Genomic DNA, 288358 nt, shown 5'->3' on the forward strand with positions numbered 1-288358 from the left:
AAACCTCTTTCCAGATTTTAAAACCATGGAAACATAGGTTTCCCTAAGCCTTGTTAAAGTCAACTTATCATCATCTTATTATTATCCCCTTTACTTTTTTTAGCCTTTACTTTTTTTAGGTCGTATCCTCTGCAAATGCTTTCCAGGCCAATCCATTTTCTTTCCGGGGACCAAACAGCTGCATCAGATTTCAGACTGAGAAACGCCTCCATTCCGGATTTAAAACGACTGAATTACTCTCTCGTAATACAGATAAGCAAATAAGAAGCTCTCCTCTCTCGAAGGAAGGAAGAAGGCGAGCTTAGGGAGAACGAGAGGAAACTACATTTCCCAGAACGCTTTGCCTAGGAGCTTGCTTTTGGATTGGCCACTGCCCGGCCGAATTCGGGCAGGGGAAAGTGGCGTGGATAACGGCCGCTAGCAGGTAGACGGGAGGTGTTGAAGGGCGCTGTTGGGAAGCCATGGCATCGCTACGGCTCTTAAGGCTGCACCTGTCTGCGGGGAGCTGCCTCCTCTTCCTCCTTTGTTTCCAGTTCGGGGGAAGCCAAAAGAAGAAGGAGGTAGACCCCCTTCACCTGCCCCATCTTTCCTTCTACCCCGGGAGCGCTGATAAGAAAGGGCAATTCTGCCCCCCGCCCTTCCCTCCGCGCTGCTGGCGCCGTTGTTTTATTTGAGTGCATCGCTGCTTTCCTCCTCGTTCCCATTGTGCCTTTCTGATCCCCTCGCTTTCCTTCCTCTGTGCGCGTTTTGCATTTCACGAGCGTCCTTCGGTTCAGAATTGGTTCGCAGCCATTTCACACGCAGCCCCTTTCCTTTCAGCAGTCTCGGAGATTGCCGTCTCACGGGCTGCCTTCGCAAGAAATTTTCCCTGGGGACGTGCATTGGTAGCCATTCTTCTCGGTGCAGAAGTGCAGCGCGGTCCAAACAATGGGTCCTTCAGGCCTGGCCTTCAAGGTGTAAATCAGGTGGAGAGACAGCCTAGCTGAGGGCTTGAACTAATTAGCCGTTCGTAAACTCGAGCTGAGGGACTCGGCATAGAGTCTTTATTTTCCAAAACATTACAATAAATCAACAAACAAAGGTTATCTTCTTTGATGCACACTCTGTTCTCTCATATCTTCCATAGTAAATAAGATAAATTATCCTGGGGCCTGGATTTTTCAGGGAAGGACTCTGTTCCTTTAAGCAAGTATTTGGGAATAAGGGAAATGAATTCGAGGTCAAAGATGGTGACTTTTATATGGTAGAAAAAGGGGTCCTTTTTGGATGTAATTGCAGAGAGGTTTTTTTTCCCCACATTTCTTTCTTATTGCATTTTGCTGATATTTTGAAATGTTTTGCGATATTTAAATCCATCCGAAGCTGATTTTTTTAAAATAGAATTTGCTAGTCATTGTTGTGCTCTGACAGGTCTTGATTAAAATTAAGGTCTTCCTCTATCAAAGAGGAAAGGACTAGCTGAAAGGGCAAGGATAAGGAAGGGAGACAACCTGAGAGGAGACAGGACTATATTGACAAAAGGAATATATAATACAACTCTAGGATGCCTAGGCTTTTCATTCTGGATAGAATAAATTACATTTAGTCATTGTTTTAATATTAGTTATGAATTCTAACCATTGTTTTATGTAATATTTTCATTGTAAGCTGTAAATGTAAAATTATGAAACTCTGAAAAATAAGTTCATAGATGTGGAAAAAATGGGGAACTTCAAGCTGGAGATGAAACAAAACTATGAAAGGCAAACTAGAAGCAAAGGAAGAAAAGCAAAAGTGACATTTAAGACAGAACATTAAAGAGCATATGAAGAGGAGAAGAAATCTATAGGGTATATTCTTCCTTTTTTCCTGCAAGTACAAAGTCAGCTTTTTTTGCACCAAACAAGTGTTGATCCTTTGATTAAGGGAGGAATTGATCAGCTTGTCACCCACACTTGACATCAGGGGCTGAACAGGAATGGCTGGCTCAAAGTCACCCAGTCTTTATCTTAATTTGGGACTAGAACTCACAACCTCCTGGTTTTTAGCCTTAACTGCCAGCTCGAACTGGCTTTTGCTATAGTATAGTATAGTATAGTATAGTATAGTATAGTATAGTATAGTATAGTATAGTATAGTATAGTATAGTATAGTATAGTATAGTATAGTATAGTATAGTATAGTATAGTATAGTTATAGTATAGTAATAGTATAGTAATAGTATAGTAATCATTATATCATTATATTTATATTATATTATACATATACATATGTTGTTGCAAAGTCGTGTCTGACCCATTGTGACCCCATGGACAATGTTCCTCCAGGCCTTCCTGTCCTCTACCATCTTCTGGAATCCATTTAGGCTCACACCTACTGCTTCAGTGACTCCATCCAGCCACCTCATTCTCTGTCCATCCATTTTTGTATTGCCCTCAATATTTCCCAGCATTAATCTCTTCTCCAGTGAGTCCTTCTTTCTCATTAGGTGCCCAAAGTATTTGAGTGTGTGTGTGTGTATAAAAAAGGTAAAGGTAAAGGTTCCCCTGCACATGCGTGTTAGTCGTTTCCAACAACTCATCTCCGTTTCAAAGCCGAAGAGCCAGCGCTTGTCTGAGGACGTCTCCGTGGTCATGTGGCCGGCATGACTAGATGCCAAAGGTGCACGGAACACTGTTACCTTCCCACCGTAGTGGTCCCTATTTTTCTACTTGCATTTTTACGTGCTTTCGAACTGCTAAGTTGGCAGAAGCTGGGACGAAAAACAGGCACTCACTCTGTTACGCGGCACTCGGGATTCGACCCGCCAAACTGCCGATCTTCTGATCGATAAGCTCAGCGTCCTAACCCACTGAGCCACCGCGTCCCATATATATATATATATATATATATATATATATATATATATGTGTGTGTGTGTGTGTGTGTGTGTGTATGTATGTATGTGTATATGTGTATATATATATATATATATATATATATATATATATATATATATATATATATATATATATATATATATATATATATATATATATATATATATATCCCTTTAATTCTTTGTTAGCAATCAAAAAAATATGAGCTGTCACTGCTGTGACTACTGCCTGTGGATGGCCTTGGGTTAGGCTGAAACAGGAAATAAGATTTGTCCCGTGTTTGGGGCCTAGCAAGGTGTGTATATATATACATACAGTCATGGCCGAAATTGTTGGCACCCTAGAAATTTTTCCAGAAAATCAGAAAATACTTTTCTCATAGAAAAGTATTACAGGAACACATGTTTTGCTATACACAGGTTTATTCCCTTTGTGTGTGTTGGAACACAACAAAAAAAGGGAGGAAAAAAAGCAAATTGGACATAATGACTGTTCTGAACCAGCCCTCTTCTCCCAACCCCTAATTAAGAGACGAGTCTGGAAAGCGTCCAAGGCTAAAAGGCTTCTGCCAAGGTTTAATTTCGCAGATAACAAAACACAAGAGCTTGTCTTCTCAAACGAAAAAGTTGCTTTCAGCAACTAGCCCCTCCCCAAACACTTCTTTTATAGAGAGCTCAGGGCGTGGTCTCCCTGTGCCTCCTCCCGAGGAGTCCCATAGTCTTTCTTTGTTTGTCCCTGCTCGTCTGCCTCCTACGTCGGGCGTCCTTGAACAGGGCCAGCTGTGGGTCATCATCCTCCGCACTCTCGGGCTCACACAGCTGAGAAGAGGTCCCCGGCTGAGGACTCTGCAAAGCCTCCAAATCATCATCAGCCGGTTCGTTTCCCTCCTCCCCCACATCTGAGTCCTCCGATACATCGGACCCGGCTGTCGGACCCACCGGCTGGCCCTGAGTCACAACACTATCCCGCACCGCAGGGCCCTTCCCTCGGGTCTGCCGATCCGGATGCGGTCGGGATGGGAACTGTTCGTGAAAAGCAGTCACCAACGCAGGGGCATGAACGGCGGTCGCGTCTTCCCATGTGAAGTCCTCCGGCCCGTACCCTTTCCACTCGATCAGGTACTGGAAGCGACCTTTCAGCCAGCGGGAATCCCTGATGCTGGCGACCTCGTACTCGGGGGTGCTGCCTCCATCACGAGTTCCTGATGGGGGAGGTTCCGCTTGGCGAAGTGGACAGGCCGGTTGTTCGGGGACCAACAAGGACCGATGGAAGACGGGGTGCACGCGCAGGGAACGTGGCAGAGTTAAACGATAGGCGACCGGGTTGATGACGGCCTCGACTGGGAACGGTCCAAGGTAACGGTGGTCCAGCTTCCTCGCCGGCCGAGTGGATGGTAGGTTCCTGGTGGACAGCCAGACCCGATCCCCCACCGATAGTGGAGGCGTATCCCTTCTCGACCGATCGGCGAACCTCTTGTAGTCGGCCTTGGCCTTCTCCAGCTGCCGTCGCACCAACCGATGGATCGCCTGTAACTCCGCCATGAATTCGTTCGCTGCCGGCTCCGGTGAGTCCACGGGAGAAAGAGGGAAGAACCTGGGGTGATAACCCACGTTGGCCAAGAACGGTGTCATCTGCGTGGAGGTGTGTTGCGAGTTATTAAAGGCAAACTCGGCTATGGCCAAATAGTCCACCCAGTTGTCCTGCTGCAGGTTAACATAGCAGCGCAGATACTGCTCTAAGATGCCGATGACCTTCTCGGTACCCCCGTCGGTCTGAGGATGATGCGCGGACGAGAGGCAAACCTTAATGTCCAACGCCCGCATCAACTCCTGCCAGAAGCGGGCTGTAAACTGGGCCCCCCTATCGGAGACGACCCTGTCGGGAAGGCCGTGCAGCCGGAACACCTGTTGGATGAACATGCGACTAGTGGCGCGAGCTGACGGTAAGCCGCGACAGGGGATGAAGTGCGCCATCTTGGTCAACATGTCCACCACCACAAACACTGTCGTGAAGCCGGAGGATGGGGGTAGATCCGTCAGAAAGTCCATGGACACAGCCCCCCAGGGTCTCTTGGGCGTTGGCAAAGGCTGCAGTAAACCAGGCGGGGCCCCTGTCGCTGACTTGGCCTGCCTGCATGGGACGCAGGAGGTGACATAAGACTGGACATCGTGTCGGACTCGGGGCCACCAGAAAGTACGGGAGACCAGGTTCAGAGTCTTGAACAGGCCAAAATGCCCCGCAGCCGGGTTATCATGACATTGGCTGAGGACGAGTCCCCTGAGTGGCCCTCCTGGAACATAGAGCCGGTCACGATAATACAGGAGTCCATCCGTGACCGACCAAGGCGAATCTGGCCCCACCTCTTCCTTCCGCTGAGCCACCCACGCCTCCTGCTGCTGCGCCTCCCGGATCCGAGCCCGTATATCCACCGGCTCCCGTACCGCAGCAAAAGACTCGACGGGGATCACTGTCCTGGGCGGAAGCTTGTCTTCCACTCGGGTGTACTCGGGCTTCCTGGACAGAGCATCCGCTCTCTGGTTGTGCCCGCTTGGTATGTACCGCACCCGGAAGTCAAACCTCGCAAAGAAGAGGGACCACCGGATCTGGCGTTGGTTCAAATTCCGAGCGGTCTGCAGGCTTTCCAGATTCTTGTGGTCCGTCCGGACCTCGATTTGATGCCGCGCCCCCTCCAGATGATGCCTCCAAGCCTCGAACGCCGCCTTGATGGCCAGTAGCTCCTTCTCCCAGATGGTATAGTTGCGCTCCGAGGGATTCAATTTCCGAGAGTGATACGCGCAAGGGAAAAGGGTACCGTTGGGCGTCGCTGCCTGGAGTAACACGGCCCCAATGGCAATGTCGGAGGCGTCCGCCTCCACGACAAACGGCCGTTGCGGGTCAGGATGCTTCAAGATGGGCTCCTTCATGAAGGCGTCCTTCAAAGCTTGGAACGCCTGTTGTTCGGGGGCGTTCCACTGGAACCGAGTCTTCTTCTGCAGGAGCCGGGTGAGGGGGGCTGTCAAGGCAGCAAAGCCAGGGATGAATGTCCGATAGTAGTTGGCAAATCCAAGAAGTCGCTGAACATCCTTCACGCGACGCGGGGGTTGCCAACTCTGCAACGACTCAACTTTACTTGGATCCATGGCGATGCCCTCAGGAGAAATGCGGTGGCCCAAGAAATCAATGGTCACCTGGTAGAACTGGCACTTCTCCAACTTGGCAAACAGCCGATGTTTCCGGAGGCGCTGCAGGACCTGACGGAGATGCTGATGATGCGCTTCACGCGACGGGGAGTAAATCAGGATGTCGTCCAGGTAAATCACAACAAACTGGTCCAACAGATCCCGAAAGATGTCGTTCATAAAATGCTGAAACACAGCGGGGGCGTTGGTCAGGCCAAACGGCATCACCGTGTACTCGAAATGTCCATAGCGAGTACCAAACGCTGTCTTCCACTCATCACCCGGCCGAACCCTGACGAGGTTGTAAGCTCCACGCAGGTCCAGTTTCGTGAAGATCTTAGCCTCCCGGAGTCGGTCCAAGAGCTCGGGGATGAGGGGCAGCGGGTAGCGGTTACGCACCGTGATAGCGTTGAGTTTCCGGTAGTCACAGCAAAGCCGTAACTCGCCCGACTTCTTTTTGACGAAGAGCACGGGCGCAGACACTGGCGAGGATGAGGGCCGGATGAATCCACGAGCCAAGTTCTTTGTCAGGAAGTCCCGCAATGCGGCCAACTCGGGCTCCGACATGGAGTACAAACGCCCCACTGGGAGAGGCGCATCAGGGACTAGGTCAATGGAGCAGTCGTAGGGCCTGTGCGGGGGTAATTGGTCCGCCTCTGACTCGCTGAACACGTCAGCAAAGTCGGACAGTACGGGAGGCAAGGAAACCCCTGAGGAACCCTCCACCTGGCCGGCACAGATATGGCGGGTGTGGTCCACGCACTGCAAACTTGGGAAGGTGACCAAGTTCTGAGACCAATAGATCTGTGGATCATGCGCCCGGAGCCACGCCAGTCCCAAGACCACGGGGAAGTGCAGATCCGAAGTGACGTAAAACTGAATGGCCTCCACATGGGTACTGATGGCCATACACACGGGTTGCGTGGCGGCCGTGATAGGCCCGGACAGGAGCACTCGACCATCGATGGTCTCCACAAGCATGGGCGGATCCACCGGACACTGGGGAACAGCCCATTTGGCCACAAAGGCCGAATCCATAAAGTTAGTGGTAGCCCCAGAGTCAATTAAGGCATGGACCGGAATCCCCTCTGGCTTGCCAGGAAGGATCAGTCGTGCCTCCAAAATCAAATGCCGTGGAGGTTCACAGGCACCGTCGGAACGGCGTCGCTCGGCGTGATCGTTGTGGGTCGCCCGATCTTTCACACCGTCTAGATCGGGCTCGGACCGTTTCCCGATAGCAAAGCAGGGGACTTTCTCGGAGCTGGCTTGGTCACTGACGCCCGCTGACGCTTCTTTGGGCAAGAAGCAGCCAAATGTCCAGGGTCCCCACAGTAAAAACACAACCCCTCCGATCGTCGTCTGTCCATTTCCGTCACCGATAGACGGGACCTGGCGGCACCCAGCTCCATTGGCTCCTCCCTCTGGACTGGGGGCTCACGCACAACAGGGGCGGCAGGGGTCTGTGGGGTGGCACGGCGACTCTTACGCTGCTGCAGCCGGGCATCGATCCGCAGACAAAGATGGATCAGCCCATTCAGATCTGAGGGAATGTCCACGCGGGCCAGCTCATCCAACATCTCCTCTGACAAGCCATCCTGAAAGGCATCCACGAGCGCAGCCTCATTCCAGGCGGAATCCTGGCTAAGCAGCCGGAAATCGCTGATATAGGCCTGTAGGGGGCGCTGACCCTGCCTCAAAGCTTTCAGACGTCGGGTGGCGGTCTGCGCCTTAATCGGGTCCTCGTACATGAGGCGCATATGGTCACAAAACCCCCCAAAGTTATCCAACAAAGGGCTAGGCTGTGCCAACAGAGGCGTGCCCCAACGAGCTGCATCTCCCGACAGAAGGCTCAACACGAATCCCACCTTATCACGGTCAGTGGGGAAATCAGCTGCTCTCACGCTGATATAAAGCTGGCATTGTCCCAGGAAGGCAGGAAACAGTTCTGGTTTACCAGCAAACTTATCCGGCATAGCTAACTGACATTTCCTCCTGGGTGGGGGGGCAGCATGTACCTGAGCCTGCAGTTGTGCCACCTGAGTGGCCAGCAAGGTGAGTTGCTGGTTGAGCTGGGCATTCTCGGCAAGAAGCTGCTCCATCGTAGTATTAAGGGGTGGGTGGCTGAAAGCAAACTGTTCTGAACCAGCCCTCTTCTCCCAACCCCTAATTAAGAGACGAGTCTGGAAAGCGTCCAAGGCTAAAAGGCTTCTGCCAAGGTTTAATTTCGCAGATAACAAAACACAAGAGCTTGTCTTCTCAAACGAAAAAGTTGCTTTCAGCAACTAGCCCCTCCCCAAACACTTCTTTTATAGAGAGCTCAGGGCGTGGTCTCCCTGTGCCTCCTCCCGAGGAGTCCCATAGTCTTTCTTTGTTTGTCCCTGCTCGTCTGCCTCCTACGTCGGGCGTCCTTGAACAGGGCCAGCTGTGGGTCATCATCCTCCGCACTCTCGGGCTCACACAGCTGAGAAGAGGTCCCCGGCTGAGGACTCTGCAAAGCCTCCAAATCATCATCAGCCGGTTCGTTTCCCTCCTCCCCCACATCTGAGTCCTCCGATACATCGGACCCGGCTGTCGGACCCACCGGCTGGCCCTGAGTCACAACAATGTCAAACAAAACTCCAAAAATGGGCCGGACAAAATTATTGGCACCCTTTCAAAATTGTGGGTAAACAAGATTGTTTCAAGCATGTGATGCTCATTTAAACTCACCTGGGGCAAGTAACAGGTGTGGGCAATATAAAAATCACACCTGAAAGCAGATAAAAAGGAGAGAAGTTCACTTAGTCTTTGCATTGTGTGTCTGTGTGTGCCACGCTAAGCATGGACAACAAGAGGAGAAGACAACTGTCTGAGGACTTGAGAACCAAAATTGTGGACAAATATCAACAATCTCAAGGTTACAAGTCCATCTCCAGAGATCTAGATTTGCCTTTGTCCACAGTGCGCAACATTATCAAGACGTTTGCAACCCATGGCACTGTAGCAAATCTCCCTGGTCGTGGACAGAAGAAAAAAATTGATGAAAGGTTGCAACGCAGGATAGTCCGGATGGTGGATAAGCAGCCCCAAACAAGTTCCAAAGGAATGCAAGCTGTCCTGCAGGCTCAGGGAGCATCAGTGTCAGCGCAAACTATCCATCGACATTTAAATGAAATGAAACGCTAGGCCAAAGTGTACTTGAGTAAGCCAAAATCCTTCTGGGAAAACGTCTTGTGGACAGATGAGACCAAGATAGAGCTTTTTGGTAAAGCACATCATTCTACTGTTTACCGAAAACGAAATGAGGCCTACAAAGAAAAGAACACAGTACCTACAGTGAAATGTGGTGGAGGTTCAATGATGTTTTGGGGTTGTTTTGCTGCCTCTGGCACTGGGTGCCTTCAATTTGTGCAAGGCATCATGAAATCTGAGGATTAGCAAAGGATTTTGGGTCGCACTGTAGAGCCCAGTGTCAGAAAGCTGGGTTTGCGTCCGAGATCTTGAGTCTTCCAGCAGGACAATGACCCCAAACATATGTCAAAAAGCACCCAAAAATGGATGGCAAGAAAGCGCTGGAGAGTTCTGAAGTGGCCAGCAATGAATCCAGATCTGAATCCCATTGAACACCTGTGGAGAGATCTTAAAATTGCTGTTGGGAAAAGGCACCCTTCCAATAAGAGAGACCTGGAGCAGTTTGCAAAGGAAGAGTGGTCCAAAATTCCGGGTGAGAGGTGTAAGAAGCTTATTGATGGTTATAGGAAGCGACTGATTTCAGTTATTTTTTCCAAAGGGTATGCAACCAAATATTAAGTTAAGGGTGCCAATAATTTTGTCCGGCCGATTTTTGGAGTTTTGTTTGACATTATGTCCAATTTGCTTTCTGCGGTTTTCGCGGGTGTTTGTATGTGGATCTTTGGTCATTCGGGTTTTTCCCCGCGTAGAACTAAAGGTGTAGGAGCAACGTTTCTGGAAGGAAGCTGAAGCCACCAGCCTGATGATGACGGATGGGATTCCGTCGAAACGTTGCTCCTACACCTTTAGTTCTACGCGGGGAAAAACCCGAATGACCAAAGATCCATATATATATATATATATATATATATATATATATATATATATATATATATATATATATATATATATATATATATATATATATATATATATATATATATATATATATATATATATATATATATATATATATATATATATATATATATATTTGCAGATGTAAGTCAGATCTAACTACTGAACTAATCCTCTTCTTGCTAATTCATCAAAACCAAAGTAGATGAACCTTAACATGCCTCTACTTAAAAATGGAAATAAAGTGAAAAACAGCCTTGCGTTGGGGTTGAATTTATCCGTTCGTAAGTTAGATCACTATAGATTCAACATGCTATCGTATTTTCTAAATCATTTGAGAATTAAAACGTATATAAAAAGTTAACTTCTTTGATCACACTCTGTTCCATCATAACTTCTGAAGTAAAGAAAAAACCACCCAGCAGACATGGGGAATAAAAACCAAACACCCGCCAGCCCCACTGCCAATCGTCAACAGAAATGCTCACAACAATAAAAACCTCGGACAGGAGGAAGAGCCCCGCCGGGCAGGCAGTCAGGTGTCTTGCTCAGCTGTGGCTTGGGGCCACTTTTCAGTGCCATTGTAACTTCGAACAGTCACTAAGCGAACTGTTATAAGTTGAGGACTACCTGTATTTCATAACTTTTTTTCCTTTTTTAGTCATCAAGTTTTTGACACCTTGCTAGGTGGCTAATGGTACTCGGATGTTGCCATATCCTAAAAGTGGTACAATGGGTGAAAGGTTGAAAAGCCCTGGTATATACTATTTCAGAAGTGTGCCATACATTGGGGAAAATGAAGCAGTCCTAATACTATAAGGTGTATTATTTGGAGGATTCTTTTATACATGATAAGGAGGAAAGTAAAAAAAAATTGTGAAATAGCAATCAGTAAATTTGAAAAATGTAATAAGATGCATAAATCCTATATAATATTCAAACTTTCACTGAACTAAGGTGGAATCATTCTAAATAAACAGCAGCCTAGTTATCTGTGACAGTGCAGATATTCTGGCACCTACTTCTAGTTTGGCTACAAAGAATAGGAAGAAACAGCAGTAAAACTCTTGCTTCTGTCCTTAGGCGTTTTCTAAATAGCAAAATATTTGTGTATCAAAGCTGTGGCAGCTCCAATATTGCCTCTTGAAGGGTTACAATACTTTTGAGAGCATAAGTCCACAACATATAAATCCTTCTAGACTCTGACTACTGCTGGATGGCAAGGTGGAAGTCATGATAATATGGGTTTTTATTTATCTCCAGTTGATCTGCTAGCTGTTTTTCGGTATTACTAATTTTTAAACTAGAATGAATTATGCTCTGAATCACTGCATATCTTTTGATTTTGGCAAGTACAAATCTAGGAAATGAATAATAACAATGTTATATTATTATATCCGTAAGGCTGATGAGTTTGAAGGAAACAAATGGGTGGTAAGAGAAGATAGCAGACATTATATGAACACATTTCATTTTAGTGGAGAGAAAAAATTCTTTTCTGTCCTTTACAATCCAGATACCAAGCACTGGATCCACGTCTGAGCCCCATAAGCCCAATGGTGGCGTTTTAAACCTCTGATTTCCTGCCTTAACTACAGATTTCCAGTGCAAGATTGTGACTATAAAGGCATATGAGGGAAAAAAAGCTTCTCAATTTTTGTTACTGGACCTAGAAAAGTATTTGGAAATCTACCATTGCTCCCCCTTTGGCCATTAGTTATGGAGACTTGATTGGCCTTTAAATGCTTTGGAATTTTTCCTGGGTTTGCAGGTGGCTGGGCCAATTTAGTTCCTTAGAGATCGTGGGGCAAACAGCATCTGTTTCTGGAATTCTGACATGCCAAATCCTATTTTTTGATTTGTTGATCTAACCTCCTTTAGTGGCAGGGATGGCACTTGTTTCCAGATTGCAATGATAACTTCTCAATGCAACAGAGGACATTGCATTACAAGAAAGTGAGCCCCAACAATTTTCGTTTCTTTCATGTCAAGTAATAGGATAGTTCTGTCATTCTATTCTTTGGACTGAAATGCATTAAATGGAAGAGGAAATAGCAAAGACTGATGAGCTCCTGGTGAGATAATAATAGTTGCCATTCTTTGTCATGAACTTTGACATGACTGTTCTTTATGGAACATTTGTAGTAAGAACCTGATTGTTGAAATGTTTTGGCATACTTCTTTTTATTGGTGACAGCAGAATTGGAGGTGATGGAGATAATATTTTGTTTTTTGTGACAATTTTTATTAAATAACTTTCTTGAAAAAGTCCACACAGTCCCCAATAGAATATGGTCAAAGAGATATTATCACAAGTTGGTGTGGCTGATAAAGTGAAATGTCTCTATTACACTTACCAAGCATGTACATTTTGCTTTGAATAATATCTGTGAGTTCCAGGTATCATTAGGAAGGAAGATGTGGATCCTACATCTTCTACTGCACAATAAAGATTAGTATGTCTTAAAAATCAGTTGTACAAGACACATTTATATAAGTCTTTGTGTATTATATTTTCTTTAATCATAGTTTAGATCAATATTCTTCATTTTTTCCAAGCACTAAAAATTAGCATATATTACATTGTCTCCTTAGGCTTTATTACTATAAAGATAATCCATTTCCATAGTTTGGGTTATACCTGAACTTGCGTTTCTCTGGTCTTACCAGTTGAACTGCACTAGCTCTAGATCAGAGTTTCTCAACCTTGGGAACTTTAAGATCTGTGGACTGTAACTCCCAGAATTCTCCAACCAGCTCGTTTAAAATTACCACTGGCAACTCTATGAAGTAAGCCAACAATTCCCAGACTATTGGAATATATTTTGAGTCTGAAGTGTACCTACAAACTGTAAGCCACCGTATTGGTTGCACCTGGGAGAAAAGAAACTTTGTGCATTGATGCCAGACTGATACTATACTGGAAAAGGAAGAAAGATAACATCGGTTGCACGAACTTCAGCAATTTGATGTATTTCAGGAGAATGTCTAAAGCAGAGGTCAGCAACCTTTCCTGGTTGGTAGACTGGAGGGAAAGGGAAGGAGAAGCATTTTATGTGCGCAAACAGGATGGGGCTATCGCTTGCATGATACTCGCTAGCTCTGCCCCGTTCTTGTGCACAGCACCGTGTTTCTGTGCCCCGAGGATCAGTGTTGGCCCGTTTTTGCGTACCGAGGCATGGCGGCATCCCATTTTTGCACCCTGAGGTGCAACGGCCCATTTTTGCGTGGTGTGGCAGTACAGTGTCCCATTCTTGCACCCCATGGTATGGTGGTGTCCTGTTTTTGTACTCTAAGGCATGGCGGTGTCCTGTTTTTGTGCCCCGAGGCATGGCGTTAGCCCGTTTTTGCACCGCACAGTGCAGCGTCCTGTTTTCATGACCTTCAGCTTCAGCGCTAGTGCAAGTGGGGGGGTGTGCGCACACATATGCGTGTACTGGCCAACCTGTCCTATGGCCCAATGGCCAGCAGCCCATGGCCCATTGCCAGGCTGCAGCCCACAGGTTGGGGACCCCTGGTCTAAAGCATTGCCACTACTTAGAAAGGGATAAATAGAGGGGAGAGGTACATTTTCAAGAGGATTAGTGTGCATTCCATAATGAGATGTGTAGTTTTCATTTCTGAAGGAGGGATAGGAAATTTTCTTTTTAAAAAATTCTTCAGATAGCACTAATCTAGAAAAAAGCATGTCAGATATCAGCAAGGACAGTTTTAATTTTTTGCAGTGAGAAGCAAAGTTATCTTCCATCTTGTCTGCATCACTTTTGCTGATATTTTGTTTGTTTTTTCTTCCATTTATTTATATTATGCAATAAAGAAAATACTGCTATCCCCTATATAGTTCATGGAACACATTTCATAGTGTGCAAAATAAACTCCTGGGTCATCAGTTTTCTTTTAAAACGGTAGAGTAAATACTGTACATCAAAAACAATGTTAGCCTCAATGTAATATATGTGAAAAGGAAAAATATGCTTGCTTACACTTTATGCTTCTTAAAGTGAAAGTCATGTAAAAAGCCATGAAAGACCTTTTTTAATAGTAATTTTGTTAAAAATTAAACTCAAATGATAAACGAATAGAAACTAAAAAAAAATAAAAAATGATGCAGAAAAGAAAAAGAAAATAGAACAAAATAGAAAAGAAAGGGAAAAAAAGAGAAAGAAAAGGAATATATGCAGAAGTGACTTTCCCCTTTATCACAATAAACAATTTTAATAATTTATCATCCCTTAAAACAGAGGTCCTGTGGCCTTTTGGCCGCCGGACTGTGTGAGTAGCTGGGCAGTGCAGGCGCGCATGCACGTGCTCACTCCCCCCATGGCACGGTTGCCACAAGTTGTGCAGGAGGTGGCAGCGCCACTAGTATCTTGCGGGCATCATTGTTGCCATGAACGTTGTGTGCAGGGTGGCAGTGCCGTGAGCGACATGTGGGCAGCGGTGCACCACATGCAGGTGGTGGCATTGCCATGAAACCTGTGTAGGCGAGGCCAGCACCGAAACAGCAGGTGGGCCGCAGTGCAATCCTCGGGCAGGGATGGTAGTGTGATCCTCATTTGGGGATGGTGATGTGATCCTTGCACCAGGATGGCATCACTGCGGGCACAACATGATCCTTGCACTGGGGTGGTAGCACAAACCTTGTGCAGAGGTGGTGGCATGATCTTCGCACTGAGATGGCATTGCTGTGGGGCAGGGGCACGAGACTCGTGCTGGGCAACATCGCCGTGAGTCACAGCGCGAGCCCCATGCTGCTAGTAGCATTGGTGGAAGCCTGGCAGTAGCCGTGCCACAAGGCTCACACAGGCACCACCATTACTGAGAGCCTCATGCGCATGCTCGCAACCCTGTATACATGGTGCACAGGCTCACAGCTTGTTTGTACACTTGTGCGCACATGTGGCTACATTCATGTTTGTCCATGCGCATGTAAGGCACTTGCCCCTCCCTCTCCCACTAGGTCGCCAGTCCAAAAAGGTTGGAGACTCCTGCTGTAAAATATAACTTCTTCCCATATTCCATTTCTTATGTATAACAAAATCCTTAAAGATTTTAACATTTCAGTCCTGATTAGTAAAAGTTCATTAAGGTTTACCAGAGTATCAACATATCTATTTTAACCTTGATCCAATGAACCAACTTTATATTCCTTCCTTCTACTTTTTACAGTCTTGATATTTAGTACCTTCAAATATTATTCTAAAACTTGAGTTCTTTTCATTTTTTCTTTGTCCCTTCTCACAAAATTCTTCAAAGTTTTAAGTAGCTTTTTTTTTTGTAAAGGAAGATTATCCAAGTAACTCTTTTGATTTGTTATTTATATTTCCCTTTTAATTATTAAGACATCAGTCAGTTTATGGCAGGTTTAAACCTCTGGGAGATGAGGAAATGACATCTCACTCAAATCATGATTGGCACCTTCAAAAGGGTTCTGGGTTCACATATCCTAATCACTTTCAGAAATTGCTTGTTATTTGCGTTTCATCTAGTAGGAACTTTTGGGTCAACCAATTTTATAGCACTGGGTGAGTTTCCTTCAATCCTTAATGAAATAGATTTTAAATCTAAATTTAAGGCCATTTTTTTCTGGAATAAACAGCAAAATGGTGATTAAAACTTTGATTTTAAAAAGTTAATATGGACTAAGTTTCCCCATATATTTGAAATAATAGTTTGGAGTTTTATAAGAATCTTTCCATGGGGAAAATACTTTTGTTTTGAATTCTGTAACAAAACCCTGAAAGGATGGGATTTTGTAGTTTGTACACTTGAGGGAACTAGAAATAACTAAAAAATATAGTTAAACAACAAGAGCACTTAAATTTCAGATACAAATAGAATGGAGCAAAATATTTTAACATTCAGCATATTGAAGTATATTTTTGAACAAAGTTCCCAAACATTAATTTATAAAGGTGTGCCTATGTAAAGACACTGTTTTTAAAAGATGTTAATAGCAACAGTAATAGCACTTAGATTTATTCACTGCTTCACAGTACTTTACAGCTCCCTCTAAGTGGTTTACAGAGTCAGCATATTGCCCCCAACAGTCTGGGTCCTCATTTTACCATTCTCAGAAGGATGGAAGGCTGAGTCAACCTTGAACCGGTGAGAATCGAACTTCTGGCAGTCAGCTGGCAATCAGCAGAATTAGCATGCAGTACTGCATTCTAACCACTGCTCCACCTCTGCTCTTGAAAGAGGAACAGGTTTTAGTGGATAACATTGAGACTGATATGAAAGCGGATTTAAAAATTAATTTAGAAGAGTTATGTAGAAAAAGACAGTGGACATACAAAAGAAGTTGAACCTAATAGAAGACTGAGAGTGCTTTACTTTAGTGGCTTAGTGTAAGAAAACAAGGGGAAGGATTTTTTTTTTACTTCTTAACCACATGTGTAAGCTCCTGTTTGTGCTACTTTTGTCTTTTAGTATCTAAATGAAATTGGTAAATATTATCTGGCTGACTTTTGTTCGCCTTTCTTTTTGTTTCTAAACTTATTTTATATACAACATTGCATTTAAATATACCCAGGGCTCACATGAAAGAGAAAGGCTTTTTAATGAACATTATTAAAAATGTTAAATAAAGCCATGTGGGGATGTGTTCATGTTTCTATATTATTATAATGTAGTACATAATATATGGGGGGGGTGGTGTTGCGTGTTTCACAGTGGTTCAGTGGTTAAAGATGCTAAACTCAGCTGAAAGCTGACAGCCTGGGTTCGAGACCCGAATGCCATGCAACAGGGTGAGCTCCTGTTACAGGCCCCAGCTCCTGCCTATTTAGCAGTTAGAAAGCATGCAAATGTGATAAATAGTTACCACTTTTCTGTGAAGGTAACAGTGTTCTGTGCACCTTTGGTGTTTAATCATGCTGACCACATGACCACAGAAGAGTCTTCAGACAACAATGGCTCGCTCGGCTCCTGAGCACTGCCCTCCTATAGTCGGATACAACTGGACAGGGGAAATCCTTATAGAATATATTGGTTTTTTTTTTATTCTGGAAATAACGATTAAGGTAATGTACTGTATGTAACACTCCCTTTTTCATATTTCCTTCACAGTAACCAGGTGTTGATTTTATTAAAATAATGCTGCGACCTTTCATGGCTGGGGGTAAGCTTAAAACTGAGCTATCAGTTGTCTTAGTCCAGCAATTCTACTGGTATATCCCTGCGTACAGCTGTATTTCCAGCAGTTTCAGAAGTGGTTTCTTTCAGAAGAGGATGAACATTATTCTCCCTTTCAGAATGAGGGAGAACTTTGCTTTTTCCATTGGTGTTCTGGCTGTCAAGGATATAGAGCAGACATGTCAAACACAAGGCCCGGGGGCCGGATCCGGCGAGCGAAGTGGTTTCATGCGGCCCGCAAAGCCATCCTGGAAACAGTGAGGGAACGGCCCCCACTGCCTTGGCCCTGGGCCAGAGACCCTCCTTCTGCCAGAGACCCTCAGATCTCTCCCACTCCTGCCCAGGCCCCCATAGGCACCCTTGATGCGAACGATGTAGAGCTGGCCACGCCCACTCAGTAAGCCATACGCACTCTAGCCACGCCCACCCAGTAGGCCACGCCCACCCAGGCCACACCCACCCAGCCCCCTGAGGGCAACCGCAGTGCTGATGCGGCCCTCAATGAAATTGAGTTTGACACCCCTGATATAGAGCATCACATATATATAATCTAATTTTCTAGCACTATGATGCTCAGTATCCTTGACTGCTATACGAAGTGAAAATTTTTACCACGTGAAAATTCTTTGGAGAAAAGTAATCTTCCTGTCTGTTCTTTTAGGTATAAAGTATTGTCTGGTATGCATAATAGCAGCAGAGGGCAATGTAAATATTTAGCAGATGACACAATCATTTTAAGGACTCCATTAACTATCCCATGTTTGGGAAAATAGTGAGGTTGTTAAAACTTTATGAAATGCCAGCATAGTATTTGGGAGCCATAAGGGGAAGCTACTACTACAGAAAAGGCCCACTTACTAATCCTCCCAGATGACATTCCCTGATAGGAGTTTCTCCTGGATCTGGAGAGAGGAAGTTCCATAAATAATAGGAGTCACTTGTTCACAGTTTTAATATAAATGCTGTGCCCAAATAAGAGAATAAAAACTTTAAAAGATACTATAAGATAAAACTATGTACCAACTTAACTCTGTAGCAATTGTATTATATTTATTATACTCTTAGCACCAGATCTCATTTAATATGAAGTCTAAATTTAAATTGTATAGCAACACCTTTTTCTCAAAATGTTCTTTGGCTACTGTCCAGCATAGAATTAAGCATATTTAAGATGATGGAAATATGCCTAACTTTGTATTGTAGCTATGTTTCTATAGTTACATATTATTTTTAACAGGCATCTTTGATCAATATAAAATTGCATTGCAGTTGGAATCAATATGAATTGCTTTGTGTAAAACATGCTGAGGGTTGCAGTTGAAAACTTCTGAAACCAAGAAATTTGGCTTCCACAGCTTATTACTTTAATTGTCTACAATGTTCAAGCAATAGTTAAGTTCAAATTTTCAGAAAAAAACTATTTACTTTTTCTTTTCATTGTAGGCGGATAGCATGGTAATCTATGCTAGCCAAATATCAGGAGAAGTCACATAACATCTTTTCAAAGTAATACATAAAACATATTTTTTGTGAATTGCAATTCATTTTATCATACTCATGGAACATATATATATATATATATATATATATGTATATATACACACACACACACACACACATACATACATACATGTTTTTAATTGGGATTCATGGGGAGAGGGGGTAGTTGGGGAGATGCAGGTTACATATAAATACATACACTCTGATGTATATAATTTTCACAGTTTTGCTCCATTGTGCTGGTGTAGTTACATTATTCTGAAATAGTTACCTTGGGATCTCTATTTAAATGTCCAGGAAGGCTAAAATACAATAATAATAATAATAATAATAATAATAATAATAATAATAATAATAATAATAATAATAATAATAATAATAATAATAATAATGAGGAGGAGGAGGAGGAGGAGGAGGAGGAGGAGGAGGAGAAGAAGAAGAAGAAGAAGAAGAAGAAGAAGAAGAAGAAGAAGAAGAAGAAGAAGAAGAAGAAGTAGTTGTTGGAAGGGACCTTGGAGGTCATCTAGTCCAACCCCCTGCTCAGGGAGGAAACCCTATACCATTTCAGACAAATGGCTGGCCAGTCTCTTGTTAAAAACTTTCAGTGTTGGAGCATTCACCACTTCTGGAGGCAGGTTGTTCCACTGGTTAATTGTTCTAACTGTCAGGAAGTTTCTCCTTAGTTCTAGGTTGCTTCTCTCCTTGACTAGTTTCCATCTGTTGCTTCTTGTCCTGCTTTCAGGTGCTTTGGAGAATAGCTTGACTCCCTCTTCTTTGTGGCAGCCCCTGAGATATTGGTACACTGCTATCTTGTTACCCCTCACCCTTCTCTTCGTTAAACTACACATACCCAATTCCAGCAACTGTTCCCTATATGTTTTAGCCCCCAGTCCCCCAATCATCTTTGTTGCTCTTCTCTGTGCTCTTTCTAGAGTCTCAACATCTTTTTTACATCGTGGTGACCAAAACTGGATGTAGTATTCCAAGTGTGGCCTTAACAAGGCATTGTAAAGTGGTATTAGTACTTCACGTGATCTTGATTCTATCCCTCTGTTAATGCAGCCTAGAACTGTATTGGCTTTTTTGGCAGCTGCAACACACTGCTGGCTCATATTTAAGTGATTGTCCACTAGGACTTCGAGATCTCTCTCACAATTACTACTATTGAGCAAGGTACCACCTATACTATACCTGTGCATTTGATTTTTCCTGCCTAAATGTAGAACCTTACTTTTTTCACCATTGAATTTCATTTTGTTAGATAGCGCCCAGTTTTCGAGTCTGTCCAGATCCTCCTGTATCTTAAGACTATCTTCTGGAGTATTGGCTATTCCTGCCAGCTTGGTGTCGTCTGCAAATTTGATGAGTTCCCCATCTATCCCCTCATCCAAATTGTTGATGAAGATGATGAAAAGTACTGGGCCTAGAACAGAGCCCTTGGGCACCCCACTACACACTTCCCTCCATGTAGATGCAGTTCCATTGAGGACCACACGCTGAGTACTGCCTGTCAGCCAGCTACGAATCTATCTGGTGGTGATGCTGTCTAACCCACATTTTTCTATCTTATCAAGTAGTAGGTTGTGATCTACTTTGTCAAATGCCTTACTGAAGTCCAAGTAAATTATATCTTCAGCATTCCTCTGGTCCACTAATTTTGTCTCTTGGTCAAAGAATGCAATAAGATTTGTCTGGCATGATCTGTTTTTGACAAACCCATGTTGGCTTTTAGTGATAACTTTGTTTGCATCAAGGTGTTCACTGATTTGTTGTTTGATTATCTTTTCCAGAATCTTCCCAGGTATTGAGGTCAGGGTGATAGGTCTGTAGTTTCCTGGATCTATTTTTCCCCTTTTTTGAAGATGGGAACTACATCAGCTCTCTTCCAGTCCTCTGGTAGTTCCCCAGTGCTCCAGGATCTTTGAAAAATATAGTTCAGTGGTTCTGAGATCACATCTGCCAGTTCCTTGAGAACCTTGGGGTGTAATCCATCTGGTCCTGGTGATTTGAACTCGTCTAGGCTGGACAGGTGCTCACTTACCATTTTCTTGCCTATCTTAACTTGCATTTCTATTCTGTTTTTTATGGCACTGGTTTTGGTAGGTTGGACTTTTTTTCCCTTTGTGTAAAGACAGATGCAAAAAACGAGTTAAATAGTCCTGCTTTCTCCCTGTTGCTTGTCACCTTGCCACTTTCCCCCACTAATGGACCTGTTTGAAGTCCTGAGATCAAATTTGTGTCAATTTCTGTTGTTGTTGTTGTTAGCTGCGAAGTCGTGTCCGACCCATCGCGACCCTATGGACAACATTCCTCCAGGCCTTCCTGTCCTCTACCATCTTCTGGAGTCCATTTAAGCTCACGCCTACTGATTCAGTGACTCCATCCAGCCACCTCATTCTCTGTCGTCCCCTTCTTCTATTGCCCTCGATCTTTCCCAGCATTAGGCTCTTCTCCAGTGAGTCCTTCCTTCTCATTAGGTGGCCAAAGTATTTGAGTTTTAGCTTCAGGATCTGGCCTTCTAAAGAGCAGTCAGGATTGATCTCCTCTAGGACTGACCGGTTTGATCGCCTTGCAGTCCAAGGGACTCGCAGGAGTCTTCTCCAGCACCATAGTTCAAAGGCCTCAATTCTTTGGCGCTCAGCCTTTCTTATGGTCCAACTTTCACTGCCATACATTGCAACTGGGAAGACCATAGCCTTGACTATACGCACTTTTGTTGACAGGGTGATGTCTCTGCTTTTTAGTGTGCTGTCTAGATTTGCCATGGCTTTCCTCCCAAGGAGCAAGCGTCTTTTAATTTCTTGGCTACAGTCCCCATCTGCAGTGATCTTCGAGCCCAGGAAAATAAAATCTGTCACTACCTCCATTTCTTCCCCATCTATTTGCCAGGAATTGAGAGGGCCAGATGCCATGATCTTGGTTTTCTTAATGTTAAGTTTCAACCCAACTTTTGCACTCTCCTTCTTCACCCGCAACAAGAGGCTCTTTAGTTCTTCTTCACTTTCTGCCATTAGAGTGGTATCATCTGCATATCTTAGGTTGTTGATATTTCTTCCAGCAATCTTAATTCCAACTTTTGATTCATCTAGCCCTGCCTTTCTCATGATGTGCTCTGCATATAAGTTAAATAGGCAGGGCGACAGTATACAGCCTTGCCGGACTCCTTTCCCAATTTTGAATCAATCAGTAGTTCCATGTCCAGTTCTCACTGTTGCTTCTTGACCCGCATACAGTATAAGTTTCTCAAGAGACAAATAAGATGGTCTGGTACTCCCATCTCTTTAAGAACCTGCCACAGTTTGTTATGATCCACACAATCAAAGGCTTTAGCATAGTCAATGAAGCAGAAGTAGATGTTTTTCTGGAACTCCCTAGCTTTCTCCATGATCCAGCGTATGTTGGCAATTTGATCTCTAGTTCCTCTGCCTCTTCGAAATCCTGCCTGTACTTCTGGTAGTTCTCGATCCACATACTGCTGAAGTCTAGCTTGTAGGATTTTAAGCATGACTTTACTAGCATGAGAAATGAGTGCAATGGTGCGATAGTTTGAACATTCTTTGGCACTGCCTTTCTTTGGAATTGGAATGTAAACTGATCTTTTCCAATCCTGTGGCCACTGTTGAGTTTTCCAAATTTGCTGGCAAATTGAGTGTAGCACTTTTACTGCATCATCTTTTAAGATTTTGAATAGCTCAGCTGGAATACTGTCACCTCCACTAGCTTTGTTGTTGCTCAGCTTTTCTAAGGCCCACTTCACTTCACATTCTAGGATGTCTGGCTCGAGGTCAGTGACCACCTCATTGTGATTATCAGGGACATTAAGCTCATTCGTGTATAGTTCTTCTGTGTAATTTTGCCACCTCTTCTTAATCTCTTCTGCCTCTGTTAGGTCCCTGCCATTTTGGTCCTTTATCATGCCCATTTTTGCATTAAACGTTCCCTTCATCTGTCCAATTTTCTTGAAAAGATCTCTGGTCCTTCCTATTCTATTGTTTTCTTCTATTTCTTTGCACTGTTCATTTAAGAAGGCATTCTTATCTCTTCTAGCTATTCTCTGGAATTCTGCATTCAATTGGGTATATGTATGTTTTTCTCCCTTGCCTTTCGCTTCCCTCCTTTCCTTAGCTATTTGCAAAGCTTCCTCAGACAGCCATTTTGCTTTCTTGCATTTCTTTTTCTTTGGGATGGTTTTGGTTGCTACCTGTTGTACAATGTCGCGAACCTCTGTCCATAGTTCTTCAGGCACTCTGTCTATCAGATCTAATTCCTTAAATCTATTTGTCACCTCTACTGTATATTCAACAGGGATATGATTTAATTCATACCTGAGTGGCCTAGTGCTTTTCCCTACTTTCTTCAGTTTAAGCTTAAACTTTGCAAGGAGAAGCTCATGGTCTGAGCCACAGTCAGCTCCTGGTCTTGTTTTTACTGACTGTATAGAGCTTCTCCATCTTTGGCTGCAGAGCATATAGTCAATCTGATTTCTGTGTTGACCGTCTGGTGATGTCCATGTGTAGAGCCGTCTCGGGTTGTTGGAAAAGAGTGTTTGCTATGACCATCGTATTCTCTTGACAAAATTCTATCAGCCTGTGCCCTGCTTCATTTTGTACTCCAAGGCCAAACTTGCCTGTTATTCCAGTTATCTTTTGGCTTCCTACTTTAGCATTCCAATCCCCCATGATGATAAGGACATCATTTTTTGGTGTTAGTTCTATAAGGTGCTGTAGGGCTTCATAGAACCGGTCAATTTCATCCTCTTCAGCACTGGTGGTTGGGGCATAGACTTGGACTACTGTGATATTGAATGGTTTGCCTTGGATTCGAACTGAGATCATTCTGTCATTTTGAGGATTGTATCCCAGTATTGCTTTTCCTACTCTTTTATTGACTATGAAGGCTACTCCATTTCTTCTGAGGGATTCTTGCCCGCAGTAGTATACCTGATGGTCATCTGAATTAAATTCACCCATTCCTGTCCATTTTAGTTCGCTGATACCTAAGATGTCGATGTTCAGTCTTGTCATCTCTTGTTTGACCACGTCCAGCTTTCCTTGATTCATGGATCTTACATTCCAAGTTCCTATGGAGAAAAAAATCTTTACAGCATCGGACTTTCCTTTCACCACCAGACACATCCACAGCTGAGCGTCCTTTCGGCTTTGGCCCAGTCGCTTCATTCTTTCTGGCGCTACTAGTACTAGCCCTCTGCTCTTCCCCAGTAGCATATTGGATGCCTTCCGACCTGAGGGGCTCATCTTCCAGTGTCATATCGTTTTGCCTTTTGGTGCTGTCCATAGGGTTTTCATGGCAAAGATACTGGAGTGGGTTGCCATTTCCTTCTCCAGTGGATCACGTTTTGTCAGAACTCTCGGCTATGACCTGTTCGTCTTGGGTGGCCCTGCACGGCATAGCTCATAGCTTCATTGAATTACGCAAGCCCCTTCGCCACGACAAGGCAGTAATCCATGAAGGGGCAATTTCTGTTACTCTGTTTTTTTTTAATCTAGTATAAAATCCAGAGCAGCATTGTTGGCAAATGGTGCCATATATCACATTAGAGGAAGAGCATGTGAAGGCACCATTAACTTTGTCTGGGCCAATGATTGTGCTATTGGTAAAAATGTTGGGGCAAAGTAGACACCTAGGTTCATTGCAAGATATGGGTTCCCATGTCAGCATAATTGTTCTATTGTTTTATATTTTTGTGACAATCTGCTTTGGGTTGAGTAGTTGTTTTATGTCAAGTGTTGGACTATAGCCAATACCTGAGAAAGTGTGGTGTCATTGCCTAGTATGGTCTGTAGCTTTTTAATGGTGCAATTTAGTGTCTTGAGCTGAAGGTGTTATTCTGTTTTTGTGCTCTGTCTTTGTGTCATAGAAATTTATTTGGCTCTATTGATTTGTGTGTTGATTTTGTTGAGTGGAACATTCAGTCTCTTGAATATCTGATTTAATTCTATTAGGTAAACATCTCTGCAAACTGAGTGAGAATAACTTGGTTGTTTTGTAGAACCTGGCAATAGATGTTAAATTTTGTGATGGGTTCTGGATGGAAATGGAAGCATTTTGTTGTTTTCCTGCATAACATGGTGTTTATATGTTTATTGTGTAATTTTAGTGTAATGTCAAACTTGTTCTGTATATAGCTTGAAGCTGATAGTGGAATGGAAGTTGTTGGTCTACTTGTTTGGTTATCATGCTTTTCTTGGAGCCTTGCTTTATCCTGCTGAGATATTGAAAAAGGGAATTTTTTATTTAATTGATTATTGTGGCTTCAGTGTTTTGGTGAAAGCATTAAAATAAAAACCTAATTCCATGTGTGGGCATCTATCTATCTATCTATCTATCTATCTATCTATCTATCTATCTATCTATCTATCTGGCATTCAGTGTGATCTGTAGCTACATATTCTTGTCTTGAAAGTATTCCTTAAATCTGAAGTATTTCAAGTTCAGCATAGATTTGCATATTTTATATTGGTTTAGTGGGATAAAAGGATAAACCTCATGCAAGAATTGACTCTTCTTCACACTCAGCATCATGGATCACAGCTGCATTGTGAAACTATCTGGTTGAAATATAGCTGGCTATCAAATATATATTGTATTCACACCGAGTGGTAAGCTGTAAAGTGGTTTGATTCATTTTAAGTTAGCTGAATTCAGCTATTCTGTTTTTAACTATAATTATGATCTAAACATATCTAATTATGGTTTATATGAAAAGTTTCAGTAAGAAAAAAAAATGTTCAGCAAGTCTGATAGTTACAAAACCAAGAACAGATGCGAACCGGTGAGTTCATTCCAAAGAGGAGAACAGGTAATCCATGAAAGAGAATGAAGAAAGGAAAGAAATATGAGAAGGTGAAAATGAAATACTTTTTTTTTAAAAAAACACAGTTATTTTGAATCAACATAGTTACTGAATGTCTGTGATAGCAGCTTTCTCTATTTTTTTCCCCCCAGTAAACCTTATCCATAGTTCTGGATCTGTTTTTGAAATTGCCTCAATTGTTCATTTCTACTGGAGTGATAAAATCTAGGTGTTTATTCTACAAACTTCAGTTAAGCAAGTAATGACTTTATGGAAGGGGTGAATTTTAGATTTGGACCTGAGACTGAGAATCACCTTTAAAAAAAAAGAAGAAGATTGGTTGCTATCATTGATAGGTGGATAGTCTTATTAGATAATTTTGTAAATGATATTTTAGATGCCTTGTGGCGATTATCTCCCATAGTCATCTCTCTTCATAATTTGTTGGTTAGTTTGGCGGTCAATTGCCCCCTTATGGCTTTAGCTTTATTACTGTTTTGTCTCCCATAGGATACCTAGCGGCTATGCTTTGTTTTTCTTTCTGTTTTAAGTTCAGCCATAAATAAGACCTTTCTTTTTGCCTTTTTTCTCCTGCATCTCCCAAGATAGCTGATGTATCATTTCCACTTATGTTCATGTGTCTTGGGGCAAATAACATCTGCAGCACCTTTGCTTCCATTGGCAAGTATTTCTGATCTCTAAAAAGAAAGTAATGTGGTAATTTTGTTGATGGAACACTGGGGAAATCGATGTAAGAGCAAGGGAGAGGTGATAAAGGAGACAGTTGATGGAATATGCAAGTTTTAATAAAGAAGAACAGTACTAATAAAGATCTAATGTAGTGGCAAAAAGTGTGACATTTAAACCTGGATATTCATGGGTTCTACCTCAGCCTTGAGTATCCTATCTTGATCAAACTATTGCTTCATTTTCCAAAGAATAAAAAAAAGTAAGGATTGAAAAAGGTGATGTTAGAAATTGTGGTTATGATTTTTAAAGTATTGTATGGGAGATGTTAAATAATTCAGGAGCAACATACTGTAGATACTGCCTATTGTTCTCATTACTATTAATAGCTTACTATTTTTGGAGGTGGGCTAATTATATGATGAACTCCATAGGCCAGATGAAGATTAAACCTGGATCTCTATATTAGAGCCATTTGGAGGAAAATAAGATTACGTATTGTTTGTTGTGGCTGTTCGGAGAAAGCGGCTACATATAGTCCTCAAAAGAAAAGAAGATATCAGCAAAATGGAGCAAATACAGAAATAAAAATCAACAGGACTGTCTCTATAGAAAGAACAAAAATATAAGAATCCCATCAATCTCCCTATAAGACACTAAACAGAGAATTATCTGTACAGCTTTCCAAAAAGCCAATAAGAAAGTGCAAGGTGCAAGGTATTCTACAAGGCGGAATTTTTTCTCTCATCCCCTTGATCTCCCTCAGAAATGAATTCCTAAATATCCTCTCCTGGAAGCCTACATGGAATGGATGGAATCACTTTGGGCGATTCAGTTCACATTGAATTGAACATTTATGGAGATTCTTAATCATCCAAAAAAGTGCTTTTCCAAAAAGCAAGTGGACTTTCTTAGTTTTTTCCTTGGAAAATTTCAGGAACAAACTTTTTTGTGTCATTTGCAATAAATTAAATGCAGCGCCCAGAGCAATTCAAGATCCTTCCTGTAATTAGATTGTCTTAAACTTTGTTCCTATCCCAGATGTCTTTTGTTGACAACCCAGCTTCCATAAGACAATTCAGCAAGTTAACTGATATTTTCTACTGAACTGTGCTGCAAGTACTTATCCAACACTTCCCGAACATGGAAAATCCAGATTGTTTTATCTAGTATTATGGTTGCAATGAGCAAGTATTGTTAAATTGAACTGGATTTTTCTGTCATAAGAAAGCTATGTGTGTGTTGCTTGTAAGCCAACTTTAAAAATGGTTTGATGTTTCCAACTTGCTAATGCAAAGCATCCTATTGCCTATCAGAGTTGTTGTATTGCTACCATGAGTTCCAGCCAAACAGAAGGTAATGGGAGTTGTAGTGCATCAAATCTGAAAGGTGCCAGAAGGCTGATGCAGATTGAAAAGTGAGTTTTTTATGATGTGATTCTATTTAGATGGAAGGAAACTATAGATTACAAATCTTGTGTATAGCAGCCTTAAACTCTTTGTCTCCAAAGCATTTCTGCCTGGATTTGAGTTTTTCTTTATCTTTGGCGTTACAGTAGTTTCTACAGCTTTCAGCTAAGCAGCATTTAGATAGCCTTGAAGAAATTCAAGGGCGAGTACATAAAATGTAAGGAAAGGGTGAGAAGGAAACTCAGAATTATCTGCCTTGATTTTCTATGATATAAGGTGGGGAGAATTTCTACTGTGCTTTTAGGATTATGTTGTTATACCAGGGGTTCCCAACCAGGGGTGCAAAACTTGGGGTTTTCAAAATTATAGTGTATATGCATAATTCGTTGAATTTTTGTAGGGGGTACGAGAATATATCAGAAGCATTCTAGGGATGTGGGGTGTAGAAAAGGTTGGGAGCTGCTGTGTTATGCCCTTTAACAATAAAATGGGGTTATTGGGCTGCCTGACTCCTTCTGAAGAAATTTCACACTGCCTTTCTTTTCTTTTTTATTAGTTCACAGGTGAAACTTCATACCAAAACAGTTATGAAAAGTTTGATAGATCTTTTTAAAAACTAGGTGAAATTAACAAATCTGCCGTAAACAGCTATGATCTTTATTCTCTCTTGAAATGATATTTTCTAGTCTGAATTTCATCATTATTACTCTCACTTAGGCTATAAGAAGAGAAATCCTAGAAAGATTTCCCTAGCTAGAAAAAGAAGTTTTACATCCAAAGTAGCTTTTTAAAGAAATGGAATTGTGAGCCCAACCTTTAATGGGTCTACCATTAAGGGTTTAATTAGAAGGAGTCAAGACAAATGGCCAAGGAGAGCAACAACTTGTGATCGGAGAAGAGGAGGCTTTCCCACCAGAATGCACAGGAGCTTATTGGAGCAGAGGAGCCAGAGAATATAACTACACTATTTCTTTTAAAAAAATTACAACAGTTGTAAACCAAGGTAGGAGTCAAATATACAGAAACCATGAGAACATTATGGGGAAGAAAAGATAGTAATTAATCACGTATGGTAAAGGTCAAGTAAGGGGGGAAATAACAGCTGATAGGACTAAGGGAGCTGTGATATCACCTGCCCTTATCGTAAGGTTACAGTAATAGAATCTTGCAGGTCTGCAAGCATGTCTCCCCTCCCTTCTTTTATGTCCAAGAGGCTGGAGAGGATCTTTCTGAGATGCTTTCTCCACCCCATTCTTTCTGTAGGCTGGGATCCCTTTTAACTGACTGTTGTCTAGGACAGGGGTAGGCAGCCTCGGCTCTTTTATGACTCAGGAATTCTGGGAGTTGAAGTCCATGAGTCATAAAAGAGCCGAGGTTGCCTACCCCTGGTCTAGGCTGTGACTCTTCCTCATGTCTCCCAAGGTTATCTCACAGCCCACTTCACAACTCGACTTATGGGCCATATCTGCACTTTTCATTCAAACAATTTACTGAGGTTCCCAAACTGGATTTTTTTATTTTATTTAACTCAGGGTCTATGAACATCTTTCTGGATTTCCTATCCTCTCATTGATTCTTTACTCCATTTTTCCATTTATGAAATGGCTTTGTCCTCATTTCCTAAATATAATTAATGTCTGCTTCTTGCATCAGTTTCTTATTTGTGATTAGCTGTCAGCCATTTCTTTTACTGTTTGTTATCAGCCTAGATGCAAATTCTGAAAAGGCATGAAAATAGGTCAAATGGGGGTGGGGAATCCTTATTTTGCTGAGGCAAAAAAATGTTTTTGTATTTTTGACATAGTTCTTAAGGTTAAGTGGAGCTTCAAAGCACAAGACACCCTAATTTTTATACTAAAGAATTAAAGAGAGTTTATAGTGGGGTTTTATTGTGAAATTGTCCTTCTACTAGAAATAGGAATGGGATTGAAATAACTAAAACTGTAAGCAACGACAGTTGAAAACTGTAGATGCACTTTGGACCAACTGTTGTTTGGAAATATGAAAAGTTATTAAGATATGTATAAGCTAAAAATTATTGATAAATGTAATAAACATGTTTTTACTCAGTTGATATAATAAGAACTGTATTAGCTTAAAATATGAGACAGTGGATATTAAGGGAAAAAGAAAGGAAATATTTGATGTTGAAATAGGGGAAATTTTGGTCATTAAATTTAAGACATTTGGAAATAAGGATGTTATACTGTATTATTAATTAGATGAAGTAAGATGGTAGGAAATAGAATATACTCAAATAGATAAGATGTGTATCTTGAATATTAGATTTTGTTATGAATTGTGATAAAGGAAACTTTGGTTACCTAAAACCTGGAAATTATAAACATCAAATGTTAAATTTAAATATTGATGGGAAATTAAAAATTGGGAAAAACTAACAACAGGACATTGATTGTCTATAAAGATTGAATGTTAAAGTAAGTAGGATACGTATAAGCTAAAATTTTATTGATAAATGTAATAATGCTATTTTTACTTAATTGATATAATTGTATTAGTTGAAATATGAGACAGTAGATATTAAGGGGAAAAGAGGAAATATTTGATGTGGTAGCTTGAGATTTGTACTAAAGATTTTTGTATGTTATTGAATTATCAATTAACACAGCCACCATGTTGCTTTTTAAATAAGGTAAAGGTTCCCCCGCACATGCGTGCTAGTCGTTTCCGACTCTAGGGGCCAGTGCTCATCTCCATTTCATAGCCGAAGAGCCAGCGCTTGTCCGAGGACATCTCCGTGGTCATGTGGCCGGCATGACTAGATGCCAAAGGCGCACGGAACGCTGTTACCTTCCCACTGTAGTGGTCCCTATTTTTCTACTTGCCTTTTTACATGCTTTCGAACTGCTAGGTTGGCAGAAACCGGGACGAGTAACAGGCGCTCACTCTGTTACGCAGCACTCTGGATTCGACCCACCAAACTGCCGACCATTTGATTGACAAGCTCAGCGTCCTAACCCACTGAGCCACCGCGTCCCTTGCTTTTTAAATACTTAAATGTAAAATTAGAAAAATAATTTTAAAAAGGAAATATGAAAAGGCTGAAAAAATAAATACAGATAGGAAAATCTTGCCTTACGCTCTTCAGTTTGCTAGCTTTCTAGCTTAATGTATTAGCTCTCTAGTGCTTGACTGGTCTAAATGTTACAAATCCCAGGGATTTCTTTTGAAGTTACACAGTATTCAATCTCATTTCATGTACGATGCCTGTGGTTGACATAAACATTAGCATTTTGGCTAGATAAGTGGTCCCCAACCCCTGGTCCGTAGACCGGCACCAGTCTGCAGCATGCCAACAAGCGGGCTGCACAAACAAGCAAAGCTCCATCCTCGGGATGCAGGCAGTATTCAAAACCACACCCCCTCTGGTCTGCGGAAAAACCTTTCTCCATGGCACAGATCCCTTGTGCCCCAAAGGTTGGGCACCTCTGGGCTAGATAACTCATTGGGTTGTTTACTTGAACTAGAATATCCAATGAATTTTATCCAGTCCTACTGATAAAATCCTCAACATTCTCTCCTAAAATCCATTACTCAACTCTGGGACTCTCTGTTTCCTTTCTTTGAAAGAAGGGCAGAACCGAGCTATCATAAAACACAGGTAGTTCTCAACTTATGACCACAGTTGAGCCCAAATTTTTTGTTGTTAAGTGAGTTTGCCCCATTTTATAGTTGTTAAGTGAACCACTGTAATTGTTAAATTAGTCAAACTGTTGTTAGGTGAATCTGCTTTCACCATTTATTTGTTTTATTTAATTTAATTTCTATACTGCCCTTCTCCCGAAGGACTCAGGGCAGTGTACAGGGCAATACAATAAAAATACAATATACAAAAGTTAAAAAAAAATTAAATACTGCAGCCCAAATCCAATAAATTAGTACAATAGTATTTTAAATACCCCAAACCCATCAGACCAGGCTGGCTTGTTCAAATAAGTATGTTTTTAGGTCACGTCGGAAGGAGCGAAGGTCGGGAGCCATCTGGAGCTCAACCGGTAAACGGTTCCAAAGGTCTGGTGCGCCCACAGAGAACGCCCTCCCCCTGGGGGCCGCCAGTTGACACTCTTTGACCGACGGCACCCTAAGGAGGCCCTCTCTGTGGGAGCGCACTGGACGACGGGAAGTTGATGCCGGCAGCAGGTGCTCCCGTAAGTAACCCGGACCCATGCCATTTAGGGCTTTATAGGTCATTGACTTTGCTTGTCAGAAGATTGTAAAAGGGGATCACGTGACTCCAGGACACTGCAACCATCATAAATATGAGTCAATTTCCAAGTGTTTGAATTTTGATCACATGGCCGTGGGGATGCTACAATGGTCATAAGTGTGAAAACTGGTTATAAATCACTTTTTTCAGTCCATTGTAACTTTGAATGGTCACTAATCAAACTGTTGTAAGTTGAGGATTATCTAATGGAAGAGCTGAATTCTGAGTTACTGAAAAATATTTAAATATTTCATGTGCTTTCATTGGATGTCTGTTTTTTTTAATAGCAGTGCAAAGACTTTCCAATCAAAACTTGAAGAATACATGATCAGACTATTCCGTTTTAGGTCAGAAATATTGAAAGATTGATCTTCCACAATTTTTTTTTAAATTCCATTTATATCCCGCCCTTCTCCGAAGACTCAGGGCGGCTTACAAACTTAGCAGTAGCCTTCATACTATGTATATGCCTGCTTATTAGGGCTTTCACACACACCCCATTGTTCAGTTCTGACTGACAGGTAATATTCCAAACAAAGAATTTAAGCTTTAACAATTTCTCTTATTGCAGGTTTCTTGTGGTGCTCCATAACAGTCTACGTTTGGCACCCTGAAGCATTTTCCTTTATGGGGTGTATCATTCAAAATTCATTTCAATGAGCCATCCAGTTTTTAGTTTTGAAACTTGCCTAGGATTATTTGCAAGGAGGAAAGGAGGATCAGTTAAGTGTCTAAGAGAAAAATGTGACCACATACTGTTTAATGTAATTGGAGTGTTCCTTCCTCCCTTTGGCCACCTATAAAAAGGTTCTCGAGCACACATCTAAACAATGGGTGGGAACAGCATTGCTTTGTATAGTTGTTACAAAAGCCTTAAGAAAAACCCTGCTGAAAGAGATAAACAACCTTCCCATCCAGCACTATATGGTCATGCAGTGACCACCTGGTGCATTTAGGAAGGTTATAAACATGGGCAGAAGGTTGACAGCCTTCCTTTACTGTTGTTCTCTTATCAGCAAATATTTTAGGCATGGCACCATATTTTGGAGGTAGCAAATAGCCATCAACCATAATGTCATGGTTCTGACAGATGAAATTCTTCAAAGAACTTTGAGGCATTGATAAGCTTAAAGAATCTTTATTTGAGTAGCATAGCATCGGCACTAACATAATTGAAGCCAAAAACTGAGTTCTCTTCCTCTGAGCACATAGTATCAAAGCATAATTCCCTCCCCCAATTAACAGTCATAAATCACATTCCCCAATTAGTTTGAAATGCTGCCTTCCCCTCCAGGTCTCCAGCCCACAAATTCTTTACCATCTCTTATTTCAATAACCTTGTTTCTCACACTAGGTTCAGTATTGTTATGTCTAGCTAAACTCTCATGCACACTCCTCCCCCCAGCATCATCCAGCTCTAACTAAGCAAAAGCAAAAGAAGAAAATGGTTGCATCTCCATCTGTTGTCAATGCAAAAATATCCAATGTTGGCAACGTTGACATCTCATAGCTCTTGTTTGTTCCCTTTCAATAGCTATCTAAATTAGTGACTATCTCCACATTCAGGTTTTCTTTTCAGTGGTTCACCTGTGATATAGTAAAACATACTGGATTGAATGAAAATGTGACTTTGTAAAAGTGGAATATGCTTCATTTGTGAACTAGATTGCTCAGTTTACCCCTTTCTCATTTACTGGAAACTTTTTTTACCTTACCATGTTTTAGTCAAAACATATTTCTAGTGCTTAGAAGCAGCTTTTCTTTATGTGCAGTGCTTTAGAGCACTGATAAGCAAATGTTTTGCTCAGTAAGCACATTTGGATTTTTGAAAGTGAATTATGGGCACAATAGAAAGTGGCTGGTTTGGGCTAGGACAACTGAAATTAGCTATAAAGCAGTTACTTAACTTCTGATAAGGTTGCTGTCTTTGAGCTCTCAACTGGACTTATTTTCTTCCATCCCAGTTTATTGTTACCTTATTCTCTGTAAAAGGAAGCACTATCCCAAAGCATTGGATTGAAGCTACATTATTTTTAAATTTTGGAAAATGTTTGTGGGTCTTATGTGAGATCCAAGGGCATTATTATGATGGAGAGAAATAGCTATATGTACTGGATGACCATGGACCAGTCAATCTTTCTCAGCGTTAGGGAAGAGGCAGTGTCAACAACTTCAAAATCTTATCCAGGCAATTGCCAGGAATCAAAACTGACTTAAAATCATACAGACAAGAAGATAGACAGACGGGTTCCAGTTTGTGCACGCGGCACTTTCGGACTTTCAGGAAGAGCTCTCTCTCCCTGCCGTCCGATCCTTCTTCATTGAAGGACCCTGAAAAGGGTCAAAAGTCACCCTGGAGGGGCAACCACCACAAGGAGGCCCTCCCTGTGATCACGGAAGGGCAGCAGCCCTCCGCTTGAATCCGGAGCAGCTCCTTTGGCCCGAAGAAGAACAGATCGGCCACCAAGATGGCTGATCATTAAGCCGTTCCTTGCCAAAAGCACCATCTAGCACAACGAAGCAATCTGGAGGACCTGGGTGAGACATTACCTTTCTTATCCCCCTATCTGCCTTCCTATGGGACTTTTCTGAAAATTTCCTCCCCCCCCCCCTTTTTTTTTAAAAAAAACGGCATTTGTATACTTGGGGAATAACATTTTAAGCCTTAAAGCATCGAAGAAGAAAAAACCCAATTGATTAAGCAAAGAAATTAAGCAATCTTATTTCTACTTATTAAAAAGCTCCTATTTTTGGTGGGAAACTACTACCCTATTTTCTGTTTAAGATGTGAATTAAGGAAAAAAGAATGGACTAATTATACAAAAGGTTTATATTAATTAGGAAAAAAAGAACTTCACAACTTATTCTATATGCTATTGATGACATCTTGTGGCTAAACCTGGAATAGCAAGTAAACCTTTTGCCTATTGTGAGAGCTGACTGAATAACAGAGCTGTCCTTGACACTATCTTCAAAGATAAGTGTGGGAACACCTGGCACTGAAAACATCTTTTAGTAACATTGGAGGTGGGAAATTATTGACTCCTATTAAAATAGCCTCCATGGAAGACTTAGCTGTAAATACCAACAAAATGGATGACTATATCCCACCACTTAACTACAAACTGATATTGGACACAATCTTGGCAATAACTGAGCAAATTAAAGCCAAACTACATGATAAACCTGACAACTCAAAGCCACCAAATCAAACTTTGACCTTAAATGATGAACTGACAATCCAAAAACAAATAGAAGAAGTGGAAACTAACATCAAAATAGGAGACTGCAAAGAGCAACAAATGCAGCCTACAGAGAACCTTGAAGTCCAAACTCTAACTTCAACTACAAAACTTACAACTCAAAAAACAACAATACCCAAAGAAAGCAACATTAAGAGTGAAGATATCAAAGGCCTTCAAATATAGTACGTTGAGGATTCAGCTAATCAAACGATAACAACATCAGCTACTACTTTCTACCTAAGCCAGATGGAAATGGAAGAAGAAAAAGACCAGACTGAATTAATGACAATTATATTACATCAAACATCAAAAACTGAGCTATTTCAATGACTATAAAGGGGATACCTGGTTTGAGAAACTGTCATTTGGATGGTCTCCTCGGATTCAAATAAGAGGTGGAGGAAGAAAGGGAGACACATTTAAGAATTTAAAGGCATTAAGATGGAAGCCTGATTGTCATAAAAGGAAGGCGAGAGTTATATTTAAAAAAATAGCCTTGTCTCTTTTTTGGGGATTTGTAAGGACAGAGCTTAAAAAATCTCTTTTGATGGACTAAGGGGAATCTATATGTTAAATGCTTGTTAACTATTTAGATTACCTTGCTAGGCCCCAAACATGGGACAAATCTTTATTTCCTGTTTCGGCCTAACCGAAGGCCATCCACAGGCAGTAGTCACAACAGTGACAGCTCATATTTGTGTAAATTTTAGATTGCTAACAAAGAATTAAAGGGAGACTGATATGCATTTCAAACTTATTTGTTTTCATCAGTCAGCCATACCCTTCTGAGATTCGAACCTGGGCTGATTGCACATTAGGCAGTTGTTTTAACATCTAGGCCACAAGCTCTATCTCACTTTGTGTTAAATGCTTGTTAACTATTCTTTGTTAGCAATCTAAAATTTACACAAATATGAGCTGTCACTGTTGTGACTACTGCCTGTGGATGGCCTTCGGTTAGGCCGAAACAGGAAATAAAGATTTGTCCCATGTTTGGGGCCTAGCAAAGTAATCTAAATAGTTAACAAGCATTTAACACATATCTACCTTGCTTCTCAGCTAACAAAGTGAGATAGAGCTTGTGGCCTAGAGGTTAAAACAACTGCCTAATGTGCAATTAGCCCAGGTTCGAATCTCAGAAGGGTATGGCTGACTGATGAAAACAAATAAGTTTGAAATGCATATCAGTCTCCTTTTAATTCTTTGTTAGCAATCTAAAATTTACATATATATATATATATATATATATATATATATATATATATATATATATATATATATATGTACACACACACACACACACACACACACACACACATATATATATATATATATATATATATATATATATATATATATATATATATATATATACTATTCAAATTGCTAATAAAGAATTTGGAAGGCTGAGATGATCATTGAACCTGGGCTGATTATATATTAGGCAGTTTTAACTTCATGAGCCACAGGTTCTTTCTCTCTTTTATTAGGTAGAAGGCAAGGGAAATATATGTGTTCGAATCTCAGATAAAGGGTATGACTGACTGACGAGAACATAAGAAGTTCGAAATGATCATCTCAACCTCCCAAATTCTTTATTAGCAATTTGAATAATTTACACAAATAATGAGCTGTCATAAGTTGACTATATCCTGTGTATAGCCTTGGGTCAGGCCAAAGCAGGAAAGAAAGAGTTAATTAGCAAGGTGCATTCAAAAGCCTTGACAAATACTTAACACACACACACACATACACATACACATACACATATAAACTGATTTTATATTTAGGTTTTAGATCTTTAAAGGAAAACAAAATTAAGCTTCTAGAAGATAATTTTGAACTATACTATAGAATCTAGAATTTTATAACAAAAGATAGTAATTTAATAATTGTTTAACGGTTAAGACAAAAATATTTTTCTAATAATTGGTGATTTGTTAAGATGAAAACTAGATTTTACTGATAAAACATAAAAATGTTTTGTAATCAACAATGTAAGTTTTGTAGACAAGAGAATTATTCTTTATTGAAATAGGGAATTGTGGGTTACCCAAAAATTAAGCTTTCTTTTGTATATTATAGGCTACTCTAGAGTATTTTATTGCAATTCGATAAAACTTAAAAACAGGATATTGATGTGTATTAGTGAAAGTATATTGAAAATTCTGTTAATTGACTAAGTCACAACTAGAAATGTATTAACTTGATTATTTTGACTATGTGATAACTAAGGGAATCAGAGAGGGAATCCTTGTTGATGCAACCTGAACTATTTACAAACAACTTGTTATTTGTTACTTTGACTACCCAACCACCGTATTGCTTCACAAATACATGTATATGTAAATATTAAAAAATCAATAAAACTTGTATATATATATATATATAAAAGAAAAAAAGACAGATGCTATAGATAAACATCACAATGTCAGGATTCATGTATCACAGGGGTGTCAAACTGCTGGCCTGTGAGCCATTTGCATCATGTGGAGGCTGCACCCACCCCAGCTCCGGCAATGCGAAAAGTCACGATACATCGCGACACGTCACTTGACGTGGGGAGTTTGACACCCGTGATGTAACACATTAAACCAAAATGAACCAAATTATTTTGATTGACTACTATAAATAAAGTTTAGGTACAAATGTTGTCCAGATAAGGTAGATCCTTCATCAATAAATATTCTCAGAACCGTGTTTAAGATAAGGAATTGATACAGAAAAGCATAATAATTGTCTGGATGCTCAGATTTTGGTGACCATGATTTATCATGCTGTTAAGTTAGTAGGCTGCCCAATACTGATGCAGGTAGGATTTTCTAGATAATGAATGATGCACATTGAATAACTGAAATGTATTGTATAAAGCCTTCTGGAGACTATGGACAATCCTTAAGAATTTAATCTTATAACTTTTGGTTTAAAGGTTCAGTTGGATTTTATTTCATGTGCAAAATGTAGAGTTTGTCTTTCAGATCAAATCTGCATGGAAAGCAGAAACATCTGATTTAAAAGGAACTTAATACAGGATTCTTTCATGCAGAGCACATGCTTGCTCTGCTGATGAAGAATAAATTATAACTTTGTTAGCTGAAACAGCATTTTTTAGCAATTAAAGCGCAATATGATGTTTTTTCATCCCTTTGAAATTAAATGAGCAACTTTCATATGCAAAATTGTCTTGGTAAACTATTACTTTCCAAAACTGTGTGATGCTAAACCCCTTCTGTGATGTGCACTGATTTATTTTGTAACTGCTGTACATAAATTCTGAAACTATGGAGTGTTGACAAAGAATGGTTTACAACTAAAATGTGGATTTCTAAACAACATAAATATGAAAAAAATCATTTCGTCCTACAAATCCATAATTGTTTTTGAAAAGTTTGGCATTTTTCTCTCTGAAACTTTATTAATTTATTCAACATTTGCCAGCTTACCTAAAATAAGTAGCAGTTGCACTGAAGTGAGCCGCAGTATGTGTAAAATACCAATTGTGTGTGTGTGTAGGGAATATGTTTTCTGTTGCTATTTAAATCCTACATTAATCTATCCTATGTGCATCTCATGTAACCTGCATCTCATGAAATCTTATGACTTTTTAATAAAATTTGGCAATCGGAAAAGGTTCTACCAGATTCCTTCTGATTTTTTCTATCCATAGTTCTCCCTCTACAATGTCTGCAGTTCTTGTAGGTATACCAAAAAATTAAGGTTTACAGTTTGTAGTTCTTTTCCTCTTTCACCTTACCCAGATTAGACAGTTCAGAAACTGTCGGTATTCTTGTTAAAATGTAAACAGTTCCTTTTCACAAAGGTTTTTTTTTTTTGCTATAATCCTCTTAAATTTTGTTTATGAGCAAGCCTAATTCTGTAGAAGAGAGGTCTCCAACCTTTCTGGGCTTGAGGACTGGAGGAAAGGAGAGCAGCTGCAAAATTGGTGCTCACGTGTGTGCACATTCATGAGGCCACGCACACTGGCACGGCATGCGCTGGTGCTGTGAGTATGCGTGAACAGCTGCACATCCCCCACAGTGGCTAGCGGCCCTTTTGCGCATGTGCAAATGGGTCGCACTAACCACCTGGGCTAGCGGCACATGCGCAAATGGGCTGCGGACACCCGTCCCACACTAGCATCTCTGTTCAAGCCTATGCGCATGCGCAAATGGGGCTGTGGCCATGAGTGGGGGGAATGCGTGCCCACATATGAGCACATCAGCCAGCCGTTTCTGCGGCCCGCTGGCCAAGAGACCATAGGTTGGGGAGCCCTGCTGTAGGAAATACCAGTTTAGTTTGTTTTCAGATTGGCCACAAGGCCAGTAGTAAAACCCAAATGGATTGTGAAAGTAAAGAACACCAAAAATGTCTGGATAACATTTTGTTCAAATTCTTCTTTGTGGGGGCTTGGCATTTTCAGTGCATTATGGTTTAACACAGCTTTAGCAGAAAGAAAAACGCATTGTCTGCATACTATTTTACAGTTGATATTGTCTTGGACAAGATGAATAACTAGGACATAGGATTGTGTTTATTTTAAACATTTTTTTCTAAATAGAGATTTTTGAATGAACAAATAGAAAAAGGACAAGGATCTGAGCCCACAGACTGCCCTTCATATTTTCAAATAATTGTTCATGCAAAATAAAGATTCTCTTCTGAAATGAAGAACTTCTGCAGGATTATCTATGCAAACATATAAACCTTCCTTCTCCACTTTATTATGTTGGCCCGCTGACTAGTAGCAATTATAAGATTGCATCCCAAAAGTAATAATTGAGTATTGTAAGTCTGCTGATCATTACAGTTAAATATAACCATATTAGAACCAGCTGTTGAAAATAAAACCAAACTTCTTAATTTATAAAGAAATTGTACTAATAAGAATGTAGCAGCAGACAGATGTTATTTTAAAAGCTCAATTCTTTATTCTAAAACAACTGATTTTTAAAAATTATGAATGGAATAAGAGCTGAATCCTTTATTATAATTATTGCAACACAGTCTCTATGGTATTACAGAAAATTGATATGCAGAAACCAAAAATCTTGTCAGCAGTTCATGAAAATGCAGAGAAAAGTTAAAATGTTCCTTGATGGATCCTAGTCTTCATTTAATCAGCTGGACTTTCATATAAAAGTTTTGCATCCCATCAAGATCCAATTTATCAAAGACTTGAGCTAGTCTCTTTATTTTGAAGTTGGATTTCTTCTCGTGAGCAGTTTTCATGACATAGCTACAGAATATCAGCAAGATAGCAATAACACTTAGACTTATATCCCACTCCATAGTGCTTTACAGCACTCTCTGAGCAGTTTACAAATATCAGCATATTGCCCCCAACAATCTGGGACCTTTACTGACCTCAGAAAGATGGAAGGCTGAGTCAACCTTTAGCCGGTCAGAATTTATGTTCTGACCAGGGCCAGAGTTAGCTTTCTATACTGCATTGTAACCACTATGCCACCAGGGCTCATAACTAGATGTGTCTCAGAAAAAGTTCACATTTATACCTAGGTCAAGGCTAGGCAACTTCAGCTCTTTTATGACTCATGGACTTCAACTCCCAGAATTCTGGGAGTTGAAGTCCATGAGTCATAAAAGAGCTGAGGTTGCCTACCCCTGACCTAGTGCTATTCTATAGTTGATGTTCAGCAGTTGTCCATTTCAGGTTAGTAGATTGTATGGGGATGCCTGAGATTTCTGAAAGATGAGTGACATTAAAACAGTAATAACAGAAAAGCTGTATGCTTTAAAGAAAAGAAAAACAATTGACTGCTATAAAGTAAGTCATTTACACATATTAAATATTTCACTTTTGGCTCAAGAGAGATCTGGTAATGAGATCAGAATAGTATCAGAATACTAGCTGAAATGATAGAAGCAGCTAGCAACTTAATTAACTATTAACCAACATCTGTTCCGGTTAATTGACTGAAGGAAAAAGAGATAATGCCTTCTGTTGCATTATTGGACTGCCATCCATCAGTACAGACAGTCCCCAAGTTAAGAACTTCCAACTTAAAAGCAACCCCTACCTGTTACAAAATGGCAGACTGCTAACCCGTTCTAGTACTCTTTCCTCAAGTTAACAAATCATTGAAACTGCAATGCTTTTATGAGCGTCACAGCATAGTGTGTGTGTTTTTAATAGATAGCCTATTTTCAGCCATTTGTGAAAGCATTGTGTGGCTTCAGCAGTTTGTCAGCTTGAGGAAGCAGTTTGTTGGCCTTTTTAGTCAGATCGCTTGCCCTTCAAGAAACCTAATCGTAACCCTTCAGGACCATGAGAGATTGAATTCCAGTACATTTTCCTTGAATTGGGTTCTCCTTGTTGGACATTTGTGGCCTCTTAATTCAGTTTTAAGGTATAAAACTCAAAGTTATAACAAGTTTGTTTTTGTTGTTTTTCATCCTTGTAGGCAGAAGTAGAGGTCCAGTAGCCTCATTGAGACTTAAATACAAATTCGGGTTAAAGACAGAGTTAGGGAATGGAACTCATTCTTAAACTGGGGACTGCCTGTACTCTTGTTTCCGTATGTGGGAAAGAATATATTAATGTTAGATTTCATTTTGAGCTTTAGAATGGTCTGTTTGTATGTAGGTATTTAATGAAAGAAGATAGATTAATGCAGAAGCCAATATCTCTTGTCAAACTGTGTTAATATCACATTGAACCCAATGATTTGGAGCTTTAGCAGTTTAGTTCTGAATGCATTTTACATTGGCTGTAGCTAAAGGAAATGATCATGCTTTTTATGCTTTTATATAGTGAAGTGTGTCTGTTTCTTAATGTTGTCATTTTTGCATGCACATCTCATAAGTTACAAATGCTTCTATACTTAGAACAAATTTGCTCTTGGATTCCTAAATGTATCTGCCTCTGACATTTATAGAGCAAGGAGAGAAAAACAAGTAACTTTTTTTGATTCAGAAGATATTTTAAATCATCAATAGGTTGCACATTCATATTATGTCAATTTTTGCCATTGCCTGTTTCCTAGAGCCAAGAGCTGGCCAAAGTTCACCCAGCTGGCCTTCATATCGGACTAGAACTCAGACACCTAATTCCCTTAACCACTATACCAAATTGGCTCTTTTTAGAAATATACAAATTGCAGTTCTAACGTGGAGAGGTTCACTGTAGGAAAAACTGGCTTGTATGTTTCAATTCCGTGACATCTGAATGTGGATTTGAACATTTCCTTTTAACTTTCTTTCATATACATGTTGTTCAGATAGACCTTTACTTACAGCCCCAAATGGCTGTTCTGTTACAGAAATGCTGAAAAAAAAACTTATGACCAGTCCTTGTAGTTACAACCATCACAGCACCCTACAGTCACATGATCAAAGTTCAACTGGCCTGTATTTGCAACAGTTGCAGCATTCCCCAGACTCATGTGATCACTATTTGTGAGCTTCCCAGCTGGCTTTCAACAAGCAAAATCAGTGGGGGAAGCCAGATTTGTTTAACAACCATATGATTCACTTAACAGTGGTAGCGATTCACTTAACAACCATGGCAAAAAGGTTATAAAATCGGCCATGACTCACTTAGCAACAGCCTTGCTTAGCAATTAAATTTCTGGTCCCAATTGTGGGAATAAGTCGAGGACTATCTGTATATGTGTTAAATGATAAATCTTTAAAAAAGAACTTTAGTTTTTAAATTAACAAATGTGAGAGCTGTGTTTAAAAGTTTGTTTTGCAATAATTGTACAAATATTCCAATTTTTCCAAAGTTCCAAAATGGAATTTTCCAGTATGCAACTTAGTGTTTTAAAGGTATAAGCATCGGCATTTCTCTGTGGAAAGGATGCATATAGGGATTGTTTGGAGCTGTGGCATGTGCCTGACTTGTCCAAGCTAGAAGAATGTTTGTACAATAGAGAAATCTTTTTAGCTAACCCTTAGCTTCTTTCTTGAAGTCTCCTTTTGTTTTGTATTTGATTCTCTCAAGTAGAATCAAGCAGAACAAAAATCTGTTTCCTTCCCAGATATTTCATAAGCAAAGTATGAAAGACCTGGCATTCCTGTATTTGGAAAACGTGGTGGTGGTGGCAAGTGGTCTCTCTCTCCCTCTCCCTCTCTCCTTCTCTTTCTCTCTTTCTCAGAGAGATCTTCCCTATAAGCTGTATCTTATCAAAGCCTTGCTTCCATCAGTTCACTTTTATGTAATACTATGCTGTATTTTTCTAGTAATGTCCCATGATTTGAAGCAGTTTAATTTTCTCATCTTCAAAGCAGCAAATATATATTATCTTGTCTTCTCTTCTTTGAGTACTGAGCAGCATACCTTGCCTTTACTACATTAGTGTTATACTCAGCTGAATATCCTGTTGCCTCCATTTTATTTTGTTTCCTAATATTGACTAGTGTGTCTCATAATAAAGGTATTAATGCACACAGAAATGGATTAATGAATTCAGGTTCTTCATGGAACAGGCTGCTCAGATTGGGTGGCCAATAAAAAGTACATGTTGACCTTCCTTAAGCGAGCTGTGGTTAATTACTTATCAAAGCAATTTCAAGAGTAGGTTTTTGAGAACATTTGATTAAAAACCATTAAAAAATATGCTGCCCTTCATTTCTTGGAATAGAAAAATGTGCATACTGGTTCAGTAAATGTTGTTATAAATAAATCCTTTCCTTCTAGTAGTAGTTTTTGGGTAGAGAGTCATAGTAGGTCTGCTAATAAACAAGAAAATGATTAATCATTTTGAACTTAGGAAATATATACATAAAGTTATAGCAATGAAATGAGAAAAAGAGAAAGGAAAAGATTCTTCAAACAGTTCAAAGAGAAATATATACAGAAGTAGAAAATTTAGAAGAAGAAATCTGAAATTGGAGGGAATTTAAAGTTTATTTAAAGAAAAAGAAATGTCTTATAACCTATAGTAAAGGTAAAGGTAAAGGTTCCCCTGCACATGCGTGCTAGTCGTTTCTGACTCTAGGGGCCGGTGCTCATCTCCGTTTCAAAGCCGAAGAGCCAGCGCTTGTCCGAGGACGTCTCCGTGGTCATGTGGCCGGCATGACTAGACGCCAAAGGCACACGGAACGCTGTTACCTTCCCACCGTAGTGGTCCCTATTTTTCTACTTGCATTTTTACGTGCTTTCGAACTGCTAGGTTGGCAGAAGCTGGGACGAGTAACAGGCACTCACTCTGTTATGCGGCCACAAACCACATTTATACCTGAAAAATTTGAAAGTCTTATTCAAAATCAAATATTCCAATTTGTACATACCTTTTTGCAGCAGATCCTTGTAATCTACTGAAATGTAGATTACAATTATTACAAACAACCGTCTGTTCCAGCAAGGCTTCCTTAATGCAAGAATCTAGGAGTGAGGTTTACTTTGCCCTATTTACAGTCAAGGTGGAATTTGAATTCTTTGAGACTGGTTGGTGATTGGATACTTCTTGGAAACTATTCATTGATTATTAGTGAGTCATGGTATTAATTCTGTTCTATTGAGCCTGCCTTGTCAGTTTGTTAACGGTTTAGATCTTACACCTGATTGGGAGGTAATTTCTTTTCTAGTTTTATTATTCTGATAATGGTTGCTTCATTTGAGTTCATGGCTTTCAAGAATTCTTTGGCTCTTCTGCTGTTGCTTTAGTGAATTATTTCTTTGTGTACCCAGTCAAATGTATGGTTCATTCTAAAGGCACAAATAAGTACTTCTGTCCTAACAACTTCATTGTGGTTATGTGTTCTTTTTTTGTTTGCTATAATCAGCACCGTGTTTGTGCTAATAATGTTGGTTGAAATATTTGCAGTTGAATCTGTATGATGCCAGTTCCTTATTCAGTGTGCCATGTTTTGGTTACACAAATTTTTTTGTAGCATTTATGTGCTGTCTTCCTGAATCTATTCCCTCTCCCCCAAGATATGCATTTTTCTCAATTTCAGCAGTATTTACTAAGAGACAAAAAGACACTTTTCAAGAAATGTAAGCCCAGTGACAATTTGGTTATCTGTAGATCTAGTGTTGTTTATGTGAGCATGTCTTACAATATCTGAAATCGGGTTGAAACTGGATTCTGACTTGTAGCAATTTCTCACTTATGTGACTGAAATCTCTGTGTGTGCCATATTGAGTGAGTCACAGAACAGAAAATGGGACTGTTCTAATTCACCTTGGGGTCCTTCTGAGAAGGAGGTAGTGTTAAAACATTTGGTTCTTCTGGAGTATGTTTTTTTTCTGGTCCTTTCCTCTAGCTCAAGCTTGCACTTTAATCCTTATAGTGCTTTGCCCGATACCTTCTGATTGTCAATTTCTTGTTCACATTCTGTTTTAATTGCTTAATTCTCACTGTTTCCTTGGTGTTTTTTAAATGTTTAAAGCACTGGTGGGTAATCGCCAAGCCACAAGAGACCTTCAAAACTCCCAAAAATGCATTCCCCAAGTTTGGCAGCAAAATATCCATGATTTAATGGTGCAAGTTCAGACTGCTCCTTTGGCTGAGGACATTTAAGAATGCATGGGGTGGTATTGGTTTGTCTCCAAGAAGCTTCCTGCTTTCACTTCCATCTGTGTCTCCCTTGAAAGACACTGTACCACAGATGCTATCTTGTGGTCTTCCAGAAGGTGATAAGGCTGGGTTTCACACCTGAATTCCAAATTTTAGTGATGCATGATTTTAATATATTAAATATGCAATTTTTCAGAAAACAAGATCTGTTAGCCTGAAAGTGCTAGAAGAGAAAGTGGCTTGAACCAATATGACATTAATGAGGGAGGATGACTGGGCTCCACATGGGAAAGTTCTTGGATAAAAATCTTAATATATTTGGTTAAAAAGGAGGTATTCTATACAAATTAATTACTTTTCAGAACCTAAAGATCCTTTACCAATTAAAATGGATGTTTCTTGGGGTAATTGGATGAAATTAACTGATATGTTTTATATATATAGTTTTATATTTTGAAACAAAATATACAAAGCTGTTTGATTATATACCAGCAAGTATGTGGCAACTCTTAGCAACTACATAGATAGATTTTCTCCACGATGACCTGCACCTAACCTGGTCCTACAGGTCTTCAAACTGTGTACTCATGAACACTGGTGGCCATCCCTTCTTCCCTTTCCTTCCACCTTTCCTATTATTAGAGTTTCTCCAGAGAACTAGGCCTTTGCATCCTAAGTAAGATAATTTTAGGCTGGTAGTTTTTACTTTGGGTGAGAACTTTGGGTTCATTGTTCATTGATCTATTTGTTTCTTTTCTTCAATATCCATGGTATTTTTTCCAAATAATTTTATTAAGAATTATCACTGAAGAGAATAAAAGTCAGTACAAAACAAAAATACAAGGAGAAAGGAAAGGGAAGGAAGGAAGGAGAAAAAAAGAAGTAACTTACTGCTTCAAAACAGAAGGTAAAAACAATTTTAGTAGCTTATCTCCATCTCTAAACAAAACATAATCTCTCTTCTCCTCATAGCTAATCTCTTAGAGATAAGGAAAACAAGGTCCAAATGCTGTGTCAATCAGTTATTGTGAACAAAAATCCAGAAAGGCAACCAGATACAACTATTTTCTTCTTTTAATTCTGGTAAGCAAGCCAATCTTATAAATCTTCTCTGATTTTTTTTTAATTAAGCTACAATTCCTCCAAAAAAATCTCAGGGGTAGTTTGCTGTTCTGGGTTTCAAAGTGAAAATCCTTCAGAACTTTTAACAGATTGCTTTTTTATCAATAAATAAAATTTATGCTTTTGTTTGTCACTTCTAAAAAAGTTTTGCAAGTATTAGCAGAGCTTTTTGTCTATCCAAAAGAAAAAAAATACCCAGATCAGTTTCCTGGTTTAATGATTGCTCACATCCTTTAGGAAACAAGTCATTCATCAGATTCAGTTGTACTACATTTAAATCCCCCTTTAAATTAATTTCATAGACTTTCATTGCAGCTGGTTTATAAATTCATTAGAACATGCACTGTCAGTTTTATCAAGCATTTGATACATTCTGTCCAAAAATGTGGTTGAAAGATACTCAAAAATTTCTGCTACATTTTCTTTATTCTCTGGGCTCTAAAGTCCAGCCTTCAGAATAAAACAAAATAAAACAATACAAAAAGAAATCTCCTTTTTCTAATGAGAAAATATCTTCTAAATAATTCAAAACCATAATTCCAAATCCCTCTGGTCCCTTAATCTGTTATTAACTTTTCAAAATCTATATATTTAACACCCATTCGCTGCATAGTTTAAAAAATCATGTATTTTTGAAACCTTTACAATAAAATTTACAACACTGTCTTTTAAGGAGGCAGAAACTCACTCAATGAATACAATAAAACCTTGCCAGTCCAAGGGTCTTGATTTATCCAATATGCAACAAATAAAATGAAATAAAAATCCAGAAAGGTGATTAAGATATAAAGTTCGGTCATGCTTTATGCCCACACTTACTGCTGTGCGAGTGTGATGCAGTCTTGACTCTCAACCACTCCATGCGTAAAGCAACCGTAATTGTTTCTGCTGTCTACTCATGAGCTGTTGTGATTCAGGGTCAGCCTGTGGGTTCGGCAGTTGGGTTGGACGACTCAGAGGAGGAGGAGGGGGGTGTTGAAGAGCTTGCTGAGGGGATTGGACAGCTTGATGAGAGCCCCCAGCAAGGCCCCTCTCATCTGGTCACGATGCAGACCCAGCTGTGTGAGCCTGACAGCGTAGATGAAGATGACCCACAGCTGGCCCTGTTCAAGGACGCCCGACGCAGGAGGCAGTCAGTCAGGAGTAAACAGAGGAAGGCAATGGGGCACCTCGGAAGGGGGCACAGAGAGGCCACGCCCTGAACTGTATTTAAGGGGAATGTGTGGGAGGGCTGGTTTGCTGAAGGCAACCCCTTGGATTGTTCCTGCTTCTTAGCTCGTGTTTTATGGTTGGTGTCTTGTCTTGCTCTGTTTTATGTGAATAAATTTGGCAGGCGTAATTCCAGCCTCTTGCCGTTTGTAAAGGGGTTGTCCCTGCCTTTTCTGCAGGGCCGGTAGCAGGCTGGTACAGAACATGAGCAGCTGTCCTGGGTCACATGGATGATACAACCTCTCCTTTGTTCCAGAGAGATTATGCCAGCAATTCTCTTCATAAAAATTGGCCAAGCGTGGTTAGACACACAAGGAATTTGGCTCCAATGTAGACGCTATCAGTGTACATGAAGAAGCAACATAACAATAATAATAATAATACCAATAAGAGGGGGAGTAAAGAAAATAATAAGGATAAATAATAATACTACAGCCATATTATATGGGTAAACACACATAGACATTATATGGGTAAACACACATAGACATTAGCACTGTGAGAATTAGGTGTTCAGCATGAGGGGGAAAAAACTGTCCTTGTGTTTAGTTGCTTTGGCATGCCCGAGAGAGGAGGCGAAACAATTTATTTCCAGGATCTAAGGTGTCTGCAGGTATCTTCTCATCCCTCCTAACCCACACAATATACATGTCTTCTATTGAAGGCAGGCTGTTTGTAGTTGTTCTTTCTACAGTCTTAACTGTCTGTTGAATTCCTTTGATCAGTTGCCAGTATATGGCTGTCATACTCTAAAGAAACAATGCCTTGTTCAGATTGTATACATTTTATCTTGAGTTATTGGTCACAAAGTCAGTAGGTTGCTAGCCACTTAAGATGTTTTTCATTGGCTCTTCCAGCCTGCCATTTATCGTATTCAGCTTTCTTTACATGGTATTATGCATGCATATTTGTTGGATGGCATCTTATTTACATGTACATTAACTGATTTTATTTTTTGTGAGTTTCCATCCATAGAATTTCTCCTTAATATCATTCAGCGTTGTTTTTATCATTATTAATCAGTGAATAAAACTGAGAGGTCCAGCAGAACTAACAGGGATTTTGTACATTTTGACATGTACTTCCCAGCATAAATTATTTGTCAAGTTGATCATGTGTACCTGTATTATTATTTTTTTCTTATTTATTTAAATTTATTGGTTGCTGTAGCCACCAAAAAACCCAGTGCAATCCTAGGCTGCATTAACAGAGGGATAGAATCAAGGTCATATGAAGTGTTAGTACCATGGTTAGTAAGACCACACTTGGAATATTGCATCTAGTTTTGGTCACCACAATATCAAAAAGATGTTGAGACTCTGGAAAGAGTGCAGAGAGGAGCAACAAAGATGATTATGGCTTGGAGACTAAAACATGAAGAACAATTGCAGGAATTGGGTATGTCTAATCTAGTGAAAAGAAGGACTAGGGGTGAGATGATAGCAGTGTTCCAATATTTGAGGGGCTGCCAGAAAGAAGAGGGCGGTCAACTTATTTTCCGAAGCACCAGAAGGCAAGACAGGAAGCAATGGATAGAAACTAATCAAGGAGAGAAGCAACCTAGAACTAAGGAGAAATTTCCTGCAGAACAATTAATCAGTGGAACAGCTTGCCTTCAGAAGTTGTGGGTGCTCTATCACTGGAGGCTTTTAAGAAGAGACTGGACAGCATTTTGTCTGAAATAGTATAGGGTCTCCTGCTTGAGGAGGGGGTTAAACTTGAAGACGTCCAAGGTTCCTTCGAACTCTGTTATTCTGTGTTGTTCTGGACTGCAATGTTGGAGATGACATTGACAGAAATATACAACTGTTACCAAGGCAAAGGGGAATGATACATACTGTAGTTTAATTTCTGAGAAGCTAGATAATGTTTGAAGTGGCCTTCAAACATCTCCCAGATTCACTAAGTTATAAGAAAGATAAGAGGGATACCACAAACTGTCCCTTAGGCTCTATTATTATAGCCTATCTCAATAAAATATAATTCTTCTGGAGTTGATTCTATGTTCTAGTCTATTTGTGTGGCTGGCAGTAACCTGTATCCAGGCTTCAAACATTATCAAATGCATCAAGCTAATGGCTGGGCTATAGTGAAAAGACACCCTTTGGAGGACTTCACTGGGCAGAGTGATGGTGTCAATATAGGAGGCTGATATTTTTGCCCTCCTGGATTAAAAGTGTTGTGGCCAGCATTTTCTTTTGAAGCTATTTTAAAGCTATGTTAGAACTTTCAATACAGTAAAACTTTCTCAAACTATTAGAAACACACCACCATCCAAATAATCATTGTCATCGTAGGATGATATTGAGATGTCACAGTGTGCTCAGACATTTTGATAAAAATGAAATATTGAAGGTTTTTGAAAATTGTTTATATGATGGAATTCATGTTTTCTACTACCAGCCCTTTAGTTAGATTTTACGTCTTGACTGCTTTTATCAAGCCTCATCTCTTCAAGGTTCTTGTCTATGTCCAAATGTTTAAAACTTAAAAAGCATCCAACATAACTGGACAAGCAGAGGCCACAGTTATATTTGTGAGATTTATGTAAATCTTAGTATCCTGTGTCAACAGAGATACCAGAAATTTTATTCAGAACAGGATGCATTATCCATTCAACCTTGATAACATGACAAGCTATTCCAAATCATCTGTTTCATATTGGTAGGAACTCACCAACTCTCTAATCCTGTGATAATCCTCTCATCTTAATCCTAAATTTACCATCTATAAATCTGTTGGCAACTCAGAGGCTGCCATTTTGGCCAACCAATGGGTGTTTACTGTGTACTCTGAAAAAGTGTAACAGGAAACTGTTGTATTATTTTCTATAAATCCATAGTGGCTTTTGCCCCATGAAGGTTTGGGTAATGAAACATCTGCAAGAAAACAACTAACCAAGGACCCCTTCATGTTTATCATTCCCTGTTGAGAGAACCAACATGTGTAATTTCCGAATACTTGCTTTTTTTTCATTCACTCATTCATTTTGCAAATTTATATGGCTGCCCATCTTAATCAAATAGGGAGGTTATTATTATATTAGGTGGCTGGAAGACAGTTTTGAAAGATCATTATTCATAATTGTAGATCTGCAGAGTGACATCCAGAAATACTGTACTTAATATAATTGGGGGCAAATAGGTTTTGTGATTTGCCTCCATAGTTGCAGATGCTAAGTTTGTCCAGGTGAGTGGCATGAAGGCCAATAAAAAAATCCAGAAGCTAAGGAGTAAAAAGCTGGAAGAACCAGGCAAATGGTGGAGTATCTGGTCTGATCCCAGGTGGTGAACTGGACAAAAGAGTTATTTCAGAATGGTCAGATTTATAGAATCAAATCTTCACATCATCTATATCCTTCTAATATATAGGCTTTGTATTGTTATCTTACATAATTTCTTTATTATGGATTGACAGCTGCTATTAATACATGTTGTGGCAGCCCACTAACCAGTGAAATATGCATTTCTTTGGCTGTTGGGGGAGAAAGAGGAATTCTGGCACTTTGTTATGGCACTTAACTCTATTATACTTTTGTATTTCAATAGTACAAAATTGGCACTACATATGCCTAGTTAAATAATAGCTTTTCAAGAAGCTTTGATATGAATAGAAGATACTGTTCCAGGTTTTAATAATCTTTTTTCAGTTCTGGGTGCAGAGTGACCTCCATGTCCCTTCTAATTACGTTCAAATGGCCAAAATTTTCAGAGATTTTACTGAATACATGTGGGATTTTAATTAACCTATGGAATATAGTAATTTTGTAATTTATTAGATTCTATTTTTGAAAGGAGGCACCTGCAGTTGCTTATGTTACTCAGTCCTGTTCTGTTCTTTCAGACATCATTATTTCAGAAAAAATCATGAGCTGATACTACTATAATGTCTCCTTAAACCAACCAGGGAAATGGCAGTATGAAATTATTCTAGCAGAAGCATTTATGACTTGTGACTCCAGAAGTATAGTATACAAATTTTGCCAATATATATTTATGGCAGCATCCTGGCATATAAAACTTTTTTAACGCCTTTATCTTTGTGCTTGATTTCAGAATCTTTTAGCAGAGAAGGTGGAACAGCTTATTGAATGGAGTTCAAGGCGCTCAGTCATCCGTATGAATGGAGATAAATTCAGAAGGTTTGTGAAGGCGCCACCTCGCAACTATTCAGTGATTGTGATGTTTACAGCTTTGCAGCCACAGAGACAATGCTCAGTTTGCAGGTAAGTCCTCTTCTCTCCTCTATTAAAAGTTTCTTAGCTACTTAATTGGCACATCTAGCATTTCCCCCTAATAGGTTAGACAGAGTGTCACAAAACAGTCCAAGAAGTCACTTATTTTATCAGATGGGCAGCCATACAGACATGAAAAATAAATAAAGTCTGATAAAGTGAATTTATTGTAGAAAAGCTAAAAAAGTCTTTATGAAAGTTTATAAAAGTTATAATAGTGTTAAAATTTCTTGATTCTCTTCATCTTACCAGTTCCATGTAAAGAGTAAGAAGAGATTCTTTGTTTAGAGGAGATGCAGTACAGTTTCCATCTGCTCTTCCTTCTGCTAATGGCCTGATCTACTGTCAGGTTTGGACCATGTGAGAATTTATACAATCCATATAGCATCTGGACCGAATAATAATAATAATAATAATAATAATAATAATAATAATTTTATTTGTATACCGCCCTTCTCCCGAAGGACTCAGGGCGGTGAACAGGGCAAACATATAAAAGTACAAAGATACAAAAGTTAAAAAAGAATTAAACAAAATGCCCAAGCTAAAACAATAGGTAAATATATTTACAACAACAATAAAATCCCAACCCATTGCTGAATTTCCTCCTGTATGTCTGCAGGAAATGGGTGAAACATGAATTATTTTCTATTTTTAAAGTAAATTATTACCAAATCCAGCAACTTCCAATTTTGCTTTTAATTTTAAACACTTTTGGTAGCATATTTTTAAAAGCATAATTGACCTTTCATAGGTTTCTGCTTGGATCTTTGTTCCTGTTTCTATTTACTCCAGATATTTTTGTAACATATTGGAACCTCTTTTCTATGACTTGCAGTCATTGTTGTGGAGAGTACGGTATGTATGAAAGAGTGGCTGGTTGGGGGGCGGGGGGAAAGAAGAGTATGCTTAAAACTGTATGAAAATATGCTATCTAAAAAAGAAGCAGTGTTTTCCTTCATTGGCAGTTGTGTAGATGGGAACTTACTATTTTGCATTGAACTTGATGCAGTTTATTTATTTAATTTATATGTCACTAAATCTTACAACTTAATAGTGATTTATAACACTAAACCAATACATAACAAATTCTAGAATAGATAAAAATACAGCAGTCAGTAAAAATTTCATAAAAGCAATATCCATTATACAGTTCAATCTCTGTACTACTGAAATTCTTGTGTCTGTTGATACCTTGTTACTTTTAATTGGATGAAATAGTGCATCATATAGTAATAATTTTTGGGGCAACATAATACAAACTACAGAATGCATGGCTCCATGACTGCCATTGGATTGAAATTTGGCAAAGTTGTGCCTATGATAACACCGTCACATCTTCTGATTATACTTCCTGGAAACCTGTAGGTTGTAGGGCACAAGGGAAGTTGGCAAGGGTGTAGGCCCACTTCTTCCTCCTCTCCTTTGGTCTCTGCACCCAATCAGCTGGTGGCAAGTCCTGGCAAGTGACTAACCATTGGCTGCTTAGGAACTGAGCCCCAAATTTGAAATATCTTAATAGCAATTACCAGTGAGGGAAGAATAAAAGAATGACGCTGATGCCTGCTGCCAAGGTAGGGCTGACTGAGTAGTGCCATGGGTAAGCCCTCTTCCTTACTGGAGGGATGGGTCCTTTGGACACATGCTAGAATGGAGAGTGGGGGTGTAGTTTATCTAGTAGTCCATGGCTTCCTTTGTTCCACCTCCCTCCAGCAAAGTGGCAGGCAGTTCTGTGGGTTAACTGAGGAAGAGGAGGAGGAAGAGGCTTCAGTAGGGCTTTTCGGAGGATCGTGAGGGAATGGAAAATGGTGCAGTCTTATCTGTGGAAAGAGGAAGGACAAGGGAGTAACTGGGGCGCCTACTGGCAAAGTATGGCTGGCTGGGGAAGGAGGCTGTTGCTGCTGCTGCTTCATTGAGTCTCTCCTGAACGTTATGAGACAAAGGGAAATAAGTGCCCCAGATGGGATGATTCTATCAGAAAGAGTGATCCTGGAAGGGAAACATGATTAAGATATATCACCAAATTTATTTTTGTATTTTAATTACCTAGTTAAGTTTCTGAATTTCATAGTTTGGATTAGATTTGAGTGTTCTTGTTGCTGGGCTGGAAAGGTGAAATTCATTGTTAGGAGAGAAAAAAAAAAGGTTTTAGTCTGTGCAACTGCAGAAGCACTCGATGTATCCTGTGTTCTCTGCAGCATGCTGAAGAGAGCAGACATATTCATGAGTTGTTGCACACTGTGGGAATTGCTAAAGGTACATATAAGCATACACTTGGAGTTTTGGCAGTACCCAGGCCTGCCTTAAGACTTGCTTGGGCAGGAAATGATTGCCAGGATTTGGTACATGCTGAGCTCTGTTGGGCTTTTCTGGGCATTTATATGTCCATATAGTTCCTCATTGTGTTCACCTTCTGTATTCTTTTTCCAGGAAATAATCTCTGAACAGGCTCCTGTAGTGCCTTTTTTGAGTGACAGGTTGGCATGACAGAATTGGTTTGGCAAATAGTAAAGGGGCTTATTGTTTGTTGCCAAGAAACTGCTTTATCCTCAGGAGGTTGAAGATCAGGAATGATCAGAGCAGCTTTAAATGCTTACTACCCTGATTATTACATGAAAGAGCTAGCAACACATTCCATTATGCTGATCTTAGTGTAAATCTTTTTGTTCATGGGATTTTATACTGCATAAATATTGTCATTTCATAAAAGGATCCCATTTACTGCAGGGGTGGGGAAGAAGAGGGTTTAAGATTCATCTTCCACATGCCATAGGCTGTGAATATATCCCATTAATTTAAGTTAAATCCATCTCTAAATAAATATTAGGACTGCAAGCTCATCATTTCACAAGAATGTGGCTGGACTTCTAAAAAAAGAAACAACTCATTGCTTCTAGTTCAAAACATTTACAATAGTTTGGATTTAAGATCTCAGCTTTGCTGCAGGAAAAAATATGAATTTAATGAAGTTGGCATTGCTCTACCTGAAAATAATAACAGAAAGTTAATATTTCTTAAACAATTAAGCAATTAAAAGTTGGGAAATTCTAATATATACATATTAGAATTTCCCAACTTTTAATTGCTTAATTGTTTAAGAAATATTATAGAAGATAAATTCTGGTCATGTATGAAGTTTGCTGAAAAACGTAGTGCCTATATACTGTTTTACAGTAATTAAATTAGGAACACATAGACATTTTAATGACTTATGCTTTATGTTAGAATTGCTTTGAAGTGGTTAGATATATTCAGAGAGTTAAGATCTGTGATCCTCTTTTTGTAGAATATCATTGTTTCACTATATTGTATATTCATGCTTTGAATTTGAAGTATTAAAAGTGTGAAGAATATTTTCAGTTTTTAAAATGATGTTCAGGTTTTAGCATTAATTGCTGGTATTAAAAAAACCTGTTGTCTAGAGAATCTCTCCTGGAGAATACACAGATACCTTTTGGAATGAAAAGCATAACAGTATATGTTTGTTTTAGGAAAGGAGAATGATGCAGAGAAATCAGAGGGAATGTTGGTTTTGACTATTTTCTTTCTATCTTCTATAATCATGCCATTATGTATAAACTGCAGAATCCAATGAATTGAGAACCTTCTCTCGAGTGCTTTTTTTTTCTTTAAGAATTTGCAAACCTTATGGTTTGGAAGCCAAATATTGTGTGTTGCCAATCTCTGAAAACAGAATGATAGTGAATACAAGGCCAAGGCACCAATGCTTGCTAATAATCTTTGCTTCTCCAGGGACCAGCATGAGAAAAATAAATTATGCAAAGTAAATAGCCTTGCTTAATTGCTGTAATTAGTCAGGTTCTATGATTCTCATTTCTTCATATTGGGTTTTTTAAAATGTGGATTTGAGCTATAGCTGACCTTGAGAGCCTGGGGTATCAATTAAACATGGTTATCACCACTACCCTCCATATCCAGGTTATTGGGATAAAAGTAAGGAGGGTGATCTTTTGATCACCTAAGGTAATCCCACTGATCACTAATGAAATAAGTCAGTGCATCACTTAGGTCTGCCTCATAAGACTCACTTGATCATTTGAAAGCTAATGATGATTAGCCCCTGGAAAGTAAGGATTTTCCTCTCCTATTCTGGAAGATAGCTAAGTGAAACTATCAATTTTGTTCAGCAAATGTAGTGGAAAAGCAATCTCCTCCATCAAAAAGCTGCTATTCAAGCTGTAGCTACAACTAGCGAAAGTTGGATTGTATCTGTATCAAGTAAATGAGTAAAATTAGAAACTGTCACTGTGAGATATCTGAAAGTATATTACTAGTTTAACTGTAATAGAGTCTAATGTCAACTCTCCCAGCAGTTCATGGCATGCTTCCTGCCTTTTCATTTTCCTCTAATCTTTCCTCTTTTTTCTTTTATTTCAGTTTATATTGCTTTTCAGAGAAATAATTATTTCTTATAAAAGTTCACATCAATAATCGTAAAAGGCAAGGGCTTACGATTAGAGTTTACAAACTAAGGGAGACAATACACAATAAGTGGAGAAAAAAATAGAGGAGCAAGATTCAAGGTCATTACTAAAAGACATTGATATCCAGATCTTTATACCCAAGTTGATCTTCCCTGTTGGTGGTGAACATTGAAGAGAATATAATCATTCTTAATCTCACAGGTAAATAAACCAAAATTTGCTGCCCAATGTCTGTCCAGTCTTGGAATAACTGCCGGTAAGAAGGGAAATATTTTATTTATTAGGAAGAAACAAACCACACTTTCTAGTTGCTGTCCCTTCGCATGTGGTGTTTTTTTCCCCTCAGGATTTATGGGATCAGGCCTTTTGAGGCTTGTATTTTACTGGTTTTAATCTATGTGAAGGAAGGAATCCTCTTTCCCTTCTAATGCTACTGACCTACAATTCCCATTCCTACCATTATCCATGTTGGGTATTACAGTTCTGCAATATCTTGAGATCATAGATTCAGCATAAGGTCTGGAATTTCCCTATGTCTTCTCCTGAACTGGGTAAAATGTAGAGAAGGCATTCCACTTTGTGTTCACTGCAAATTTCCTGTGGAGCTGTTTATTTCTCATTACTTTAGCAAAGATGCAACATCTTAGGGATAAGCTCTTAAACATGTTTATGATCCCCTGAACATAGGCCAACATCAGATTTACCACATACAGCTACTGATTTAGGCAATTGCTTGTAAAAGGTAATGTGGATGATAAGTAATGAGCTTTTAGTATACATGCATAGATAATTTCCTTTCTGCAAGCCAAGATTGTTGCAGGCCTCAGTAAGACTTGATGACATTGCACAGTATAATGTGTAAGGATATTGGCACTACTTTGGAGGTCTTTGGGACCACTCAGATCTACCAAGCAGAATATGAGACCCTTCAGACAGTGCATTTATGCAAGATGCAGATTACAACATGCAAGCAATGTTGAGCAGCCTCTCTATTTTTCAGGCCATGTTGGTAATGTTACTAGTAGCCATTTGTCTATGAGTATAGGTAGTCTTTGACTTACAACTACAATTGATTCCAAAATTTCCTTTGCTAAGCAAGATAGTTGCTAAGTAAATTTTGTCCCATTTTACAACCTTCCTTGCAACAGTTGTTAAGTGTATCACTGTACTTGTTAAGTGAATCAGGCTTCCCCATTGGTTGCAGAAGGTAATCACATGAGCCAGAGACATGGCAGCCATCATAAATATATGCCAGTTTCCAAGCACCCTAATTTTGATCATGTGATCATGGGGATGTTGCAATGATCATACAGTATGTGTGAAAAAGTCACATTTTCAATGACTGTGTAATTTTGAAAGGTCACTAAACATGAGCCAGAGACATGGCAGCCATCATAAATACATGCCAGTTTCCAAGCACCCTAATTTTGATCATGTGATCATGGGGATGTTGCAATGATCATACAGTATGTGTGAAAAAGTCACATTTTCAATGACTGTGTAATTTTGAAAGGTCACTAAACATGAGCCAGAGACATGGCAGCCATCATAAATACATGCCAGTTTCCAAGCACCCTAATTTTGATCATGTGATCATGGGGATGTTGCAATGATCATATGTGTGAAAAAGTCACATTTTCAATGACTGTGTAACTTTGAAAGGTCACTAAACAAATGGTTGTAGGTTGTGAAGTACTGTATAACATGCCTATCTGCAGTAGCAAGGTGTGCATATGTGAAAAGCTTTCCTGTGAACTGCAATGCAGCAATGATTTCCTTAGGCTGGCTGGCTGGCTGAGGAATTCTGGGAGTTGAAGTCCACAAGTCATAAAAGGGCCAAGTTTGAAAACCCCTGCCTTAAGCAGTGTGATTTGGTACTGAAGGTGTTGGATTGGCATAAGAGAACCAGGTTTAAGCAATTATTCTCTCTCTTAGCCAAAAATACCCTAGAGGGTCATGATTGAGGGGAAAGGGAAAAATGGACTTGGTGGTACTCTGTCTTGAGCTCCTGAAAGAAAGTAGGCTATAAATCTAATAAATAAATGTTACCAAATAAATGTGGAAGTAGTTGCATGTCTGAAAAGCCTCCCATCATCAGACAACTGTGCTGAATATACATAGATCAGCTGTTCAGTTATATCCTCAGTACTACCTTAGGGGAATTCAGTGCAAAAATTCTGCAGCACTTTGGCTTCTGTTTTCCCATGATGTTTACAATATTGGAGAGCTGAATTTATTCATTTCTGGTGTAGCTGCATTGCAGTAGAAATCAATCTGAGCCTCATGTTTGTATAGGTATACATTCATACAAACAGATACTGTGGGTCCATTTCTCTTTTGGGGTAGATCTTATTTTACCCTTGCTCCTGGCTGTTAACTTTCAGGCCCTATAAGTGAGTTGTGTACTTAACAGCTTTGCAGCTCTTCCTCCCTATCCCAGATAACATGTGCCAAGTGCTTGACTACTGTTCTGTTTTATCTTGCCCTTTTGTATTGACTAGACGTGATGCAATTGTTATCACTGTTGAATCTACAGTGGCTTGGGTACAGGATGTTTATTGTGGTTAATTTTCCTAAGTTTCATTTGTAAACTGATTGTGGATCCTTTTCAATCTGTTTCTGTGAGTTTGGGATACGAAAGTGGCAGGGTAGAACTGTCTTTACACTGGAAAGGGGCTTCTCAGTGTTCATTTATATTAAGATTTATATGTGGATGTTTCTCCTGAGCAGAGAATGAACAATTGTTAAAAGTTTGTGGATCATTATCTAATAGCCTTGATGTTACATTTATAATCTGTAATAAAGATTGTGTTAATATTGATTCTTGCTTAGTTATAGTGTAGCCATTGCCCAAAGGAAATATAGTATTGGTTAAATATCTAAAAATGTAATGAAATAAAATGTAAAAAAAAAATAAAAATTACTGCCTTCTACAGTTAAAACACCTTTACACGAGAGATATTAATATCCCATTTTTCCAGTTTAGAGCATCTAAGAGTAACTGCAAAAAATCAAGCCATCAGACTGCTCCCATCTGCTTGATGCTTTCATTAGTCTCTGATTTCATTCATCTCCAAGTGTCCTTATAAGTGTGTCCCTTAGCACAGAAACAAGTGGGTGAAGAACTTGTTTGCAGAGGGAACCAAATAACTGAGTATTCTATGAGGGCCATCGACACATGATCTAAAGCCACTAGAAGAGTGTATGAAAAATAGTTCTTTTGCATTTTATAAATTTTTAAGATCAGTTGCTTTGGAATCAATATCATAATGTCTGTCATTTGCACCTCTATAACTGTTTAGTTTGGCACTGCAACCAAACAAGACAGACACAGACTTTAACCGATAGTCAGAGCTGCAGAAAAAACAATTGCTACCAGCCTTCCTTCCTTCCTTCCTTTGAGGACCTGTATACTGCACGAGCTGAAAGAGGGCTGTGAAAATATCTGCAAACTTCTCGCATCCTGGACATAAACTGTTTCAACTTCTTCTCTAAGATGACATTATAGGGCATTGCACGCCAAAACAACTAGACACAAGGACAGTTTTTCCCCCATGTCATCACTCGGCTAAACAACTAATTACCACAACACTGTCAAACTACTGAGTAGGGCTATATTACTATTATCCTTCTCATCCTTCCTATTACCTATTCCTTATCTTCTTATGACTATAACTTTGTTGCTTGTATCTTATGATTTATGTTAATTTTTGTATGCAGTATCCTAGTATGACTTATTTTAATTGCTTATTTAGTATCCTATGATCATCACTGAGTGTTGTACCTTATGATTTATGATGAATGTATTTTATGATTATAATCATGATTTATCACTTGTTGCTTATGTACACTGAAAGCTTATGCATTGGAGACAAATTCCTTGTGTGTCCAATCACCAGTTGACAATAAAGAATTCTATATCTATTTTCTTAAAAGAAACTGCATGGCCTTTTTTCTCTTAGAATGGAATAAATTGGTTAGGGATGGACATCTACATATACTGTATAGCTTGGCTATCTATGTATTCCTTCATATGCTCATGTTTGTTCATAGGCTTAATAAACATGCTGTGTCTGGAGGTGTATGTACATAAGATTTAGGGAATCAGTTCATCCTATTGCCCCTCCTGCCACTGTAGTAATTTTTGCTATTTTTGTTAATTTGATTTATCCATTGATCAAAGTTAGGTTCTAATGAAACTGGCCTTCTCCAAGTTATGTTGAAATTGCAATTCTCAAAACCTAAGTGGCTATGCTAGGTGGAAATTGTAATCCATCTTGGAGGCTTCAGTTTAGGGAAAGGTTTACTAGGAATGAGTGCAAAATTCCATTGTTATATTTTCATGTGTCTATTAAGGCACTGAGCATTACACAAAATATTATTTAGAAGGTGACTTTAAGGCTTCTTTTGGTCTGTCTTTCTCTTCCATTTTGGGTTAATATCCTTAATATGCTAGAAGAACAGGTTTCCTTTGAGCCCATTTCTTCTCTTGTACTTGAACAGGAGGTGTAGACAGTGATGCACTGGAAACGTCTCCCCAACAGTTTAGTAAACTTGCTGCTGCTCTGTTGAAAGTATATTTTCAACAGACATTCAAAACATTTAAGCACAGTAAGCTCACCTAGGAGAAAAGTCCTTTTACAGGAAGAGTGCTGCCAGATTATTTTGCACTTTTGTTAGGCTGAAGCTATTTTAGCTACCCCTGTTTTGAAAAGAACGTTAAGTGTATTAAATGGAATAAAAAAATATGGGGGCAACATTTTTTCTCTCTCTACAAGTACATATGAGCAGTTTTATCATCTTCAGTAATGATTTTTACTCCACCCTGATGGACGCTTCAAGCTTTACAGAGCTAGAAAAAGTCATTAGGACCTGCTCATTGGCTGCAGGATGTTGAGGGGAGGGGATAGTGAAGAAAAGTGGAAATGGAATAGTGTAAGCTGGCTGGGTAATTCTAGGTATTGAAATCCAGGAATATTAAAGTTGCCAAGGTTGAGAAATACTGCTCTATTGGAGCTCTTAGTGGAATAACTGGCACTGCTGTATTTCCTTTTCTGCAATGGCTCTGATTAAGGATGTAAAGCAAGTGTTTTTGTTTTGTTTTGTTTTAAAAAACCTGTTTCTTCCCCTTGACTCTCCACTCCTAAAGATGACATGCATAGATATGAGATTGAGATTAGCCTCTACTTTTAGAGAAAGGGATATAGTTTTTTTTCCCTTTTTTTATCCACTGAAAGTTTATTTTTAGAGCACCTGCTAGGTTTCAACGTAGGATACAAATACATATGACAGAGGCCTTAAAGGCAAAGTAAAACCTCACCTCTTTCTCTAAATTAATGGAATAAGCTTTAATATATATGACAAGATATGATATATTACTTGTCTCTTTGTGGTCTTGCAGTAATGTAACCCAATGTGTTTAATGCAAGTGATTGAGTTGGAAAGAATGGATTTTATTGTCTTGTTTTTGTATTCAAATTTCAGAATTTTTCTGTTATACTGTTTAACACAAGTAAGCGTTGCAGTTATGACTTAAAGCTTGGCATGTATCATTCAGTGCGGTTTGACTGCCCTCTACAGGTTGTTAATGAAGATGCTACTGTATAATACTATTTATTAATTAATGACAGTTCAGCACCACAGCTAGATGCTTTGCTGTCCAATTTTGCCCCTTAAATAGGATTTTAAAAGACAAGAATAACTCTAGGCTCACCCACTAATAGCAAAAAAGGGAAGTTTTCCCTCTGTTTCTTCTACAGTACTAATGAATGTTCCCTCTTAGAACATTCATTAGTAGAAGAAATGCTGGTTTTCTTTCATGAAGAGATCAGTGCACTGAGCTAATGGGGAAATGCACCTTTTTCCCCAAGTGGCATTTTGTTTGCTTAGCAGTGACTGCGCTCATCTTTCTTGAATGCCAGTTATTATTCTATGCCAAAATTTTATAGTTACGCTGCAGTACACAGAAGACAGATCTCCCCAAGCAAAACTTGCAGCAAGAAAATATTTGGCATGCCCTGGAAACTGCATTAACCATTTTAGAAGTTTTCTTCACTGCCACAATCTAAAAAGCTTGGATTTCAACAACAACAACAAAAAAGATATTTTCCAATCTTATGCCTTTGAGATATGTAGCTAGTTATGTGTGGGAGATGGATGGGCTGCAGTGATGATGATGATGATGATGATAGTAATAATAAATAACAATTTATTAAATTTATATGCTGGATGATTTACAATTGTTAAAACATTTTAGAATAAAACTACAAAAATAGCACAAAGCAAAGGAATGATGGCAAAGAAAATAAGCAGAGGGAAACAGAGAAGACAAAAAGGGCATCAATTGTCATCTTCAAAATGAATGAAAAGTCAGATACAGTATTTAAGATTCTTTGGAATAACAGTAGGGTGGGGTCCAGTTGAATTTTGGGGGAAAATCTCATTCCAGAGGATAGGTGCTGCTGTGGAGATGGTCCTTTTCTAGGGTCCTGATAAATGGCATTTTTAATCGAAAGAACCGGGAGTGCGCCAGCCTTGACATATCAAGCTGGTCAGGCAGATATTAAGGGTAACAGGTGGTTCCTCAAGTAAAAAAAAACAACCCTGTGCCTTGTAAGACTTTATAGATGGTGACCAAGTTCCTTGATTCGCCAATGAGTCTAGTTATTTGAACTGTATTAATAATCGTCTGATGAATCTGATTATTTAAGAAGCCCTTACATATTTTTGGTTGGTTGGTTTTGCTTTTGTCAATAATTATCATGAGATAGGTAAGATTTAAGATTTTATTTATTTTAATAAACTTGCATGCCACTCATCTTATGGTTTGCATGTGCACGCACACGTACACACAGACACATACAAATCTATATTCCTATTAAAACTGTATTAAATTCCTTTTGTAGTCTGATGATTTAACCTTATAGTTAAATAAACTCTTCGGTTTTAACCACCTTCCTAAAAGTCGTCATATGTTATTCCATGTGTTCTTTCCCCAACTTTCCAGTCTTAGCATTTGGCCCTGGTATTTCCTAATGATCTCTTTTTCCCTGCTAATCAACCTGATTAGGTTTTTGCAATCATCCAACTTTACTGCTTTCACTAAGTTGTGCAGAATAGTAATGTTCAGACTTAACACTTTTAGGATGCAGCAAAACATTAAAAGAAGAGTAAAAGCTGAAGTCAAGTAGTTTTCTGTGAATATAGTTGGTAAAAGCTAGATGTTTCTCTGGAGCAATTGAATTCTGCAATTTAAATAGGACCACGAATGCATTTTTCACAAATAAATCGAACCTTTGAAAATATTCAGTTCAGATGACAAGAATCATTAAGAAAGAGCATATAATAATCAATGTTGTATTAATGCAATGACAATCTCATTTTGAATGGACTTTTTGTCCATAAACATGGTAGTATTTTTTAATAAAATCCTTTGAGTTTATATGATTATAAATAATATCATTGGGAATTTTGTTTTGGATTTAGAAGATTAAGAAAAACACAAGTAATTGAAAGAAGAAAATTTTTTATCAATTGAGTGCAACTTCCAAGAAGCAATCCTAAATTTTCTACCTTAACAAGCAATTAAAAAATTAGGTGGGAGATTTTCAATAAGATTTACTCATTATTTATTTAAATCCATTGGTAAGGGCTCCCATCTCACAAATGCAACTGTGCACAGTTAAGAGAATTAAAATATCAGAACAAAAACAATAAGAAAATGTAATAATGACCAAAGCAAAATGGCATAACATGGCAATTTAGGGACACCAGTCAATCAACACATGATAGCCTCCCAATCCCCTTGCCTAGGAAAACACTAGAAATCCAGCAGCATCATGGTCTTATCTAGCAGAGTGCTCCAAAGGGCAGATGTTGCATCTTATGCAAAATTTATCTGAAAGTGAATCCTCTACAATGTCATGGTTCTGACAGACACAGATGAATAAGGCAGAACTCAGAGGCTTGCAAATTCTTCAGGGAACATGTTTATTAGTTACAAAATATCAGCACAGTCAAGAGTGAAACCAACTCTGGACACACAACTAACAATTCCCCTATACAAAGGTAAATGTCCTTTGTATATGCAAGCAACTATGTTCCCCAACATGATTATTTGGTGTGCTTTTTATGCAGTGCCCAGTCCCTAGTCTAGGGAGCAGCTGATGACCTTGGTTCCCATGGGACAAAAGATTATTTTGACTAGCGAAGCACCTTGGCAACCCCCCTCCATTCTATGTGGCAACCTAGAATGAGAAGGAAAATGTCTGCAGCCATGCTCATTTGTAGAGTTGACATACTGCTCAGTAGGCCTGATGTTCACAACCCAGCAAACTTTGCAACCTTTTTCTCTTTAGGTAAGATATTTCAGATGTCTCTTTAGGTTTGTAGGAAAGAATATCTCTGTTTAACTAGCAAAATGATGGATCCCAGGATGTGCCCTTTCACTCTTGCTTGGTACATTTTGAATCTATGTACAAAATGTATGTTTTTAGAATTAAATAATGCCATAGCCTTGGGGTTTAGCTTGGGTAAGTTTCAAAACTATCTTCAAAGTCCTTCTGCCCAAAAATATACTCTGTCTGGATTTTGGTTTGGTTTGTTTATCATTTCAGCAGTATCATTTTGGGAAAGAGTGAGGGAAATACTATTGTTTTATATTCTGGAACTGTTTATCTTTGCTGTGATCCAGGTATACCTTCAGCTGCCCAGATCAAAATTATTCAAAAACCACTACAGAAGTAGTTATCCATGTTTTTGTAGAAGTGCCTATATTCAGGTTCTGGGCCAGTTGTTCAGATGTGTACAGCAAAAATTGACTCAGTACTGAGCTAACTTGTGCAGTGATCTGTCTCTATAGAAGCAGCTGATTCTTAATCAGCTCTCGTCTCCTGGGAGCAATGTGTTATATTTGCCCTAGATGAATGATAATTTTGCAAAGTCAGTTTATCTAAGTATGCCACAGAGTTCACCTACCTCAACACCCCATTTCTCATGTAGGAACTCAGTGTGTCTTGGATGCCCCATGATCTCCACTCTTAGAGGCTCTGATTGAATCTTATTTCTGTATCTAACTCTGTAAGATAAAACATGGCTTGGTGTGTAAAGAAATGATAAAAGCGAAAACTCAGAGCTTTAGAACCCTAAAAGAAGGTTCTTTTCTCCCTTTCTAGTGTCCTTTTCTTAGAGAGATAGAGTTCACGATAATGTTTTGGAACCGTAGAAATTATGCCTGTATGTAAGAGGGATTACAACATTTAAATTGCACATCAATGCTTTGTAATTCCAAACAAGTAAAACAGACAATGATGGAAATGAATCAGCATTAAGGAGTGTAGTGGTTTCTTAATGATGGTGCATTACATTATTTTAGGAGTGAGATGAAGAGGTATCAGTTAGGCATCCATATACAAAGAGTTTTCAGGAGGAGCTTGTAGGCATGATTCAACATGCATATGATTTTTGTCCTCTTTACCAATGCAGTTACCCATGAAGAATTAGGGTGCAGTGGGGGACTTCATATTCTGACTAAGCAATTTTATACTATTCAGGTATACTTGGCTACATAGAATGGTATTGCAAAATGGTAATACCTTTCAGTATACTAAAAGGAAAGAAAGGCTGAGAGACTTAATTTTGTTGTGGTTTACTTGAATGGCAGTTGTGCCAATATTTAAACTGGATGAATATACATATATGACCATGTTTTCCATGTGCATTCCTCTCAATACATGGATAATGGTATTTGAACATTTGTTAAACACCAATATTGTAAGAAAGATGATAGAAAGCTAATTGGATCCAATAATGCTTCCCTTTTAAGCAAACGGGATTAAAAATGCATAGATCCCCTAGCACAATTTAATATTAAAAAAACTGTTACTTTTAAAAAAACCAGCCACTAATGACTATAATTTTGTTAATGGAGTAAAATTTCCCAGTTCTCTCCTTTCCATGTATTTCATCAGCAGCTGACATGGATCAATTGTTCTTGGTTTTTTATTAAAAAAAAACAACCTAAAATTTAGACCAGTATTCTAAAAAATAATAATAATAAGGATGAAGGTTTTCTTTGCAGTAGACTGTCTTTTCCCCCTTCTCACCCTCCCCCAAACATACAATTTCATTCAAGGTTATTTTTGCAGGTTTCCAGCAAAAATTAAAAAAAAACTGCCGTTGGGGAAGCTAGACTCAAATTGGTGATTACATAATTTGACTTACAACTGCATGACTCATTTTACAACTGTGGTGACGTGACTTACGGCCGTGGCAAAACTGGTTCTTAAATTGGATCCAGTCATGTGATGGCTTGATTCATGACCATAACAACTTACAATACAAATACCTGTCTTAGTTGTGGTCATAAGTTGAGAGCTACCTGTTTTCAACTTATGGGCACGCATACAGTTAAGAACAATATGAGAAATACAGCTCTCAATGTCTCTTTGGACAGGGAAAGAAGATTTCATAATGCAGGAAGCATAGCAGAAAATACCTCTGCCTAGAACACATTAAAGGGAGCTTCTTAAGTGATAGAACCCGTAACATACACTCCTTGCACAATATAGGATTACAACTTTAAAGGACAATCTAAGAGAAAATCTTATTTTACAGGAGGAATACTGATAAATGGATAGTCCATGTTAATCAAAGACTTTGAGTCATTGAATTATGAGTGACCCACTTCTTTCCCTTTTTTTTCATTCCCTCTCACTATCATTGACATATTTGCAAAAGGGGAAAGAAAAGAGATATAAGGGAAAATGGACAACATAATTTTGCATAGGATTATTATTTCCATGTATACACACAATTACTGCTTTTCCTCCTTTGTATTTCAACAATTTCATCCATATGTGTATATTTTATATTATAAACTGCATTTTTGCTTCTATTATTACTATTATATGCATAAAATATGAAATCACAACTGTTAGCAGCTGGAGTTGGCTTTCATATTCATTGAACTCTTCCCAAGAACCTAGGATATCATAATGCATTACCATATTATATATGCAGGTCCAGGCAGTGTTGTCTTTTGTAATTGATTGATGGAAATTTTGTCAATATACAAATTTTCTAAAAGTTTTGCTGATAACCACTGGGACTACCAATGCCAGTTTATGCCATAATCTTTCAACTTTGATTTTCAGATTTTTCTACTTTGTAATGTTCTCAATTCTTATTATTGTGGCTAGTTGCACAATCAATCAGATAATTAGCCTGGATTTATCACCTTTGTCCACCTGCTGAGTCCTTCCCAAGAACCTAGGATAGCAATATGTGGTTTGATGGGGTTGGATCAGGGGTCTTCAAACTTGGCCCTCAGCCGTGTCTGGCTGAGGAATTCTGGGAGTTGAAGTCCATGAGTCATAAAAGGGCCACGTTTGATGACCCCTGGGTTAGATGAACCATTGTAAGTTATAAGTAGTTCCAAGTAAGCTGCCTTTTTCAATTGACCATTGGTGATTTTGTCAATGCTGATGTTGTTCAAGTGGTGTTCCAGATGTTTTGGGATTGCATCCAGGGCACCTATTACTATTGGAACTTTAGAAACAAAAAGTATCTTTGCTTTCATTATTTCTTTGTTTTCAATCTTTGTATATTTATAGCGGGTAAACAACTAATTATTGTTTCTTATTTATTCTTTCATCTTTTGGTTTGGCTAACACAGTTTAGTAGGATTTTGCAGGAAATTATTGTGTATCAATAACTTTTTTGCAGGGAAACAGTTCAAGCTGGTACACTTACTAAGAAGTTGAACATGTTATGTTTATGTTTTACTTTCAGGCAAGCTAATGAAGAATATCAAGTATTGGCTAACTCATGGCGCTACTCTTCAGCATTCTCAAACAAGCTTTTCTTCACTCTAGTTGATTATGATGAAGGTGCAGATGTTTTCCAGCAGGTGAGGGTGTGTGCCTTAGAGATTGCTAAACTACATTTAAAGGAAATCCTTTCTTTGAGAACACTTTGTGTTTCTTGTTCTATGTATGGTAGTGTAGTATTGATACCTAGCTGGTAATTTGTGTTTGGAAGCTAAATTGCATTAGGCCACAGTTTTGTTGTAGCTGGATGGAAGATATCTCAGGAATATCAGGCCTATAGGCAACAATAAGACCCTAAAAGTAAACAGTTGCAAACTACTTCTATACATTTGCCAAGAAAACCGCATGAATGTATTTATAGCGTCATTAGAATCCAAACTCATCTTGAATGAGAATTTATTAATTCCCCTTATTTTCTAACATTTGAAAAATATTTTGCTTATTTATATTATTGGGGCGCAACCCCACTATAAAACATTAATTAGTATCAGAGAAAAGCATCGCATATCATTTGTTTCCCCTGCTTATAAAAATGCTAATGTACTTGATCCTTTCTGATCCAGCTCCAACATTTATCTAATCCAGGCCTTATATTCCCCAGAGCAAGTCATTGTGAATCTTTGACTAGTTTTCCCCTTCTCTGTCCAAGGTTGAATTTAATTTGAATTGAACATTCATATTTGTCCACCAAGTCATACATAATATGGAATCTTTTTTCCCCAAAGGCAAGATGCCAAAAAAGAAAAAGAAAAAAAGAGGGGACTTCATATGAATGCAGAAGCTGCATTTTAAGGTTCCCAGAATGGATGGGCCAGCAATTATTCCCTTGCCTTTTTGGAGGTGGGGGAATTTCTGGAATGGGAATATTAAAGAGAAATGTATGTAGCTCTTAAAATCCTGCCCTCCCTGCTGTTCTTTCCTACCCAATGAATCTTAGCCAGACTTTTTATAGGTGCCCTCAAATGTTACTCATGGTATCTTTCTTGCATAAGATGAAGAGGCAAAAAGAAAAGACGGGAACGTATCATGTAGTCTACCATTAAGTTATTTCCCAGCCATCTATAAACTATGATATGAATGATCAGAAGTATTTGATCATTGTTTTATTCCAGTACAACCTAAAAAATAAAGAAGACCCTTAGGAGATAGATTTAGCTTTCTGCAATTTGTGATGTCGTTATGCTGCTGCTAAAGAAAAGTGCATCTTACGGGATAAAGAGCTATGCAGGAAATAGGGTGATCTATTTCATCCTGTATAGGAGAAAGATGCACCCCCAGCAATTACTTCCCCACAGCTTGGCATAATTGAGTTTGTGCAAGTACTTATTTGAAGAAATTTAAAAATAAGAAAACTTTCAATTGTCTTAGATTCATAAAACAGTTTCTTGTTTCAGTCAGTAAATCCACACATCATTATGTCAGATATATTTGACAAAAAAGTGTTTCATAGTATCTCATATTGCTATTTTATAACACATTGAGCTGTCAACAGATATTCAACAAAGGAACAGAATATGTTGTTCTAGAAATAAATCCAATTATTTAGTATCTCACTTGATTATAATAGATAATTTGAATTTGCAGTATTTAAATAATATATTTATGTAGCATAATTCAGTTGTGTAGCAAACATACAATCCTGCTGAATGAAAGCAGCTATGCATATATACATCATTAGAGAAAATTTTGTTCGATACTTGTAATTGTTACAGGGTCCTAGCTCTATCAAATTGCAATATGACTTTATTCATGTTTATATTGGCCTCTTCTTATGCAAATAAATATGATACTTTACTTTAGTAGTGAAGAACAATCACATCAAATGAATTTTGCTCCAGAGCAAATGCTGAGGTTATGGTGTGGGGGGGGGATGACCTCTTTTTCACTTACAGAACTGCTTCTCTCACTAAAAATTCCCTGTCAGATTTTACCCAGTTATTTAGGTTGTAGGAAGATTGGTAGCTTTTGAAACACTACCTAGTTAGAATTTCTGTATCATATTACAACTTATGGTAATGGCTTTCAAAGAGACTGATAAAGGCAAAGAATTGGTATGTTTATTTAGTATTTAATGGCATCTTTGTTGTCTGTTTCAGCTCAATATGAACTCTGCTCCAACCTTCATGCATTTCCCTCCAAAAGGTAAGCCCAAGAGAGCAGACACATTTGACCTACAGAGAATTGGATTTGCTGCAGAACAGTTAGCTAAATGGATTGCTGACAGAATGGATGTTCACGTAAGTCATTTAACAAAAGAAAAAGACTGACCCACTTTAATCTTCTAGGTTCTGGAACAAATTGACCTAGGAATTGGGATTCACCCTTCAATGATTTTTCCTCCCCCCACAATATTCTTCTACAAAAAAGGACTAAAATAATAACAGTACCAACAGTGCTCTTTCATCACTCTGTACTAATATAAAAGATGAAAAAAATGATGTATTTCAGATTTGTTTTGCATAGCTAAAATATTAATCTTGCTGTCTTCTAACAACATGAGGAATGATAGTATACCAATTAGGTGATTAATGTAAGCATCCACTTGAAATATTACTTATTGCAAGTAATAATTCCAAAAGTCTGACTTTTTAATGCTATAAGAGAGCAGTTACATAAATACACTGAAAAACATTATTGAACTGAATACAGATGTAGTAGCAAGAGTGCTGCACAAACTTATTGAAATTACTTTTCCACCATTTGAAGCCTGCCAGTTATGCTGATTTGTTTCTCATAATTTCCAATGAATTGGAATTCCTATACTGTTAATAATATTAATAATCAAATGAAAAAGGATTTGTTTTACATCTTTTGGGAGGAGATGGGAATGGAAGCAGATCCTGAGTTCACTTATTGAATGATTCCTATTTGTATTCCTGAAAAAGTTGGTACATAAGAGAAGAACTCTTCTCACCAAGAAGAGTTCCAGAATAGCTCTTGTTCTGTTTTGTATTCCTTTCTATTTTACAGGGAGGTTAAAAAAAATCCTTTCCAATTTAAATTTATTCATCTTGTTCTCCTTCCATGGCTGTTTTGTTATCAGCTTGATAATTTCTTCACTCATAGAACCCACAATAGATGCTTCCCCCATTATCTTGAGCATATTCTCTCAAATATAGTTTTGTCCTTGATTACTGTTATGATGGACACAACCATGTGTTTCAGTATCTGTTTTACTTGGGATCAGACTTTGAACCATCTGGCTCGGACTTACATTCAGTGGCATTGAGAGGATACATTGATTTTCCAACCTTGTGTTAGAAGACACACTGGTCAAAGAAATGGACAAAAACTTCTCGTATAAAAAGTTACAGGAGTTATTCTTGCCATCTAAATACAGTAATATTGCCATGAATGATTACCTTATATAGTGTAGTAGTTAATCTATCCCTGGTGTATTGTATATTGAACTTCTTTTCCCTAGTCAGTTACAATAGTAATGTCTATGAAGATTGTGTGCTATTTTATTAGTATTTTACTATATACCTGAAGATAGGCTAGGGCTCCTGCTCTAGTTGTGCCTAATGCAATATGAATGGGATACGTTTTACTATTCTGCATAGTGAAAATGGGTGACATATAAATTTAATAAATACATCTTTATGTATTTAAGTTAGTTCATTGCAGAGTGACTCATTGTATAATTCCTTCCTTCCTTCCTTCCTTCCTTCCTTCCTTCCTTCCTTCCTTCCTTCCTTCCTTCCTTCCTTCCTTCTATATTTCCTTCCCTCCCTCCCTCCCTGTCAGATTATAGAACTCCAGACTTTGGGAGATTTTCTGCAACGTTATAAAATTCTTCTTTAAAGGAAGATATTAAGATTGATTTTATTTAATTAACAAAGTGCAAATTATGTAATTATATTGTTTTATTTCCTGGAGCATAACAATTTCTATTTGGAATTTAAGTGGGTGTTCATGTTCATAGAAACACTTCTCTTCATATTGGCATTATGTTTTGAAGATTTTTTTCCATAACTGCAAATAAAGTTGTACTAGATGGCTTGATTGATTTTCATGCATATGAGTTTTATCATGAGCTGCCAATTTTGTTTAAAAGTTGCATTTCCTTGTACTGCCAGAAAGTAGAATGAATTATACTAATCAAATCCCATCTCCCATTTTACAGATCAGAGTGTTCAGGCCACCAAATTATTCAGGTACTATTGCATTGGCTCTCCTGGTGTCGCTGGTTGGCGGTTTGCTCTACTTGCGACGAAACAACCTGGAATTCATCTACAACAAGACCGGTTGGGCAATGGTTGCATTGGTATGCCAACTTAAAAACAAAAAAAGTTTTGAATTTCAATAATTCATTTCTCTATATTCCACAGTTTCAAGTTTCATTTGGACTGTTAATGAGAAAGTGCTGCATCAATGAATAGCTTAGAGAAAGACAGCATTGATTACAAAATCATAACAGGAACAGCTGGACCTAATCTTAAGGGCAGTAAACAGTATTGGTTGAGTAAGGGCCTGCAGTCAGGAGAGTACCAGTATTTTAGCTAAATTTTAATTGGTTCCAGCATTGGTGAGTGTTTATTAAAAAGTCAGTAGTTCTAAAGGTTAAAATGTCAAAAGAAAGAAAGAAAGAAAGAAAGAAAGAAAGAAAGAAAGAAAGAAAGAGAAAGAAAGAAAGAAAGAAAGAAAGAAAGAAAGAAAGAAAGAAAGAAAGAAAGAAAGAAAGAGAAAGAAAGAAAGAAAAAGAAAGCCAGAAGTTTCTATAAGGTATCACCATCTGAAAATCATATTCATTTCTTTTTCAATCTCATATTACCGTTTGGTTGGTTCAAACCGGTCAGTCCTAGAGGAGATCAATCCTGACTGCTCTTTAGAAGGCCAGATCCTGAAGCTAAAACTCAAATACTTTGGCCACCTAATGAGAAGGAAGGACTCACTGGAGAAGAGCCTAATGCTGGGAAAGATCGAGGGCAATAGAAGAAGGGGACGACAGAGAATGAGGTGGCTGGATGGAGTCACTGAAGCAGTAGGCGTGAGCTTAAATGGACTCCAGAAGATGGTAGAGGACAGGAAGGCCTGGAGGAATGTTGTCCATAGGGTCGCGATGGGTCGGACACGACTTCGCAGCTAACAACAACATACACATTTATGAAAAAATTCTAGCCTTTTGCTTCAATGCAGTATACCCATGCCTCCTTTTTTATGTTACAGTTTTTAAGTAGTGCAAAATTGGTTACTCTAAAATAGAATTTAAAATGTCCTGCCTGATACTTCTGAGCTTCTCAGTGAAATTCTGCTTAAGGATTATAATTACTGTTTTAAAGCTTGACAGACCTGAGATGCAAAATACAAATTTGCCATGCTGCAAACCTATTCAAGAAGATCAGCTATGGGTCAGATTCCACCTGGGTAATTATTAGGGCTGTGCAGAGCATTCATAAGCATTGCAAAGTGTGTTTGTGTAAACCAAGTATCCTCCTTTGATTTGTTAAAGGACTAGCATCCTTTGCCAAGCTTAGCAGTTGCTTAGAGAGTTGTCTCCAGCTGTCTTTGTGTGCATGCAGAGGTGATTCTCTTGACTGGTGTCCCAATGGAAGGGCTGTTTTTGAAGAAGCTTTACCACCTTCTCAACAGCTATATTAACACTTCAAGGAGACACACTTTGTCCACATTGTAATCTTTTAAACATCTTACACAGTTCTCTGTCATGTCTCGGGCCAAAACTGATTGCAAAGTTCCACATTTCCTTGAATTCAGCCACTCTAATGCTGAAGGTGTTGCTTTTGCTGGTCAACAAGCAAGACCAGCATCAGCAATTGATCCCAGAGCTGTTTTTATATGATATTAAAGGAATGGCCACTTGATTATCATTGTGCTTTTAATTATAGAATAACATTGTAACACTACAATTATTATTATTTCCAGCAAAGACAGATTAAAACAAATCACTTTCAGATAATATCATTATATATACTCAAAAATGTGAAATCAAATTTGGATACTGTCCTATCTGTAAACAAATTACAAGTCTACATAGACAGATTACTTATCTAGAGTCTGTAATCTATGCTCTTCAGGCAGAACTTGGGTATCCAACTCAGCCCTTCTACTCCATTGAGCTGCCCCACTATCAGATCCCTCTACCGCAAAGATCCTGCAGGAGAAGGGCAGTATGGACAACCATGGGATCTGGCAGGGTGAGAGCTGTGAACCACAAACAAAGCTTTCACCATATCCCTGCTTAACAGATACAATGTCCTTGCTGACCTTAATAGGGATGCTAAGGAGACAGGTCAAGGTAGTTGTGATTATGATAACTCAAATAAGCAGGGGATCATGGTCTGAGACAAAGAACTTGTTTTGGATAGGGGAAAGTGTGAATCAGAATCAGTCATGCAAGAAGAGCAAGGCATCCAAAAAGAGAAGCCACTTCTGGTTGGTGATTCAATTATAAGGAAAGTAAATTTAGGAAAGGATACAGAGGTTTCAAAAGAGGTCAGGTGTCTTCCAGGTGCTACTGCCAACAGGCACAAGAAGCATATTTTTAAGATAGTCAAGAATGCCAGCAGGGCTGTGAGGTGGATGCTTTTGTACATCTTGGCACTAATGATCTGTCCCAAAAAGATGTACTCTCTGTGCAGAATGATTTCCAGAGTTTGGGGCAGGAACTTAGCAGGATAGGCTGTAGGCTTACTTTTTCAGAGGTTTTACCAGTGTATAAGGAACAAAATGGAAAAGGCCAGCATATAGCAGAATTCAATATGTGGCTAAAGGAGTGGTGTATATTAGGAGCTTTGGGTATATTAGTCACAATGTTTGCAGCTGATCCAATGAAAAAGTGTACAAAAGAGATGGTATGCATCCATCAAAGAAAGGGACTGAGTTACTTGCATTAAATTCACAGATTTTCTGGAGAAATATTTAAACAGAACAACGGGGACAGTGAGTTAATTGATATAGAACATTCCTGTCCCCAGCAATTTAAAAATAATAGTGTTATCAGTGCATGTAACATAGATGTGTGTTTGGATAAAAATATCAAACTTGCTGTCAAGCAAAATCAAGTTTTTAATAGTGAGTGCCACACCAAGTGCACTAATCAAACAGGTGGTAAGGAAATAGGGGAACTGTGTAGGTTATACATATAAACTATATAACCACACAGGTTATATAGAAAGTAAACAGAGGGTCAGTCATAAAGAACTCAAATGTCTATACACCAATGCACAGAGTATGAGCAATAAACAGAGTGAATTAGAAAATCAGGTAAATGTGGGCAGCTATAATATTATTGCCATTACGGAAACTTGGTGGGATGAAACCCACAAATGGAACATATAGCTAGAGGGATTTCAATTATTTAAAAGAAACAGACCAAATAAAAGAGGAGGTGGAGTTGCTCTCTGTATAAGAAATAACTACATCTCTACAGAAATAGAGCACAACAATGATAGAAACTGTCTTGAATGTATTTGGGTAAATATAAAAGACGGGGGGGAATGACATTACCATAGGTATATACTATAGGCCACCCGACCAAACAGGAAATAGATGAACCTTTTGCTAGTCACTTAACTAAGGTACAGTATGTAGGAAATAAATCACAATAGTAATGGGGGACTTTAATTACCCTGACATCAACTGGGACACAAACTCTGCACCAAGTGAAGATCAAACAGATTCCTGACAAACCTAGCAGATAACTTTGTCTCCCAAAAAGTAGAGAAGAGAATTAGGGAATCAGCTATATTGGACTTAACTCTCACTAGCAGAGTTGAAATGATAGAAGGTGTTGCGGGTGGGGGGGAGTGATCATGCAATATTGGAATTCAGTGTTATGCAAGCACAAGCAATAGAACATAGTCAAACTAGAGTTTTGGACTTTAAGAAAACTAATTTCAGTAAACTTAGACCTTGGTAAAGATTCCCTGGATGAGAATCCTCAAGGGGAAAACAACTCAAGAAGCTTGGGAAAATTTGAAAAGTGAGATTATAAAAGCCCAGTCTAGCACAATACCAATGAAGAAGAAAAATAACAGCTCTGAAAAGAAACCAGCATGGCGGCATAAAAAACTCTCTGATAAATTGAAAGACAAAAAGGACAAGTATAAAAAATGGAAAGGGGGCATATAACTAAGGCATAATATCAGCAAATAGCCCAAGCATCCAAAGATGAAGTGAGGAAAGCTAAGGCTCAAAATGAAGTAAGGCTTGCGACAAAAGTAAAAAATAACAAAACAAAAAAGCTTCTTTCAACATGTAAAAAACAAGAAAAAAGTTAAGGAAATGATTGGTCCATTAGTGGGAGAAAGTGGCAAGAAGGTGACAAGCAACAGGGAGAAAGCAAAATTACTTAACTTGTTTTTTGCATATGTCTTTATACAAAGGGAAAAAACTGTCCAACTTATCAAAAAAACTGTACGGTAAAAAACAGATTAGAAAGTTAAAATAGGCAAGAAAATGCCTATTTTAGTGAGCACCTGTCCACCCTAGACAAGTTCAAATCACCAGGATTACACTCCAAGGTTCTGAAGCAAGTGGCAGATGTGATCTCAGAACCACTGAACTATATCTTTCAAAGATCCTGGAGCACCGGGGAACTACCAGAGAACTGGAAAAGAGCTGATGTGTAGTTCCCATCTTCAAAAAAACGGATCCTATAAGCCTGATCTCAATACCTGGGAAGATTCTGGAAAAGATAATCAAGCAACGAATCAGTGAGCACCTAGAAGCAAACAAAGTCACAACCAAAAACCAACATGGGTTTGTCAAAAACAGATCATGCTAGACAAATCTTATTGCATTCCTTGACCAGGTGATAAAATTAGTGGACCAGAGGAATGTTGTGGATATAATTTATTTGGACTTCAGTAAGGCATTTGATAAAATAGACCACAATCTACTACTTGATAAGATAGAAAAATGTGGGTTAGACAGCATCACCACCAGATGGATTCATAGTTGGCTGACTGGCCATATTCAGCATGTGGTCCTCAATGGAACTGCTTCTACATGGAGGGAAGTATGTAGTGGGGTGCCCCAAGTCTCTGTTCTGGGCCCAGTGCTCTTCAACATCTTCATCAATGATTTGGATGAGGGGATAGATGGGAAATTCATCAAATTTGCAGACAACACCAAACTGGCAAGAATAGCCAATGCTCCAGAAGACAGGCTTAAGATACAGAAGGATCTTGACAGTCTTGAACATTGGGCACTATCTAACAAAATGAAATTCAGTAGTGGAAAAAAGGTTCTACATTTAGGCAAGAAAAACCAAATGTACAGGTACAGTACAGTATAGGTGCTCCCTTGCTCAATAGAAGTAACTGCGAGAGGTTTTACTTTTGGGGAAACACGGTATAATTGTGTATCCAAGCAGTGTAGCCTTTTGTAATTGACAGATGAAAATTTTATCAGTGTGCAGATTTTCTGGGTGCGGTCGAAGATACTTTTGTATGATGTGCCAATAACCACTGGGACCATCATAATCGTTCAATTTCAATTTTTGAGATTTTTGTACTTTGTTTTATAATTACCATGAAATTATAAATATTTATGTATAAATTATATTTTTCTAATTTTTTATGTATTGTATAATATTATAATTCTTAATGATTATTTCCAAAAAAGACAGATTAAAACTCTTTTGGCCTTCCAGAAGGGTATTAAAACTTGGTTTAGCCAGCTGACCTGGGGCCTGGAGGGAAATACCGTACTCACTGTTGGAGATGGTTGATGGTGTAAGATTTTATGTCCATGCTGTCCATCTCCTTGGTTTTAGTTTTTAGATATAGCTTTAAAACAAACTTAAAATACAAAACTCAAAAATATCCAAGAAGACAAAAAAAAATCAAAGTTGTTATTTTTATTGTTTTCTATGCTGCCAAGCTATATAAATCTTTTAAAATAAAATAAATAGCCTCGTATAACAAGAAGTCTATATGTTGGCTATACAGGTGAGAACATTGGTCTGCCCCACTGATCAGTTATATAATCAGTATTGTTAGCAGTCAATTTCTGTCTGCTTTAGAATTAAATCGAGTGAATTCATACATTATAATTTGTTCTTGGAGAAAACGTGGGATGACTTTTCAGATAGGAAAAGTTTGCACATTTCTTTAGAAAATAAATTGGATAACAATGCTTCAATAATTTGAATATAAACTTTTGAAGGGGTAAAAAAACTGAACAACAGCATTACAGTGTTATCATGACTTAGTAATTAAAACTTTACTAATATAGAAAGGAAATAGGAATAAGTTATTTGTGTAATGTCTCCTTCTAGCATGTTTCATGAAGGAATTGCAATTTTGTAGACCATAAAATATGCAATAACAGGAACGGGGAAATGGAACTGAATATTACAAAATGTGAAACAATAAGAAAATGAAAATAAAATGAGCTATATTTCCTGGCCTTCTAAAAAGAAAAGCAGCCCAGAGGAACCCACAATGAAGACCAGTGTTCTCTATAAACTCAATTTCCCAAGCATTGTGTAATCATCCAGTTCTAGATGTAGAGGACTTGTATAATGATGTGAGTTTATGTTGCCTCCAGGTTGCATGTGAGTTAGATGGTTCATTAATATCTGCTAGCGTTCATGCTAGTTTGTTTCTTATTAATAGATAATGCATTAGAATAGCAAGAAGGCCCTGATGCTGACATTTTTCAAACGGGCTATCACACAATAGGCACATAGTTGTTGAAGCTGCTCTTTGTTCAGCTCTGAATAGTTGAATATAGATGTTTTCTGCGGCTTCCGAAAGCTTTAAACTCAAGCTACACAAGTGGGTCAGACTGGAATTATTCTGTATATGTACAATATTTTAAGTTTGCTAAAGTGGAGACCCTTTAAAATTTGGGTCTGAGAAACATAACTCCATTCCCATTCTATAGCAATTGGCATTAGGGGGAATTTGGGGATATTTTGTTTCTGCCTCCTAGACTTATTTATTTAAGAAAATTCATAAGGCCACCCAACTCACTCTGAGTGACTCTGGGTGACCTGCAAAGATAAAAAATAATAATAAAAAGCGATAACTCCCACCCTTCAGAATATTTATTTTATCCTGCCTTTACTATTTTTATTATTTTATTTATTTATTTTTATTTATTTTTATTACATTTATATCCCGCCCTTCTCCGAAGACTCAGGGCGGCTTACAAGCTTAGCAGTAGCCTTCATTCTATGTATATGCCTGCTTGTTAGGGCTTTCACACACACACCCCAAGCGGCATTATTACAAAGTCAGCTTATTGCCCCCAACAATCTGGGTCCTCATTTTACCTACCTCGGAAGGATGGAAGGCTGAGTCCACCTTGAGCCTGGTGGGATGCGAACCTGCACTAATTGCAGGCAGCTGGTGTTACTTAAGGAGGCATTAGCCCACTGCTCCACCAAGGCTCATATTAATAACTTACGGTGGTGAACATACAGTATCTAATATTCCTTCTTCTCACAACAGCTGTGTGAGCTAAGTTGGGCTAAGAGAAAATGACTGGCCCAAAGTCACCCAGCCAGCTTTCATGTATAGAAAATTGATTGATTTGTAGACTTCCAGCATCAGACGAAGACCCATTTATTCAAACAGGCTTTTGATTGAATCTGCCCTGTTGCATTTCCTGCCCTTTTCTGTTCTTCTTGTCTACTTGTGTTAATGTTTGTGGTTTTATAGTTTATTGTTTATATTGCACTCTGACTGGAGATTACTTAGTGATAAAAAGGGGGATAATAAATCAAATGAATAAGGATGAATACATTCGCCAGCATCATTTTTCCCCCTCTGAATTCATGAATATGAACTCATGGATACGAAGGGGCCCTAAGTTCCTTTTTGATCAGAATAAAATCCTCATGAGATTTTTTTATATCTCAGTATTAGCTTGGTTGTTTGATAGGTGATAAATAGAAAAGAATGTACCGTATATACTTGAGTATAAGCCAAATTTTTCAGCCCACTTTTTGGGCTGAAAAATCCACTTCGGCTTATACTCCAGTAAACAAAAAAAAGAACTTCCACCCCCCAGTTTGGAGAGCTGCTGCTTTCATCAAACATGGACGAAGGCAGCAGCTCTCCAAACGGGCTGTGGCGGTTTGGAGAGCTGCGCGCGCAGCTCCGCCGCCACCTCTGCAAGCCTCCGCTGAGAGAATGGGGCGGTGGAAGCTTGCCACCCATTTTCTCGGCGAAGACTTCTTTCGGGGGATGCAGCCTCTGTCACCCCCTTCTCTCAGCTGGGCAGCCTCTGGATCCCCCGAAAGAAGTCTTCGCCGAGAAAATGGGCGCTGAGACGCCTCATTCTCTCGCTCAGTGGAGACTTCTTTCGCGAGATCCAGCCTCTGCCGTGCTGCACCGAGAGAACAACAAGCCGCCCCATTCTCTCGGCGGAGCACTCCACCGCCCCATTCTCTCGGCGGCTTGCCACCCCGTTCTCTCATCTCAGCAGAGACGTCTTTCGGGGGATCCAGCCTCCAGCTGCTGCATTTCCCAGCCTCGGCTTATACTCGAGTCAATAACTTTTTCCAGTTTTTTGGGGGTAAAATTAGGGGTCTCGGCTTATACCCGAGTCGGCTTATACTAATAGAGTTGGAAGGGACCTAACCCAGGCCCCTGCTCAAGGAGGAAACCCTATACCCGTGGTGGCGAACCTATGGCACACGTGCCACAGGCAGCACGCAGAACCCTCTGTGGGAACATGCGCCATTGCCCCAGTCCTAGGCATTCAACTGGGTTTTATAAAACCTTTTCACTTTAGGCCTCTGCTGCCGTGTGCAAAAAAAAAAGGTTCAATCAATCAATTTCAACTTCTCATGGGAAAAACGAAAGATCTTACAAAATTGGAATTGATTGATTGAACTTTTTAGTCCCAACCAGTCTGCCGTTAACACCGCAGCCACGCCCACCCAATGGGCCACACCCACCCAATGGGCCACACCCATCCGGCACCCAATGATACATAAGTGGATTTTGAGTTGCAGTTTGGGCACTCGGTCTCTAAAAGGTTTGCCATCACTGCCCTATACCATTTCAGACAAATTCTTTTCTTAAAAACCTCCAGCACCCACAACTTCTGGAGGCAAGTCATTCCACTGATAAAATTGTTTTGTTAGGAAAATTTCTCCTTAGTTCTAGGTTGGTTCTCTCTTTGATTAGTTTCCATCTATTGCTTCTTCTCCTACTTTCAGATGCTTTGGAGAATAGATTGACTCCTCTCTTATTTTGGCAGCCCCTTAGATATTGGAACACTGCTATCATATGACCCCTAGTCCTTCTTTTCATTAAGCTAGACATACCCAATTCCTGCAACCATTCTTTGCATGTTTTATCCGCCAGTCCTCTAATCATCTTTGTTAAATTTCTCTGCACTCTTTCTAGAGTCTCTACATCTACACATTGTCCTTAATGGAAATTTTATCCATGTTTTTAATATTTTAAAATATGATACCATTTAATGGGCTTGGACTTTGCTTTAGAATGTTCAGTCCACTTCAATGAATTTGAAGTACAGCTATTGAAATGTAATGAAATGTTTTGATAGAAGTAAAAATAAAAATGATGTAAGGAGAGTGAACTCAACATATCCTTTAAAATTAAAAGAAACAAGTGTTGTATTTCTTTGAACAAATTATATTCTGTTTAATTTAGTTCATGTAATATATGGGTGACCATCATGTTAAATTACATTAAGAAGGAATTAACTATACAAGCTAGAATTACTCTATTTAGGGTCTAAAATTCCAGATGAACTGTAGGTGGAAGCAAAGAGAAAGAGTATATTTTCTTTCTAATTTGTTCGTATCTGATTTTTTTCAGTTCAAATATGTTAATCCTTTCAATAAATAATCCTGCTGACTGAATACTGAATACAATATGCATGTTTAGGTACAGGAAGTCTGTGAAAGCCAGTTTCTATGGGGGGGGGGTGTTTCTTAATTTTTACAGTAGTTAGTCACCACAGTAGTCATTGAGTTAGACCTGTAATAGAGTCTACTTATTACAGCTGAAGGTCAGTGTGACCGTTAAGTGAACCAACTTCACTTAAAATTTCCTTCTTCCCTGCTCTCCAGATGTGGCCATTTAACAAATATGTGAGTTATGAAATAGAGCATGGGTGCCTTGAGGGCCCCTGGAGAGGCCCTGGGAGACATAGCACAGGCCCTATTCTAAGCCGCCTCATCCCCTAAACACATGGGTCCCACAGTCCCACATGCTCCTCCTCACTTCCATCACTGATTGCTCACTTTTACCGTACACCTCCTTCTGGAAGCTCCACAGATCTCACTAGGAATAAGAGCAAACTGCTCCATCTCTCAGCATCACTAGACCACCTGGCTGAGGCCTGGAAGCAAGTGTTATTTTGAGAGTGGCCATAATGAATTTTGGGCACTTCAAAATGGTGCTTGGTTCCAGAATGGAGGAATGCAGTCTAGGAAACAAGCAGCTTGTTCTTCTTTCAAATGCCTGTTGTTCACTCACATGCCCACTGCTGACTGTCTGTCTTGTGAGCAAGAAACATTGGCTTAGGACAATGCTGGGTATGCCTGCCTTTGCTGGTTCCATCGATGATTCTTCTTCTAGAATCAGATTCTTCTTCTGCCAACAGAAACAGCAAAGATAAGCTTGTCATCTCTATTCTCCACCTCACGTGCACACACATTGTACAGTTGACTGACTGTTTTGTGAGTCAGAATTATTGGAGATGGGCAATGCTGGGTATGCCTGCCTTTGCCAATTCTGCCGCTGCCTTTTCTTCTGCGAATGGTAGCATTGGAGGGAGAGGGCAGCTTCTTTCAGGGATACAGAAATACACACTCATTTCGAACATAGTAAGAAAGGTGAAGCCTCCTTGCAATATTTCAGTGGTGTGTGGGTATGGGTGTACACCCTTCTCTCAAAGAAGCCTTGCTCCTATCCTTCCAGTGCTTTAAAGAAGTGGAGAAGGGAACGTGACAGGCGTGTAATCCAGAAGCCTTGGGAAAGGAAAACACTTGGATGTGTATGCCTTTGCTGGTTCCACCATTACCATTCGCAGTGGGAAAGGCAGGTGGTTTAAAGCACTGGAAGGAGAGGAGCGAGAATTCTTCTGGGAAGTGGTGGCACACCCACATACCTCTCAAACATTGCAGGAAGGCTGAGTTCTCAATATTGTCCTCAAAGTTTTCCGCTTGCAAGACAGCTGTTTGGGCAAGTGGGAAGCATTAGAGAAGAAGAACAAGCTGCTTTTTCCCCCAGTCTTCGTTCCTCCATTCCAGGAGTGAGCACCATTTTGAAGTGCCCTCGTTACAGCCATTGTATAAATAGCATTTGCTTCCAGGCTGCATTCATGCGGTTAAGGGGTGCCGAGAAATGGCTCTCATTCCCAATGTGATCTGCGGAGCTTCCAGAAGGAGGTCTATGGTAAAAGATAAGTGAGCAATCAGTGACGGAGGTGTGGAGAAATGTGTGGAACCCTGAGGAGTGTTAAAGTAGGCTCACTGTCTATAGGGACCTACAGGGCAGGATGGCGGGAAATAGGGTGGGTGCACTGCAGCATCTATGCATTCAGTCATAAGAATTAATGGCCACAGGGGTGCTGTAGCAGCTGAAACTTTTAAACTGGATCGCAAGTTACTTCTGGGGTACGTTTTGTAATTTAAAACGGTTGCTAGGTGACACTTCATAAGTCCAGGATTACTTGTATGAGATTCCAGATGTTAACCTGCTTCAGTAGTACTGGTAAAAATTACTCATCTTTTTTGTAGGCGTTAAGAAGAGGAGAAGGTTGTTTATTACAGAGTATATTTGTTGCTTAATGGCATATGAATTCTGAGTGTAATTTAACATTAGGCTTAATTTAGGGTCAAATTTGCATGTCTTCAGGAATCTACTCCTAGATTTTATTTGAGATTGTAATTGATGCAGACATGATTTGAATAGCATTTTCCTGTTACATGGTTGTTGCTTTTTATATTGACTAGCATTTAGGTATTCTGATTTTTTTTGAGTTGCATATAGGTAAAAGACAAATAATGTAAATGTAATCCTTGCTTTTCAGCTAAGATTCTGCTTTAATGTGGTGTGCAATTAGCAACCGCATCTTCTACCGTGTTTCCCCAAAAATAAGACACACTGAAAATAAGCCCTAGCCTGATTTTTTCGGATGAACCTAATATAAGCCCTACCCCCCAAAATAAGCCTGGTGGCAGGTGTAGCCAGCACAAGCAGCGATGAGTGAGCATTCGGGGACTGATGGTGTGCAGCAGCAGCTGCAGCCCACCAGCCCCAGAGCGGAAGCAGAGGTGGGAGGGTAGGTAGGTGATCCAGACAGCCACACACTTTTCACCCAGAGGGAGACAGGAACCTTCATCTGCTTGCAAATGGTGCTGTTGGAAACTGAGGCATTCGCTCAGTTTCCAACCACCCCATTTACAAGCAGATGAAGCTTCCAGTCTCCGTCATTTCTCTATCCAGGTGAAAAGTGTTTGGGCACCTATGGGGTGTTTGGAAATGGAGTGAATCATGAATCACTTGGTTTCCAAGTGCCCCATAGGTGCCCAAACACTTTTCAACCAGACGGAGAAATGACAGAGACTGGAAGCTTTGTCTGCTTGCAAATGGGGCAGTTGGAAATGGAGAGAATGCTTCGATTTCCAACTGCCTCATTTGCAAGTAGACGAAGATTCCAGTCTCCCTCTGGATGAAAAGTGCTTGGGCACCTATGGGGCACTTGGGGTAGCTCCACCCCCTCCCCCACATGCCTTGCCTCATGGTGGTGGCATGGCACGGCAGGCTATGCAGCCTCCTGGCACAAGCACCACAGACGTGGGCCAGCAGCCATGTGGCTCCTGCTGGACAAGGCTGTCATTGCCACCACAGTGAAACAAGACAGGTGTCAGGGAAAAAATAAGACATCCCCCGAAAGTAAGATCTATTGCCTCTTATATATATATAAGACTGGGTCTTATTCTAACATATATTTTCACACAGTTGAACGGATTTTTTTGTCCTTAATTGTATAAGGAATTGTGCTCTGAGAAATGTCTGCAACTAGCTAATTTTTCAGTATCATATTTACCAGTGGTGGAATGTGGAAGCAAGGTTAGTACCCATGCTGGCATATAATTGTTACAATGATTGGAGAACTACAGGTAGTCCTCACTTTACAGATTGTAAAGCACCATCATCCATCGTACATTGTAAATGATTATGCCCTCCCCAACCTTTGTCTCCTGACTGCATGTTGGGTAGTCAGTTTTACTATGCTTCCACCGTTCTTCGGCCACAGGACCACGATTTTTAACTTTTTTGCTAGTTTCTGGCAAAAATACCCTTTCAAAAGAATGGGTTTGCTTAACAACTGCAGCATTTGCCTAACTTTTTTAAAAAAAAGCCTTAAAATTGTGCCTTGGTTTACAACTGCAGTGACTTACAGCCATAATTCTGGGCTCTATTATTGTCAGACACAAGCAACCAGGTCACATGTGTAGGGTTCAGTGTGACTATTATATTCTGCCTATAATACAAGAATCTTCCCAGACTGCTTACCTTCTCTTGGTCCAATGAAATTAGGAGGAGGTTCAGCCCTAGATCTGTTGCAGCTGCACAACAACTCAAGGCTAATTCCCCATTTGATCCCTCCTTTTTGCCCAGCTGGTAGTTTATCAACAATTACAGTCCTAAATCAAGGATTATCTGTATTTTCCTCTCCTCCCATTTTTAAGCTTTGGGTCATGAAAAGGTACATCTACTAATGCTTGCTGACATTGTCTTCCATTGCATCTTGGGCTTCTTGAAGAGTATAAAATACATCTGCCATATTGTATTAATCTGAAAAGAGAATTATTCTTTACTTAAAAACAAACTAGTTTTTTTACCTCAAATAATTTATCATTGTAATTTTTCATATTGGATGAAAATTAAATTAAACAATTAAGGAAGCCAGTAGGGAATAAACCTGATGAAATTAATTGCTTATCTAAGAAGGTTTCTTTTATTGATAGTGAACCTAAATCACCAGGCAGATTGTAAAAACCATTTCCACAAATTAGGATTTCCTTTCTAAAGCTAGATTACATCAGTCTTCTTTTTTTCCTCTGTAAATAATGAAGATATGGCAATATTTGTTTAAAAAAAGAAATATTTCCTGATCATGAAATAAATTAATATTTTATTTCTGCTTGTTTCTCAGTGTGTTGTTTTTGCAATGACTTCTGGCCAAATGTGGAATCATATCCGAGGACCCCCATATGCTCATAAAAACCCCCAAAATGGGCAAGTGGTAAGTTCTTGTATCAGTGTGTAAAATTAACAGTTTCATTCTCAAAGCTTCTACATGAAGTGGTAGAGTGTGAAAGTAAATATGAACATTTGTGGTGGCTGTTTATCTCTGGGGCATTTTTTTCTCAAAACTCACTGATCACGGGCATTTGATTGCACATATGCTTAGTGGAATGTTGTTGTAGAGTCTGGCAGTGAATTTAAGGAAACTGTTAGTCTGATACAAAAAGTTGATATATAATTGTTCTTCAGTTAAATGTATACCAATTATCTTTTAAGTCTTTGTAGCAGATAATGGGTGAACTGCACCCTCAGATTTCTTCATTCTATGTTTTTCATGAAGCTTTAAATGCTGTTTTATAGTCCCCTGTTTCCCTGTTTGTCTGAGATGGCAATTTTATCCAAGAGCCATTGTAGATTGCTAACTCTTAGCAGATAATACAGATCAGTTAGTTGCATTCTGATTAGCTAGGGCTGAATGTCCATCATAGCTTACTTCACATTAAATATATAAACAATTTAGTTGTAATAAGTAAAAGTTGTATATTGTTTTATAGTTATAAAATATGCCTTTTATGTAAAAGGTCTTTTTAAGTCTGTGATAGTCTCTTTATAATGTACGTTTGATCATTTTTGTGGAGACTGAACTCTTCCCAAAATACATATAATATTTGGCAGCATTGCAAACTGATGGTAATTTTTAAAAATACATTGATAAATCTCCTAATATGTTGAATGTATCTTAGAACTCAAAGATATTAGTTAGCTGTTACATTAGACGAAGTCATTAAAATGAACTAATAATTAGTATATAGGCCTCCTGTTTCTCACCTTGGCAATAATCTGCAATGAATGATTTGTCACCAAGTATATACTGTATCAAAGAACGGCAAGTCCCAATCAATTTAGGGCAAGTAATGGGTGGATTTCTAGGTTCAAGTATAGGAAGCATGTACTAAATTGGAGTATACAATTGATTCCACACTTATGGCATACTTGAATTAATAATCCAATTGTTTACAATGCTTAAATATGTTGAATGTGAGTCAAGAATGTAACATAAATATTTTAGCATATTTTTGTCTTTTTGCCCTTTGAACATCTAAGTTTTTTATATTTAATTTGAGTATATAATAATTTTGGGTATAATGCTCTTCAGCCTTCCTGCTTGGATAAAATGTAAGCACACATATAGGTGTTTGATAACAAATAGCTAAAGAAATTATCACCAGAATATCAGTAATCAGAGCTTTGATGTTAAGACATCCATGTGGTCTGTTTTAATTCCATCTTAGAAGGACTGAATTGGACCCTATTACTGGATATACTTTGAAGCAGGATGAAGAAAATGGAGTTACTGGGGGAATTTGTTTTCTGTTATTTAAAACAAAAGAACTAACTTTTGCAAGAATATTTTTATTGGAAGCCTACATGAAATTATTTTTTTCTTCCTTCTCTCCCCACTTTATATTGAAATGAACTTCCTAAAGTTTTTAAACTTTATCATTATTGGTTAATGGAAAATAATTTGCCTAAACTTTCAAGAGGAATTCCATTTTTTGTTTTCTTTGATGTTTCACAACATAATTAAAGTAAGAAGAAAGTGGCAAATTGAATTTAATGACTGATCAATTTAGTGACAGAAGGTTGGAGCTGATTGATGACATAATATGACATATTTGGTCTGACAGATGTGTTACACTGAACTTTGACCAAATAAGTATGAAATAAGTAAATCATTAAAACTGTGTTTAAAATAGCTCAGATTTTTAATTATTCCATTCCATTAATGTATTATGTGTTTTGTATATAGTGACAAAAAGGTAAGAGATTACAGGAGCAGACACTGATTCTAAGAAATTATAATGTGTGTGAAAAAGTTTAACTGTCTATTTCTATAAATTTATTTGGATGAATTTTTGTATGAGACTATAAAGATATATTGTTCTTGTTGCTTTGTCTTTCTAACTTCTTCAAGTGTATTGTCAATCTTCATATAGTATCTGACTTTATCTTCTTTTTGAATTGTTTCCTCATAGAGATAAAAATACTATAGAACAGGACAATTGAATACAGTACAATTTATATTTATTCCAATCACAAGTAATGATACAATTCTCTTTGTAAAGTCTTATTTGCAGAGTTTACCACTTCCCCTTATATTAAGAATTGTCAGCAGAAAATTGTGACAGATAAATAACTGTCAAGTGGAGGATGTGTTTGGGCCAGCTTTAGATTGAGCAAATTAAAACATTTTTTTTCCTTTTTACCAAATTGTTATTTTATTGGAACTGTTTGATTTATACAGAATTACATGAAAAGGATTGAAGTATTTTATAGTACTTTAGTAACATATTTTTCTACAAATAAACAAAACTCCTTAAAATAATTTTAAATAATGTATTTCCTTTTTCAGACTGAAAAATCTAATGCTTTGCATTGCATTACTTTCCACTAACAGAGCAAGTGTTAAAGCATGTGGATTGCTGTCCAGACTCAGTGAATTTGAAATGTTTGGCAATTCAGATGAACAGTAAATCACGTAGGAAAAGATCCATAAATTTGGCTTTCAAGGCTCAGAATGATTTCTTTATTTTCACTTGTCTTCTAAAGGTGCTCTGGAGAGCAATAGAGATGGAGTCAAGCAGCAGCTTAGCACTGTGAATAATGCAGAGTATAATGTATGCAGTGGAGAGAAAGAGCTGCTTATTTATTTATATGTATTTGTGGTACTTTCCATCTTTTTCTCTAGAAGCTTACAGCAATATATACCTAGCATTTTCTCCTCCAAGTTTGTTTGTCCACAGTTGGGATCTCTATTTTACCATGGCCTGATAAATCTGCTGACTCTTTTTCCTCGTCGCCCCCGCCCCCTTCCCAAAGGCTTTGGAAGGACCCAGGTACAAAACCACTGTGGGAGAGTGGTTAAGACTTACCAGCTGCTATCTCCTAGAGGTGAGAGCTCTGGGTGGTATGCCTTATCCCCGGTTATGTGTTCCATGCTGCTCCCCGGACCTGACCGTCGTGAGAGGATGGGAGTTGATCTGTTCCGGGGTTATACCCAGCTCAAGTGGCAGTGGGGCTGGGTTTGCAGATTGGACACTTACCTTCTGTTTTAAGATCCTCCTGTTTGAGCTAGGGATTTTTTTTAAAATCCCATTTATATCCCACCCTTCTCCGAAGACTCAGGGCGGCTTACAATTTAAGCACAAACCAATGTGCTTAGCAATAGCCTTCATTCTATGTATATGCCTGCTTATTAGGGCTTCCCCCCCCCCCAAGCAGCATTATTACAAAGTCAGCTTATTGCCCCCAACAGTCTGGGTCCTCATTTTACCTACCTCGGAAGGATGGAAGGCTGAGTCAACCTTGAGCCTGGTGGGATGCAAACCTGCACTAATTGCAGGCAGCTGGTGTTACTTAAGGAGGCATTCGCCCACTGCGCCACCAAGGCTCTTTTGCCGGACTGATTTGGACAATCATTAAGCGTCTCAGCTATTCCAGCACTAGCAACAGTTTTTCTTTTTTAAAAAGAGTGTTAGAAAAACACTCAACATCTAGACTATTTTCTGTACTCATAAAATAATGGGATATTGGTCAGGATTTAGCATTGCTCTCTTTGCAGGAATCCTTCTGAAGACAACTCTTTGCATCTTACAGGATACCTTTAAAGCTATGTTTGGCTTAGCCAGGGAAGTGAAAGACTCCAACAGCCTGTTCAAGTATTTTTTTTTAAAAAAATCCATACTGCTTCTCAAGTGAGCACTTTAGTTAAGTCTCACCCTCTGCCAGTATCACTTATTTGACATCAGCCTCCTTTAGATGTTCTCATGCTGAGCACACATGTCTGCAGAAGAAAAAGACATTCATATAGCGAGCTACACTGGCTTCTAGGGTTCTAGCTCACGTGAAAGACAGCACAGGTCTTATTTGCAAATATCTGAGTGTCTGCAAGAGACCTATATTATGCAAGTGTCCTGTCTTATAGTGGCTGCAATCTCTATTTGCATCTCTCTTAAAATGAAAGAACAAATCAAAACTTCTAGACAGGGATATCAGTAACTCAGCTTCTAGCAGTTTGAAGGGTTGATAGGAATGCAAGAAGTTATCCACGTTTATAGGAAACTTTTTGAAACATGGCACTGTTGCCATCTTTGCTATTTTTTGCTTTGCTTTGTTTTATTGCTTTAAATATTCTTAGCATTTTGTAAACCACTGAGAGACACTGGGAGTTGGGCGGTCTATAAATTTCATAATTGGAGATGGTGGTGATGATGATAGGGGTAGGACTGGAAACACTGAAAGATAGCAACACACCAAGCAGTTGGAGTACTTCCTTTAAGGTTATGTTATTTGCAGAAGAATTTTAATCCTACAAGATTTCATCTCCTGGACTGCCAAGTAGAATTCTCTAGGACACCCAGAAAAAGGCAGCCAGTATCCAGTGGCTCTTCTGATTATCTCTCAATTTGAGGATCATTCCCAGGTGCAGCTTCACCTAGCTCTGTAAGCTGCTTGTTGGCTGATTCTATAACAAATTTTCTTCCTTAGAATAAATATCTTTTATAGAAGGGAAATGAAATGTTCCCTGGACCCACCTACTCCCTCATTTTCACTTACTATATACATATACATATACATATACATATACATATACATATACATATACATACATACATACATACATACATACATACATATATATAGTAATTGTTTAGCAGTTGAAGTATATAATATTTTTATTCAGCTTGCTAAACTTAATAAAGAATTATAATAAAAATTAATAAAGAATTCTCTAACTTGTTTTTCATGTTTAAGCAAAAATAGAACTTTTGTAAATGTAAACAACTGTCTTCACTGATGAATATTCCTGATATAACTGAATTGTTAATATTGCTATGGTACAAAACAATCCTCTGTAGTCAGCAGAATGTTATCTGGTTTTGACAGCATATACCATGTTTCCATGAAAATAAACCCCACCCTGAAAAAAAGACCTATCCTGATGTGTGGGGGTGGGCCTAATATAAGCCCTACTCCAAAAATAAGCCCTAATGAGGACCCTGCCCACTCTGTCCCACCTAGCTGCCACAATGGGGCAGGAAGCCATGTGGCACATCACACCGCTGCCGCCACAATGAGGGGTGGAGCTGCCCACGCACCCCACACCCACACCCACTTCCTTCAGGGCCTCCCCCCCAGCCAGGACATTCCTTGCTCCCTTTCACTCCCCTCCCAAGCCAGACTGCCATGCTACCGTATGGAGGATGGACAGTATAGATCTGGTCCCCCTCCACCATTTCGGAGCCAGGGGGAAATGACGGCAAAAGGGTCCGCTGCTGCTGTGTGCCACTGGAGGGACTTTCTTACACTCCACCCCACAGATCACCTGCCTGGTGGCAGCCACTCCCCCCTCTGCCAACTCTCCCATGGCTTGCACTGTGACCGCTGCCTCCTTCCACTAGATCTCTGTCTCCGCCAATGGAGAGAACAGGGAGAGGAACAGCTTTGTGCAGTGATGAAGAGCAGAGAATAGCACTTGTTTGCCACCCTGCATCACCCTGCATCTCCCTTCTCCATTCTCAAAATGGCAGCCCTGTTTCCTACCACTTCTCCCGGTGTTGCCATAGAGCTTGGTGCACCATCACCCAGCTCCTCCCTCTTCCTGAAAGCAAAAAATTTCTTCACTAGCGTGCTTTCCAGCTCTGCTTTCCCTCCTGCTGCAGGGAAACTGTTGTGATTCCGTGCCAGCCAGTGGACCCGGCAGCTGAATCTGGGGAATCAGAGGATGAGAAGGAGGGGCCTGGAGAGCCATCAGAGTTGGAGGAAGGTTCTGATGAACTCCAGAACTAATGGAAGAGCCTGGCCCTTCCACTCATGCTCAGGCTGAGACCCAGCTGTGCTGGGAAGCTGAGTAGGACTCTGAGGATGCACAGCTCAAGGACATTATAGACGCTCGTAAACGCAGACAGGCAACATGAGTAGGACAGAGGGTGGCAATGGGGTGGCTCCAAGGGAGGAGGAGAAGGCATTAAGAAGCCATGCCTTGGGTCTGGATAACAAAAAGGGAATGTGTGGGCAGGGTTGGTTGCTGAAGGCAATCGTTTGCAAAGGACTCTAGTTTCAAGAGATCATGTTTTGTTTGCTTTGCCTGTGAATAATTCCCTGTTTGACTCGTGCTCCATTTGCTTTTGAACAATTCTCCGTTGGAAACGTGTTTTGTTGCTTTTGCTTTTGGGACAATTATCAGGTTTGTAACAACCTACTTGTTAAAAGAGGGGTTTCTCCTTGTGAGGGAATGAGGACTCACATAGGCTGGGACAGAGCAGAAACAGAGTTTGTAAGACTAAAAAAAGTTCAGTCAGACCTTCCAACTTCATGAGATCTTTTTTTTTCCTTGAGAAGTTGGAAGGTCTGACTAAACTTTTTTTAGTCTCACAAACTATGTTTCCCTGCAGTAGGAGGGAAACGTGCCAGAGCTGGAAAGCAGGTTAGTGAATTTTTTTGCTTTCAGGAAGAAGGAGGAGCTGGGCGATGGTGCACCAAGCTCTATAGCAGTGCCAGGAGGAGAAGCAGCAGGAAAGGGGCTGCCATTTTGACAATGGAGAAGGGAGATGCAGGGCAATGTAGGGTGGCAAGCAAGTGCTCTTCTCTGCTGTGCATCTCTGTGCAGAGCCGTTCCCCTCCCCTCCAGTGGTGGTCATGGAGGGCTGGTGGAGGAAGGCGGTCACAACACAAGCCACGGGAGTGTTGGCGGAGGAGAAGCAGGTGGTGGCTAGCGCCAGGCAGGTGATCTGTGGGGTAGAACATGACAAAAGCCCCTCTAGTGGCGCACAGCAGCAGCTGAGCCTTTTGCCATCACTCCCCCCTGGCTCTGAAACAGCGGAGGGGACAGGTCTATCCAGCCTTCCTCCATATGGTAGCATGCTAGTCTGGCTTGGGAGGGGAATGAAAGGGAGCAAAGAATGGGCTGGCTGGGAGGGGAGCTGAAGGAAGCAGGTGTGGGGCGCATGGGGCAGCTCCACCCCCTCCCCCACCTGCCCCGCCTCATTGTGTCAGCAGCACGATGTGCCACACAGCCTGCCACAAGGAACCACAGCAGAAGTGGGCCAGCAGCCATGTGGGCTCCTCCTGGATGGGGCTGTTCATGCTGCTGCCGCGAGGTGAGGCAGGTGTCACAGAAAATATAAGGTATCACCCAAAAGTAAGACCTAATGCCTCTTTTGGAGGCAAAAATAATATAAGACTGGTCTTACTTTTGGGGAAACACGGTAGTTCTTGGATTTGGTTATTATTATTTTTTTGTTTTAGTTTGGCATGATACCCCAAATGAATTTTGCCTGCAGTGATGTTCCTTATTGCAAAATCAGGTAAATGTAAATATAAGGAAAATACTACCATTGGTTAGGTATGTTTGATGCTGAGGAAGTTTCCATCAGCAGACTAGAGAAGGAAGGAATTTCCTCTTTCTGTCTTGGGGCAGAAATCCTTTAGAATTTCACAGGGTTCATGATAGGAAGGTTTTTAGGAGGCAAAGGGCACTGCTGAAATTTTTTCTGTGATGCTCTCAGAAGCCTCATCTGGATCAAAGAAGAGGAGGTTTGATTTTTTTGTTTTGTTTGTTTTTTCATTAGCAGGCAGACACCACTGGACATAAACTTTTAAAGCTGTTGTAGAAAAGTATGGCCTAATTTTCCACCCAAGTCTATGCTGTCTAAATATTCTTCAGCCTAAATTATGGCCTTGAATTTAATCATGGTACAATGTTTCAAAGCCTCAGTACTATCAGGTAGCTAAAAATAGCTATAGAATAACTGGGGAACAGTACAGATTTTAAATAATTTTCATATGAGTAAAAAAAAAATTAAAACTGTAATTACAGATGTATTGCCTCCAAGAATTTTTAATGTGTTATTCTAAATATGGCCATAGTTTTAGATAAGAATTGCCAGGTTATTTTGTATGCTGAATACCAAAGTTATATATCAAGACAGAACTGAATTCAGTCATGTTGCATGTCATGGCCAAAACCTAAAGCAACCAAATCACTTTGAAGATACAACATAATTTTATTTGCATGCAATCAATAAATTAGCCTTAATGTACTGCCAGCAAAAGCAGAATGAAAGCTTTGGCATACTACATTGCAAAGACAAGTCACAGAAAAAGGCGAACACAGTGGAAATTACAGTGTGACATTGGAATATTTTAGATAAACCCATATATATGACATTAGTTATCTCTTCTTACTAGATCAGCATACTAGCCATATTATGTTTGAGATGTGGTCAATGAATAAAAACAATTTGGTTTAGTGGGCCACAGGTGCCTGCCTGATTCTTCTCCCTGTCACCATTCAGGGTCAATTCAGCTTGCTATAAATCATGGGTGTCCAATCTTTAACCTTGCCTGGGCTGGACTGAGTGAAGAAGAATTGTCTAGGGCCACATATAAAAAGTATAATATAGTTAATTTATACAAATAACAAACTCCCTTTTAAGTTTTTTATTGCAATCTTGTGGGGCCACATTACTAACTGTCCAGGGTTGCATGTGGCTCACAGGCCACGGGTTGAATATATCTGCTGTAAATGTTTTCTGACAGTGATGTTTTAAGCAGTTCATCTTATGAACCTATGAACCAACAGCCCAGTTCATCTTATAGAAATGACAGTGAGTGCAGCTTACATGTATATGGAGGGGGTGTTATTTTACCACACCTGCCATAATAAAAAAATTAAATGTGAAGCCATTTCTATCAAATGTTTTCAATACAACTGTAAATGAAATTTTCAATATCTTCTTTGACCTTTTAATCAGGCTATAATTCTTGGCACATTTATGTAAATACCAATCTTACTAAATTTAGTAAAGCTTAGAAAGCATTCTTAATCCTACCCATTCCGTGTTGTTTTTCAATATTTTTCAATGAATTAGTGTAATCATATTTTAAAAGGAGTTGGCAGAGGGTTTGTTTTAAAAATTGAAATCTTTCCAAGCAATGAGTATAGTAACTCTTGCCTGCTTTCCAAGTTATTTTTTATTTTAACTGGTGGAGGTGGGAAATTAAGAGTAAACTTTTTTTTTCATTTATGAAACAGAATTAATGTCCAAATTCCAAATTAGCTAACAGCTTTTTGCATCCCACATCTAGTGCAGCCTGAATCAAAACAGTGAAGGAAAAATTTGGGTACACAATGTTTATGTTTTTCATATTGACATAACAAGAGATAAAGCACACATTTGTCAACTTAGTAATCACGTAAAAAGATTTTTTCCATGATAATCCATTCCTAACTTCGTCCTCCCAAGAATTTACCCCTTGCTATTGTAACTGAGTCCATCTATTTTTCTTCTAATTGTCATTGTCTTCTCTTTCCTTCCACCTTTCCCAGCATTAATAGTTGTACTTTATAATATTGTTCTTCAATAAATTATAGTATGCTGAATAGGTATCATCTGGCGTACGGGTAGTCTTATGACCACAGTGGAGCCCAACATTTTTGTTGCTAAACGAAACATTTATTAAATGAATTTTTGCCCCATTTTACAATCTTTTTTGCTACAGTTGTTAAGTGAATCACTGCAATTGTTAAGTTAGTAATATGGTTGATAATGGCTTTCCCATTGACTTTGCTTGTGACAAGGTGGCAAAAGGTGATCACATGACCCTGGGACATTGTAACCATCATAAATATGAGTCAGTTGCTAAGTGTCCAGATTTTGATCAAGTGATCATGGAGATGTTGCAATGGTCATAAGTGTGAAAAACGGTCATACGTCACTTTTTTCAGTGCTGTTCTAACTTTGGACAGTCACTAAATGAACTGCTGTAAGTCGAGGATTACCTGTAATAAAATGTGATTCTCAGAATTAGCTGTTCTAAAATATTCCATTTGATCTCAAAATTATTGAACCACTTGTATTTTTCAGTACCTAAATATTAACTTTTCAATATTAAGACTACTTTCCATAAAGTAGGTAAAAGGCAGGTAAAAGAATGGTATGCAGATATCATGTGTAATAAGGCAACTCTTCAGCCGCTGCCTTGCTCCAGCTTAAGTCTTTCTTGCAGACATCTGCTTGGCCACTATGAATGTTGACTGAACTGACTCATGAACTGATTTGGTATACTTCAGTATAGCTCTTTTTATATTCTTTTGCTCCATTAATTAATGCTTATGCAATGCCTCAGCTAATACACAAATAACCTTTTGACCTAGTGGGCACATTTGGAATTTTGAGGCTACATCTTGGATATTATCGCAAAATCACAGTCACAGTTGTTGTTAGCTGCGAAGTCGTGTCCGACCCATCGCGACCCCATGGACAACGTTTCTCCAGGCCTTCCTGTCCTCTACCATCTTCTGGAGTCCATTTAAGCTCACGCTTACTGCTTCAGTGACTCCATCCAGCCACCTCATTCTCTGTCCTGTTCTTCTCTTGCCCTCAACCTTTCCCAGCATTAGGCTCTTCTCCAGTGAGTCCTTCTTTCTCATTAGGTGGCCAAAGTATTTGAGTTTCAAGTTCAGGATCTGGCAACAAGAGGCTTTTTAATTCTTCACTTTCTGCCATTAAAGTGGTATCATCTGCATATCTTAGGTTGTTGATATTTCTCCCAGCAATCTTAATTCCAACTTTTGATTCATCTAGCCCTGCCTTTCTCATGATGTGCTCTGCATATATGTTAAATAGCCAGGGCAACAGTATACAGCCTTGCCGGACTCCTTTCCCAATTTTGAACCAATCAGTGGTTCCGTGATCAGTTCTCACTGTTGCTCCTTGACCTGCATATACTGTAGGTTTCTCAAGAGACAAATAAGATAGTCTGGTACTCGCATCACTTTAAGAACTTGCCACAGTTGTTGTGATCCACACAATCAAAGGCTCTAGCATAGTCAATGAAGCAGAAGTAGCTGTTTTTCTGGAACTGCCTAGCTTTCTCCATGATCCAGTGTATGTTGGCAATTTGATCTCTAGTTCCTCTGCCTCTTCGAAATCCTGCCTGTACTTCTGGTAGTTCTCAATCCACATACTGCTGGAGTCTAGCTTGTAGGATTTTAAGCATAACTTTACTAGCATGTGAAATGAGTGCAATGGTGCGATAGTTTGAACATTCTTTGGCACTGCCTTTCTTTGGAATTGGAATGTAAACTGAACTTTTCCAGTCCTGTGGCCACTGTTGAGTTTTCCAAATTTGCTGACAAATTGAATGTAGCACTTTTACTGCATCATCTTTTAAGATTTTGAATAGCTCAGCTGGAATACTGTCACCTCCACTAGCTTTGTTGTTGCTCAGTTTTTCTAAGGCCCACTTCACTTCACATTCTAGGATGTCTGGCTCGAGGTCAGTGACCACCTCATTGTGGTTATCAGGGACGTTAAGCTCGTTCTTGTATAGTTCTTCTGTATAATTTTGCCACCTCTTCTTAATCTCTTCTGCCTCTGTTACGTCCCTGCCATTTTGGTCCTTTATCATGCCCATTTTTGCATGAAATGTTCCCTTCATCTCTCCAATTTTCTTAAAGAGATCTCTTGTCCTCCCTATTCTATTGTTTTCTTCTATTTCTTTGCATTGTTCATTTAAGGAAGGCATTCTTATCTCGTCTAGCTATTCTCTGGAATTCTGCATTCAATTGGGCGTATCTTTCTTTTTCTCCCTTGCCTTTTGCTTCCCTCGTTTCCTCAGCTATTTGCAAAGCTTCCTCAGACAGCCATTTTGCTTTCTTGCATTTCTTTTTGTTTGGGATAGTTTTAGTTGCTACCTCTTGTACAATGTTGCGAACCTCCGTCCATAGTTCTTCAGGCACTCTGTCTATCAGATCTAATTCCTTAAATCTATTTGTCACCTCTACTGTATATTCAACAGGGATATGATTTAATTCATACCTGAGTGGCCTAGTGCTTTTCCCTACTTTCTTCAGTAAGCCTAAACTTTGCAACGAGAAGCTCATGGTCTCAGCCACAGTCAGCTCCTGGTCTTGTTTTTACTGACTGTCTAGAGCTTCTCCATCTTTGGCTGCAGAGCACATAGTCAGTCTGATTTCTGTGTTGACTGTCTGGTGATGTTCATGTGTAGAGCCGTCTCTTGGGTTGTTGGAAAAGAGTGTTTGCTATGACCATCATATTCTCTTGACAAAATTCTGTCAGCCTGTGCCCTGCTTCATTTTGTACTCCAAGGCCAAACTTGCCTGTTATTCCGGTTATATTTTGGCTTCCTACTTTAGCATTCCAATCCCCCATGATGATAAGGACATCATTTTTTGGTGTTAGATCTATAAGGTGCTGTAGGGCTTCATAGAACCGGTCAATTTCATCCTCTTCAGCACCGGTGGTTGGGGCATAGACTTGGACTACTGTGATATTGAATGGTTTGGCTTGGATTCAAACTGAGATCATTCTGTCATTTTGGGGATTGTATCCAAGTATTGCTTTTCCTACTCTTTTATTGATTATCAAGGCTACTGCATTTCTTCTGAGGGATTCTTGCCCGCAGTAGTATACCTGATGGTCATCTGAATTAAATTCACCCATTCCTGTCCATTTTAGTTCGCTGATTCCTAAGATGTCGATGTTCAGTCTTGTCATCTCTTGTTTGACCACGTCCATCTTGCCTTGATTCATGGATCTTACATTACAGGTTCCTATGGAGAAAAAATCTTTACAGCATTGGACTTTCCTTTCACCACCAGATACATCCACAGCTGAGCGTCTTTTCGGCTTTGGCCCAGTCGCTTCATTCTTTCTGGCGCTACTAGTACTAGCCTTCTGCTCTTCCCCAGTAGCATATTGAACACCTTCTGACCTGAAGGGCTCATCTTCCAGCGTCATGTTGTTTTTCCTTTTGGTACTGTCCATGGGGTTTTCATGGCAAAGATACTGGAGTTGGTTGCCATTTCCTTCTCCAGTGGATCACGTTTTGTCAGAACTCTCTGCTATGACCTGTCCATCTTGGGTGGCCCTGCACGGCATAGCTCATAGCTTCATTGAATTATGCAAGCCCCTTTGCCACGACAAGGCAGTAGAAGGGGACAGTCATAGTAGATTTGTTTAATCCCAAAATCTGAATGCATATTATCCTCAGTCCCATAAGTTACGTTCCTTCCTATCCACAACTTACATCTATCTATTTCTAGGCACAGGACACCTTTCCAAACAACCCTCTGAGCTTTGGTCCCCCGCCATTATTTTTTTTTCTAACTGTGTGTGAATATTGATAGTTATTGCTGTAACTTCTGATTTAATTATTTTTAAATATATATAAAACAATTGAAATATTAATAAAGTTAAAAAACCTAATAGGCATAAAGGGAGATGCCTATTGATAAAATTTGTATTCATGGATACCACATTACTGATCCCTTTTTTGAATGATTTATTATAAAAAAAATGCTTTTCATGTATTTGCCTACTTTTTTCCATTGTTTCCTGCTGTTTCTATGAAGTAGGATGGAAAGTAGTGTCACAATTGCGATGATTTTTCAAGAGAAATGTCTGAATTTATTTGAATATATTTCTATTATTTCCCAGCATGAAAATGCTGGGTCTTGATATGAGATGCCTTGATATGAAAATCAAGCTATGCAGATTAAATTGCAAATAAAATTTCTACATATGAGCAGAATGACATGAAGAAAAGAGATATTTCCTTTTGTGAGACTCAAGACTGAATCTCAAACTATTCCTTGACTAGGCACTTTTAGTCATTGATAGTTGTGGCAAATTTCTGGTAATTTGAGATTTGGAGTCCATTTTCCACTATGGTACAATTAATAGGAAGGAAGTATAGGGCACCCAGTATCCTGCATGGATTTTGAACTTCAATTCCTAAATAGTGTAACAGTAATACGAGACCACAGAAGTTATAGCCTTATAACAGTGTTTCTCAATCTTAGCATTTTTGAGATTTCCTATGATAGTTGGGGAATTCTGGGATTTGAAAGTCACAGAGGTTGAGAAATACTGGTACAGAACAACAGGAAGAATAAAGATTTACTGTCCCTGAGTAGGAAACTCCGAACTTAGTAATTTTTCGTTTATTTGTTTGGTCATTTGAAAAGCAAATGAGACTGCTTTAATCTAGAACAGGCATGTCAAACTGCCGGCCAATGGGCCGGATGCGTCATGCTAAAGCCACGCCCACCCCCATTGCCTGCAATGGGGAAAAAGTCATGGTACATCATGACACGTCACGTGACGTTGCGAGTTTGACACCCCTGATCTAGAATGCCATTATTCCCAGTTTCTTTTATTTAAAATATCTAACAGTTCATACAGGTTTTCCTTTTAAAAAACTTAACATAGCTTTAGATGCATAATATACCACAGAAGAAAGTTTGGTTATACTCAGATATTCCCATTGTACAACATGCTAAGATACATTTTTATGTTGTGGTATTTTCTATTCAGTGCTTTTGTTATTATTGGTTTGGGTTTGTCAAAAGAGATAGGAACACATTCACATGAATAGAAGTTGCATTTTAGTTTAATAAAAAAAATTCGCTATGAGAACATTTCAATCAAATAAGGCTACATCACATAGTACTCTACTAGTTTTAAACAAGACAATTAAAAGAATAACCTTCAAACTTTCTTTTCTTATCACTCATAGAAATATTGAAATCATAATATGTGTTGATTCATGAAGGTTCATGAACTGTGAATAGAGAAAGTTCCTTCTGAAGTTAAATTTGCTGAAATTAGAAAAGATAACAGCATTATCAGTGTGTTTATAGTGTTACCAATTTCTTATTTCATTTGCTGTGATGAACTTGCTGCGGTTCAAATATTAGTTGAGTGATAAATATTTTGGACTTTAGAAATAAATTTAGAATTAGACCTAGGGAGGCACTAACAAAAATGTCAGGCTATTTTAGAGCAAAATTACCTTGTAGTTCTTTGTTATAAGAGCATATACTGCAAGTTCTTCAGCAGTAAAATGGATAATCTGATAAGAAATATGGTTTTTAGTAGAAGATTGGAAAGCTTTCAGTGTAAAAAATTAAAGTAAATTTTACACCAGTAACCTTATTATTCTAATAAATCTCAGAGGTTGCCACAAAGAAGAGGGAGTCAAGCTATTCTCCAAATCACCTGAAGGCATCATCATCATCATCGTTGTTGTTGTTGTTGTTGTTGTTGTTGTTATTATTATTTAGTTTTGTGAAAAAGGTAAAATAATTAAGCTTCCAGAGGAATTCCTAAGCTTGCAAGGAATTGCGAGGGCTTCAGCAAAAATATGCAATACTTTTCAACAAATTGTAAACAATCAGCATCAAAAAATGTTACTAAAGGTGTTGCAGTAACATTTGTTTCTTTGGACTGCATAAGATATAAAGATTCAAGATTCATAAGAATTGTTAGTATTCACAGGAAAGAAGCAGCAGAACAATACAGTTTAGGTAAGGAGAAGCAATATAGTCCTAAAGTTAGAGCTGTGCGAACAAAATGTTTCAGAGAACTTCACTTTAATGAACTCACTATTACTGACTAGAAATTTACTCTTACAGTCTTAAAGATTAGGTTTTTACCTCAGACTAGCATTAAAGATACCTTTTAGAAAACTGTGTCGTTCTTGTATCTTTAGTTGGTCTGACAATTGGTGACTGCCTAAAAACAGGAAATGAATAAGAATAAAAGATGAAGCAGTGTAATGGAGGATGTAACTATGAAGCCATTAAAGAGACTTCTCTGAAAGAAAGAGAATTATCTGAAAAATAGAGGTGAGCATTGAAATGCCTAGCATTTGTTAACACTACCCAATTATTTAGAAATGTTAAGCCAAAAGAAGGATAGTAAATAATCTCTTCAAAATGTGTTAAATGAGGGAGTGGAGTGTATATTAAAATGATAAACATTAAATTCAGTGTAAGCATGCATAACATATCATTTGGGGCAAAAAAATTAAAAAAAACAAATTTGGATAAGATGGAATTTCATTTCTGTGAGGGAACAGCTTTTTCATGGACCTTAATACCTTTTTACTGCCTCTCAGAGGGGTAGTGAATGCTGCAGACTCTTTTGTACATTAGTGATACTACCTTATTTTATTAGTGCTCCTGGGTTTGGCAATAATGCATTCTTTTTGATATTTTTTTTTGTAATTTCAATTATTTAGTTACCCTGATGTTCAATTGAATGTGATGTGATTGGAGATACAATATCAATATATACTGAGTAAATAAAATTTAGAACAACTTTTGGTAAATGCTTAAATAAATAAAATTACTAATATCATGGCCTGTTCATGTAAAGAATGAAATTGGTGTGAGGTAGCAAGCTGATAACAGAAACATATAGACAACAAAATGATCTAAGATTTGGTATTTTTCAGAAGTTGATTCATTTTGCTTTTTTAATGACCAATATTTCCTGATACCTTAGTATTTTGAGTTTTGTTTAGTTTCTGGCACGGAGATTATTTGTTTCGTGCTGGAAAATAGGAGATTACTTTGAAATATACACTACTTACAGAAAAGTGATATACACATTCACAAGCATATTATCTCTGTGTGGATAAGTAGATAGAGCTATCTGTTCTTCTCATACAAAATATGCTCAGCCCAAACAATGTGGTGAATGAAGTTTTTTCCACTACATATGCCATCATTTTACTTACAGGAATAGTGAGAAGGGAAGCTTCTGACAGCCATAACATGTTTTCAATATTTAGGATGTTTTAAAATTCTTTGCTCAACCTATAAAAGATGAGAGATATGAGAGGTTAAATTAGCATGTGGTTGAGATCTTGTTGTATCAGAGCCTAAGGATTTAATCTACAATCTAGATTAATTTTCCAGTTGCCCAGATGATATTATAGAAATTATACCTGTTCTTTATTGAGTGAGGGTATGGAACAACTTTTACAAAACAATTGCTTAACTATTGTCATTTTGAATACTGTGATACTTATTCATAGGCTGATGTAAGTTTCACTAGCATTCCAAGTACATGTAATATATCTGCATTTTATTCTCATTGCGAGCGATGCTTGGAAATTCATTAATGATATTTTTAGGAAAAGGGAAAGAAAATTGGAAGAAAAATTGTAATATGAAATTAAGGATTTCCTTCTTACTAAACATAGTGTATACGTGTACTATGATATCTATCTGTCTATGTAGCTATACACATGTGTGCGCACATACACATATATAGAACACACATCAAACCAACCTATCCAGGTTTATTTATTTTTTTGAGAAAATGCTATTTTGGGTATATTATTATACTATTATACATAGTTATACATTTATAACTATTCTAAATGATAGTAAACTCTTGACATCAATATTTAGATGCTATGGAGATTTAAATTCTAAAAATAGTGTATTGTTGCAATAAAATGACATATAATGAGCAGAGCATAAATCTGAACAGTAGAAACCCAGTTGTAGTACCAGAATATCAGCCTTTTTTAAATTTCAGTAAGTGTTTGTAGTTGTATGCCTAAAGTAAATGGTACACTTAAAATGTTTTCCTGTGAAGCTTTTGTTCTCATAAACCTTATTCATACTAGTAATTCTATTAACTCCAATAAATATGTGTGCATACAGGCACAGCAGTAGTACAACTCAGATTATACTTAACAGTACTTTGGATGTCTATTTTGAAATGCTTATAATCAGACTTGAAAGTTCAGATAGAAATAATCTGTGTCACAAGCCTTATGCACACTCAAATTGGGGGGAATATTTTAATAGCAATAACTGGGATGCTGCTGAGAACCAGGCAGAGATTAAATGCTGCTTCTGTATTAGAAATAAATAAAAGTTAGTAGTTGCTGAAAAGTGAAATTCTAACAATTTGCCCACTTGTTGGAAAGTTTATTTATTTTATTTGTGTGTTTATTTACAGTTCAAGTCACAGAATTTAAAAATACAGCATACCATTCATACATACTGAACATAACAATGTATACATGACATATATATATAAAAGAAACCCTATCAAATTAACAGTTCATTAAAAGCACTAAATGATTTCTGTAAGTTAAGTCTGCCTTCAAAATACCTGACTTTTGATCATTTAGTAGGTTACCTCATTATAAGTGGAATTTATCAAGATTCAGCTTTGTTGTAAAGTTGTTGAATACAGCTTTTTGGCAAAAGATAGCTATGCATTCCCAACTCCTATCCAAGGTATATGTTTTATCTTTCCATTTCATTGTTCATGTCAAATAAGAACTGAATATATGAATAACATTTGACTAATGATTTCCAGATGAGCTATAGAAATGCCCAGGTCATGAAATTAAAAAAAATATCCTGAGAACTGAGGAAATATCATATACATGGTAGGAACATGCTTCCTAAAACAAAACAGAGGATTATGATTTTTTTTTTGTTTTCTCCACTTATTTTGTGTATATTTATCCCAAAAACTAATGTTCCTGTATGTATACTGTGTGGTGTTTGTGTGTATTCCAGGAACACCCTGTGGGAATCTCATCAGATGGGTTTGACTCTATCTATATGAGTGCAAAACTAGAAGAAAATATCTAAATAAAAAAAGCAAGAGTTCTTCCTCTTTTCCTAAATACTTTAGAGATGAAACTAAGTTTCTCGTTTAATAAATATTTCCAAATCTGTATGAGAAGATACAGGATTTTCAGATTTAAGATGCAATATAAAATGAATGTTTAACAAAGGCTTTGGGCAGTCTAATGTAAGAAAAGATTCCCCCACCCCATATTTATTTATTTATTTAAAGCTTTTATATATTGCCATATTCCAAATAGGACTCCTGGAGTTTATCCATAAACAATAAAATAGCATGAACTAACTGATAAAAACAATTAAATGACAAATTAAATAAAACCCACTTGGCACCCAATCTCAGAGGCAGCAATTAGATATTAAATGCTCCATGGAGCAATACTGTTTTTACTATCTTCCTAAATTATATCAAGGTGGGCATCACTCAATCCCCTAGCAGGAGAGATTGACAAGGGCAGACATTGTAATGAAGAAATACTTCCTCCAAATGTCATCAACTAATCAAGCTGGGTTGGGATGGAGGCAGGTAGCTTCAATATCCCTCTTTTTATAATCTCTTGGCTTTACTGGTTCAGACCTGCCCAACATCAACAGAACATTCTGCACATGCATTAAAAAGGGCACACATCTATACAATAACAGAGATGAAGGTGATGGAATTTACTGCTTAGGAATAAATTCAGAATCAGGATATTGTCATTGAGAATTAACTGTATGTTTCAATATGAAACATCCACATCCAATGGATATCTTCTCAGCCCATCTGGCAATGGAATAAACATTGACTTCATATCCCTCTAGTTTTTAAAGAATCTTTAAAAAAAAAAACAACAACACATGACACTTGTCTCATAGTGTGAAACTAATTCAAGAGAACATCTTTTCCTATTTACCTGGCAGATGAGCACCAGCAAATGGCTGCATCTTCATGGGGGCCCCTTATTCAGATCTTAATTTCTGGACTGCTTCCTAGTAAGATTTATGGTACATAAAGGAAACTGGATTAATTTGTGATAATCATAAGCTTCTTTATCATCCACAATCCTTGCAACTGAAAGACTGTCAGATTGGATATAGTTATGTTTTCAGTAGCAAAAAAGTCTATTTGAGATTTGCAACAGCAAAATGATTTTGGCTGCTGCAGTAAAAGAATATTTATCGGTGCTTGTTCAAACCTTTGCACTCTTAGCAGCTGTTTCATTTCTCCATGCCAAAAATGGCCACTTGAAAAGATGTGAATCACTTCTCTTTTCTTAAAAGAGAAAAATGTTTCAAATTGGTCAGAAATGCTGTTGTCCGATGCATGATTATTAATTTCATCACCTATACCAACACTGAAACACACATGCCATATTGTTTCATTCTGATAAGAGCATTTATTTACTGTGGCATTTAAAGCATGCAATCATGCTTAAATTTTAATGTGAACTATTTTAGAAGTTAATTGAGTTGCCTTGAGGAGTAAAATCTAACTCAAATAGGTTCCTTTACAATTACCATTTTTTATTTTATTTATACAAGTAAACGGAAGAAAGGAAAGAGTGAAATCAACATTTAATCTAAGTGTTTCACTGAACTATGACAGATATCACTCTGTAGATCCATCAACAAATGATTTAGAGAAATTTTAAATACAATCCCTTATGAGTATCATTGATTACTTCGGAGAATACATACAAAATATATACCTTCTTTACTTCAGTAGGGCCCACTATTTTTGTAGAGCTACTAAATATTTAATTTTGCTCTCCAGAAGTAAATACAAAAGATTTTGCTGATTATGATATCTTGAAAAATTACTACACTCTTATTACATTCAGTGGGATCAAGAGCCAAGACTAAAGGTAATTATATGCTAAAGAGAGGTATGGTTCACAAGCTTAGAGCTTTCTATATTCATAGATTTTTATGAGTCTTTCCTATTCTGCAATATGGGAAGTGATTAGAACAATCGTTTTTTCCCCCTGCAAATTATAAACATTCCTCTGCAAAGTATGGTATGTCTGTTTGATCTTAAACTTTCAGCTTTCAAAATTTACTGTAAAGAAGAATCAGATGCAAATTGAAAGGCCAGTAGGAATTTCAGGCAACTGCCCAACCCTGTTGTTGTATTTATTAAAACAATCTTTGGAGTTTATGTAACTATATAACCATATACTGTAATTAATGTCTTTGTACAGCTATCAACATACACTTACTGTTAAGGTCTGTAAAATGGGGTTCAGTAGGGTTTATCTTTCAGTGGATTCAAGTATCAAAATACAAAATACAGAAGTACAAAGAAAAAGGAAAATAAGAGAGGAAAACCCAGAGGTGGTTTTTCAACAGACAACTTTGTTTTTTTCTTCGAAGACATTTCACTTCTCCAAGAAGCTTCTTCAGTTGTCTACCATTTCTGCTTCTTCCTTTTTTATTTCTTTGTCTAGTTTGTGGTCTGTCCAGTTCTTGTTTCATCTGGCTCCTCTGGTAAGAGTTGTCCAGTATGGTTGAACGTCTGACATACCTCTTATTCTTCTCAGACCATACAAGCGAAGATATAAACTTTTGGGGTATCATTATTATGGTTCGTTGCACAGTCAACCAGATGTTCAGACTGGATTTGGCATTTTTGTCTATCGACTCCTTTCCAAAGACCTGGGGATATGCATATAATGGTGTTTGATGGTGTTATATCATTGCAGGATGTAACCTATTCTGAGCAAAGCCACCTTTTGCAATTGATTGATGGTGAATTTGTCAGTGCTGATGGTATTCAAGTGGTGCTCCAGTTGTTTGGGGATTGTATCCAAGGTGCCTATTACTATTCGTATTACCTTTGCTTGCTTTTCCCACAATCGTTCTATTTCTATTTGCAGTCATTGTATTTTGTTATCTTCTTTAGTTCTTTCTCTTCTCTTCTGCTGTCTCCAGGTTCTGCCACATTCACTAATCAGACTTTTTTGCCTTTCTTATTAACTGTTGTTAAGTCTGGAGTGTTATGTGACAGGTGCCTTCTGTTTGAATTCTAAAATTCCAGAGCAGTTTAACTTTATCATTTTCTATGACTTTCTCTGTTTTATGGTCCCACCAATTCTTGCCTGCAGGCAAATAATATTTCTTGCAAATGTCCCAATGCACTATTGTTGCTACTTTGTGAGGACATTGCTTGTAGCCAGTCTGTATGATCTTGCAGCAGCTTACCATGTGGTCCAATGTTTCTTCAGCTTCTTTTCCTAGACGGTACTTACTGTCTGTTGCTATTTTATCAATTCTGGCTTTGTATGCATTTGTTCTTAATGCTTGTCTTTCTGCTGCCAGAATCAGTTCTCACTCTCTTTCTTCGACTTTCTTGTTCTTAGCCATTGCCAGTTCTTGTTATTATCTGCTTTCACTGCTACTTTTTTAATGTACTGTCTATGTAGTAGTGCTTTGTCTTCCCATGACTAATGAAGGTTTATAAGGCTAAGGTTACCACAATGCTCTTGTATGGAGCAGAAATTTGGGGTCTTTACTCAACCACAGTCTTAGAACAAACACAGTCCCAGCATTTGAGATGTATTTTGGGTGTAGATCCAAGAACATCTGCTGCAGCAGTTTGAGCTGAATTAGAGCTTATAACTACTGGTGCAAAGTTAATGAAATGGAGACTGATAGTCTCCCCAAGTTATGCCTACTAGAGCAAATAAAACTACAATCGCAAATCTCCTGGATCATCAAACTAACAAATTTTGTAAGAAGCTGTGGCCTTTCTGTCTCTTGCATAACAGGAGAACAATCCAAAAAAAGAGTTGCCCAAAGAATTAAGGATATAGAAGCACAAACTGATATAGCTATCCTTGATAAGGTGGGTAACTTGAAATGGCTAAGTAAATACAAACGTACTTTTCAAATTGACAGTTATTTGAAGTTACAACTGCCAAAACATCTTAGGGAGATATTTACGTAAGCGAGATTCGAACAGCTTGACACAATGGTCAGATATGGGAGATTTCATGCTATACCCTACAATGAGTGTCTCTGCATTTGCGGAGCGGCAGAGGTAGAAGACCTGGCTCACATCCTATTTGACTGTTGCCTGTATAAGAGAGTGAGAGACAGGTATCTTGGTCTATATACCAAACGATTGACCCATTGGGATCCCCATATCAAAACAACTTACCTTATGTCCGGCCAGAACTTGAAAATAACATTTAACGTAGCACAGTACTTAAACAAAATGGTTCGGTTGAGATCTGCATATGTGGGATTGATTGGGGTAGATTGCAAGGGAAACTCTGAAATATAATTTTATCATATTTTATCTATACCTTAAATTATTGTACACTATTACAATTTCATTTTAGATTGTATTTTATTCTAATTCCATTTTAAATTGTATTTTATCAAATTCCATTTTAAATTGTTTTTATCAAATTTTAGTAACAATTTGTTGCTGGAACTTTGCATTTTGATATGGCCCAAGGGCTAATCAATAAAGACATTATTATTACTTCTATATCTAATGTCTGGAATTGCCCAGCTGTTGATTGCCTTGATGGTATTTCCTCAATTGAGTGGTATTGCCTTGATAGTATTTCTTCCACCACTGACTTTTAAGATCTTTTTTACTCTCTTGATGTACTTACTTCTAACCTTTTTCTTGACTTCAGTGTGCTTTATATTGTCAGCTTGAAGGATAGCTAGGTATTGATAGTGATCATCTTCATCCGGATTCTTGATGTTATTTTTGTAGGGCATCTTGTTTCCTTCAGTTTTCACTATTTTTCCCTGTTTGATGGTGAGTGTGGCACATTTATCCAGTCTAAACTCCATTACAGTATCTCACCATTGACCTGCAACCATGTTTTCCATTGTGCCATCGATCTTTGCACAAAGCTTCTGATGTTTCTACTGCCTCTTGTTATTTCCAGGCACTTGATTATCCAGTAATATGGTAGAGTCAAATGCCTTTTCTTAGTCAATCCATGCTGCATTCAATGTGTCCTAATTTGGTTCTGCTTTTGCTTGGAGAGAGAGAGGGAAAATAGATTTTACATTTACAATTTTAAAAGCTATCATTTCTGCTTTGTCCCCATCTCAGTAAGTTGGTTATTTATTTGTAACTTTTAGCCGTAAGATAACCCTTAGGTGCTACGGTAAAGGCTATATGGATATAGACTAATCAGCTTTCCATAGGGAACTTAATTTCATTTACGCTTCATTAAATTCTCTCCCTTAGGTGACTTTCAAAGTATCTTAAAGTATCTTGATAGGATTGTAATGAGCCTGGTATTTATAGGGAGGTGGGGATTCTCCATAAAGAAAGTCAATGTGTATGCCGACATCCAGTGTGGAGGAGGTAATGTTTAAAGGAAATTGCCAGAACTGCTACTAGATAAGGAACCTGCTATAAATTACGACTTTGCCGGCCGTACAGTATGATTTGCTATCACCAGCAATTTCTAGGCTCCTAAATCATTCTTGTAAATAATAATTGAAGAGCTGGTTTCCCAGACTTTCATCAATTTATCTGTGCTATTTCCCCATCTATTTTCTTCCTACTCTACTGTTAGGCAAGTCAGGGAGCCTGCTGATGGTGAACTGGAATAACTGCATTTTCCATAAAGGAAGAACATCATGTCAGTGAAAGTTTTTTTTTAGAGGGGAGGGGATATAAACAAATAATGTTGCACATTTTCCATTTTTCTATGAACAAACGTAGAAAGAAAGGCTTGACAATGGAAAATGACTTCCAGTAAATTGCCTGTAATAGTACCTGAAATCAGAATGCAGTCACAGGAAAATGAACTTTGTGTATCAACATCTAGGGTATTTTAGTAATCTTTCTCAATTGATTTGCCACACACACCCCAGCCCCGTAGTTGAATAAATAGAGTAAAAAAAAGGCCTCACATTCTCTTATTTAATTTATAAATTATAAAGAAATAAAAAGAAATCCTGTTCCTGCTCTCCCTTGTTCTTCAAAACAATCCACTGAAAGTAACTAGTCTTGAAAGAGTTTTTTCACCTACGGTCCCAGTTTCCTGTCTCTTAACCCCCTTCCAGAAAGTGGCTGTTCCTATTCTGAGAGCTGTAACTGGAGAACCCCTTCCACTGCTAGCCTGTGCAAAGATGTTTGAACTAGAAGACCATATCCTGAGATCTGTTCTTCTCAAGCTATTGTGCTGCACTTCTCTGCCTCCTAACTTGCTGGTTGCAAGTGTTCACATTATTTTCTGGCAGCAGGGCTGTTTGGAAGCAGTACGATATGGCCCATGGTCAGCATTTTGTCCTCTATTTTCTCTCTTCACACATACAGATACACACATATACAGAGCGATGAATGACTTGAATTAAGAGGTGGAAAGATTGGTTATCATTTTTGAAGGTAGTGCACAATTGGATAGGATAGTTAATACCATAGAAAAGAGGAATCAAATTCAAAACAATTTGATAATTGTAAGAGTGGGCTGAAAGTAATAAGAGCACATGTAAGTGCAGAGTTCTTTATTTAGACAACTGAAATCCAAAATACAGGTATTGATTGGGGGGTATCTAGCTTGGAAATAATATTTGTAATAAATATTATGGAACAGTAAGCAATTTATTCAAAATTAATGTGAGCCAGTGGTGTGATATATCTGCAAAAAAGGCAAGTGATGAAGTATAATTTCTAAAATATGGGAAGTGATCAATGTCTTTGATCAGACATCATCTCAAGTGCTGTGTTTGTTCTGGGCATCGTACTCTAAAAATATTGAGGAAATATGAGCTATATTCAGGGGTGGAAAGCCACAACAATGCTTTGGGGATTAGAAAGTAAATTGAATGAAAAATCTGAAGGAGCTGGTATTTAGCCATGAAAAAAAGTGAGTTTGGACACAACCCTACTCTTCAAATATATGAAAGCTGCTCAATAAAAAAATCAAGATTTGTTCTTTCTAATGCCAGACTATACAATATGAAGTGAACAATTAAAACTACAGAAAGGCAAAATCCAATACTTTATTTAATTAATTCATTCATTTTTATCCCACCCCTTTTTATAAATGAGGCAAGGCAGTCAACATGCCTAGTATGCCTTTTTCCTCCTATTTTTCCCAACACAGCAATGACCCCTGAGGTGGGTTGAGCTGAGAGGTCATTGACTAGCAGCTGCATTATCCCATCATATATTCTGAGTACTGTCTGCATGTTAGACTGCAAATTGACTCTAGTTGACTCTTGACAACTAGCTGGATTAATCGCTGCAGTTTTCTTGGCAACATTTCAGAATTTCAAGCACAGTATCAAGATCACAAGAAATGTTAAATTGCTTTGATAAGACCACATGTGGAATACTCTCCAGTTTTAGTTGCCATGATATAATGTTGAGACTCTAGAAAGAGTGCAAAGAAGAGTAACAAGGATGATTAGGGGGCTAGATGCTAAAACATGAATGCTACAGGAAATGGGTATGTCTAGTCTAACAAACAGAAGGAGCTAGGGATGACATTATAGAAGTTTTCCAATATTTGAGGGGCTGTCATAAAGAAGAGGGCATCAACATATTCTCTAAAGCATCTGAGGGCAAGACAAGAAGTAACAAATGGAAACTTATAAAAGAGAAATCAAACTTGGAACTAAGGAGAAATTTCTTGTCAGGGAAGAACAATTAATCAGTGAAACTGCTTGCCTCCAGAAACTGCTGTTGCTCCATCACTTGAGGTTTTTAAAAAGAGAATAGACAGCCATTTATTTAGAATGGTATGGGGTATCCTGCTTGAACAGAGAATTGGACCATAGAAGACCTCCAGGGTCCCTTCCAACTCCGTTAGTCTGTTAATCATGATCGTTGTAATTTGAAAATTTCTGGGCAGGGAACTCTATCCACCTGTTTTCTTCTTCAGCACAGATAGAAACATAAAGGCACATGTGGATACCAAGTGAGAAAAGCTAACCATTTTGGCCTGTTGAATGCTACCTGTTATTTAAAGGCTAATTAATGCATGCATCTAGTTCTATTTAGTACTACCATTGTAATTAAATTATGGGCAAAACATTGATAAAACATTAATAAAGCAATTAGTTTCTTGGATCAGAGCAAATTTTCATCCTGCACAGTCTTCTGCTATCAACAGTAGCCTGTGAGAATGCACTAATAAACTTGCAAATGTTGTGAAAGGCTTGCTTTTCTCCTTGCATTTAGGGTCCTTGGGTTTTAAACAGAAAGATTCAGGACACACCTTGGCAGCTGGTGTTTATCTTCTTTATGTACTTATGTGTTTTTTGTAATACGTTTTTCTAGGCTATACAAATATACTCTTTAAATAACTAAACAAATATGCAAATTCATGCATATGTACATACACACTGACTGTTCCATTAGAATGACTGATATGTTCTTCCTTCAATTTTTTTCAGAGTTATATACATGGAAGTAGTCAGGCACAGTTCGTTGCAGAGTCCCATATTATCCTCCTCCTGAGTATCCTTCAGATGTTGATGGCAGAAGCATGGCAAGACTGAGTCAGAATCCACAGTTAAGTGGAATTACACTGACAGTATCTGCCACTGAAGTATTTAACAGGTATGGAATTCCCTACCTATTAGCTTGGTACCCTTTATTTTTGCTGCTTTGTTCCTAGAGAAAATCAAGCTTGGTTTAGTTTACTGTTACTACATAACTTTTCTTTTTTCTCAGTTCTAATGCTGTGCTGGGGACTTCAGCCCTTACAACTCTGAGAATTAGCTCATAATGGCAGAGGTCTTCAACTAAGTCAGGCATGTGAAACTGCCGGCCCATGGACTGGATCACACCAAAACCGCACCAAAACCGCACCCACCCCATTGCCGGCAGTGGGGGGGGAGTCGCGATACGTCGCACGATGTCATGTGACATTGCAAGTTTGACATGCCTGAACTAAGTGATATGATCAGTTGGTAAAAGTTGTCTGTCCCAACTAAAAAGTAGGTCTCAGACACATGTCTTACACACATACACACAAGAATGATCTTGCAGTCAGGCACCTAACCCCATGCATCTAAAAATACATACTGAACATTGTACTTTGTCTTCTCCTGGTTTGTGATCTTGTTCATATTCCAACATTAATATAAACTGAGGAAATTAAGAGTTGTTATAATTTTGTATATGTGTCTTTCTACATATGTCCACATGTATGTTGGGTTTATTTTTTTTATTTTTACTTTGATGAATTAATGTTTTTCCACCCTGAGAAGATGGATTTAAATATACCCATAATATAGAGAGGGCCCATTACTGAAATGAACCTTATCCCCCTAAACAGTTTTCTCTGACACAAGCTGATTCATTTGCTACAGCAAGGCTGCCTAGCTTTTTTTTTTTTTTTTGAACCAAAGGCCACAATTGATCTTCAGGAAGGATGCTGAAGATTGCACTGCAGAAACAGTGCTGGGGGGGGGAATAAAAGTATTTAATTATAAAAATGTAAGTAAGTATATTAAATTATTACATGAATTGATTGATCCATGTTTTGTCCCTTTTAAACATTAAATTTAGCCCACAGCTTTAGAGCAGCTCTGGCAGGCCATACTTTGTTTACTAGGGACCACAATTTATTTTTAATGTTATGATTGTACACTGAGGATTGTATTCCAGACAAAGGACAGTCAGAAAAATGGCATTAGATTTAAAATTTCATATATCCAGAAATCAAATTACTGATGCTGTTTTCTTTCTGGACTTGGCACTTCATTCCCATAGCTGTCTAGCTTATGCTTATTTAATAATTTTGAATAAGTATGTTTATTCAAAGTAATTTTTCTAATCAGACTCTTGATAGAACAAACAACATTACATATCACCTTAAGCTATCTTTGAGCAACAATCCTTGAAGGGCTTTTCAATAGTCAATAGGGCTGTTTTATTAAAATTTGGAATGCATTGGGGTTTCCCAGACAGTTTTCATACAGAGTTTGAATAAAATTATTTCTATTAACCTTTTTATACAAGCAATAATATTAACTGCCCAATTAATACTTTCTGATATTTTTTTAAAACACATATACAGTACCAAGCAATATAACCAAATAGTACTATTTATCTTCTCTGTGGAGTTTACAAAAAATTATCCAAAATAACACAAATTTAATAATAAGACAGCTCACTGATGAATATACTAAAGACTGGTTATTTGAAAAACATAGGCTTGCATTTAATTTGATTAAAAACATATGCACTAAAAGTGCTTACATTTTTCTGAATTTTACCCTAAAGTGAACAGCAAGACTCTTATCTTTGTCACTAATGCAATGCATATTGCATGTGTTGCTTATTGAATATTCCAAGTATGCCTTTGCTAAATCTTATACAGCATTCAGGAAGTGTCAACCTCCAACTTGAATATCCAAATAAAAGTCCAGGATCATTTCCATTCCTGAAAAGCTTACTGGTTTATTGAATACATGGCCTGGTATAGGCGAAGGAAAACTAACTCTAAAATCCCTAGGCATCAAACCATAGCAATGACATTCCCAGCCAAACCCCCCAGATGTCCACGTAAACAAATTCTCTTTGTTATGGGAACTGTCTGCTATTTGCTTCACACCTGCGAGAATGTCTGAAAGGTTTCCAGACAGCCATCTAGACAGCAAACTTCCGAAGAACTGGAGAGCTTTTGTTTTTCTAACTAACCCAGTCAAAAGCATCATCTCCCCCGCCCCCCACTCTAATGGCAAGATAAAAACAAAGAGGCCCGCAGCTGCCAAATTTTCACTCTTGACAGGAAGTCAATTCACTGCATTTGGATGCATTGTCCAAAGAAACAATTTATATTGTTTTCTCTATGACATCAGTGCTTGAAGAACAGAAGTGTTTTCTGTTAAGCTTATTATAATAAGAAAAGCTTTGCTAGACCAAGTTAAAATTATATCTAATCTAGTCTCCAGATTGTAAATCTGGTAAGAAGGTTATTTGTTCTCTAAGCCAGAGGTCCCCAACCTTTTGGGCACCAGGGACCGGTTCCATGGAGAAACATTTTTCCACGGACAGGAGAGTGCGTGGTTTTGTACGCTGCCTGCATCCCATGGATGGGGCTTTGCTTGTTTGTGTAGATTGGTTGCTGGCATGCTGGGGACCGGGGGTTAGGGACACCCACACTAAGCAACCAGCAGTCAGAAACATTCTGTGTATTTAGTAATTATCATTGCATAAAAGATAGTAGATAAATAATTGCTTTAAATATTTTTTTCATTTGGAAAGGTTGATTCTCTAGAACAAGTAATTTCTGTAGCAGTTCAAAGATAATTGGTTTACAACTTTATAAAAACCAGAGCCAAAACATTTGGTCTGATAGCTTATACAGTAGTCTTCACACAATCCTAGTTATACTCAGACAGACAACAGGTATCCTTTCTTTATGTCAGACAACTATGAAAATCATTTTCCTAAAGGCTGAATTATTATTATTTTTTTATTAACAGCCTTGGTAACTTTGGGACAAAATGGTGAAGTAATATAAGAATCAGAGACTTTATTTATTACCTAGCAGAGAGGGGCCAGGCAGTAGATACCAGAAGAAGCTTGGCCTTTTTCAGGTACCAGCAAATATGTTTCAGTTCTACCTATAGACAAATTTTTATTAATGAATTGATTTAAGCTTAAAGATCAATTTAACCTTTTGTTTATTACAGCTTGAAATAAATGTTAATTGTGTTTACATGGAAAAGGAATATTTATTTGGATATGTTTGTGCATATACATACACATTCATACACATAAACACATACATACAAATGCGTGCGCACATACACACGAACAGAAATACACCCAGGTTTTTTGAGGAGAGGGATAGCTTTCCATAATGAGAAGAAAGATATTATAAGAAAATAACTTTTCCTCTGTGCAACTTCATACCCTCCCTAACTGGAACAAAATATGGGAAAAGCTGACTTTGAAGTAAGTTTTTAAGGAGAATGTTGTGTGTTATAAATGCAGCCTGCTTCTGACACTTGTTTATGTTATAGTCCTGCTACGATACAGCAGAATGGATACCCACACAACTATATCCAAAAGTAGCTGGCCACTCAACCGCTATAGCACCACCAACACAAGCTGTGAAAATAAGTACTCTTTATAAAAAAAAATCTCAGAAACAACCAACAGACTATTGGAATCACAAAGCATCACCGGAGCACACAGCCCAACTACACCCCTCCAAATGAAATGTTTGTAAGCAAACAAAACAAGCTCAAAAGAACTAAGGACTCTACAATTCAACCCTGAGTTGCATATATTCTCTTCTATTAGAGCAGGGGTGTCAAACTGCCAGCCCACAGGCCGGATGCATCATGGTGGATCTGCACCTACCCCATTGCTGGCAATGGAAAAATAGTCGTAATACATCACAACATGTTAGATGACATTGTGAGTTTGACATCCCTGTATTAGAGTCTTTTAGATTGTGAGCCTGAAAAGATAAATGATATTTGTAATGATACTGTAATACATTCTAGAAATCTTTTCAGTTGTAAAGCAAAATAAAAATAAATGATGTCATATTATTATGTACTTCAGCAGGGCTTTGCTGCCAAACAGTCTGAAATGTTAAGGTATTTCAGTTGCAGGGTATAATGATGAAATGCACCAGCCCAATGTTGAGAAGATGTGAGCTCTTTTGGAGCACTTGAAATCCACAGACAAAAAACAAGGGAGCTATTGTTACTCGTACATAAATGCTGGGCAAGGATTTTTCAATGGCAGCCACAAATAGGTGTGCATGTTTAAGCCAACTGTGCAACACCTTGTAAAGGTAGCAGGTGAATCACTTAACTTCACTTTCCTCAGAGTTCCTTTTGTTTTCTTAGCAACATGCCCTAGGCAATTCTGGGTATTGCTGGTATTCAAAAAGACAGTTTCAAAGCATGTTGTTGTAAACACACAGGAATTCTGCCTTCTCTGTCCCTCTTCTGTCTCTCCTGCTATTTCCAATCAGCATCTTTTTGTAGTATTAAGTGTCTTGCATATCCTGTTGATTTCAAAGCAAATCCAAGGCAACTTTATCAAATAATATTCATTTAATGGTTTATAAAGCTGGCTTAGGGCTCAAGAAACCAGTTTTTAGTTGCACATTGGCATTTTGAAAGACAAGCTTTCCAAAATGTTAGATTCTGTTTCCACCAGTGTTAAGATCCCACTTATTTTCCCTGCACATGGAGCATCTCAGGACATATATTTTCAAAGCAGAGGTAAGAAACTCACACTGGATGCACTTTGGGAATTGTCTTTAGGTTTGGATTACTTTTAATCTGTCACTTTCAATAGCAGCGTCTTGCCGTTTTTTCCTCAACATCTGTTCTCAATTTATCTTCAACAAGTAAAGCTTTGGGTTTTTTTTCCTATAAGCAACAGTCACTTGTTATCAAGTGCAATGGAGAATGAAGCTTTATGTACTGTAAACATATTTGTCACCAGCTCAGTTGAATGATCATTGCCTGAAGGTGCTGTATATAATTTCCCACAAATAATAGTTTGTAGATTTAGGCAGACTTAATATCAATATTTTGGGTGCCCTGCATGGTGTTTGGTGTTTCTTTTTAAGAAAGGCATTAATAAATCATCCCTGAAGTGAGATGCACTTGAGAAAAGTTTAATGACTAAGAGGTGGATGAGTGGGTGAATTTATACAATCCACGGGGAGGAATTCTGTGGCTGGTTATCTTTGCAAAGATTTATTGGTGGTGTGCTTGCAGGATTTAGATTGTCATCAGTTAGCACTGTCTTGATGTATTTCATATCTTCAGTATTAGCTTTACAGGACATTTCTTTGCTTTAAATCTTTGTGGGAAATGAGGCAGAATCTACTTTAACTCTTTGGGACACTGCATTTAGTTACAGAAGTCAACATCTCCTGACCGTAAAGAATATTTTGGATTTTAAGGGAGGAAATAGCATGAAAGATATTTCAGAATTTAAACAAGAAAATCTCATGTTGGAATTTATTGCCTGGAGAAATAATAGTTTAGATAGAAAACTAACAGATAGGTAATTGGATTTCACTACAGCTAACAAAAAATGTCCAGTAAAGCCCAATTTTAGCTTTTTTTAAAATAGGATAGAAAATTTCCATAGCAGTATTCCATCATGGAGTTTGTAATGAACTTAAAAGTACTGTATGTTGTAGTTCAAATGCTAGGTTTTTGGTTTTAATGTGGCAGCTTATAAGTATATATATATATATGTGTGTGTGTGTGTATATATATATATATATATATATATATATATATATATATATATATATATATATATATATATATATATATATATATATATATATATATATATATATATATATATAGGAAAATCCAGTTTTCAAACAATAATAATAAGCTAAATTCCAAAATAGAATTCAGGTTGACAACATCATTCCTTGGCCTTAATTTGTCAGCCTTCTAAGCATTAGAAAATATATTTTTTTTATCTTGGTTATCTGTTATTTCCTATTTATATGGTGTTTTAACTGTTAGCTTCTATGATTACACATGTGGCCATATAAATCTGAATAAGCAAATATTTAGTTAGTAAATGGCAATAAGTAAATAAGTTTGCATGTATTACTTCATGTCCCATAGTATGTTCCTAAATAGCACTAAAAGTAAGATAAAATTTTACTACAAACATGTATCATTTTGCTACACATTTCAGCCTAAGCCTTTCACAATCCTCACTTTGTTTTTTTTAGAATCAGAATACTTTTCCTTTAGGCTTTCTCAACATATTTACCACCATATAAAAGTTTTCAACTTTTTCTTTTTTTTTTTGCACTCTTTGCAACCCCACCCCTAAAAAAAAATCCCAGACTGTGAATTACTTGTAATTTATAATTTGGATAAAAACTTAATAAGACCAGCTTACTATCTATAGTTATACAATAGCTTGAGTGTTGATTTGTCTTCTTTAATGAAATATTAAACAGAAAAGCAACTTTCACAAGACCACCACATATGCATTTATTTTTTTATTACTTTCTGCAGCACATGGAACATAATCTAGAAGCCATCATTTTAAACTTCCTTAGCATGAAATACTTTCTTTTAAATATTTCAGTTTTGGCCAGAATTAAACAGAGTGCTTTTGCTGTGTCAAATGGATAAACATAATGTCATAGATGAAATGTTTATTTTTAAATCCCATATTTCTTTCCAATCCATTCAAGAAAGGTGTTTTCATTTCTAATAGAATGTTGTAAGTTTTTTTAACTTTTCTCACCATTAGATGATAAATTTAAGTAAGGAAGATGATCTTGACAGAAATGTACCCTATAGGTAAAAGGAATGAAACTTTTTTTTCAAGTCAGAGCAACAACACTGAAGCAACTCATGCAGGCACCATCTTGATTCATTGGAGTATAAGAACAGGACTGAAGTTCAGCACTTTCAGACTTACAACTTTATGTTGTTATAGGTAAAGGTAAAGGTTCCCCCACACATGCATGCTAGTCGTTTCCAACTCTAGGGGCCGGTGCTTATCTCTGTTTCAAAGCCGAAGAGCCAGCGCTTGTCCGAGGACGTCTCCATGGTGGCGCAGTGGGCTAATGCCTCCTTAAGTAACACCAGCTGCCTGCAATTAGTGCAGGTTCGCATCCCACCAGGCTCAAGGTTGACTCAGCCTTCCATCCTTCCGAGGTAGGTAAAATGAGGACCCAGATTGTTGGGGGCAATTAAGCTGACTTTGTAATAATGCCGCTTGGGGGGGGTGTGTGAAAGCCCTAATAAGCAGGCATATACATAGAATGAAGGCTACTGCTAAGCTTGTAAGCCGCCCTGAGTCTTCGGAGAAGGGCGGGATATAAATGGAATTAAAATAAATAAATAAATGACTAGACGCCAAAGGCGCACGGAACAGTTATGTTCCCACCATAGTGGTCCCTATTTCTCTACTTGCATTTTTATGTGCTTTCGAACTGCTAGGTTGGCAGAAGCTGGGACGAGTAACAGGCGCTCACTCTGTTATGCGGCACTCGGGATTCGACCCGCCAAACTGCCGACCATCTGATCGACAAGCTCAGCATCCTAACCCACTGAGCCACTGCGTCCCTTATGTTATTATAGCCAATCTCAATAAAAAAGTACTTTTAGAGTTGATTTCATATCTAGTGGGGTGACATTTAGCCTAATTTCATACAGTATTTATTCATGGCTCTAATTGCCATATTCTAATTGCTGAGTCTGAAGTAAAGTGCAGATTGTGAAGTCTGTAAAATCATAAAAGTGCCAAATTTTCTAAGTTTATTTCTAATTGTTCTCCATTTAGGAATATGCCCATCATATATAAAACAAATATTAATGTCATTTCACTTCCCAATGAAGAAACTATTCAGTTTTATTCAGGGCTTTTTTTCTCATAGAACACTCAGAACGGCGTTCCAGCACCTTTTTTTACACACACACACACACACACACACACACACACACACACACGCTTTTGCACAAGCTATGCTACTCCCTCCAAACTCTTGCGTCCTACTTTCCTTGCTCGTCTTCCAAAACTCCAAACTAGGACGCGCTAGTTTGGAGTTGGAGAAGGCAAGCGAGAAAAGTAGGACACGTGAATTTGGAGTTTGGGAAGGCGGGCATCCGATGGCGACTGCCGGTTCGGCACTGTCAGCAAGAGAGTTTGCATGGGAGCAGGCCAGTGAGGAGCACATGGCAAGGCTACCGCTCCCTCTGCTATTGGTCAGCCCTTAGCAGGCAGTGAGCAGAGAGCAAACTTGCAGCGTGACAAACCCCCACGGCCTCGACAAGGTGCTGAAGATGTGTCTGCAGAGGAAGACCAAGGTTCATTCGGCAGCTGGTGTGTGTGTGTGCGTGTGCGTGCATTCTGTGTTTCACAGCCTACTTCCCTCGCTTGCCTTCTCCGAACTCCAAACTTGGAAGACAGGACTGGCGTCTTAAAAATAGCTATCTTCTCAGTGCACACATATTTGAAATGTTGGGTAGCATTGGATAGATTAGATTTTTCCTTGTTGCTAAGGATGGCTTCAAGCGGGAATGAGTCAAGGAGCCCAATAATCTTCTCTCCTTTCTCTATTTTTGAAAACAGCACCAGCCTTTTATGTTAAGGCCCTGCTCACTTTCCCAAACTCCAAACTCGTGCGTTCTAGGGCTGCAGAGTGATTTCACTCCCCCCCCCCGGCCGATCTGAACAGCAGAAGCATTTTTGAAACTTCTGGAGCTCACATCCCTGGCCATGAGGTGATTTTATGATGCTCCAGCAGCCCAATCTGGGCGTCGGAGACCTGCAAAATGCCTCTGCTGTGCAGATCTAGGGCTGCAGAACAATTTCACTTTCCACACACACACACACGGCCGATTTGGGCAGCAGAAGCATTTTGCAGGCCTCCGAAGCCCGAATCGGGCCATTGGAGCATCGCAAAATCGCCCCACGGCCATCGATGCGAGCTCCAGAGGCTTCAAAAACGCTTCTGCTGCCCAGATCGGCTGTGGGGAGGAGCGAAATTGCTCTGCAGCTGTAGATCTGGGCAGCAGAGAGAAAGAGAGATTGAGCCAGCAGGGAAGCAAAAGTGTAGGGAAAGGAAAGCATTGCAAAGTAAGCAAACTTACAAAAAGGGAATCTCTGTCTCTCTCACACACTGTCTTCCCCCACCCCCTTTAATATCATGTCTTCCCCCACCCACTTTAATATCAGTGAAGCTCCTCCAATGGACCATGACTCAGCGTTTGCCCCGGTCCCATCCCCCCTCCGCCGGAGACCCTCAGATTTGCCCCAGTCCTGCCCAGCTCCAAACAAGTGCCCCTGATGCAAGTGATGTTGAGCTGGCCACGCCCACACAGTAGACCATACTCATGCCAGATTAACAAGATGAGAGTTCCGGCACCTTTTTTTTTATAGAAAAAAAGCACTAGTTTTATTTAAAACATTAAAAGTTGAAGAAGTATGAGGTAACCAGTTAATTCCAAAATTTGAACTTACTGAGGAATTTCTAATATTCTTCACTTCTTTAGAAGGGACAAAAAGTAGTGGATTTTGTTTAATGATATATTCATACATTCCATATTGAATCAGAGTGTTAATTCTTATTATCTTATCAAGCCAAAACTATTATTAATATGGTTATTGTAAGATTTAATATTTGAAATTCCAAAGCCTTCTTTGCTATTTTTTAAATAGCAAATCTTTCTAAAAATTCCTGACTTTTGGCCTATGTGAATAATGCATTAATCCTCAGTTCTGGTGAAGATAATTGACAATGTTCTAGTTTAGAATATATGAATTTTGGAGATTAGTTTTTCTAGAATTCCAAAATTGTATCAGAATACAAGGACCTGTATTGGAGCTAGTGATATAGATTTTACATTGTAATTTTAAAAAGGTATTAAATAAGGTTTCCCACTTTCCCCAATATTATTTGCCATTTCATTGGAGCCTCTAGCAAAAGAAATAATAAAATGTTGACATACAAGGATTAGAAATTAAAATAAAATAAATATTTTTTTAATTTATAAATAAAAGTATTTTGTTGCTAATATTGCAGATATTGAATTTAACTTTAAACTAATTCTCTTGAACTAAGAACAATTTTAACAAGTTTTAACAAATTAATACAACCGAATAACAAAGTTGGAAGGGACCTTGGAGGTCTTCAAGGGTATATGCAGGAAACCGATTTCAAACAAAAGGTTGTCCAATCTCTTTTTAAAAACTGCCATTTTTTAGGCATTATAAAGTGTCTATGGCGATTCTCAGTCATTCAGGTCATGGTTATCCCAAAGGTGCTTTTTCTTTTTTTTTCTTTGAAGACGTTTCAGTTCTCATCCAAGAAGTTTCTTCAGCTCTGACTAGATCCTTCCATTCCACAACATCTAGTCAGAGCTGAAGAAGCTTCTTGGATAAGGAGCGAAACATCTTCAAAGAAAAACAAAGTCCAGTTGCCTTCTAAAAAAGCACCTTTGGGGCATTATCAAGTGGTACTAACACTTCACATGATCTTGAATCTGTCCCTCTGTTAATGCAGCCTTGGACTGTGTTAGCTGTTTTGGTGGCTGCAGCACACTGCTGGCTCATATTTAAGTACCGTATTTTCTGGCGTATAAGATGACTTTTTAACCCATGAAAATCTTCTCAAAAGTCAGGGGTCATCTTATACGCCGGGTGCTGAAACTTTAGGGACAGGGCTGGCTGGAAAACCTGGAGCGGATCTCCCATTTGGTCTGTGCAGGGAAAGCGGGACCAGTTGGAGAAGAAGCTGCAGTCTGTGATTTTTTACAGGCTGGGGTCTGGGCGTCTTTCCTTCTAAAGTTGAAGAGCAGCTGCAGTCTATCCCAGCTTGAAAGGCAGGTGGGGAATGAAGCAGCCAGAGCAGCTGCTTAGCTCTAAGGACACATTTGACTCAGGAACTGGGCAGACTGGCTGGAAAACCTGGAGCGGATCTCCCATTTGGTCTGCGCAGGGAAAGCTTTAGAGTGAATTAGGAAAAGTTTAATCCACTTTCACTGTTTTATGTTTACATGTTTGATGACAAACAGCCTTATGTTTATAAGTGACAGTTTTCCTACTAAGTACCTTCAAATGTCATAAGCATTTGAATTAAAATTACCATATTAAAATCAAATCTGATGTTTTTTTTTTAATTTTTATTTGGTGTGCGTTGGAAGAGGGGTAGTCTTATACGGCGAGTATAGCCCAAACCCTATAATTTAACAGGAAATGTAGGGGGTCGTCTTATACGCCCAGTCGTCTTATATGCTGGAAAATACGGTAGTTGTCTGCTAGAACTTCTAGATCCCTCTCACAATTAGTACTGTTGAACCAGGTGGCGTCTATTCTATATCTATATTTTCTTGCCCAAGTATAAAACCTTACTTTTCTCACCACTGAATTTCATTTTCTTAGACAGTTCTATGTTCCAAGTCTTAAAAACTTTCTGCATCTTGAGCCTCTCCTCTGGAGTGTTGGTTATTCCCGTTAGCTTGGTATCATCTGCAAATTTGATGAGTTCTACTTCTAACCCTTCATTTAAATAGTTTATAAAGATATTGAATTCTAGGCCTAATACAGAACCTTGAGGTACAGCAGTACATACTTCCATGTAGATGCAGTTCCATTACTTTTTCAATTAGTTAACTAATTATTGCAGATTCATTGTTTGATTATTTATTACTGATTAAGTTTTATAACAATTTCTTTATATAAATATTTCTATGACAATGCAAAATATATTAAGTGAATGATCAAAAATTCAAATTTGAAAACACTCTTTCAAATATCCAGGGATTGAAATTCCTAAAAATTTGGACTTATTATTTTATTTGAATATTAAACAATTAATTATTAGGACAGATAAATAAAAAGAGTGGTCAAAAATAAAATTTCATAGCTTGGTAAAATAGTAGCAGTAAAAATGTCTATGTTCTCACTTTTATCTTTTCTAAACAGTGTGTTTGTGCATGTGGCTCAATAAACAGCAGAAAATGAATAAATATACCTTGAATATTTCTATTTATGTTAACCTAGATCTGATCTTAAAGAAAACCCTCAAACCTCCCTTCCTAAACCTAAAAATAATCAGAAAATCCTATTTTTCAAGCAAATAGCTTGTCAATTATTCAAGGAAGAAAACCAGGCAAGATACCTATAAATTGGCCATCCAGACTTTTGCAAGAAAAATACTGTAGTTCTGTAGCATTCCTACCTTTACATAGCACAGTTCCTTGGAGAGTAACTGAGCACTCCACAAAATACATTGATGTTTTATGTACTTCCTTGCCTGTTGTAGTGTGGCTACTGATTGGATTAAATCAGTCAGGCAGCCAAGAGGCTCTGTGAGATTGTCTTTTATTCCACTGAATTGTACAATTGATCTTCTGCCCTATTCTTCTCAGACGCCATCCCCAAAGCCATTCCATCCTTCATTATCTTTGCATCAACTAAAAACACTTGAAAGTATATTCATTACTTCAAGCCATTAGTTTATGTAAGACAAAAGGAAATAAAGTCAGAAGGAAAGTATTATGGCAGATAAAGGGAGGGGTGATACGATAAGCATGAGGAAACACAAAGAAAGGTATAACTGCTGAAGTCTGAGCCAATGGCTCCCCAAAATGAAAGTTCCTGGTTTCATATGTAACTAAAAGCACATTCAATTGAATGTCTTTCCAGTCATCTTAAAAAAGGTAAAAGGTTTCTCTTGACTACTTGTGTGCAGCTCTAGGGGGCAATGCTCATGTCTGTTTCTTAAACAAGGGAGCCAGCATTGTATAAAGATGCAGTTACCTTCCCACCAAAGTGGTACCTATTTATCTACTTGCATTTGCATGCTTTTGAACTGCTTGCAGATCTTCAAACCAACCATATGAGGATCTTTAAATGAAAATTGTGCATTTATGTCCTTAACACAATACTCTATATTCCATAAGAGACAACTTGTAATAGTGCTACAGTATGTCATCATGTAAATATTTTGAAACAGCCTTTCAATCATAAGGGACAGCAAGCAAATTTGGGCAGTCATCTGACAAAACGCAACAAAGCAGGAAATAAAGCAAAGTGGTTAAACCAGTTAATAATAATGAGAATAGAAAAAATGCTTTTATATAAATCCATAGGTTTTGATGACTGTGTTTTTGTTTGGACTTCTGCAGACCGTCAGTCACAGTTTTTTTTCCCCAGAGGACAAATCAATGTTTTATCATCTCTGGTCAACAAACCTAGACAACTGGGTGGGTGATGTTTGTGTTTGTTTGTGTTTAAAGTGTAATTGTGTATCTCTGTCTCAATTTTTATTATGGTTTCTCATTTTCAAGCTTTTCAAAACCTATTTTCTCCAACCAGTTTGATTGGTACCTTTCTAAGCAGCCCAGGTGTTATCTGGCTGAAAAGGAAAGATCTGAAAATCAGTGGTCTGTCAGCTGTAGTTCCATATTATGCTTGTTGTGACTGAGGTGGATTGAAATGGGTTTTAAAATCTTTACCTTCACGGATATGATGGTTTTAGCAAGAGTGTTTATTCTCTGCAGCAGAGATCATTTGAAATAGTCCAGCATTGTAAGAACTTACTTTGATGAGTTTCTCTAAAAACAATATGATTATTTTTTTTAAGATAAGAACCATGGTGGTTGAAATTCACACTGGAATTATGCACTCCAATTACTTTTAAAGGCAGCCTGATTATCACTGAAATTATGTACTCAAGGTTCCAATCCATACTGCTTTAATTCCTCTAAATAACGTATTCTCTTTTTGCACAAGATGTAGTTTTCACCTTCAATAGTTTTTCAAAATCATTCAGAACTTGCAAATATTAAAATGTTTCTTTCCTGTTTGATGACAAAAATATAATTTTAACAAATATATGAAGAAAGTGTAACAGATTCTATTGAATAAGTTTGGGACTTTCAAATGCAATGTATATATGTGAACGCTAACTATATAATAATAGCAATATCACTTAGTTTTACAAATGTCACCATATTGCCCACAACAATCTGGGTTTTCATTTTATTGATCTCAGAAGGATAGAAGGCTGAGTCAACTTTGAGGTGGTCAGGATTAAACTCCTGGCTGTGGGCAGAGTTAGGCCAGAATACTGCATTCTAACCACTGCACTACCATGGCTCATATATATGTTGGAGTGAAGATTGGAGAAAGAACCATAAATAATTTCAGGTACGCAGATGATACAACACTATTGGCTGAAAATAAGGGAGACCTGGAAAAAATGATTTGGAAAATCAAGGACGAAAATGAAAATGTAGAATTGAGTCTTAACAAAGATAATGACAACAGCTGCAGATGGACATGAGATGTTTAAAATCAACAAGGAGGAAATTGAATTAGTTCAAGAATTTATCTTCCTTGGATCAAAACTTGTTCATGATGGCAGTTCTACTCCTGAAATCAAATGCAGGATAACCTTAGGCTGCACTGCAATGGTTAGCATGAATATGATCTGGAAAACCAAAGATATTGATATAAATACAAAAAGCAAGCTAGTTAGAGCAGTAGTCTTCCCTATAATGATGTATGGATGTGAGAATTGGACACTAAGAATGGCTGATCGAAGAAAAATTGACACCTTTGAACTGTGGTGTTGGCATAAATTATTGCATATACCCTGGATCAGAATAACTAACAGATGCTAAATTGTATAAAACCAAACTCATTATTAGAAGCTACAATCATAAAACTACATCTGATTTACTTTAGCCTATGTCATGGACGCAGTGACTCAGTAGGTTAGGACGCTGAGCTTGTCGATCAGATGGTCGGCAGTTTGGCGGGTTGAATCCCGAGTGCCGTGTAACAGAGTGAATGCCTGTTACCCGTCCCAGCTTCTGCCAACCTAGCAGTTCGAAAGCACGTAAAAATACAAGTAGAAAAATAGGGACCACTACGGTGGGAAGGTAACAGCATTTTGTGCGCCTTTGGCATCTAGTCATGCCGGCCACATGACCATGGAGACGTCCTCGGACAAGCGCTGGCTCTTCGGCTTTGAAACGGAGATGAGCACCGGCCCCTAGAGTCGGAAACAACTAGCACACATGTGCGGGGCAACCTTTACCTTTACCTTATGTCATGTGTGCAGATTCATTGAAAAAGTCAATAATGTCTAGGAATGGTTAGTGGAATAAGAAAAAGGGGCAAGCAAAGAACACACTTTCTTGATAGCATCAAATCTGATACAAAGATGAACACTCAACAATTGAAAGAAGTTATGCTTGACAAAGTAGCATGCAAAACACTTGCCTATAAAGTCACCAAGAGTGAGGCTTGACTGAATGTTTAAAATGATAATTTTATATAATGTTTTCCTATTATATGCAAACAATAGAAACTTATTGCAAGATTTATATTTACTGCCAGAGAGACAAACATAAGAAAAGGGTGTGTCATTTTTAGAGGAAGACAAATTGCAAAAGTTACAAATTACCTTTATTTACTAGATTAGGATTATATACAGAGAAAAAAAAATTCTATACTGGTAGCAAACTCAGTCTTGCAGTTGGTAATGCCAGCCACTCAGCTAATACCAGTTGGCAGAAGTGCTGGGAGCTGTAATTTAATAGTATAGAAAGTATGTTTCCTGCTTCTGGCTCTGTCCAATACCCCACTGATGCAGCAAATTCACTGTTATTTCATATGGCTACCCATTCTCTGCTTCAAATCTCTTAGCAGGTAGTCATTTATCAGACCCCAGGAAGTTCTTCCTGGTGCCTGATCAAGTATTTTTTTTCTTGGATTCAAAACTTAACTGAAGAAAAAAAAGGCAATACTGCTAGCCCATCCAACTGGTACCCTTCAACTATTTGAAAATGGCATGTTATTGTCTTATCCCTTTATCCTCATCTGAAAATAATAATAATAATAATAATAATAATAATAATAAGAATAAGAATAATAATAATAATAATAATAATAATAAGAAGAAGAAGAAGAAGAAGAAGAAGAAGAAGAAGAAGAAGAAGTAGTTGGAAGGGACCTTGGAGGTCATCTAGTCCAACCCCCTGCTAAGACAGGAAACCCTATATCATTTCAGACAAATGGCTGTCCAGTCTCTTCTTAAAAACTTCCAGTGTTGGAGCATTCACCACTTCTGGAGGCAGGTTGTTCCACTGGTTAATTGTTCTAACTGTCAGGAAGTTTCTCCTTAGTTCTAGGTTGCTTCTCTCCTTGACTAGTTTCCATCCATTGCTTCTTGTCCTGCTTTCAGGTGCTTTGGAGAATAGCTTGACTCCCTCTTCTTTGTGGCGGCCCCTGAGATATTGGAACACTGATATCATGTCACTCCTCATCCTTCTCTTCATTAAACTACACATACCCAATTCCAGCAACCGTTCCCTATATGTTTTAGCCTCCAGTCCCCCAATCATCTTTGTTGCTCTTCTCTGTACTCTTTCTAGAGTCTCGACATCTTTTTTACATCGTGGTGACCAAAACTGGATGCAGTATTCCAGGTGTGGCCTTACCAAGGCATTGTAAAGTGGTATTAGTACTTCATGTGATCTTGATTCTATTCCTCTGTTAATGCAGCCTAGCACTGTGTTGGCTTTTTTGGCAGCTGCAGCACACTGCTGGCTCATATTTAAGTGATTGTCCACTAGGACTCCGAGATCCCTCTCACAGTTACTACTATTGAGCAAGGAACCACCTATACTATACCTGTGCATTTGATTTTTCCTGCCTAAATGCAGAACCTTACTTTTTCACAATTGAATTTCATTTTGTTAGATAGTGCCCAGTGTTCGAGTCTGTCCAGATCCTCCTGTATCTTAAGCCTATCTTCTGGAGTATTGGCTATTCCTGCCAGCTTGGTGTCATCTGGAAATTTGATGAGTTCCCCATCTATCCCCTCATCCAAATTGTTGATGAAGATGTTGAAGAGCACTGGGCCCAGAACAGAGCCCTGGGGCACCCCACTACACACTTCCTTCCATGTAGATGCAGTTCCATTGAGGACCGCACGCTGAGTACGGCCTGTCAGCCAGCTACGAATCCATCTGGTGGTGATGCTATCTAACCCACATTTTTCTATTTTATCAAGTAGTAGGTTGTGATCTACTATATACCTTTATGTGCCTGTGTAGTTATAGAATAAAGCTTAGAGGCATATTCTTTTAAATATATGACTGTTTCTCTCATTTATTTAACATGCATAAAGTAGTAAATAATTCCTCAGCCAACTCCTAAGGAGTATGTAACCCAAAGGTCATTGATGTCACAGTAATTGAAGAACTTGAGTCAAATATAGTGGGTTAATATCTTTGGTTGTAAATATCCAGTCCATCTACCCAAGGAGACTAGTGTGATGGGTAGTTTCAAAAGTAGGTTGTACTCTGTCATTCAGATCTACTACAATTGCTGCAGTATTCATCCTCTGAATCCTTTTTCCCTTCTCTAATTTAATGCAATTGACCCCCAAAATTAAGATGGATGAATTGACTAGCTGCACAGGAACAGCACCATTCACACTATATACTTGATAAAGCACACTTTGGAATTTTCATAAATATTTCTGAAGTAAAGCAAACAGCATTCAGAAATAAGTCCTAAGGCACAGCAATCTAGGTTCAGCACATAACAGGAAGGTAATCAAAAGTGCCATGATTGAAAATTAAATTCTTCCAAGTAGTATTGAAGTGTACCTATTTTTTAATCTTAGCTAAGTAATGAGATGTCTGTTGTGTGGTGCTATTTGATAGTTTTTATATAGAATGGAGTCTGCTTATTAGCCTGCATTAGATCAGAAAATTCAAATGTTTTTCAGGCTTGGATAGGCAACCTGTGAGCCTCCAGTGTCAATGATCTGTAACTCTAAGGATTCCTTATTCCTGGAAGGAGTTGTGCAGCAACATCTGAAGGGCCATGGGTTCCCATGATAGTTCTCAATATTGTTTCAAAATTTATTTGAATGTTGCCCAATAAGCAGCTTCCTTGGGTTGTAATTAAAACTAATCCATTTGTCTACATTTTAATGAACATCATTAGGGATGCAAAGCACTTGTAATGTTGTATACTGAAACAATCAGATTCTACATACTTCAACTGAATCTCAAATAATCTTATTTCTATAAGGAAGGGTGGGGCTTTTCTACTGTTAACACATAATATATTACATAAATAAATCTTACAGCATTGTTTTGGAACCAGTGATTTTATATTTTGCACTGTAAGATGCTATTTACTCTCAGATGGTTTGAAAGTATGAAAAACAATGGGCAAGGGCTGTTTTTGCTAATTTTGGCAAGAACTATATGGTACTGAGCATGTAAATAGAAGGACTAAGAGAAGGGCACATATCCCCTTGGGAACTGATTGAAAACTTGCTGTTACTCCTTGCTGCTTGAGTGTCCTTGAATAACAATAGAACTTTGAAGTAGTTCATCCTGGAAATTGCTACAGGTTCTGAAATGTTGACATTCTGTCCTGATGTTCATCCCAAAGGATGCTGTCTGTTGTCAGCTGCTGGCAGACAACGTTGAAAGGAAAGATCCATTGGGAAACTTCAGTTGTAGGGAATTGGCAGCATTCCTGGCCTCATTGTTCCATTTGCAGTCATTGACCTCTTCCGTGGTGCCAGGATTTAATAAACATGGGTAATTATTACTCTATGAATGAATAAATAAATCTAATATATAATGAGTTGGATTCGGTCTGGACTCATCAACACAGCGTAGAGTTAACGAAACATTCAACTTTTTAAAATTAAAATGAGTCATTGAGTGGTTAACTCACAGTAAGCCAATGTCCTTTAATTTTTTTGTGCACTGCAACTTATTTGCTCAGGATGTCTTGGTTCAGATGTAGCATCTGTTTTTTCAGCAAGATTTTATTTTTTTCAATTTTCCAGTTGAGTTGCCTGAAGGACAAGAAGGACAAGTGTCTGCCTGTTCACATACAATGAATAAGAAACTTGGCGGATTTTATTTTTCTGTTTTTTTAGCTATATAGGTAGAAATATCAGAGTCTCTGACATTGATAAAATTAATTTATTTCTGTCTTTCCTTTTTTTAAAAAAAAAAAGCTATTATAGCTAATATAAGAAGCGTGAACTAGAGAAAGACAGCAACTTAGCAGTGTTCTGGAGTACACAGCTTACTTCTAAGTTCTAAGCATTCCAATTTTTTTTATTACCCTAGCTTTGCTTCAGTTAACTGAAATTTTAAATCTCATGGTCCCTCCAAAGTGGAAGTAGTGGTTCACAGGAAGCTGTCTACTGATCATCTTCAGTTTAGATATTTTCAGATCACTTGTATCTCCACAATATGTCATGAAATTGCATTTGTTTCTTGATAAGTCGCTAAATAGGAAAACATTCTTGATAGATTTTGCCCTTAAAACTTTATATCAGAAAAAAATGTTCTCTTAAAATATTGAAGCAATTGTACATACCTCAGTCTTTTTGACCTAGAATCCTTTTACCAACCAAGTCATAATATAAGAAATAATTAAAATACCTGAAAGAAATTTTATATGCCCAAATTATACGTGCACTCCATATTTCTGAAGTAAATATAAAACTCCGTTGAACTAACCAAAATTCAAAAGTGGTAGAATCTATTAAGGAGAAGGAAAGGATTGGAAGATGTTGAGTCATCTCCTTCTTATACATCTCACTCTTGATTTTTCAGTGCATCATCATACTTGTGGAAGCACCAGCTGGATTTTCTACCTTAGGCATCTTTACTGTGACTTTAAAAAAAAATTGAGAAAATTGTGAGGAAAAAAGAATAACAGGGGATGGAGCAATGTGGGTCTGTTAAGCATTGAAATTAATTTTACTTGTACATTCTATAAGAAAACCACAGCAACTACAATGTACTTAAGGCATATGTCCAACTAAACTTTAGAATTTACAAACTACTTTTCTTAAATAAAACATTCAGGAACCTGCTAATTCTCAAACAATTTTGACTCTGGTTTTTACAGGATGATTACTTTTTAAAATTATATATTTCACCTGCACCAAGGTTGAAAGGGATTAAATAAATCAGTTTTATTAGAATGGCCCTGGAGATGTGACTGTTAGAAAAGGTACTTTTGAAGTGGGCAGCAATGAAGTTTTAGTTTTTAAAACTAAAAATACCGCCATTAGTACTAGTGGACATTGGGACTACAGGACAAAATGTTTTTCAATAGAAGGTTGGCCAGTTTCTTAGACAATGCACATTCATGGAATATTTGAAATGTTTAATAAGGTGTTGCTTCCTTGTAAATTTTAAATTTGTATTATGAATTTCAGATTTCATACCTTTTTTTTATTGTCCAAGCAACTGGGGAAAAAAGTGAACATGTAACCCTCTCCATTTCTTTATTTTCATAAAGAAGCGAAGGTAAAGTGTAATACTAACAATAAGCACAGGTGAAATTGTGATAGGCATGGACAGGTTCAGTTTATTTTGTGAATTAGGACAGTAAACATTTCTCCTCAATATTATCTACCTAAAATCAAACAATTTAGTGAGTTAAATTAAGCTTTTTACAAGAATCACAGTTTTAATTTATTGTTGGCAAATGCTATATATAAATGATCAATTTTAAAACCATCAGAGTTTTGTTTACTATTGTTTATTTTTCCCCTTTTTTAAAAAAAAGCTGTAGATAGCATCTTTCACAAAGCATCAATCCCATTTAGTTGTAGACTGAGTAACTGGAACAGATGTTGATTAGAGTTGTATGAGTTGCCTTTTTTGTTGATACACTTTCAAATAGGTTTAGGAACAGCTTAGGATATTTACAAATTGGTTAAATTATTTCATTCTTGTTTGCATTTGTAAAAGTTAGCAATTAAGAGTTAAAAGGCTAGTCACTAAAAACATCTGCTGATGCAGTGATGTTATTCCATTCTTGTGGCATAGTGGGTGCATCCTAACCATCTTGAAGACACTGGTTAAGAAATTGCATTTTGTGTACTATTTACATGTTTTAATAGACAAGAAATTATTTTATACTTCCTGTATATATCCTGGTGACATTCATTTTGCACTACCCAAAATACCATTACATGACTTTTTAAGCATCTCACTTTATAAACTTGCTAATTCAATGAAATATCATTAGCATACTTGGATAATTAACCATATTTCTATTCTATTTGATACTTTATGAAATAATCTAAATGTAGCTTTGATGGATAAACATTAACATGTATATTATAGATAGGAATTAATAATGTGTTCTCTTTTCATTAGAGCTCTGCATATACTTACTATTGATAAACACCTTTAATATTTTTAAAACCAGTAAATTAATAATACCTGCTAAGGTTAAAGATGTACTGTTCGCTTTGTGAAACTTCAACATTTCTATAGTTTCCTTGACAACGATATTGATGCTGCTATCACTATGGGAATGGTTCTTTTGAATGAAGCTGCTACCTCCAAAGGAGATGTTGGGAAAAGGAGAAGTAAGTTGTTTGATGGAAAATGAATAATTTCATTTCTTGCCATTAAAATATGAGTGCAAGTACAGCAAACTGCCATGGAAACCCACAATTTATTAAAAGCCGTGCCCATGTTTATCACAGTGAATACATTGGCAATATAAGAGCAGAGATCTACAAGTTATTTGAAATGCATTCTGCCTTCTGTTACATAAGCTGCTTGATACAGCATAAAGAACTGTTCTTGTGGACCATTTAGAACTAGAATTGATTTGTTATACAGATACACATCCTTTATTCTTTTTTAGCAGTGGCCAAGTTTCCCAAATGGTAGGTGGGAGGAAGCAAACAGTTGACATTCCACTATAATATGCTATATTGAAAATTAGCCTTTCAAAGGGTAACTATAGTCCTCTGTCTGCATTGACTTTTTCCCCCAACTACCAACTATTTTAGCTTCTACATATGAATATGGGATCATTTCTCCACATTTAAGCATCAGCTGTCTGTCTGTCTTTCTCCTCTAATTAAAAAACATACAACAAACATCTAAGGAAAAAGGCGCCTTTCTTTTATGCAAAGAGGATGCTTTAAACTGAATTCACACCTGAAGTGACATTTTTCATATCACATTAAGTAAAAAGGAGAACTTGAAAGAGAGCATGTTCTTTGAAATGTGCTGTATTCCAAATTGATGAGTTAAACTTTCAGTCATTTTATAAACTAGGATGGGCCAAGGAGATAAAAAATGTTAAAAAGAATAATCAGAAAGTTGATACTGCTTTGATGCATACCAGTGAGCCGGTTGAAAAATTAAGAAGGGAGTTGGCAGAGTTTCTCTTTGAAAGAGGAAAGAAATTAGTTATAGCAGGTATTTCTGAATTGAGAGAATAACTAAAGTCTAGTAACAAGGTGAATGCTAATATAACAATGAGTGTAGAAATCATCAAAGCCTTACTTAGAAAATTAAATTCTATTAATGAAGTGGTGTGATCACTGACTTTAAAAGTAAAGTAATGTCTTGAATGCAATTAACAGCAGACCGAATTATGCTTTTAAAATGAAATGGGGGGATGTATAGATAATGGTGGTGATAGGGAGGGAGCTGGGTTGAGAATTGGAAATTTTTGCTATGGAAAATAGGGGATTTTAAAATGTTGGTGGTCCAAGCTGCATCCACATCCCACTCTTGCGAATGGCATTAAACATTTAAAAAAAAAACACCTATTAGATTTTTTCACAACAAAAATGGTATGTAAAGAGAATGTAGTTTTCATGCAGAAAATACCATAGTTGTGACAAAGAAAATATACATGGGGTTCTCTAGCTTACTCCTTAATAAGACCTGGACAACTCTTCTGCTTACTTTTTTAATGTGTGCCATGGTCTGTATGCTGAAGGTTTGAGAACTGTTAACATTGGGCAAAAAAAATGATGTGGTTTCCATTCTTCCCAATATTCTAAAATAAGGAACATTTCAAAATTATGAAATGCTTTTTGAACTGCTGCCTTTTGTCCTCTTTTTCTTATAATTAGTCATTTTCTGGTTTATATTGTCAAGGAAAGCTGATCTATTTTTCTTAAAAGACTATAGTATTGCCACTGGTGACATAAGAAGGGCAGCAAGAGATGACCCAATTAACCTTATGTATTTCAAAATATGCCTGTATGTCATTTTACCTAAAATGGAATATAATGATACAGATATTTTTTTCTTCCAGTAATATGCCTGGTAGGATTGGGTCTGGTAGTTTTCTTCTTCAGCTTCCTGTTGTCGATATTCCGCTCCAAATACCATGGCTATCCATACAGGTAAGCCACAAATCCATTTAGCCAATCCATTTAAGTAACCTCATTCTGCCAGCAATCTGCTTCCAACTTTTTGCACTGAGACTCATGTATTTATGAACAAATAAGTTGGACCTGTGTCTGAAGGTTTTATTTGGAAGTGCACATAATAATGTATAACATTCTGCATTTTAGGAGGATAATTCCAAGCAAAGTATAGCTGTATGAAGGACATTCTGTGTATCAGTAGAAACAGGTAGCCCTTCTGAATGGTGATTTATTCTATAATATGAAACAGGTTGATGTTTGGGGGAGGACCTCAGCTAGAATTAAAGTAGATTGTAAAGGTAATCAATTTGTGAGTCATTCCGTTTCAAGAAGATTTTGAAACTGAGTACTGTACTTGTTGAAGGTTAGTAAGAAAAGGATATTTCCTTGAATAAATGTCCAATCTGCAAACTGACTCCAGAGTTGCAAAATAATAATAATAATAATAATAATAATAATAATAATAATAATAATAATAATAATAATAATAATAAGAAGAAGAAGAAGAAGAAGAAGAAGAAGAAGAAGAAGAAGAAGAAGAAGAAGAAGAAGAAGAAGAAGAAGAAGAAGAAGAAGAAGAAGAAGAAGTTGGAAGGGACCTTGGAGGTCATCTAGTCCAACCCCCTGCTAAGGCAGGAAACCCTATAACATTTCAGACAAATGGCTGTCCAGTCTCTTCTTAAAAACTTCCAGTGTTGGAGCATTCACCACTTCTGGAGGCAGGTTGTTCCACTGGTTAATTGTTCTAACTGTCAGGAAATTTCTCCTTAGTTCTAGGTTGCTTCTCTCCTTGACTAGTTTCCATCCGTTGCTTCTTGTCCTGCTTTCAGGTGCTTTGGAGAATAGCTTGGCTCCTTCTTTGTGGCAGCCCCTGAGATATTGGAACACTGCTATCATGTCACCCCTCACCCTTCTCTTCATTAAACTACACATACCCAATTCCAGCAACCGTTCCCTATATGTTTTAGCCTCCAGTCCCCCAATCATCTTTGTTGCTCTTCTCTGTACTCTTTCTAGAGTCTCGACATCTTTTTTACATCGTGGTGACCAAAACTGGATGCAGTATTCCAGGTGTGGTCTTACCAAGGCATTGTAAAGTGGTATTAGTACTTCACGCGATCTTGATTCTATCCCTCTGTTAATGCAGCCTAGCACTGTGTTGGCTTTTTTGGCAGCTGCAGCACACTGCTGGCTCATATTGAAGTGATTTGTCCACTAGGACTCCGAGATGCCTCTCACAGTTACAGAGACAACATTTTGCTTGTCAACAGAAAGCACATAGGCATTGTCCAATGAATATCAATGAAGCTTATGCAATTGTATTTCAGCTTTCAAATCCCACTATCTTTGGTGAGTTGGGAAATTATCACATGTTGTTTCCAAAATTATTACATTCTAAGTATTAAGAAGAGGACTTATTCCCAATTTTGTCCTCCAGAGAAGACCTTTGGTCCCCACTCACATGTTGCAGTGTTACCAATAGGAATTAGTTGTTTCCTGTGACCCTCAATCTGAAATTGGATCTAAAACATTTGTTAATATTACAGAATGCAAGAGATTCCAGTGTTACCAAATCAGTGGCTCTGAGAAAAGCAGTGCCAGTTTTCCCACTTCCTCGTCTACCTTTAACTCAACCTCTGAACTTAAGGCGCAGGTCAAATAGCATTTTCCCCCTTTTCTCCGAGTTTTCCTGGTGATTACTTCTAGTAGGCATCAAAAGTAAAGCTGGGAATAAATTCAATTTTCAAACATTTCTTTTCCTTCAGTAACAAGTTTTACGTAATATTTTATGAAAATATCATTGGGTAACATCAAGTAATTACTGGAGTTTTAGTGGGAAGAGAGATGCTGATCCAAATAAAGATAGAACTTCATTCAAAATTTCAATCATAACTCCTCTAGCCCACAGTGTTTTGGTAATTTCCCAGCTTCTGAGTATTTGAAGAATGCCATATAGTATAAATTTTAAAACACACACAGACACACATACACATAGGCTTGAAGGGGAAAATGTGATAAACTATTGTTGAATGATCATTGTTTTACATCCCATTTCTGTTGTTCATTGGAAACTTTTTTCTCTTCTGTTAAAAAAACAGATTTGTACAAAAATCACTCCTTTATGTGGATACCCCCTTGTCGCAGGGGAAGGGTTGTGTGTTCTGTTGCAGTTGAGGGCTGTGCTAGAGGTATACCACCAGAAAGAAAACCAGAAGGGTCACCCAAGCCAGACAGGTCTCATAAGAAAAGCCAAACCAAGAGTATTCAGAGACCCATTAAATATGAAACAACAGAAAAAGAATCCCATGCCAGATCAATTGTCGCCTGGGTTTACAAGGAGTGCAGCAGTTGCTGTCCCTGAGAAGCAGTCAAAAAGTGAGTTACAGAGTTGGAGAAAGAAGCTACTCCACAAAAAACTCACCAAGAAGATTATGTGAAAAGAGTCAAAACATGTCAGGGTGCTCAACAGTAGGACAACAAGAATCCCACTTTCTGAAGCAGCCAGTGGCATAAGCAAATGTCTCTGTTGTACTGGTATACATTGGATAGCCACCTAGAATGTCAGAAGAAGGAGTCAGAGTAAATTAGATCTTGTCAAATGAGAGATGATCAGGTTGGAAATTGATCTCCTTGGTGTCACTGAGCTATACTGGGCAGACTGGCTTTTTTTAGTCTGAGGAGTTCACTGTCTGTTATTCAGACATGATACCAGGAAAACAAATGGAGTGGTGTTTATTGCAAGTATGAAACTTACTAGAGCAGTGGAAAACTACTCAACTGTCAGTGATTGAATTATGACCATCAGAGTCAAGTGCCAAGCCCTTCAACCTTACAGTTATCCAAGTCTATGGCCCAACAATTTTGCTTCAAGAAACTCTGCAACAAGTGTCTAAAAAGACGTTGTTTACATTTTGGGCAACTTCAATGCAAAGGTTGGCAAACAAGAAGAAACAGGCGTCACTGCTCATTTGGTACAATTTTGCCAAGAAAACCGATTTAGGATCATGAATATATGGTTCAAACTGCACAAGAGCCACTTATCTACCTGGACCTCACCAAGTGCTGATTGCGCTTCAGATCATGAGTTGTTTGTGGCAAAGATTAAAGTCAAATTATGCACCATCAAAAAGGCAGTGCCTCCAAAGAAGTTTGATGTCACCAAATATACTACACATAAAATTGAAAAATAGGTTTGAACTGCTGGACACTTCTGAGAAGACACCTGATGAACTGCAGCAAGAAATTAAACCATTATTGGAATTGCAGAAGAACACACACCATACAGGAAGCCAAAGAAAAATGCAAGAGGCTCTCAGATGAAATCATCAAAACAGTTGAGCAAAAAAAAACAACCAAGACAGCAAGCAAATGGGAAGAAGTAAGAAGGCTGCATACTTTCTAGAGACCAGCAAGGAAGGATAATGAAGTTTACTTGGATAAGCTACATAAACAGCTTGAAGCAGACTACATGAAGGGTCAACACCAGGAATGCATTTATGCATGTCAAAATGATCTGAGCACCATTTATTGCTTGTAAAGGTATCATTAAAAACAAGCAAAGGAAAGAACCAACAAGGCATTAAGAACAGATGACAAGAATATATTGAAGAGCTGTACTCAGGTAGCAAAGGGGTGCAATCTCAGGATGACGAGGAAAGAGAAGTAGAAATAGAACTGGCAGTCCTTGAGGAAGAGGTCATATGGGCGATGAACCAACAAGACTTAAAGTGTTGACACTGTCCCTGCAGAATTACTGAGACCTGTATGCCCCACAGTCATTGGAGACATTAAGAGAAGACCCTGCTCTCTAGAAATGTTTAGGAAAGATGGAAGAAAAATGAAGAGGACAACCAGTACCTAAGTGTTTGGACTCATTTACTAAGAGATGCCTGCATCATTGATAATAGAAGGTGGAGAAAAGGAGTAAGAAATATTGAGAAATAGAAAAAAGGAAGGATCCTGGGCTGTTTTAAAATATTTTAAAAGCCAGCACTTCATTTCAAATTTGTAATGTTTATGAAAAAAATATGAAATAACAGATGCGTTATTAGAGACCCAACAAGTAGTTATGACTTACACATAGGAACCATAAGCAGTCCTAACTTTTTGATAAAGTGCTATTTAACAGATAAGAGAATAAAAGAGTTGGAAGGGTACTCCAAGCCTCTGTATAAGCAGACCCTATACAATTCCAGACAAATGGCTGTCCAGTCTCTTCTTAAAAACCTCCAGTGATGGAGCACCTGCAACTTCTAAGAGGCAAGCTACTGATTATTCTCACTGAGAGGAATTTTCTCCTTAATTCTAAGTTGGATCTCTCTTTGATAAGCTTCCATCCGTAACTTCTTGCCCTGCCCTCAGATGCTTTGGAGAATAGTTACCCCTCACAAATAATGGAAAACTGCCATCACATCAACCCTAATCATTATTTTTGTTAGACTAGACATACTGAGCTCCCTCACTATTCATTGTACATTTTAGTCTCCAGTCCTTTAATCATCTTTACTGCTCTTCTCTGACTTTTCTACGGTAAAGTCTCAACCTTTTTTTTGTATTGTTGTGTGCAGTATAAAGTGGTACCAACACTTCACATGATCTTGATACTATCTTTCTGTTAACGCAGCCTAGGACAGCCTTGGCTTTTTTGGCAACTGCTTCTTGACTCAGCCAACTAAACACTTACTAATTTCACAGGTGAATCTGATCTTAACCCTTACCAGTTTCATAATTTTAGTTAAAAACTGCTTGATTTGATTTTACCTCTTCATATAAACAAGGTGCACTCTCCTGTTTCCTAGTTCAAACGAACTTTTTCTCATCTACACACACTTGACTGCAGCTTACTAATGGGTGCTGCTCCTGTGAAAGGTTTTCTTTTTTTCAAAGGAATGATGTTGTGCCATCATTGTAGCTTTAGTAGGAATTGAAGGCTGTAAGAAGAATGGCATTTTGACAGCCCATTAGCTTTCTCTTTTGCCCTATGATAAAAAGTTACTATGTTTGAAACTCTTCAGCATACAGAGGAGAAGAATGAAATGTTCTAATAGCAGATATAAAAGTACAGTTTATGTGGTGTTGGGAAATTGAATACTGTACATAGCTGGCAATGGCTATTATTTATGATTATTTTGTTAGCTTCTTAAAAGTCCAGATAAATACAGTATATGCTTTTGAATAGAAAACAAAAATGGTAGAATGGTGCTCTACATATATAACTAATAGATTTTTCATAGCAACTGCAAAAAAATAATGTAAATAGGCCTAGGGATCATAAGGACCTTAAGAGACAGTGGGCAAGCTTCAATATTACTGCAATCCTTTCTGTTAATCAATTATAAAGCTACTTCATTTTCAAGCTAACATACATGCACAAAATAATTATAAGGAATAAGTAGAACAGAATACTTGTGTATGTGATAATTTTGGTAACATATATATGTGTTCTAGTAAATAATAACCTGTGAATGATTGTGGCCATTATAGCAACTACAATGGAAGTAGAAGCCGCTCGGTGGAAGCCATTTTGTGAGAACATCTATACCTACTGTCACAAAATATTTAAGCTGATAAGCTTGTTCTAGAGTGAATTCTACTGAACTCATTTTTTTGGCCATCATTCCAAATAATTACATTGAAATGATTAAAAGTAATAGGCAACTATAGTCTTTTTCTTTTAAATTAAACCTGTGAATGCCTAACGTATTTATCTTGCCAGAGGCTGAGACATTTTTAAAGTTTATAATAGACACATTGGCGTATCTTTGAGGCAAGACCTTTCTTTAAAATGTTGCTGTTATATTTCAGTAGTTTTATCTAAAGAGTATTAAAACAAATTGGGTACCCATATACAGCCTACATCCACAGATTACACACTTGTAATTTTTACCACTATTTAATTGCAGTTCAGTTGTTAAAAACCTGATATTTGTCACAAACATTTAAGGCATCCCCTGTTATTTCAAAATATATAATTCGCTAAATGTCTGCTTTTTTTTTTCCTTTCAGCTCTTCAGACAATTAGAACATCATTAAAAGTTTCCATTTTGCACAGATGCATTATATCATTGGCTGTGGTTCTAATGTGCTAATATTTATTAGCTTTCCCCAGCCTCCAAAGTTACAAATCTTAATTTTACTAACAAGAGTAATGTGAGAGCTACATATGTGCCCATTATTTGTTGCATTTACTCATTTTCTCTTTCTTTTCAGCTTCTTAATTAAGTGAATTGAAGTGAGATTTGCATAAGGCTAATGTTTACTGCGAAGACAAGCATCTACTGATAGTACTTGTATACAAACATTTCATGTTTTTGAAGTCTTTCTATTTCAAGCATCTGCTTCCTGTGATTACTTGCAACACTTGTGTGAAGAAGACAATTTTGTTTTTGTATCTTATTACTAAATGCTTCATAAAATTTATAATGCAAAGTAAACATTGGATATTTAAATAGGAAATGCAATAAACAGGAATGAAAACGTATAGCACTTGTGTTCTTCATTTTCAATAAAGTTAATTTTACCATAAAAAGATATTTTTTTTTGGTTGCTTTGCTGTGGTTAGACAGACTTCAGTTTGAAAATAGTCACATGCTTTAATTATTTAGTAACAGCAAACCAGATTTGTCTAATAAGTAACACATAAATGAAATATAGTAACATTGAAGTTTATGTCTTAATTTCCATTGTCCTTTATAAAATTACTAATTTTAGAATTAATATTTTAAGATCAATCAAACTAGTTGATGTTTTTTAAAGCTACATTGTAACATGCATATACATGCATATAGGGATATGTTGATTAAGTTTCCAAACTTTCCATTCACAACCAATTAGATATGTTGATCCTTTACACCAGAAACCTCTGTGTCATTGATTTACAAGGGAGCAATTAAGTGGCACCTCCCTTCCTTTGCTAGCCTGATCTGGCAGAGATCTGTTGGAATGGCTAGATATCTTTCCCATGATTAGCCACACTGGTAAATTAAGCATTCTAAATATTATTATTATGGATCACAACCTAAGAAAGAGGTTCACAGTTTACAAAGGATTATAATTAAGGAACTTCTGGATATTTATCAAGGAAAAAAAAGGAGCCATCTTCCAGGCTTCAGTAAGTGGTTAGAAAAACAACCGAGGCGTCCTTGCCCTAAAGAATCTTAAGATAAATTGGAAGCTTGAGCATCATGTTAACATTCATCTTAGTGTTCACCTATTAAGTGGCAGCAAGTTTACTCAGTGACTTGATGGAATTGACATTTTAGATTCAGTAACTTGTTAAAGCTGACATTTCATACTCAGAAGTTAAAATGGTGGTAGTGAAATCTATAAAGTCTGCCCATGTAAGCCATTTTGCACGAGAACAAGAGTAATTAGGTGAACTACTGCAGCTTGTTTCCGGTTCATCTTCCTACTGAATATTGGAGATGGAAATGATAGTGCTGAAAAGAAGGCAGACATCATACCAAAGTGAAAAATTGTAAATTTTGTGATAAACTAGTGGTAATCAAATAATTTAGGTTTATTGTTGGTTTAACCCATTTTCAACAAAAAAAATGTTTAACAGAAAAATGTCATGGTTTATTAAATCACCAACACATTGCCTAAAATAGTCACAACTTTAAAAGATTTCTGTGCGAGTGCATGGGTATGATCCTAGCATTATTAGAAATGAAATACAGGTAGTCCTCACAACCAGTTGCTTAGCAACTGTTTCAATTTATTACAGATTCACAAAAAGATGCTTACAACCCCAGAGTTTGAACACAAACATACAAAAGAAAGTTGTATGATTGCATTTTGGGCATTTACTTTTGCAGATAGCCATTTGCATCATCCTGCCATCACATGACCATAATTTTCAGTGGATTTTTTTTTTAGTTTCCAGCAAAAAACACCCATATAAAGTATTCACTTAACAACAGCCACCAAAGAAATAGGGCATTAAATTGGAGGGAGTTGTGGTGACCCATTTAATCACTGCTATGCTTATGACTAATTCCATACTCAATTACAGTCATAAATTGAATACTACCTGTATATACATCTAACCAATGGTTACTTATTAATCCAATATATAATCTGTAGAAGTTAGACATTTATCTTTCTCTCTCACACACTCCCTCTTTCTCTCTCTATCTCTCTCTCTTTCATATTTTGTCAACCGTGCAAACAGAATTCGTAATGCATGTTATGGTTTTATGGAAAGTTATAAAACAAGTTCATTCAGCTAATTCTAGATTAAAAAAAAGATTCCAGATAAAAGTTTGTTAAAAAAATATTGCATTACGTGCAATAGCTATCCCAGCCACAAGTACGCTATTGTAACTTATTTCAGGCTCATCAAAAAATACTGGAGTACTATTAAGAGTATCAATCTACCAGAGACTTAGCTTGTCCCTGATAACATTAGAAAGTGTCAAGATGTATTAGATTCAAATTAAGAATTTCTATTATCTTCTAATATTTGTGTCCTTTGTGAGGGTTGGTGGAAGCAGAATACATTTGACAGTATAAAGACAGCATATAAATGGAATGATGAACTTCAGGTCCATAGGCCTTTCCACACACCAGTCTGATCCATTGGGTTTCAATGGAGACTCAGTTCCTGATGGACATCACATCTTCAGTACTGATTTCTCTTCCTGTTGATGAGTTTCAAGTTTATGCATATTTATTGGCAGCAAGAATCAAGCCCAATATCATAGATTGCTCGTATTACGTATTTCTTTTGAATTTATGTCTGCATAGGAATATGGGAAAGTTGCAATCATATTAAACAAGTTATGTTCAATTTTATTATTTCTTGGTAAACATGTTTGGTTTGCATATTATGTTCAGACACAGTTTTTAGGAAAGATTTGGGTAGATCCTTCATCTCTGAAATCGAATGAGCCGTAGATAAAAGAATGTTTTACAGTTCCATACATCATCAAAAGCATAAATCACAAGATTTTCAAATCACACAAGTTCATTTAATATCTTGTCTGGATATTGTAAAGTTTCACCATGGCAAGATTTTATGAAGTTTGGCAATTTTGCAAGATTTTGGTCATTTTTAAACTATTTTTATTAAATATTCAATAAGATACACATTTTCACTATAAGATGTAAAATTAATGTTGAGAGTTTATGCATATCAATTTAAAAAAGCATAACTCAGTAGAATATCTCATCCAAAAACATGTTTGAAGCATATAGCATTAAAAATCAAATTAATATTTTGATCCTAATGTTTTAATTAAGTTAATTAAACATTACATTTCTTATTTTGTTACCACAACATTCAAAATCATTTTCATAGACTCTGAATATAGAATCATAGGGCTATATTTATTTATTTATTTATTTATTTATTTATTTATTTATTTATTTTAATTCCATTTATATCCCGCCCTTCTCCGAAGACTCAGGGCGGCTTTACAAATTTAGCAGTAGCCTTCATTCTATGTATATGCCTGCTTATTAGGGCTTTCACACACACCCCCAAGCGGCATTATTACAAAGTCAGCTTAATTGCCCCCAACAATCTGGGTCCTCATTTTACCTACCTCGGAAGGATGGAAGGCTGAGTCAACCTTGAGCCTGGTGGGATGCGAACCTGCACTAATTGCAGGCAGCTGGTGTATAATATAATTACTCTGGAGTGGAAGACCTCTAAAATCAATAAATAGAATTATTTTTATTCAGTTTGAAAGAATGAAATTAGTGTCAACAATGTTTTGCTTACTAGGTCATTAAATTTGCCTCTCACTTGTAATAGAGGTTTAAGTTTTTTTAAAGTAGCAATCAGATTTAATCATTTTGTTAAAAAAAATAATTATGATGGAAAATTTGTGGATAAAGGTTTTGGCAACATAGAGTTTTTCCAAAGATGAGCTCAGATTAAGTCCTGAGACAGATGGGGAAGGGTAAAGATGTTTTAGGGTAGACACATCATGGAATCTTTCTGCATCTATCTAGAAGGTTAGAAGAGTATAGTTTAAAAGTTTGGCAAGATTCTGTCAGGTGTAAGCAAATAAAGGATTGGACTCAAGGATCAAATTGTGTTTTTCTTTGGGCTTGGGCATGACAATATCTCTGTAATATATCTTGGGCTTAACTTGATTGTTGACATCTTCTGCAATGTTGACAAATATTTCCTTTTCTGGACATGTAATATGATCTAATAGCCAAACCACCTCCCAGCCACTCACCGATGAACTCCAGAATCCTTCATGAAATATTCATTTAGCTGGAGAGGAAGAACTCAACCAATGGTTGAAAAAAATACCTGATTAAGCTCTCAGAAGAAATCTTGGTAAATCCCTGATTCCTAAGATTCCAAGAAAACACTTTTTCCAACTCTTACTATAAAAGTGCTGTTCAAAATGTGTGGAACATGGACATCAATGGATGCCTTTTATAATTTGATGGGGGAAAAAACTATAGATTATCTCTGTCTCTCTGGACTCTATGCATTCAGTGTTTCAATAGATTGACAACCTTTTACATTAAGGTTTATCTGAAGCCAGTAGTACAAAGTCTCTAAAGATTAAGTTGAAGAAAGCTAAATATGTAATAAAAGATGAAAACAGCAGGAGAGGCCAGTGTTTTTGTTGCAGAAAAATGATAGTATTCATATTAAATGACTTATGCAATCTTTGGGGGTTTTTTTACTCTTTAAAGCTTTATCAATCCTTAAAACTATTATGTTGACCTTACAGACTCTTGCTATAACAAATGTTCAAGATGAACCAAATCATAAGCAACTGGATTTGTTAATAATAGCAATTCTATCAAAATATTTGCCTTTCAATTTGGGTGACATTTCTACCAAAGATTAATTTATTTTCAAACCACACTTCAGAGACCCCATAAATGAGAGTTTTCTTACAGTTAAATATGCTTGAGGCTCAAAGTATTCAATATGTCCTGTTCCTAAGTAGGTAAAAAAAGGAAAAAGGGCAGAAGTAGATACAAGGACAATATGCAAAAAGTCCTGTATATCCATATGTTGAGATAAGCATTCTGGGAATAGTACTCCCCACACATCTGGAAAGAGCCAGATGAATGAAGCAAAATACAATAATAATGCCAGGAACTATCATCAAAATCTGCTTAGTTACTGCAGCTGAACTGCCATTGGTAAAGTAAAAGTAAGTAATTTTTAACAAATAAGAAATCTGATTCATGAATTTTAATAATAACAAATGAAGAAAATAGCCAAATGGCAGTGATTAAGAAAATATTTTCCTGTACTCTTATTCATGATAAGTAGAGTTCATTCACTAGTGTTATAAGATGGGAAGATTCTGGCTGAATCCACAGCACATGCTTTCGAACCAGAAGATCACAAAGTCAATCTCCCACCCAATTGGCAGCTATAAGTGAAGTAAGAGTGAGCTGGAGTGAATGAGCTGCTGGTCTGACCCAATAGGAATGTCCTCTGACATTCAAGGAATCCTGAATTCTGGTCCTACTATTCTTGAGAAAGTGGTATGATTTTGTCTTTTTTGTATTTATTTATTAAATTTCTATGCTGCCTATCTCACTGATACAGCAACACTGTGCAGAACAGAAATATTTCCATAAATGTTCTCAAGAAGGAAGAGCAAGAAAGACTTTAACCTTGTAAAAAGCTGCTAGTTTGGAAACCTATCACTTTAAAGATGTCTTGGTTCCTTCCAGTAACTTAGCTATTTTCTACAATAGCTTTAGGTCACTTTCTTTCATTTAAAAAATAACAAAGCCGCCTGCTAGAGGAGACAGGCATCAAGATACACCTGAACAATTCTAATACGTACATGAACAGGTAGGGAATGATTTTGAAGCAAAAAAAATCCAAGCTTTTTCAAATGCTATCTGCATTTCACAAATAATACAGCTTCTTTCATTAAAACAATTTGCAAACTTTACTCATTAATTTAAGGTAAGGATTGTCCATAGGAAGGAGATCAAAGAAGTCAAGATGGGGCAACAACTTCAACTTTAATTCTAATGTAAAGCTTATTTTATGTGTATCCCTTTCCCTTTTCTTCATTATTTCGCTTGTTCATTTTACCAAATTAATACAGAATACAACCAGGGAGGAAAAAGGTGGCCACAACTCTGAGCTCAAAATCCTGCCACTTTCTAATGTGTGTTGTAATGCTTTCATTCCGTGGTTGTGGCTACCATCATGACTTTTTTGACCACCTCCCTTTGGATATTCCTGGCTAAGGTGCTGGATTGGAAAATAGAAAGACTGATTCTGTCTTAGGCATGGAAGCTGACTAGACAAATTTGGATCAATGACTGTTCTCAACCCACCTCATAGGTGATTGTTGTGGGGGGGAAATAAGAGGAGGAAGTAATATGTATACCATCTTGAGTTTCACAAAATAAAGGTGAGATATAAATCTAACAAGAAAATAAATAAATGTTTAGTTAACTTTGTCTAGAACTTTGTCTCAGTCATGGACAGTTGACCCTCTAATACAGGCATGTCAAACTCATGACTTTACATGACATCACGCAATGTATCGTGACATTTTCCCCATTGCCGGCAATGGGGTGGGCACTGTTTTACTATGATGCATCCAGCCCATGGGCCTGAGGTTTCATATGCCTGCTGTAATAAGTGAGACAGGGGAAATAGCCTAAGTAGAGAAAGTTAGTTTAACTCAGTTTGGTATCCTCACAACATGCTTATCTTCCTCAAGTCCCAATTAGGTATGCTGCCTGCTTGGTACATGTGTTCTATGATACGTTGCTATGGTTTAATTAAATCACTGCTTGCAGGGTTCATGCATTACCATGAAGACCTTGCCTATAACTGAATTATCCAAAAGACTATATTGAACTCATGGTTTAGTTTGATATGATACTCAGATACTGCACAGATACTGCACAGATACTCAGATGTAAGTACATGGAGATAGATCTTTTCACTGCTTCTGATTAAATTTGAAATTATGTGCACCATGTGAGTCTTACTTTTCAGTAAGCATGCAAAGAGGTTTTTTATGAATAACTTAATCTCTAAGGGACTCTAAGAATTTATTTTCGCACTGCAACAAATCAACATTCTTAGTGTAAGATAAATCAATAACATTGTTTTCCCAGGTGTCATTCAGACTGCCTATGCTTGTTCTCTCTGATCATAATAAGAATTTCCATTGGCAAAAAAAGATGGAGAAGAAGTAGAGACACCATTATCAGAGAAAGCAAAGAAAGAAATAGCTTGGTAATGATGTATCTGGAGTTCTCTCCAGCAAATAAGGTAAATAAAACCCCACATTTGTGGTTCATTTTATAAAAGTTTTTGCACAGGAACCTGCTTGCTCTCCTAGTAGTAGTAGTAGTAGTAGTAGTAGTAGTAGTAGTAGTAGTAGTAATAATAATAATAATAATAATAATAATAATAATAATAGTAATAATAGTAATAATAGTAATAATAATAAGTTGGAAGGGACCTTGGAGGTCATCTAGTCCAACCCCCTGCTTAGGCAGGAAACCTTATACCATTTCAGGCAAATGGCTGTCCAGTCTCTTCTTAAAAACCTCCAGTGTCTTTTTGAAGAAACTGGCTTTGCATGAGAGAGTCATATTAATCATCTGATGAAGAAACATTCCTTTCAATATATGAATATAATTTTTCTCTGTTTATTGTTAAAAAGATACACTGTTAAGATTCTTCTCCAGGTTACTACATAATAGTGTTATACAGATAGTCCTGCTGCAGTGCAACATTTGCATTGGAAGTCTCTTGAATGGGCTTGATACATTGGTATTTTTCTTATTTTAAATTAACAATCAGTCCTCCAATGTAATGAATACCTAGACTTGAAAATGTAAAAGCCCACTCTCTCAGGACTTCTGATTCAGCTACTGTCTGTCTCAGATATGTCTTTCCCATCCATATTTAAAATCCACATCAACTGTTCCCTGTTATTCCCTTCATTTCTTTTCTCTAAAAGGTAAAGGTAAAGGTTCCCCCGCACATGTGTGCTAGTCGTTTCCAACTCTAGGGGCCGGTGCTCATCTCCGTTTCAAAGCCGAAGAGCCAGCACTTGTCTGAGGACGTCTCCGTGGTCATGTGGCCGGCATGACTAGATGCCAAAGGCGCATGGAACGCTGTTACCTTCCCACCGGAGTGGTCCCTATTTTTCTACTTGCATTTTTACGTGCTTTTGAACTGCTAGGTTGGCAGAAGCTGGGATGAGTAACAGGCGCTCACTCTGTTACGCGGCACTTGGGATTCGACCCGCCAAACTGCCGACCTTCTTTTCTCTAGAATACAGCTAATATAAAACATTAGATTCTATAAAAGGGGAGAACTTCTAGCCACACTTGACTGAAACACATTGTCCTCAAAAACTAAACTGGGTCACCAGGCAAGTCCATGTCTGCAAGCTGAATGAAAAGAAGAAGGCAGCAACCACTTAACCATTTCCATATTATTGCCAAAAAGAATGTATAGATTCTCATGTCCCTGAAGTGACAGCATTTTGAGGCAGACTAGACTGGAAACCAGGGTTATGAACGCTAATGCTACTTTTATTATAAGTTTACAGAATCTTGCAAATCTGAGTTTGCTTCCTCTCCCTTTATCTTTAAAAGAACAATGGAAGTTTAAGCCTGAGATTATATTTCTGCATTGGACTCAGATTTCCTTTTCTAGCCCTTGTCTTTGTTGTCTCAAAGGTGCTTTTACAAAAGGCCACTGAACTTTGTTTTGTCTTTGAGGAAAGGACATTTTGCTTCTCATTCAAGAAGCTTCTTCAGTTCTGACTGAATGGTGTGTTTGTGGGGGAGTGGGGAAATGGAAGGATTTATATTCCTCATCCCTCCCCCACATTCATGACGTGGATGACTGAGAATCTCCATAGACATAGTCTTTGTTGCAGCTCTTCTTCAGCTTCTCAAGGTCATTCCTAGATTAAGAGTTAAACTCATCTTTGGGGAGTCTTTATATAGAGATAAAGTTTATATACAAATAGAGGTTTGGAGAAAAAAGAGATGGGATTGCAAATTTTCTATTGCCTACTGTTAATTTTCCCTTGGGTTTTTTTTTTAATGAAAAGAAGAATAATTGTTTCTAGGGGAAGAACGATGTCTCAGGAGTATCTTTCCCACAATTTTTTTTTCTTATTACAGTAGGACTTTGTAATAATCTCTTGTTGCCTCTTCTGATTTAATTCTTGCTTAAATCAATCATAACAAAAATAGTTAGATGCTATGAACATTTTGTTCCGTATGTTCTCACTACAGATTGGGCAATAATACTGAGGAGAAAAATTGCACGGTACAGGCAAAAAAAGAAAGCTTACACAAGTCTCTGCTGATTTTTTTTAACTCATATCAATGCTGAGCAACTGATTTTAAATTATTGCTCACACTGTCAGCCACATGTATACACTGGATTTGTCATTTTTGTCATCATTATTAGTTTTTTTTTATCCTGACTTTTTATATATAACTCAAGCCTTGGTGGAGCAGTGGGCTAATGCCTCCTTAAGTAACACCAGCTGCCTGCAATTAGTGCAGGTTCGCATCCCACCAGGCTCAAGGTTGACTCAGCCTTCCATCCTTCCGAGGTAGGTAAAATGAGGACCCAGATTGTTGGGGGCAATAAGCTGACTTTGTAATAATGCCGCGGGGGGGGGGGGGAGAAAGCCCTAAAAAGCAGGCATATACATAGAATGAAGGCTATTGCTAAGCACATTGGTTTGTGCTTAGATTGTAAGCCGCCCTGAGTCTTTGGAGAAGGGCGGAATATAAATGGGATTAAAATAAAAAATAAAAAAAACATACCTAATCTCTCTATCTATTGTTCTGTTGATAAAATGTTGATTCTTGAGTGGATAGTCCATGTTTGTGGTGAGAAAATATTTTAGTAGCTTTTTTGTTTAGCTCCAAACTTCAATGTTGTTCTTCTGTCTTTTTTGCCAGATAGCATATTATAATGCTAAGATTTTGGTCTTCAGCTTTTCCCTATCTTATATTTATTGTTTGGTCCAAGCTACAATATGTCATTTGTGCAGTGCAGGAACTTCTTCTATAGAGCTTAAATCTGCTGCACATTTGAATTTGGCTTTTTTGAAAACTCCTAATTTTTATTGCATACATGACAGGCTCAAATCTTATAACTTTTAAAATTAGACAGTTGCTGAATTCTAAACAGTGTACAACTTTACTCTAGATCAAGTCCAAAATCAGAATTTTAGGGGAAATAAGATCACAACATGTCTGGATTTTAGCAACAAATAATATAGCAATAGTTTAAATCAGTCTATCAAATTCTGACCCATCTCCACATTCATGGATGTGCCAGGTGCTTAGCACCCCCTTGGTTTTTCATTTTCAGGTGTTTTATTATCTGTTCCCCTGGTGAACTACCATAATTCTTTCAAAATCTGCATTCATCCTTAATCAGTACAATTCATAAAAGATTTAAGATTTATCTTTAGATATTGCTGGGTGTTTGAATCACAGCTTATATTTTTGTCCAGAAATTATAAAGTTAAAACTTCTTTTACTTCTTATAATACAAATTCTCCAAAACATTTGGGAGATAACTCAGTGTTAATATTAATAATGTCTACTAATTTATGCAGTGTTCTTAAAAACAAGGAGAGACAAAGCAGGGATTGGCACTCAAAGACTAACAGATAAAAACGCCTTTGAAGAATGAGCATTGAAATGCTTATCCTGTGATTCTTTGGTGCCCCAATTTACATTTGCTTTTTTTCTACAATGATATAGGGAACAGGATTGAGGACTACCTTTTGTTTCCTTGTCAGGTTCCCTGGGATATGCAAGGCACATAAGAAATGTAATTTCATTGTCAGTATTCATTAAACTTAGCTGCAGTTCTCCTTCCATCAGGAATGGAAGTACAGAGAATCTTCCTGGTTTCTCTAGGAAAAATTGCTTGAGTTTTTCTAACCTACAAAATGCTATTTGGGAAAGTTCTCTTGAGTTTCAGGAATGTAAGTCAAGGATTATTTGCACCCCTGGGACAACCACAGATGGTTTATGTCATAGTTTTTCAACTTATAGTTTCAGATCTTGATATAGGTAGTCCTTGATTTATGACCACAATTGAGCTGAAAATTTCTGTTACCAGTGCTTTTTTTGTAAAAGAAAAAGGTGCCGGAACTCACACATGTCATACAACCCGCCTTGCCTCCCTACAAGGTTCCATCCAAAAAAGGTGCCGGAACTCCGTTCTGAACGTTCTATGAGAAAAAAAGCCCTGCCTGTTACTAAGTGAGACATTTGTTAAGTGAGTTTTGCCCCATTTTATCACCTTTCTTGCCACAGTTGTTAAGTGAATCACTGCAGTTGTTAAGTTAGTAACACGATGGTCAAGTGACTCTGTCTTCCTCATTGACAAGTAAAAACTTGTCAAAAGGTTGCAAAAAGTGATCACATGATCCTGAGACACTGCAACTGTCATAAATATGAACCAGTTGCCAAACATCTGAATTCACATGACCATGTGGATGCTGCAACAGTCATAAGTGTGAAAAACGGCCATAGTTCACCTTTTTCTGTGCTGTTGTAACTTCGAATATTTTTTTTTAATCCCATTTATATCCCGCCCTTCTCCGAAGACTCAGGGCGGCTTACAATTTAAGCACAAATCAAATGTGCTTAGCAATAGCCTTCATTCTATGTATATGCCTGCTTATTAGGGCTTTCTCCCCCCCCCCCAAGCGGCATTTTTACAAAGTCAGCTTATTGCCCCCAACAATCTGGGTCCTCATTTTACCTACCTCGGAAGGATGGAAGGCTGAGTCAACCTTGAGCCTGGTGGGATGCGAACCTGCACTAATTGCAGGCAGCTGGTGTTACTTAAGGAGGCATTAGCCCACTGCTCCACCAAGGCTCTTTTTTGTTTAGTGAATAGTCACTAAACAAACTGTTGTAAGTCGATCTTCTGTAATTCTTTGTCTTTTGCTCTATCTCCTGGAATTACAATATTAATTATCCACACTTTCCTTCTTTTCAGTAACAGTTGATTGTGGTATGTTTATCAGTTTGTATTTGGAAGTTCCACAATATTTTAATCTGCTTGTTTTCAATGACTTTTTCAACTATATGTCCCCTTCAGGTTTTTGTTACTGGCACGTGATCATTTTTACAGATGTTGCAGGGCATCATTTGGTAATTCTGTTATGTCATTGTTTATATTCTTACATCAGCCAAGTGTATGGATTACTGCTTTTTCTGCTTCTTTGTACAGTCTACATTTTCAATCATTTGATGATATTTGACGATCTGGCCTTGACTACAAAAAATAATTGTTTATAACCTTAGAGGGGGTGAAGAGTCATTACATTTATTTACACTTTTTGTGATGAAGGATGGGAGTTAGTTTTTTACATGTTTATTTTTCTTTCATATGTTTTTACTTTTCATTTTTCCTTTTTCCTTGAAGTATTTACTCTTTTTTTCTATTCCCTTTTCTTTAAGATTAGTTTGTATGGAATGTTATTATTATAATCCAAATTCTTAATCAAAATTAAATAGATATAGATAGATATAGATACAAGAAAGTCTATTAATTTGTATTTTGTAAGATTTTTACCTAGGCAAATAAATAATGTCCATTTTTAGGACTATTTAGTAACAGAGATAACTTGGATCTAGAGCTGTGAAGCGAGCATGAGAAATGTAGTGGCTTTTTAATTTTTTTTTATCCTGTCTCAAAACGTCATTTTATTCTGCTACCACTGTCTTTTTGAGCATCCATGCCACAAGTTGAATTTTCATGGTTTGCTGCATCTGTGAGAGTTAAGCCAAACACCTGTAGTTCTCAGCACAGAGATGTCATTTATGTCAACAACCAACAACCACTCAGCTTCAAGACCATGAAACAAAGAGTCTATTGAAAGTTAGGAAAATAAAGTTGACATAAGAAGAAATTGCACCGTTACACTGACAAGGGCAAACATCTCTTTCATATGGTTTCATACTGGCTGTAATATTGTAAAAAAAAAAATTATCTAGTTCTGCCATGCCAAGCTGAGCATTTGTGAGACATCTCCCAAGTCATAGCCTTGAGAAACCTTTAAAGATGAAAACATTAAAGTTACATCCCATAAAGGATATAACTTCAGAGCAAAAATTGAAAACAACACTAACAATTTTTTTCACCTTCAGGGATACTCTTCTACTGAGAAGCTAATGACCACTGGCTTAGCCGTTGTTTGAAGTTACAACAGCACTGAACAAATGGTGGTTATGACTATTCCTTGGCGTTTCCACTGTCCCACTACCCCCACAGTCATGTGATTATGATCTGGGCATTTGGTCTCTGGCCTCCACTTATGACAGTTGCAGTCATGTGGTTGTGATTTGAGACCATCCTTGCCAGCTTTCTCACAAATAATTTCTCAATTTTTGAATAGGAATGCTGGGCAGGAAAGTTTGCAAGTTGCTTTGGTAAATGTCTCCCACCTGTGCAATCTTGCTGCACTCATGTCATACCTTCCATACTATTCACGTACCCTCTCCCACCTAACAGCAACCATCCCAGCCTCTGCTGTACCTGTTCTATAGCTTCTCCGTCACCCATGTACACTGTCCTATCCAATAGCAGCCATTTACCTCCCTGCCAGCTTGCTTGCAAGGCCCCTAGGAATTGCCATTTCCTGCTAATTTCCTCACTGACTTTGGTTCTTGGAAGCCTGCAGAAAGTTGTGAGGAGGTGCCCATTTAACAACTTACAACTCTTGTCTAATTACAGCAACAGGGCTACCTGTTACTAAGCAATGCAATTAGAAAAATTACAAAATTACAAAAATGGCTCAGATAGACTTTCCCCCAATTAACATGAGTGCAAAAAATGTAAAAAAGATACTTTTTCAGACTTTCAGGACTCTGCTATTATAGCCAATTTAAATAAAAGTAGCTTTTAATCCTCTTATTCCTTTATCTGCTCTTACTTGCTTATAAGAAATTTGAAAGTGAACAAATTTTTAATTCAGGGAAGGTTACTTGTCTTTTCTGTCTTTTGTGCATTGAATAAACATTTGAAGTATCACAAGTTTCTCCATGTCAGTGACCTGAGCTACCAGTTAATTATGTTTTTGACTGATGATCCTATGTTTATAAGCAAGAAATCACATCCATGAACTAATTTTTAAGACTATATGGACCCTTTCATACAAAGTGAGATTCAATTGCTGAACAAGTAATTCAGTGTGAAAAACAGTCATAAGTCTTTTATTTTTCAGTGCCATTGTAACTTTGAACAGTCACTAAATAATTGATTGTAAGTTGAGGGGTACTCATATTATAAGGACTATTATGTCATTGCTATGTAAGTATTTTGGAATAAATATGTAAATATGGCTCTCATTACGATGTGAGCTCATTATGATGCTAATACCAGTAGCAATACAGTGGCTCATTGACCTCATAGGTAAACCAATTTTCCTAATGATTATTTTTGAAAATTATCAAACTTTTTCTTCATCTGGTTTAATTTTCATTGTAAGATGGGGGGGAATGGAACAGCTACTGAAAAAACAGCTACTTGACAGTGAAATGACCACATTTTATGTGAGAATGATATATGCTTAAGTACAAATTATTTATCATCCATCCCTTTTGATAGCCTTTAATTTTATTTTCATGTGCAGCAATATCATATTTATCAGCAAAACCCATTTACAAATTTCGAAATGCATATTCCTAACAGGCATCTGAACCCCAATATAAAATTTCCATTACTTAAAATTTTTAAGTAATAGAGAAATTTTTAAAAAAAATTCTCAAGAAAAAAACAGAATCTTTCGAAAGAATAAAATATATGTACCCTTTATATTTAATGCCCCTCATTTTGTTACTCTAAAAATATATTATGTTCCCTGTATCATCCAATTCCAATTATTCTTAAAGCTGACATTTTGGACAAGTTCTTCATTCTTCTCTACTAAATGGCTTTAGCCACCCTTGTATGTCACATTTTTAGACTGCAGGAAAATGGGATCAGATCCACCATCCTCTAGATCAAAAGTTGACAAGAAGTAACAGATCCTCCTTTTTGTGTAAAAAATGTCAGTGCATCCTTCAGAAAAAATGGTATTGTTGCCATTGCACTTGAGAGTTGTTCTCTGAACATTAAGTACAAGAATGTGATCAAGTATATACAGTATATAGTAGGAGGAATATTTGAACTGGACAATTGAGTGAAGGTTGAGTCAGCTGATTCAATTATTTGGCTTTAATTTCAGAATAAAATATCTAAAGCTTCCTACAGTATTAACACATTGGTTAATGCTCTTAAATGATTTATTTCAAAAAAAAATCAGACTTGATTCTATGATTTTAAAGTTTGCAGATCTGAACAAATATATTTGGGGAAAAATGTTTGAAAGTTTGAATAAAATTACTTCCACTGAGTTGTAATTCTAAATCAGATTGGATCATTTTTTTTTTGGAGGTGATTAGGAATTTTGTATTGGATGAATGCTTGTTTATACATGTCTACCAAACAACATTACATACACAGTTTTAAATTGTAAATTTTCAAGATTAACTACCAGTATCTCAACTCTTTACAAGACCAATTTATTTATTATTTAAAATATTAGGATTTTTATAATAATATTATCTATGCTTAGGTGCATTTACCAAAGCATGGTACATTGCATTACAAAACTCTCTCCAAAAAATTATTTATTTATCCCACCTATTATTTTTACAAATAACTCAAGGCAGGGAACATATCCTTCTTCTTCCCATTTCTTCACAACAACAACAACCCTGTGAGGTGAATTGTAGTGAGAGATAATGACTGGCCCAAAATCCATCATCTGGCTTTCATGGCTAAGGCAGGAGCTGGATTCACAGTCTCCTGATTTCTAGCCTGTCTTCACCACTAGACTAAACTGTCTTACACTTAACTGCTAAACCAATAAAACAGACATGGACAACTAAACCCAGACAATTTTAACAACCTTTCAAATAAAGAGCTACAACTTACAAAATGATCTGTTAAAAAAGTGCCAAGAGGAATAATGAACTCCTGTACAGGTAATCTTACCGCAGTTTGTTTAATGACTATTCAAACTTACAATGGCACTGAAAAAAGTGGCTTACGACCGTTTCTCACACTTACCTCTGTTGCAGCCTCATGGTCAGGTGATCCAAATTCACGTGCTTGACAATTGACTCAGATTTATGATGGATACAATGTCCTGGGATCATCTGATCAGCTTTTGTGACCTGACTAGCAAAGTCAATGGGGAAGCCAGATTCCCTTAGCAACTTTGTTATTAACTTAATAACTGCAATGATTCACTTAACAACTGTGACAACAAAGGTTGTAAAATGCAGCAAAACTCACTTAACAACTGTCCCACTTAGCAACAGAAATTTTGGGCTAAATTGTGGTCGTAAGTCAAGGACTACCTATACTGACATACTGGTAAAATAAATTTCTACCTTTTTAAAGACTTTCAATATTACTCAGGCAAATGACAGGAGAAAGCTAATTCCCGAGTAGCAGTGCCAGGTCTTTTACCATTTATAACAATTTGGCTCTAGAGTGGGGAACAGAAGAAGACCAGCAGAGAATGGTGTGAACAGCCAACAAGATTGTAGGAAGAGTTAAAGGGAGTAGGTACAGATCAAAGATTCAGGATATCTTTTGATATACCTAAATAGCAAGAGTTACTGTGAAAAAAATAGAAAAAAAAATCATTGCACAGACAAAAAAGAAATTCTTGTTTCTGAAAGTTCCTTCAGTGTTTCTCACCAAAATTTGGCAGCTAAAATGTAAACGGCCTGAATGCCACATTTCTGCTTCTGCTAAGCTGCATTATTCATTCTCCCATGCATTTTGTGTGTACTATCTTCAAGGTCACAGATTTAAATTTAGAACCTTGAAGGCTGAATTCAATAGCTTTGCAGCCTACTCTAGTAGCTCCCCTCTAGCCTTATGGATGTTATGTTTGAATTAATGTAGTAGGAAGCTGCTAGCTCTTGTTCCAGATTCCCGAGGCTGACATTTTATTCCTCAGTGGTAAGCAATGAAGTAGCCTCCAAGTGTTCTGAAGGCCAACTTCCACAAGCCCTTGTCATTTGAAATGTAGGATGGAGTTGAGATCTAAAATATCCACAGGGCATAAATCTGCTTTCCCTTACTATTCCCACTTATCTAGAAATAGGACCCATTCAGCTCCATAGGGAGTATTTCTAAGCAGATACACTGAAGTTTGCATGAAGAGTACTTTATATAAAATCATATATAGAAAGAGTGAATTTAGGAAGAAAATTTGAGATTTTGCCATATTCATCTTGCAGGAAAAACTGTAGAGATATGTAAATATAGTGCATGCAATCATCCCAAACCTCTGACAATATTAGATAAATTAAATGAGACTGATAAAATATTCTGAAACACTAATCAGTAGACATGGTTATAATTTTAATGAACATGTGGTGTTATAGTTGGGATAAAAACATCTGGAAAAGGTAAAAAAATAGCCTGAGTTTTACATAAGCTATTTGATATCCTAGATTACAAAATAGTTCAATATTTTTTCTCCTGAAAGTTCACACTCCAAATTCTAGTTTTGCTCTCTTTTCATCTGTATTTTTTAAATTGAATGACAGCTTTGCATACGTTCACTTCCTTGAATCTCTAGAACTGGTCTGGCTTCAGGTTTTTTGTTACTAGCAGCTAATCCTCCAAATGAAATAAAATTGGTGCAAGCTATATTTTTATCTTTTCAGGTCATTATTCTAATTATTTTCTTGTTTCTTCATTTGTGTTACTTCTTTCCAGGAGCTACCATCTAATTCATATGTTTTCATGGTTTCCTCTCAAGAGAATTCTTCAGATTCTGTTTAAAAAAATATATGCATTTGCATATTAAAACAGATTCTTGTAATGAGAAAGGACATAGAAATTCTCATTTTTTTCTTCCAACCTCTCTTCTATCTCTGGAACTCTCTTCTAGTCAATTGTGTTCTTTTCCTTAGGCAAAAGAAAGCATCCTAATTATTACTGATGTGACTTACCTGCCCTGTCCTAACTTTGATGCCTTCTTGTTAACTCGGGTGGCAGAGTTGTCTCTGGTTTCTTGTCCTTGTAAATAAGTAATTAAGAAAATAATGTTTTGATTTAGAGATTTGATTTAGAGATGTAAGTCTGGCTAAATTCAGTAAAATCTTAATATGCAATTGCAGAATTAATTCTTTATATGCATTTTGTTAATTAACTTTATTAATCTTTCTTACAGAAATATTGGTGCAGCCTATTGCCTATTTTATTTTTGAAATATGTAAGTTACTCTGTAAGACCTCAGGTTAACTTCATGCTTGATCAGAGATCTGAATCACTGAGTTTCGAAGGATATGTTTTCCATCCCAGTAATAAATGCAGGAAATTTATGGATATAATATCTACAACTTCTGCTTAAAAACCTCCAGAATGTAAGATGATTTCTGTTTTTCTTCTGCTTTTTCAAGATGCATGTAAACAATTTTTGCTTGATTGGGAATTAAATTATCATGCAGTGACAATGTCATTGTCATTGTCATTGTATATTTTTACAATATTTCCCTGTCTGTTTCAAACTTGCTACTCTCTAAGGCAGCAGAAAGTCTATAATGCTTCAGAAGACTGAGAAACAATACAATTTCCGGGAATGTAAATCCCTGCTTCAGAATAAAACATGGATCAATTTCAACCATTAAAATGAATTGTGGTTATCATTAGTAGTAATAGTAGTAGTAATATTGAAGACTCCACAAATCATTAAAAGAGACATACATTATCTACCTTTCTATGAAAAATTAATATTAAAAAAGGAAAGAAAAGTAGAATCTTGCTAAGGTAAGAAAAGATAAGGAAACTCCAAGGATTTCATGATTTATGAATTGCAAATCAGATAGTGAATCTTGAAGATAAAGTTCCTCCCATATTTATTTTGCCTGTATATATCTGTTTCCCTTGCTGGCCTCTGGCCATAGTAGAGATTTGATTTGATCCAATTATTTTAATACTAATAATTAATGTGAGAGATGCTGTGAAATTATTGGTTGGGTTAAGGTTAGATGGTTATTTGAATTTGCATTGTTAGATCTCCCTCCCTCCCTCCCTGTCACAGTATATAAGATGCAATAGAAGATAAGGGTGTAATTAAAAGTATATATATATACATTTGTGGGTTTTTGAGCACAGAGAAAGGATGCCCAGAGCATTTGTGATAGTAATGTAAATGGAGTTATTACCTACTTATTCCAAACCTAAAGTTATATTGCACTCATCAGCATCAGGAGGTGGATGTTGCCCGGATTCTATAATGCATGCTTAATAGTCCTCCTGATCCCTTTGGACCAATTAAATCTTCTGTTTACATTTCCAAGTTGCTCCCTAGTTTGACATTACTTACTACAATTGTGCCACTAGTCTTCTAAATTATTGTTCATTTGTTCTTTGAAAATTATAAATCTAGACATTTCACAGTGCTGTTTATTACTCAACCAAGTTCATTCCACATTTTTTTAATTTGAAAATGTGTGGAGAAAATTTAGCTACATTATATCATGAACTGCTGTGCATATGCAGCAGATGTTTGGACCTCGTACAAGATATTTTAGGATCATAAGTGTTGGAAAACTGAGGTGCAAAGCAAAACCGAGGTGCAAACCTAGGCTGGGAGAAAATTGTGTTGTTTGAACAATTTTTTACAAAAGCTGGACATTGACAAATTCAGTATGAACACTTGGGTCATTCTGTAGCTTTAAATTTTTACAATTGGAGCACATTAAAACAGGTACAGGTCCCAATGTACACTACTCTAAAAATACTCAGCCTCTGTGGTTTTCCTATCTCTTTAGCAACTTCTTCTGTTTATTCTAGTCTACCCCATTCTCTAGCTTGCAGTGCATAATCCTAACATAACTAATTCTTGCCACTGATGAGGAGATTTCTCCAGTAGCTATTGTTTAATCTTTGCCAAGATGCCCTGTCCACCCAATACCACACTGAAGACAGCAATACAAGAATTCTTTTTAGGAAGTGCAAATCTATGTTAGGCTCCTGGTATTCCCAAGGATCAGACATGGCAAAGCACAAGTCTGTGGCAGCCAGAAAAATAACTGTAAAAGTAATATTACGGAAGTGATTCTGCTGTTCTCTCCTCATTTCTTCTATCTCTGCCCTTAAAAAAAGTAATGGGAGAATGTTTGACAAATGTGTAATGGTAAATAATATTCTCTCAAAGGTCTTTCATTCATACATATTCTATCAACAACTGAAGTAGCTTTAGGAATTAACTTTTCCCTATGGATTTTTTTTTAAATGTAGGTTGAATCTCTCAGCAGCTCTGAATAAACAAAGCTGTCATCAAATCTTGAATCAAAACCACAAATTGAATGATGTCCTATTTGTATCTCAAATCTCCAATTCAAATTGAATCAGGGAAAATTCTCATAAGCCTGTTAATTACATCCTTCATTCTGTAGCTATTGACTATCTTGATAAACAAACAGCTAGGCTTTCTTTCATTTGGTGTAACAATTGGAAAAAAGGAATTAGTACTGTAAGCAGTGTTGTAATCCTGGGGACAGATTCTGCAACAACCTATATTATATATAATTTCTAATTGTAGGAAAGCACTGTTTGCAATAGAGATTCTCCATGTAAAAATGTAAAAGAAATAAATATCTCAATTCTTTCTGAAAATGGATTTACAAAACTCAGGAAAGCTAGCTTTTTTTGTATCTCCAGTTAAAATAGGCACACAATTCTGTTCCTTTTCCATTTTTGAGATGCTGTACTACTCTGAAAAAAATGTGTCTGAATACAACCATTTGACATATAATACTCAGAAATATATTCCAGTTAGAAACATTAATCCAGAAGGAAGCAAGCTTACTTTGGGAAAAATTATTTCAGAGAATGTTAATTTTAACCATGTTTTAAATATTCAAGTGAATTAAGAAAAAACTAAATAAAATATATACAGATTGTTTTTTTGATATTTCTTGAAGTATCCATTTAAAAAACTGATCGGACAAGAATACTGCCCCATTTACAAAACAGAGATTGATATGTACTGTATATCCCAAATCAAGCATTTTGCATGAACTGAACATTTTCAAACATCTTCTACAGAATACACAGAGTTCTAAATCTAATATTCCTCAGTTGGAAAGTTGAACATGGCTCCTTGACATCCAACATTTTGAAAGTACTACAGCATAGAGTAGAAGAAATGCAGATTAATCTAAATATCTTGGGAAAGAACGAAGTTAAAAAGCCTGAATCTTATATTAAGAAATGTCTTCCTTCTTTATTACATTATCACATCACTTTTAAAAATCTATTAATCCATTTTTTAAAAATTGTCATTACAATGTCTTGTGATTCTGTATATATTAAAACTACTGTTGCTATCATTCATCTTCTACTCCAGGCTTGCTTTGGGCTTTTTTGTCTATACCTGTTGAACTGTTTCCATTGTAAAGAGGACAGTGATATATCAAAGACATTAATCTGCCATAGATCTGGCTAGTATAGCTTGCTTTTAATATATTAAATCTCCTGAATGTCCCCCTTAACCTGCCCTATTCCTCCAGTTTCACAGTTGTGTGGCTTTACTGAAAGGGCATTTTGCTTTCACAGGGGGGGGGGAATACAATAAGATCTATAGGAAAGCTGTCAACTAAGAATAACAAATTACTCAGACAGACAAAGCCAGATTAACCCAAGGTGTTTGAATTTCATGAGTTTGATTTTAGGCCAATTACACTGCTGTCTCCCACACTTTCTCTTAGTCTATAAAAATGTCTGGCTGATTCTTAAGGTGATTTCTGGTACTTGCTATTAGGACCAACAATAGTATTGGAACACAATTCTGCATGTTGATTAATCTTATTGTTTGTAACTGCCATGGACGCCTGGAAGACGAGTTCCATCTTCCTGTCCAGTTTTGCATTGCTGGGGGAGCTAGAAAGGTTCAAGTCACCCCGTAGAGGCGACCAGCAAGGAGGGGCCCTCCCTGGATCATGGGAGAGCAGTAGCTCTCCTGCTAGAGCTGGTGAATCCCTCCAAACCATTGGACAAAACTCAGCCTTAGAAATATGTCACTAGGCTGCAAGACAGCCAAAGCCTGTCTTCTGGCAACTTCAAAGTGGCGTGGAAGAGACTGGGTGAGATCTACCACTCTTAAATCCTAATTACTTTCTGTACCTGCATAAGCTGCTAAAGTATTTTTTCCCCTGTGGTGAGAGAAGGGAGATCTTAGCCCTCCCTCCAGAAACAGTGGTGACTGACTACCCAGGGGAGTTTAAAATGTTGAAAAATAACTGGGATCCTAATCAGAATTCTATTTTCTAAAATTTGTGGATTAAAAGATTCTTATCTTCTATTCCCTATTTTTCTTCAATTTTTATTCTTTAGTTTTACTGAAGATCTGGTTTTTTAAAAAAAATAGAGGGGGAAAAACTGAAAAGATTAAAATAACTTTGGGGAGACATCCTGTGGCTAAACCTGATATTGCAATCTGTTATTATTTAAAAGAGACTTGGCTGACAGCCCAGAAAATAGATAAGATATATTCAACCTTGAACATTAACTGTGAGAAATCCAGCTGTGTTCCTTACTTAGTGGACTTCCGGATTGTAAAGTTTTTTAGTTTAAATATACTATTTTGGAAGAAGATCAGGAATGGACTTTCCCTATGGAAGAAGAGCAGGAACAAACCCTTTGTATTCTGAAAGAGATTCTTCAAACCCTTTTTACAGCTGGTGATGAAATAGAAAAAAACAAGACAGCCTGGATATGCAAGCTCAAACTATGATTATAACTAAAGAATCATCTGCACAGGATACTACAGAAAAAAATGGAACAATTAAATTAAAATTAAAATTAAAATTAAAATTAAAATTAAAATTAAAATTAAAATTAAAATTAAAATTAAAATTAAAATTAAAATTAAAATTAAAATTAAAATTAAAAATTAAAAAATGGAACAATTAAAGAGCCTTGGTGGCGCAGTGGGCTAATGCCTCCTTAAGTAACACCAGCTGCCTGCAATTAGTGCAGGTTCGCGTCCCACCAGGCTCAAGGTTGACTCAGCCTTCCATCCTTCCCAGGTAGGTAAAATGAGGACCCAGATTGTTGGGGGCAATAAGCTGACTTTGTAATAATGCCGGTTGGGGTGTGTATGAAAGCCCTAATAAGCAGGCATATACATAGAATGAAGGCTACTGCTAAGCTTGTAAGCCTCCCTGAGTCTTCGGAGAAGGGCGGGATATAAATGGAATTAAAAAAAATAAAATAAAATACTATGACAGAAGATGCAACTACTCAACAAAGACAGACAATGGAAGATACAAGAAACAAACTGATAATAGGGAAAGAGAAAAAGACTTCCTATATAAAGCGGAAGGAATCTGAGGATCAAAAAGAAAAACAGATGGAGAGAAGATAAATAGTTCAGGACAACTATGTCAAGTTAGGAAAACAAGGAGATGGCCTGCCAGATCTGCTAGTCCTCTCAAAAAATGGTGACTGGATGGTTTTTTCAACCCCAAATAATAGATATAACAATCCAAGCAGAGCTCAAAAGCAAGGACATGGAAGATGATTTGGCAAAGAAAGAAAGCTAGAATAAGACTGAAAGAGAATGGGGTTTTGATTTATATATGAGATTTACTTAAATAGACAAGATGTGCATTACAGGAACTTAAAATAGAATATGCTCAAACAGATCAGATGTGTACTTTGAATACAAGATACAGTTATGAGTTGAGATAAAGAAATCTTTGGTCAAGTAAAACTTAGAAGTAAAAATACCAATAATTAAATTTGAAATTGTTTTGTGTTTAAAGGTTTTGTAAAGGTGATTAAGATACATATGAGCTAAAACTTCATTGATGAAAGAAACAAATATGTCTTTATGTCTTAAAATAGAATATACTTAAATAGTTAAGATGTGTATTTTCAATATAAGATGATGTTATGAGTTAAGATAAAGAAAATTTTGATGATTTGGTAAAGAAAGAAAGCTAGAATAAGACTGAAAAAATGGGGTTTTGATTTATATATGAGATTTACTTAAATAGAAAAGATGTGTAGTATGGGAACTTAAAATAGAATATGCTCAAACAGATGAGATGTGTACTTTGAATACAAGATATAGTTATAAGTTGAGATAAAGAAAACTTTGGTCAGGTAAAACTTAGAAGTATAAACACTAACAATTAAATTTGAATATTGATTTGTGCATTAAGGTCTTGTAAAGGTGATTATGATACATATAAGCTAAAATTCTATTGATGAAAGTAACAAATATGTCTTTATGTCTTAAAATAGAATATACTTAAACAGATAAGATGTATATTTTGAATATAAGATGTTGTTATGAGTTAAGATAAAGAAAATTTCAGCCATGTAAATATCAGTTAAATTTGAATATTGATTTGTGCATAAAGATCATGTAAAGGTGATTAAGATATATATATATAAGTTAAAACTTTATTGATGGAAGTAACATTTACCTTTATATAGCAGTAAGGGGAAAAAATATTAGTCTTGAATATGAGATACTAGATATAAAGAGGAAGAGAGAGGAAGCATTAAACAAGGTAATAAAAGAAATTTTGGTTATTAAATTTAAGATTTTAAGATACTTGACAATTATTAAAAAATAAGAATATTATATAGTATTATTAATTTGTAGATGTAGATGGTGAGAACATATAGATAAGACCTGTACCCTGAACACCAGACTTTTGGGAATAATTGTGAAAAAGGAATTGGGATCATTTAAAATTTGGAAATGATAAATATTAAACATTACTCAAAGATTAATGGAAAATTAAAACTGGGAAAAAATTATTAGGTCATTGATTGTCTAAAAGATTGAATGTTAAAGCAATTAAGATATATATAAACTAAAAACTATTGATAAATGTTAGAAAGTTAATTTTTATCTGATCGATAGAATAAGAATTCTATTAATTTAAATATGAGACACTATATACCAAGGGAGAAAGAGAGGAAATGGTTTTTGTAATAGTTGGAGATTTGTACTAATGATATCTATGCCATGTTGCTTTTCAAATATGTATATGTAATATTAGAAAATCAATAAAAAATTTACAAAAACATAATTTTATTGTTTGTAATGAATAAGTTTGGCTGAGATATTTTTCCCATATTTGTATTTTTTTTCATCTTTGGGATTTTTTTTCCTTATATTTGGGATTTTTTTCATCTGTGTGGAAACATAACTTCCAATGTTTTTTTTATTAAAAAGTTTTACAGATACATTATAAACATAAAACCCACCCCTCCCAATGTTTTCCAGAGTATTGTGATGTGTCGTGATGTATCATGACTTTTTTCCCATTGCCGGCAATGGGGTGGACACAGTTTATGTGTGACCTTGAAAACAGATCAGATCCATCTAAGAGCTGCTCACAGCAATGTTTCAAAATGTTGGTAACTACTCTATTGTTCTCCCTCCCCTTTCTCAATCATTTGAGCTGGACTATTGTGATGGAGTTGGAAAGAATCCAGGCATCTGCATGCTCTCCTGTAAAGAATAAGGAAGAGCAGGGGTGTCAAGTTGCTGGCCCATGGGGGGATGCATCAGAACAAAACTGCACCCACCCCATTGCCGGCCGGCAATGGCAAAAAAATTGTGATACGGCGCGACACATCATGTGATGATGCGAGTTTGACACCCCTGAGGAAGAGCAATGGCAATATGCAGGAACCATTACAGGTAGTCCTTGACTTACAACCATTCTTTTAGTGACAGTTCAAAGTTACAACAGCACTGGAAAAAGTGGCTGCTTGGGTCATGTTATCACCTTTTACAGCCTTCTAACAAGGAAAGTCAATGGGGAAACCAGATTCACTTAACAATCATGTTACTAACTTAACAGCTGCAGTGATTCACTTAACAACTATTGCAAGAAAGGTTGTAAAGTGGATCAAAACTTAACAACTGTAAAGTGGATCAAAACTTAACAACTGTCTTGCTGAGCAACAGAAATTCTGGGCTCAGTTATGGTCATAAATAAACTACTTGTACACAGACAATAGGGTTACAGATGTTAATATTTGAAAGAGGTTCAAGTAGATCATGCGGAAGCCGCACCCACCCCATTGCCAGCAATGGCAAAACCGTCCTGATACGTTGCGTGATGTCACGTGACGTCACGAGTTTCACATGTCTAAAGTAGATGCCTCTAGAACTCCATTAAAGGTAAAGCAAAATTAGACTTGTAAGATTCTGTTACTATAGCTAATGCCAATGAATATACAAGTAGTTTGGGGTGGTTTTCCTTATCTGGTCTATCTAATGGGATTATCATTTCCCTACCTTTTTTGGATTCATGTTTAATCATTGATAAAAAAGCAACATGCACTAAAAATTCAGGATGGAGTCACAGTGATGTAACCACAAATGAACTAGAGGCAGATCAGGGCATTTTGTAAACTGAAATCTAGCCTTACAGCATATTGAACTGCCCTGTAATAGGCTAAGGATTACTGCTTAAAATTCACTTATTCATTCATTCATTCACTCACTCACTCTTTCTCTTATTGAGTTTAGAGTGCCCTATTAGATGATTCTAGGCAGCTTGCTTTTTATTTTCATTACCTGTTAACAGTTTCATGAAGTTCTGAGTGTCAACAATTTAATTTCTATAAAAGATAGAATATATAAATGTTAGATCACTAAGGCAGGAACCCAATAGTTAAAGTCATTGAATACTGTTAAATATGTGCTTTGTGTCTTGTTATATTAAACTGTCATAAATTAATAAAATTTCCTTGTGTTTGCTACTATGAGAGAAATGACACAAAAATGATGTGTCATTCAGTTAAAATCTGATTCAAATCATATTTTTTGTTCCAAAAAAATAAATCTGATTTCATTATTTGAGAAAATAATGCATTGAAACATCAGCTGGGCCCTGAATGATGAATATTTGGTTCTACTAGACTTAATGGTATTCAATATTCTCAACCACATTATCCTTATGGATTGCCTAGAGTTGGAAGTACAATTTTGTGGTGGTTCCATTTCTAATTTGACTACTGCAATATGTCCAAGTGCAAATTTTCCACTTGGAATTTTCAAAGCCTTCTACCTCTGGAAATCCATTATTGTAGAGCTATGGCATACTTACAGGTTATTGTTAACAGTTTTCAATAAAATTCGAGGGTACAATTCAAATCTTGATTATTATACATAAAGCCCCATATGGTGCACTCCCAGATCAAATAAAAGATTGCCTTAGTTAACATGATTATGGCTCTCTTTAAGGACTTCAAAAAAGGATCCACTGAAGGTCTATTCCTCATGAGAAGTAAAGGCAGACATTTTTGCTGTAGTATTGTGGATTATGCTTTCCCTACAGGTGCTCTTAGCACCCCTTCCTTTTGGAAAGTACTAAAAATCATTCATGTTCAGTGGGCTTTGGCCTGAATCAGGAGTCATAAGCAACTATCTAATTTTATAGGTTTTCTTTGGTTTAATATGCTAAGTTAAAATTGGCTTTATGTATGCACCCCCTTCTATGCTATCCAAAGTCATGGATGGAAGTAATCATGTGTACATATTATAAAAAAAATAGATGTACAGATGACTGCAGACAAGATGGATTAGGCTTATGAATGAACTCATGGGAAATTGACATGCACAGGAAAGAGACTTCTTTGTCTTTCAGTTTCACTTAAATCTACCGGAAAAGGGGATTTGCAAAAGGTTTCATATTTGGTAATGAAATAATCCTCCCTCCCTTCCTCCTTTCCTTCCTTGCCTTTTAAAAACTATGATTCAATTAGGCCCAAATTGCTTGACTATCACTTCAAATACAGCATTCATTCAGTACCTGATTGGAAAACTACCATGCAATACATTCAAAGCAAATCTGATCATGAAGATTAACTGCTTCAGCCTTCCATTTAAGTGAAAATAAGAGGAATGGCAGCTGACTTCAAGAATATGGAAGACAGCTGTATTACAAAAGGAGAGATATTCTTGGGTGCAACAAAACATTTTTTGAGGAAAACATTCTGCACATTTATAGATGTGTCACCTGCTTTCTAATCATGTTGGACCAAATGGTGATTTTCTAAGAGAGCTGCTTCACATGCAGAATTCACTGAAATTTTGGTGCTAAGAAAGGAAACTACAGTGTGAAAATCAAAATGCTAGACTTTTTATTTTGTATTAATGGCAACCATTTTGCAAGAACAACAATATGCATTCCAAATTGCCTGGGTGCCCTAGAGCAAAGAAGTCAACTACTCTGGTTCTAGAATATTTTGCTTTTAAACCATACTAAAATTGACCCTTCTTAGTGCCACAATTAAGAATGGATTTTTTCAGATAGCCTTCCTATAGTATGCAGTCAGAAATAAAACTGTCTGGGTCATAATGCCTTCCTACAAATGGATATCCCTTTGAAGATTGGTACTAATTTAAATTAAATGTTCAAGATTTGAACAGAAATTATTTAAGTTTGCACATGAAGATCGAGCCATTCTGAATTTTAAGATTTGATTGGGGTTTTTTTAAAAAAAAAATTATCCATAGCAAGCATCAAAAGGTCTACACTGCTTAATATTTTAGTGAATGGGATAGAAATTACAGAGATGAAAAATCTTTTAATGAGTATTAAATCTGAAATATTTTAGCTGAATATCTTCAAGTATTTCAATGCAACATGCATGCATGCAGGCATGTATTTTCTATTAGAAGAGAATGCCTGTAGCTCAGAGCTGAATGTCAAGTTCTTGGTGCTTTCCAAGCTTGGTTGTTTACATCCAGACATTTCATTACCTAACTTGGTAACATCATCAGGGTGCTCTGATAATATTATCTAGTTGGGTAATGAGGTGTTTGCTTGATAATAAGTTCAGGGAGCAGCAAGAACACCCCAGTATGTATTTAAAATATTTAGTCTACTCCTCCTTTCCAAGAAATAGTAGGTATGAGAAAGGGATGGCATGGTAGAGTTCAAACTATGCAGCAAAATGTTTATAGAAATGCTGTGCTGAAAAACATAGTGTCCCACTTTAACTTCATTTTTTTTTAAAAAATGAATATTCCAAAAAAGTGTTTACTTTTTGTTTTCTAGAATGCCAGTCTTGGCAAGAACATTAAAGATCACCAACTGATTTTTGGGATATAGTGGTTCTGTTCCTTGATCACTGAGGTTTGTTGGGCATCTGGAGAGTTAGCACAAACAGATGAGAAGCTTGCTCTTTCCTGGGAAAGCCCTATCACTCCTGGTTCTAGTAGAGCAGACATGTCAAGCACAAGGCCCGCGGGACAGATCCGGCCCACGAAGTGGTTTCATGTGGCCCGCGAAGCCATCCTGGAAACAGTGAGGGAACAGCCCCCACTGCCTTGGCCCTGGCCCAGAGACCCTCCTTCTGCCAGAGAACCTCAGATCTGTCCCACTCCTGCCCAGGCCCCCATAGGCACCCTTGATGCAAACGATGTAGAGCTGGCCATGCCCACCCAGTAGGCCATACGCACTTTGGCCATGCCCACCCAGTAGGCCACACCCACCCAACACCCTGAGGGCAATCACAATGTTGATGTGGCCCTCAATGAAATTGAGTTTGACACCCCTGTAGTAGAGTGTTATGCTGCCCAGCATATATTGGCAAAACCCGATCTCTTCTGGGTAGGACTCACTTATAAAAGGGGTGATGGCTATCAATACTCTATTACTTAGCAATAACAGAAGAAGCAGGCTGGCCCAGTATGATCCAGTGCTACAATGAGAGGAGATTCCAAAGAAAAGGTTACTGAATAGGTGGTATTCATAGCCTTTTCAGCTCTATTCTTAAGAACTGTAAATGTGGGCCAGTGCCTGTAAATTTTAGACTGACAGTCATTAATTCTTCTGTACAAAGATTTTGCACAGCCTTGCAAAATTCAAAAGTAACATTTGACTTAAGAGTTTCTACTAAACTGGCCAGCCTTGAGTCTTTTATTCAGAGGGCTGACAGCTGAATTTAATTCCCAGTTATATTAACAAGCCAAGTATAACTGACAGAAAAAGAGTTAATTTGGCCAGTCATGTTAAAGAGGTGAAAGCTAAGAAGATGAATGAAGCCCAAAGCATTGTTAGCTTTGCCACAGTAGATGTGCAGAATTACACTTCTGGTGACAGACCATTCTTTGGGGAATGGAGAAAATCTTATTTCTGTCAAAAAAATTTCACATTATGCTTACCTAGGCAACTCTTGATTATGTTTCTCCATCCCAATTATTGCCTTTGCTAAAAGTGACGTTGATTCTGGACAATTATAAATTTGTTCAACATTTCTGATACCTTTTCCATGGCTACAATATCATTTTATAGAATTCCATAGCTACAATCTTCATTTTTAGCAAAGGCAGACACTAGAACCCAAGAACAACCAATAAAACCAATTAGCAAAAGTAGAAAAGAGGACTGTTAATAATTAATCCTTGAAGTTCTTTGTCCAAAATGTAAGTATACTCACCAGCTTATAATTTGTTTAAAGGATTAGGCAATTATGCAGGCTTTCAATGGTTCTTCTTCTTTACTTCCTTTTTTACTGCTTTGGGTGTCAAGGAACATACAAAGTTTTGCTTTTGCTCTTCTGGAGGCCTCATCCATTATTATTTGTTGTAGTGTGTCTTTGATGTTGTCTCTCCATCTTCTTCTGGATTTGCCTCATCTTCTCTGACCTTCTCTTTTTGTATATGCCTCGTATGGTATGAAATCCCAAGACATTCTCTTTCAATCGTTCTAACTTTATAAATATCAACTGCTGATGAACAACAATTAGTTGTGGGATTCTTACAAGCAACTATAATAGTTGCTTGTTGGTACCAGATCATCTGCACAGATGTCTAGAACCAGCTCCCTGGTTAATAATACTCTGAGGAATCTTAAAATGTCATAAGAAGTCTGCAACACTTACAAATTGTCTGTGAGGAAATACATTTGCCACCATTGAATTGAAATTCCAAAGATGGTTATTGACTTATAACTATGAGAAGTAGGTTGCTAGACCAGATAGCTTCATTTAAAGGAACTCTTTCTTTAATAATAGGAGTGTTGTATTTTTAATTGGGGGTAAAGGTTTAATTTTCCAACTTATATCAAAATCCTAAATTATTTACTGTCAGGTTGTTTTTGTTTGCATGCTTTGTTAAAATATGTTTTTTTTTCTTGCAGGAACTAGCAAATGTACCATGCTAATGAGGAGTAATAAATGTTTTTGAATTTATGGGCATACAATTTTGCTCACTATGCTGCGGTATTCAACTAATTTATAACTTTATTTTGAATAATAAAATATTTTCTGAGACTTTTAAAAATGATCATTGGAAGTTTGATTTTCAGAATTGTGTTGGTATAAAAGTCTTCCTCAACATGAAGCCTTGTATTCTTTTTGATAATTATGAGACCTCTGGAGAACTTCAGTCTAAAAAGACTAATGCAAAGCTCATTGTATTCTTCAGGATGTAAATCCTTCTTAGGTAAAATGGCTCTTGAGTATTATGTTATGTATTTAGGATGCAGGTGGAATATAATATCTAGCTTCTTTTCTATTTTCAAACATAAAATATTAGTTCTTCAAGTGTGAACAATTGGGCAAATTGCATAATTAAATACAGTCTTGTGTTGACATGCAAATGCTCAGAATTACTTCCAGCAGGAATTGAATCTGGTGTTATTACTTCCATTAATAAAACATGGCATTAATGCATTGAATTCCAATGGTCCCATATCATCAGGCATGCTTCCTTTTGGTTCATGTTTTCACTTTATTTTCACAAAACCCCTCTGAGGCAGGTTAGTCAGGGAGATTATTATTACTCTCTTTTATGTAACTGAGCTTTATGGCTGAGTGAAGATTGGGATATTGGTCTTGTTGATCCAAGTGCAGAATTGGAGCTCTCTTTTTAAACATAATATGGCATATGCAGGCAGCAAATGAGTTGATTATACCATACATTATTTTCAATAATAAGGAGAGAGAAGAGGAAAGGGTTTTAAGCCAACCCCAAGGCAATACAGTATAATATACGTACCAATATAAAATGTGATCCTAAAAAGAAATGCAGTGTTCTCCACCAAATATATTATGATTTGCATAACGTTTTGTTCTTTTCTGGGCTGCAATGTAAGGTGACATTGAAACATGCAATAAGAGTGATGACCTGTGTATCATCATTAAGCTTCTCATACTTAAAAAAAGGTCAGTGAGCAATTGAATCAGTCAGACACCAGCATAAGGAGTGAGAACAGAACACAGACAATATTTTTTTAAAAGCTAAAAGATATAAAAATGATAGTTTAGTAAAAAGCACTAAAATACATTAAAAACATTTTATACAAGGAAGTCTAAAAATCTCTAGAGAAAAATAAAAACATTAAATTAATGCAGGAGAACATAAAAATTAATATATGGCTAACTAAAACTATCAAAATACGAAACACTCTTAACTAATAAATTAAATGGTCATGATGATGACACAAGTCATCATCTGATAGATTTCAAGTGCTACTGTGCAGAATATTATACTGTAGACTGTAGCAGGATCAATGCTGAAAGCAGTAGCAAAGTATAGAACTGACCTCTGCAACAATGGTATGAGGCTAGTAAGAATTGCTTCATAATATAAGCACTAAAAGCACATGCTCTGTTGTTTCTGTGTGTCCACAGAGACAGTATTTTGTTGAGTTCACTGGTAATAAAGGTTGAGGATCTGGCTAGGTCCAACTGGCACACTGTGTCCACCTTTCACTGTTGAACAACAGCTTTGGTCTGAAATCCCACGTTAAGTAGAAGGCCTGTCTTTTTTCATGTGAATTGAAAATCATCCTTATTATTTAATGGGGTGAGGCCAAGGGGAAAAAGGATATCTTGAGCCAATAGTTGAGTATGGTCACCCACACTCTAGTCTCCCCTTTCGTGACAACTGTCTCTAGTCTCTGGGTGGCATTACAGACAGATTTTGAGACTTGAAGGGCCAATATGAAGCCTTGGTGGAGCAGTGGGCTAATGCCTCCTTAAGTAACACCAGCTGCCTGCAATTAGTGCAGGTTCGAGTCCCACCAGGCTCAAGGTTGACTCAGCCTTCCATCCTTCCGAGGTAGGTAAAATGAGGACCCAGATTGTTGGGGGCAATAAGCTGACTTTGTAATAATGCCGCTTTTGGGGTGTGTGTGAAAGCCCTAATAAGCAGGCATATACATAGAATGAAGGTTACTGCTAAGCTTGTAAGCCGCCCTGAGTCTTCAGAGAAGGGCGGGATATAAATGGAATTAAAAAAAATATATTAGAAAATTGGATTGAAAAATCTCTAATGGTGCAAAGTTAGAAAATCTGGACACATGTTGTACTACTGGCTTTATATTTCAAACTTCTTAATGGCAATCTTCCTTATACAGGGGCACTGGGCAGTGCTTTTGAATAGTTTGAGTGTACAGGTATATGATGGCAATCTTTTGTCTTGAATTTGTGGATGGTAGTTTAATTCCTCTGTGCATTTTCAGCAATGTACTGCTCATGGGTTTCCCACTACTAGCAGAGTGAAAGACCATTCCCTGGTATTTGTAATAGGAGTAGTTTCTCCTGACCAGTGAATTAGTTGTATTGCTATTTACAATTGATAGATTTTGTTCTGTTTGATCAGGTGAACAGCCATTGAAGCATGACATTAAACAAATTCCAGCGCCAACCAGATGTCTCTAGACCAGAGGTGTCCAACCCTTTCAACTTTAAGACCTGTGGATTTCAACTCCCAGAATTTCCCAGCTATCTATCCAAGAGAGAACACCTATCCGACCTTGACAGATATAAATCACCAGGACCCGACAGATTACATCCCAGATTTCTGAAGGAGCTGGCAGATGTTATCTCAGAACCATTGCACCATATCTTTTAAAAATCCTCGAGCACCAGGGAAGTACCTGAGGATTGGAAAACGGCTGATGTGGTTCCCATTTTTAAGAAAGGGAAAAAAACAGACCCTGGAAAATACAGACCTTGGAAACTACATCAATGCCTGGGAAGATCCTGGAAAAGATAATCAAAAAACAGATCTGCAAACAACTAGAAGCAAACAAAATTATAACTGGTAGCCAGCATGGGTTTGTTAAAAACAGATCATGCCAAACCATCTTATCTCATTATTTGATAAAGTGACCAAATTAGTAGACCAACAAAACACTGAGGACATAATGTACTTATATTTCAGTAAGGCATTCAACAAAATAGACCACAGTCTACTGCTTGGTAAGCTAGAAAAAGGTGGAATAGACAACATCACCACCAGATGGATTTGTAGCTGACAAACCATACTCAATGAGTATGGGGTACCACAAGGTTCTGTCTTAGGCCCAGTACTCTTCAATATCTTCATCAATGACTTAGATGAGAGAATAGAGGGGAAACTCATCAAATTTGCAGATGACACTAAACTGGCAGGAATAGCCAACACCCCAGAAGACAAACTCAGGATTAAAAAAGATCTTGACAAACTGGAACAATGGGCCCTATCCAACAAAATGAGTTTTAATTTGGAGAAAAGCAAAGTTTTACATTTAGCCAGGAAAAATCAAAGATATAAGTACAGATTAGGAGCCATGTGGCTCAAAAACAGTAACTCTGAGAGGGACCTTCAAGTCCTAGTGGACGATCACTTGACTATGAGCCAGCAATGTGCAGCAGCAGCCAAAAAGGCTAATACAATCCTGGATTGCATAAACAGAGGCATAGAATCAAGATCACACAAAGTATTAGTACCACTTTATAAAACCCTAGTGAGACCACACCTGGAATACTGCAACCAGTTTTGGTCACCATACTACAAAAAAGATGTTGAGACCTTGAAAAAATTTCAGAGAAGAGCAGCTGATCCAAGGCCTGGAGACTAACATATGAAGAACGGCTGCAGGACTTGGGTTTGGCTAGTCTAAAGAAAAGAAGAATTAGGGGTGACATGATAGTAGTATTCCAGTACTTGAAAGACTGCCACAAAGAAGAGGGGGTCAAATTATTTGCCAAAGCACCAGAGGGCAGGATAAGAAACAATGGTTGGAAACTGATCAAAGAGAGAAGCAACCTGGAGAAAGTTCCCAACAGTGAGAACAATTAACCAACAGCTTGCCTTCAGAAATTATAGGTGCTCCATCACTGGAGATTTTTAAGAAGAGACTGGACTGTCACTTGTCTGAGATGGTATAGGTTCTCCTCCTTGAGCAGGGGGCTGGACTAGAAGACCTTCAAGGTCCCTTCCAGCTCTATTCTATTCTATTCTATTCTATTCTATTCTATTCTATTCTATTCTATTCTATTCTATTCTATTCTATTCTATTCTATTCTATTCTATTCTATTCTATTCTATTCTGAGAGTTGAAGTGCACAGGTCTTGAAGTTGCCAAGATTGGACACCCCTGTTCAAGGAAGAATGCACAAAGAGATTGTTCTTCCATATTTAGTAATTGAAGACTTTCTTCTCCTAATCTAGATGAGACATTAAGCCTTATCCAATCCCTCTTTATAGCACTTCAATTCATTACTATCCTGTGTAATGAATTTCCAGGTTAATTATAAGCTTCTTTAAAAAAAGATGGGCCAGTATTGATAACAACTATGAAGTAGCCTGTGATGACAATGTGGCCTATGTTTTATTCATTTTGTTAGATATAATCAGATCATAAATAAGAAAAATATGTGTTGATATATTAAGTTACATTTACTACCATAGAACTAATTCTGTAAATCAGCATTGTAACAGGATAACTTTTCATTTTTCTTGGAGAAATTCAATATATTCTCCTAAGCTAGATGTACAAATATTTTAGTCCATGTATTAGATTACATGTCTAACTTATTAAATCATTGTGATTCAAGGTACTAGTAATGGTGTTTAAAGCCCTACATGGCAGGGGTCCGGAGTACCTTAGGGAACACCTGCTGCCGGCATCAACTTCCCTCCGCCCTGTGCGTTCCCACAGAGAGGGCCTCCTCAGGGTGCCACCGGTCAGAGAATGTAGATTGGTGGCCCCCAGGGGGAGATCTTTCTCTGTGGGCACCCCAGAATTATGGAACCAGCTACCAGTTGAGCTCCGGACGGCGCCCGATCTCCGCTCCTTCCGCCGCGACCTAAAAACATACTTGTTCGAACAAGCCGGCCTGGCCTGAGGGGGGATTGGGGGGGTTATTATTATTTTATTGGGGTTATTTATTATGTATTAATTGTTCTTTTAACGGGCATATATTTAATTACTTTTAACTTTTGTAATTTTGTATTTTACTCTTGCCCTGTACACCGCCCTGAGTCCTTCGGGAGAAGGGCGGTATAGAAATATTAATAAATTAAATTAAATTGCATACTTTGTTCAATTTCAACGTGGAAGTTCTAAGATTAAAAAAAAGTTCAAGGACTACTAAACAGCCCCAGTATTTATTTATCACAAATAAGTCTCCTTTTGGCCCTTTCCTGATTTCTATAACATTAATTATTTTTCAGAAATCCTACTACATTAAGTAATGACTTTTGCAAAGAAATAAAATTTACGTTATGTGGTGCTATCTTAATACAATGTAACATACTTGCAGGGCACCACATTAATATATTTCACAGCATTCTGCAAACCATTTTTATTGTCCATAACCTGCAGGAAACTGCGTCATTTTGATCAATGGGAGTGAGAAAACCTTTTTCTACTCATCTTCATTTTTGAAAGTACTCATCTTTCAAGAGTTGGTTATTTTCAGAACCAAAATCACTTCCCAGACAATAAAGCAAATATCCCACTGCATTAAAGAAGATCAAAAGTTTTGATTCTGTAAAAGAATCTCTCTCTCTCTCTCTCTCTCATACACACACACACACACACGCACGCACACACACGCACACACACGCGCACACAAACACACAAAGTCCTGGGCTTAGGAAAAATGTTCTGATTAATGGTCTGGTTAAACCATTAGCACTGTTGTAGAATAATATGTATCTTTTTATTTTCTCAACAAGAAGTTATTTTTCTATACATTTATTTTAATATATGGTTTGTTAATATGATTAAGGGTTAAATAAGGTAAAATAAATAGGGAAAGACAAATCCTTATTAGTTAGACTTATCTTTTGTGCCTTCCTTAAGCATGGATTAAAAAAAAATTCTAGAATGGTAATTTATTTTGAGAATAAAAGTGGGTATTGCTAGAATCCCTCACAGGTAAACCTATGATCTGAATATGACTCAGTATAACAAGCTAGACATTCCATCTTACATATCCTAAGGAAATAAAATTTATTCCATATACTGTAACAAGCCTGTGTAAAAAAATATCTGATTTTAACCAAGGAAGCTTGGGTCTGAAATTTTCAGAGCTAAGAAACACTGTTAAATTTAATTTAACTTATCTTACAAGTTTAATGTACTGTATACATTTAACTGACCTTATACGTTTACTGTTTCAATACTGTGTTTTAATATTGTGTTACTGTTAACAGTCTGACACAGATATAAGTTGCATATTTAGACATTTGAAGCTAAGGGGCGCAAAACATTCCATACACATGTATCAAAATTTGTCATCTTGTTAGCCTGATTATAAGGTGAGAAAGTATATATCCAAAGATGACTAGCAAATGTTTAGCAAATAAATTAATGATGTAATGGAAAACCACAGGTTTGGTAAAAATAACTATTTCTCATTAGCCCATTTTCCCTGATAAAAGACAGTAGTGAAGTCACAGATTATTCTTGCTAAATCAAAATCAGGTCTGGCATGATGAATCAATTTATTGCCAGGGAATTCACTCTTTGCTAAGTACTTCTTTACTAAATGACTTATCCACATTATGAACTGGACTAAATATCCATGAATCAGTATAATTATCCATTACCTTTTGCTGTTCAATACTTTGAGATAGCTTGAAAAGAAGGGAGGGAAGGAAGGAAGGAAGGAAGGAAGGAAGGAAGGAAGGAAGGAAGGAAGGAAGGAAGGAATTTCCCATGTTGCATAAATGGTGTAAATAATTTCATTTTCAAAATACTTTTTTGTGGAGCAGGTACACTGAAGAAAAGCAGCATTCAAAATTCAATATGTGAAGGTTTTTTTAAACAAATGTTATTTAAAACCCCAAAGCAAGTTCTTTGTGTCAAAACTCTGTAGCTATAAACTTTACTAGAAATGAACAACCAAGGAACAAGTCTCTCTGAGCTCTGATTAGATTTATTAAGAAAAAGATTAAATGACAGCATGAGAATTCTGAACAATAACTTTCCTTTCCAATGATATAATATTCGAAGCAATAAATGTCCAGCTTTCTCCTATTCTTTTGTTGGAGTCTGTCACTTCTAGGAATGAGAGTCACTGGGGCAATATTTACACAGCAATTTCCAGCTTCTTTATCATATGAGAATTTACTCTCACATTTTGCAGACTCAAGAAACATTTGGGCATAATAATAATGTTTTTCAAAATCCAAGATTGCATGATGGGAAGCAGTAGGCACTACAGCCAAGTGAACTGGTAGCAATATGATTTTGGAAAATCATTCAAATTAAAATACAATCAAACTCCAAATCAAATATACTACCACATCCAAGTAAGGGGTACATTCATGTTGTATCCCCTACTTTCTTTCCTCTGAATGCTACCTTTTCCTTTCCAACCTTTTATGTGCTGTGTGTGACACATATGGAAATGTTTGTCTCAGAGGTTGATGACGAACAGGTAAACAGTTAATGTAGGAAAGTAATTTAAAGGTTCATTCTTGTAACTGTGAAGCTGATCATAATCTGAGCAGAAAAGAATTAAATACAGTGTACTTCAGTGTTCCTTCATCCTGTCTTTTATCATGTATTATGTTGAGAGATACATTACCTTGATTTAATATTGAGATAAAACGTCCAGACTGAACCATTGTCTATTGATCCCGCAGTTTCAGCTGCTCCTGTTGCTTGGGCTACAAAGGATATAAATGATGGAAAGTGAAGACCATACATTCAGGAAGTTGACATAAAAGATGCTTTCTTGTGCATTTTGCTATGCTGCAGAGAGCCAATTAATAGTCATTCAAAATTCTTAGAGCATTTTATTCTTAGATGATTGGCTTTCCTGACCTTACAGGTACAAAAAACACAGCTTAGGTTAAAACCATCCAGTAAGAAAGATCATTTGGATTATAAATGAGTGCATTAGGAAATATCCTGAAAGGAGGTTGAGCTATGTAAACTCAAAATAGGAAACTTTGCCCAGTAGCTGAACTCTTCATAGTATTTAGTTTTGCTTTTGGGAGAATTTAGTTTTCAGTTTCAGACCAATTTTTTTCCACTAAGACTTCAAATTAGAATAGTTTTTGCTCTTCTTGTCAGCCAAGGAAAACAAATGTACAAAGCGTGTAAGGAAAGTTGAAGAGAAGAACCAGTCTGTCTTAGCTTTATGTACAATTAAAGTAAATATTTCTCAATAGATATTTAAAACTGGCTTCTCTGCCAGTAACAATAGCTTGCACTAGTAACAACTAACATTTACATTAACATTGTTTGTTATACAAACCTTAATACAGGATTTTATTTGCATTATGTCTTTCTCTTGAACAGAAACTGAGGGATAAATATACAAATAACTAGGATATACCTAAGGTCGGCATACATATATCCCAAATGATCAGATGGTTTTTAACTCATTTTTTGCAGCTTGCCTGAATATAACTGCTCTGATTTCTAACTCCTCATCTAAAAGCTGTATAAACTAAAAAAAATCTGTATTGCAAAAGAAGAAAATATTTAAAAAGCATTTTTTTGCTTACTTCTTGCTCCAACATCTTGGTGTATGGGGAAAACTACGTTCAGAGATCAAGTTGACCTTTCTCAAATGAAAGTGATACTTGAAACTAGTAATCCTTATGGGTGCTATATGAAAAAGAGGAATCTTTTAGGGAAATAATGAAATATATTCACTACCATAATTATGCCACATTATAATTCAAGATTCTTTTTTTTTAATTTATGTTTGTAGCAATGATCTCACTTATAAACAATCAACTGTGTCTTTTTCATAATTCTCATTCACATTTGTTTCTGGATCCTAATTTGTTAGGGGGGTTTATTCCACCTTTCAATTTCTCCCTCCATCCTTTCCTTTCCCAACAAATTCTATATAATTATTTTCTCTCAAGGCAAGTTTCTTTTCCGATTGCATCAGTTATTTAATTCTGTTCTCCACTATTCATTCCTCCTGCAAATAATCTTTATACGTTTCATGATGTACTTTTCTTAACTGTGTAAGGAAAACAAATATGCTGCTTTCTTCCAGTGTTGGAAGCAGCATTCCCACCCACCCATCCAGTGTTAGCACTACTGAGGGACATGTATGTCTCTGTGCACATCTGTTAGATACTGTCAGGTTGACTTCAGCATTTCATGTCAGCAATTGGACCAAGGACAGGTGTGTGTATGTGTGTGGGGGGGGGGAATGTTAGTCAAATTGTGCTGGTGAAGGGTAGGGCATTGAAAGGCCCATCGAAGCACCTCTGTGAACCAGAGTGGTACCCGCTTCTAACCTGCAAAACTGTTCCAGTGTTTCATGTTATTCATTAAAAGTGGCTCCAGTCAAAGTGAAGCAGCTGATTAAGACAAATTGGAGCCATCTTTCCACTTCATGGAGACAGAATAACACATCTTTCAAAGTGAGACACTCTGTCAAGTGGATTGACCAGAGTATGTGCAGCCCTACCAAGCCAGCAACAATGTGCTTTGAAATTTGACAGGTTTCCTGGTTTTTTATATCCATAACGGTCTAGGTTTTAATGCAGATTTTGTCCTATTCTGTTCAAGGTGTGTGTGTGCACGTGTGTGTGTAGATGCACATTGTTAGCAAATTTCTTTTTTCCACAATAGAAGATTATGCAAGACAGATCTTTGTCTTTCCCAGATAAAGCTGCTGAACCTCCAGATCAACGCAAGGCAGAATGGGTTAACATCTAAAGCTGGTTGGTTCGTGATTCATCATCATCATCACCACTGCCCTACCATAAGCCTTCAGATGGGATTTATGCTGCTCCTTATTGGATTCTCACTAAGTGTTCTTCCACCTGTACTCCAGCCATCTTCCTTCCCAATTTAGTAGTTCATCCACATGGCATGGCATAAATTTTGACATACTGTAGGCTAGAGAAATCTAGGAATAATTATATGGACCAGCTAACAACTAAAGCATGAAAATACTTGTTTAAACTAGCTGATAAACACTTTAGGAAAACTATCCTAATAACTCCCTACCCAGCAAAGAGAAGCTGCAGCTGCAAGTCCACCAGAATAGGAAACAGACCTTACATTTCTATTTTTCCTTCCCCTATTATCGTCTGCCCACTCCAAATCTAATTCCCATGACCACTAGGATTGCTGACCTATCTTCCATAGATGTAGAACCTAAGACCATCCTCATAGTTTTGCAGGCCAATTAGATTTAAAAGTATATCCCATGAACCCAGATGGAGAAGAAACTCTCCAACTAGCATTAAAACAGAGAAAATTTCAAAATTCCTTACTGAATCACCTTTCAGGCAGACTGAATATTGCTCTTGAAGTGACAACCTAGTTCTCAATTTGGCTGATTCTTTTCAATGTTTGAACTCTCTCTGTGTGTATATATAATGCAAATAATAATACAAATTTTGAAAGAAAAAATAAAGTACAGAATAGGCGAATAAAGCATAAAGAAAGAAATAAACCAGAAAGAAAAGAAAGAAAAAAGTTATAAAGTGATTTCTGGACTTCTTAGCAGCAAGTTATAAGTACATTTATATATTGCTCCCTCTCTCTAATGTTACAACATAATTTTTTCTATCCTGTCTAATCATCGAACTCATAAATCACAAGTTTGTTTTTTATTTTTTTTCAGCAAAATATTTATAAGGAGTTTCTAATCAATAATAAATGTAGTTATTTCTCTTTATTTAACCAAACAATCTCCGCTAATCCAGTCATTTTCACCAGCCATTCCTATGTTGTGGGTATTTATGTCAGTCCCAACCTTATAGACATGACAGAGAGAGCCAATCAAGTCCAATCCTTTATTTGTTTCAGCTAATTAACTGAATTTCATCAGACCAAAGCTTCTAACTCATGGATTGATGGCCCCTTTACTACCTGTGGACTTCAGGTCTCATGCTGGCTCAGGAATTCAGACAGTTGAAGTCCACAGAGCGTAAAAGTGCATCCCTGTTCTAACCTACTAGATTATATCTTGGAAGATTCTAGGATGTGCCTGCCCTAAGCCTCTTCCCTCCCCTCCAGCTCTGGACTGCACAGTTTCTTAATCTGGGACACTTTCTGAGAAGGCTCTCAGTTGTCAAAAAGCCTCCCCACTGCTCCTCCAGGTGTACAATCATCTTGCAGTAGTTATATATAAAATCAGATTTCCAATTTTTCTAATTGTCTACCCAATAATTAGGTTCAGTCCCAATAATAAACATTCTGGTTCAATATTCCATCTCTTACCTGAGGTTGGATGGGGCTTGTTCCATCCTCCCAGCTGTCCCTGATTCTCATGCAAAAGCCTCTCCAATTACTCCCCACATACTCCTCCTCGCTCCTTTTACTCCACACATACTCCTCCTGGCCATGAAGTGTGTCTCCCAAGTGGGAGCAATAGTGAAGGGTAGTATCATTCAAGCCTGCAAAACATAAGCCCAGCTCATTTTAAGAAATAACTAATGGATGGAGACTAAATGCTCCAGGGAGGAGACCCCACCAGTTCTGGGCTGGAAAGCAATAGAATTTATACTTTAAATCCATGTAGGCTTAATCCAAATAATACAAGTACTGGGAGTGAATGTAAAATCCCAGAGAAACTCTCTCACCAATTTCTCTGGGGCTTCCTGGTGCAGCTCCTACATCCTTTTGCTTTCTGTTTTTAACCACTTAGCAATTCATAAGAGGACATATCCTCTTATACCTAAAGCCACTGACGAAGAACATTGCCAAAAGGTTTCTGAAAATCCAAGTTTTAATAATCCATCTGCCTGCTGACATTCCAGAAAAAAACTTTAAAAGATTTAGCAAGTTAGGATTTATGGATCCATGCTGCTTCTCTTTCAATGAGTCTTGTTCTACTGGTGCCTAATCATTTATTTCTATCAGTTTGTCTGGAATGGTCATTAAACTGATTGGTCTATAATTTGCCACCTCTCACCTATTACCCAGTGGCATTTGCCTCATAATTTGCCTCATAAAACAAGCCTAGGAAGTACATGAAAATTCTATAATTAAGGTTTATACCTAATTACATTACATACCTAAGTATTTCTTTCATATAAGCAGATCTGATTATTTAAGCAGGTTAGACTGGTATGTCATATAATCAGGATGTGTTCCTTGATAGGATTAAAATTACATAGAACAAGATGAAAACTTTCTAAAATTCCTTGAACCTTTCCTATTTATGTTGATCACTGCCTTTCACAAAACTACTGCCACACAAGTTTACTAAATATTTATGTTTATGTCTCCAGAATATTGAAAAAAATAAATAAAAGGAATTTGTGGCTTCTTTTATTTCTTAATCCACATAGCCAACGTTTCAGCTAAGGCAATACAGGATTAGTTTGTCCCCAACAACTGAACTCAAAGTTTCTTTAAAAAGGAGATTATCTGGCTTTAGGTAAAGCTGTCAGTAACCCAACTGGGGTCCAACAGCAAATCCTTCCAGTTTCAAAATCTGTCACAAATGTCCATTTGATTGGATATAAAATATTATTTTATAAAATCACAGGGGAACAGAAAGCAATACATCTATGGTTGACTGAATAGGGTGTCATGCTTGTTTAAAAAAGGTGAAATTAAATGAAGGGGCAACCATATGGCAAATATGGCCCTGAAATATATAGTAGATTACAAGCCCTCAGAATAACCTACTTCCTAACTTGTGTTTCCTGCTAGATATTACTGATATGATGGCGTGGAAAGTCCTCTTGACTTTTTGCACACAGCCTTTAATCAGATATAACCACTATCAGTGTTGTAATGGAAATGTGTTACGATTTCTGGAGTATTTTATCAAAAACACAGTTATAATTTTGAGAGCTTAGAATTAATAATGCAAAGAAAGTCCATTTGAGGAGATCAATTGCCTCATTTTTAGCCTTGAGACGTTACTGACACTGGCTTAGAAAATGATTTTTTCCCATGTTATGCTTTTGAATAACATTTACTGGGATGTGTTTTATGTGTTTTATCACTAGACTTCTATTACTTTAATTAAACATTGCTTCCCTCTACCTTTTCTGCATTCCTATATGTTTCTCTGTATCTACTCTATAGGGTTCGGAGAGTATATCAGAAGAGATATGGTTATATATGGTGAAGTTGACATGCCAGATGAGAGAAATTTTCTTTCAATAGCCGTGGTATTCCATACAGCAAAAAAGATCTCCATATTTTATTCCAGGCGGTTGCTGTTGTTTCATAGTGGAATATTGATAAAAAAGGAAACAGTCAATTTATCTGCTGTTTTCACACACAATACCTTTCTGCAGTTAACCATAACTGACTCAGTGAATCCAATTCTCTCAGTTCACATGTCACATTGAATCACAGTAAATAAATTAGATTTGCCGGATTTGTATAACACACTCAGTTAAAATGTGCTTGGCTGGTTTATGATTCAGGGGGACATGCAGATAAAACCACTTCATAGTCAAGAAAATAGCTAAACTAAACTTCAGGTACCCTACCTGAAAATGAACTAAAATACATTTCTCCTAGAGGAGAAACAAAGAGTTAAATTAATTAGAATTTCCTTGTCTAGTTCACCATTTAATTTCCATCAATGGCTAGCCAGAAGTTCTTGGATGTATAAAATGCAAGCTTAGAATGATTATCATAATCTTCTGGTTTGGGTTTAATGTCTCTTACTTCCAGCCATGTTGATTCTAATTTAGTTATCTGAACCAAGTGATAACAATAAAAATTTCCTCCATGGGGCCATGTAAATCTCCTTTCATTGGTGATCATCATATTCTGTGACAATGTTATGCACTGCACGACTTATTCTCTTAGTACTTAAGTGCCTTTTCAACAAAAAGAAAAAAACAATGGTCTTTTAAGTACCTGCTTATTCCATCTGAACTACTAAGTTCTATCGCTCTAGTTAACCAGAATTTATTTTAATTTAAAATGTAAATCTTTCCATTGCCATGGCTCCATTTTTATTTAAACCATGTTATCTACAAAAGTCAAAGGAGACAATAAATTGTTTGGTATATTTTGATTTCTATTGATCCTTCCTATGAATGTAAACTTAATTTAAAACACCCAACAGAGAGATGATAGATAAGTGGAAAAAAATAACCTGTTCATATGCATTTGAACATTTCTATGTGCATGCAATTATATGTAGGAATTGCTTGGGAAGTGTGATAGTCATTATGGAAGTAGTAATAAAATGGATACTAATACAAAAGTAAAATGTCAAAGAAAAAATGAATGCAATCTTTCTTCCAATATCATTTACTTGAAAACTTACAAGCACAAGTTGATGTTGAATTTAATTACAGCAGCAAGACTTTTAATAGGTCAATATTGGAAGAAGGAGGAACTGCCGACTATAGAAGAATGGACTTTAAAGGTTTCTGACCTGGCAGAAATGGCAAAGATCTCGGCTTATTTGAAAGATCACTCGCAAGAATGTTATATTATGGAGTGGAAAAAATGGATTGAATATATCCAGAACAAATATGGGACTAAAAAGTTTCATTTAGCATTTGAATAAGTCTTCCTTTCTATTTTCTTTTTTTTCTATATGAAATATTAGTATTGCTTGTAGTTATCTTATATGAGCTAGAGAGTGATAGATTTAAGAATTTATTATTGGTAGCATATGGATGCTTATGATTGTTTTTTTGTTTTTATACCCTGTACTTAGCTCTGGGAAGTCGGGGGGGGAGGGGGGAAAGGGGGGGTAGGGAGGGATAGGTAGGGGAGGGGGAGGGCGGATTGTTAAAGATAAAATGTATTTTAAAACTTTTCAATAAAAAGAAAAAAGAAAACTTACAAGCACAAATGAGATTGAGAAGGTGATTTATAATAATAATAATAATAATAATTTTATTTGTATACCGCACAGGGATACAAAGGAGGATTTGAAAAAGTGGTGGAAGTAAGAACTTCATTCCTTTTCCAACAGCAGTAATAAAAATCCAAGTTAAATCAATATATTAAATAATATTAAATCAATATAGATCTAGTTCATAGAGTTTGGGGTTATCATGTTTGTATAGTCAAATCAGATTTTCAATGAAAATAAATCTACCAGGTGAGATCCTTACAAAAAGAATTGCATGATGGATTCTCTCTCTCTCTCTCTCTCTCTCTCTCTCTCTCTCTCTCTCTCTCTCTCTCTCTCTCTCTCTCTCTCTCTCTCTCTCTCTCTCTCTTACTAAAAAGGTCAACCATGCTGTTTGTCATTGCAGTTAAGAGAAATAATAATATCTTGTACACATGGTCCTATGGTGAAATGTTAATTGATTTAAATAGTTGTCTATACCAATATATTTTTCTGGACTTTCCTCTAGGATAACTGAATTTATAGGATTCAAATACAAGAATCATATTACTGTATTTGCATATCTAGTGAATGTCTGTAGGGAACCCAAAGGAGAAGCACATCATTCTTGTAATATTTTGTTTTTCCACATTGATGGAGAAAAGGAAGAAAAACAAGCAATATTCTGTTTAGTAATATCATTTATGAATCCATTTTATGAAATGAACATTGCCAAACAGACACAATTTAGAGCATCAGCTTTTTATTTCAGAATTAATGGCCCAATGGCTGGAATGAAATGCTACATTATGGCAACTTCTGCTGCAAAAGATGATGAAATAAAATGAGGCATGAGAACCTCAACTACTTGTAATAGTTTTGAGCATGTCCTTGAGAGACAAGAGAAAGAGTAACAGTCTAATCATATAAGAGCCAGCTGAGCCTCCAAAAGGAATAGAGGTATTGCAAGCTTCACAGAAGAGATCCTTTCTAATTTCTTGGGTTGTAAAGGTGAGGGGAAAGAGGTGTATTTTCAGACTTGCAACTGTATCCTAACCTTATAATTGGTGATTCATGTCTGGACTACTCTCAAAAGGTTGATACTACCCAGGTCAGAGGGTAAATGTGGGAGAATCCACAGTTAGCTTAGCAAACTGGTCCTTGGTATTGTGAGAGTTTTACACTATACATACTGGCATGTACAGTACTTCTATCCTTCATTTCTTTTCCTATCTTCATTCCATAATCTCTGATCTGAAATAGCCAAGTAATAAAAATCGATTCAAGTAATAAATTAGAAGAATCATGATAAGATGATTTATTTATAAATCTGTATAGGATTTGAACTTTTATTATTCTGCATAAACCACACAAACCTCCCATGCACACACGTGGACATAGCCATGCTGCCTGGAAAACAATCCTAATTAGCAGGGGTGTTTACAGGATTTTTAGCACTTTCAATGGGCCAATTTGGGAATAAATAGTCAAATATTTTGTCACACTATAGAAATAACTATATTTCTGATATATTTTTCATTTCTCTTCAATTCTCTTTTTAAAATAATGATCAATAAAATAATGCAAACATGGATCGATATATATGCCATCTGTGAAAGCTGACATATTGCTTTTGATTTCACAGCTTGAAACAAAGATAGCTCAAACACATTAAGAGTAATGAAAGGGATGGGGGTGGGGAGATAGAAGAGATGCTGGTCTCATTAATAGTTCAAGCCGAATGCATCAACTCCTTAAATAAGGTGAATGAACCTGGATATGAATGATTTTGGAACTGTCCTATTCTAAATACAGAGTTTGAATATTTCTAGGTTTTTTTAAAAAAAAAACCAAATGAATTTGTCATAGGTGCTTAATTGCTAGGTAATTGGAAGTATTTTTAGGGTTGTGGAAATGGAGTGACTTCTCTGTAAATGTTTTGGCTGTCATGGTTCCGACAGATGAAACCCTTCAAAAGAACTTCGAGGTATTGTTTTCCTCAAAGAATCTTTTATTTGGGAAACAAAGTATCGGCACTACATGTTGTTGTTAGTTGCGAAGTCGTGTCCGACCCATCGCAACCCTATGGACAATGTTCCTCCAGGCCTTCCTGTCCTCTACCATCTTCTGGAGTCCATTTAAGCTCACGCCTACTGCTTCAGTGACTCCATCCAGCCACCTCATTCTCTGTCGTCCCCTTCTTCTATTGCCCTCAATCTTTCCCAGCATTAGGCTCTTCTCCAGTGAGTCCTTCCTTCTCATTAGGGGCACTACATAGTTGAACCCAAAAACTAAATTCCCCTCCCCTGGATACAAAGTAACAAAGTACAATTCTCACCTCCAATAAACAGTAATAAAGCACATTCCCCAATTAGCTTGAACTGCGGGCTTTCTCCCCAGCTCTCCAGCCCACCAAAACATTATCAGCTCTGGACCCAGTTTGTCCTTGGATTCCCACGGCAGAGTTATTATTATTATGTCTAACTGAACTCTCATTCCAATCCCCACTCCCAGCACTAACTGATTCTAAAAGCATAGAGAAAATAGCTGCATTTTCATCTGTTGTCAAAGCAAGAACATCTGATGTTAGCAGTGCTGACTTTGGCTTCCAAATGTAATTGTTCATCTTCCGAAACCCTATACTTGTTATGTTGAATTTCAGCATGTTTCATTAATATACTGTTTTAAATGCATTTTGTATGTTACTTCAGTAGTTCTGCTTATGTAACTATGTCACACAGTTTGTTTTGTGCAATTTTCCCCATGATTTGTAGCTTTCTCAAGTGCTACATATTGCTATGTGCAACATTGCCAAATAAATGCTGTTTTTGTGTCTAAGTCAACTTTGATCTCCTAGATCATGGGTGTCAAACTTGCCATGTCAGGTGCATCTTTTTTGCATTGCTGGAGCTGGGGTGGGCGCTGCCTCCATATGATGCAACCGGCTCACATACTGGCAGTTTGACACCCCTGTCCTGGATGATATTACCATGTGTCAGGTGTAAAAGACCAGGTCCATAGGTGAAAGTCTAGTTAACTAATTTCTAATCATGCCTATGCCTAGGAATCTTCTCAATTAGCAGTTAACACCTGCTTGGGTTAGATAAGGGTCGATGGAATTCAAGGGGGGTGGGGTTGGACTTAGTTTGCTTGTGGCTCCTAGGCTGATCCCTCTTTAATTCAGCCCCCAAATTCTGCCACTCCTTCTCCTACACCATGTTCTTACAATACTCAAAACAACAGATTTTATCCATATCTTTGACTGAAAAATCTTTTCTACTGATTCTACTCAATCAATGAGGCACATAATTCTAATTGATTCTTATTTTCTAATGCAGCCCTCTACATAGCATCTCATTCTGGGTCAGACAATTCCCAATAAATGACTCTTATTTGGGGAAGGCACACCCATCTTAGGTGTGTTTACAGGAAAGAAAACCACATTTAATGATAACCTCTGTCCTGTTGGTTGTAATATAGAATTGACAGGAAGTAAATTATTATTACATGTTGGAAGTCCTATCCAAGTCCCAAAGCCCCACCATAGCAGTATACGAAAGAAATAAAGTCATTAATAAGACCAAATATAATATTAAACATGAGTATAAATGAATAGCTTTATGGCATTTGAATCATTAATGTATATAATTAGAATCTTGGCAAAAGTAATACCAGAGTTCAGCTAACCAGCAGCTGGTTTAACTTTTTATTTATTCCAGATCATTAATTAATTTGAAAAATTGACAGCTGTATCTGATTTCTGAGTGTGAAATTAAGCTATTCAAAAAAGGACCAGTCTTTTTTATAAGGAATTTTTAACCTTCTTGAAAGGAGAAGAGGTGTTCCATGTCTGGTTTTTTTTTTTTAAAAAAATGTAAACCATTCATCCACATTGGCTTCCTCTCTCTGTTTTTGAAATGAAAACATCATACCCAATCCTTAATCATGCTAATCCTGACAGCTGTTCTTAGTTATGTCATTCAGATAATTCTGGATAAGTACAAAGGTACAACATTAAAAAAACTTCTCTTATCTGACACACAGTTCATGGGGAAATAAGACAACAGGCAGAGAAGTAAAGAATGTGAGCTTTGAAGAAGAATGCAAGACACTTTTCAAAGTTACCAACTCCTATTTTTTTTCTAGAATAATTCTGTCAAAGGCTGTCATTTTCTGTACCTTCTGCCACAAGCTTTCAGATCTTCCAGTGCCACTTAGTAAAGAAAAAAGAAAGTGCTAACAAAACAGTTTCAAAGACAGACCTTCGGGTTCTTTCATTCTTGCATAATACCTGGACTTCATATATTAGTCATTATAATTTTTCAAGAGTAAAAAATAAATCATTTTGTTCATGATCAAAGAAATCTTAAATACAAATTGAAGTATTTGTTCCAAAGCCTGTATGTCAAATTTGAGGCAGGCTTGTTTGTATATGTATACTCACCTAGCATGCATTCTGTAAAAGATCAAATCTTTTAGTTGATCTCATTTGAGTTCAGACCTTGGTGATTTAATGTACAGATACACATAGCTTTCTTAGTAATGATATGAAGTAGCTTGTTAGTACCTTTTTCTTGCAGGTTCTTTCGACTCCTTAGTTTAGGGCAGGGGTTGCCAACCAGGGGTGCTCTCTTCCCCTGGGGGTGCAAGATGATATTCCAGGGGGTGCAAAAACTTGGGTTTTCAAAATTATAGTGTATATGCATAATTTGCTGCCATTATTTCAAATTTTTGTAAGGGGTATGAGAATATATCAGAAGCATTCTAGGTGTGTGGAGTATAGAAAAGGTTGGGAACCGCTGGTTTAGGCAATAGTTCTGATATTTCCTGATTAGCACCATAACCACTGGTGGTGGTGTAGTTAGAATGCAGTACTGCAGGTTACTTCTGCTGACTGCTGGCGGACAGCAGTTTGGCAGTTCCAATCTCACAGGGCTCAAGGTTAACTCAGCCTTCCATCCTTCCAAGGTCGGTAAACTGAGGAACCAGATTGTTGGGGGCAATATGCTGATTCTGTAAATTGCTTAGAGAGGGCTGTAGAGCACTATGAAGCAGTATATAAGTCTAAGTGCTATTGCTATAATTACAAAACAGTCTTGATCCTTCTTCTCTGGTCATATCATCAACATCAGCTACGTGCTGCATTTCCCCTTCTCTATATAACTGTGAAACAGCCCCATTAACTTGTGAAACACTGAACAAATAGAACATGAAAGACAACATAATATATATTTCATGCATATGTATAGGGTGCTTTGGGAGAAGGGATCCCTTTGAGTCTATATTGACTTCTGTACTGGCAACTAGTCCCTGCAGGGTTTTTTTTTAGCATGATTTGCCCTTATCTCATCCCCAGAGTTAAGAGGGAGTGACTGGTCCAAGGTCATCCAGCTGGCTTCATATCTAAGGTGGAAATAGAACTCATTTATCTCTTGGTCTATAGCTTAGTGCCTACACCAAACTGGGTCTTTCCCTTTCACAATACATATAATGTCTACATACATGTAATGAATTCACCTTAGATGATGCAGAGACATGTTTTTTCTATATCTACATGCGAAACAGATGCAAAATATTAATATCAACTAAGAAGTACATTTCTTTGAGAATAGTGTCACTTTATATGAAGAGGATTTAAGGCTGTTTCATGCACAAAGAACTTGATTTCCTCTAGGAAAAAATGAATAATCTAAACAAATTAATTTTTCTAGGTGGATAAATATTCATCCCCCCTACTAGAATGTTTCTCACCAAATGCTGCAAATAAGTCTGCAATAGCAGTGCACTGTTATACCCTTGCGTTCATCTTGAGTTTTGTTTCTAAGTTTTTGCACGAGTATCTATGGGGATTTACTATTTAGTGGAGCTGATAGCAACTCTCACACAAACATACACACAAACACATACATACATACAAAAATTAATGGAATCCTTTACTGTAATTATGATAATGAAAAAGGGAAAATGCGGACAGTGTGTGGAAAATTATGTTAAAATAGAAATGTTTGCTCTGTTGCTTGAAATCTTGTTTCTTTTTTAAATAATTAAACTAAATAAAATTAACTGTGTGTGTGTTTGTGTGTGTGTGTGTGTGTCTATGTGTGTCTCTCTGACTTATTGCTGCAAATTCAATAGCAGTTCTAGTTTTCTTTGGTAAATGTTTTAATGTTTAATGTTTTAACTAACTCCATGACTGAAAAATTCATAGTTCTTTATATCCTTTATATCCTTGTGGAATCTAAGTACTGGAGTTACAGCTAAAACACAGATCAATTTGTCAAAGTCAAATTAAGAATTTTATAAATATCAGTCCAAAATATGGCAATATGATTCAGGTCCAAATAATAAAATTCAATATCTAAATTCCAAATTGGATCTGCAACTGAAGGTGATTATTACACAGCCTTACTAATAATTATTTGAAGCATTAAACATCACAAAACAAGTTTTTTCTTATATTAACCTCATTTTGAAATGATAGGACACTAATTTCCAATTGTTTAAAGAGCACACCTGTGGTTTGCGAGGACACGTTATTCTATCATCTACTTCAACTCTCCATAAAAATGGGCTAAGGGCTAAAGAGCTGTAATTTGTTCCTCCCAAACTATTATGGAATAATAATAGTATTGGAATAAAAAGTTGATTCAATCAACAGACAAAAAGATCTAGTAGTACTTCCACCCCAATAGGGCTGTGCAAAGTTACTAGTCAAAGGCTGTTTGACTGAATCCCTAATTCAGATCAACTTTCAGATCATACTCATTATTTCAATTGAATTAAATATTCAGAACTAAATCAACAATTCAAAATGCATTGAGGATGATTCACATAGCCCTACCATCCAATGCCACTTACAAACTAAATAAAGTGGGAAACATCTACAACTGGATGAAAAAAGCTACTTGACTGGAATATGAGGGATGATTATAATGATGATTTCTTGTGTGATTAAACATAAGCATTAAGCAGAACTAAATAAAAAATCAATTGAGCTATAATGTACAAAAATTCAAAGTAGATTTATTAAAACCTAGGCAGATCCCACTAGAGGAATAGTGCAATAACATTTTTCTATAAAAACATAAATCAGACGCTGTAAAATCTAATGACATTAAAAGGCCAGTTTGGTGCAGTGGTTACAAGTTTATTTTATTTGTTACTAATCATGAAGCCAGATGGGTGACTTTGGGCTAGTTACTCTCCCGCAGACCTAAGAAGAATGCAATTGGAAACCATTTGTGAAAAATGCTACCAAGCAAATTGCATGGACCTGTCCATGTAACCAAGATTGGCTCAATGGGCCATAACCACCACAAGACAATCAACTAAATCAAGTAACATTAAGCAACACAAAAATCCAGAGTGGCCCATCAACAAGGCCATTCTATATGCCACAAATTCCTGAACAGAGGAGCAGGTGGGAAACAGGTTGTTGATTAATGTATTTGCCTCAGTTTTAACAGGAGGTTATTATAATCGTACATTATCATTCCAAGCTGGAAAAGAACCTGTGCATTGTCCAACGCTTTTATGTTGCTCTTTCCAATGCCACAATCATTCAGCAATTAACATTGTATATTCACACAAAAACAGCCTTTTAGATCAAGCTAGCATTCTAGGGACGTGGTGGCTCAGTGGGTTAGGACACTGAGCTTGTCGATCAGAACGTCGGCAGTTTGGCAGGTTGAATCCCGAGTGCCGCGTAGCAGAGTGAGCACCTGTTACTCGTCCCAGCTTCTGCCAACCTAGCAGTTCGAAAGCATGTAAAAATGCAAGTAGAAAAATAGGAACCACTACAGTGGGAAGGTAACAGCATTCCGTGCGCCTTTGGTGTCTAGTCATGCTAGCCACATGACCACAGAGACGTCCTCGGACAAGCGCTGGCTCTTCAGCTTTGAAACGGAGATGAGCACTGGCCCCTAGAGTCGGAAACAACTAGCACGCATGTGCGGGGGAAGCTTTACCTTTACCTTTTAGCATTCTTGAAAACTGCCATTGCTGATTTACAATGTTTGACTACTGTAGTATTTTCCATGACCTGATCAGTATGATGACACTTAAATGATCAACCTGTAAGGCATTTATTTAACTGAGGGCCTGGAGATGTCTCTTACTGTCTTTTAATTCAAAGTATTTTTCTCCCATCCCATTTCCCCCCCAGCCCAATCAATATAATAACATGCAACCAAAGTAATTGCCAGGAAAGTATCAGTCCTTTGGGGAATTTATAGTTATTTAACAGAGGCTGAGCATTAGGCATACAAATTCTTTGGTTTACTACCCCTAGAGTCATGGTACAAATTGAATTTTGCGGGGACGTTCCACATGCAGCATTTGATTGATAATACTAAAGAGCTAATCAAAAGCCATGGCATAAGAGCTTTCAGAAATAACCTCAGCTATCATGGCCAAGCAAAAATGAATGTTTTAAAAAGTGAGATTTGCTGACAAATGATGCTAATTGTTCATATCAAATATTGAAGAAGAGTGGCAAATTTGAAAAAGATTAGGTTATTCTATCCTCTCTCTGACTTTTGCTTTGTTTTGACCTTAAAAAGAAAAATAGCTAATTGAGGAAGAAATTGCTATGCACATAGTGCAGGATTATAAACCTGCCTCTGGCAGGTACAAGGACAGCAGTTCTTTGCTATTCAAAGATTGGCAGAGGAATCAGAAGCTCATTTCAAATCTCATCTGGCTGTACGTACAGGCTATCCACAATGCTTCAGTTTTTCTGGAAAGCTGGATAAGAATGAGCTTTTATTAAAGTAATGAATCAAATTGCAGACCGTATCTGCATCCTAGAAAAATCTGTAAATATTTTTCATGATTGTCCACATTGAACCTCTAGTAACATCTCCATCTCCATATTTGCATGCAATACTATTTTCTTACTTTTGTCCAAAATAATATTTTCTTATGCAGTATTATGTCTTATCATTCAAATATATTATTACATTGTCTTCATTATGAAGGGCATGGGAAAATAAGGTAATAGGGTGTTCCCTTGGAAATATCCAAGATGCAACTTAGAATTTAGAATATGGCACATTTTTCTATTTAAATCACATAATAAGCAATCTATATTGCTATATGTCAAAGAGAAGACTTCCATGCTTTAGAAACATTGAACAAATTCAGACATTTCCTAAATTCATTTACAGTCTAGGCAGCTCTACACAAACACAAATGCTTACAAGAAACACCCTTGAGCCAGTTTTCTAAGAAATAATAAAATGGAATGTTCTACAGTCATCAAATAATAAATTCACACCAATCATGAAACAAATTTACAGTAATACCAGAAGGAAAAGCAAACATTCATACAAATGGTAGATTCTTAAGGGCTTGATTATATATTCTATAACATGGTACAACTGCCTCTTCCTATCATTGTAACTTTGCCAAAGTATGTGCCATGTGAGATCACTTTTTCTTAAGTGTTCCCTGCCTCTGAATAAGTTGTGCTGTTAGAAATAAACAAACTACCATTTGCCCCCAATAATACCTCTATTTTCATCCCAGAAAAACTTAAGAGATTTACTTGAACTGCCACATATTATTTCCAATAGCAAAAATAAGAGATGATGTAGCTTTTATCTCTCAGATTCATTTATCTCTCGGAATCATTGAGTGGTTAATTTTATACATTTGAAAATTAAAATTGTTTAAACATAGAATAATTATATCAAATATCAAAGCACAAAAGATGCTAAAAGAGCTATTAATAATTATTAAATTATTAATTAATTAACATTTAATAGAGTTTACAGGGATTATTCTTTTATCACTCTATATATCTAATTCTGAATTCAGCTGAATTGCTATGAAGGTTAAATGTTCAGCTGACAGATATTTTCACCAAATGACCAAGAGGAATTTCCTTTAAGTCTACTAACTTACTAAAGTATATACTGTATTATGCCAATTTGAGTACCTATGAACAGCAAAGTATTTATTATATACAAAGTGGATATGGAATTAAAAAGTTTTGGCTAATCAGAATAGATATAGTATGAAAAGTATGTTTTGGGCAGAGTTGAAAGAATTATTTATAGGGAATGGGGCAGATCAGTTGAGAAACATACTAATTTTGGTGATATTTCTCTGGTTGGAGGACAGAGTTTTGTTTTCTTTAAATTCCTGTTTGTTAGGTTCATTCTTGTGGACAGCAATATCTTGGCCTGATCAAACTGGCTACCTCAGGCTGGAGTTTAAAGAGATGAAAGGAACCCTAAATAAATGCCAGGTGTGTCACATGTGAAAGTCATGTTTGAAGGGATAAGACAAATTAAAAACTTGGAGATGTGGATCTGTATTACAGGAATTGGGTATGTCTGGTCTACTGAAAAGAAGGATTAGGGGCGGCATGAAAGCACTGTTCCAATATTTAAGGGGTTCCGACAAAGACCAAGTGGTCAAACTGTTTTCCAAAGCGCCAAAAGATGAGAAACAATGGTTGGAAACCAACCAAGGAGAGAAGCAACCTAGAAATAAGGAGAAATTTCTTTAAAATGAGAGCAATCAACCAATAGAATAGCTTGCCTTCAGAACTTGTGGGTACTCCATCACTGGAGGCTTTCAAAAAGAGACTGGACAATCATATGTCTGAAATGGTATAGGATCTCCTGCTTGAGCAGGAGGTTGGACTAGAAGATCTTCAAAGTATCTTCCAACTCCATTATTCTATGTTCTATCTCCAGGTTTTTCCAAACCTATTGCTGTAAAAAGAAAGATGAACATTTGAATCTTATATCAATGATGACAAAGATAACCAAATACCTTCCTTAATGTTTAAAATGTAAACACTAAAAAGTTCTGGAAAACAAGTTTCTGTTACAGTATGCAGAATTCACCCATTTTTCAAATATTCCATTTACTCCGTCTCTTGGAAAATGGTCTGACAGAAATAACCCTCAATGGGGTATGATCAAATATTATAATGAACTCTATAATGTTTAAGCCTCATTTTGTACAATACTACTCTATATTTCCAATATTTTAGTATCCTCACACTTGGATAAAGCAAATAATTTTTTTCTCCTGCATGAAACACTAAAAGGAATCAACGCACCTACTCTGGAATTTAAATCAGAACCATTTTGAGACATTTGCATATTTTTATCTCATACAGCTTTGTCTATTTTCTCTTATTAATGAATTCAAAAGTTAATTAATTAGCTGATAGATGAATGTGATGTGCATGGAATAATAAAAAACCCACAGGGGGGAAAAGAAGTTCACAGCAGATCTGAAACCATATCCTGAAAGTACAAAAACTGAATTTTACGGGAGGTCGCCCCTGCCCCTCCCCCCCCACTGAAGGGATTCCTTCAGTGCCATATATGACAAGACGGATCCTTTACTTTTTTACCTTCAGGACCCTTTTTCATATTAAACAGCATCAACACTTCTTTATTGTTAGGCATTGAGCTGAAATCACTCAGTTATTCCTAACTCCACCTTCATCTCTACTGGAAACATAAACTCTTATAGTTTTATTGGGTCAGGGAGGGGTAGAATCACCCTTTTCACTGTGTCCCATGTGAATTTTCTCTCCCCCTCCCAGTTTATTTTGGTCTACTAAGTTGAGAGCTGATAAAAAGGAATACTTGGGGTGAACCTAAAATATTGGAATACTGGAAGATCTCTTAGAATTATATCTTCTCTTATTAGAGCTTCTGCATGGCATGAAAACTATTGACTAATCCAATTATTCCAAACACTGAACTATTATTTGAATCTTCCTTTGTTGTTTCACTTTAGGTTGTCCTTAGGAAAAAAGAGTTTTCATTTGGGCTTCTCAAGGAATATTCATTCTGTGCTTTGGTGGTGGTGATAGAATGGCCTCACCACTGCATCTTCAGGATGACATGATATATAAGAAAGGATAATAAATTTGCATATAATTCATAAACAAAACTGCAAGATGGAAAAAGCTGTCAAATTTTAGACATGTTTGCATACATGTTGCATACATTGCCCTAAAATAGTGTGTCCCCTTTATTTACTATAAAGATATCTTGCTTTTTATTTCTCCCCACAGCCCTGGGGTGGGATAAAGAAGCAACTCAATGGTGTTGTGATTGTGTTAACCTATTGCTACACCTTCTTCTGTTCCTATTTCAAGTCAGAAAGTAATAAAAGAACAGTAGAGTATCTAGGGAACCTCCATCTTCAGAATATGCTACAGATCTCCAGGTTTGTCTTGGTACTGTATTAAAGTACAGCTCTGCCATGTATTGGCCTTTGACCACAGTAAAGATATGTGATTTGATTGTTCAGCCCCCAGGAAACTTCTTGTTCTTGTTTAGATGTTACATTTATCCAAGGGAAGTTAGCTTAAGGCTAACACCAAGCCCCTCTTCATAGCTTCCAGGCTGAGTTGCCTGGGTTAGGATAATCAATAAAATTATATTTTGTCCAGCAGAATTCAGGATGGGCAAATTGGTCTGATATTAACTTGTAAGACTTTTACATATACATGTATTAAACAAAAAATATTTTTATAAATATCTGTTGCATTTCTATTGTGGTACAAACATGATTTAATAAGAAAAGTTCCAGAAAGTTACTATGATCAATAGTTCTGAGAGTTGATGAAGCATCAGAGCAACTGGGATTGTTGCACCTCACCTATCCAGGCTCTGCCACAAGTTGTCCACAAAGTGCAATTAATGTTGTCTCCATACTACATCTCAACACGAAACCAAACTGAAAAAGGACTTAGATAATCAGTTTTCTCCAGAATGCTCTGTAATTGGAACCTAACTATCTTCTGAACAATTTTCCCCAAAAGGAAAAGGCTGTAGATTGGGCAAAACTTCTCTTACAGAGTTGGGTCCATGGAAGGTCCCTTGAGGAAAAACACACTTCCTTTAAGATTTGTATAGTCATCTACTCTCTCATAGAGATCACCACTACCAATAGACCCAACTTCATGTCACTTTCTGGATGACCATTACTAAGTAGGTGAGACAGAAATCTAATATACAAATAGCTAGGCCAATAGCACAGAGCATTCAGTCCACTTCCTTAGGATCACAGGCTCAAACACTTTCCAGATAACCTCATAAGGCTGTTCCTCTGACACCTAAATTGAATTTCATTCAACTCACCTCTGAGCAACTTACACATCAAATGCCTAGAAAATTCTTGACATTGGCCCAATAGAAAGTTATGGGACTTGTTCCTTCCCAGCAACAGGTTATCAAAATATATAAAAGCAGAGGTATGCCTATGTTTTGCCCCCTTATCACCATGAGTTTAAATTGTCTAAATTTAAAGTACGTATTAAATTTTAATAAACTGAAATGCTATTTCAGGGCAGATTCTAGGCATACTGTAAATATTAGCTTTATTTAAAAAAATTTCTTTACCTTTGTAATAAACCAAAATTCTAGTGGAAAAATAGAAAATACGGACCATAAATCTCTTCCTAAATCCTTTTAATTGGTTACAGTCAATACAAGTTAGTCATATTCAAAGTCTGAAATTCTGTAGCTTTGAGCTTGAATACAAAGAACTATTCCACTGACCCAACAAGATTCCACAATTTTCTAGTCCAACCCCCTGCTCAAGCAGTAGACCCTATATCATTTCAAATAGGTGGCTGTCCAGTCTTTTCTTAAAAACCTCCAGTGATGAAGCACCTACAACTTCTGAAGGCAAGCTGTTCCACTGGTTAATTGTCCTCACTCTTAGAAAGTTTCTCCTTAATTCAAGGTTGCTTCTCTCCTTGATTAGTTTCCAAAAGAGAGAGAGCCCATGAACTTTCACTCTGATAAATTGTGAGTGACCAAGTCTCCAAGACAGCCATTTATAATAGGAAAGTATATCACATAGAGCAGCCATTTTACCAGTACATACAATATGCTCTCAAAATTTGAACTGTATCTACTTACCCCAAATATGTGGATTTCTTTCTTCATTTGAAAGTTGCAAATAGGTTAAGGGTCAATGTATGCAATTTTAAACTTTACTATTTGATTTTCAGTTAGATTCATGATGCACAGAAAGTGTGCGGTATGAATTGGTTTAGCTATATTAATTGATTTAGCTATATATATTTAGAATATCAAACCTATATTCAATTTGACTAATTTCCACTTGTTTTAATTGTGTAAAGAAGTACCATTTGAAATTAATGTCTCTATGTACGCATATCAAACTGTTGGATTTTTTACTTCCAAATCTAGTCACAAGAAATTACCCTACTCTATGAAAGTTAAATTGCCATGCTTTTAAAAAGATACTATATAAAACAATATTGAAGTTCTGGCCTAGTCAACAGAAATATATCTACACTTTCCCAGTGGAAATAAAACAAAAGTTGATTTGTTTCTTTTCAAAGCTACGTTAACAGAAGTTGCAGTTTCTTAGTGAATAATTCAGCCTTAGAGTTGAAGAAATAATTAGGTCATTGAACAGAGGTGTGAAATAGCTAGCAAATCTAAGAGATAAATGTGCTGAGTATAGATTTGCTTGAAAAAAAAACCCTGTCCATACCAAAGTCCATAAAAATAAAATAAACTAATTTAACTCAAATAATATGACATAAACTCACTATCTCTTGTCCCAAAGGTGCTTTTTCAAGAGGCCACTGGACTTTCTTGTTTTTCTTTGAAGATATTTTGCTTCTCATCCAAGAAGCTTCTTCAGCTCTGACTGGATAGTGGGGAATGGAAGGATTTATGTTCCTTGCAGACAACTGGTCATTTGCATTCCTTTAGAGAGTTGTTGAGACCATCTGGAGGTTTGTCTGTGTCTTCAGGGTCATATGAGTAGTGCAAATGGTTGTGGAGCCTTCTTGGAACTGCTGAAAGGACTGTGTTTGGAGCTGTGCTTTCTGCAGGATGTTTCCTGCTCTGTGTCCCTTCACTGTTGAACATAGGTGCAGGCTGTTGGGGATGAATCTGTGTTGTCTGCATCTCAAACTGAAATGCAAATGGTTCCTGTAGTCTGCAATTTTTCTGGAAATCCGTTCATACACCATTTGAAGGGTGTTCATCCTTAAATAGTTAAATATCAATGGAGATCCTCAGTCATGCAGGTCATAGTTGTCCCAAAGGTGCTTTTTCAAGAGGCCACTGGACTTTCTTGTTTTTCTTTGAATATGTTTCACTTCTCATTGAAGAAGCTTCTTCAGCTCTGACTATGTACTTTGGGAAGAACACCCTTTGAATGGTGTAGGAATATGAACAGATTTCAAGAAAAATGTAAGGTACTAATAACAATGTATTGACAATAAAATAATGTCATTTTTCATATTAAGTGGAGGATGTCCAAACTGCTAATCAGTGTCTATTTGAAATGTGTTGCCTTGTGCTATGTTTATAATCTGTTATTTATTTTTGTCTATCTTTCCATGTCTAAGATAAGTTAACTGGATAGAAGTACATAATGTTCGGGAAAGACAAAAGGAAGGAAATGCCAGACTGCAGTATTTATGTCGCGATGCATTTGGAAAACTGATGCATGTTACTTCATATACAGTAAAGCCTGCAGCCTATGATTCAAGAGGCAGTAACAACTAGAAGTCATTGGTAGCCATTATGAACCTTCCCAGTTTAAAGCCACTTAACCCCATCTAGATTGAATGCCATTACAATAGTTGCTGAGAGCAAATTCCATTGTGTAATTGTGGAATATGCAAATAAATAAATCCTTCATCTGGCCCTGAATCTCCCTTCATTTAGTTACAATAGAGAACCTTTGGAAAGCACATAAACAGCATCGTGACAGATACAGTAAAGCAAAAATCATGCTTTAGAGACAGAATTTAGACAATAATGAACCTGGAAAACTAAAGGTATTGAAAACGTATTGTTTTCAATAAGCAGGACAAGTTCCATTTGGACAATGCATTACTGTATACTACCAACAGATGCTATGTGTTTAAAAATAGAATCGTGTTTTAAAAATAAATATATTGCAGTAAAAATGCATTACTTTTTTCCACCACTTCATTAGCACAACCAGCTTTCTACTAATGATAATTTCCTTGTACATGCATGAGTGAAATGGTAGCTTTCAGATGAATTACCTTAATTTGCTTCATCTAAATAAGACATATTGGCACAATAGAAAATGTCTTATATTCAGGTTTCAAAATGCATTATTTCTAAAGTTCCAGACAGACTTAGACATTTATCCTACAGTGAATTAAGACATCACTTTATTTAAATTAATATAAAATATTCTATCCAAATTTCCAGTGAAAGCCTTTTCTAGCAATATCCATTTTTGTTTCATTTGTTCTTGCTTTACAGTAGGATAATGGGAAGTCCTTGCAGATGTTATACTCTGTCTTTAAAATATATTTTGATTGAATGCTTTCATATTATTGTAAATGAATTCCAAAAATGCTACAATAGTTATGAAGCAAACACATTATATTTAAATATATAGAGCTAGAAAAGAACCTATTAAAGACTTGAGTATGCCTCAGAATGAAACATTAGTTGGAATCCATACAAATATACTTCCATTTCTGTGTGTCTTTTATCAACATATTTTTCTCCATTGTTTTTGTTCCACTGAAGATACAGCCCAGTATACATGTAAACACTTATGTTGAAGTAATTCTTTAAATCAGAGTTGAACAGATTAGTTTTACAGCCTTGACTAGAAAAGATTGATCCATTCAATCATTTCAAACACTGAAGCATTATCTGGGTGGAACCCTTTCCCTGTTGAGTGGGTTTGGGGCCAATTATCCTGTTGACCATTCTAAAAATTGTTCAATTTGAAGCCAACAACTTACAAGCTATAATTATGCTAACACAAATAAGGACAACTTTATTCCTGGGCTTTTCTAGCAAGCAGATAGCTTCTCATCCCAAAATTGTCTGGGTTGCATATTTATCCTTCTTACCTAATCATTTTCTGGGATTTTTAGTACATTGACCAAATGAGTTGGTTTGGCACAATATTCATATACTAACACATACGCATATACATACACATAACCCTCCTACCAGCTTTAACCATAACAGCCAGCATGTTGTGCAAATGCATCTGATAGATTTTTAGTTCACCTGATTAACTTTGTTGTGTGAATATATTTTTTTATTTTTTATTAAGAAAACTTCTATGACTGCCAATTCACAGTGACTCGGGTCAGCTTACAGAAATACATCTATTGACTCTGAATTCATGAATAATACCCAGATTTTTTTTAACAGCTGACACTATATGAGGTCTCCCAGTTTCCAGTCTTCTAGTGTAAAGAAGAACATATGACAAAATATGTTTTGTGAAACTACTATTTGTACTTGTGTGATGACTATTCATGCAAGTATCTAAGAAACAGAGTTTATGTCATCAGGACACAATACAATTTGTCAATAAGAAAAACATCTGGATGATATAAACATCTATGTTTTCAGTATAGTCAGGACATTTGGTGTACTTACTGGAAATTCTAGAATTGGTAGTACTAGCACATCTGGACAACTAAACTTCCTGAAGAAGACTTTTCTTTTTATTCCCAGTGTATTGGGACGTTTGCCTCAATAGCTGGGTCTCTGTTGTAGGATTAGAGCAAAACAGTCAAAATTTGTAAAATCTTCATATTTCATAATTTATTTCTCACTATGTAGTTTTAAAAGGGCTGAAACATCCTTCAAATGTTTTCTTCTGGATAAGCCATGATCCCATGACATTATGTTTCTTAGGTTTCTTAATTAATTATTGTGATTGATTCAACAACTTATGCAGTGAAATTTGTTCCTTGAAGTTAAACCTAAGAAGATAAAATGCAGAAGTGTATTTAGCCCATTTTCTTAATTAAGTTGTTGCCTATTGGAATATTGTTTTTAATTACACACAGGGAAAACTGCATTAACCTTTTAATAAAAAGTTCAAATAAATATTTTTTTTCAGGTGGAATTTGCCCCTATTGGGTCCTTTTATCTTAAGGCTTGTACATGGCAATATTTAACCAAGACGTAATGTCTAATGGTGCAAAGGTGATTAGTAGCAATTGCTGATTACTGAATTTGAATTAAGCATGAATTCATGTGTGGATTTTTAATGAAGTCTAATGAAGAAAATACAGTGAGGCATTTCTTAGTTCCCAGCTGGAAAGTCTTGCATCTGGTATAACTAGCATATTAAGCTTTATTTTTATTTATTCTATTTATTTTACAAGATTTATAAACTGCACCAATCAAGCTGGTTCTTATTTTTTTAGTTTTATTTTTACAGAGATTGAGCATATTTGGGATTTTTGATTCAAAACATTATTATTTTATTATACTTTTATTTATATATGAACTTTTCTGATTCTAAATTACATAGTTTCTGTTTTATTCCATATCATGGAATGTGCCCCAGCTTATTAATAATGTGTTTGAATAGTTTAAGCTGTGAGCTGTAGGTAATAACAGTGGCATCTATTGTTCCTGTGGTTGTCCAAGTAAACTGATCTATTGCTGTTGCTTTATCTACTGATCTCATTGGGTGGCTAATCTCCTGAAACCCTAGTTTAATTGCATCAGTTGAGCATATCTGTGAAATGGGTCAGAACAAATGCCACTGTAATATAGAACCTATTCATAGATAGATTTGGTAGCATGCTCTCGATGCTCTAGAAGCAAGCAGATGTGCCTGACAATCAGTAGGTTTCCCTGATAACATGGTGTTTATGTGCATAGATTTACACTGACATTAAGGAGGTAAACGTGTTCTGAAGATTGGTGTAGCTAAAATTGATGGCAAGGTAGAAGTGGCAGAAACAAATATGAAATTTCTTTCCTGGATCCATATGGCAAAAGTGTAATCAATGAATCTCAAATCTTTAGTGGATAAGACTTAGAAAAACATTGTTCTAGATCAGAGGTGTCAAACTGCTGGCCTACAGGCTGGTTACATCATGCGGAGGCCACGCCTACTCCAACTCCCGCAAAAAAGGTCATGATACATCAGGACAGGTCACGTGACGTGGCGAGTTTGACACCCATGTTCTAGGAAAATTATAAAGATCTTGACATATTGAGGACTCCTGTGTACACCCATGACTGAGCCACTGATTTGCAGGTACGTATTATTTCCAAAAGTGAAATAGTTACGGTTGAGTACAAACTCACAAGTCTGGTGTCCAAGCATGCAGTTTTGGCATCAACAATGATGCTCTTGATGGCTTGTAATACATGTTTGTAAGAAACATTATGTAGTGCTTCAACATCCATGGTGGCATTGTTAAGGAGCTTTTTCATGGAGCTCAGTTTTCTCAGAAAATCTATGGTATTTTTTATATACTTAGAATGATGATAGCATAAGATCTAAGCACAGAGTTCATGAATCTTTATATTATAAAGCTTTATATTATAATTGATATTTCCACAGTTTGTGAGAAAATGGAACAACCGAGATTGCCTGGATTTTGTATTTCAGCAAACAGGTAGAAAATAAGGTGTTTCCATGGCAATAGTTCTGTATGTCTTTGGAAAATTCTTTGATCAAATGCTATAGTTCTCTCTGATATGTTGCTAACTAAAATATAGCATGGAAAAGTTGCTTCATTAGTGCAATCCACCTTATTCATGACGGCAATTTCCCCTGCTTTGTCAATGTTCCTCTTAAAGAAGTGGATTTTATTTCAAACATGTTAGATTGATGCCAGCATCAAGCTCCCTTCGTCCAGTGCGCTCCCACAGGGAGGGTCTTCTCAGGGTGCCGCCGGTTAAAGATTGCCGGTGGGTAACACCCAGGGGTAGGGCCTTCTCAGTGGGCGCGCCTGCCCTTTGGAACCAGCTGCCCGCGGAGCTTAGGACTGCCCCCGACCTCCGTTCATTCCTCCGGGACCTGAAGACCTGGCTCTTCGAGCTCTCTGGCCCAGGCTGAGAATTTTTTTAATTTTTAATTTTAACTGGGTTTTTATTTTTCTCAGGGTTTCATTTAATCTTTTTTAATTTGTTTTAACTTTTATATTGATTTTCTTTTAAATACCCTGTAAACCGCCCTGAGTCCTTCGGGAAAGGGCGGTATATAAATCTAAATAAATAAATAAATAAATAAACTTGATTTGTTATGATATTATTGTTATTCATGAGGACTTGGATGGCCTCTTGTTCTGCTGTGCTGGGATTGTTGCATGAAGGGATTTTTTTTTTATTAATGAGCTTGTTGACCAAGCCCCAGATCCAAGGGAGAGCTTCTGGCATTCCTGGGTCTCCAGAATTTTTACCATGCGTTCCTTCCTAACAAGGCCACAGTGGCAGAGCCATTACACCAGCTCTTAGATAAGAACAGCCCGTGGAAGTGGACTAAGGTTCAGGAAAATAGTTTTAAGGCAGTAAAATCACTACTGTCCTCAAATTCAGTGCTTACACACTTTAATGAAAACTTGCCTGTATGCAAGGTTTCCTGCCTGAGCAGGGGATTGGGCTAGATGACCTCCAAGGTCCCTTCCAACTTTATTATTGTTATTATCATTATCATCATCATCATCATTATTATTATTATAAAACTTTTATTCATAAAACATGAAACTCAGTCAACTGAACACTCAAATTGATTGGCACTAATGGTTGACACGGGCTGCTGCCAGCATCCTAGGTATCAACCAGATATCTCCTTAAAATGTAAGATGTTCCAAGTAGCACAGTTTTTTGTAGCTTTGCTGGAGTTATTGCAGGAAGTTGCAATTTCTTGATGTGTTCTGTAAAGTTTTGGGACATAGTTCCCAGTGCCCCGATGACAATGGGTATCACTGTTATGCGTTTCATCCATAATCGTGCAGTTTTGATGACCAGGTTGTGGTATTTTGTAATTTTTTCCAGTTCTTTTTCTTCGACTCTGGCATCTCCTGGTACAGCAATATCAATCAGCTGTACGCTTTGGTTCTCTACAACTGTAATATCTGGCGTGTTGTGTTCCAAATGGCGATCTGTCTGTATTCAGAATTCCCACAAGATCTTCACCCTCTCATTCTCAACAACTTTTTCCACCCTATGTTCCCATGACTTTTCGGACACAGGCAAGTTGTATTTTTTACACAATGCCCAGTGGATTAGTTTAGCAACTCGGTCATGTCTAGCTTTGTAATCAGTTTGCGCAATTTTGCTGCACTCACATATTAAATGTAAAACAGTTTCAGCTTTCTTGTTGCAAAGTCGGCAATTTGGATTGTCAGTTGATTTTTTATCTTCACTTTCATGGCATTAGTTTGTAGTGCTTGTTCTTGAGCAGCCAGTATTAAGTCTTCTGTTTCTTTCTTGATGGTTCCCATCTTAAGCCATGCCCATATCAAGTTGTTACCACATTTTCCTTCAATGTTTTTCAAATGTTGTCCATGCAAAGGTTTGGTTTTCCATCTATTTAATCTATCATCCAGCCATTTTTCCTTATATTCTGCCTTTGTTTCTGTTATTTTGATAATGCTCTCTGTTTTCAGAGCCTGCAGCAATTTTTCTGTACTTTAATTCACATAGTCATTCAAACTTCATTTTTCTTCTTCTACAGTTTGGTGGATTGCAGTAGCCATCTGCCCCCTATTCTTCTTGGCAGGTACAATCTGTCGATGTCACTTCATGGATGCAGAGCATGGTGCATATTAAAATGTTTACACGTTTTCCTGTCTAGGTGTTCCAATTCAGCCAATGTCCAGTTGATAATTCCAGCTGGATAGCGTATCACTGGGACTGCCCATGTATTAATGGCTTTAATTATATTTCCACCATTTAGCTTTCATTTGTGGCTGGGCCTGGACAGCTATCGGGTGCGGTCCCTATGGTTATGGGATTACCGCTCTTCTGATTGGTAGTGCCTTAGCCACTGTGAACCAACCCAGGCACCTCCCATCACCAATGATGAGAAGAAATAAAAAAAATCCATACCAGATTGGTCATCGCCCAGGTCAGCAAGGACTGCGTCAGATCCTATGGCTCCTGGACATCTGTCAAAAAATGGGCCACAGGGCTCAGTTGCTACTGCTGGGGAACCAGAGCGTACAACTGTAAAGCGACTGGAACAAAAGCACAAAACCTGGACAACCAAAGAAAATCGAGAAATCATCCAATGCTACTACCAGGCAGAACCAACAGCCAGGGGATTTCAAAAAAGAATGATGCAACTGTGGAAGGAAAAGCACCCAGAAAGTGATGTAACCGAACTATTATTATTATTATTATTATTATTATTATTATTATTATTATTATTATTATTATTATTATTATTATTATTATTATTATTATTATTATTATTATTATTATTCGCACAGTCAGCCAGATGTTCAGACTGGATTTGGTATTTTTGTCTACCTATTGAGTCCTTACCAAGGACCTGGGATAGGCAGATGTGCATGTTTGATGGTATTATAGATATTGTTGCAGGATGGAAGCAGTTCCTAGCAAGGCCACCTTTTGCAATTGACTAATGGTGAATTTATCAATGCCAATGGTGTTCAAGTGGTGCTCAGTTGTTTTGGGATTGCACCCAAGGTGCCTATTACTATTGGTACTACCCTTGCTTGCCTTTGCCACAGTCTTTCTATTTCTATTTGTAGGTCTTTGTATTTTGTTATCTTCTCCAGTTCTTTCTCTGTTATGTTGCAGGTGCTTGTCTGTTTGAATTCTGAAGTCCCAGAGCAGTTAAACTTTATCATTTTCTATGACTTTCTCTATTTTATGATTCCACCAGTTCTTGCTTACAGGCACATGATATTTCTTGCAGATCTTCCAACGCACCATTGTTGCTACTTTGTCATACTGCTGCTTATAGTCAGCCTGTGTGATATTCTTGCAGCAGCTTACCAGGTGGTCCACTGTTTCTTCAGCTTCTTTGCATAGGCAACATTTACTGTCTGTTGCTCTCTTCTCAATTTTGAGTTTGTATGCATTTGTCCTTAAGGCTTGGTCTTGTGCAGCCAGAATTAGTCCCTCGGTCTCTTTCTTCAACTTTCCTGCTCTTAGCCATTGCCAGGTCTTGTTATTATCTGCTTTTCCAGCTATTTTTTAATGTACTGGCCATGTAGTGCTTTGTCTTCCCATGCCTCTATTCTGTTCTTCATTTGGTCTTTCTTGTAGGCCAGTTTGGTCTCTCCAGTAGTCCGTAAGCCTTCCTGACATACTAACTTCAGTGCATCTTCATCATTGTCCTTCAGATATTCTCCCAAAGCCATTTTTGCTTCTTCAACCATCTGATGTACTTGCAGCATTCCATGTCCACCTATTTGCCTTGGTAGATAGGGTCTGACAATGTCACTGCATGGATGAAGAGCATGATTCATTGTCGTTATTTTTTCTAGTCTTCCTATCCATTGCTTTTAGTTCTGCTTGAGTCCAGTCCACTATTCCAGCTGTGTATCTAATGACTAGAATTGCCCAGGTGTTGATTGCCTTCATGGAATTTTCTCCATTGAGTTTGGACTTTAAGATCTTCTTCACTCTCTTGATGTATTCACCTCTAATCTTTTTCTTGACTTCAGTGTGCTTGATGTTGTCAGTGTGCTTGATGTTGTCAGCTTGAAGGATTGTAGTAAGCTTGTAGTAATCTTCCTCATCCAGACTCTTAATATTATTTTCATGGGGCATCTTGATTCCTTCAGTTTTCACTATTTTTCCTTGTTTGAGAGTAAGTGTGGCACATTTGACCAAACCAAACTCCATTGCAATATCTTGGCTATATATACAAACTGTTTAGCAGCGATTCTATTTCAGATGATGTTTTTTCATACAGCTTCAGATCATCCATGTAAAGGAGGTGGGATAGTCTGGCAGATGTTTTTGATGTTTGATAGCCATGTCTTGAGTTATTCAGTATTGTTGACAGAAGAAACAGTGCAATAACAAATAGTAGTGGTGATAATGAATCTCCTTGAAATATTACTCTCTTGATATTAACCTCTCCCAGTCTTTCACCATTGACCTGCAACAGTGTCTTACACTGTGCCATCGATCTTTGCACAAATTTTCTGATGTTTCTACTGACTCCTGTTATTTCTAGGCACTTGATTATCCAGTCATGTGGCAGAGAGTCAAATGCCTTTTTGTAGACAATCCATGCCACATTCAGGTTGGTCTTCCTTTTCTTGCAGTTTTCCAAGATAATTTTGTCTATTAGGAGTTGGTCTTTTGTTCATCTGCTATTGGGGCAGTTTCCTTTCTGCTCGGGTGGAAAGAGATTGTTTTCAACTAGATGCTATTGAACTGCATACACCAGTTAGCAATTTGAAAGTTGTTGGTAAGCAGGTAATTGGCCTGTAGTTGCCTGGTGTTGCCCCTTTTTCATTATTAGGTAGGTTTTCCCAGTTGTTAGCCACGTTTCAATTTCTCCTCCTTGTAGTATATTGTTGAACTGCTTGGCAATGAGTGGGTATATAACAGTTAGATGTTTCAACCAAAACCCATGAAGTTCATCCTCACCTGGTGCTGACCAATTTTTGATCTTCCTTGCTCTTTTTTTCTACCATTTTTGTTGTTATTACTAGTTCTTTCATTTCAACTTCTGTTTTATTTTCATCCACCTCTTTTAACCAAGCCACATCCTTGTTGTGTTTCTTTGGGTTATTCAATATCTGCTTCCAGAACTGCACTGTTTCTTCCTTGTCAGGTACTGATGATTCATTGCAGTTTCTCCATTGATGGATTGCTAGAAACATTTCTGATTGGATTGAAATTGGAGGTTCTGCCTATAATTTGCAATTTGAGCTTTGTATCTACTGATTTTCCTGGCTATAGCTGTTATTTGCTGCTTTATTATTTCCAGTGCTTCCTTGATCTTCCTTGTTTCTAAGTGGTATTTCTTGATTAGGTATTCTTTGCTCTTCTTGTTCTTCAGCTTCTTTTCTTTCATCTGTTCTAGCTTGCTTGCTTGCGATCTTAACTCGCTGATATTATTTTCTAGTCTAACCTTCCATTTTTGTGGTGCACTGTTTGTTTGTTTTTCTTCTTTGTTGATTTTGCATCCCAGGTATTCAGTTATAACTGGAGCTGTGCTTTACATTAGTTGATTTGTTTCTTGCAGTGAATTGGTGCTTATACTTGATATTGCAGTATTTGCATATTTTAATGCTTGTGCTAGCTGTTTCTTTGGAACAAGCTTCAGTGCAGGCAGCCTTATTCTGTTGTTTTTGTGCTGTTCTAGATGCTCAGTTATTCTTTGTTTCAATTCTTTTATTCCTTTAGTTAGAGGGCTTTGTTCTTCCTGAGGAAGAAGTGCCTGGTTTCCAAATGAGAACAGTTGTATATCTCTGCTGGATTCCTTCACTGCCAACTCCCCCTGGCTTGCCTCTACATTCTGAATTACTTCTGGCAAGGCTTTGATTTCTTTGCCCTGGGTAAACCTTTGCAGTTTGTCCAATTCTGTTTCTGTGAATACTTTATTTCATATTATAAATTGGCATTGATCTGCTAGTCTCTGTTCTGTTATTTCTGATTCTGGATGTTCCTCTTCTTGTTGGACTTGATCTGTAATAACAGATCATTATTCCTTTGTTTTCAATCACTGTGTATTTATGACAGCTAAACACCTTTTCTTCCAGTAGTTCTCCAGCTGCAGTCCCTGGTTGCTCAACCAACAGTCCTGAGTCCTGTAACCCATTTTTCACCAGATATCCAGGAACTCCAACATCTAGCATGGACCTTGTTAACCCAGGCAACATCCGAGCTGATATGGCATTCTGAAATTTACATCTCACCATATTTTTTTATGGGACAGATACATTTTGTCTGACTCCTCTGATGAGACCTGTCCAGCATGGTTGAACCTCTGGCATAGCTCTCATCTTCCTCAGAATACACAAGCCCCACAACCACATCAAGGTATTGCCTCACTGGGGGTTGTTGTTGCTGTTGTTGTTGTTGCTGTTGTTATTGTTGTTGTTGTTGTTGTTGTTGTTATTATTATTATTATTATTATTATTATTATTATTATTATTATTATTATTATTATTATTATTATTATTATATGGTTTAGATGTTTCTTGCTGAAAATGTAGAGAATATTGGTTATAGTCTGTTCAGATTGCAGATTGTAGAGCAGGGGTGTCCAGCCTTGACAACTTTGACTGTAGACTTTAACTCCCAAAATTCCCCCAGCAGCAATAAAGAGGATCAAGAATCTGGAAGCTATGATGAACAATTGAGAGAGCTTTGAGGGGGGGACATGATAGCTGTCTTCCAGTATTTGAGGGGCTGTCACAAAGAAGAGGGGATTATTCTCTAAGGCCTCACAGGTAGGTCATGAACTAATGAGTAGAAGATTTTTAAAGATACAATCTACAAGTAAGGAGAAATTTTCTGAAAGTGAGAGTAATTAATCAGTGAAATTGCTTGCCTCCTGGGGTTGTGGGTGTTCCATCACTACTTTCAAAAATAGACTGGAAAAGCATTTGACTGAATATAAGTCAAGTATAAGGCTCCTGCCTTGAAAAGGAGGCTGGACTATAACAGGGCTTTTCAACCAGTGGTACGGGTACTACCTGTGATACATTGGCACCTGGCAGGTGGTATGCAACCATCCTAGAAAAGTGGTAGCAGGGGAGGGGAATGAGCTGAACCGGTGGCAGCACCACACAAGCCTGAGCGAGAGATGGCTGGAACTGCAGGGCTGTCAGGGCTCAGCGGAAGTGCCAGAATCAGCACCGCTTTCCAGCTGGAGCTCAGCGCTGATCCTGGCACTTCTGTTGAGCCTACAAGAAGCACCGATCAGCTGGAATGTTTCAGCATCTCCAGGGTCTTGTGATTTACATTCAGATGCTTGGCAACTGATTCATATTTATGACGGTCACAGTGTCTTAGGGTCATGTGAAGTGACCAAAACCTGCTGCAACCACGCAGCAGATGGGAGAGGGAATAAAAACCAAACACCCCCCACCCCACCCCCGCTGCCAATCCTCAACAGAAATGCTCACAACAATGAAAACCTCGGACAGGAGGATGAGCGCCCCCAGACGGGCAGGCAGGTGTCTTGCTCGGCTGTGGCTTGGGGGGGGCACTTTTTTCAGTGCCATTGTAACTTCGAACAGTCACTTAGCAAACTGTTGTAAGTTGAGGGCTACCTGTACTTCATCACTTTTTTCCTTTTTTTTTTTTTTGGTCATCAAGTTTTTGACACCTTGCTAGGCAACTGGTGGTACTTGGGTATTGCCATACCCTAAAAGTTGTACAATGGGTGAAAAGGTTGAAAAGCCCTGGACTAGAAGATCTCTGAGGTTCTTCCAGCCCTATAATTTTATGAGTCTAATCTGTCTCACATGAAAACCTCATATACATAATCAATCTCTCTTCCCCACCCTTCTCCATATTTCACTACAATTTCAATCCATTATCACTATAGCTCTCCATATATCATGAGCTAGAGCTCATAAGTTTGTACTTTTTAATAATATTTGTTAATTAGAAAAGTTCCTACTAGACACTGCCCTGTTTAAGGATGTGCTAAATAATTTGAGTCATTTGTACATAACTTCAGTGAAGCATCTACTAGAAGCCTATAATATTACTGATTCAGAACAAATGTGTAGCATTCCTTAATTTTCAAGATTATACAGGAAAAGTTGTAAAGAGATTGAAGACTCTACAATGACTTTTGCTTACTATAGTTATTTGTCTTTTCCCTAAAGGTATATTTTTATTGAAAACAACTTGTGGGAACAGTTTTTCAAAGCAGTAATATTTATATAAACATCTCAAAATTATAATAACTTTATAGATTCTGAGTGATATTCAGGCCAAGATTAATGCTGATGCTTAAAATGGACAACCTGATTTTTTTTTTAAAAAAAGGATGCAGAAGCCTGTAACATAATTTACAGATTCTCCTTGGCGAAATCATAAGCAAATGCTTGAAACAAAATGTTCCAACAAATTCAGATAGGGAACAGACATGACTGATGCAATGTCTCCTTTTCTCTAAATAAGGGATACGAAGCAAATATTTTTTGTTTTTTTTTACAGATATGAAGTCTAGGAGAGGGCAGGCCAATTTTTTTTTAGTTTTTAAAGATATCAGTCCCTTGCTGAAAGAACATTCTGTTTGAATATACTTAGTCTTTTGTACAACCTTCACTTAACCTAATATAAATGCCCTGCTTAGCATGTTTTTCTTTTTTTTTATTTTAAATTAAAAATCTAAGCCAAGATATTTTTCCTCTTTGTCATAATTATTACTCAACAATATGGATGTTTTTAATCATAAAGTCAATTCTCTTTGAACAGGTGTTTAAACTTTTATTCCATCTTCTTCCAGTGAGAAGGAAAAAAAAATTAGCTCAATAATATGAAGAATGAGTAATTGGAGCAGAGACATCAAGTCAGCCTGATGGATGAAGGCTGATTTGGAACAATGCTTCCTATTTCTAAACCCAATGCAGCACACTCCAAGACAGAGATCCAGAGATATCATGTGGCAATTTTTCTTTTTCTTCTTAATAGATTTTTTGTTTTGAGTGGAAAGAACATTGCTTTGCTTGTAAAGTAAAAAGCACTCATGGGTACAAGTAGAAGACAGCAATATCAATTTCCCCTCAAATCACATGAAGCATCTATCCCAGCAGTTTTTCATGCCAAAATATATACTGGGGTACACTTTTATTGATCAATTGGTGAGTTGAATATTTTGTAATATTTAAATTTTTATGGTTCATCACACAATCAAATAGATGTTTAGACTAGATCTGGAATTTTGTCCACCTTCCCAAAGATCTGGCATAAGCAAATGTTATGATTTGATGTGTTGCAGCTTGTCAAGTGTTGCAAGTAAAGCTGTCTTTTGTAATTGACTGTGGTAGTTTGTCAATGTTGATGGTGTTGAAGTAGTGTTCCAGATGTTTTTCACCCAAGGCACCTATTATTATTAGGTTGGTTTCATTTTTTTGTTATTATTTCTTAAATGTACATGCTGTGTGACTCCTAGCATGTTTTACTCTTATACATATCTGACTGTATTTTGTAGATTTTCATGAATAACTTTTAATTTTGGTGGTTTGGAGGAAATATTATTTGGAAAAGTAGCTTTAATATATCTAAATAACAAATATCCTAATAGTTTAATAGTTTAAATTACTAAGCAGGCCTACATTGGGTTGCACTAAATCCTACTTTTTAAAACTTTTCATTGTTCTTTTTGCCACATTATGTTTGATAATTTAACCAGATACATTACCCATTTTAACTAAAAGCCCAGATGATTATTAACATTAAAATCCATTTCCAGTTTATGTTTCCTTTTCTACTTAAACATCACAGCTCATGCACTGTAGTTCTTTAGATGAACCCTCCATTTCATGTTCTCCACAGTAAAAATATATTGCAAAGTGTTCAGCAAAAATATAAACAACTCAATGAATCAAATCAATGGAGGAGAAATCCTTTACAGAAACTACTTTTTCAGTGTGGGATTCTGGACCCCATGGCGATCCTCTATTTGAGATTATGTGTCTGGGTGAGAATTTATCATGGGATAATGGTCTCCTACTGCTAGTATAAATATAGTACCCAATGAGTAACACTATGTGGCCAAGATATTCTTTGAAAACTAGCTACCTTTGGAAATAGCTCTGAAAAAAGAGGAGTAATAATATTGTGGAACTTTGTACAAATAAGGTGGTTATAGAAAATGACATGGACTAAACAGACTGCTATTTTGATAATGCTTGAAATCTTTAGAGATCAGTCATACTGATTGCCAGCACTTAGTTAATGGCCACATCCTTTAAAAACACAGCCTTTCCCACTCTGACTTTTCAATTACATACGAGGGCAATTCGAAAATAAACCTCCGTTGGGATGTTTTTGATCACACACACACCCATAGCCCAGATATGGCACCAAGTGACTACTACTAAGGAATTTCAAACCTTGTAAGACGTTATGACAAGGGCCTCAATTTGAATGGCGATTATGTCGAAAAGTAATGTAATGTTGTAGTTTACTAATGTGTATAATAAAATTTCTGTATCTGTGAGTGTCTGTCATTGATAACCAAACAGAGGTTTATTTCCTAAGTGCCCTCGTATATCAAAGAGGACTGCAAATGTACCATGTGATTGGCAATCAGTTGACTTTTTCAAAAGTGTCAGCAGTGCTAGACTCCAACTGGAAGAATAAGTTATGGTGAATTTTAGCGCGTTAAACATAAGTCTTGGTTACTTCTTTAATCCCTAGTTTCTATACTATTTTGATTCAATTCAGCCAAGTGGCAACATCTAGGGGGCTTTGCCTAATCATCTGGTTCTTGGAAGGAACCTTATAAGATGCCATAAAGAAATGATAGGGTTTTAGGCTAGACAAAAAAGTAAAACAAATAAAGAAAAAGGATGGCACACTTGCAAACTATCTCTGTACTGTCACCAAGAATAGCTAAATGGCCATCTCTGTCAAGCCACCAGGAGTAACCATTAACTTATTTTTCTTGTTTTAATTGTTGTATCTGAATAATCATTTCTGGCTTTCCTAAAAAGTCAGAACTGAAAATTGACATACCTTTCCTTCTGATTCTAACTTGGTAGCAAAACAAAGGACCTGAACTTAAACGGTCCAACTGTTAGAGCAAAAAGACAAGTGAAGAGGCATTACAGGTAATTCTCAACTTACAACAGTTCATTTAGTGACTGTTTAAAATTACAACAGCTGTGAAAAAAGAGAGTATGACTTTTTCACATGACCATTGCAGCATCCCCATGGTCATATAAACAAAATTCAGATGTTTGGCAACTGTCTCATATTTATGACGTGTGCACTGTCCTGGGGTCATGTGATCACCTTTTATGACTTTCTGACAAGCAAAGTCAATGGGGAAGCCAGATTCACTTTACAGCCGTATTACTAACTTAACAACTGCAGTGATTCACTTAACAACGTGGAAAGAAAGGTCATAAAATAGGCCAAAAGAGCATGGTGAATAACCACTTCTAAAAAGGTGGAATGGAAAGAATCTGGATGCTACTGATTTTCCATAGCTGAGAATTAGCAGAGGATGTACCATCTAAGAAAGTGAATTGTTGCCATACTTATCTTTTAAATCATTGCCATCCCATTGAATATATATGTGCTCCAGAAAGTTCCTATACCTTTTGTTTTTACACAGGTATGCTAGGCTGAAAGTCTTTGTACAATGGAACCCTCAAAATGAGATTGTGCGTGTGCCAGGTGGCAACTACTTGTATTTCTGTGGGAAAATAAATTATATAGCCATCTCAGCTCTAATTCTTCCTTCTGAGTCCCATTTGGAAATGAGGCACATGAGTCTGAACATCTGGCTACTTTTTTTTTCATGGGCAGGAACATGAGCAGAAGGAAGGCAAACACAGAGGAGAAACTGGTTGATGCTATTTCTGCCTTATTAACTGCCGAGGATAAAAGAATGGCCAGTGGGGTGGAGAAGTTAGGCATTATTAATCAAATTTTCCTCCTGTCTAATTTTCCAGGTTTGGATGGAATCATCTGAAATTCAGGCTCATCTTTCTCTCAGACAAAGACAATTTTTATTTGCATAACTTTTTATTTCATATATTTGTGCACTGGTTAGTTTGGCTGCTCCTTTCTCATTGTAACCTTCTTTTCCTCGGAGGAATGAAAAGGACTTTTTAAAAAAGTAAATCTAAGAAGGAGCCACAAGTACTTTTGAGAAAAGTACTGAAAATATTGAACAGAGTTAGTCTGGAGGATGGCCTTTTCCATCTTTACTCTTGATTTCACACTATTACAAGCTGTGGGAATTAGCATTAATATAACTTAAAAATAAGGAACCATACATACTGTTTTCTTTCATTGTACATATGGTTCCTTTTATGGTCAATCTCCTTGAAATATGATTCTTTCCTCCCCTCTCCACTCACCTTCTTGATAGTCCTCCCTGAATCTGCCTGAAAGATTAAACTACTAATCCAGTCTCTGGAAATTAAAAGGATTTACACAAAGGCCACAATACATAACTCAGTTGAGATATTTCACAGAGAAAGAGCTTTTTCTTACTGATGCCCACTACATAAGTTATTTGTTGTTCTCTTAGTGAGCTATTTTGAGTATCCTAGATGGAGTCTTATGGGTGTGTGTGTGTGTGTGTGTGTGTGTGTGTATTTATGTGTGCATGTTAGGGGAGAGTTTAACATTTTAGATATCCTGCTTTATGTATTTTCTCTTTGGCCACTCTTTTATTTTATTCTCTTCCAATCACTGAGCTGAAGAAGTGTGTCATCGAGATATCTATTAACTAGCAAGTATTTTAATTGTATCGCTTCTCAATCATCCAGCAGTGCACTTTAAATTAAAATCTGTGCTTGGGTTTAAACACATCTTATTCCAAAGAACTAATTTCTTCACGCATTTGGCATTATCAAAATGATAATAGTATGTTTTAATTATTCTGGGAGGTATTGGTTTGTCTCTGAACAGATTGCCATTACTATCTAGACAATGTTTATTCTTTGTGAGTGACCTACTGGCAATGCAGATGTCTCTTGTCACCCACACAGTCAACAAACATTTGATGAGGGAATTTGATTTCACTATTGGATTGATACCTGACTCAGGTGTGCCCACTAATGTATGTTTGAAAGGAGGAGGGATAAATTAATTCCATTCTAATTAGCAGAAGATCCTGGAGATAGATAAGTCTGGCAGAGACATCTGATTTTTTAATGCAGCAGATTCACAAAGCATTCTATGTCTTTAAGTAAGGAAGACTTTAATTCTTCTATGATTTGATTATTGAATGGAATTTAGCTTCAGTCTGGAGCGTCCTCCATTCTCCCAATTTCTTCTGATACCACGCATATGAAAACAGATGAAAAAAGGAACAGATTGAAATGGCCTGATACTGTACTATTCAAGAATTGGGATTTTGATTATCCTATCAAGGAGGAGGTGACTCAGAATGCATAGCCACAATTTCAAATAAATTTTGCGAGCAAAGAGCTAGCCAATAGTTTCAAAAAATTGTTGTGGCCTCTAGTGCCAAAGAGTAGCCTGACTATAAAAAAATAATTTGCTGAAATGAGTGTCTCTGAAGATAAATTACCCTTCATTATTAATAAGACAAGGACGCCGTGGCTCAGTGGGTTAGGATGCTGAGCTTGTCGATCAGAAGATCGGCAGTTTGGCGGGTCAAATCCCGAGTTCCGCGTAGCAGAGTGAGCACCCGTTACTCGTCCCAGCTTCTGCCAACCTAGCAGTTCGAAAGTACGTAAAAATGCAAGTAGAAAAATAGGGACCACTACGGTGGGAAGGTAACAGCGTTCCGTGTGCCTTTGGCATCTAGTCATGCCGGCCACATGACCATGGAGACGTCCTCGGACAAGCGCTGGCTCTTCGGCTTTGAAACGGAGATGAGTACCAGCCCCTAGAGTCGGAAATGACTAGCACACATGTGCGGGGGAACCTTTACCTTTACCTTATTAATAAGACAAAAGACAAAACCTTTACCTTTGCAAATATAGATGACAAAGACTATGAAAAAGCTTGCTCTTCTCAATTATGTCAATAAGGTTAAGAATTCTAAAAATATTTTGTTTTCCTATCTGGGAGAACCTGAATAGACAGATTAAGAATCAACACCTGCAAGGAACACAAGTACTGAGATTTTGGGAGTAATTCAGAAATACAAGCCACACAAGAGCAGAGATAAGCAGAGCATAAAGTGTATGCCAGTTTCAAACTCCTGTTGAGTCCCCCAACCCCCAGAAAAATCATGACATTTAATTCTGGGCAATTTTCAAACTAAAATTAAAAGAAAAAAAAGTGTAAGTCTTCAGATAAACACCAGTATATCAAAGAAGGTTAGAAAGAAAAGGTAACAGAATCAAGCAAAACAAGAGGAAAATACTGGCTCTCCATTAGTTTTAGTTCATTTCCATTCCACAAACACTTCTCCCATCTGCCATAAAAGGAAGGGAAATACATTCTTTATAGAGAGAATGTTATGTTAGTCAATGAGGGGACAGTCTTGGAGAACAGAATATTTGAAAGAGGAGTCAAATCCAAAAATTTACAAAACTCTGCGAATAGATTCTTGTCAAAGTCATTTCATATTTTATCACACCAGTTGCTTCAGGGCAATTCTACACTTCATTATGTTTCAGGGCAGAGACTCATCATTAGCTTGATTATTCAAGAATGAGTTGTTGGTTGCCCTAATGGGCTAATAATCTAGTAATGAAGATTCAGTAATAGCATTCTTTTAGTAGGTTAGAATTATTTTTTATGTTGAACCTTATGATTTATGGAGCTCTAAACTCAGGGGGAAAGAGCAGAGTGTGTCTTTGAACATATTTCATAGATGTTTCCTTGACTTTGCTGAGGCAATGGAGTTCCTTGGAGAATTATGTCTTGGAAGTTGCATTGGTCTATATCTGTTTTCTCTAGTGATTAGTAGTTGGTGTGAAATATCTGGGTTAGCCATGCTTGGAATAAATAATTCAAACTACATGTTCTACATTTATGGTCATCTAAGCCACTTCCAGTATAGACAATATTCAGTCAGATAGAGCAGTGACTTAACTCTGGAAAAAGTAAGTGTATTCTAGCTCCTCTTCTTTCTAATCTATTCATCAACCCCTCATAGACAAATTGGACAATTCATCACCCCAGCCACCAACACTGAAAAACAGAGATATTGCTATCCTTCTATATGTAGATGATGCTGTGCTACTCTCTCTCAGGCACAGATTGGCCTGAAGCGGGTACCTTATACAGTTCCTCTGTACTATCAAGAGGAAATGCTAGAAATTAATTATTCAAAAACCAAGGTTATCATATTTGCCTAGCAGCCTAAGACACGTATCTAGCATCTAATAGAACAAATCAAGATTTTCATATATGTAGTCATTGTTTTCCTCACAACACACAACTGCAAATCCCATGCCAACCATATCATACTAAATGTAATGTAGTGGGTCCAACGCAAGGAAGAGATGCCAGCCGGAGTACGAGTTCAGCTCTTTATTGTATGTGTGTGGGGGGGTTCGTACTGAAGAACAAGGGCTACCTGGCCTTCTTATATACCTGGCCAGGTAGGCGGCTAGCCACTGGGGTTGGCCCTAGGTTTCCCACCAAAACTGGGTTTCCCGCCAAAACCATCCAGGCCAATGCCCCCTGGTGGCTGCTGCTATGCAGAGGCTGTATCTGGATACATAACACCCCTCCCCCCTTAGAGAAGAACCACCTGGTAACTCTAACACAAACATAACTATTTACAACACCAATGATGTATACTCGTGCGTGGATGTCACTTGCACACATAGTCTGCTAGGTATGCAGGTGTCCTGTGGGGCCTGGTGGATCGTCTGGGTGTGGCTACTCCCTGGGCCATCCTGTCTGGCTCACGCTGTTCTCGCACTAGGTTAGGTCCGGCTGCTAGGTTCCTGCCGTCAATGATGCCCTGCTGCTGCAGGGCTGGTTGTAGGAGGCCATCTTCCTCTGGTTCAGGGTCCGTGTGTTTTCCAGTTGGTATGGCCTCTTCTGGGGTGTGATTGTCAGGTTGGGCGTGTGAGATGTACTCAGGGACCCTTCCTCTGAGCTGGTCTATATGATGCCTGATGTGTCTATCCACCTCCACCCATATGATGTAGGATAGAGGCCCCGTTTTGTCAACCACGGTCCCTGGAATCCATGTGTGTCCTGCCCCGTAGTTCCTTGCCCAAACCAGGTTCCCCACGTTGAGTACCCTATGTGATGTGGGCCTCTCTGTGTCTGCTGCCACATGGTCAGGGTGCAAACAGTCAAGCTTGGTGATGAGGCGCCGTCCCCATCGTAGTTCTGCTGGGCTCTTCCCGGTGGCAACGCACGGTGTGGTGTGTTGGGCGAGCAGAAATTTTGCCAGTCTGTGATTCCAGGCCCCGCTAATGATGCGCCGGAGTGCGTCCTTGGTCGTCCTTAACATCCGTTCAGCTTGCCTGTTAGTCGATGGGTGGAAGGGCGCGGAGGTGGCATGTCTAATCCAATTCGCCTTGAAGAATGCCTGGAAATCATTAGCGGTAAACTGAGGCCCGTTATCTGATACAATGACGTCGGGGAGGCCGTGTGTGGCAAAGAGAGCTCTGAGCACCTGGATTGTCCTAGCCAAGGTCATGTTGGGAAAAGGGACTACCTCCAGCCACTTGGAGTGGCTGTCCACTAACACTAAGAACAGTTGGCCCTGGAACGGCCCCGCATAGTCAATGTGGATGCGGGACCAGGGTGTGTGTGTGGCCTCCCACCTGTGTACTGGTGCATGGGGCATTTCTGGCCTGGATCTCTGGCACGTGTAACAGGCCTTGACCCGTTCCTCAATGTCCTTGTCCAGCCCTGGCCACCAGAGGTAGCTTCTGGCCAGTGCCTTCATCCTAACCACCCCCAGATGTCCCTCATGTAAGGATTCCAATACCCTGCCCCGGACTGCAGTGGGAATGATGACCCTGCTTCCCCAGAGGAGGCAACCCCTGTGCATGGAGAGCTCATGACGCCTGGTGAAATAGGCCTGGAACTCAGGCCCCAGAGACTTGTCCTGCCACCCTGTGCAAACCCATGAGTGTACCCTGCTCATGATGTTGTCAGTGGCTGTGTTGCTGGCAATGTCCTTGGCATGAACTGGGCATTCTGGTAATTCCTGCAGAGCTAGGATCTGCGTTGCTGGTGCCGGGTCTGGTTCAGTGGTGTCAAGGGCTAGCCTACTTAAGCCATCTTCGTGGCCCATCTCCTTCCCTGGCTTGTGCACCAGCTTGCAATTGTAAGCTGCAAGGAAGATGGACCACCGGAGCATTCTGGGAGACAGAATTTGGGGTGTCTGCTTGTCCGTCGTGAACAGACCCAGGAGTGGTTTGTGGTCCATGTAGACAGTGAACTCCCTGCCATACAGATAATCGTGGAACTTCTTAATCCCTGCCACGATTGCCAGGGCCTCCCTATCTATTTGGGCGTAGTTCCTCTCTGCTCCAGACAGTGTCCTGGAATAGTAGGCTATAGGGATTTGAGCCCCATTAGGCTCAAGATGACTTAGAACTGTGCCCACACCATAAGGGGATGCATCGCACGCAATGCATATGGGCTTTGTTTCGATGAAGTGTGTTACTGTGGACTTGTCAGACAGGAGTGCCTTTAATGCTCTAAAGCTTTGATCATGGACGGAAGTCCAGACCCATGCTGCCTTTTTGTCCAGTAACCTGTGAAGTGGTTCTGCAATGGCTTCCTTGTGTGGGAGGAATGTATGATAGAAATTGAGCAGGCCCAGGAATGCCTGTAGCTCTGCCTTGTTCTTGGGTGTGGGTGCCAGTTTGATTGCCCTAACCTTGGACTCTGTGGGGTGGATTCCCTTGGCATCTACCCTGAATCCCACAAATTCTGTGGAGGGAACACCTATGCTGCACTTCTCTCTCTTTAGTTTGAGGCCAGCTGTGCGCAGCCTGGATGGTACCTCCCTCAGCCTACCTGCCAGCTCTTCTGCTGATGCTCCTTTAATCAGGATGTCATTAAAATAAGGACAGACTCCTGGGATGCCCCTGAGTGTTTTCTCCATAATTTCCTGGAAAATGCCAGGAGCTACGCTGATCCCAAACTGCAGCCTATTCACCCAGAACGCTCCCCTGTGAGTTACTATAGTCTGAGTATCATCTGTTGCCCTGGTAACCGTGAGTTGCTGGTATGCCTGCGCAAGATCGAGCCTTGCAAAAATGGCATCGCCTTGGAGGGAAGCGAGAACGTGGCTGACCGTGGGGACCGGGTAAGCATGCAGGTTTAGGGCACGGTTCACCGAGCACTTGTAGTCGGCGCAGTTCCTTATCTCCCCATTGGATTTGAGTGGGGTGACGATTGGGGTTTCCCACTCCCCCCATCTATGGGCTCTAAGATTCCCTGGGCCACCAGCTTATCCAGTTCGCACTCGATTTTGTGCCTGAGCGCAAAGGGGACTAGCTGAAGCCTAACCCTAATGGGGGGAACGTTCGGGTTTAGCTTGAACGAGATGGGGGCCCCTGTGTACCTGCCCAGCGTCCCATCGAAGACGTTTGTGAACTCTTTGCAGACGGCCTCGACGGAGTCTCCCTGGATCCGGTGGATCCCGGAGACTGTGATTCCCAGGGCCTCAAACCAGTCTAGGCCGACTAGGCTGGCTCTCCAGCCCTCTACCACTACAACCTCCAGGTGCTCTTCGCGACCCTTAAACCCCACCGAAACGGTAGCCTCCCCCCCTTACCTTGACCGGCGAATTCTGGAAGTCGGTCAGGGTTAAATTTGTGGGCCATAATTTACTCCGCTGCTTGCTCCAGCTATTGATATAGTTAAGGGTCTCGTCCGAAATGACAGAGACCGCTGATCTGGAGTCAAGCTCCATGCTGCAAGGAATGCCCTGCAAGCGGATTGTTAGTCTAATTTTTGATTTGAGCAGCCGGGGGCTACCCGTGTGGTGGATGGCCAGCCGGCTCTCAATGTAGCCAATTCGTAATTTGGTTGGGGTGCCAGTACCTTCGAACGGCGATTACTCTGGGTGCAGTTTGTGGATTTCTTCTCGGGGGCGGCGGCTACGACAGACCGTGGCTATGTGGCTTGTTTTTTTGCAGGCCCGACACGTGGCCGACCGGAACTTGCAGAGGCTGTGCACGTGGTTCCCGCCGCAGCCTGCACACCTCTGTGCATTGGGGTTGTTGCTTGCCGGCTTGGGCTTGTCTGGGCGTCCGCCTCGGTGGTCGGGGGTTGACTTCCGTTGGAGGAGGTTGATGCTCTGCTCGCCCTCCTCGTCCTCGGCTGTGGCAACCTGCTGGTGGATTCTGGCCGCCTGGCTGCCGGTTCTGGTCTCCTGGACTGCTTGGACGGCCCCGCAGGCCGCTTTGTGGGCCAGGATGGCATCTTCGGCTTCCTGGAGCGAAACCTCCTCTTTTTCGAACAGTCGCTCTTGCAGCCACCTGTCTCGTAGGCCACAAACCAACCTGTCCCGTAGCCGCTCCTCCAAGTTTGAAAACTTGCAGGCGACAGCGGCTTCTCATAGGGCGGCGATGAATTCGGCTCTGGACTCATCGGGACCCTGGTCCCTCCTTTCAAACTGCGACCTCGCGGCCAATTTGGACCACCGGGGCTGGAAGTTGGCATTGAGCTTGGCAACAAGGTCCCGGTAAGAGACGGTATCGATGGCTTCTGGGGAGAACAGGTTCACGGCGATCTCTAGGAGTGCGGGTCCCCCGATGCAGAGCAGGGCTGACACCTTCACGCCATCCTCCGAGATCTGGTTGAACCGCATGTACAGCTCGGCGTGCGCCAGGTATCAGGCCCATTTCTCAGGGTGGCTGGTGTCGAATTCATGGGGTTGTCTGGCCCGTGCCATCGCGTGGTTGGTTGTGGGTCTTGAGTCGCAGTTGCGGTGACCGGTGTTGTCCGGGTGGCTGGCGGTCGCGTCGGGGGGGAAAGGAAGGAAAATGCCTCTTCCCTTCAGCTCGCGGTGCATTCCCCCTAGTGACTTCAGCTCTTCTGTCGGCAGAATCCAAGCTTCGTCGCCACTGTAATGTAGTGGGTCCGATGCAAGGAAGAGATGCCAGCCAGAGTACAAGTTCAGCTTTTTATAGTGGGGGGGTTTCCTACTGAAGAACAAGGGCTACCTGGCCTTCTTAAATACCTGGCCAGGTAGGCGGCTAGCCACTGGGGTTGGCCCTAGGGTTCCCGCCGAAACTGGGTTTCTCGCCAAAACTGTCCAGGCCAACGCCCCCTGGTGGCTGCTGCTATGCAGAGGCTGTATCTGGATACATAACACTAAACATGCAGAAAACAGCTTTAGCTCTGCAATATTCTGCATCCAGTACATATCCATAGCACTCAAAGTCTTCTTTGGCCGAATTCATCTCCTATTTGAAGTCTAGTTCGACCCTTACAGGTAATTTCTTCATGTTCTGAGATCCATTTTCCAAGTACCTCACTGCATTCCAGACATGGTGCCTTGTTGTGAAACTAGTCTACTCAAAATAGAAATTTTTGTCTGGATTGACACCCTTTCATACTGGCTCAAGCTTTTTGTTTTTCTTTTTTTCTTTTTGATTTACAGTCAGCTTGGCTCCTTTAATTATAACTGACAGATTCCAGGCTTCCTGGTGTCAGGCCCTACATGAAAAATTAAAATCCTATGGCTTCTCAGGGAAAGCCATCACCCTGATGGACTATAAACATGCATTAGCCAATTTTAAACAACATACCATTGACTTAAAGCTGTAATCAGATGTGTCTCTTTTACCCAGAAATGTCATTCCACACATTTATTTCAGCCAGCCAGATATCTCAATAGCATAACAACCTCTAAATTTAGAAGGATTGTTGTCCTTGTCTACATTCAATGCTCTTCTAACTACAAACATTGAATGGGGAGATACCAAAATATCCCTTCTGAGCAGAGATTGTGCCCATGCAGTAGTGGAGAAATTGAAACACTGGAATACATTATATTGTACTGCACTTTCTATGCTGATGATTCCAAAGATTTCTATTTCCAGTCATTACTAAGCACCTTGGTCAAACTAATTCCTTCCATTTCAAATTGTTACTATCAGATCAACTTGATTCTTCTTTAATGATTGCAGCCAGATGCTGTTTCAGAGTTTGTGTAATACAATCTAATGTCTCTACAAACAGTTCTTAAGAATTCTTCATTTGGAAACAATTCAGACGCAAATGTCCATTTAGTCACTACTTATAATGTATTATGTACTTATTGTCAATTGATTCTTTCTTTTCTTATTTTTATTAATAGCAGCCAGAGTCATTTTAACAATATAGATAGCCATTAGAATTGGATGCTAACTTTAATTTTTAAACCATAATCGCTCTTTAAGAATTATTCTTCCTTATACACTACATTGCTACATTTTCTCTTTAGGCTAAATATTAATATTAATTACAATTTTGCCATGGATTTTAGCTTTATAATGATTCCATGCTTTAGGTCAGTAATTTTACTATTCTGTTATTCTAAATAATCAATTAATTCATTTATTCATATTGCAAAATGCCACACTATATTAACATTTGTTTCCAAAATTCTTAAGCTTAGAATTACAATTTTAGATATACTGCTGTATGATTTTACAGCTTGTTTTATTCTAGTCAATTTCTGTGCCGTATAGGCTGCATTGATATTTGGCTAGTTGAATGTGACTCTTTTTTCAAAGATCTCTTTTGCTGGTCAATGACTGAGATAAAATGACTAAGTTCATGTAAGCCATAATACATTGGCAGGAGTCCTTTGATTTATGGCCATAATGGAGACTTTAATATTATTATGTAAAACTAGACTTATAGTGCTTTGCTTTTTCCATTAATACCCTGGTCTTTTTGAAGACACCTTGGACGGAGTCAAAGGTGATGAAGACCAAACATCCAGAGACTTTCTTCCTTTACTTCCATCTTGTCCATCAAGAATCAAGAAATGTCTCTGATATACATGGCTTCCTGAAACTGGACAATCGTAATAGTTATCTTTGGTCATATGACTCTCTTCTTTTGGAGAATTAATCTTGAAAATGTCAGAAGTCATCCTACCAAGGCCTAGATGATTTTCACTTTTATCTGGAGGAGACAAACTATATATAATACAGCCACTCTAATCTGGAATCTCTTGTAATTAATAAAAGGTCTACCGACTTTTATGTACCCTTAACTTCACAATTGCCTAAGATCTTACTACTACCGTGTTTCCCTGAAAATAACCCCACCCAGAAAGTAAGCCCCAGCTTGATTTTTGGGGGTGGGACTAATATAAGCCCCCCCCCGAATGAAAGCCCTAGTTTGGGGCGAGGATGGGGTGGGGGTGAAGCTTCCACACACACCATGCACCCACTTACCTTGCCGGTAGGAACGCCATGACCAGGCCTCCCACGCTGTTGCTGTTGCTTGCAGCAGGACGCCGGATCTGCCCAAAGCACCACATGGCATCCTGCCACGAGCAATGGCAATGGCATGAAGTGCCATGTGACATCCTGCCATGAGCAACAGCAATGGTGTGGGAGGCCTGGCTGTGGTGGTCCTACTGTTAAGGTAAGTGGGCAGGTGGGCCGCATGCCCTTCCTGTACCAGGCCAGCTCCTGCAGATCCAGAGCAGCCATGCTGGGTGGTGGCAGGAAGGGCACCAAAGTGGGGGCATCCAGGCCAATGCTCCTCTGGCAAGTGTGTGAGGCCTTTGCCCTGGGGATTCAGGGAGGCTGCCTTTGTGGGTGGGTGGACAGGACACATGTGCCATTCCTGTGCCAGGCCATCCACTGCATCCCTGGGGCGGCCATGCTGGGGAGCAGTGGGAAGGGCATCTAGGTGGAGGTGGGCAGGCCAACCAAAGCGGCAGGTGGAGTTCCATTGACTCAGGGAGGGAGGGTGGTGAAGTGGGTGGGCATCCTGCCATCAGCACCCATGCCAACTGCCCCTTCCCTGTGGAGCTGGAGAGCTTGCCACACCACTGCCCAGATGCCCTCGCTTCCCCAGGAATTGCATGTCTTTCCTTAGATGACTTTGAGCCCCATCCCATTTCTCTTTCATGATCATCTGCTGCCACATGCAGGAAAACAAAAGAAGTATGCCGCTTGGGGGGGGGGCGAAAGCCCTAATAAGCAGGCATATACATAGAATGAAGGCTATTGCTAAGCACATTGATTTGTGCTTCTTAGATTGTAAGCCGCCCTGAGTCTTCGGAGAAGGGCGGGATATAAATGGGATTAAAAAAAAGTATAAATATTAAAAGTTAAATTTGAATATTGATTTGTTTATAAAGGTTGAATGTAAAAGTAATTAAGATATATATAAGCTAAAAATCTATTGATGAATGTAATAAACATGTTTTTACTTAGCTGATATAATAAGAACTGTACTAGCTTAAATATGAGATAGTAGACATTAAGAGAAAAAGAGAGGAAATATTTGAAGTTGAAACAAGGGAAATTTTGGTTACTAAATTTAAGACATTTGGAAATTAGTGGAAAATAAGAATGTTATACTGTATTATTAATTAGATGATGTAAGATGGTGAGAAATAGAATATATTCAAATAGATAAGACGTGTATCCTGAATATTAGACTGTGTGATGAATTTTGATAAAGGGAAAATTGTTTACTTAAAACTTTGAAATTATAAATATGAAATGTTAAATTTAAATATTAACGGGAAACTAAAAATTGGGAAAAACTAATTAGGACATTGATTGTCTATAAAGACTGAATGTTAAAATAACGAGGATATGTATAAGCTAAAATTATTGATTCATGTAAAAATGTTATTTTTATTTAATTGATATAATAAGAATTGTAGTAGTTTAAATATCAGACAGTAAATACTAAGGGGAAAACAGAGGAAATATTTAATGTGGTAGTTTGGGACTTGTACTAGAGATACTTGTATGTCATTGAATTATCGAGTAACTCAGCCACCACACTGCTTTTTAAATACAAATGTAAAATTAGAAAATCAATAAAACATTTTTTTTAAAAGGAAAACAAAAGAAATTTGGGGGGGGGGAAAGGTCAATCAATCAGTTCCAACTTTGCAAGTTCTTTTTTTTTTGCTAGAAGTTGGAATAAATTGATTGATCTTTTTTCTCCACAAACTTCTTTTGTTTCCCTGCATGTGGCAGTGGAGGATTGTGAAGGAGAAACGGGACGGGGATGGAAGTCAGGTAAGGAAAGAAATGCAATTCCTGGGGAAGTGAGAGCATCTGAACAGTGGTGTGGCAAGCTTTCCAGCTCCACAGGGAAGGGACAGCTGGCATGGATGCTGATGGCAGGACACATGCCCGCTTCACCACCCTCTCTCCCCAAGTCTCCGGAGCTCCATCTGCCACTTTGGTCAGCCTGGCTGACCCCACCTCAGTGGCCTTCCCCCTGTCACCCAGCACAGCCACCCTGAGGTTGCAAGGGCTGGCCTGGCACAGGAAGGGCACCCATCCCGCCTGCATCGGTACTGTACCTGGTCTGCCACCATGCTCTTGCTGCCGTATTGCTTCTCCACTCCATGTCCCACCCCCATGCGCTCACAGCCTACTGGTACCAGCAAAAAGTGAGCCCTCTCCAAAAGTAAATCCTAGTGCTTACTTCAGAGCCCAAAAGAAAATAAGACTGGCTCTTACTTTCGGGGAGACACAGTGTTAACCAGTTTGGTATGACATTTTTGATGTTCAGAAAAAGTTCCTTAAGTAATTCCTTAAAGTTTGTTTCTTCTACATGTTTAGAGATATCTAATTGCCATTGTCCATATATTTTTCTGCAGGCAACCACAACCAGCAATATGTTAAATTACAATAAAAATAAATAAAGTATGCATATTATATATTTTTAAAAATCATAACTTAAAAGAAAACCCAGCTACAAGAACAACAATAATAAACTTTTTGTGCAGTTTCATCTATTCTAAAACTATATTCTTTTAAAATGTATGGAAAGGCAGTAATGCAGGGGCTTTATCTGATTTTTTCAGTGGGAAGTTATTTCAAAGTGAAAGCACTGCCACTGAAAAACACTACCTGTGGACCTCAAACCCACCACATCACAAAAGGGAGGAACTATAACAACTTTATCCCTTAACAAAAGAAAACTTCATTTAATATACTGTTCCAAAATGGGATTCTGTACTGTGTGTGATCTTTTTATACTATCTAACTTTATTCTCTAACAGTAGATTTACAGCCTTACACTTCTCTCACTAATCTTTTAATCACAGTAAATAATCTTTGACTCCCCTATAATCCAATGATTTTGCCAGCAGCTATAATTCTGAAGATCCTCATATTGAAATAAAACTACACAGTTCTTTATGACTTGAATTTCATACTCAACCCAGAAACTCAATGAAAGGAGAGGACTGGCTGTCAGAAGAGAAGGATATTAGGCATAGTAACCTAAGCTTCTTTTAGTTTTCAAATAAGTTAGGGCTATCAGATAAAGAGTATATAAATTCAGATTACTGCCATATGTCAGCAATAATCTAGGATTTTTGTGTCTCTTTGCTGCAATCTAGTGGTGATGGGGATCTGCATAATATAATTCTACTTTTTAAAATGCATTTCTCTCACTTCTTTGAACTTCATTTGCCTAGATCAGGGGTGTAAAATTGCCGGCCCATGGGCTGGATGCGTTATCTGGAAGCCACATCCACCCCATTGCCAGCAATGGCAAAATACTCCCAATACGTCTCGCGACGTCATGTGATGTTGTGAGTTTGACATGTCTGGCCTAGATGACACAGGAAAATACCAGCCACCTTGTTGCTGTTTTGGGACTCAGAGTAAATAGCTCAAGGTCACTGAGTTGGTTTGAATGACTGGGGGAAACTAGAATCCGGGTGTCTACTCCCCTAGTCCAGCAGCTGCTACTTCACATTGGCTTTTCTGATAGGCCTAAAATAAGTTAATTTTCTAGGGTCATCATATAAGCATGTATTATCTTAAATATGTTGAAATGACTCTTGGCTTATTGAAAACTTACAACCCCAATATGATATTTCATCTGTAGCCAATGCTACCAATATTGGTAGTAAAATATATTCTTAAAAGAAGTTTTGAAACTCTCCAGCTATGCAAATAAATATTTTCTGAAAATAGCATTTTGTTGAAACATTCAGACAGTAGTGCTTGAATGCAATTTTATAAGTTGCAATAAGACTCCAATTTTACTAAGTTCACAGTTTTACATTTTAAACAGTTCAAAATAAAAGCCAAAAACATGATGCTAAGTAACTGTGGCAGTTAGGACGTTATCTTCAGTATGAATATTTAAAAAACTATTCCAGAATCCCATTGATGATGTGGGAAACAATTTTAGATTAGAAAGTGTGAGATAAAGAATGTTTAGCAAGAAAATAGAAATAGGAGCTGAAAAATCCTACAAAAACGTTTTAAAAAGAAATGTCTGTTGTTTCTAAAAAAAAGTATCTGTCTTCCATTTTTGACATTTAATGAATTTTTGTGAGGTTATCAGATTTTAGGATCTGAAAAATGGATTAATACCTGTCACATTTTTTCATACGTATTTTGTTTCATCTTGAACTGCATTATGTTATACAAATCTTATAAGTCATTCTTATAGATGCCTACCAAAAGGTAGGTGTATTGAACTGTAAGTAAATACATTACTTAAAGTAAGCTGATACAATCAGCTTAATCAGCTGATCCTGAGGGAGAAGTTATTGGCTGGAGTTGGATGGTGCACTGATGGAGAAGGCACCACCTCTCATTCTTTAGTTTGTTTTAATTTTTGTAATTTTAATCATTTTTATAATTGTTAAATGTTTGTATGTTGTAAGCTGCTCAGAGTCATCTTTAACTGCAAAAGATGGGTGGCAAAAGAAATTTGATAAATAAAATAAATAATAAATAAGTAAAAATTTTGAGCCCATGGCCCCAGTTAGCCAAATGAATTGAACTATAACATTCTTACTATTAATCTTTTATCTCAATCACATTACAATGCATTGTTCTTAGTCCCATGTTCGAACTCTGGAGAAACAGATAATGATTTGTGCTTTATGAAGATCTACAAAACAGAATACTTTTTTTCTGACTAGCCACTTCACCCTAGCTAAATATAAATTAAAGGGGTTTTTTTTTGCCTAATTTGTCATAAAGACTTGACTGAATCCTAGGCACATCCTTACTTGTTCCCAGCTTCATATTCATGTACAGGTAACTTTCATAAGAAGATGACTATTAAGCCTTTCCCCATCTAAAGGAAATCAATAATTCCTCTGGGTGATTTTTTAAAAAATGGACAGAATTGATTGATTGATGCTTTTGTACTTACCTACTGGTCAGTAGGAAGGAATGCTGTGATAATCTGTATTTTTTTTTGAGCCTGTCAAGAGTTCAAATAAATACTGATCTATTGAAAGTTGCTTTGAGGGATAGGGGAGTGAAAAATAGTACTGATGCAAAATGGTGATGTAGAGTAAATGTAAAAATAAAGTGTGTTGTGTTAGTCAAGAGTAATTATTCATTATGGGAGGAGGAAAAAAATCAGTAGTTTATGTGAGCTTCATAGTTTTATTATGGCTATGTTGCTTAACCATCACAAGGTCAATATAGTTCTAGCAGCTGCATTTGCATATTGTATTGTGCATATTGCCTGTATATCAGACTGCAGATTTTATTTTATTTTTGTATGTGTGTGTATTCTTTCAGTCACTGTTGACTCCGGGCAACTGCCTGGATCAGTCCCTACAGTTTTCTTAGCAAGATTTCAGAAGTGGTTTGCCATTGCCTTATTCTTAGGGCTGAGAGATGGTAACTGGCCTAAAATCACCCAACTGGCTTCATACCTAAAGCAGAACTAGAACTCTCATCTCCTGGTTTATGGGGCCTTAATACTACACCAAACTGATTTCACATTCCAGGTTTAGAGTCCACTCCCCATATGTGAGACAGATACAGACTGTTCCAGGCTTTCATTCTGCTGGATATAGAAAAAATGGTCACATTTTATTTTTTTTAAAAAATGTAGAAGTCTGCAGAAAGAGGCTGAATAAGAAGCAGAGATTTCTATATCAACAACTCTTTCTGCCTTAGCAATTGGAGTAATTGAGACAGAAACATTTGCTTCAGGAAGTTTGAATTTCTGTAGAAATATAAAAATATACTGACATGTTTTGAATTTTCATTTATAGTGCTGCACTAACTCTCATGGTTTGTCTCAGTATAAAAGTTTATGTTTGATCTCAGTTTTCATACATATATCAGACAATATTTATGAAAACAGAATTTTGATTTTAGAAATTTCTTGTGATCTGTAGAAATATTTATTTGAGACTTCTCAAATATTGTTTTGAGATTCTATCAGAGACCACTTTCTTTGTAGCACATCACTGCCATCTTAGGGTCTGTTCAGAATATACATATTTTCTTATAGATTTTTAAAAACAAATTAGTGCTAATTATATGATTGTGATCTAGGTAGTTCTGGAATCAATTTATTTCACATTGACTGCATGTATTTATTTAAAGTTTGAATTTATTATAGTTTTATAGGTTTATTGTAGTTTTTAAAATAAGATTTGATTGTTTAATTTTTCCTGAGATTGATTTATCTCCCCAAAATGAGGGGACAGGATTGAATGTAGTATATGGCTGTTTCAACTTTTGTATATTTTAATCACCAAGATGTGACAATTCTGTCTCTTTTATGTTACAGAGCAAAATAGACCAGATACGTAAAATATGTGACGTCATCAAGAACTATCCAGCAGTTTTATCCAAAGCAGGAGATGAAATCAGGGGTAAAAACCCAGAAGGCTTCAGAGAGAAAAACTGTGAACCTCCTGCCAAATTCTGTTTCATATGGTGACAACTATGGAATACATAGACACTGGAGATAGTCTTCTTTCTGCCTGTTTGACTGGCTCAAGTTTTTGAAAGAACTTTCCTACTTTGCTCCTGGAACCTAAGCAGATTCCTGATCTGAGGCAGGTGAACAAGAAACTTTTCTCTTATTTCTTTTATTTATTTATTTTATAAATTATTTTAGCAAAAAGGTAAATATAGCCTCTGATTCAACAAAATACCTATGTTCACTTATATATAAAAATAAGCAATGGAAAGATAAACCAACAAAACAGAACTTCAGGGACAACTTAACAGCATTTGAATTTCTTATGTCCAAGATCAGGGCAATCAGCTCCACTGGACCCAACAAATCAAACACCACAAATCATTTTTTTATTTTATTTTATTTTTTTTAATCCCATTTATATCCCGCCCTTTTCCGAAGACTCAGGGCGGCTTACAATTTAAGCACAAACCAATGTGCTTAGCAATAGCAAATCATCATACAACAACCAGAGCTAAAGAAATTGAAAACACAGCTCCAGTAATGGAATTGGAATTCCAGATTAAAGAAAACCTTGAAAAATGGAGTTAGAATGTAAAAGGCAGGCAAAATAGAAAAGAAAATAGGCATGCACATCAATAAGAGGTATGGAGGCTAAAGATCAGAGTACATTTATTCAACAAACATGTGTCCACATAGGAATACCAAAAATTATCAGGACAACTTTGAAAATATTGTAAACTTTAAGTTAGTAAGCATATAAAGTAGAACAGTGTAAGTAAGTGCAGTTTCTGTGATCAAACCTAATTGATTTCATGTTATCAGTTGCATATAAAATGTCTACAGGCAGTGCTTTTTTTGTCATAGAATGCACTGGAACGGTGTTCCAGCACCTTTTTTTGAAGGGAAGAACCGGCTCCTTCTAAGCTGCCAGTGTGACTAAAGCTCTGGCTCAGTGAAAGGAAGCTGCCCGTGGAAATCGGGGCCATTAAAGGTCAACTTGGAAACACTTCCACAGCCCTGAAAGGAGACCCTCTTCTCTGCCTTGATGCAAGGGTTCCCCCTGCCTCCTGTCCTGACCCCTGCTTTGGCCGCCAGGGACCAGGACTTGCTCCTGGAGAGAATCTCTTCAAGCGACCAGGCGCACTCCCAAAGCAGCAGTGCCACCACTGCGTTGGTCACTCTGGATCTGGAGGAAGCTTCTGTGTCATCAGAGGCAGAGGAGGACAAGATGGCAGAAGACATCCCGGCTCCAAACAAGTGCCCTCTTAAAAGCCACGGTAATGGCATCCGTCAGCTGATGCTGCTCAGGTGATCTGTGCATCAGAAGCTCCCTAAAGCGGTTCCCCCCACTCCATAAAGGGCTTTTGACTGGAGCCAGATGCTGTGTGCATGAGTTCCAGGACCTTTCCCCCCCCAAAAAAAAAAGCACTGTCTACAGGTGATATAACATCGTGGTAAAGGCACAGTTAAAACTGATATTGGAAAATGTCACTACAAACTGTAGAATTTTACATTTGAAAATATCTGATTCTTAATAGTCTTTCACCCACAATATGAAAAAAGCTTATATTACCTGGTGAAAAAATGTTCAAGGTAATAATAACAACATAGTCATTAAGTTGGCTCAGTTGAAAACAATCAACAACCAACAATCTAGTAAATTCTATGATCCAACATTTCTAATAGGATCCAATACTATAGAAGCAGGACAGCTGGCAGATTCCAGATTTGAGGAACAATGGAACTGCACCAATATGACCATCCAAATGCATTTCTTAAGGGAGAAAAAAAACTCAGTTGGTCAGGGTTAACCTAGAGGCTTTCTGCTAGACAAGCGGTCCGGGAATGGATGGGGAGGAACAGGCTTCAACTCAACCCGGACAAGACTGAATGGCTGTACATACCGGCATGTCAGGATATTCAGATTATTCCATCTCTTAATATCGGGGGCGAGTTATTACCCCCCGTAGATAAGGCTCGCAATCTGGGTGTCCTCTTAGATTCACAGCTCTCCTTAGAAGATCATATAGGAGCTGTGACTAGAGGGGCCTTCGCCCAGGTTCATCTGGTGCGCCAGCTGCGACCCTATCTGGACCTGGATGCCTTGCGTACAGTCACCCATGCACTTGTGACCTCTCGTCTTGACTACTGCAATGCTCTTTACATGGGGCTGCCCTTGAGAACCACTCGGAAGCTTCAGCTGGTGCAGAGTGCAGCTGCACGAGTGCTTTTGGGGGTCTCCCGATACTCCCATATTACACCTCTGCTTCGTGAGCTGCACTGGCTTCCAGTTGCCTTCCGGGTGAAATTCAAGGTGCTAGTGATGACATACAAAGCCCTACATGGCATGGGTCCGGATTACCTACGGGAGCACCTACTGCCAGCGTCAACATCCCTCCGTCCTGTGCGCTCCCACAGAGAGGGCCTCCTCAGGGTGCCACCGTTCAGAGAATGTCGGCTGGTGACCCCCAGGGGGAGAGCATTCTCAGTGGGTGCGCCAATCCTTTGGAACTGCTTACCAGCTGAAATCCGGATGGCCCCCGACCTTCGCTCCTTCCGGCGTGATCTAAAAACTTATCTATTCCAACAAGCCAGCCTGGCCTGATGGATTTGGGTTTTAAAATTTTCTCACTTTATTGCTTTATTGTATTCTTACTTTATTGCTCTGTACACCGCCCTGAGTCCTCCGGGAGAAGGGTGGTATATAAAACAAATAAATAAATAAATAAATAAATAAATGTTTCAAACATAGAAAACATTTCAAAAAGTCTATTGTAGGCTCATATTAACAGATCAAATCCAAAGTTCAGGCCCAAAGGATTTACCTAAATTCAGTGTGGATACTAGTCTACTGATGCAACAATTGAATGTACTAAAAGATAAATGTCAATACTGACCTGAAATGTTACTTATAAATACTTCATTTGCCAAAACCCAACATTGGATCAAGGTCCCATGAGTGTGAATGTTATTTGCCAATGACTAAACAGAAAACAACCTAGTTAAATTAATGAAATTATTAAAAGGCAAACAGATTAGCAATGTTATTTGAAATGATTTAGTAGTGCACATATCGGTTTGACACTCCACAGGAATAAAGCATTGAGAGTCAAACATGGACCTCCTAATCTTCACAGCAAGGGATTACATGTCTTGTCATGATTTCCAAGACAGGCCTGTCTTGGAAATCATGGGCACACCTGCAGGAATGATACTTATATCAGAAGAACCAGATTCAGGCCCAAATGATAAGACGGTGAACACTTCAGAAAGCAAAAGATCACCCCAAAACTATTCAGAATCTCTACAACAATTGCACAGAATTATTGAAAAGAACAGCATTTACCAAGATCCTGAAGAGAAGCATAGAATCCCAAGCAGAACACAGAGGAGATACACTAGAACTTATGTCTCAGAAGACACAAAGCCTACCTGTCAGATAAGGTTAGACCTCCAAAAGTGCTGCAAGATAGTTTTTGTGTAGCTTAATATATTTTATGAGTGCAGTCCATTCAAGTCAAAACTAATCAGTAGTTTAATTTGGAACCTGGCTAAGTATGTTTTTGGGACTGAGGGTGTGTATGGTTAAGTCTAACATTTTTGTAAAACAATGAAAAATATAGGCTATGTTAGGCCTATATAACAGTATTCTGCTATACAAAGTGACAAAGGTCTGGCCAATAGCTTGGCAGTTAGCCTGGCCTTAAAGCATTAATGACTAATGAAAATAAATAGCAGAATCAACTGACAGTAAAGGTCAATTAGGTGGTGAAGAAAGCAGAACAGCATAAGTGAAGCACTGAAAATGGAGCAGAGCTAAAATCACAAAGCAGAACTTGTGAAGATCTGCTGGGAGGAAAGACTCTGGAGCATCCAATCTGGCTGCCTTGTCAGCTGAAGACAATTAATCTCAAGAAACAGCTATGTCTTCAGCAGGAGTGAATAGAATAATTCTTTTGTGCTGCATCCTGGTTAGTAAATACAGTACTTGACAAGAAATAACATCACAGATGCAACTGAAGCCAGATAACCCAACAAAAACCTTAGGAGACCTCTATATCTTGGGAAACAAAGTTTTCTAAGAAGGAAACAAGTGAGATTGTTATAGTTTTACCAACAGGTTCCTGATACGAAGGCAAACAAGCATAGAGAATGTAAAAATTGGAATTACAATGATAGCTGAGGTAGGGGTAGAGAAATAGAAGTTGGTAATCAGGTTTTATTAGGGAAATAGATTAAGTTAAAAGTTGCTTTCTTAAGGCAAGAATACATGACACATTTTAAATATTTAAATATATGAAAATAAATATCTGACTTAACATTGAAGTTAAATTCATCTATTTAATAAATATTTAGCATAACATTCATTAAAGTGAATCTTGTCTGTTAAATTACCAATGTATATGAAGCTTGTAATAAGAAAAATATTTATTATGATATAGTCCAAGAATTGTGGATTTTTGGAGTATGGCAGTTGATTAAATATGTCACTAGAATTAAATGTGAATATGTCACTAGAATGAAAAATCAGCACCTTATTTTGTATTGAGATGTGTTGTTTGCCACATTTAAATTAGAACTTTTATGACAAAGTTACAGAAGAAGACTTTTGAATAAAACAAGTCTCAAGGATGCTTTTTTGCTGTGTACATGTTAGCAGTACACTTCTAATCATTGTACAGTACTGTACATTGTACAATATTGCAACTTCAGGATGAGTATGTCTTAATTTTATCACTCTGCCAATATATGTAAAAAAGCAATAGTTATTGCACAATTACCTTATTGCCAATAATTAGCAAACTTTTAGATTGGGTGTATTCAGAAAATATCTTGGCTCCTGAACAAGCAGGTTTAGATCAGCATATTTTACCATGGATCAATGTGCAATTTTGCAACATTTAGGTGAAAAATACTCCAACCCTTTATGCTACTTTTATTTATTTAAAGTGTGTCTTCAGCTCAGCTCCTCAAGAGAGGCTAGGAGAAAATTAGCAATATCCATTGATCATCATTTTCTCAGGCTGATAATTCTTTTGCATCAAAATTCTAATTAAAGATTGGAGACAATTGTAATAACAATTCAACCACCACCATCCCTAAGCTCAGGGGAGTCAAATAAGGCTCTGTTCTTGCCCCCTTATTATTCAACTTCTATGAAAGCTTAAATTTAGTATTTAAATAGTTAAATATTAAATTTAATATTTAAGCCTTTTCTAAGCCAGCATTTCATCCTCCAATACTCATCCAACATCTGTTGTAATTTTTTTGTATGCATATGATGCAGTCATTTTATTCACAAGCCAAGTGGTCTTCAAAGATACCTAACTACTTTAATGTCCTACTCATCTAGGAAATTTCTTGAAATCAATTATTTAAAAAACAAGGTTATAGTTTTCTCTAGAAAGTGTTTTAAGTCCTCCATTAAAGGTAAATTATCAAAAGATCAATTGATTGAAAACTTGGATATCCACTTCTAACCAGTGGTGGGATTCAGCTGGTTCGCACCACTTCAGCAAAACTGGTAGCTAATTTTTTGTTGCCCAGATCCAGAATGGACTTCTGGAAGCAGCATCCACACAGAGAACTGGTTGTTCACATATTTGAATCTCACCACTGCTTCTAATCCTTCATCTGTTGGAATAACCAAATTAATTGAGCTTTCTATCAGAATCTTAAAATATACTGTACCAGTCATCAAGGCAATGATTACATTCCTGCAGTAACTATATAAAGCAAAAGTTCTGAGGTAGCTATTAGCAGTATACTACTTTTTTTTTTTTTTTTTTTTTTTTTTTCCTGCCCAAGATGGCGACGGCCGCAACTTAGGCTTCGGGCGCTCTTTGAGGGCTTCAAAGGATTTAGCTCGGGGAAGCCCACGGTATGTCGAGGCGATTCTGGGGTGGGGGGTCTAAAAACAGCTGCTGGGCGCTGTTTTTCTGCGGCGCTGATCCCCCCCCCCTTCGAGCTAGCGGCTTTTGACATCTGCCGCCTGTCAACCTGCCGGCCCATGATGGCGCCGAACGCTGCTACGCTGTGAAACCCGAGATGTCAGCCCTGCTTTTTCATCTGCTGCTGGCCGAGGCGACTTCGTGCTGCTGTTGGCTGTGGCTACTCCGGGACTCGGGGGTTTTTAAAACAGCTGCTAAGCGCTGCTCTCTGTAGCGCTGAGCCCCCCCCCTCCGAAACAGCGTCTTGTGGATTCTAGCGAGCGGTGCCGAGAACTGTCTGTCGACTTGCTGAGCCTCATCATGGCGCTGAGCGCTGCCACGTCGTGAAGCTCGGGACGTCTGCTTTGTTTCCATCTGCTCGCGGGCTGAGGCAGCTTTGGGGATTGGGGATTGTTGGAACAGCTGCTGGGCTCTGCTTTTCGTGACGCCGAGCCCCCCCCCAACCAGCGGCCTTCTGATTTGAACGAGCAGCGCTGAGAATTTCCTGCCGACCTGCTGAGCTCCGTTATGGCGCCGAGCACTATTACAGCACCGGGAAGCCCGGGACGCCTTGCCTGTCTTCCTTCCTCTGCTTGCTCGTCGTGGATACCCTCTGTTGTTGGAGGGGCAGCGGCGATGATCCCACCGGACGGAGATTCTTCTACTACCATTGGCTGGCTGGCACCGTTTTCTGCGGTGCGGAGCCTCCTCTCCTCCCGGATGGTGGTTGCAGACTGTGGGCCTGGTCATCGGCCTCGGCGGACATGCTAGCGAACTTTTTTATTCAATATAGCTGCTGGGACTACCTCTTTCCTCCGTTGGAGATGGTTTGGACTGGCGGACGTGCACTGACTGACGGCGCTGATTGGCGGTGTGAGGATCAACAGAGGCTTGGCCTCCCTGTCCTTTACTTTTTTGCTGCCAGGCAGGCGTTATGACTGGCTCCGTACCTGATGGGAATTAAGATCTCCCTATTGATAGTCCAATGTGGACGGGACCGAACCGTGGTGGGAGGACGGTTTTGGACTGGTCAGCGTCCACCTCACTGGTGTGAGAGACCAGTTGGGGTGGGCCTGGCTCAGGATCCCCTTTTTCTCTCTCTGCTCCAGTCAGATGCCTCAGCCGGAGTGAGAGGACGGCTGAGGTTGTCTTTTGGATTTCCATCTCAGGTGAGAGCTGAGATGGCTTTGCAGATTGAGAGATACGCCCACTGGACTTTTTCTTTCTCCATCTATGTACCATCAACGAGCGATCCTCTGGATATATTTGTAACATCGGCCCTGAGAGACTATTCGAGCGCAATATGATCTATCGTTATTCCGAAGCGGATTTGTATGCCCTTAGGGCGGTTCCTGCCTCATGGGCGCGACCTGTCGCCTGTTTCCATACTCCCCTTAATGACGGGTCCAAGCTTTGGGACTCCGAGAGGTGGTTGGGCTTGGACAGGGGCCTCGAGTTAAGACGCGCTAAGAGGCCCCTGATAAGATTCTTAGCCGGTTATTTTAAGAGGTTAGGGAGGGGGAGGAAAGGGAGGGTGGGGAAGGAATCTGTAACCGGCACTCAGTCTGGACCTGTTAGAGGTCCCGACGGGACGGGGTCGGGGGAGGTGGCTGCTGGAGCTGGGAATGTGGGGGTGGGGCATCGAATCCCCACGGCGATAGGGTATGGCAGCAGGTGTTTGCGCGGAGGGCCATATCAACATCTGGGATCACGCCCCCGCTATCTCCGAGCGGTGGCGCGCTCCGACCCTCCGGTTAGCACCCTCCTACCCGGGGATGAGGGTGATCAGGCCCCTGAGCTCAGGTTGGTCTATTTTAACGCTAGATCCGTAGTTAACAAAGCTCCCCTCATCCGTGATCTGATCGAGGAGGAATGTGCGGATCTAGCGTGCATCACGGAAACTTGGTTGGGTTCGGAGGGAGGGGTGCCTCTCACCGAGTTATGCCCGCCAGGTTTCCGGGTGCTGCACCAGCCACGGGCTCAGGGCAGGGGTGGTGGGGTGGCAGTGGTTATTCGGGAGACTTTGTGTCCCCGGGAGGCCACCATTGTCCAGATGGCCGGGAGTGAATCCCTCCTCTTGAGATGTGGTCCTCGGGTTCAGTTGGGCTTGTTGCTCACATACCTGGCGCCCAGCTGTGTGGCAACAGCCCTGCCTGAGCTGCTCGACACCCTCTCAGGGTTGGCGGTGGAGTTCCCCAGGCTTATAGTCCTGGGTGACTTCAACCTGCCATCACTGGGGGGGTCGTCGGAGTTAGCTCGGGAGTTCATGGCTTCCATGACAGCCATGGGCCTGACCCAGGTTATTGAGGGCCCTACTCACGAGGGGGATCATACTCTCGACCTGGTGTTCCTGTCTGGACAGTGGTTGGATGATCTGGGAGGGGGTTCTCCGTCCATCACCCCTCTGTCATGGTCAGATCATCACCTCCTGAGGCTGGTTTTCCGTCATGCCATCCCCCGCCGCTGGGCGGCGGAACCGACCAGGTGGTTCCGCCCCAGGCGCCTAATGGACCCGGATCGGTTCCAGAGGGCGCTTGGGCCGATACCTATCACCCTTACCCACAGCCCAGTCGATGCTCTGGTGGAGGCCTGGGAAACGGCTGCCACCAGGGCACTCGACTGTGTTGTACCCATGCGACCTCTGACTCGGCGCAGATCCCGTTGGGCTCCATGGTTCTCTGTGGAGCTCCGGCAGATGAAGCGTCGGAGACGAGGTCTAGAGAGCGGTTGGAGATCCAGCCGATCCGAATCCGACCGATTGCAGTTAAGAACCTTCATAAGGTCTTATCTTGCGGCGATAAGGACGGCGAAGTCTAACTACTTTGCCGCCCTTATCGCGTCTGCAGATAATCGCCCGGCCGCCCTGTTTAGGGTGACTCGCTCCCTCCTTAACCAGGAGGTGAGGGAGGATCCCTTGCAGGGACGAGCCGAGGAGTTTAGTCATCATCTGACGGACAAAATCGCTCGGATCCGGACCGGCTTGGACTCTGACTGGGCAGAGTCTGATGTGGAGGAATCAGGCGGTCTTGAGCACGTTATCTGGACTGAGTTCGACCCTGTTTCCCCTGATGATGTGGACAGGATCATGGGGAGACTGAGCTCCACCACCTGTTTGTTGGATCCGTGCCCCTCCTGGCTAGCTTATGCGGCTCGGGAGGGAACACGAGGCTGGTTCCATGCAGTGATAACTGCTTCTTTGAAGGAGGGTGTCTTCCCTGCCGCCTTGAAGGAGGCGGTGGTGAGACCCCTCCTCAAGAAGCCTGCTTTGGACCCGGCTGTTTTAAACAACTATCGTCCAGTCTCCAACCTTCGCTTCCTGGCGAAGGTTGTTGAGAGTGTGGTGGCGCATCAGCTCCCTCTGTTCCTGGAGGAAACTGATTATCTGGACCCGTACCAATCGGGCTTCAGGCCCGGACACAGCACGGAGACGGCATTGGTCGCGCTGGTGAATGATCTCTGGAGGGCTAGGGACAGGGGTTGCTCCTCTGTCCTGGTCCTATTAGATCTCTCAGCGGCTTTCGATACCATCGACCATGGTATCCTGCTGCGGCGTCTCAGGGGGTTGGGAGTGGGAGGCACCGTCCTACGGTGGTTCTCCTCCTACCTCCAGGGCCGCTCGCAGTCGGTGTTGACAGGAGGGCAGAGATCCGCCCCGAGGTCTCTCATTTGTGGAGTCCCTCAGGGGTCGGTTCTCTCGCCCCTCCTGTTCAACATCTACATGAAGCCGCTGGGCGAGATCATTCGTGGTTTTGGGGTGGGGTATCACCAGTACGCTGATGATACCCAACTTTTTCTTTCCACCCCGAACCAACCCAGTGATGCCCTCTCCGTGATGTCCCGGTGCCTGGAGGCGGTCCAGGTCTGGATGGGGAGAAACAGGCTTCGTCTCAATCCCGCCAAGACTGAGTGGCTGTGCATATCGGCGTCTCGGGTTAACCAAGTTATTCCACCTCTAATGATGGGGGGTGAGGTGTTACCCCCCGTTGATAGGGCTCGCAACTTGGGCGTCCTCCTGGATTCACGGCTCAATTTTGAAGATCACATAGGAGCCGTGACCAGGGGGGCTTTTGCACAGGTTCGCCTGGTGCGCCAGTTGCGTCCCTATCTGGACCGAGACGCCCTACGCACAGTCACTCATGCGCTTGTGACCTCCCGTTTGGACTACTGTAACGCTCTCTACATGGGGCTGCCCTTGAAGACCACTCGGAGGCTTCAACTGGTGCAGAATGCGGCCGCGCGAGTTGTAATGGGGGTTTCCCGATACTCCCATGTAACACCTCTACTCCGCGAGCTGCATTGGCTTCCGGTTGCCCTCCGGGTGAAATTCAAGGTGCTGGTTATCACCTATAAAGCCCTACATGGCCTGGGTCCGGGTTATTTGAGGGAACACCTGCTGCCGGCATCAAACGCCCTTCGCCCAGTGCGCTCCCACAGGGAGGGTCTGCTCAGGGTTCCGCCGGTGAGAGATTGCCGGCGGGTGACACCCAGGGATAGGGCCTTCTCAGTGGGAGCGCCTGCCCTCTGGAACCAGCTGCCAGTAGAGCTGAGGACTGCTCCCGACCTCCGATCATTCCGCCGGGGCCTGAAGACCTGGCTCTTTGAGCTCTCGGGCCCAGGCTGAGGGGAAAATTTTTAACTGGGGTTTTAATGTACAGGGTGAATTTAATGCTTTTTAAATTGGTTTTAACTTTTGTATGTTTTGATTTTTAATTCCCTGTAAACCGCCCTGAGTCCTCAGGGAAAGGGCGGTATACAAATGCAAATATTAAATTAAATTAAATTAAATTACTGAGGTAGTATACAATTTTGGGTTATGTCTCCTTGTAACTTACTATCTAAGTTACCAAAAGTTATAGTTTGTGTTCCTTGCTTGACTTCAAAAACATTTGTTCATTAGTACTTTTCTATACGTCTTTCAGTGGTTGTCTAAGACTATCATTTCAGATTTTGGCTTGAAACAAATCCTTTGAAGTGAGTATCTACTTCACCTCATCCTACTGAATAGGTTTTCCTCATCACTGTTGGGGGCAAATTGATTCTGAACTGGCACTTCTGGTCTCTCCCACCTGGCAATATCACTCAGTCTGGATAAAGCTTTAATCAGTATTAAACTGAAGATTTAAATCTACAAAATGAGGGCCGAAGTCATCCACCCCTATTAAAGTACTATTGCAGGTTCTCTACCTACCTCTAAAACATCCTACATATTTCACATGAGATATATTTTTCCTTGGCTCACCTTTGACAAACCACTTACTATGGAGGCTCTAGGCAATTGAAACTCCTGCCATTGTAAGTGTGGGTCCTGAGAAGTTGTAACACCCATGCTCTCTGGCATTCATAAACCCAATTATGAGAACTGTTAGATTAAAAAACTACATTTTTTCTTTTGCAAGACCCAAGTTGGACAATCACAGTAAAGGTTCTTTGTTCTGAAGATGTATAGATTTCTATATATTATTCAAGTCTCACTTAATAAAGCAGTTTATTAGTTCATTTAGGGCCATTTATATTACTCCAAATTTCCTTGTAGGTTTGTTATGTTCATGAATGAGACCATATCCTCCATGTATACCAGTTTGAGTTTCCAGAGAAAAGGCAATATACTGATAAACAAATTAATAGCACTGGTAGTCATAAACTATACTCCAAGGTCAGGCATTAAGCTGATGTCCTTTGTAACAGCCACAATGTTCTGCCATTTGTCTTGCTATCTGGAGCTGATGAGAGATGAAATCCAAAACATCTTGAGGACACCAAGATACCCTATTCTTGCAACAGATCACCTCTATCAGATTTATCCATTTTGTGTTTATTTTCTCATTTCCAGCTGGTCTAAGATAAAATTTCGCTTGCTGCTAAAAGTGCCTAGAAACATTAGAATAAAAGGTAGGTTTGCTATAAATAATGTAAATGCTTAGCTCTCATAAGTCTTCAGTAGCAAAGGCAGCAGTTGGGAATTGCAAAAGTTCCCAAAATAGCTGGGAGAGCATATCTGGAGTTGTTGTGCAGGAAGCTGTATGCTTTTTGAGGATCTCCTCATGAAGTAATTGTGTCCCTATATAAATTATTCTGATGCTTTGAATTTCTTTGATAATATTTTACCTTTGGAAATCAGCATAAGAAACAATGATGATCTCATGCTGAGGAACTAAAATAGGTGCTGCCATGCTATCATGTGAGCACAAGCTTTGTTCTTGAGAATCTAAAAAAATTACTTGGGCTGCTAAAAAAAGTGGAAATCTTTAAAGATGATATTCCAAGGATCAGGTTATATGTATCCACACAGAATTAAATGAATGAAAACAGAATATTTGCAGTTTCTGTCTTAGCTGGCTTTGGTACTGAGATTTTCTCACATCCTTACTCTATACTTTGAAGAACCTTGCATTTCTTTGCAAAACAAGGTTATGCACCACTGAAATACTGACAGGTTTTTCAAGTGACTTGGAATGAATGTAAAACTCTTTTTTTCCATTCTATTTGTGTTTTTGAAAATGCAAATCCAAGTTTTAACATCTTTCCTGAAACTACAGGAAGTATTGATTGACAGCAAACCGCAATCCTTACAAACACTGATGATGTTACTTAGCTTGAGTAATGAAACATCAGCAAGAAAACAAGCACTCAGAGAGCACCCAGGACCCTTCGTGTTATTTTATTTTAAGTGGCAGACATCTCTCAGTGGGATAATTGTTCCTTCGGTTTTCATAAAGCCAAATCTGAGTGCATACAAATGAATAATGTCAGCTCTCAAGATACACTGGATAATAATCATTGGTGAGAATTCCAGGTGCTGAAATTTGTATAAGTCAAAGTTACCCTCACCAGAGAAGGGTAAAACTAGTAAAGCCGCATCAATAAAAAAAAAACATCTCAGTGAAAAATTCCCTGGAAAATTCCACTTTCCAGGAATTTGTTGTTTTTAATTATTTTGTCTGCTGAATGTTGAAGACCAATATTCCTCTTCTGTACACCCATTTTTTAAAACTAAGGCTATTCAAATGTTTTTTTTTTGAATACCTATCAATCTTCCTCAGAAAGATTGGATTTTTAGGTCAATTCATTTGGACAACCCCAAATTGGAAAAAGCTCATCTAGGTTTTAGTATAGAGTTCCATGCATAGATATTGGAACTATTAATTAATTTGATTTGTTTGAACTCCCTCTTTCAAGAAATTTAATATTTCTTCAAATTCATTGGAGATTTAGGACAAACAGTAACTTCAGCATCTGCACTAAATTTTGCTTCAGGCAGAATTGAAGAATATATGAACTCCCACTCTAATATGTTCTATAATTTTACAACAACTTCCTTTTACAATTCCTAAGTGTTTTGCTCCACTTGCCACTGATTTTATGAGTAATTAACTGGCAGTTCTAAAGTTTCTTCCCTCATTTCCTCTTTTTTTTCTTTTTCTCCCATTGCCAATTCTTTAAAACCAGTGGTGGGATTCAGCCAGTTCTCACCAATTCTACAGAACCGGTAGCTAATTTTTTGTTGCCCAGGCCCAGAATGGACTTCTGGAAGTGGCATCCACACAGAGAACCGGTTGTTCACACATTTGAATCCCACCCCTCTTAAAAGCATACTTACTTGAAAAGCTGCTGACATGCTTGTTCTGAGAAGGTTCCTCCCTTAATAGCATTCTTGGGGAATCAAACAAATCCTGATTTTTTTGTGTGTGTGCAGTATGATAGTGTTCAAGCTGCAGGTACAGTCTTCCTTACTCACATGTTTGCTGATATATATAGTCTTCTAACAGAAGGGTCACATTAGAACAGAGAGAATGCTCGAAGCCAATGACTTATAAAGCAAATATGCCAAAGTAAAAGACAAGGTGCCAGTGATCATGAGTCAAAATTACCTTTTATATATTCTGAAGAAAAATGCTTGTAATTGTTGATGTCAACATGAAAACTAAATTCATTTGTATGGATGTGTCAAAAAGAATTTGGAGATAAAGTATATGTGGAGGAAAATAAATGTTTCCTGGGTGGAATGCAAACCCTCATTCAGTGATGGAGCAAATTACTTCTACCAAATAACATACACATCTCCAACTTGTTATATTTTGTTGTTCATCAACAAAGATTTCTCCTTTTCTCTCTCCAGATTTGGAGAGCTGAACAGAAGTCCAGCAATAAATCTGAAAATCAGCCTGGGCACTAGTTAAGATTTCATTATGGTTAACTAACCAATTGGGCATTGGTCTGCCAAACAAAATAGAGCCTGTGTCAAGTCTGTTGGTGTTGTTAAATGATGTAGAAGCGATTGATTTAAACAACTTATTGGCCTTGAAAAATGTCAGCTTGACAGTAATTGTATGTGCAAGTTACAAATACAGCATTGTCCTATATACTCACTAGTCAGGCACTCAATTACCTCTTTTTTTCCTGAACACTCAATTCACTACAAAACTAGCATAATCATTACAAATATCCTCAGACACTGGTACCATTAGGGTTAATACTTCATATGATTCCTCATAGATCTGTTGATTAAGTTTCCATGGGAATTTGGACTTTTGGAAGATTGGTTTTCTATATGGTAATTTCAGGAAGACTATTATATTCCCACTGTTGGAGAAATCCTAAAATGCTGCAGAATCCAATTTGATCAGTCAATGGGATCAAAGGTTTATTTTTCCCAGTTTTGGGGCTTGTGCTGGAGCCCATCATCAGGGAACATCTTTTTCTCCAGAATATGTGCACTGGGCTGTTGTATTGTATTTATATAGTTATTGGTTGTGCATAGTTTTTAGTTGTTAATTAGGGTGTTAATTGCAAGCTATTACATTGTTAATTTTTTTGTTTCCTTGTGCTCATGTGTCCTCTGCTCCTAAATACATGTTAGGTTGGTGGTAAATCAGAACTTATATTGATTGATGAGAGGCCCTTTTTCCAAGCATCAAACATTTCTCTGGCTATTTTTGTCTCTGTTCAGCCAATAATAGTAGTAGCTGTGAAATTGAATGCACATCCCTGTTCATTGCAATGTGAGACTACCAATGAGTTAGAGTCTCCTTATTTCACTGCTCACTCATGTTCTCACAATCTGGTGGTTACCTTCCTTCCCATCTATCCCATCTATTTACAGAGGTAATCCATGCAGGAAATCCAGTAAATTACTTTTGAAGTTTCTTCCATCTCCAAATGATCATGATAATGTATGGTTTGTCCTCGTATGGTAGCCTGTGCATAGCTGGTGATGCTAATTTGCAGATCTCGGAAGGTGTGTTCTACTGCTTTTGAAATGTGGTAACGTGTGTCATAGTCTTGTACCTTCTTTCTTGTTTTCTATCTCGAGCATATTCTGCACTGTGATAAATGTGTGTGGATACCCATTTTGCCTAAAATATTCACATTGGTGCCTGCTCTCATGTTTATTTTCATTCACGAAATGCCCACAATGAATGTCTATGGAGATTCTCAGTCATCCAGGTCATAGTTATCCCAAAGATGCTTTGAACAGCCCTCTCTCAACAGAGGGGGAGGGATCCAACATGATCTATCTCCAGTCTACAACATAGTCCTTTCAACAGTTCCAAGAAGGCTCTACACCCATTTGCACTACTCAGGTGACCTTGAAGACACAGATAAGCTCCAGGTAGTACTAACAACTCACTAAAAGAATGCAAGTGAACAGCTGTCTGCAAGCAATATAAATCTTTTCATTCCCATCATCCACTTAGAGCTGAAAAAGCTTCTTGGATAAGAAGCAAAACGTCTTCAAAGAAAAACAGGAAAGCCCAGTTGCCTCGTGGAAAAGCATCTTTGGAACCCACAATGAAGGAATGGATTGTAAAGATAGCAGAATTTTCAGAAATGTCAACATGGCCATATTTGATCAGGGATAAAACAAGAAGTATTTTATAACAGATAGGAAAACTTTTATGGACTTTTTGCTGAAAATGAGAAAAATGAAATGGTGTTTTCTTTATTTGCTGATTTAAAAGGTAGAATATGGGAAAGAGAACTATGTGATGTAATATTAGAGGAGGAGGATGAATGATAATTTGGTTTGGAACTGCTGCAAAGAATATTGGAAGTTACTTATCAGGCATTCATTTTTATCAATGTTCAACAAAAAAAAATTAAGAATTTTCAAACTTTTTTAAAAAAGAATTGTAGTTCTCTTCTTAATCAAACAAGTCAATTTAGCCATTTCTGCAAACTTTCAATCTATTATATATTTGTCTTCCTGAATTAGGAACTCTACTTTTCTGTTTATTTCTTATCTTTGTTTTTCTTGAGCAACTTTGACCACTGCATTTTGAAGGACTACAATCTTTAATTCATTTATTCATTGAATTTATATGTTGCTTGACTCCCAACAGTCTTTTGCTTTCTTGGTCCCAGGTCTTCTCTATATATCATCTCTGGTTCTAGGTTTTTGCCTAATTTCCTTCTTTCATTCTAATGTAATGCTATCCAATGAGACTAACAAGATGCCTGCCAAACCCTCCTTCCCATCTTTCTGAGAAATAACTAAAATCCTTTAAAGATAACATAGGTCTTTGTCATAGGGTAGGATTAATTCTAGTCTGCTTGTGGTAACCTAAACTATTTATCTAATTCTTAACTTCCTGAAACCTTTTTCTTCTTATACCATGACCTAAACTGGGAGGTTTAATATTACTTGTGTCCAGTCATTTTCAGAGGCTCTAGCGATTCCCTCAACATTTTTTCTAGACATTCATCACCATGTGATTCAAGAAGAAAAGGATATTCATTTCTGGGTTTGAGTAATGTTGCCAACATATCCTGGATATGGCCACCTGAATGACAACACATCTCCCACTTTATATTTGCACAAAATCATCTTAATCCTCCAATCAGGAAATCATCTATCACAGACCTACATAACTCATAGAGGGAAAAGGACCACAAATTAAAAATAATTACAGAACATAAGGAATAACTGGCATGCTGGTCAATTGCTTGGCAGCTACTGACACAGCTGCGGCAATGGAACTGGCAGTGGTGGTGAGGCATGGAAGTGTTGGAGGCACTCAGCTGCATCTCTTTTAGGATGGAAACTGGTAGGAAATCAGTTCTGGCAGTGACATTAGGTGTCAGTGGATTTACTGAGTTTTCATGAAATGTTGGTGGGTGGCACAAGACTGCTTGGAGTGCTACATGTGGTCTGTGGGCCATATATTGTGCAGCCCTGATCTATCATCATCATATGCCTCTTCTTTGTCTTTGGATTAATTTATCCCTTATCTGTGAATTTCTTCAATTCAAAGAGCCCAAGTATTCCACAGTGTTCCACTCCCTCATTGTGCTCTTCATTTCCCCCCTAAATTTAAGAAGTTTACATTGGTCTCAAGTGAGTTTGGATCTCCAGTTCACAACAAGCTTTCAACTACTTGCAGAAGGCATGTTTATAAGCAGTTTAAAGGAAATGGTTTGATTGGTCCTAAAGCAGATCAGCATTTGGGAGGTTTGCCTTCAGATATTGCCAGAGTTCCACCATTGCATTTTAATTTCTTATCTCTTTTTTTAAGTCACACTTCTGTTCCAACTCTTCAGTGTGGGGAATAAGCACTAAGTAGAAAAAAATGGAGAGTTTGTATGTCCAGGTTGATTGGAAAAATTAATATTACCCTAAACAAACCTAGATCTATTTGGGGCGCTGTTCGTATGCATATTAGTTCCACAATCCGTGACCTACTTAAAAGTGTAATGCAAACAGAGTCCATATAAAGCAACATATCACATTACCATAGGCCTTATCTACTAGGGATACTTTGCAGTCCTAAATTTTTACTTTTCTTTTCAGCTTCCTTATTCTGATTCTTGGTAAATTATTTGGCAATTGTGGAAGATGTTCTTCATAGTATATTTGCATAGTTTTATCAAATTCTTTTTTATTCACATTGAAAGGGACATTTTCTTCTTTTTACATGTGAATGATGCAAGAGTCTGTTCTCTAAAGATCAACAGACAAAGTAAATTCCTTTTATCTGTTGTTTCTAGCATTGCTGTCATTAGGATAGTTATTGGTCAGTGAGTTATTGTTACTGTTATTGTTTCCCTGAGGCAATGTGTACCTTCTGGGGTGAAAAGGGATTTTTAATCCAGGCAGTTCAGTATTATATAGAGTGAAACATCAAATTTCAGAAAAGAATAATATGGGAAAAAAGTATATCTGCATTCTGAACTCATCTTCTCTCTTTCCACATTTTCATCCAGTGACTGAGATGTCAGAACTGAGTTGTGAATTGTTCTAACAAAACCATCCATTATGTTTAGGCAGGAATATATGTACCATTAATCACAGGAAGAAAGTTAAGTAAAGATGTAAGCTTATTGAAAACAAGGCTTGAAATGCACATAACCTTGATATATTAGGCAAATGTCTATGAAAAGTCTGCGAACCTAAGAAGATTAATGGAAAAATACCAGGCAGAGTTATAATACTCCAATCAATTATTCTGTGATATCATTTAAGATAAATAAGATCTAAATTGTGTCAAGATTTAAGATACCCATTTTCCCTAATAGCTGAAATGAAATGGCCTCACTGATTTAGAAGGATTTGGGGGAGTTAAGAACAATGTTGGGAAGCTACTGATGGCCCCTAGGTGACTGGTTTTACACCCAAGCCTTCTGGTGAGAGAAAGAAAGATAGAAGAAAGATGCTTCTTTCACTAATGTTGGCATGGTAGCTGTTATGTACTGGGCTTTTGGTACCACACTACGTGCGTTGCTGGAGACTAACGGCTCTCCAGCAACCCAGACACAATGTCTCCGGTCCTTCAATTGGTCAACCTTGGGCGGCAAGCATGGGTTCAATCTTGCTACCCAAGGGTTTGGCTATATATTGTGGCAGGGTGCACCCCAAGTCCCCAATTCAGTTCCAGCTTAAATAAAAGAATGAGTTTTTCTGTACTCAGCTGTGTGTCTTCATTCCTGCTCACCAGAGCCCACAACATAACAGTGGCGACGAAGGTGGGATCCTGCTTCACAGCCTAAGGGCTGAAGTCACGAGGGGTCGGCATTACTTGCTGGAGGGAAGAGGCATCTTTGCCCCCCCCTCTCTAGGCTGGCTAGTAAAGCTACACTAGCGGTCGCGTGCTCAGAGGATGCATTCCCTGAGCCCAAGAAGCAGGATCCAAGAACACAGGAATCAAGGAAAGATGCTGAAGGTCAGCAAACTCAGAGAGTTCGATATAAAACATCCAGAAGATTGGCCGTCTTACCACTCACAAGTGGAGAACTATCTACGAGCCAACCAGATTACAGAGGAAGGCCTAAAAGCTGCAATTTTGCTGTGCGTGTGTGGGCCAGCGACTTTCGACAATTGTTGACATGGGGATAATTCAGTATGGGAATCAAATGCCATTGCTTTAAAACAAAAAACTCAGACTACAGTGGACAATAAAATGCTATGAATAAGTGAGGACAAATTTCAGAAAGCAGAATGCAGCATCATATCTGTGTGTGTGTGTGTGTGTGTGTGTGTGTGTGTGTGTGTGTATATATATATATATATATATATATATATATATATATATATATATATATATATATATATATATATATATATATATATATATATATATAAAGGGACGCGGTGGCTCAGTGGGTTAGGACGCTGAGCTTGTCGATCGGAAGGTCGGCAGTTTGGCGGGTCGAATCCCGAGTGCCGCATAACAGAGTGAGCGCCTGTTACTCGTCCCAGCTTCTGCCAACCTAGCAGTTCGAAAGCACGTAAAAATGCAAGTAGAAAAATAGGGACCACTACGGTGGGAAGGTAACAGCGTTCCGTGCGCCTTTGGCGTCTAGTCATGCCGGCCACATGACCACGGAGACGTCCTCGGACAAGCGCTGGCTCTTCGGCTTTGAAACGGAGATGAGCACCGGCCCCTAGAGTCGGAAACGACTAGCACGCATGTGCGGGGGAACCTTTACCTTTACCTTTTATATATATATATATATATATATATATATATATATATATATATATATATATATATATATATATATATATATATACACACACACACACACACACACACAGATATGATGCTGCATTCTGCTTTCTGAAATTTGTCCTCACTTATTCATAGCATTTTATTGTCCACTGTAGTATATATATGTATATATATATATATATATATATATATATATATATATATATATATATATATATATATATATATATATATATATATCCCTAATGAGCTAATGTGAAGCTGTCATAGTTATACCACACATGCATATGCTTAGAGGTGGTTCATAGTACATTTTTATTTCTGTCAACTTGGCAAAGAACCTTTGTGAATCTGAAACACTTGCATATGGATCTGAATTAAACAGAACTATGCTTCCATCCTCACCATATACTACTACTGAAATATAGAATGATTGCCCATTTATTTATTAAATGCTTGTCCTGCTTTTATTACTTTATAAGTAATTCAAGGCAACGAATATACATAATATTCATTTCCCTGCCTCTTTTTCCCCCACAACAACCCCTAGGAGGTAGTATGGGTTGAGAGAGAGTAACTGGTTCAAAGCCACCCAGCTGGCTTTCATGCCTAAGGCAGGATTAAAATTCACAGTGTCCTGGTTTCTAGGCCAGCACCTAACCACTACACCAAATGCTCGGGGTGATTTGCATAACCAGTGGTTTTTTTCTAAAAAAAAAAAAGGTGCCAGAACTCAGAGGTGCTGTCACTGGGAGTGTTGCTGGTGTCTTGCTACGGTGTTGCTGCCCGTCCTTTGCACCCCTGCCTCTGCAGCTTGAAGCCACATGCCGTGGGGATTCCCCTTCCTGCAGTTGCCATGCCGTGGCCTGTTATGAAGATAGTTTTTAGCGTTAGCCAGGGTTTTTTTTCTCATAGAACGCTCAGAACGTCATTCCGGCACCTTTTTTTTTTTTTGCAACAAAAAAAAGTTCCCTCTATTGGCTTTAGGAGTAGGAAATCTTAACTCTTTTTTATGACTCGTGGACTTCAACTCCCAGAAATCCTGAGCCGGCCATGCTGAGGAGAAACAGAGAGGTTTCCAAGCTGAGCCATGCTGGCTCAGGAATTCTGGGAGTTGAAGTACTTGAGTCATAAAAGAGCCAAGGTTGCCTACCCTGCACTAGAGGAGGACATTAAAATTATTTACAAGGTTACTTCTTTAGGAACTAAAGGTTTAGAATCTAAAACAGCTAATTCAAAAAAGTCAACAGGAAAGAACCTCACATTTTTCTGCTTCTGTCTCTTGGAAGGTAAAATTAGATAACAAAATAATCAGTCTTTAAATAATTAACCTAGTATATACATAACAATATATGATGTTTTCCATGGTGAGCTTAAAATCAATAACAACATTTATTAAAAAGGCTAAAATAATTTCTGGTGGTATTATCTGTACACAGGCCACAGCATGGCAACTGCAGGGAGGGGAATCCCCGCGGCATGTGGCTCCGAGCCGCAGAGGCGGGGGTGCAAAGGACAGGCGGCAATGCCGTAATAAGACACTGGCATCGCTCCCAGTGACAGCACCTCTGAGTTCCGGCACCTTTTTAAAAAAAAAGAAAAAAAGCACTGGCCTTAGCTATATTTAGATCATTATGAATTGCACAGCTTGCAACCAGTCAATCTAGGTCAATACATGCAGTGAACATCCACCTTTTAGAGAGTACAGAAAGATCAAAAAAGTTTGTAATGAATAATAATGTGTAATAGTTTTCCAGGATCTATCGAAAGGAAACTTAATAGATGTGTTAACAGCTAGTTCTGTATTTATAAACCAAATAATTTATAATTTAATCTATAAATTTTGTATCAGCATCTAAAGAAATTTTATTCATACTGCTTACAAATTTTTAGGATGTATAATAATGTTCTAAAGACCCTGAAAACCCATTAGAAAATTTGGGTTTGTAAATCTCAATTCCAAGGGAAAAACCTGTAATTGTTTGTAAAGTCTGTAAAATTAAGAATAAAGGCCAGGTCCAGATCACAAAATCTTGTTAACTGTTCCAGCACCGTTTGGTCTTAATAGCAAGTTTCAAAATCTGGTGAGTTTTTACTAAATTCATTTTAAGGTCATTCATTTTAAGATAAACAGTAGCTTCCAGTCAGCTTCATTTCAAAACTTTGCTTTATTCTGTCTTTTTTCTGTTTGTGATAAATGAGGATACTAAACAGCAAACTGAGGCTATGCATATGATTTTCACCAGGAGAATGATTTCTAGATAAAGAAGCTATGCTGTGCCAAGAGTTGGACTATCTCATGAACAAAGGTAACAAAGGGAGAAATGGTGATTCTTCCAAGATGTTTGCTTGAAGGTTTTTTGCTTTACTCATGAAAATTATACAGCTTGGTGCTATCTCTTGTTTAATTAGCAAAGCTTGTTAGAAATGAGTTACTTAGTGCTGTTAAGAAGGCAATATTGTGGCAGAATGAACTAAGAACATGCTTGTGCTCCCTTTCTGATCCTCTCACATGATCCATTTAATTTAGGATATTGATTCACACATATCACTTAAATGTTCAGCGTTATGTGTAGTTTTGTATACACTCCATATCAATTGCTGTCTTTCTCAACTCTTGGTTAGTCAGTGCTTGCTGCCTGGAAGCTTAATTTGGAGTTCACTCCTATGAAAATTATTGACTAATTTTTTTTTTATTTTTTTTTTATTAATATTTCTATACCGCCCTTCTCCCGAAGGACTCAGGGCGGTGTACAGGACAAGAATAAAAAACATAAAGTTACAAAAATTAAAAAGTAATTAAATACATGCCCGTAAAAAACAATAAATACATTAATAAATACATTAATAAAACCCCCAATAAAATGATAATAAAAAACCCCACCAATCCCACCCTCAGGCCAGGCCGGCTTGTTCGAACAGGTATGTTTTCAGATCGCGGCGAAAGGAGCGAAGATCGGGCACCGTCCGGAGCTCAACCGGTAGCTGGTTCCATAACTCCGGGGCGCCCACAGAGAAAGATCTCCCCCTGGGGGCCACCAATCTACATTCTCTGACCGGTGGCACCCTGAGGAGTCCCTCTCTGTGGGAACGCACAGGGCGGAGGGAAGTTGACGCCGGCAGCAGGTGTTCCCTAAGGTACTCTGGTGACTCGGTAGTGTGGCAAACTGAATTCAGATTTCAATCAGAGTAATTTGGATTAATTCTCCAGTTTAAACCTCAATTTACCAGATTTGGGTAATCATTGTATTTCAGCCTACATGGTGAAGCAAAGTGCACCAGATTCTGTTTATGCTCCCCTAAACTCTTTTAGAGAATATTTATATACAAATTGTAATATGTACGTACTGCAGATTTACAAATGACAGTGGCCATCAAATTATTTGCTACATAAAATGAAAACTTTGTTTTGCCAGATTTTTATCTTTATTTTGCCATGTTTTTATCTTTATTTACTCAGTTCTGCCATCTGCTCTAATGAATAGCTAATGATATTAATAATGAACATGGTTATTATTCTAATCTGTTATTATTTACTGGAATTTGGAATTTTGTTAAATTATATAAGGTGACAGGTGGGTATCATTAATCAATGACAGTCAATGTTAGGATGTCATATGGTTCAGCATGATAACTAAGCCTCATTTTGAAACTTTTATAAATTGCATGAAATTTGATCCCTTGAGATAACATTTTATGCCACTGAAATTACATATTTTCAGAGAAGAGAAATTAACTAATCCTACTAATAATTACAAGAATGTATGTTGTACCAAAAGTCAATAAAATATATCCATAACACCTTTATGCAGATAGTGCAGTTTATTCAACCATGTTTTTGGTTCTGGTTGTGCTGTTTTTTAACAACTTTAAGTTTTGTAACTGTGATTAAGTATCTAATAATTTATTGACTAAGTCATGGAGTTCCCTGGTAGGCTGGACTGCTAGATTATTCAAGTAATAGAGTTTGTTTATATGGAGAATCAATTGAGTAAATTACTATTAATGTTCAACATGCAGTTCCTGAACCAATTGAAAGGAACACTGTTATATAATATATATAGCTACATGCTTAACTGGTTTGTATTTAATTGTTAATCTGTTTGATGAATTAATAGTTTATTTCAAATCACAGATATTTTTTTCTGTAGAAAATGTGTAAAATTAAAGAAAATTAGAGTTACCTGACAGTGATATGGATGACATATAAATTTAATAAATGAATAAAATTACATAAAATCTTTATGGATATTGCAGTGGCTAGGCCTTTTTCTGACTTCTTGATCTAGCACAGTGCACAGGTGCACTTACTCCTAAATATGTGTAGATTTCATATGGTAATTAAACTGGGTAGAAACAATAAATCCACACAAAGATCTTTGTAGGACAAGCCATGTAAAAGAAAGACTTGATCCTTTTCCACAAGAACATAAACAAAGATCAAATAGTTATTATATGAGATAATGAAAGAGCCAGCTTATTATTTTTCTAGTTTTGACCCAGATATATTCTTTAATAATTCTTTTAAAATGTTCAGGACAGAGCTATCTGCTGAGAGGAAGCATCACAAAATTAAAAATATCAGTTAAGACTGTAAAATCCGTGTCTTTTTCTTTTTTTATATACATTGTAAGACACATAAAAAAGCAGTGAGGCTTCATCTTTCTTATTATGGTCACCATCTTGATATTTTTAACTCCTTGCCTATACCCTTTGCTCCAATGCTTAGATATGTAACTTTCCATAGAAGACTGCTCAATGTTCTGTATAGGTTATCCATAATTCTCAACTGAATTTCATTTCATGAAATGGTGAATATGAAGTTTCACAGGGAAATACTTTCACAGAAAGAAACTTCTTAAACATAGTGGTATTATAATGAAGAGAAAATATTCCTTGATGAAATAATAAAATTAGCATTCAGGATATTAGGATTTGTTTGATATTTATTAGGGTAAAAATAAGGAATATGAAATAGAAACATGATAGGAGAGTCTTTATTTCATGCCTTATTTGAAGGTCATAAAAAACTATATGAGGTTCAAAGAAGCGTTTGGAAAACATGTTGACCTATTTCATTAAACTGGGAAATCACAACAACTTGATTCAACCATTTGAATCAGTGTGATTCATTCAATCAATTAATCAAGTCAATGTGTTGAATTGGATCTGGTGGGATTCACATTTAACTACTTACCTTCATAATCAGGATTGCAGAAATGGCAGGTCCCCTGATAAAACAATTTACATTTTCACATACAAGATTCCTTCAGATCTGAACATCAGTGCACCTTATTATCTGCTCTCAAAATACATGTTCTCCTCCAAATGTAAACATCTATGTAGCCTTATTTTATGTGGCAGTAATATTAGCTGTGTGTCAACCAGGTTTCTGAGGGATTACAATTAAGGCCAACCTTCTTTTCTAAATTCACATAAATTCATTTTTCCAACTTTAGAGGTATCATATGTAATCCCAAAATGTCTGGTTGATATATAATCTCTTTTATTATATAAGACAATTAGCAATTATTTTGTAGGCAAGACTAAAACGTGCCTTTAAATGAACCATAGGAACAATATTTTTCATATAGACAGCACAATTATTTATAGAAATGTGCTTCATCTCTTTTTAAAAGCTATGAACTTCCCCCCAGCTTTTATTTACTGAGGACATGCAAAGCAAAAAAAAAAAAAGAAAAGAAAAAACATTCTGTTTTCCTCACTTTATAGTACTTAATGTTCCCAGTGCAACTGGAGGTAGAAAAAAAAGATTTTGATAAACAGTTCTCTTGTATGAATCTTTTTACTCAATTGTACAATACTTTTAATCCCTAAGAAAGCAGATTAAATATTATATAAAATATGCTACAAATCAGATTTTTTTTTAAAAAAGTATCCATTATTAATAATGGCTGATATTTCTATTTCTGAATGATTTCCAAAACAACCTTCATGTGTCTTGAGTTATTTGTCTCTTTCAGAAAAAGAGGATGACTCTTCAGTGAAAGGGAAAAAAACATCACAGGTACATCACTGGTTTCATTTTTCATTCAAACCTCCTTAAATGCACATCATTCAGATTCATGAAGGACAGGTTACAGCTCTATATTTGAAAAGAATTCTAGAAAGGAACATATTAGAGACACTAATCTTGGCGATGCACTAAACAGAGAAAGAGAATAAGATGTGGAGATTGGCCTGATGGAATCTATGAGAAATCAAAAGAACCTTTTATCAGTTGAGTGCAGAAAGTAATATCCAACTTTTGAATCTTTATTTTGTTTTGCTTCTTGGCCATTTGTCAGAATGGGAAGGAAGAGAGGGTTGTGTTTTTCCTCGTCCACCTTTTGCTTAAAAAAAAACTGTGGAGGCTTTTTTAGGTGAACTCATATCCTGTTAAGCCAATATAACCCTGGGAAAAAATTGGGACACCTATACATCCAACATTACTAGTGGCTTCCAAGCCTTTTCATGGTTCCAAAAGTATTGGTGATCTTATGAAAATCCATGAATTATTAATTCTATTTATGTCATTTTGCATGTTTCATAAAACAAGACAGTATGAGAACCCTATGTTCTGTGTGCATGGGATTTTGTCAGGACCCACCTCAATCCACATCTTAGGAAATAAGAACTCTTGGATGCAAGTTTAGTCCAAAAGGAAAATGTTTACTAGGATGGAATCGATTGTGGCAATACAAGACGGAATCTAACAAAGTTACATTTCAATCCTATATAAAGCATTCCCATTTGAGCCCCTCCCCTCATCCATTTGGTCAGGCTCTCATCATTTGCTTAGGTGTCAGGCCCTTCCATGGGAAAGGGAACTCTCCTTGGTTTCATGGTTATTGCTTTCCTTTTCAGTTGTAAATGAAGATGCAATCCAGATCTGTCTCTCCCCCTCCCTCCCCCAGTTCAAATGTTCCCTGTTGTTTGAAGATTGCCTTAAGTCTATCCTCTCCCCCCCCCTTCGGAGAGATGGCAGGATCCCCAGAATAAGCACATTGTTCTACCTATACATTTATGAAATGTGAAATAAATGGATTCTGACAGATTTCTTATTCTTTTCGGGCTCTGCCATTTTCCTGGGGGAGAGGGGGGAGCTTGAGGTGCTGATGTACAGTTGCTTTGCTCTGTCTCTTGCTCTATCCTCTTTGATGTGTCTCTAACAGGATGAGAATGGAATGTACCTCCGGCCATCTGCCTTATCTCCGAGTGTGGCATACACCTAACAGCCTTGGAAGCGGTGCCTTATCACTCTGTTCCCACGGTGCTTTCACACCTGTGGATTGGCCTGTTTGAACCATCCAGATGGACAGTTAGGGTGGGGTTACTATGGACACTTTTAATTACTTGATTCATGCAGGAAACCCTCAGATTCTGCCTTCTATTCCTGCTGTCAACACCTCCCAATAGAAATTCCTGTTGAAATGATGCCGTTTCAAGAGTTCTGCTTTCTTGGGAGAACTGATTGAGGCAGGTCCTTACAGATAGTTTTCTATGTTGGGATGCAGTCATCTTTTTCCATACATGAATTTACATTGTCTTCTTTGGTATTTCTTAACATATGTAAGAGTTTGAGATATGTGACAATTCTTTACTGCTCCATTGTTGTAAAAGACTTACGGTCAGGTTAAAACATTGGAATCCATTGCTGAATTTGGTGAAATTCAGTGGACATGGTGAAAGGTGGACACTGTGAACTAGATTTGAAGCTCACTATATCCCAGCTGCAGAATTATGAAAGCTACTATACTGCATAAAAGCATGACAGTATATATGTATGTATTTTTATGTATTTGTTGGGCTTATATGCTGTTCTGTTGCAACAAGCATACATACCTAACAATCATAAAATAATACTATGAGTCAGATATTCCTGATGACTGATATGATTGATTTTTTTACACCAATGACACCTGGCTGTCATCAAAATGATATGAAGTCTGTCCTCATTACTATTACTCTGATACAAGTATGGTTGAAGGACTTTGGAATATGCTCTAAGTCACTAGTAGGAAAATCACCTCCACAAAGCATCAGAATTACATATTCCCTTTAATACAGAGGTATACAAGTTTCGGACGCAGTGGCTCAGTGGGTTAGGACACTGAGCTTGTCGATCAGAAGGTCAGCAGTTTGGTGGGTCGAATCCCGAGTGCCGTGTAACAGAGTGAGCACCTGTTACTCATCCCAGCTTCTGCCAACCTAGCAGTTCGAAAGCACATAAAAATGCAAGTAGAAAAATAGGGACCACTACAGTGGGAAGGTAACAGCGTTCCGTGCACCTTTGGTATCTAGTCGTGCCGGCCACATGACCACAGAGACATCCTCGGACAAGCACTGGCTCTTCGGCTTTGAAACAGAGATGAGCACCGCCCCCTAGAGTCGGAAACAACTAGCGCGCATGTGCGGGGGAACCTTTACCTTTACCTATACAAGTTTCATTTATCCAGAGGATTACACTTGACCTTTGAAGAGCACGTCAGGGGCCACATTCAAAATAGTGGGTAAATTAAGGGCAAAAATTAGGTTTAAATTAAGGATATTCATTTAATGGAATTATTTCTCATATATATAATATTTCATCAAATAAAAAATGACAATTCAGTTACCATTTTGGAGGAGCTCAGAAGGAAGCACCCTAGAGTTTAAAAGAAAGAATCTTTACCAAACTTGAAGTAGAGTCATATGCTCCTATTTTAGTGTCTACATTTCCAACATAGAACATAAAGCAGTTTACTTAAAATAATAAGTGACAAAAATTGTCATTTTAGTTTTGTCACTTGAAGGTTTCATCATTATTGTAATGTATAATGCCCATTTTCAGTAGTGAGCCACATTGTGTTAATTTCCAGTCAGAATTACCACTATGGAGGTGAGCTTTGGTGGAGGCTACAATTGAATGCAATACTATCAAGTAAGTTTAAGCAGTTCCCCTTTTAGTTAGGAAAAAAAAGACAATTGACATATTTCTTTAATGATATATTTGAACACAAGAATCCATTCCATTGGATTTATGTGATTAAGAAAATAGTTAACTTTAGATATCAATGAATTAGCAGAGGCAGGGAAGCTAGCTTAGAACAATTCTTATGTATGGAAAAAACAAGCTATGTTCTCATTAAAAAGATTAGTAGATTTGCAAATATTCACTAAGTTAGGCTTAGACAAGTATTCTATCAAAATACCATGAATCCAGGAATATCATTTGGATTGTAAAATGTTTCCATAAAAAAATGTTAGTATGTAAAATTGCTACTTTATATAAATCTCATCAAAATCTTTCAGTAAAATTTTTACCTTTGACAAGACCAAGTCTCTTCCGAAAAAAACATTTTCAATTCCCATCAGACTTGTTTTCATTCCCATCCTGTCTTCTAAATGAATGTCCATTGTGTTGAGAAATAAACTTGAGAAGTTGTATAATAATAATAATAATAAAGAAAGAAAATAGTTTCTAACACAGAACAGCTTGATGCCTTTGGAATCTTCAAGAGAAAGCTATAAAAATCATGGAGTTTTCCAACTGTCTCCAGTTGATATTATTCTCTAATCATAGAAGTTCCAGTTAGACATCATGAAATCTGTCATATGTAAATTTCCAAGATGCAGATTAGAAATGGAAGAAGACTCATTTCCCAAACTCTGTCCTGTGATTTCAGTCAATCAGTTCATTTTGTAGTTTCTAATCTAATCTTACTGAGGGCTCTACAGTAAATGTGCATCTCTAAATTATCTGCTTTTACTAGATAGATATAAGATATACATTTAATTTTTATACACCATGAAGGAGTATTACCAGTAGCCCTCAAATTATTTAGTGACTATTCAAAGTTACAACAGCACTGAAAAAAATGGCTTATAACTGTTTTTCACACCTATGACCATTGCAGCATCCCCAGGGTCTTGTGATTTATATTCAAATGCTTGGCAACTGGAATGTATTTATGACAGTTGCAGTGTCCCGGGATCATGTGATCATCTTTTGCAACCTTCTGACAATGAGGAAGCCAGATTCACTTAACAACTGTGTTACTAACTTAACAGCTACAGTGATTCATTTAGCAACTGTGGCAAGAAAGGTCATAAAATAAAAGGGCAAAACTCGCTTAGCAATTCTCTCACTTAGCAACATAAATTAGCAACTGTAGTCATAAGTCAAGGACCATCTGTATTATGATACATTATGGTTTTCTACAAGAACTTTGAAATAAATTGGAGTATCTCATACTGACAATTTAAAGGAATAGGGTTGTATAGAATGTTACTGTACATATATTTCCTATGGCGTCTGGTGGAGACTAACTCAGCACAGAATGGACGATAGAAATTAAAATGTAAAATTAATGATGTAAGTTGACTGCCAAATTGAATAGTCTTTGGTACATCCAGATGCACACAATTTCTCCACACTGTGTATATCACACAACCTATTCTGAGCCTGCTGCATTATATGTTACAAGAATACTACTCTATTGAAACATTTAAGTAATACTGAAGAATTGGCTCAAATGATTCTGTATATAATGGAAGGTGGACACTATTCTGTGCTACTCTGTAAATGTAGCATGTCTTAGACTAGCCAAAAAACCCACAAGTTTTTTTACATAACAATTTGATTGTATGTTTTCCCTACACATGATTTTTTTAAGTAATGTTAAAAGATGATCTTGTTAAATATTACAAAATTATCAGAAATGCTTATTGGTTGACTCCAGATCTTCTGGAATTGCATTGCAATCCTCCCTCCTTCCTTCCTTCCTTCCTTCCTTCCTTCCTTCCTTCCTTCCTTCCTTCCTTCCTTCCTTCCTTCCCCCTTGTTTTCAAATATAACTTTTAGCTTTTCTGGAATCCTGCAAAGGATCTGCTAAGAGCAGTTTACCCATTTCATGGTTTACTAAGATTTATTGTATGCAGTTCATCCATCATAATCCTTCTTCTTAAGAAGATGTCATGCAGCATTGCTTATCTCTTACTCTATTCTGCTCACAAGCAATAGAATTCTGTAGAATGTTTAAAGTTAAAAAAATGGAGAAGCTAATAGAAGTTCTTAAGAATGAGAATACTGTGAATAGTTGCCAGATAAAATTCCCATTAGTGCAGAACTTATTCTAAAATGGGGGATATACTCAAAGTTTCTTAAATATTCAATAGCTACTTAGTTGTCAAGTTGTTGAATTTTTTCCTTACTGTTAAGAAATCTATTTAAAACTGAATGCACATGTGTTTTAGAATAGAATAGAATAGAATAGAATAGAATAGAATAGAATAGAATAGAATAGAATAGAATAGAATAGAATAGAATAGAATAGAATAGAATAGAATAGAATAGAATAGAATCTTTATTGTCATTGTTTAATTCACAACAAAATTAAGTGCTGTCCACAGTGCACACTACACACAAGTAAACACCACAAATAAGAACATACATTATATACACACATCCTTCACATTCTATTTACCATTGCACTGCCCCTAATATTGCACTTCAATATTGCACTATACAGTGGTAATTAATATGGTTGCAGCTCTGGGATAAAAACTATTTTTCAACCTATTTGTCTTTGTTTTTATTGTCCTGTACTGTCTGCCTGATGGTAATAGTTCAAAAAAAATGAATGAGTCTTTAAGAATATTTTGAGCTTTCCTAAGACAATGGGAACTGTACAGTTCATCCAGGGTGAAACGGCACGAGGCTGGGAGTCAGGTAAGCAAAGAAAGGCAATTCCTGGGGGGAGCGAGGAGGCCTTCAGACAGGATGGAACAGTGCACTGGGATAGAGACCGATTAAAAATCTTGGTAAAGACCCCAGCCAACTGGTCTGCACAGTCTTTAAGCACCCAGCCAGAAATGCTATCAGGTCCAGCAGCCTTCCTTGATTTCATAGCTCTCAAGGTACTCCTTACCTCATGCTCCTCCATGGTGAGGGGATGGCTGTGGAGGACTAGTGGCTGTAGGACAGCTGTCTCTGATGGCTTCACTTCAGTGAAGCATCCCTGTCAATAGGAGTGTTGTTATTGGGTCTACAGTTGGTGATTTGTTGGATCCTCTGCCACACCTGCCTCACATCATTGTTATGAAAATAATGTTCAATAACAGTACTCTGCAATGAGTGTATGTGTTAACAGAGGAAGTGGCCTCAACAAATACATCCTTGTAAATCTCAGTATGGATATGAATTATTTTTAAGATCATTAGCTGTCCTTCATCTTTTATGTTTGCTGCAAGCATTGCACTACAAAAAGCTGCATTCTCTTTTGAATGCACTATTTTTTTTAAAAAAAGGTAGGCTGTTGACCTGGTTAATTTCATTGATGCAAATAGCTTTCTAATTCTATTAATAATAACATTATTAAATTGTTCCCAGGCTAAGTTACACTCCCACAACCTCAGCATTTAGAAAAGGATACAAGATACATCACTGTCACAATTTTCCTTATTAATCTTTGCATTGGTTTTCTTTGATCTTTTAGTAACTTGTATTTTAAATATTGTTAACCACACTGAATACTTGACTGAGCAGAAGCGGTGAAGGGGAGGGGAGGTAAGGAAAGGGATTGTCAGGCGTGAAAAATAAGGATTACGCATTAAGTTCCAGTTAAGATGTAGTGCTCAGGCCTATACACAAGAATATAGTCAAGTAATGGTCAACACTAAATTGATGCCATAAGAGTTAACAGAATTCAAGGCCAGCTGGACTAGGATCACTCTTCCTCTTCTTCTCCTACAGGATTGTCTCAAATGATGTGCAAAAAAAGAGCCTTGGTGGAGCAGTGGGCTAATGCTTCCTTAAGTAACACCAGCTACCTGCAATTAGTGCAGGTTCGCATCCCACCAGGCTCAAGGTTGACTCAGCCTTCCATCCTTCTGAGGTAGGTAAAATGAGGACCCAGATTGTTGGGGGCAATAAGCTGACTTTGTAATAAAGCCGCTGGGGGGGGCGAAAGCCCTAATAAGCAGGCATATACATAAAATGAAGGCTATTGCTAAGCACATTGATTTGTGCTTTAGATTGTAAGCCGCCCTGAGTCTTCGGAGAAGGGCGGGACATAAATGGGATTAAAAAAAATGCTTTCCACAGAAAATGAATAATTTGAAATTGCTTTCTTGCAGAAAGTTTGTTACAGAAAAGAAATAAAAATAGACATCTTTGCTAATCTGATGAGGTAGACTCCATTCTAACTAAATATTAAATATAACAAAATATTGACATTTGGTAGACCCTTCATAAATGTATCATTTCCCCTACATTCATTGTAAGTCGTTAATGAATGGTTTAAAACCATTGCAGGTCCTTCTATCTTTAGCACTCCCCCCCTTTTTTTTTCTTTGACAACCACATCCATATATTCTCATGCCATCAATAGGGAGATATCATTTATAGGGAACATTTTCTTTGAAAGATGGCGTACAGTATTTCAAATTACATGCTCACATAAATTTTAAGGGCCAAATGAAAGAAGAGTACTCACACATAATTACATTATTACTTATAATTGCTCACAGGGGCAATTTCTTCTGATAAGTTCTAGGTGGGATAATTTAAAAATAAACTAAGAATAAATTGAAATGTGATATTGTAATAGTTGGTTTTCAGACTCATAACATTATGAAAGCAGCCAGCTGCAAGCTTCTCCATTATCAATGAAGAGACTTGTCTTCTTAACAGATCATAGAAAGGCTGTTAGAAAAAATATGTACAGTGGATATATTGGTAATAATAACTGAGAATTGTTCCATTGCTGGAAATCATGTCATTTATCCCATTCATCTCAATAAATCATGGTACAGAGTTCTCTGTGACAACTATACCAAGAAAATATCACTTTTAGTTTTAGTTAACTTCCAAAAATCCTGACAAACATATTGAGAAAGGGATGGATATGATAGCAAATAAAAGTCAATGGAAAATTTGATACTCTCTCTGAAGTAGGAGAATATATGTGCTGGCTGTTCATATAAGAGAGCTATGCCATTATAGAACCACTGAAAAGGAAAACCTGGGAGACCCAAAAGGAACAGTGCAGCAACAGCAAACTGTCTGCCCATTTTTTTCTTTCCTTTCCCCCAAAAAGATCTTGCTACCCATCCAAATTATTGTCATTAGGAGTGATACTTAGTCACAAGGCTCACTCAGAACTCCATAGTTTTGTACTTGCCTTCATTTACATTATCTGAAAACTAAATGGAGGGAACCAACTTAACTCAATATGCCCATCTTACCTCATGAGTTGAAAACGACTGTAGATTGTTCTATCCATTTCTGTGTTTGGGTATCCAAGTAAGTTCAGAGCAGAGAGCTAAACTTTTTATAAAATTGCTCTGAGAACTATAGCATGCCTGATAAAACCTTTGGGGTGGTTTGTCCATAGAAGCACCTTCTTCACAAAGCTGATTGTTTCTACAGTACAGGATCAGACTCTTCCTGAAGTCAGAGCACTGAAATCCTAGGCTTGCATTATGTTGTCAAGTTTGATCAGGAAATAACACGGTGTCTAAAGACTTAGATGGCTGCAATTGCATTGTATTAACACCAGCAGAAGGGACGCGGTGGCTCAGTGGGTTAGGATGCTGAGCTTGTCGATCAGAAGGTCGGCAGTTTGGCAGGTCGAATCCCGAGTGCCGCGTAACAGAGTGAGCGCCTGTTACTTGTCCCAGCTTCTGCCAACCTAGCAGTTCGAAAGCACGTAAAAATGCAAGTAGAAAAATAGGGACCACTACGGTGGGAAGGTAACAGCGTTCCGTGCGCCTTTGGCGTCTAGTCATGCCGGCCACATGACCACGGAGACGTCCTCGGACAAGCGCTGGCTCTTCGGCTTTGAAACGGAGATGAGCACGGCCCCTAGAGTCGGAAACAACTAGCACGCATGTGCGGGGGAACCTTTACCTTTACCTTAACACCAGCAGAGTAGAAACCCATCCTCACTTTCTCTTATCACTGCAGTGGAATGTTGAGGAACTCTTTTGCTTATGCATAATTTAAAAATAATTTCTCTGCATGTTACTTTGCTAGAATCCTCTGATGTACGTACTGCATTGATCCCCAGGTGCCAAGGAGACTCATTGGGAAGTTAGATCATTTTATTGTGTTTTTAAACTCTTTTCAAGTAATTAACAGGCTGCTGAAATACATAAATAAAATAAAGCTAGCAAGCCAGAGCTAGACTGTTCCCAAATCTGTGCATTACTTGTGCAAGGATAGTGCTTGCACATTTATTATCTACATACAGTATTTGTTATTAAAATGTGCTTGTTAAAAATCACCTCCTGGGGTTTGGTTAAAGTGACATTCCTTTTGTTATTTATGGGTTTACTCTTCCTTTGTTTTTGTTAGCTGAATTGCATTTTATGCTTCCCCTTACTCTGATTTTGTTTTCCTTTCTTTTCCCTTATGTTTGCCGTGGACAGCCACAATATCCACCATCTGGCAGTTATCATTTTATTTTCTCTGGAATGTTTCTGAATGTCAGGCATTCCATTATTCTGCTGAGCTTTAGACAAAAAAGGGATCTCCATTGTTTGTCTTGCTTAAACCAGCTCCCCCACATCCCAGTTATACCATGCATCCTAAAATTTCAATATCTGAAGCCTTCTAAGATGTGTCTTGCTGCAAACAGAGAAAGTAAGCATCCAATTTCATAAAATGTGCAACAAACATGAACATCCAGTTGTCAATGACAACACTAAAAATCAATTTCTCTAGTTATAACTTGAATGCACAACAGTACTGGCCATACTTTCCTATATGCAATTCAAATATAAAATAGTTCTTTTTGTTTCTTTAACTGTTTGTGACATTTCTTTCCTATTGATCATCAGCATTCACTGGGAGGAGGAAGGTAATAAAAAACATCAACATGACCCTTATAGCAAGGCAATTGAAGACTTGCCCCTGATGTTGCTGCATATATACACGGGCCGGGCTTCAGTTACATTGCCGTGATGGCCATCTTGATATTTTTTTTTACCGCATATCATATTCTCATGCATCTGAATGTGTAAGCTTTAATTATTCAGTCAATCACTACAAAAATGAAGTACATTTATACAGAGTCCCTCTGTGGAGGAGCTTGGGGGTTTCAAAATTTTAAAAATAAATAAATAAAACATATGTGTAAAAATATATTTTTCAAATTAGCTTTACATTAGTAACCAGTGAAAGAAACTGCAATATTCTCTTTTTGTTTCTCTCTTTCATTTTCTAATCCCATATAATTTGTATTTGGATATTACAGCATCTCTAACGTATTTCTTTATCCATGCTTTAAACACCCTGTACTTTGCAAGTGTTGAATTTACAAGTGTCTATATAAGGGGTGTCAAACTCAATTTCATTGAGGGCCGCATCAGCATTGTGGTTGCCCTCAGGGGGCCGGGTGGGTATGGCCAGGGTGGGCGTGGCCTACTGGGTGGGCGTGGCTAGAGTGCGTATGGCCTACTGGATGGGCGTGGCCAGCTCTACATCGTTCGCATCAAGAGTGCCTAAGGGGGCCTGGGCAGGAGTGGGACAGATCTGAGGGTCTCTGGCAGAAGGAGGGTCTCTGGGCCAGGGCCAAGGCAGTGGGGGCCATTCCCTCACTGTTTCCAGGATGGCTTCGCGGGCCACATGAAACCACTTCGCGGGCCAGATCCGGGCCCCAGGCCTTGTGTTTGACATGTCTGGTCTATATTATATCAAAATAAATGAAATTGTAAGAGAAAAAAAACCTTTTACCTGTATCTTCGGCTAAATCCTTATTTTCATTACAAACGAAGATGTGAATTATGCAATACTGATCAATGCCATAATTGTAATTAATTTGTTACTTTCTAATTATATGTTCCAGAGAACGACAAAAGTCAAATATTGAACTGCAGCATATTAATTAAACAATTCTCTTAAAATATAATGTATTCAAAAAGAAGCACATCTACTTGCATAATTTAAAAGGCATATTTATTAGAAAAAATAATATTGTCTTGAAAACAACCAATGTAATTTGCATTTTTCAGTAGATTTCCATTACAAATAAATTTGTTCAGTGATTTGAAGGTCATGGTCACAGTTCAAGGAATTTATCCTTCATGAAGAACAATAGTTTGATCCAAATAAAATCCATGAATCTATTTATTATTTATTAATTATTTTATTAATTTAATTTATATACCGCCCTTCTCTCAAGAGACTCAGGGCGGTGAACAGGGCAATACATAAAAATTAGATACAAAAGTTAAAATTAGATTATTAAAACATAATTAAACAATGCCCAGAAATAATACAAATTTAAAATTGAGGTCGTTAATAAAAATCCCACCCCGTCCCATCAGGCCAGGCCAGCTTGTTTAAAGAGATAGGTTTTAAGGTCGCGCCGGAAGGAGCGGAGATCGGGCGCCATCCGGAGCTCAACCGGAAGATGGTTCCATAAATCCGGTGCACCCACAGAGAACGCTCTCCCCCTGGGGGCCACCAGTCGGCATTCTTTGACCGGCGGCACCCTGAGGAGGCCCTCTCTGTGGGAGCGTACTGGGCGGAGGGAAGTTGACGCCGGCTGCAGGTGCTCCCCAAGGTATTCTGGACCCATGCCATGGAGGGCTTTGTAGGTCATTACCAACACCTTGAACCTCACCCGGAAGACAACTGGTAACCAATGCAGCTCGCGGAGCAGAGGTGTAACACGGGAGTATCGGGAGACTCCCAATACAACTCTCGCGGCTGCATTCTGTACCAGTTGGAGCCTCCGAGTGGTCTTCAAGGGTAGCCCCATGTAGAGAGCGTTGCAGTAATCAAGATGAGAGGTCACGAGCGCATGAGTGACCGTGCGCAAGGCATCCCGGTCTAGATAGGGCCGCAACTGGCGCACCAGGCGAACCTGGGCGAACGCCCCCCTAGTCACAGCTACAATATGATCTTCTAAGGAGAGTTGTGAGTCTAGGAGGACTCCCAAGTTGCGAGCCCTATCTACAGGAGGTAAAGACTCACCCCCCATAATGAGGGGTGGGATATCCTGAATATCCCGAGATGCCGGTACGCACAGCCACTCCGTCTTGTCAGGGTTGAGACGAAGCCTGTTCCTCCCCATCCAGACCCGGACCGCCTCCAGGCACCGGGACATCACGTCGAGGGCATCACTGGGGTGGTTTGGGGTCGAAATGAAAAGTTGGGTATCATCAGCATACTGATGATACCCAACTCCAAAACCACGAATGATCTCACCCAGCGGTTTCATGTAGATGTTGAACAGAAGGGGCGAGAGGACCGACCCCTGAGGGACTCCACAAGCGAGAGGCCTCGCGGTCGACCTCTGCCCTCCTGCCAACACCGACTGCGAGCGTCCCAGGAGATAGGAGGAGAACCACTGAAAAACCGTGCCTCCCACTCCTAATCCCCTGAGACGCCGCAGCAAGATACCATGGTCGATGGTATCGAAAGCCGCTGAGAGGTCTAATAGGACTAGAACAGAGGAGTATCCTCTGTCCCGAGCCCTCCAGAGATCATTCACCAGCGCGACCAATGCCATCTCCGTGCTGTACCTGGGTCTGAAGCCCGATTGGTACGGGTCTAGATAATCCGCTTCATCCAGGACCAGAGGGAGCTGATGCGCCACCACACTCTCAACAACCTTCGCAAGAAAGCGAAGGTTGGAGACCGGACGAAAGTTATTCAAAACAGCCGGGTCCAAGGCAGGCTTCTTGAGGAGAGGTCTCACCACCGCCTCTTGCAAGGCGGCGGGAAAACTACCCTCACTCAGAGAAGCAGATATAACCGCCTGGAACCAGCCTCGTGTCCCCTCCCGGGCTGCATAAACCAGCCAGGAAGGGCACGGGTCCAATAAACATGTGGTGGAGCTCAGCCTCCCCATGATCCTGTCCACTTCCTCCGGAGTCACAGGATCGAACTCCTCCCAGGTGACATTGACAAGACCGCTCGTGTCCTGATCGTCCGATACTGCCCAGTCGGAGTCCAAACCGGTCCGAATCCAAGCAATTTTGTCCGACAGATGTTGACTAAATTCCTCGGCCCGCCCCTGCAAGGGTTCCCCACTAACCTCCTGATTAAGGAGGGAGCGAGTCACCCTAAACAGGGCGGCCGGGCGATTATCTGCGGACGCGATGAGGGCAGCGAAGTAGTTAGATCTCGCTACCCTCATCGCTGCGAGATAAGACCTAATATGGGTTCTTAGTCGCAATCGGTCGGATTCAGATCGGGTGGACCTCCAAACGCTCTCTAGGCCCCGTCTCCGACGCTTCATCTCCCGGAGCTCCGCAGAGAACCATGGAGCCCATTGGGATCTGCGCCGGGTCAGGGGCCGCAAGGGTACAACTCGGTCAAGTGCCTCCGTGGCCGTCCTTTCCCAGGCTTCCACTAAGGCATCTGCCGAACTGTGAGCTGAATCTATGTTACATGAAGCAGATTTTTCACTTTCTTAAAACTGCAGAAACTGCAAGCTCATAAAACGCTATGTACGGTATTAGGTGAATTGATCCTATTGACTAGTGGCTTGTAGAATTATGGACCTCAAAAATCAGGTTGACTTTTTTTTATGAATGGGCTCTTCTGATTTTGTTCCCTGCAGTTCAGTTTTGAATTCAGTTTGCTAGAAAAGCAGAATCAGGAGTCATCCACTATGATCTCTCTCATACCAGTAGGCTGATAATCATTTCTACTATACATCCTGATCTATTGAAACTAATTTTCCTTTCTTGGAAAAAAAATTACAATCAGTTTTTGCTGAATGATGACTTCAAAGAAAGTAAATAAATCCCTCTCATTACTTTCAGTTGGAAAGTCAGGAAGGAGAGAATATGCCCATCACTCACTGATTTATCTCACAGCAGTGTAAACCTAATTTTGTTCCCACCAATAGTTATGCGGGAAAAAATTGATATTTACATATTCAAATTTTCTGAGATGTGGTTAAAAGAATGAGAATGCTCTGTCTTTCTCTGCAAAATCTTCTCTCCAGCTATTTGTAGCCTCCACACATAAACCCCAAAAGAAAATATCAAGAGACATTTATTTTTTATTTTCTTTCTTTCTTTCTTTCTCTTTCTTTCTTTCTTTCTTTCTTTCTTTCTTTCTTTCTTTCTTTCTTTCTTTCTTTCTTTCTTTCTTTCTTTCTTTCCTTTCTTTCTTTCTTTCTTTCTTTCTTTCTTCTCTCTCTCTCTCTTTACATCAAGAAATGGGGTAAATCAAGGAGGATTCAGAGTGATGGAGTAATGTGTAGCAGAAAAGCAACAGTGATAACTACTTTGCAACAAGCAAGCAAGCTTGCAAAATTAAGACTGGAAGTTTGAAAGTTCAGCTGCTGCTGCTATGTAACCCATGAAGGCTATAGTGCAGGTTTCTAAAGAATTGATTTGCCACTTGCATCTTCCAAGGTATAATTTTAGTTTTGTCAGACTTCACAGTAGGCATAGCAATAAAATTCCAAACACTTAACCTTATAGTCAGGAATTTACCCTCACAGACATAACATAAAAGGTTGTTTTATTACAGCCATGTACGTGCTGAACACAGAAATCAAGTCCCACACAAATGGCTGCTCCAGTGTTAATTCTGTGAGTATTTTTATTTCCACTATTTCTAGTTAATAGAAAGTTGACAATTATCTCTCTCCAAGTCTTGAAATAGGGGAGCATCTGCTGAATATTTACATAATGGCTCTGTCTAGCTTAGGAACAGCTATTTCCTGTTTCACCGGCCTCAGATCTTACAACTTCCTGGTCTATAACTCACAGCTCTGGCAAATACTGATGTTCTCTATCCAGCTCACTCTTAATTCCCAACCCAAACAATGGTGTCTCTGTCTGCTAAGACTACCAATCCCTCTAAATTTAAAGGAGTATAGAACACCATCAATTAGACTCCAAACAAGAATAAAAGCAGTGAAAGTGGAATGGTTTGAAAAAAGACTATTTTTTCTTGTAGGATATACTGACAGCTGCCATTGCAAGGAGAGAAACAGACCCTTCACTCTCATTCTAGAACGCTAGAGTTGATCTGTTGCCACTCATTGAATGTGAACTAAAAATCTTTCATTCATTCTTGTGCCAGACAGACTTTAGACTTATTACCTGAAGTAGATCTCCTTTTATCACACTTTATTTTCCAATATCATTATAATCAATGCCCAAAGTTATATTGATAACTGACAGAAAATTTAGCCAGCATCACTTTCTACTAATAATCACAGATCATAGCCTATCTAGAAATTCCACAGCACAAAGTTTATTAATACGAACAGCAGCACTTTTGGATAGCTTCTAGTTCATTCCAAGGAATCTTTTGTATCTTTAGATATTTTTTCTTTCCCCCAATGATATTTACTTTCAACTAAGATTTTTAGCATTTCAGTCTCTATTTCATGATTCGGACTTGTCAGACGTTTGTTCTCTTGCTTTTTAATATTTGCTTCCTGTGATAGCACACTACCATGTGTTAAATGCTGCTTCTGGAGACAGTAACTAAGTGTTCTTTGAATTCAAGATACACTCCACAGTATTAGACCCCTGGGGATATTTTTGGGTTAAAAGAAGCAAGTTATTGTAAAAAAAAATGGGCTTCACAGAATGTTGAAATGAAATGGAAGCACACCAGAATTGTATCAGTCCGGGTTTGCATTGTTTTTAAAAGAGGTTTCCATTTGGAAAGTTCTACTGTCAAAGCTGCAGCCTTTGATCATGGAAGTTTATTTGAGGTAGCAGTGAATAAAAGGTTTTATACCATGGGAGATGTCCTTTCCCCAACTTGTTGACTTGCTCTGTGTCCCTGTGCTTGAGCTATGAAAGGTACCTGCTTAAGAAATCTTTTAGAACATTTTTTTCTTTAGAAAAGAAGATATGAGTGACTCTGCAAGTTATTGTTTTACTTTCAACCATTCCATGGCCGTAGCATTTCATTTTACTTATACTGTACAATTGCTGCATATGGACAACTGCAGAAAATTCCAGAGAAGTTTTTTCATTTTTATGAAGATCATTAATAGCCACTAAAGTCTGAACTTGTCTAATGTAGGATATTCAAGTAATTATTTTACATGAAAAAAATTCCTGTTGTTCAGATAAGCATACAGTATTTAAAATCAGAATGTTAATACTGTGCAATTATTAATTTAATATTTCTTAAGTAAATACTATATTGTGTAGCTCTGCTCTCCCAAGATGGCTGCTTAGCAGTAGGAAGATTTTTCTCTCCTGCTGATGATCTGTGACTTTGCGGCCAGAGCTGGTTCTTTGGCAGCACTGGTCCCTGGATTTGAATTGGAGCTTTTAGGAATAACCCAAGATGACTTTCAGACAACAGTAGTTCCAACCAGGAAGACTAATCTGGAAGATTATAATGGAAAGTCATGTCACCTATCTTTCCTCCTGGGAGTTTGTTTTCTTAAGTGCACCTAAAACAGTAAATAAATACATAAAGCCACCTTTATCATTCATTATAAAAAAATATAAACTTTCCATATCACAAGTTTACCCATTACCTGGGATCCCAAGATTTTTTTATGTTACATAAATTATGTTACTTCATGCTGTAGAAAGTATCTGAGATTGGTAATCTTTGCCTTCCTTGACAATAAATAACTATTCTTGACTTCAGCACTCAGACAGCTAGAAGATCTTGAGCTATGATTTTGAGGTCCCTTCAAAATATCCTTCTATTTCCATTTTTCCACACCCCTTTCCCTTCAGTTCCCCACTGCCTCCAAAATTTAAATTAAAAGAAGGTCCCTTATCCAACATGAAATATGGAAAACAGTAACCTTTTCCATTAAAGTGATACCTATTTATATACTTGCTTTTGCATGCATTCAAACTGCTAGATTAGCAGGAGCAAGGGTGAGTAATAATGCAAACTCACCCCATCAAGTGGTGCCTGGATCTCACACTGGAATGTTGGCTTTTCAGCAGACAAACACAGCCTCTTTAAGCATTGAGCCATCATGCCACCCCAGACCCATATATGCCTTTGTATAATTAATCCAGGGTTTCAACACAAGAAACTGCAAATACTTTTTTTTTTTTGGTTACAGAGAGAATTTGAAGCATTTGTTTCCGGGTCATTATATAATGGAATAAAGAACTTTGAGATTATAAAGAAGTTGATTACCTTTTGGGTGTAAATATTTGCACAGATGTATCTTTCTTTGCATCAGGGCAGGGCATAAAGAAGTCTTTCACATAACCCTAAAGAGCTAAATGTACTGTAAGAAAAGAGGAAAGTCAGGGCAAGCATCTGACACTAACTCAAAGCAAAGACCTATCATTTATGGCAATCTGAAAAGTTTAACTTCACTTTGCTCAAAAGTATCTTAAATAATATGAAATCTGGCAACTTGATTTGGCTTGTTAGCTTCTGTTCTGAAAGAAAAGCTTTCAGTAAAAATGAAAGAAAATAGATTTTAAAATGATGATGATGGATCAGCCAGCCAGTTCAAAACTGGGCTGAAAGGAGCTGTGAGTAATTTTTGCCCTAATGTTGGATGAGGGAACAAAGCAAATTAAGCACATTTTAGCAGTCCTGTCAATACAATTCATTGTGATAGATTTAGCTATAATTGTGGAAGGGAAAAAAATCTGGTTTTAATGAGGATCATACTGAGTTATTTTAAAGGGAAGAATTTTTTTATTCAGCACATATAATGTCAAATAACTATTGAAGTTAAAATTAATGTAATTAAATATGTAACTTTTTAAAGAAAAAGCTGATTTAGAGAACATTCAGAAAAGAGCCTATTTTAATTAGTTTCTCAAAGCTTTCCAGTTGTTAAAAACAGAGAAGAAATTATAAGTAAAAGCATTGAGCTTTGTTCTAACCATTCTTAAATATGAACAAATGAAACCATTTGTTAAGAATCTTATTTTAGAAAATCAGCAATGTTGTGTTGGCTGAAGACTGATTTCTTTATATGAGGAATGGTAAATGCCAAGATTATGAATGTATTATTTTTATATAAATTGTAATACTCAATAATGCATTCAAGTACTATTCCAAGTCAGTCCCCAAACCAAGAAAAATATAGAATTCAATATAATCATTCAGATCTATAAAGAATGAAAGACTGTCAGTATAGAATGTTGAATAGCAAATTAACATGTTAATTTCCTGAGCATAGCTTCATATGCAGAAAAATCATGGGATCTCTAAACTATCTAGTGACTTTATTTCAATTTGAATGGAATGCATAATGGGATTTTACATTCCTTCACTTTCACAGGTCTCTGTATATAGAATTCTAACATAGAAGGGCTAAGCAGTCTAGTTCAGGGATCCCCAACCCTTGAGCCATGGACCTCTATCAGTCATGGCCTATTGGGAACCAGGCTGTGCATATGCAGGAACTAGGTTGCATGCACAAAACTGTCATCCCATCACCACCAGCTACATTGCTGCTGATGCTGCTGATCCATGGAGCCAGAAAAGTTGGGAATTGCTGGTCTAGTTTATTCTTCTCTGTGTTCTCCTAGAGGTGATCCATTTTAATGTCCCTTCAGTGTTAGAAATTAGAAATGCTGTGTGTAATATCTTCCAATGATGCCACCATGTTTCTGAGGTGCAAATATTTGTAAATTTCAACAGATATTTTGAAATGATTCTTTGAAACAGGAATCATATTTCTAAAAAAACCCTCTTTCTTTTAAAAGGGTCAAAAGGTAAGATGGAAATTAAGAGAGATAGAAGTAGCTTGTATGTTTGAGTAAATTTAACAATGTGGCTTTCAGCCAATTATGTACTTATTTGTTCATCTTGCATCATTTTTTTAAAAAATAAAGTCCATTCACATATTTTTCACATATCTGTTTAGGGACCCATTTTGTAAGCCTTTTGTTTGCTATTTTCATAAATACACTTTTTATGTGCACATATCCTTAATATCTGCATTTTTGCATGCCCCTTTTAAAAAACCAGAATTCAGAGATGCATAAATACAAAACAATGACTTTCTTTTGGATTGCATGTTGCTTCTGGATGAGTAAATTAGGTAGGCTTCAATTAAAAGAATATTCAAATGTCATTTCTTTCATTACTACAAATTTATCCCAACATGACAATTTTCGATGGTCTTTTCACTTCTGTTTAACATCTCCATGAAAACACTTGATAAGGTCATTGGCCATTCTAAGGTCTGTTTTCATTGGTATACTGATAATATCCAATTATACCATTCAACTCCAAGCCAGCCAAGTTAGGCTGTTGAAGTTCTGTTTCAGGATTTGGAGGCTATGAAGGTATGAATGGGGAGAAACCAATTCCAGCTCAGTCCTTCCAGGGCTGAATGGCTGTAACTGTTGGGAGTGTTCATATCTGGGGATTTCACATTTTCACTCCTGGATGGAGTTGCATTTCCCTAGTCAGGAAGGGTGAGCAACTTGGGAGTTCACTTGAACTTCCAGCTGCTGATCAAACAGCAGGTGTTAGCAATGGCCAAAAGAACCTTTGCATAGCTACATGTTGTGCATTAATTGTATTGCCTCCTGGGTCCATTAGCCCCTCAAGAATTCACTCATCTTCTAGGAACCTGATAGCTAGAATATTGCAATGATGTCTACATGAGGATGCCCTTGAAGACTACTGAGATATTTCAACTGCAGTGCAGGTACAAGCAGTGATTGGCATGTGACAGCTCTGCATTGGGAGCTTCACTGATTGCCATTATGCTTCCAGATTCAACTCAGTTGTTGAATTTATAGCTATTATCTATAAATCCCTACATGGCAAAGAGACTGGTTATTTGAGGAACTGCCTGTCTCCCATGGCCCATTTGGAATATCTGGCAAAGTGGGCATGCTCTAGTCCTGTCAATTAAACAGTGTCATTTTTTTAGGATTAGATTTTTAGAGAAGCATACCTTCTCTCAGATATCTGCTTTTTGGAATGGGGTTCTTCCTGAGATTTTATTTGCTTTTATGCTGTCCATGTCTCCTGAACACAGCCTAATTTAAAACTTTAAAAACTAGTTCAAATGTTATGCCATGTTTGGGCCACATTACATAGCCATTACAAAACAGTTTTGCAGATCACATTGGAACTGTTCCTACCTCATAGTATTAACCTCAATAGATACTATATGTGTACATGTATGCATGTGTGTGTGTGCATGAGTAGGTGAATAAACCCTAAAATAAGCTTTATTAATCCCTAGAAATTTCCACACACTGTACAATATATCCACTAGCGATAATGATTTCACCTTGAATTACTGTTTGAATTGAGGAAATATGTCTTCCATGAACTAAGAAGCCATGGAAGTGAAAATAAAAATATACACTCATAAATATTGCATTATCAAAAAAATAATTTCTTTTGACCCCAGTCATTGAAAGAATGGGTGGGGGGATTGTACTGCTTTTAGGGGAGAAAATCAACCCAGCACCCTCATTCTCTATGAAATCTTTTTTAAAAATGTAAAAGCACCTATACAGTTCAGCAAATCAGAAACATTGTAATTATTTAGGCAGTGGCAGGTTGTGGGACATGGCATAATTTTTGCTTTTTAGTCATGCAGTTTATTTCCAACACAGATTGGAAAGGGCTTGGAATGATTGTCTCCCAAGGATTGTAATGCACACAAGAGTAGAAATAGAAAAACGTTTAAGATTCTACCTCTCCTCAGAGTAAAATTACAGAGAGAGAAATCTTTCTTTGAAAAAATAAAAACAGAGAGGAGAGATTTCTGGGCATTAGTTTTTATTTCTCCCTCATTTTCTCACAATCCCAGATCAACTGAAGGCTAAGATGTGGCATCTAGATTTTAAAGCGGAATGGGACAACTTGCCACCACCAACTCACTGTGGCAAACTCATCATGGTCAATTCACCATGGGTGGGACAATTTATCAATTCAATTTAATTATTTAAAATATATAAAAAATATTTTAATTTTTGTCATTCATATTTCATTCTGTCCCTCCTTTTCCATCATTTTTTAATTATTCTATTCCACCATTTCTTTGATATTAGTGTAACTCTTGTTGCCACAGCAAATGGTATTGTGATGAACTGGCCATGGTGAGTCATCCCATGGTGAGTTGGCCACAGCAAGTTGGCCATGGCAAATTGGCTGTGGTGAGTTGGCCGTGGTGAATTGTCATAGACCCATTTTAAAGTTCTAGGTAGTTTTCTACATGGATGCTTCAACTTGTATCAATGCACACATATTAAATGTGCTGTATGAAATCATTTTACTACAGATTGGATTGCCCAAGATTAATTTTGTAATTCTGTATAATTCTAACCCTCCTCTTCAACTCCAAGGAAAATATCTATGAGATCGACTGAAATCCAATCATATATTCTTGTCCAAAATGTCAAGTTTGGTATAGGATGACATTTAACATCAGCTTTGCATAAACAACAATCATTGCTCAAAATATAGAGTTTGTTTTCAACTATCCCATGCAAATAATAAGTGATATGGAAAAAATTAATTTGAATGCTGCACACAATCATTTGGTGCATAGCATCAGTTACAGAAGTATCTCACATGAGTAAGGTAAGATTGTGTAATTTTTCATGGTCTTTTGAACAACTTGTAACATTCTGAAACTTGGAAGATTTTTGCAGATTTTTTTATCATTATTTCAGTTGTTTATGAGCTGACAACAGAAAAGCATTAATGTGATGACTATTCTCCATCCCAATGGCTGTATTTGATATTTATACTTTTAATTTTCCTTTATAAAATAGTTTGTTTTTTATTTCTTAAGTATTATAACAAATGATTTTTGAGTGCCATTGAGATGATAATTAATTAGTGATTTCCCACTGTCATTTTCTAATTGCTTGACTAAGGTTGTCCTTTTTTTTACTAATTTGATTACCAGTGTTATTCTATGGATTCTCATATACTGTCAGTGACAGTTTAGAAGTACAAATAAGTTAAATACAATAATAATGTCATGGCATTTCTTCACTTAAGGTAACACTTAGCAATAGGTGTGTTCTCAGAATATTAAAAAGATGCTCAGTTCAAGGCTGGCAAGTCCAGGTAAAGTTAGCTGAGAATTAAAGAGCAGTTTTGGAACCTTTCTGAAGATTCACTCATATTTTAACAGCTATTCTGGATAAAAACTGAAGCCCAAATGAAACAATAATGGGATTGGACCAGGAGTTATAGGGAAAAAGGAACTGGTATGATTTGAAAACTTGAAAAGATCTTAAGAAAACTATGAAACATCTCAAGAAATCATGTCCAAACTAATGGACATCAGATAATTTCAGATTACCTAACACTGAATCTTGTTACTATCTGTAGCAACTGAAAATTATAGTTGAATAAACAGCTATACAATATTTTGTTTACTCATAAGTCAGTTTGCACCATTGCTTTAGGGTGTGGATCTCTTCCTCCATATTGTTGAGCAATAGTTGCATTCTAAAGGCAAGCATCAAGCAAAGAATAATGTCATAGCCTTGGTGACTATTTAATTGCAAACTAACACTGCTAACAAAGAGCCAATGAATGATGTTTGTGATAGATTGTGCAGCACTGAGTGCTATTAATTAAACTGAGTTCTGAGTCTTCTGTGGAAAAAATTATGATGATTTATGGTAATGAACAGATTGGTATACCCTGACCTATCACAAAAAAAAAACAACATTTGTTTGTTTGCTCAATTTCTATGGCTGCCCACTTCAATGACTCTGGGTAACTTATAGTTCATAAAATATATTACAAATAAAAATTGAAGAAAAACATTTTAAAGCAATAAAAACAGTAAAACCAGTAAAAACATTTTTAAAAATCCATTCAATACAGAAAATACAGCCCACTAGCAATATAGCCAGGAAATGGGGCCCTTGGCATGTTCCAGGCTTGGAAAACATGGCCAGATTTTTAAAGTCTTATGAAAAGTTAACAAGGGATTCAATCTGATCTCCAAAGGGAAGATGTTCCATAGAACAGGGGCTGTGGCAGAAAAAGCTCGTCTTTTGGTTACTACCAGCCAACATTCTTTGGCTGACAGGATCTGCAGCATGCCCATTCTGCTTGACCTGGTTGGTCAAGTAATTTATGCATTGCTCATTTTTCCAGTTTCCATAACTTAATTACATCCTTTTTTGAAAAAGATAATTTTAAATATTTTAAATATTTAAATATTTCTTACTTTGTGTGCTAACTTTACCAAGTAACTGAAGATGCAGAAAGAATAGTAACACACCTATTAATCTTAGTAGCATTGTAGTTTTTGTAACAGTGATTAAACAGGTGCTAAGTAAGAATTTTACCTTTTTAAAGATAAGTATTATGACAGTATTAAGAATTAGATTTCTATAGAATGACTGATCAAACTGACTGATCAAACTCATTTGCCTCCATTAATTAGAGTTGCTTTCATTTGCACTAGAACCTTTTTTTTAAAAAATCAACAAATGAGATCAGTTGATGACATCAGTTGGAACTCAACAATTTAAATATGTAACTATGGCTCCAAAGTTCAAAAACACAGTTTGCAATATAATGAAATCAAGAAATTGTCAAGACTTTTTCAATTTTATATTCAATATTCAAATGTTACCAACCTAAATTCTAAGGTAAAATTCAATTTCTAATTGTTTAAAATGTAATTAATACAGTGTTTACAATTTGGATGGAAGTCATCTGCTAGACATGGTCAGAGAACATTATTTGATATCAGCTTTCAAAGTGCAATCCCTGTATTATAATCATAACTGGAAAAAAATCAAATACTGTTGTAAAATTGTTCACGTTTGATGAATATTCAAATATAAATTTACAAATATTGGGATCAAATTTCCTGCTCATCTGTCTTGTTCATTTATGGCTCTTTTCCAACTTCAAGTTCTTAGTTGGCTATGAGAAAGCTTTATATGTTTTTAGTTCCAGGTGACTGTGTTGGATTACAACCTGCATCACATACTGCAAAGATGGGTCACTGAGTAGTGCTGAATATAGCAAGTAGCATATAGGACTCTGCAAGGTGGCCTTGCTTCATTTTGACAAGGACTATTTATTCTGGCAAAATGATTCAAAGTGCTTCAGAACTAATGCAAACATCCAAACTGCTGCCTTCAGGCTACAAAATCAGACAAAGGCAAAGAGTTTACATATTTGCTATTGTAAAAATTGGTTCCCAGGCTTATAAAGACTCAGGAGACTATTATGTAAACAGCCAGCTCCAAGTTTATTCATTAATACTGATAAGACCCACCACCTTTGGGATTTCAAGAAGGCAATTAGAAAGAAAAATTTCAAAAGCCTATTCCATAATGTACATTCAGATATATTGGCCCTAGATAGGAATTAATTTAGTGGCTGGAATTCTTATAACCAACTCCTTTCCAATAAATCTAGGTAAAGAGGCACTATGAGAAAAGAATCACTTCTGTTTTTAGGGAGATGCCAGAGATCAATGAATATCTCTTTGCTTCCATATAGTGGACATCCAGATTTTTACTACTAAGTTTCTGCTTCTCTTTAAAGCAGACGTGTCTTTTTGTGGAGGGTGCTTCCATCTGAGCCACAACAAATATGCAGCTGCTCTAATAAGTAGTAGAAAGTTGCAGCATTTGTATGAGGGACTTTTTTCGAATCACTTTCAAAATGGCACACCCTTATGTTTTCCCTATCTAGGTGCAACACTGACATAATTTGTCTCATCAAAGCACTTCATGTTTTTAAGACTCCTTCCAATACTCACTGGGAGCACTGAAAGCTCTTCTGACTTCTGTAAGAGTGAACATGGTGCTTCATTTCACACTTCAAAAGTGGAGGCCATGTTATTTTATACAGCAGCTTCAGAAGATTGCTTTGCTAACAGCATTGTCAGGCTGAAGCAACCTTCTGAAACCCTATTAAGATGCAACCATTTCAATGGCATTTTGCTTCCTGTAGAATGAGCTAGACCAAGCTTATTTTACATTTAGGCCCTCAAACTTCAGAGTTAATATGCTGCTTAGTACCGATTGCTGGGATTCTGTAATGGGAAAAGATTGTTGCCTTTATGGACTCCTTTTGGCTTTTGATAGGCATCCAGTCAATCACTATGGGAACTGAATGCTGAATTATATAACTCTTGTCTGATTCAGTAGTACTTGTGTTTTTCATCTCACACTTCTCTACAGGAGAAATTGGATTTTTTCTACTTTTTAAAAATGTTTGGTTCTGACAAACTTTGACCATGTATGTGACATGTAAATCTTTCTTCTTCAGTTCATCAACAATTCTACTGAAATGTGTGAATAAGCAATTATATTTTATTATACTGATTAAACATTTAGTAAAAATTGATACCTTAAAAGATAGCTTTTAAAAAATGTAGCAAGCTAAAGTCTGCCTATGTGTGACATTTAATCGAAATCATAGCATAACAAGTTGCTTGGTATCTTAACTATTTGAAAACATGCAATTTAATACCCTCAGGAATTATTCCTCAATTCAATCCTCAAGGGTTGCAGCACCGCTATGTTTGAAAAAAAGAATTGAACTTTTGCTAACATTTAGAACAGCATTGGGCTAT

The 288358-nt window shown here is 38.0% G+C and overlaps 1 protein-coding gene across 1 annotated transcript; it reads left to right on the forward strand.

Annotated features, from left to right (window-relative positions):
• Nucleotides 1–386: 386 nt before the first annotated feature.
• Nucleotides 387–143288, forward strand: TUSC3 (tumor suppressor candidate 3). Its single transcript, XM_081332959.1, has 10 exons — nucleotides 387–560; nucleotides 51996–52165; nucleotides 68410–68527; nucleotides 70544–70684; nucleotides 72574–72714; nucleotides 86571–86660; nucleotides 113517–113580; nucleotides 134921–134995; nucleotides 136693–136783; nucleotides 143018–143288. The coding sequence occupies exons 1-10, from the start codon at nucleotides 462–464 to the stop codon at nucleotides 143031–143033; spliced, it is 1005 nt and encodes a 334-aa protein (XP_081189085.1). The 5' UTR covers nucleotides 387–461; the 3' UTR covers nucleotides 143034–143288.
• The last annotated feature ends 145070 nt before the right edge of the window (nucleotides 143289–288358 follow it).

Source organism: Vipera berus (assembly GCF_964194415.1).
Source record: "Vipera berus genome assembly, chromosome: 7".
Lineage (NCBI taxonomy): Eukaryota > Metazoa > Chordata > Lepidosauria > Squamata > Viperidae > Vipera > Vipera berus.

What these genes read in the sequence shown, in the direction of transcription:
- TUSC3 (XM_081332959.1), top strand. Translation starts at nt 462, where the DNA reads ATGGCATCGCTACGGCTCTTAAGGCTGCACCTGTCTGCGGGGAGCTGC. An exon ending in AGACAATGCTCAGTTTGCAG is followed by an intron (nt 52,166 to 68,409) that starts GTAAGTCCTCTT and finishes TTTTACTTTCAG; the next exon opens with GCAAGCTAATGAAGAATATC. An exon ending in AGATGTTGGGAAAAGGAGAA is followed by an intron (nt 134,996 to 136,692) that starts GTAAGTTGTTTG and finishes TTTTTCTTCCAG; the next exon opens with TAATATGCCTGGTAGGATTG.